This window comes from Schistocerca cancellata, chromosome 2 (genome assembly GCF_023864275.1).
Source record: "Schistocerca cancellata isolate TAMUIC-IGC-003103 chromosome 2, iqSchCanc2.1, whole genome shotgun sequence".
Taxonomy (NCBI): Eukaryota; Metazoa; Arthropoda; class Insecta; order Orthoptera; family Acrididae; genus Schistocerca; species Schistocerca cancellata.
The window spans coordinates 74,271,614-74,538,877 of NC_064627.1; the positions used below are offsets into that span (position 1 = coordinate 74,271,614).

Sequence of the window (267,264 nt, forward strand, 5' to 3'; positions counted from 1 at the left end):
TTCATACAATATCATCGCTTTCCAAGCATCGAGCAGATAGCTGTGAACACAGTCCTCAGCTGCATAATTGTAGCTAATATAGCTGTTAAACTCTTCCTTGTCCCACACAGAAATCTCATCCATTGAACACATCGTACAAGATAAAGAATTATGTCTATCCTATCTGGCAGCCCAGCACAGACACTAGCTCCCTCAAAAATGGATGAGGAGAGGGGGAGAGGGGAGTGAGGAGGATCAACAGCGGCCTCTGATGATGGTGTTGTAAACTAGGTCAGTTGGTCTCCAAATCTAAAGGTGACCACACAAAATTTGATATTCCCACCAATAAATTCCAGGGGAGGGGCTGAGGGGAGGGGAAGGGAATCGGGAAGGGATGGGCGAGGGGTCTGGGATTTCCCAGAGGGGTGGGGAAGGAACCCACGTGCTGGCTGGGGAAAACCCATGACGTCATCAAGGGTTGGGAGTAATTAATTGATGAATTTAATTAGTTTGCATAATTAGTTTGATAACAAAAGTGTGTTTCTACCCACATAATCATACTACTGGTAGGGTGTTGTTTATCACAGTGACATCAATTAAATATCGAAGGATAACGTTACAAAGCGATATGAAATGGAATGAGCATGGGAGATTGGTAGGAAGGAAGGCAATGCTTGACTTCTTTTCATTGGGAGAATTTTGGAAAAATGTAGCTCATCCATAAATGGGGCGCCGCCAACGTGCATTTCGCGTAAGGACTGTGTAAGAACCACGATGATGAGATGCGAGAAGTTAGGTCTCGTATGGAGGCTTTCAGACAATCACTTTTCGCTCGCCCTGTTTACCACAGGTGGTGGCCTTCGGATTATGTATACACTGATGTCCAAAATTATAGCAACAAACGGAAATTTTGCAAGGCTGCATTTAATTAACCATAAAACAGTATAAACAGGTGATAGTAAAGTAGAAACAATGTAAAGAACACAGAACATAATCTGCTGCAACGTCCGCAACAGTAGAGAAAATCGTTCTTCGTTTTTTCAAACGCATTCTGACAGCTGGTTAATACGCTCAGTATGAGTGTGACCACCTCTGGCACCCTGGCCTGAAAATGACGGGACATGCTGTGAATGATGTCATCAACCTTATGTTGAGGCAATAACGCCCATTCTTCCTGCAGAGTTGCTCACAAGTCTTGCGAAGTGGTTGGTGGATGCTGACATGATGCAGTCCGTCTCCCTAGTGCAGCCCAGACATGCTCTATGGGACTCAAACCGGGAGTGCGAGCAGGCCACGCCATACGTGCAATGGCTTCCATTTCCAAACAAACATGAGGTCGAGCATTATCATCCAGCAATACGAAGTCGGGGTCCATTGAACCTCGCAACAACCGTGCATGAAATCCCAAGATCTCCTCACGGTACCTGACGGCAGTTAAATCTTGCTGATTCGCCTGTACAGTTTCATGAAGAGGTGTTGGAGAGGTCAACATAATTCCTGTTCACACCATTAGGGATCCTCCTCAATATCGGCCTCTTTCCAAAATGTTTGGGTCCCGAAACCGTGTTCCACGAGCCCTCCAGATGCTAATCCGTCGAGAATCACGCTCCAAACCAAATCGGGATTCCCCTGCGAAAAAAGCATTGGCCCACTGTTCGACCGTCCACTTGGCATGATGACGGTTTCACTCCAGACGTTCCCTTCTGTGAAGACACGCCAGATGTAGACAGACATCAGGTCCCCAACAATAAAGGCCACTCTGCCGAAGCCCTCTGTACGCAGTTTTTCTCGTTAAAACACGTCCAGGGGATGCTGAGATGTTAGTTACAATGCAGTACTAAGGCGGTACAAAATGGTTCAAATGGCTCTAAGCACTATGGGACTTAACATCTCAGGTCATCGGTCCCCTAGACTTATAACTACTTAAACCTACCTAAATTAAGGACATCACACACATCCATGCCCGAGGCAGGATTCGAACCTGCGACCGTAGCAGCAGCGCGGTTCCGGACTGAAGCGCCTAGAATCGCTCGGTCACAAAGGCCGGCTAAGGCGGTACCGTCGTGCTCTTACAGCCAAACAAAGATGCACTCTTTCTGATGTCACACGTGGTCGCTCCCGTCCTGGTCTGCAGCATACAGTTTCAGTCTCTATCAGCTGTCGCCTCATCCAAGAAACAACACAACGATTCACATTAAGCCATCGGGCCAAATCAGTTTGCGACTCTCCTGCTTCCATTCTTCCTATGGCCCTCCACAGTAGTAAGTCTGTAAGCGTCTTCTCTGCGCCATACTTTACCGTCTGTGACTGTGTACACAGTGGATGTGGGACTACTCGGCAAACTCTTCCCTGCATGATAGGTGCCCTGACGTCATTGTTGGAATGGTTGCTCGTTGATCGGAATGCCATCTTCCGTGCAGAACACGACTGTAACGACTTATGTTGAGAGTTCATATGATTATATCGTGAATTACACACAGGATGGGGAAATAGCACTTAGTTGCTTAAATTTTGGACACCAGTGTATATGTGGATGTAGACTGGAAACAATAAGAACTGTACAATATGCAAGAGTAACCATCCCGAGTGGAATAACCGCATAAAACTTACAATGCGGAAAGCAAGTGGCAGGGTGAGATTCGGGAGGGTCTTAATGAAATTCGGTATATCCACCAAACAAATTCATTTACACGATTCCTGGGTATTAACTTGACCAGAAGAAGGGATCGGTTGGTAGGACATGTTCTGAGGCATCAAGGGATCACCAATTTAGTATTGGAGGGCAGCGTGGAGGGTAAAAATCGTAGAGGGAGACCAAGAGATGAATACACTAAGCAGATTCAGAAGGATGTAGTTTGCAGTAGGTACTGGGAGATGAAGAAGCTTGCACAGGATAGAGTAGCATGGAGAGCTGCATCAAACCAGTCTCAGGACTGAAGACCACAACAACAACAACGGGTATTGTTTACCAAATTGTATTAATAGGAGCGTCGTTCAATAAGTAATGCCCCACATTTAAAAAAAAAAAACATTAACATCCACAGACAAACTTCCTTGTTCGTGTTTCACATTTGATGTTTGTTCTGTGCGCCGGTGAAGTTTCGAACCGTTCTGTCAGATGGCAGAGTCGTAGTACAGCGTCAAAATGGCGTCTACATACGACTCACATTACAAGCAGTCGCTTGCGCAGGCTGCTCCTCTTCCCAACTCTGGGCCGGCCTGGCATCACACCGGTGATGTACCTTATACTATTCCACAAAGTAATTTGCATTGTGCCCCGATTAATCACATTAGTGGTTACTACTTTCTATTGCCACTCCGTCATTTAAAAAAATAGCGTTCTCTCACTATAAAAAAAAATATTTTCCTCTTTTGGATGCAGGGAAATTTAAAACAAGGATGTATAACTTCTTCATCCACCCACCATCAATTTTTACGAAATTAATGAATCACATCTTTTGTCACCCTCCATCCGTCATTATAGAGTAGGCAATTGTTACTGGATAATATGTCTTGCCTAGGAGTGATGGGTACACTTATGACCCTTTAACACCGTGAGTTTATTTTAGATATTATCTTTATTAATTTTAAAATTCACAGAGCAGAGACACTATATTACACTTTACCATGTAGGTTGCACCTGATGATACGCCACTGGGTCCTGAATTAGTTGTGTATTAGTACAACAATAATTTTACCAGTTCTCAGTGGCCTTCTTCTTAAAATCACAACAACTAATAACTGGTTACATATTATCCATTACTTACGAAAGCACTGGCAGCACTCAAGCTGTATAGAAGTAATCGGGAGTAAATACATCGTAATGAAATTTTGCAAATGCTGCCACATGTATTTCGTACAGAGGAGACTTTTCTGCTATCTTCAGATATCATGTGGCCATTCTCAGCCCTATTAAAGGATGCAGTAGCGTCTTATGAAACCATTTTTAATTTCCGCTTGTCTCAGGGAACCAGCTTAATCTAAAAATGAATATATGATTTTGGCAACCAAATGTCGAATCGAACGTCGAATCGTAACAGCTATAGTGGTAACTGTGAGGCTAATTATTACGACCGCTCCTACATAACTACTTCCAAGACTGGTCTCAGTGAGAATGCTCATCTAATATGATCTATTGTCCTCCAGAGCTTATAATTATTGAAGATGTTGCAGAGAATATTATATTTGGTTCTTTATGCCAAGGTGCTTTGCACAAGGATGCGGTTGGGAATGTACACTCTTTCGGTGAAAGAAGTTGACTTACCAGAGTGCATGTATCCTGTCTGTAAAGACTATTTTAGCGATGCTGGAAAGAATAATTGGCAAGTTGGTGTTATTACGTGTGCTTATACAGTGTTCTAAACGTTGCAAAAAACAAAATATATTAAGTAAAAATGAAATACTTAATACTTGTAGATACTTAGAAACTACTTCTTATGACATACCAGCAAACTGATTTCAGTTTGGACGTATAGTTCCACGTCATGGTATTTTTTTATTTCAGGTGCTGTTTGTTGCAAATTTAAAAAAGTACATCGATCCTTTGTAACGTCCATATCTTGATAAATAAAAGGTTCTGCATATTTGCCAAACAATAAAATACGTGACTCTCTGTGATCTGTCTTTTATAAAAAAAAATACATATTTCTACATCTTGAACCGTTTACAAAGTTGTATGACTGTTACAAGCACGTGATTTCTGAAGAGCAGTGATGGAGTATTGGTTGCATTACAAGTGATCCGCAAGTGGCTCATCTCCCAATATATAATTCAATGTTTTGAAAAGATTGATAGTTATCATTCTGCTGTGAACTTCAGAAACAATTTAGATTGTTAGGCATATTTTATATACAATAACGTATGACCTAAAATGAACCATATACAAAGTTTATGCAGTGAGTTTTAACTTCTACAAACTCAATAAAGTTTGATGTAATGGTTTATGTAAATCTAATACCGCAAGTATCTTTGATGAATAATGAAAGAAATTCAGTTCTTTATCAAGCGAAGATATCAGACAGTAAGTTATGGAAGAATCAAGTTTTTCACCAAATAGTCTCCTTGAAATCAGATGATAAGTATTTCTTAGCAGCCAGTGCTTCTGTGGCGGTACTTTGGGTACAGTCTGTGTGGCTGGGGGCGCTCGAAGCCCACAAGAAAGACAGTCCACGGCGCGTACATCACGAAGGTAGTCCTGCACTCGCTCGCTCGCTCAAATCAGCAGACAAACTACGTTTCTACACCTGTTAACTCATAACTAGGTGTGTCCGTACAGATGAAAACTGAATCTTCTTCTGGAATCCTCTATTATGGAACCTTACTGTTATTAGTCCTATAATGATGGGAAGTCCATGGGCCTACTTATAATTTGTTGCCGCTGTACTTGTGTACAATAAAATAAAATCGTGCTAAAATGATTATCAGTCGCATAAGGCACCATTTCCAGCACATAATGAGTACCGGTACTGTTAAGCAGAAGAGGCTAAATGTTATAAACAAGCCGTTATACCATTTATATCGAGCACTGATCTTAAATTTTGCTGTAGTACAGTTAATCAGTAAGACTTCATAATAGCAGATTCCCATGGAAGATGCAATTATCTTTAGTAGTTACACGCCCAGTTGCGAGTTAACAGGTTTAGAAACGCATTTTGTCTGCTGAGCTGAGCGAGCGAGCGAGTTCAGGACTACCTTCGTGACGTTAGCGCCGCGGCCTGTCTTTCTCGTGGGCCTCGGGGCGCTACACGTGACGTCACGCTCAGTGCCTTCTGCGATTGGCGACGCAGACCCGCGGCACGCGCAGCACGTGGCAGCGGCAGCAGTTCGACCCTGAGCCTGCCGCGGCGCCCCGCCGAGGGCGTTTCTATGGCAACCCTGCCGCTGCCACTTCAGTACTTTGCCGCGTGGCAGCCCATTGGGCTAACTGGGTTCACTCACAGAGTGCTGAGCAGCAGCCGTGTGCCCAAGGCTGTGCGTCTATGGAAACACGTACGCTACACCTTCACAGTGTATGCATTTAGAATTAGATTCTCTTTTTATCCGTCGTTTTTCCATGTTTTCTGTGTAGAAGGTGTGTATTGTGTACCTGAGGTTCACCAACTCTTAACACAGCGACTGGATAAGGTCGTGTATAACCAAAGTTCGATATTGAATGTTAGTGAAGGTCATTGTTTTAGCTGTGGAACCGCAAATTTGCGGTAAACCACAGCAGATGAAATAATGCTCACATTCAGTCTACTGCCAAAATCACACTGAAATTGAGACATATTCCGGAAAGATTAAAATGACAAAGATTTCTGCTGAGGAGCGTGGAAACAGACTATAATTCTCAACTTTGTTTGTAATTAACGGAAAAACTTCAGTCCGGCTACACCACATGCTTTTATGAGTAAACCGAGCAAGTGAAATAATAGGACCCGTTACAGTTGATAATATGAATTGAAATAAACAGAAACAGGTAGAAAGCATAAGGTGTAGTCGTAAGCAGAGATGAGCATTTGTAACACCTATTTTCGACCTGTTTTGTACCTATTCCGATATTTCTATGTCAATTTGTAGTATTGCTTATGTATAATGTTGTATCTGTCATGGAAATTCTTTGACTGTGTATACATGTTTAAGTTATGTGAAACTTCTGAACGGTGTTGTTTAAATTATGCTTCTGGATTTAAATAACTAATGAAATGATTGTTATGTAATGTATTGTAGATGACCTGGTCCATAGTTAGGGAACATAATATTGAACGTAAAATATGTGGGGACGCCCCGCAGCTACGGAAGTAGCCTGGCGGAGTGGGAAAGATGTGGTGGGCGCGCAAGTGGCAACTCGTCCTTTGTGACGGGTAAGGGGTCTGGGCTGAGCAGTGCTACAGTTAAACACCTTGCTAGCAGTAGCGGATCGTTGCGGCTCATATTCCTGGAGTTTTGAGGCCAGAAGACTTTAAGGGCAGTATTTATGGACCTCGGATGTTGGTTTTTGGCCCTAAAAATATAATTCCGACGCCAAGAAGATATGTAACAGGGCGAGGCCAACAGCACCGTCTTGACTGCATCGCCGCCAGGTTAACAGCCACAGCAAATTGCGCCACCAGTGCCACCAGCCTTCCAAGAAATTGTTTAAGTTTGGCACTCTGTAAATGGACCAGGTATTCGTGAAATTTGGTTGATTTCAATCATAGTCGTGGTATTGCTAAAACCTCTATCTTACACCTGTGATTATCCCAAACCACAAAGCTGGACAGGAATACTATCTTACTGAATTTAATTCCGAGTGTCCTAATTTATTATGAGTTAGTGGTTGAACTTGAATTTAATGTTGTGTTGTCATTTTCAAAGCTAATTATAATTTTGAGTAGGTCAAAAGAGTGCTTATGAAAGAATATTTGTTATTTAAAGAGTTCGCTGTGCTTTCCTTAACTGATAATTAATTGTAAGAATATTTACCATTTCTCATAAATATTGGTGTAGTTTTATTAATGACCATGGTTCTCATAAAAGTTCAAGGGCCCTCATGTACTAAGCTAGTTACTTAATGAAGCAAAGCAAAGGCTCCTTCAGAGCCAGTGTAGATAGATTTGCTGTCTGTTTAGTTGCTTCAAACCGACTTTAAGAAAGAACTATTTAATGTGTTATCTATTCTAATGCAAGTTGGTTAATGCACGGGCATAAACACCCTGTACTAAGCAGTGAAGTTATAGATTACGATCACAGCAGCCCCCCTGGTTTAATTCGGAATCATTTCAAGCTTTTCCCTGTCCATTATTGCTACTAATTCCATGTGTGTCGGTAATTGGTTTTATAAACTGTTGCACCAAGTTCATTTAATGTACGTGGTGTTGAGAGGCATATGCTACTGTTCACTATTTCATTGGCTATTTGTTCGTTAGTAACGCATTTATCTGCAAGGTTAGATTATATAGTATATTGTATGAACAGATATAAGGAAAGAGTTGTGTGTGTGTGTGTGTGTGTGTGTGTGTGTGTGTGTGTTTGTGTGTGTGTGTGTGTGTGTCAAGGAATGTTAGGTTAGCCTTAGCACTGCCTTCTGCTTTATCATTCTGCTTGACACAAGAATGCCTAATAAGGCTGGCGACCGGTTTTATATGTAATGTTACAACTTGCTTTTGCGCACGGAGAACGACTGTTTCTGACCCACCTATTGACTGTTAGTTATACTCTGCTGGAGTGTTTTGAAAACGAATACCAGCTTCATTGTTCTGTTTCCATTAGGTTATCTCACGGTCAACTTTTAAAAAATTCCTCGCAGAGGTATAATGTTAGCATCGATTGCCGTTCAAAGTGGTCGGATATTACACATTGTTCGAATAAATTTCTGTAGATGATTACTCGAACAAGTAAATCATTCAAACAAATTTATTCACGAACAAATTATTTGTAAGTTAAATAACGAAGGACGTGGAATTCCTCTGTATTTTCTTTGCTTACTTCATGTACCAAATTCTATGACTAGTTTTTGTTGACTTGGCTAAGTGCAGTTTCTATTTAATAAGTAACCGTTTAATGAAATGTATGTAAATATGGCTCAGCGGCTCAATTGGCTAATCTGCACAGAAATGATGACCAATAAAAAGCTAAAGGTTATGTGTGCGATTCCCATTGGTTCTACGACTTTTTTTGTTACATATCGCTACTTTCATCTCTAACAATGAGAAAAATGCCAAGTAACACTGCATTTCAGAGTCAATGTTGAATTGTAGGTCCCCTACATAAGTTGCTTCAGAACTGGGAGAAAGTCAATGTCACATCACCACGGGCAGTAAAGCACTGCAGTGTTGAAACCGAGGTATGAGTTGAGCAGAGAGTACTAGATTTACTGCATAACAAAAAACACAGACATACAAGGTGGTTATAATTAATCTTTTGCTAGTAGAGCAAGTGTAGACAGAAAACTATTCAAGGCACAAAGCAGAGACATACATTGTCTGTGAGCGAGCATTGATTTAAATCAGTGGGCCAGACTGTGATTCAAACCCAGGTCTCCTGGTTACTAGGCTGATGCGCTGACCATTGTGCCATCCAGACACAGTGGTTATCACAAGTGCACGGGCTGCTCCAGTACGTCTCCCATCAGAGTCAAATTCTCAACTTACCCACACACTTTTTTTATTTATATTTTTTTTAAACAATCGTATGGGACTTAACTGCTAAGATCATCAGTCCCTAAGCTTACACACTACTTAACCGAAATTATCCTAAGGACAAACACACACACCCATGCCCGAGGGAGGACCCGAACCTCCGCCGGGACCAGCCGCACAGTCCATGACTGCAGCGCCTTACCCACACACTACTAAGGTAGTACTTGCCCATTATCCTAATTCCTGTAGGAGTTCGAGCCTGGTATGCATCTGCACTGAAGAAATCATTGACCGTCATCATCTTAATTACACACTCCTGGAAACTGAAATAAGAACACCGTGAATTCATTGTCCCAGGAAGGGGAAACTTTATTGACACATTCCTGGGGTCAGATACATCACATGACCACACTGACAGAACCACAGGCACATAGACACAGGCAACAGAGCATGCACAATGTCGGCACTAGTACAGTGTATATCCACCTTTCGCAGCAATGCAGGCTGCTATTCTCCCATGGAGACGATCGTAGAGATGCTGGATGTAGTCCTGTGGAACGGCTTGCCATGCCATTTCCACCTGGCGCCTCAGTTGGACCAGCGTTCGTGCTGGACGTGCAGACCGCGTGAGACGACGCTTCATCCAGTCCCAAACATGCTCAATGGGGGACAGATCCGGAGATCTTGCTGGCCAGGGTAGTTGACTTACACCTTCTAGAGCACGTTGGGTGGCACGGGATACATGCGGACGTGCATTGTCCTGTTGGAACAGCAAGTTCCCTTGCCGGTCTAGGAATGGTAGAACGATGGGTTCGATGACGGTTTGGATGTACCGTGCACTATTCAGTGTCCCCTCGACGATCACCAGTGGTGTACGGCCAGTGTAGGAGATCGCTCCCCACACCATGATGCCGGGTGTTGGCCCTGTGTTCCTCGGTCGTATGCAGTCCTGATTGTGGCGCTCATCTGCACGGCGCCAAACACGCATACGACCATCATTGGCACCAAGGCAGAAGCGACTCTCATCGCTGAAGACGACACGTCTCCATTCGTCCCTCCATTCACGCCTGTCGCGACACCACTGGAGGCGGGCTGCACGATGTTGGGGCGTGAGCGGAAGACGGCCTAACGGTGTGCGGGACCGTAGCCCAGCTTCATGGAGACGGTTGCGAATGGTCCTCGCCGATACCCCAGGAGCAACAGTGTCCCTAATTTGCTGGGAAGTGGCGGTGCGGTCCCCTACGGCACTGCGTAGGATCCTACGGTCTTGGCGTGCATCCGTGCGTCGCTGCGGTCCGGTCCCAGGTCGACGGGCACGTGCACCTTCCGCCGACCACTGGCGACAACATCGATGTACTGTGGAGACCTCACGCCCCACGTGTTGAGCAATTCGGCGGTACGTCCACCCGGCCTCCCGCATGCCCACTATACGCCCTCGCTCAAAGTCCGTCAACTGCACATACGGTTCACGTCCACGCTGTCGCGGCATGCTACCTGTGTTAAAGACTGCGATGGAGCTCCGTATGCCACGGCAAACTGGCTGACACTGACGGCGGCGGTGCACAAATGCTGCGCAGCTAGCGCCATTCGACGGCCAACACCGCGGTTCCTGGTGTGTCCGCTGTGCCGTGCGTGTGATCATTGCTTGTACAGCCCTCTCGCAGTGTCCGGAGCAAGTATGGTGGGTCTGACACACCGGTGTCAATGTGTTCTTTTTTCCATTTCCAGGAGTGTATATGTGGTGTCTGCTTTTTCGGACATGTGCAAAAGAACAAACACCATTTTGGTCCAGCTGCCATTATGAATCAAGACACAAATGAATGACAAACACTGGCTGTGAGTGACCATTGATTCAAACAAATGGGGAAAACCGATAATTTTTTTGCTGTACCAGTATTTAGTGCCAGGTCTGCTGCTTAGTAGGCAGATGCACTGACAACTGCAACATGCAGACACAGCAACTGCATGGGATGCCCTAGCATGCCTCCCAACAGACTTAAATTCTCAAGTTATTCACACACTAGTAATTCAATGCCCCTTGCTATTATCATTACGGTATTTCGCCAAATCCTGTAAGGGTTAGAGCCTGGTGTGCCACTTGTGAGCCACTGTCTCGAAGCCAGGAGACCACACAGCATACTTAGGAGCGCTGCAGGGGTATCGAGCAAGACATAGGCTCTACATGGGACACACATAAGGAAATACACATTCACATTTACTATGGGTAGCGCAACTTTACACTAGCACAGGAAAGGTTCAGTTAATGAAAGGACTAGGCCACAATTCTCAAACGTGATTGACTTTATTACAATATAACTCTCTGAGCAAATTTCATTTCTTGGTACTGATTAAAAAAAAACACACAGAGCATAAAATTTTAAGACAAAGTTTCTCATAAAACGTTACTCTAATTAAATAAATAAATCTCTAAAACAAATTCACGCTGACAAGTAAATGACTTTAGAGTTAACTTCTGCAATAGCTCAACACAGGATCACTAAACAAACTCATGATTTTAAAATTAAGCCACCACTCACGCAACTACAAATGCATCAAGAGATACTGGTTATAATTGGAGGCCTATACTCAAAGCAGGATTACACAGCTTTCCCTTCGTTACACCTGAACTGCCGCTCTTGGTACGAGTCCTTTTACTCTCCAACAATCAACACACCCAGCTCGCCCGTCTCCTCAGGCATGTCGTTGTACACACGGGAGAGAACACAAACTAACAAGACAAGCTTCTAAAACACGCAAACAGATGGTGTTAATTCAACAAGCTTCAAAAACATGTTCATACGTTCTTCAGGAAATACATGCCAGGCCATAATGACAATTTAAACTGTGGCCTGGAAAACTTCAAGCAACCAATTGGTCCAGTAAATAAAATAAAAAAAATTAACCACATTTGATAAACCATCAAAACACGGGCATTTCACTACTAAGGAAACCGTTCAGGACTGGCGGTTGGCAATACCCATAGCACAGATTGAAGTAGCTGACGAGAATTTCAAATGAGGCAACTAGAGACAGCAATACATTAAATCACGTTGTTACCACATTTCATGGGCTGTCATTTTGCTCACTTAAAAAAAAAAAAGAAAAAAAATTATCCATGGTTCCAATGCCGTCGTGAGCAGAAATAAGGCCGTCCACTCAGAGTCCCGTCAACCAATGAACGTCAAAATCACCAACGCCAGTACCAATAGCCTCAGTTGTACGCGTTGCCAGCTTATACTGCCGCCCAGCATGCTTCCAAACACAATGCCTCACTCACGCCTCCTAGCGGCTCCGTGTTCACTCTCTCTTCACGTGCCTCGCCTAGGGCGCTCGCTGTATAGTCAAACTTTACGCCAGGCTGGATAGATAACTGAGGCTTACACAGTTCAATCATTACTGTGTAAGCAGTCACTTGAGCACGAAAAACTGCTACCATTCCGCACTGCATTGATAATGACCTGACACAGGTCGAAATCTGATCTGCGTTGTGACTATAAATGTCATATTAAAGCAACTTAATTCTACGACTGATTGCTGCTCTATCTAACCCAATATAACCACAGTCGTTGCGTGCACCCACCCCATGGAGGGCAACCTGATTGGAATATTGTTTACAGTTTTCAGAGACATTGTTTATTTAAACAATTTGCAGGAGCCAAGGCAGTGCGGAATATTGTTTCTTTAAACAGTTTGCAGGGATAGCTTTCACACAGTTTATTTATTTGTAAAGACCACAATACAGCTCGAAATTGACGGTATCACGCAACTGGTGTTAAAGATGTTCACTATATAGAGCGCTCCTTTTACCTAGAACTCGAAATAAATAAATAACATCTCTTTAACTCAGAACAGGACACTCACTATACCTACAAGTCGAAGCAAGTGAAACGTTGAGTGGGTTTAGTTTATATTTGCTGTTGGAGTCAGGGGTGTTAGAGAACTATTTTTTTTCCTCACTTTTCTAAGCATACTTCTGCAATGGGGAACCCACACTGTTGATTAAGGACAGATGGGAAAATCAGACCAATTACATATCTAAAAGTTCATGACATATTTCGAAACCGACAACAGTTTATGAAAAAAACACAGATACATAGCAGATCAGATGTCTAAAAGATTCTCCTGGAATTCGAAGCGCTGTCCTACAACTGCCGGTCTGGAGATATTCTAAAGCCACAATTTCGCGTTTCGGGAAAGCATCCCACGTGTCCAAACCAGATGCGTCTGGTCTGCCTGTATTTGTCTCTGAACACTCGAACAAAGAAGGCATCACATGACTCTCTTTCTGTAGATGCCTTGTTCTGCCTTGACAAAGGCAGGGACTCCTATACCCTCCACAAAGGATGTCTTGTGACTGTCTGACGTCAAGGAACTTCCTGTGAATGGAGCATCCTGGTTGATTCTTACTGGATTTACCCGCCAAAGTGCTACTGCTGTTGTGGGAGCGCTGTCAGCCACTTTCTACAGGTGGACAAATTACGAGGATTTCAGCAGAAAATTATTTTTGTTCAGACCGAAAAAAGAATCATACATCAGTCATACTGCACGGACTGTTACACCCCACAAAAGTGGTCTACATTCATGACATACAGAAACTATTCAAAGAACAGTGGGAGAAGCAAACCCTGCACCCCTCCTCCCTCCAATACCCTCCTCCCCTGGGCCTCTCCAGTTACTTCCTGTCAGAGAAAGCATCAATGATGCGGCGACATTTCTTTCATGTTGATACCTGAAAAATTCATGTCGGAACACATTCTCCCCCCCCCCCAAGCCCTCTCTCTCTCTGTCCCTCTCTCTCTCTCTCTCTCTCTCTCTCTCTCTCTGTCCCCCACTACCTCTCTCAACCGGCAACCTCTTGCCCAGCAAGCATCTGTCACATGCTACCAGAAACCACACTAACCTTCCTTTTGTCCTGAACAAGATAGTGGATTTCTGGTAAATCCTCAGCCTTCCTCAAAATGTTGGGCTGTGGAGGTCTTGTAAATAGTTCATTTGTACTGTCCCTAGTCTATGAATTGATTGACTAACTTGTTAAATCAATACTGTCTGTGTGGGACAGTTTTTTTCTTCCTATTGGTGAAATTATGACTGGAATATTTGGTCAGAGATTCTGGGATTCGATCTCGCAACCATCCAGTTGCCAAACCCTACTCTTGTCACTTCCAGATTTTTTCCTTGCATCCTGCAGCTGGACTCAGCCCACTGGAGAGGACTGCCCAGCTATGGAGGTAGTACAGGGTGACTGGAGAGGTAGGAATTCAGATGTTATCAGTTCATCCAGCACCAACACTTGTCAGTGATCACAGTGGGAAGTGGGAAGTGGTTAACTAATATATCGATTTAATTAATTATTCAATAAATTTGATGTCAAAAGTATGCTTGTATCAGTGAGGGGGAAGGGGTGTGAATTTCGCACAGTGGTGGGAAAATTGGGAGACAAGGAGGAAGCATGGCGGGCGGGGTGTTTCAGATGTATGGCTTATACCCAGAGGGTCATCAATCAACCCCAGAAGGTCATAAATAAATTAACAGAACAATAGGTTCAGAACAATAGGTTAAGGGTGAAGGCTGAGAGGTGGGGGAGGGTGCGCCATACTGAATATCTTTGGCAACAGTGCAGAGTGGTATGGTACCCCCTTTGCCCTACTACACAAGCTTTTAACTACCTACTTAAGAATCCATCAATAATTTAAAAAATGGCCTCAAGAATTAAATTATGGATCTCGCAAGTGTCACATATGCCTAATTATGAAAAAGTCGATTGAGCTTTCTGACATAAGAAATTGTGCAGTATTAATAATGAATAACACTTTAGTCAACACTTATTTGAAATGTGTGGAGAAAAGACCGAGGCGGTTATGGATGCAAGTAAGTTTAATGACATTCCTTAGGGGTTAATCGCATGCGTTCCCACGACTTTAATTATTAAGATGAGTGCTTACTCGACTCGAACGATATATGAAAAAAAGGTCAGACGATCATTACGTGCATACTTAAGCCTTCTGGTCCACGCAGACCCGTATTACTTTTAATCTAACCACGACAGTGCTTAAGCTGTAATCTGCTTGTCCAACCCCTCCTTACTGACTAAATTGTTCTTACGTCATATCACTTGATGAATGTTTCTAAGACAACGCAATGGTGCTACAAGTAGCGCCCTCCACCCTCACGACCAGTTGCTATGCAGACGCGAGACACAGCTCTCAACCAGAAGTACTGACAACAGTAACCAACTCTCAACAGTGTAGTCAACATAGCAGAGCGAACTGCTGCCTGAAGCTGATGTTCCTACAAAAACTCAGCCCTGCAGCTTCCCACGAAGTTGTCGAATGCCTCCTCTACAAGAATGCTAGTCAAAAGGCACACACGCGTAGTTAACTGACATATGCTTCGACGAGACCTTGCAGAAGATGTTATCTGTGCTGAAATAATCTGCCGCCGCAGTCGTAACAACGGAAACTCCCCATTTTCACACCCCCGCCCCCAGATTTAGTGGTAAGATTGGTCAGTGGATAGCCCCTCAAAAATTGAACACAGATCAAGCATGAAAAAGGAAGAAGATGTACTAAAATGTGAAAAAAAGGAAAATAGAAGCAGTGGACCGTCGCAGCACAAGTGCAATATAGGCCAACGTAAAACAGTAAAGGGGGCGTGGTTAAGTGGTCACGTCATGGTATTGGACTGCCCTGTAGGTGAGCATTGTCCAACTCCCCTCCCGCAAAATTTATTTATTTATTTATTCGCTGTTCGCTGTATTCAGATTTGCGTCTGTGCCGTGATGTATCGTCCGTTTGCAGCAGTGAGGTGTAAGGAAGGGTCTTATAATGAAAGTTGATTCTGCACAAGTACTCTATTAGCAGCTGAAACGAAGTGGTTTTCGAATGGAAACCGCAAACGCTTGATGACAAGACGACAAGTTAACCGAATCCTCTACCGGAAAACACGTCTGGTGTGTCTTACGCGGCATTAGTCACAGTACGTGGATCATATGACAGAAATCTTTTACTGACACACCTAATTTTTGCACCTGGTAAATAAGTGAGATATGCCTCCTTGTCCGATTTAGGCGTTCATATGAATGTAAATGTGATCACTCTCATGGAAATTGTGAAAACATAATACACTCCTGGAAATGGAAAAAAGAACACATTGACACCGGTGTGTCAGAACCACCATACTTGCTCCGGACACTGCGAGAGGGCTGTACAAGCAATGATCACACGCACGGCACAGCGGACACACCAGGAACCGCGGTGTTGGCCGTCGAATGGCGCTAGCTGCGCAGCATTTGTGCACCGCCGCCGTCAGTGTCAGCCAGTTTGCCGTGGCATACGGAGCTCCATCGCAGTCTTTAACACTGGTAGCATGCCGCGACAGCGTGGACGTGAACCGTATGTGCAGTTGACGGACTTTGAGCGAGGGCGTATAGTGGGCATGCGGGAGGCCGGGTGGACGTACCGCCGAATTGCTCAACACGTGGGGCGTGAGGTCTCCACAGTACATCGATGTTGTCGCCAGTGGTCGGCGGAAGGTGCACGTGCCCGTCGACCTGGGACCGGACCGCAGCGACGCACGGATGCACGCCAAGACCGTAGGATCCTACGCAGTGCCGTAGGGGACCGCACCGCCACTTCCCAGCAAATTAGGGACACTGTTGCTCCTGGGGTATCGGCGAGGACCATTCGCAACCGTCTCCATGAAGCTGGGCTACGGTCCCGCACACCGTTAGGCCGTCTTCCGCTCACGCCCCAACATCGTGCAGCCCGCCTCCAGTGGTGTCGCGACCGGCGTGAATGGAGGGACGAATGGAGACGTGTCGTCTTCAGCGATGAGAGTCGCTTCTGCCTTGGTGCCAATGATGGTCGTATGCGTGTTTGGCGCCGTGCAGGTGAGCGCCACAATCAGGACTGCATACGACCGAGGCACACAGGGCCAACACCCGGTATCATGGTGTGGGGAGCGATCTCCTACACTGGCCGTACACCACTGGTGATCGTCGAGGGGACACTGAATAGTGCACGGTACATCCAAACGGTCATCGAACCCATCGTTCTACCATTCCTAGACCGGCAAGGGAACTTGCTGTTCCAACAGGACAATGCACGTCCGCATGTATCCCGTGCCACCCAACGTGCTCTAGAAGGTGTAAGTCAACTACCCTGGCCAGCAAGATCTCCGGATCTGTCCCCCATTGAGCATGTTTGGGACAGGATGAAGCGTCGTCTCACGCGGTCTGCACGTCCAGCACGAACGCTGGTCCAACTGAGGCGCCAGGTGGAAATGGCATGGCAAGCCGTTCCACAGGACTACATCCAGCATCTCTACGATCGTCTCCATGGGAGAATAGCAGCCTGCATTGCTGCGAAAGGTGGATATACACTGTACTAGTGCCGACATTGTGCGTGCTCTGTTGCCTGTGTCTATGTGCCTGTGGTTCTGTCAGTGTGATCATGTGATGTATCTGACCCCAGGAATGTGTCAATAAAGTTTCCCCTTCCTGGGACAATGAATTCACGGTGTTCTTATTTCAATTTCCAGGAGTGTAGTTTGTCGCATAAGCTGCAACAAATGAACGTAACAGTTTGACAATCACACAGTTTCTCTGTGCTCCGTCAGAACATATGTTTTTAACGTTTTTGAAGTTGCGTTCCGTTTTGGAAGTTTTGATTCTTGAATTCCTTTGCTGTAACATAGTTCACACCCGTCTGTTTGTTGTTTTCATTTCTGTGAGACGTCTATACAGTATCTCGCCTGCTCTCCCTATTCATCACGTTTACGTCCGACATTAATGAATTCTTACCACATGACTCGTATTCTATAACTAACGATACTATGATGACTGGCAAGGCTACAGAAACAGAATAAACATTTAAATGACAGAACAGACAATTCATAATGTTATGACAAAAAAATAAAGGGAACGAGAGGGAATCGCACACTGTGATCACTTAACCGCGACACGGTTGCTGTCTTAGGTTGCTCTACATTGCACTTCTTGTACCTTGACAGTTAACTTTTTATCTTGCCTTTTTGACATTTCAGTACACCTTCTTCCTGTTTTCAAGCTTGATCTGTGTTGAGATTTTGACGGGATGTCCACTGAGCCATCTTACTACTCAATCTGAGGGGGCTGTGATGGGGAGTTTTCCTTGTAAGGACTGTGGTTTTTATCGAGCAGTCTTCTGGAGTCCCTTTGGCAGGTGGAGTGCCACTGAAGGCTCAGTTTTATCACCCAGAGGGCTGTTCCGCATCGTGCATTCCCTCTTTCTAAGTAGAAGGCGTCTTCGGGTGAGGCTGCAGAACAAAGTTGGCGGGGCACCTGCTGCCATCGTTTTCAGAACCCCGGTAGGCGCCCGCCGGCCCCCTCTGCCCCCCGCGAGTGTCCCTGCTAGCCTTCTCATCCCACGTCGCAGTCCAAGTTTTCCAACCAAGAAGACAGCCGCAAGCTCTCCTCACTCCTCAGTATGGGACACGGAACGTTTGGCAAAAGCCGACCGACCACTGACTGTCCCACATGTGCAGCGTTACGTTAAAAGCAATAAGCGTGTAAGGAGATGAAGTCAGCTGAAGAATCCACTACATGTGAACCCAGTAATCATTCAATATCCGCTTGTAAATTAACCCGATATCAAATATGAAAAAACTCACGTAAAATCGATCATAATTCAGTGAACTGTTGAATTAAAAATGAGAGGAGGAGGTGGGATGGCCAGACAAGACATGTAACCTCTCAAATACAAGATCAAATTCCTTACTCTGGCTTACATTAACTTACAGGTGAAGTGTTTCTTTCAATGCCCAGCCAGAATCTCTATCTTGAACAGTATCGAGTTGCCTCGATAGCTTATGAATAACATTAGGCAATAACAATAGTCATTAATTTTGGATGACATCAAATTTGCTTTTTTTGTGTTGAGGTGTTTGAAGTACATTCGTTCTTCGTTTCCTGACTTGGCCCAGAGAAACCTGCAGACTAGCAAAAAACTGATTTTGCTTAATCTGACGAATTCCATTCTCAAGAACATGAAAACAGGGATCCGAGAAATAGCTATGCTCCTTAAGCCCGAGCCCATTATCTATACCACCAGTACATATTTGCAGATCTGACAGTAACCCACTCGAGATCATCTAATTTAATATGTTTTGCTGCCAGTTCATGCGTTACCGCTAATTCAGTAAAGCCTCAATGCCGATAGCATGTGTTCATCCTGGCAGCAAACTTCTCCCGTGGCATCTTCTTCTTCTTCCCCTTCTTCTTCATCGATCGCGTAGTAGCCACTGCAGTCCTACAGCCACTGTAGATTCTCCGCTGCTTGACCAGCGATTGCTCTATCTTTGATAGTCATTGTTGTGTCTCGAGCTGCTTGCAGTTTCTACAGCACTGGATGAGCAAAAGCATGCCTTAAGAAAGATGCATTCATAGATATGAGATGACCTGAACAGACATGTATAACAAATGCCTCCAGGAGAAAATAGAAGCCAGCCGCTGTGGCCAAGCGGTTCTAGGCGCTTCAGTGTGGAACCGCGCTGCTGCTACGGTCGCGGGTTCGAATCCTGCCTGGGGCATGGATGTATGTGATGTCCTTAGGTTAGTTAGGTTTAAGTAGTTCTAAGTTCTAGAGGACTGATGACCTCAGATGTTAAGTCCCATAGTGCTAAGAGCCATTTTTCGAGAAAATAGAAGATTGGAAGAGACTTTGTGAACAATCTGCGTAAGCATAAACGATTCAGGAAGAAGAATCAGTAGGCGGAAGATGTGATATACACCGATCAGCCAGAACATGACGACCACCCACCTAATAGCCGGTATGTCCTCCTTGGAACTGATAACAGCGGCCGGCCGTAGTGGCCGTGCGGTTCTAGGCGCTGCAGTCTGGAACCGAGCGCTCGCTACGGTCGCAGGTTCGAATCCTGCTTCGGGCATGGATGTGTGTGATGTCCTTAGGTTAGTTAGGTTTAATTAGTTCTAAGTTCTAGGCGACTGATGACCTCAGAAGTTAAGTCGCATAGTGCTCAGAGCCATTTGAACCATTTTTTTTTTTTTTAATAACAGCGACGACGCACTCTGACATGGAAGCATGGGGCTTTGGTAGGTCGCTGGAGGGAGTTGGCTCCATATCTGCACACACAAGTCACCTAATTCCCTTAATTTCTGGGGAGGAGGGGGGGAGGCGACGAGCTCTGACGCTCAATCACTTCCAGATGTGTTCGATAGGTTTCAAATCTGGTGAGTTAGGTGGACAGCACATCAATTGCAACTCACCACTGTGTTACTCGAAGTGCTCAGTTACACTTCTGGCCTTGTGACATGGAGCATTATCTTGCTGAAAAATGACACTGCCGTTGGGGAACATGATCGTCATGAAGCGGTGTACGTCGTCTGCAGCCAGTTCTGGCACTCCGTGGCCGTCACGGTGTCTTGCACGAGCTCCACTGGACTCATGGACATCCACGTGAATGTTCACCAGAGCATAATGGAGACGCCACCAGCTTGCCTCGGTCTGTCAAGCAGCTGTTCCCTTGGAATACGACAGATTCGCGTCCTCCATCGGCATGATGAAGAAGGTATCAGAATTCATCAGGCCATGTAGTGCTCTGTCACTACGCCAACGTCCAGTGTCGATGGTTATGTGCTATTCAGTCATAGTTGCCAACACCGCGGTGTCAAAACTGGAACATTTATGGTCGGCTGCAGAGGCCCATCGTTAGGAGTGCTCAGTGCGTTGTGTGTTCACGCACACTTCTACTCTACTCAGCGTTACAGCCTTGTGTTACTTCCACCATTGTTCGCCGTCAGTTTTATACGAAACTGAAAATTGATCTATGATATGTTCTCACTGAAAGAGTAAAGCATAGAAGCAATGGAATTTCCTGGTATTTATATGCATGTGTGTTCATGAAAAATATGTACTGCCTGTGATTGGATGTAAAAATTTTCCTGCCAGTGCCATCTTGCATAAGAAGCCTGTGGAGATACTGTAGTGCAGTTGAATATAACACAAAAATACTTCGCTGTCATTGATTAGAAAATTTTTCCTGTCAGTGTGAAGTTGCGTTGTGATTGCCTGAAAAACATTTCCCAACAGTGCCATCTTGCAATTTATAAATTTACCACCCATCACCATCTTTCATCTGTAAATTACCCATCTGACTTTATCATTAACTTTTAAATTTACAGCCATCGTTAATTTATAAATTTCTCGTGATTCACAATCTTGTATCGCCATCCACCATCTTCAATTTTTCAATTCCCGTAACCCCCCATCTTCATGGCATCACGCATTCAAGGTGATTGACCGCCTCATATGCAAATATCTCAAGGTTATTAATGACATCATGTGTTGTAAGCCAGACAATAATGCTATAAGTTCATTTCATTACGGAAATAATATAAACAGTGATAAGAACAACAAGCTACAGGTTGGCTGGATAGCGTCAGAATCTCGGTGGATTATTTCTTGGCATATTGAAACTTGACTATGAGAATGTCCTGCCCATGTACAGTCTACCCCAAATAGAAATAAAGGAACCTAATAGTCACACACTGATTTTCACATACTGAAGACGTTCTAGAGTCCAAACAACGATCCCTGTTTGTTTGGACTCTGCTACTCACTCCAACTGCCATCTAGTGGCAGCTTCAAACTGGGCAGGTCAGACTGTTTAGTATAGTATGCTACCTGTCGGAAGAATTTGCAACCTACGTGCAGAAGTGGATCTCCCAGGTCCTTCGTGCGCGCAGGTAGGATTAGCCGTCGTAACGGCTGAGCAGGTAGCTGCGAGACCCCGTAGCGGACGGGCGTGCATGTATGTCTTCCAGCTAAGCCAGGAGCCGCAGTTGGCGCGCTGCCTGTGCAAGTTGTAAGGTTTAATGTAATAAACAATTACACCAGACAACTTGTTGCGTTCAGTTATTGTGAGTGGAAACAAGGGGAGGACAGTGAGTCCTCTCGCACTATACACTCATACTCCAATGTGCCACCACGGGAAGAAGAGCCCGCGCGCACACTGTTTTCTTTACTTATTTATATAATGTCACTTGTTCGGCAATGGCAGTAATTTTTATTAGATGCAAACGTATTTCTCTTTTTCACGGAACCTTTCCTCATTATTGGACTTCATGTTATCCTTTTTTGTACTGCCATCAGGTATAGTAATGCCAAAATATACTGACGGAAAAAAATCGCAGTACCAAATAATAATGTAGAATGATGAAATTTCGAGATTATATTTGTTTAGGTAACATATTTAAGTGATTATCACTGGAGGATCACAGGCTAATGTAAACACAGAGTAAGCCATTAGAAATGTGGTATGCTAGTACATTACTAACCAGTGTAGCCGCCAGAATTTTGAATGCAAGCATGCAAACGTGCATCCATTTTGCTGTACAGGTGCCGGATGTCAGTTTGTGGGATAGAGTTCCATGCCTGGTCGGTCAGTATAGAGACGGTTAATGCTGTTTTTGGATGACGCTGGAGTTGTTTCCCGATAAAGTCCCATACGTGCTCGATTAGAGACAGATCTGGTCACTGAACAAGCCAAGGGAACATATCGTCACTCTGCAGAACATTTTGGGTTACAACAGCGGTATGTGGGTGAGCGCTGTCACGTCGGAAAACACGCCCTAGAATGCCGTTCATAAATTTGCAGGCGTGGTGTGTGGGGTAACCACGAGACGGTTCCTGCTGCCACACGAAATCGCATCCCAGACTATAAATCCAGGTGAAGATCCAGTATGTCTAGCACACAGATATGTTGGTTGCAGTTCCTCAAATGGCCTCCTAACCAACGCACGGACATCACTGGCACCCACGAAGAAACAGTTTTCATCAAAAAACGCAACAGACCTCCACCATGCCCCCCAAGCAGCACTCGCTTACGGGGTGTGGATCCATCTGTTCGCCATCTTCAGGAAATGCTGCTTCTGCTGATGAGTCCCGCTGAGAACTGACGCCAGGTTGCAAATCGACATCCTATATAGGCCACCGTTCAGTACAAGGCGCATGCACCGCCCATCACGGTTGCTGTCCTCGAAGACAGGGAGGTGGCGCCGCCCTTAGTGGAACACTGGTGGCAACGATATATCGCACTCAGAGCCGCGCCAAAGAACGTTCAATTTCGATGCGAGATAATACAGGATTCCATGTCTTGCTAAGAGGAAACCCATTGTCTCTGTTGATTAAATTATCAGCCAACCTAATTTCAATCGATTAAGGCCCATGACAAGATGGCGGTGCGCCAGGCGGCGGCCATGTTGGCCAAAGACCTTGAGCGCCACATATAAAATACTCCAAGTCAGAGACATTATGTGCAGTTCAAGGTCATGTGCTGCCTAGCGCGAAACCAAGTCCGCACTACTTGTATGATATTTGTTAATATTTTTTTAAGGAGATAAGGAACTTTATTGTCTTTAATACAACATACAGTCACCATTGACCTTTATTTTACAATTGCCATTTCCAACTTTGGCCCATATAAACAGGTACTCATCAGCATTCAACTTTTTCTTTGTTCTGGTAGACAAAACAAAAGGCATACTAGGAACCAATGTACCATAAGGCTGTTTAGCTAACAGTCCTGTAGTCTCAGCAATACTCCAAGTCTTCCAAGTAATAATATTGGCATCTGGAAATGCTTCAAGGCCACCATAATCTGGGTGGTTTCCCCACACAACAGCCAGTGTCAGCCATGTACTGCCTCCAAACGCTGATTACACATCACAAGTGAAGTTCAGAAGAAGTCCACAAAACACATTGGGACCTCCAATTAATTGCTGTTTATTAAACTGTCCAGCCAAGTCAATATCAATTGCTTTTAAACTCCGATACACAGGTACACTGCGCCGCCAGCGACGACGGTAGCCTAGACGTCGCAGAGGCATTACTGAGGCACATTAACACACAGGGAAAAATCTGGAAATGTTGGCAAGTACCACAGTTTCATCAAATTTCATACTCTGTCCCTCATTTAAGCAGTGTTCTGCTACTGCCGATTTTTCCAGCTGTTGTAGCCTCATATGACAGCAATGTTTCACACACCTGTCATGCACTGTGCGAATCAAATGGCCAATGTAAGCTTTCCCACATTGACACGGAATTTTGTACACACCGAGTTTCCTAAGCCCCAAATCATCTTTCACAGAGCCAAGCAGTGCCCTAACCTTAGAAGGTGGACGGAACACACTCTTAATGTTAAAATTCCTTAAAATTCGTCCTATCTTAAACGATAAGCCTCCAGCATAAGGAAGAAAGGCCATCGAGCTATGTTCCTCTTCATACACCTCTGGAGATGGTCCAAACTCCACCAGTGTTCCACTAAGGTCGGCGTCACCTCCCTGTCTTGGAGGGCAGCAACCGTGATGGGTGGCGCATGCGCCGTGTACTGAACGGTGGCCTATATAGGACGTCGATTTGCTGCCTGCCGTCAGTTCTCAGCGAGACTCATCAGCAGAAGCAGCATTTCCTGAAGATGGCGACCAGTTAGATCGCCGAAATATCGAGTCAAGTTGATTTTAGGATCCAGCAGCAAATCCAAAGAGACTTTCAAGACTTATTACGCCGGAAAAAGCCTACGTAATCACATCACCTTACCACGTCTTGTTCCAAAGATAACTAACGCTAACGATGGTTACAGCTTGAATTTGAAACCAATCTGATTTGCATACTCATATTGGCGCTACTAGGGCCACTCTTATGCGACTAGTGTGAAATATTGCGATACTTCATCTTTCAGATTTAGGAACAATACTAAAAACTTTCGTTTGCATTGCACAACTCTTTCTTGGTGCTGCGATTTTTTTGCGTCATTTACTGACCCGAATGTATCAGGATTACGTAACTCATTCTGACTGAAACCCACTGGCCTTGTTGTGCTTGTGTCCAGCTTCCAGTTCCTTTCGACAGGTTCTCGTCGGCTGCGAGATGGTGCCGCGCTGGTGGGCGGGCGACGCCTCGCAGCCGCGCCGCTACCTGCAGCTGAACGTGGGCCTGCTGTGCGCCGTGGGCCTGCAGCCGCTGGGCGGCGGCCGGCGCTGGCTCGCGCCGCTGCTCTGGGCCGCCCTGGCCGCGCACAACGCCGCGCAGTTGGCACACCTGTACGCCAGCTGGGGCGACATGGCGGCCATCGCCAGCGCCGTGCCCTTGGCCAGCCTCATCTTCGGCGGCGTCTTCCGCGTCACGCTCTACATGGCGCTCCGCGACAAGTTCGCCAGCAACGTCTCGCAGGTTCGAAAGCGGCTCTTTCCTTCCTTTCAAATAAAGGGGTAGTGTTACCGTCCACTCTTGATGAACCATCTGAGCACATGGGTAAATTGGGACACATACGATGTGGGGCAGAGAATAAAAGTTAATAAAAGATAAACTACAAATCAGAAGACGTTTATTTATTACGTCAATAGAGTTGGAAGGCTAATTTTATTAAGTTTTGAACATCAAATCGTGACACCCGTCACTGTCAATGGACGGCTGCAGCCAGTTTCTAAGGTTCCGCAGCGCTCTATGCAGCATCTGTTGTGGAATATATTTCAAGGCATATAGCATCCTGCAAGGCTCCTAGGGTCCTTGCGTGGTGTTTATAAACGTCAGCTTCGAGATAACTCCAAAGGAGGAAGCTGTACGGTCTTAAATCAGGCGAGCGTGCAGACCATGGAATGTCGCCGTACCGCGAGATCAAACGAAGGCAACGATTTCCCTCAAAACATTCGTCGATTGTCAAGCAATGGGGGCCGTGGGACTATCCTCCTGAAACAAATGGAGTGTCGTGTGCTTTTGTGCAGTTGTGCTCGAAAAAGGTTTTGGATAGTGTTCACATATCGTTCACTATTAACGGTAACAGCATGGTTGTTCTCCTTTAAAAAAGAGAAAAAGAGAAAGAAAAAAAAAGTGATTTCTTCAGCACTAACTGCACACCGAAGGCCGGCCGGGGTGGCCCGGCGGTTCTAGGCACTTCAGTCTGGAACCGCGCGACCGCTACGGTGGCAGGTTCGACTCCTGCCTCGGGCATGGATGTGTGTGATATCCTTCGGTTAGTTAGTTTTAAGTAGTTCTAAGTTCTAGGGGACTGATGAGCTCAGAAGTTAAGTTCCATAGTGCTCAGAGCCATTTTGCACTCCGAACTGAGACCTTAACACTGTGAAGAGATATCTCACGAAAGTCCTCAGGATTCACACAACTCCGTTAACGGATATTGAAACAAAATGTGTGCGTCTTGAGGAACGTTTCCCATCAAATTTTCACAGACTTGTTATCGATTTTGCCGGTCCCGTTGTGACACTTCTTTAGCGATACCCATTTTATGCGGATGAAATTGAAGATATTCGAGGAGAAACCGAGGCAGAATACGGCTACACAGTGCAAGCGACGAGCCATGCTCGTGAGCAAAATTTTTAGGGGACCGCAACATCGACATTACACGCTCACTGTTCTCAGGAGTTGTAACGGCCCTCTGTGCTCCAGCTCTCGTTATCATAACACTGCCACATCGAAGAAAGTTTTCCGCTCATAACACAATCTATGTACGATCGGAAACATTGTTTTGATTGGGGATTTGATATCGAGTGTGGATAGATCTATGTACTGCAACTACACTCCTGGAAATGGAAAAAAGAACACATTGACACCGGTGTGTCAGACCCACCATACTTGCTCCGGACACTGCGAGAGGGCTGTACAAGCAATGATCACAAGCACGGCACAGCGGACACACCAGGAACTGCGGTGTTGGCCGTCGAATGGCGCTAGCTGCGCAGCATTTGTGCACCGCCGCCGTCAGTGTCAGCCAGTTTGCCGTGGCATACGGAGCTCCATCGCAGTCTTTAACACTGGTAGCATGCCGCGACAGCGTGGACGTGAACCGTATGTGCAGTTGACGGACTTTGAGCGAGGGCGTATAGTGAGCATGCGGGAGGCCGGGTGGACGTACCGCCGAATTGCTCAACACGTGGGGCGTGAGGTCTCCACAGTACATCGATGTTGTCGCCAGTGGTCGGCGGAAGGTGCACGTGCCCGTCGACCTGGGACCGGACCGCAGCGACGCACGGATGCACGCCAAGACCGTAGGATCCTACGCAGTGCCGTAGGGGACCGCACCGCCACTTCCCAGCAAATTAGGGACACTGTTGCTCCTGGGGTATCGGCGAGGACCATTCGCAACCGTCTCCATGAAGCTGGGCTACGGTCCCGCACACCGTTAGGCCGTCTTCCGCTCACGCCCCAACATCGTGCAGCCCGCCTCCAGTGGTGTCGCGACAGGCGTGAATGGAGGGACGAATGGAGACGTGTCGTCTTCAGCGATGAGAGTCGCTTCTGCCTTGGTGCCAATGATGGTCGTATGCGTGTTTGGCGCCGTGCAGGTGAGCGCCACAATCAGGACTGCATACGACCGAGGCACACAGGGCCAACACCCGGCATCATGGTGTGGGGAGCGATCTCCTACACTGGCCGTACACCACTGGTGATCGTCGAGGGGACACTGAATAGTGCACGGTACATCCAAACCGTCATCGAACCCATCGTTCTACCATTCCTAGACCGGCAAGGGAACTTGCTGTTCCAACAGGACAATGCACGTCCGCATGTATCCCGTGCCACCCAACGTGCTCTAGAAGGTGTAAGTCAACTACCCTGGCCAGCAAGATCTCCGGATCTGTCCCCCATTGAGCATGTTTGGGACTAGATGAAGCGTCGTCTCACGCGGTCTGCACGTCCAGCACGAACGCTGGTCCAACAGAGGCGCCAGGTGGAAATGGCATGGCAAGCCGTTCCACAGGACTACATCCAGCATCTCTACGATCGTCTCCATGGGAGAATAGCAGCCTGCATTGCTGCGAAATTGCTGGGACAATGAATTCACGGTGTTCTTATTTCAATTTCCAGGAGTGTATAAACAGGGTCCAGGGGAAACAGATTTCGATAGCAAAAGCACTTTCTTCGTTCGACCAAGCCATGTTTGCAACTAACAGGGGTACCAACGTAAACGTCCACTGCCATTGTGATCTTGTGATCTTGGAGCCCGTGCCCCACTTCCATTGCGCCATTCGCAGTACCAACTTAAAGTTAGGGACAATTCTCTGCCACACCCTGCTCACATTTGTTCATGAGTATCTCCAGGGTTTCAGGGGATTACTGCGCGAAAACTAAAGGACGTAGAGAAGAATGACGATGGATACGGCATCTCTCCAACTTTCTAACTGACACTGCAGGTACTCAGAATCGGCACCATTTGTGATGCGGCAAACGCCAGTATGTATGTCCAGCCCTTTAAAGTCACTGACGCTAATAGCCTGGGAAGGCGTGACAGCAACCCACTTTCTAAATCTGGTTACTCCTAGCCTATCTGCAGGACGCTGGTGTTTTCTAATCCGACGCAATAACATGAAGTGAATAATGTGTCTAGATGATGTGACATGCCAGTTCTGTACTGCAACCATGCGATGGTGCTTATTAGGAATCGAAACTTGGACAGGCGCTCTTTCCACTGAGTGTCGTATTTCTCTATCTTATAATTTTCTAACAGTCGTCTTCTGAAATGTTGGAGGTACTTCTGAATAACCCTGTACTTCTCACAGAGGTGAGCATCTTCAATTCTTGGGTGTCCCACCATCTAGTTTTAAGTACGGTAAAAAGCCAGGTAAGTGCGATTAGCACTAACGTTCCAAGGATTCCGTATAAACTTATTTATACATGTATGTTGCTCAGTCATACCAAAATTCGAGAATATCGACGATTTTACCTGTTACCAATATCAATACTTCTATTTTTTCATATATTTTATTAACTTTGGAGATACATTGACTTGCTTGGCTAATTGGCAATTGCAGATACGTTGATTTCATTTGCTCTCGTCCCTGTTGCGATTGTGAACCCCCATCACTATTGAGGTGAGTGAGAAGCGGTGCTAGTTAGTTACCTGTTTATATGTCTCTCCTCAGGAACGACACTAATTAAACAGTGCGCAACGGAGTTAATAGACGCTAATTTTCGGCACAGCAATACATCATTTGGTGAGGGTAATCACTTCTACATCTAAATCTACATGGATACTCTGCAAATCACATTCAAGTAGTTTCCTCAATTATGCACAGAGATGACTGACTATGAAACGAATGTCAAAGTTGCGATAAATTCCTGAGTTTATCAGCACAATTTGAAGCTGCTAACTAGCGAGTGGCAGTCCTCGAAGTTAAGCCATGGTCTTGTTTTAGCACTTACACAATATTAACTTACCATACATGTGACTGTTGCGGAGTTAGAGATTGTCTTATTTGGCTTGTTAGTAACCATGCACCATCATTTTCTTTTTTGGTGACGCAGTGACTTACATTTACGTACATGCATCATGTCGTGCAATTCATGCCTAAAACAGTTGTGCAATTCATGCCTTGAACTATGTCAATTATCGTTAATCTAGTCAAGTACAAGAGTAGGGAACCTTGATCGTATCATTTGCACTATTTACTATGCGTCTTTCTCTCTTTGCTCCTCTCATCTCATGCATCGTCCCTTTCTAATCAGTCGTACGACCTTTCCATAGGTTATTATAGTCCCATGAAGCGTTCTCTCATATTTACGGCCTTACTTTCATCTGCATGTCAGTCGAATCTGTGGACACCATTATCCAAAATAAAAAAAAAAGAAGAAAGAAAACGTACACATTTTCATGGTGTGATCATTGTTATCTATACATGTGTAACGAAATATTTACATACCCTCAGACTCAATTAAGATTTCATAATTTGTCCATGCGGTTATGTGATAGTGTTTCGTGCTTCGTTACAATGATTTTGAATGCCTTCTTGCTGTTTCCTTTTCGAACTTTTCGTTGCTCCACACTTTCAGAGTTCGCGTCAGTGCTTTCCACACAGTGCACCCCATATACAAGAGAAAGGGGTCCCGCAGGGCTCTGTCCTGAGTGTCCCACTCTTTGTAATTGTCGTTAATGGCCTCGCATTAGCCGTAGGGTCGTAAGTTTCTTCCCTCCTATATGCTGACGATTTTTGGATTTCCTTCTGCTTCTCTTCTATCGTGGCTGAACGCCGGCTGCAGGGAGCTATACGGAAGGTGCAGTTGGAGGTCCTCACTCACGGCTTTCTGTTCGGCCGCCAAAACTTGCGTCATGCACTTCTGTTGTCGTTGTACTGTCCATCCTCATCCAGGACTTTACCTCGATGACCAACTACTACATGTAGTGGAGACTTACCGCTTTTGGGGACTAGTATCAGATGCCTGCTTAACTTGGCTTCCCCATCTTCGTCAGCTTAAAGACAAGTGCTGGATGCACCTTAATATTATTCGATGCCTGAGCTACACTGACTGGGGTGCTGATCGTCCTACACTGCTGCAGATGTACAAAGCCCTTGTACAGTCCCATATTGACTGTGGGAGCCTGGTGGATGGTTTAGCATCGCCCTCCTCACTGCGTCTGCTGGACACGATCCACCACTGTTGAGTTCTACTCTAGACAGGAGCCTTCTGAATGAGTCCCGCAAACAGCAGGCGTTCCTCCATTGTGGCTCCGATGGCAACTATTGCTTGCAAATTATACCGCCCGTATTCGTAGTTCACCTCACCATCCAACTTACCATCTCCTTTTTCCTAACACGGCGATCCATCTCCCGCAACGGCTGGCCAGCACTGGGAATCCCCTCACCGTCCATCTACATCTACATCTACATCTACATCTATACTCCGCGAGCCACCTTACGGTGTGTGGCGGAGGGTACTTATTGTACCACTATCTGATCCCCCCTTCCCTGTTCCATTCACGAATTGTGCGTGGGAAGAACGACTGCTTGTAAGTCTCCGTATTTGCTCTAATTTCTCGGATCTTTTCGTTGTGATCATTACGCGAGATATATGTGGGCGGTAGTAATATGTTGCCCATCTCTTCCCGGAATGTGCTCTCTCGTAATTTCGATAATAAACCTCTCCGTATTGCGTAACGCCTTTCTTGAAGTGTCCGCCACTGGAGCTTGTTCAGCATCTCCGTAACGCTCTCGCGCTGACTAAATGTCCCCATGACGAATCGCGCTGCTTTTCGCTGGATCATGTCTATCTCTTCTATTAATCCAACCTGGTAAGGGTCACATACTGATGAGCAATACTCAAGAATCGGACGAACAAGCGTTTTGTAAGCTACTTCTTTCGTCGATGAGTCACATTTTCTTAGAATTCTTCCTATGAATCTCAACCTGGCGCCTGCTTTTCCCACTATTTGTTTTATGTGATCATTCCACTTCAGATCGCTCCGGATAGTAACTCCTAAGTATTTTACGGTCGTTACCGCTTCCAATGATTTACCACCTATGGCATAATCGTACTGGAATGGATTTCTGCCCCTATGTATGCGCATTATATTACATTTATCTACGTTTAGGGAAAGCTGCCAGCTGTCGCACCATGCATTAATCCTCTGCAGGTCTTCCTGGAGTACGTACGAGTCTTCTGATGTTGCTACTTTCTTGTAGACAACCGTGTCATCTGCAAATAGCCTCACGGAGCTACCGATGTTGTCAACTAAGTCATTTATGTATATTGTAAACAATAAAGGTCCTATCACGCTTCCTTGCGGTACTCCCGAAATTACCTCTACATCTGCAGATTTTGAACCGTTAAGAATGACATGTTGTGTTCTTTCTTCTAGGAAATCCTGAATCCAATCACAAACCTGGTCCGATATTCCGTAAGCTCGTATTTTTTTCACTAAACGTAAGTGCGGAACCGTATCAAATGCCTTCCTGAAGTCCAGGAATACGGCATCAATCTGCTCGCCAGTGTCTACGGCACTGTGAATTTCTTGGGCAAATAGGGCGAGCTGAGTTTCACATGATCTCTGTTTGCGGAATCCATGTTGGTTATGATGAAGGAGATTTGTATTATCTAAGAACGTCATTATACGAGAACACAAAACATGTTCCATTATTCTACAACAGATTGACGTAAGCGAAATAGGCCTATAATTATTCGCATCTGATTTATGACCCTTCTTGAAAATGGGAACGACCTGCGCTTTCTTCCAGTCGCTAGGTACTTTACGTTCTTCCAGCGATCTACGATAAATTGCTGATAGAAAGGGGGCAAGTTCTTTAGCATAATCACTGTAGAATCTTAAGGGTATCTCGTCTGGTCCGGATGCTTTTCCGCTACTAAGTGATAGCAGTTGTTTTTCAATTCCGATATCGTTTATTTCAATATTTTCCATTTTGGCGTCCGTGCGACGGCTGAAGTCAGGGACCGTGTTACGATTTTCCGCAGTGAAACAGTTTCGGAACACTGAATTCAGTATTTCTGCCTTTCTTCGGTCGTCCTCTGTTTCGGTGCCATCGTGGTCAACGAGTGACTGAATAGGGGATTTAGATCCGCTTACCGATTTTACATATGACCAAAACTTTTTAGGGTTCTTGTTTAGATTGTTTGCCAATGTTTTATGTTTGAATTCGTTGAATGCTTCTCTCATTGCTCTCTTTACGCTCTTTTTCGCTTCGTTCAGCTTTTCCTTATCAGCTATGATTCGACTACTCTTAAACCTATGATGAAGCTTTCTTTCTTTCCGTAGTACCTTTCGTACATGATTGTTATACCACGGTGGATCTTTCCCCTCGCTTTGGACCTTAGTCGGTACGAACTTATCTAAGGCGTACTGGACGATGTTTCTGAATTTTTTCCATTTTTGTTCCACATCCTCTTCCTCAGAAATGAACGTTTGATGGTGGTCACTCCATGTCCAGTCGCTTCTCAGTAAACTCGACGCTTTCCCTCAACCACCTTTGGTGTGTGTCCACTCCCATACACCTTCATGGTCCATATTCGGCCACGGCTTCGGCTGGACCTATCGCAAGGCCCAAAAGGCTCCGTTCCACATGAGACCCTTCGCAGGCAATTTCTATCTCTTCTCAGCGAGTTCCAGGACGCAGTCTACACCAATGAATGAATCGTCGAGAGTCTTGTTGGCTTCGCTTATGCTCACGTTGGACGTACTGAACAGCACTCCTTGCTGGATGGCTGCACTGTTTTCAATGCACAGTTGGTAGCCATTTATCGCGCCTTTCAGCATATCCAGTCCTGCACCGGTGAGTCCTTTATCATCTGTAGTGGCTCCTTAAGCAGCCTACAAGCTTTCGACCAGTGACTCCCTCGACATCCTTTGGTAATGACCATCCATGAGTCTCTCTATGCCCTCGAGAGCAGTGGACGTTCATTGACCTTCATTTGGACCCCAGGACATGTCAGGATACCGGGAAATGAACTTTCTCACTGCCTGGCCAAACAGGGTACCAGTAAACCTACTCTGCAGATTGGCCTACTGGAGACCGATTTGCGATTGGTCTTCCACTGCAAAGCTTTTGCGATTTGGTTGCTGAATGGTGCACCTTCAGTACACCAAATAAACTCCGTGTTATCAAGGAGGTAATAAATGTGTGGCGGTCATCCATGCGAGCCACTCACAGGGAATCCGTTGCCCTTTTCCAGTTTCACATCAACCATACGTGGCTAACACATGGTCACCTCCTCCATCGTGAGGACCCACGTCGGTGTCACTGTGTCTCCCCAACGACTGTCTTCCACCTCTTGTACTGCCCAGTTTTCTTCCCAACACCCTACCTGTGGTGTTAGGCGACAATGCCTCAACAGCAGATTTAGTTTTATGTTTTATTCGAGATGAGGGTTTTTATCATACCATCTAAGGGTGGGCGTCTGGTCTTCTCTCTGAGGTCTCCACCCTCCCTCTGGTTTAACTCTCTGTCATCCTTTCTTTGCTTTTTTTTTGCCTTGTTGTTCATCTCGTCATTTTGGGCTGGATATTTTAGTGTGTTGCAGAGTGGCTGGCTCACCATCTTTTATTCTTGTAGTCAGCCACCCCAAACCATCTGCTCTATAGTTTTGATACCTTCCTCTGCTTTTCCTTGTGGTGTGCGTTTTCCATCTTTCTCTTTCGTTTCTTTCGGTGTGGTTCCCCATTCCTTTTATCCCCTTTTACCTTCCCAAATTAAATTTGGCTGTTCTTTTACCTTGAGCCTTGTTTGCGTCAGGGAAAAGGGAGTGATGACCCTGTAGTTTGGTCCCTATATATTCCAGACCAACCAACCAGCCAATCGGCATCAGCAAAATTTGGTTTTACAAACTTGTAATGGAATCGGTACACCTGGAGTTTGGAGAGGTGAAAAACACATTTACCGATATAGAAAGGTTTCGTGAACCCCACTGAAACCGTAGCCATAGCCACTAGTCTGACATTGAAGACTGTGGTCTGCTTAAAACTTGGCCTGGTGATGTAATCTCTTGCACCATAAAACCCACCCCAATGGTAAACTAAATGAATATCGTGACTTTTTCTAGCATTATCCACGATTTTACTGAAAACTGAATTGCTCATTAATTTATAAAAACCTTTTTCAAAATCGCATGTCACAAGACCTCTCTGTTGAGTGTATAAATCAGTATGCTTGTTCACCCAGGGACGCTGCTTAAAAGAAATGGCAGAGGTGATGTTAAGAAGTTGCATCCCCAACCTGAGACACTACTGGAGGTTTCTATAGTGTATAAAGTATCTCTTCTTATTCCCCAACATTGTCAGCAGCTTGGGGAAGAAAAAAAAATTTCGGGACTAAGAGCTCCAGACACTATGGCAGGTCACTGTATGTGTCATGCAAATTGGTGAGATATTCTAGGTCTGCCCCCAAGAATATCTTCTACCAGCATCAACAGCACATTGAAGAACTCATCCTTGAGTTGGACGATTTCATATTTGGACAGCCATCAGAATCTTCCAAACAACAGAGATTTTTTCATGCCTGCCCATAGAGAGTCATTACAAGACTCAAATCGTCAGACGGCCAGTACTCCTCCTCACTAAAATGCAGGCTCTTCGCCTTAATGTACCTGTGGACATAATGGCGAAGTCCCCCACAAATCCTGCGTTTGAAAAAAGCAACACATCAACATCAGTCAACAGTTTGAGGTTGATACATATCTTTTTCAACACTGTGTTCCACAAAATCCCCATCTCACTGTAATGAAGACTGGATCCAGAGTGCATGTCTCCAGGCATACACTAGAGAATTTGTCGAAAACGTCCATGAGCAAGTGCATAGCTGTCTCCACATACAGTTTAGCACAAACCTCTATATCAGAGATGTTGAATTCCTTCCAAATATTCACAACATGCCTATACACTACACCCATTATGGCAGTGCTGTGAGTTTGCTGGTGAATGTGTTTATATTGGCCGATGTGGATTCATGGATGGAGAGCCATCGAGCCAAGATATTCATATGGAAATACCCTGTTCTGTGGTACAATCTGGAGCATTGCATCATCAGGAAATGCCGCTCAAGTGATACGGATATTCTCCTGATGCGTTATCTCAGCAGTTTTCTGAAAAGGTGTCTGCATAAATGGTATCGAGTGCAGTGGTATTCTTAGCGTCATTCATTGGAAGGATGAAATATATTTTTCTAGATTATCAGGTATAACATTGACCTTATCATTCTCCAGCCCAAAAGCACCAAAGTGCTCAACCAGAAAGTGAGCATCATACCTATTCAAGTTATGGAAGAAGATGGGTATGTGTCCAGACAGTTGTATTTCAGGTTGCAAGCATTGTGAGCTGCACTGTGGAACTCCATTGTTGGATGACAGTGATCTCCACGTCGATTCTACGCTTTTCTGTCCAAAGGCAGGTCACAAATATGACACTTAACTGCTTGCTGGTATAAGGCATCATTCTCCTGCGAGTTGTCCATTGGGATGTTTCTACTATGAAGGCAATCAACATCCGATTCAAGATTTTCGAACCCAGAGTGCAACTATCTCGCAGGATCATCCCCAATATGGAAATAAAATTTGTTGCAACTGGAATCAAATGAGCATACAACCTGATATGCTGCATTCTGTGAAAGTGTTACGAGAGGCATTGGGATCACCTTCACAATGTGCCATATGTTATAGTAAACACCCAAAGTCAGTGTATAGAACAAAGGAAAATCGTTCCTGGTGGTAGGCATTTTGCACTTTAAGAACTTTTTATCCTCAGTGAGAATTTCCACAAGGACCAGTTCCTGGTTCAAATACTCAATTAAATGCCCTTCCAAATGCTCATACTTAGTAGAAGAGTGGAGCCATCTGCCGCAAAAGTGACTTGTCCCTTATTTTTCGACATTTGGGCATGTTTTTCATCCAGAAGTAGTATTGCTTTTGGAGAATAACACTAGACCTATAAGTTTAGTATGCTGAGCAGCTGCTCGGGGAAACTGAAGGGGTGCAACTACTTATGAGTACCATTAATGTATAAATCGTATTAGTCACATCTCATGGCTTGCTTTTTTTTTTCACTTACATGCAGACTGTAAACAACATATAAGTCAGGTTCTACCTCTGGAATTTTGGTAGGTCTGGGATAGTGACGAGAAATGCGATACCTTTCACGTTATGATGCCCATAGACATTGGGTGTTTCATATGTATCTGAACAACATGTATATTTTGTGTAATTTCTATTGCAAGCCAGAACGGACCAGATGAAGCTGTATTCATTCCACTCATCTAGATTCTGGACTTAATGCATACCATTTTAGCGGCAATATCACCTGGAAGAGGATTGAGCTGTTAACTGGATCAAAAAGGTATGTGTGCACATCAAGGTGGAGCATGCAACTGAGAGCCTTAGCAGAGCCTCTCGCCTTCATACTGGAAAAATATTTCAGTATGGCACTTTTGGTGAAAGTTCCGTACCGTTCTGCAATTCACATACCCTGCAACATCTTACCATCCTTCCAGCAAAAGACTATGCTCAAACCTGCAACATCATTGCTGCCTTCCTTAGGGGCGTGCATAAGCTCAGAGAAAACTCCCTTTTCAAGACTACTTGACAGAAAGGAAGGAAGTTAGACAGATCTCGAAATTCATCATCAACATTATCAATGCGTGAATGTAAGATGATATCTGTGAAAGCACTGCTCTGCTACCATTAGGCTGGGAGCGGTGGCCTGATGGCCACAGATCTGATGTCGCAGCCATTGATCGTACTGCTTTGCCACCACTAGGCTGAGGTGACGCGGATGTCGATGGCCGCATCAATGAAATGTCTGGCAGCAGTGTTGTGAACCCACTCGTAGAAGCTTCTAATACTCTTTCTGCAACAGAAGAAGAAGTGAAACTAATTATTATCGCACACAGACACAAGCAAAAGACATGTACATCCACAAATAATAATTAATTTCTGATACATATGTTGAGGTTTACCAATAACTAGTGCTTTCAACCACCCATATTGCTCAATAATCATAATAAGTGTGGATATCCTAAGATTTTTTTCGGTTTAGCTCGGTTACTACTTCTCTTGTAACAACAGTATCATCTTTATCTAGAAAAAAGATCTGTATGTAGGTATAAAAAGATTGTTATTATTATTACTGCTCGAAGAAGAAGTAATACCATTACTCAACTAACTGCCCTTCAGTGTCGTGTCATCCCCCACGAGCTGTGACTAGAAGAAAATGGCGTCATTACTAGTGGTATCTCATCCATAATATCATCGATGCTCCACGAGCTCTGAGTGGAAAATGGCGTTGGCTCACTTTCAATGGCATTATCTGGTAATCCATAATCTGACCGAAACCCCATGAATTACGACGGGTGGGGAAGGGTGTCGTAGACGCTTGTTGTGAAATCAGTGCGTTCACCTACAGCGAAAACAAAGCAACAAAGGAACACGTAAGAATTACATATGAACATGAAAAAATTACGTGCATATACAGAAAGAAATTCTTATGTTCGCCTTCAGCAAATCATTCACGAGACATGTGACTGTCTCATCATTGAAAAGTAGTGACCTTATGCTTGGAACCAAGTTTTCAGCGTCCGACAAATAAGTGCGCTTTCCGGCGCCTTTGTCATCATCTTGTGCAGAACGCATCATGGCTGATCAGACTGGAAGGAAGAGGAACTGTTCAGTGCCAATTAGTTATATACAAGCAGGCTGATTGCCGGGTTCATGTGCACATGTACCGAGGTAGCCAGACGGCTGAGTTCATGTAAATCTAGGCAGAGCTGACGTTCATGATTTTCGCTGCACGTGCAGCACTCATCTACCTGTACCACGCGCTTTATGTGAGTCAGATGTAATTCACACATGTACGTATGTGAAATCGTGAACTGCTGACTAATACGATGTATACATTCATGGTACTTATAATCCAACACTTCTGCAAGTGTTACAACGACTGCGAACGTGGTACCGCAATAATCTTCCAGCTGAGTCAGCATAAACTAACCAACGTGATGTTGTCTGCCTATTCCTGCTGCTTCCTGGAAGCGCCTATTGGTACAATGTGGGCTGCCTAACGATGCGTGTGCTCACCCAGACCCCAAGCACTTCTTTTTTTACGAAGAGTGTACTGGAAAGCTTAAATTACATAGAAAATGAATAAATAAATACATAGATTTTTTTAAAAAGAAATAATTTACTTGTATTTATTAGTAAGCCAATTCAATAGTAGTTGCCGCGCGAGGTAGCCGTGCGGTCTAGGGCGCCTTGTCTCGATTCGCGCGGCTGCCCCCGTCGGAGGTTCGAGTCCTCCCTCGGGTATGGGTGTGAATGTTGTCCGTAGCATAAGTTGCTTTAGGTTACATTAAGTAGTGCGTAAGCCTAGGGACCAATGACCTCAGCAGTTTGGTCCCATAGTCCTTACCACAAATATCCAATAATACACTCCTGGAAATGGAAAAAAGAACACATTGACACCGGTGTGTCAGACCCACCATACTTGCTCCGGACACTGCGAGAGGGCTGTACAAGCAATGATCACACGCACGGCACAGCGGACACACCACGAACCGCGGTGTTGGCCGTCGAATGGCGCTAGCTGCGCAGCATTTGTGCACCGCCGCCGTCAGTGTCAGCCAGTTTGCCGTGGCATACGGAGCTCCATCGCAGTCTTTAACACTGGTAGCATGCCGCGACAGCGTGGACGTGAACCGTATGTGCAGCTGACGCACTTTGAGCGAGGGCGTATAGTGGGCATGCGGGAGGCCGGGTGGACGTACCGCCGAATTGCTCAACACGTGAGGCGTGAGGTCTCCACAGTACATCGATGTTGTCGCCAGTGGTCGGCGGAAGGTGCACGTGCCCGTCGACCTGGGACCGGACCGCAGCGACGCACGGATGCACGCCAAGACCGTAGGATCCTACGCAGTGCCGTAGGGGACCGCACCGCCACTTCCCAGCAAATTAGGGACACTGTTGCTCCTGGGGTATCGGCGAGGACCATTCGCAACCGTCTCCATGAAGCTGGGCTACGGTCCCGCACACCGTTAGGCCGTCTTCCGCTCACGCCCCAACATCGTGCAGCCCGCCTCCAGTGGTGTCGCGACAGGCGTGAATGGAGGGACGAATGGAGACGTGTCGTCTTCAGCGATGAGAGTCGCTTCTGCCTTGGTGCCAATGATGGTCGTATGCGTGTTTGGCGCCGTGCAGGTGAGCGCCACAATCAGGACTGCATACGACCGAGCCACACAGGGCCAACACCCGGCATCATGGTGTGGGGAGCCATCTCCTACACTGGCCGTACACCACTGGTGATCGTCGAGGGGACACTGAATAGTGCACGGTACATCCAAACCGTCATCGAACCCATCGTTCTACCATTCCTAGACCGGCAAGGGAACTTGCTGTTCCAACAGGACAATGCACGTCCGCATGTATCCCGTGCCACACAACGTGCTCTAGAAGGTGTAAGTCAACTACCCTGGCCAGCAAGATCTCCGGATCTGTCCCCCATTGAGCATGTTTGGGACTGGATGAAGCGTCGTCTCACGCGGTCTGCACGTCCAGCACGAACGCTGGTCCAACTGAGGCGCCAGGTGGAAATGGCATGGCAAGCCGTTCCACAGGACTACATCCAGCATCTCTACGATCGTCTCCGTGGGAGAATAGCAGCCTGCATTGCTGCGAAAGGTGGATATACACTGTACTAGTGCCGACATTGTGCATGCTCTGTTGCCTGTGTCTATGTGCCTGTGGTTCTGTCAGTGTGATAATGTGATGTATCTGACCCCAGGAATGTGTCGATAAAGTTTCCCCTTCCTGGGACAATGAATTCACGGTGTTCTTATTTCAATTTCCAGGAGTGTAGTTGAACATTTTCTGCTACAACTTCTTGAGAGCAGGACATCTTTCCGTAACCAGATTATGGACAGACGCACATTTATAATTTTTTTGAAACCAGGAAATCTTCTCATGGCCTTGGAAGTATACTATGCTGAGTCTACATTCAGAAGCTTGGAGCGACACCATACCATAACGTGCACCTCTTCGTCGTCCCAGTGATTTGCGTGGTAAAATCGTGTCAAACACACCACCGTTTTTCGAGTTTTAGCAGATTTCACTGAACTAAACGGTCTGAATGAAGCAACAGTTGTGGCATACCTCGTTAGTAGTTGTCTTGCGTCGGAGAATGCAAGTAATGCTACATCTTTAATCACAGATCATTCACAGTCATCGTAAAACCTTTGTGTGACTGCAACAATCTTTGTTCTTCGAGGCATCGTTGTATATTGTGGTGTATCTTGTGCAATGCCTCTACATTTATACTACACATTGTATAATTCCTGTTTACAGAGGGTATTTTGTGAGAGAGTCACTTAGTATTAATGCGTATGCTGCAGTGCCTGCAATGAAGTTTCCGGATGATTCGAATTCAATACGTACGTCCACAGTTTCAGTCTTCGCTTCTCATGTTACTTTGAACAGTCTGTCACCACTATGGGTGATAGTAACTGAAACTCCTGCAGGAAAAAACGTGCAATATGATGGTTAAATCTTGCGTACAAGTCATACAATATTCCATAAGCTACAGTTGAGCTGTAAATTATTGTACGGAAAAACTGGGAGTTCAGGTAAACTCAAGCACAGGTTAGTTTTCCGTTGTCAAATATGCTTGAGTCTCTTTCAGGACCCCCCTTCCTGCATACTTGCTGCGCCAGAATAATAAAGCGAGGGATTTCTAGCTGGATAGAAGTCTTAAGAGTCCATGCTTGGCGAGAAGACTGTGGAAGGATCGTATATACAAACAACTCCCATGAACGGAAAGTTAAGGACAGATGCACTCCTGCCGGCCGCGGTGGTCTAGCGGTTCTGGCGCTGCAGTCCGGAACCGCGGGACTGCTACGGTCGCAGGTTCGAATCCTGCCTCGGGCATAGGTGTGTGTGATGTCCTTAGGTTAGTTAGGTTTAAGTAGTTCTAAGTTCCAGGGGACTTATGACCTAAGATGTTGAGTCCCATAGTGCTCAGAGCCATTTAGATGCACTCCTGAATTCAGAACGCATAAAAGTTTCAAATTTTCTTCGTCTGATAGCGATAGCTGCGGTGTTTTCGATATCAATATATCCAGCACAATTTTACGCCTTTCTTCAAATTCTGCTAGAATGCACGAGCTGTTATCTGTAGCACTTCGATCCACAATAAAATCTTGCCTCGTGTTCTTTTCAGTACGACTGCTGTCTTTAAATAAATCCTTTAACATTTTGAGTGGAATGCACACACTAAAGGAGGTGTCTGTCGATCCATCTACTAACCATTCTGTGTTTTATAGAGCATTGTCATCAGATGTTGATGCAGAGCCTTGAGTGTAGATATGATTCCAACGTTTCCGATGTGGGCAATCTGAACATTAAGTTCCTATATTATTTCTTGAAAAAAGTAAGGAGAATGCATTACGTGTAAGGCGCAATGTCAGCGCTGGTGGCACGGCTTCCTTAGGTGTAAATACTCTCTTCAAACATAGGAATCTCTTGCTAGGAAGTGTCATTCCATCTTAACGCTGAATAATAATCCGTACTTCATCATCAACATTACATGTGGCTGAGGCAAACGGTCCATGGTAATAATATTCATGGCTAATGATACGCTCTTCGTATCAAACTGCAGTTGTTACATCGAGTGATGTCATTGCAAGGTTTCAGCCCAATGGATTTAAGATAGTCGTAATTCTCGTATGTTATCGTGTTCTCCTTCTGCTGCAAAGTGCTCTTGTGATTGTTATGTATGCAGTATTTATACTTAATACCCATAATTTCGCTTCAGCTGAAGACTTACTACCATTCCCTAACTGCTAAAATCGACTAGATTCGCTCTCTGATCTACAGTATTCAGCTCGAGATGGTCTAACGTCTCAAAAGTCAGAGGGTTATATATCGGATTACTGGGAAATTCCGCAGCCAGCTCCCAGTACGGGAAAGAATGCGTAAATGGATGGTACGAATCCGTCGCGATATTACGCTCTACCCGAATCATTCCATTAGAACTACTGATGGCCTCAGGAGAGCCAGTCATGACAAAACTCTACCATCTGGTGAGCACGATGTATGAGACAGGCGAAATACCCTCAGACTTTAAGAAGAATATAATAATTCCAATCCCAAAGAAAGCAGGTGTTGACAGATGTGAAAATTACCGAACTATCAGTTTAATAAGTCACAGCTGCAAAATACTAACGCGAATTCTTTACAGACGAATGGAAAAACTGGTAGAAGCCGACCTCGGGGAAGATCAGTTTGGATTCCGTAGAAATGTTGGAACACGTGAGGCAATACTGACCTTACGACTTATCTTGGAAGAAAGATTAAGAAAAGGCAAACCTACGTTTCTAGCATTTGTAGACTTAGAGAAAGCTTTTGACAATGTTGACTGGAATACTCTCTTTCAAATTCTGAAGGTGGCAGGGGTAAAATACAGGGAGCGAAAGGCTATTTACAATTTGTACAGAAACCAGATGGCAGTTATAAGAGTCGAGGGACATGAAAGGGAAGCAGTGGTTGGGAAGGGAGTAAGACAGGGTTGTAGCCTGTCCCCGATGTTATTCAATCTGTATATTGCGCAAGCAGTAAACGAAACAAAAGAAAAATTTGGAGTAGGTATTAAAATTCATGGAGAAGAAGTAAAAACTTTGAGGTTCGCCGATGACATTGTAATTCTGTCAGAGACAGCAAAGGACTTGGAAGAGCAGTTGAACGGAATGGACAGTGTCTTGAAAGGAGGATATAAGATGAACATCAACAAAAGCAAAACGAGGATAATGGAATGTAATCAAATTAAGTCGGGTGATGCTGAGGGAATTAGATTAGGAAATGAGACACTTAAAGTAGTAAAGGAGTTTTGCTATTTAGGGAGTAAAATAACCGATGATGGTCGAAGTAGAGAGGATATAAAATGTAGACTGGCAATGGCAAGGAAAGCGTTTCTCAAGAAGAGAAATTTGTTAACATCGAATATAGATTTAGGTGTCAGGAAGTCGTTTCTGAAAGTATTTGTATGGAGTGTAGCCATGTATGGAAGTGAGACATGGACGATAACTAGTTTGGACAAGAAGAGAATAGAAGCTTTCGAAATGTGGTGCTACAGAAGAATGCTGAAGATAAGGTGGGTAGATCACGTAACTAATGAGGAGGTATTGAACAGGATTGGGGAGAAGTTTGTGGCACAACTTGACTAGAAGAAGGGATCGGTTGGTAGGACATGTTCTGAGGCATCGAGGGATCACAAATTTAGCATTGGAGGGCAGCGTGGAGGGTAAAAATCGTAGAGGGAGACCAAGAGATCAATACACTAAGCAGATTCAGAAGGATGTAGGTTGCAGTAGGTACTGGGAGATGAAGAGGCTTGCACAGGATAGAGTGGCATGGAGAGCTGCATCAAACCAGTCTCAGGACTGAAGACCACAACAACAACAACAACAACCCGAATCATAGAGACTGCCAGTATGTCATCAGTCTTATACAGCATCACTTGTCCCCTCGAGAAACATAGCCTATGTAACTAAACGTCACTGTCTCTTCTGTTGCTTTTATCACTGTTTTGAACATATTAAAGTTTTCATGTAGTTCAAAATCCTTTTACAAATCGTCTTATATACGCTTTTAAATCGTCAGTGTAGCTGAGCCAGTTACCACTTCTTCCCTACTCCTTATATGCAGTTTATCATTTCCCTCAGTGATATAAGCTATGCTGTTGTATATTTCCAGACGGTTCAATGCTCTACTCCACTTCCCCCTGCTCAGATTTATTGGAGGAAAGTAGGTCGCTTTTAATTTAGATTTCTTTTCGAGTTTGAGGGAGTGATCTCAAATGATTCAGTGATATACACACTGCTTGTTTTTAAGCAACTGTAATTAGAAATATGAGGCAGAAATGTCCGCAGAGGTATGAACTGAAGTCTTGGTAGCGTCGAAAATTGTACTACTCCTGGTTCCCATCGATGAAGTAACGACACAGTTCTTCAGGCAGTCTTAAATCTACGAATGAGTCAAAGCAGTAGATGGTGTTCCGTTCTCTTTTTTTAACATACGCAAGCAAGTGAGGTCCATATCCCCCGAAAACATCTCAATTGACAATCCCACATTCTTTGTATTTCCACGTTGTCTCAGATAACGTATTCCACATAAACACGCCGTGAAATCTCTGAATTTGCTGTTTTGTGACGACTTTACGCAGATCTGTGTTTGTATGCAGTGGTTTTCTTTTCATTCTCTTTTTTTTGTATAACCCTATCCCTTTCCCGTGTGGTTTTAAATAGATGCCTTTACCGATAGTGATGGCCTTACTATGCCTTTAACCTTGTAAGTGCTTTTCAGGGATTTGTGAATTTTTACTGCCGGAGTTATGGCAGCAGTTCCCCCATCTAATGAACCAATGGCTGATAGTCCATCAAATGCAGAGATTGGAAATGAAATTATTCCACCCGATGTCTTTGGTTCTGAGAGGACCTGGACGTTTTGCCACATCTATTCCTTCCTTCTTTCTGCCTCAAGGCAGCTTTCGGCACCGTCACACCTGATTCGATGCAATTTTTTAAACATCCCATCGATTTTTTTCTTCTTCCTTAGCGATGAGCTGCATTCATTATTTGCTTGAAGATTATTCCAGCACCCAATTTTGTTTGGCATGCATTGCCTTATCTACCATGAATGCTACAACACATTATCCTGTACAAATATTCTTTCTTCGACGTATCTGTCTAGCCTTATCAGCTAATATGAGTGTTCGGTCTGCAGTGCGACAATTCTCATTTGTAGAATAAGCAACGTCGTGGTCTTTGCATGCATTGTCTATGACATTAATTCCCTTATCACCATCGACTAGCCACTGTTTCAGTTTCGTTCCAGGTCCGCAAAAATTGTATCCAGGAATATGAAGTTCAAATTGGAGGTTGTCGAGAATACTGCCTCCATCTCTGTTGATACATTTCCTAGCACTTATGTCACTGCTGCACGTTTTCAGGTTTGCCTGTCCTATTACACAGCACACTGAGAGTGTTGTGCCTTGATGACATGCCGCACTATTTCATTAATGCCTGGTTCCCTGGACGTTTTATGACCTCCTCTACGAGAAATGCGTCCAGTTCAGAGCTTTTCTGTAACTCCTTTGTGTATAAAACCCCTGCAATATCTTCATCATCATTGTCTTTTAAGATGTATCTTCTCATGTCCGTGTGCTGCACCTTACAACTGTACATGTCGCTGTTGATCAATTCGGTAGCTACGACCTCTCAAACACAGTTTTGCATTTCAAACTACATACCAGATCACCTTTGTTGAAACTTCTGCTGGCGTGGATCCACTATCTTAATACGGTTGTATACTGTGTTTGTAAGTCCACTATCATGGTCATCAAAAGGTCCATTCTTAATTTATGGTAAATAGTGTGATTATACTTAACAATGAGTTGTGGTAGGATGTTTAGCAATTTGCACGTCTCTTGAAGATTAAATTGCTTCCACATCTGGTATCTGATCATCATGTACAGCTATTCGACAATACTAGCTTTCAAATGGAAGAATGTTGAGTAGTGATTTACCCCAAATCTTCCATTACTGCTTTGAAACCCCTTTTGTAAAATTCACTCTGATAATTGGTCTGAAGATTTTCGAGGCACTGATGCATTTGCGTTTGCAACAGTACTTCAAAAAACTTTGAAACTTCCTTCTCCATTTTTAATATCAAAGACAGAGTCCAAGCGAATTTGGTACACGTATCTGTGACCATTAGAATGTATTTGAAACTGTTATTCGCATGTGAGTAGTCTTGCATATCCAAGAGATCAGCCTGCCATAAATCATCCAGTTGTTGTATTATCACAGGTCAGAGCAGAAATTTTCTGCTTGCAGGCTTGTAAAGCTCATGAACAACTGTCTCCATAATTAGTCGATAATGCGTCTTTCTCGAAGCTCACATATTACTGATAATGTTTCAATTGTATGATCATATTCCCTGCGGCAACTGGTGCTGGAAATTTCTTGATGCAATAATTTACCAACAGCCGTATGTATTGTAGAAATTTATTTTATGAACTTCTTATGTGCTACCAGTTTCGGCATTACATTGATGCCATCTTCAGGCCCCACACGTCATAGTCGTAAAATCGCTATACACGGAAGGAGCCATATAACTGGATCCGTGAATAAATTCGTCCTGCAGCAGCTCTTGGTGGCCAGGCGACACCGACTGGAGCGGTTTGCACCTGACCTGTACTACGATTGTTATTGCCTTACATTTGTCTAGGACATTCAGCCAGAGGTGGCAGGCCGACTGCTGTGAACACCAACTCATACTTATTTAGGCAATATTTACACAACTGCCGACAATATTTTCATTACAATTTCTGGAATACCACAGCAACAACAGCAAGTTACTTCAGTATCTACCTTCTTCGTCAGCACTCCCATCACATCGTGCTGTGGACAACATTAAATTAATACAGAAAACTGAATGCTTAGCATTGTAATGTAGAAATACTGGATCCTGTTTTTTCAAATACTTATAGTCGACATCTTCATCAGTCGTTGCTATTGTCAAGACGCAAACCCAGGGAGAGAGTGCTGTATATGAATATAAAAAAATAAATAAATAAATAAATAAATAAATAAACCTACCACCTGCTGCTGTAATAGTTACGAAACACAATGACAATTATAGGTAGACCAATGCTTACACGCTTCTTGCATGGACAGTATTTTGAAACAACTCCAACATATGCAGCACTTCATACATATTAGTTGTCTTAACATGATATCATGAGCATGGAGGCGCGAGGTGGGAGTTATGCAGGTATGCTGCGCATGGGGTCGGTGCTCTATCATGTACATTGCTGGAGTGCATGGCCTGTGGGAGGTGTTGAGGGGAGGGGTCTGTGGGAGGTGGGGAGGGGAGGGCTAAGGGGGTAAGGGGTGCTTGCAGCTGGATGCTGATGTCAGTGAAATGTGACATGCATGAAAACTGCAGTCAAGTCTCGCTCCCACAACAGCTACAACGCAGTGCTGTATTTTAATGCTCCATTGGTTGCTGATTGGGGGAGGGGGTGGGGTAGTCGGGATGGGGGGCGGGGGGTGCTTCAAGCAAAATTTGTCGCTCCTTGTCCTTGACACGTGACAGGATTTCATGATTCCTGGAATGGCCTTGGAGATAAGGAAGTGCTGATGCTGCTGTCAGCGAAGTATGATATGTGCAATTGTCTCAGCTGTAATATGACACCCGAAAAATAAACACTGGCAGATGCCGAGTCAGCATTTCCCTCCTAGTAGTATTAAATTAATATTATTAAATAGAACTCAAATTATGTGGCTTAACATACTTTGTTACTAACAAATAGACAAAATCTGATCATCTCCCTATGCTGCTCATTTGCACAATGAATCCATCTCACTCTGTGTTCCAGTTATAAAAGATGAAGGTGTGGAGTGGGATGGGATGGAGGAGGAGGGATGCATGATTCTCATTGGCCCAGAAGGGTAGGGAGCTGGGAGAAGGGTTCCCACCATTTTTATATCATGTGACACAACTGCCTCAGTGGCATCCACTATAGAAAAAGTGTATTGTGTCACAGAATACGGCAAAACATCATCAATAGTAGTTGTTCAAAGCCATTTTCGGAGCACGTTTCGTAAAGTCACCGCACTGTCACAACACTGTTAAGTGGACAAAGCATTTCGAGATGGCAGGATGCATACGTGAGAAGGAAGCCACAGAACGGTCATCTGTCGAGAATTAAGGGTTAAAAACATTCGCACGATTCACGAAATAAACTTCAGGTAATCCATGTGTCATGCCAGCAGAGATGTGAATGTACCACAATCATCAGTGTGCTGTGTGTTGTGCAAGCATCTGCAGGTCAAGGCTTACAGTGTTTAAATGTTGTAGGTGCCAAAACCAGCTGATAAACCAAATGAGAGACAATTATCCACTAATTTTCCAGCACGGATGCAGATGGTTTTGCAGACAGACTTGTGTTTTCTGACGAAGCCATGTTTCACCTAAGTGGCAAAGTGAAAACGCATAATCTGACAATATGGGGTACACAAAACCCTGATGCCTCTCTGGAGCATGAACGTGATTCCCCAGAACCTAATTTTTTCTGCGTCCTAATCAACATCAGAGTATTTGATGCTTCCTTCTTCGCAGAATCTACCATTACTGGCACCTATGTGCTTTCTCTCTGATTGTTGCCTCAGTAAAGAGCTCCGCCACATTGGCATAATGTCATATGAAGTCACCTCAGCCAACACCTTCCACAGGTCTGGCTTAGCCGTGCTGGGTCGAATGATGTGCCATTCAAGTTGTGGCCCCCGAGGTTGCCTGGCCTTACGCAAATGGTCTTTTTGTGTGAAGGACATGATTTGTGTAGTCCATTTCCGCTGGAGCTACAGCAGCTAAGTAACAAGTTAGTCAGCGTGATTAACTCCACCGGTCAGGCAATGTTGAGACAGGTCTGACAGAAAATCCACTGTCGGTTGGACATCTGCTGTGTCGCAAATAGAGCCCATACTGTACACCTGTGAATGTCCATAGCATCTGTCAGAGAGGACCTTTCAGGCTATACGTGTATTTCTGAACTAAATTAATATGCATAGTCACATAAATAGTTTATCTTTGCCCTATTCTTTTTGAACCAGCTTCTATTGTACTGCCAGTAGATAAGCAATGTCAGGGGAATAGACCGGTCAGGAAAGTTCAGTGATTTCGCATGTGGATTAGTCATTTGATGTAACCTGAGACTTAAATTCATCGTGGGCATTTCGACCCTTCTAAAGCCGCACAAGTCGACTGCTAGTGATGTGTAACTGTGTAGTGGAAACGAGAAGGAACAACCACAACCAAACAGAGCCCACTGCTGACAGACTGGGACTGGCGAGCATTATGGATGATTGAAATGAATCGCGTGAAGTAAGCGGAAGGACAGCTCCTCTTAAGCCTGGAAGGCTACAAGTTATCACGTACAGTGCCAACACTGAAGTACAAAGGAAGTGATGTTACGATATAGTGGACTTTTTAATTATGGAGGTATGAGACCCTTACTGCGTTTTAGAAAACGTTAAATGTGGAAGGGTGTGAGCACGTTTTACAGCAGTGTGTGCCATGTGCAGTAGAGGAACAGTTCGGTGACGATGACTGCGTGTAAAAGCATGTAAATGCATTTTATCATAAAGTAGAATTTAGGAGGCAGTGGTTTGTGTACAATAACAGCCCTGAAATCGATTTTCCTACCGGGAGACCCGAGATGAACCCAACGCAATACCTTTGGGATGGGTTAGAACCTCGACTGGTCCCCAGAGCCCAGCATCCAACAATTTACCTTCTCTGGTTTCGGCTCTTCAGAGAGAATGGTCTGCCATTCACCCACAGACATTCGGATACCTCACTGAGAATGTCCCCAACAGATTTCAAGGCATCATAAAGGCGGAGGATGCACACATCCCATATTAATGTCCATTAATATTGTCAGACACTTTTGATCAGATAGTGCATGTAGCTGTGTCTTGGCAAGGGTGGGAGCTGTTTGTCCTTCACTTGCGTAAGGTGACAGTCGAGGGTGCGACCAGTAGATCGCGTCCATTTGAGTTCGCAGCCAGAACTGGACAGTGAAATACGTGCTCAACACATGAATGTGAATGATGGAACTATAAGTCAGTAAGTTCTTCGTTGTCAAAAAAGCAGTTGCCCAGTCGTTCTCAGATCACCTCGGTCACCACTGATGGATGTTCAAAAAAAGCTGCGGTATCATGAAAGCAGATTTCCCACGTGAGATGAACTTGTTATTGCTTTCCTTACTGGATACTCATTCTCCTCAATTCTTATGAGTCCCTACATTGTCCTCTTTAGGGCGACAAGCTATTTAAAAGCAATGTTTCGTTTCTGCACTTTCAAGAATGAGTGAGTGAGTGACAAAGAGAGAGTGAGGGTGAGAGTCAGAATGTGTGTGTGTGTGTGTGTGTTTGTGTGTGTGTGTGTGTGTGTGTGTGTGTGTGTGTGTGTCTGTTCGTGTGTGTGGTCCCCTTTAATTCTCAGATGCCTTTTGCCCTCATCTATGAGCTAGCATTAATAAAACGGATACTGTTCTGGTAGACCAAATTCCGTTGTGTTCTCACTGCAGAAAGAGTGTTTCCACAATCTCTACTGCCTTTATCGTATATCTCGCATCGTAATCCTGAAAATAAAATAAGAGATATATAAATGTCTAACTAAGCATACTGGCCGCCATTCTTTATCTGGTTCAGTACTAGAATGATTTAGAAAAGAAAAATCGCAAATATTGGTACAAACTACCCTCAACGAAGTACTAACTTCTGGGTTATGAAGTATGTATAAAGATCTAAATGTTGAATCTTGAAAAGTTCAAGGCTCAGACTGGCATAGGGGAAGATTTATGTTGTAGTTCCCAGTGCATGGCACCGGTTAATACAGTTGTGACTGCAGCTGTCATAGCTGCTGCCAGGCCACTGATAAATGTTGAGCTGCATACAGATCAAGGAGTGGTCCATGGCGTGGTTACCAGTTGCGGCTGCAACTCTTGCAGCTGCAAATTATAGCAGGCCCACACTGTACCCTTCACGCTGATCTATGTGCAGATGTTGGAGTGGTCATAGTGAAACCTCACTTATGAGCATGTGTCCTATGGGGTTACAGCTGTAGCGTATCATAACTCCTGCTAGACAGTTTATGAAGTGCATGCCCCACTTTCCCATTGCTCAGCCTTTTGCAGGTGGCTGAGTGGTTCAATTGTACAGTCCCCACTGCGTGGCCTGGGCAGTCATGGATTCCGCTGTCAGCCCGGTACAGGTAGGTGACTGGTTCATGGTGCAGTCCCCACTGCATGCCTCGGACCCTATTAGGTCGCCTTTGGAGCTGCTGCTAGACCTTGCGTAGCTGGGATGGGTTGTTCACCTGCCCTGCACCCTGACAGTGAACTCTGTGCAGATCAGAGCGTGTTTCGTGGTGCAGTCCTTGCTGCACAGCCAGAGCCTCACGTAGTCATGGATTGTGTTGTCAAGCCTGTAACCTCCCCCTCACTTATTGACCTTAATGACAGTGAAAAATTGAACCGCGTGCACCTAGTGGAAATTTGGGAAAAACAATCGTCACCGAAGTTAATTTGTGGGTAAAGAGAGAGGAAAGGGTTACATCTAAATGAAAGTAAAAATGCAAATGAAATTAGTGGAAATTAATTTTGAGAATAGGGTAAAATTAATAAAGAAAGTAAATGTGCGGTCATTACGTCAACTATTAATTGGCGTTAATTAGATATTTGAGATTTGGGGAAAATTACGGTTGCCACTCCTATGGACAACTACTATAATAACTGAAAATGAACGATTAATGCACATATAATGAGCACTAAAAGCTTGGCAACTGAAGGTTGACATGTTTTGTGTGGAAACTGAATGTTTGTCAGAAGTAATAAATTTCACTACACTCTGACTTAATTTAGCAAAAGAATTAATAAAACCAGAAAATTGAAAGTTAATTTAGTGACTGAAATTAATAGTGAACTTTGTTTCTGAAGCACTACGAAATTCAGTAAAATAAGGTTAGTCTTGGGCTACCTCAACAATCATTTCAAAAGCTACTTCAATCTACGCAATTTAGAAATAAGAGATTTAACTTTGAACTTGAATTAAATGATTCTGAACAATTAAAAATAGTAAAATTTAGTACGTACCAAGCTGAGATGCAGTCACAGGTAAGCTAAAATGTGGTAACAAAACTCGCACTCTTAATTTGTGCTTGTGTAATCTAAATATTGTAGCCAGCTATGAATACTTTAGCTGAACTTGAAATTAAAGCAGTGAAATGGAATGATATTACTTTAATGCTGCTGTTTGAATTTTAACGACACTCGGGTTCATTCCGGAAAAGGAAGGGACCCTGCTTGGTAATGCAATTGGGACAATGAGCAACAAAGGTTCACGCTACATTGCTGTAATTTTGTGAGACAAAATGAACAGTTTGAAAAGCTGAGGTCTGCCATACAGTTCTAAAACTTTACGTGCGTCCAGTCTTCCTTGTTGGCTGATTGAAGGTTTGGAGTCGTCGATCGAGGAGGTGGCGACAGTCACTCATTGTCGGCCGTCGCTGTTGCAGAAGCTGGATGTAGGCGCGCCTTCTTCTCGAGACGGCCACCAGGCGAAACGGGCTCTTGATGTGCGCTAGCTAATGCTTCCCGTCCGCGACACCGTGTCAGAAACTATCATAGCAAGTTGAGCGCAATTACATGCTGCCAAACCCCGAAAGCACGGCAACTCGCGGGAGCGTCACACAACACACCTGCTCCACCGCCCTACTCCAGCCAGATTCCGCTCTGCTCACGCTCCACGCGGCAGAGTTAACACTACCAAAGATCCTAAACACTTTGGTTCTCCACACGACCTATCGATGTAGTCGTTCGATAGCATAGTTTTCCCTAGGCAAGACCCAGCGTAAAAATACAAATAATATTTACAAAACAAACCAATTATACATCGACATAAATGCTTATATATATATATATATATATATATATATATATATATATATATATATATATATATATATATATATATATATAAGCATTTATGTCGATGTGCCACAGCCACATGGAGCCTGCGCCACCCATCAGGATTCGTGCCACAAACCACTCCCCCACTTGCATAAAACCCAGTGTTAGCAAAGCAGGGCAAGCTAGCACGCAATCCCACTCTAGTGATGCCTTGTAACGCCGGAAATGCATAGCCTATTTCCATCTCGTGTGCTATAAAGTTTTTCCTTATTTTATTACCTGAAGATATGACATTTCTGTGTCTTTATATATTGTAATTCTTTTGCTATGCCGGAAATGCATAGCCTATTTCCATCTCGTGTGCTATAAAGTTTTTCCTTATTTTATTACCTGAAGATATGACATTTCTGTGTCTTTATATATTGTAATTCTTTTGCTATGCCGGAAATGCATAGCCTATTTCCATCTCGTGTGCTATAAAGTTTTTCCTTATTTTATTACCTGAAGATATGACATTTCTGTGTCTTTATATATTGTAATTCTTTTGCTATGCCGGAAATGCATAGCCTATTTCCATCTCGTGTGCTATAAAGTTTTTCCTTATTTTATTACCTGAAGATATGACATTTCTGTGTCTTTATATATTGTAATTCTTTTGCTATGCCGGAAATGCATAGCCTATTTCCATCTCGTGTGCTATAAAGTTTTTCCTTATTTTATTACCTGAAGATATGACATTTCTGTGTCTTTATATATTGTAATTCTTTTGCTATGCCGGAAATGCATAGCCTATTTCCATCTCGTGTGCTATAAAGTTTTTCCTTATTTTATTACCTGAAGATATGACATTTCTGTGTCTTTATATATTGTAATTCTTTTGCTATGCCGGAAATGCATAGCCTATTTCCATCTCGTGTGCTATAAAGTTTTTCCTTATTTTATTACCTGAAGATATGACATTTCTGTGTCTTTATATATTGTAATTCTTTTGCTATGCCGGAAATGCATAGCCTATTTCCATCTCGTGTGCTATAAAGTTTTTCCTTATTTTATTACCTGAAGATATGACATTTCTGTGTCTTTATATATTGTAATTCTTTTGCTATGCCGGAAATGCATAGCCTATTTCCATCTCGTGTGCTATAAAGTTTTTCCTTATTTTATTACCTGAAGATATGACATTTCTGTGTCTTTATATATTGTAATTCTTTTGCTATGCCGGAAATGCATAGCCTATTTCCATCTCGTGTGCTATAAAGTTTTTCCTTATTTTATTACCTGAAGATATGACATTTCTGTGTCTTTATATATTGTAATTCTTTTGCTATGCCGGAAATGCATAGCCTATTTCCATCTCGTGTGCTATAAAGTTTTTCCTTATTTTATTACCTGAAGATATGACATTTCTGTGTCTTTATATATTGTAATTCTTTTGCTATATATATAGCAAAAGAATTACAATATATAAAGACACAGAAATGTCATATCTTCAGGTAATAAAATAAGGAAAAACTTTATAGCACACGAGATGGAAATAGGCTGTGCATTTCCGGCGTTACAAGCCATCATTAGAGTGGGATGGCGTGTTAGCTTGCCCTGCTTTGCTAACACTGGGTTTTATGCAGGTGGGGGAGTGGTTTGTGGCACGAATCCTGATGTGTGGCGCAGGCTCCATGTGGCTGTGGCTGCTGCTGTCACAGTGGCTGCTATGTCCTCAGTAAATGCGTTGGCCTGCCCCAATCCCCTGTGGCTGAGTCATTTACAAATGGATTAGTATTTTGTCGTGTAGTCCCCATTTTGCAGTGGGTCCATGTAGTTCCATCTGATGCTGTCGGGGTTGCTGCTACGCCTTTGGTAAGGGGACGGAGCGCAGTCCTGCCCCACTTCCCTGACCGTAACGCCGTGCCTTGTACCGTGCAGGTGGGTGAGTGGTTTGTGGCGCAGTCCCCGCTACGCGGCCTGGGCCCCATGCGGTCACGGCTGCTGCTGTCGCGGCTGCTGCTGGCTGCCTTTGCGCTGAGCGCGCCACCCGCAGTGTTCCTGTGGGCTGCCTACCCCCTGATGGCGGAGGGCCGAGAGCTGCTGGCACCTGCACTCTTCCCCTTCAGCATCGACTCTCCTCTCGTCTACTATGCTGTCTACGTTTACCAGTGCACCTGCCTTATACTCAGTGCCTACATCGTTTTGGTGAGTAAAAACTTGTTTACTGATATCTTTAGTTTTACTGCAATCCCAGTCAAAATACTAGCGACTTTATATGCTGATGCACATTTATGTGGTGGTGCTCTCGTTGTAAGTATCCTGTTCGAATCCTGGGGGCATGGACTTTTAATACAAGCTCATTGTTCTTTCTACACTCCTGGAAATTGAAATAAGAACACCGTGAATTCATTGTCCCAGGAAGGGGAAACTTTATGGACACATTCCTGGGGTCAGATACATCACATGATCACACTGACAGAACCACAGGCACATAGACACAGGCAACAGAGCATGCGCAATGACGGCACTAGTACAGTGTATATCCACCTTTCGCAGCAATGCAGGCTGCTATTCTCCCATGGAGACGATCGTAGAGATGCTGGATGTAGTCCTGTGGAACGGCTTGCCATGCCATTTCCACCTGGCGCCTCAGTTGGACCAGCGTTCGTGCTGGACGTGCAGACCGCGTGAGACGACGCTTCATCCAGTCCCAAACATGCTCAATGGGGGACAGATCCGGAGAACTTGCTGGCCAGGGTAGTTGACTTACACCTTCTAGAGCACGTTGGGTGGCACGGGATACATGCGGACGTGCATTGTCCTGTTGGAACAGCAAGTTCCCTTGCCGGTCTAGGAATGGTAGAACGATGGGTTCGATGACGGTTTGGATGTACCGTGCACTATTCAGTGTCCCCTCGGCGATCACCAGTGGTGTACGGCCAGTGTAGGAGATCGCTCCCCACACCATGATGCCGGGTGTTGGCTCTGTGTGCCTCGGTCGTATGCAGTCCTGATTGTGGCGCTCACCTGCACGGCGCCAAACACGCATACGACCATCATTGGCACCAAGGCAGAAGCGACTCTCATCGCTGAAGACGACACGTCTCCATTCGTCCCTCCATTCACGCCTGTCGCGACACCACTGGAGGCGGGCTGCACGATGTTGGGGCGTGAGCGGAAGACGGCCTAACGGCGTGCGGGACCGTAGCCCAGCTTCATGGAGACGGTTGCGAATGGTCGTCGCCGATACCCCAGGAGCAACAGTGTCCCTAATTTGCTGGGAAGTGGCGGTGTGGTCCCCTACGGCACTGCGTAGGATCCTACGGTCTTGGCGTGCATCCGTGCGTCGCTGCGGTCCGGTCCCAAGTCGACGGGCACGTGCACCTTCCGCCGACCACTGGCGACAACATCGATGTACTGTGGAGACCTCACGCCCCACGTGTTGAGCCATTCGGCGGTACGTCCACCCGGCCTCCCGCATGCCCACTATACGCCCTCGCTCAAAGTCCGTCAACTGCACATACGGTTCACGTCCACGCTGTCGCGGCATGCTACCAGTGTTAAAGACTGCGATGGAGCTCCGTATGCCACGGCAAACTGGCTGACACTGACGGCGGCGGTGCACAAATGCTGCGCAGCTAGCGCCATTCGACGGCCAACACCGCGGTTCCTGGTGTGTCCGCTATGCCGTGCGTGTGATCATTGCTTGTACAGCCCTCTCGCAGTGTCCGGAGCAAGTATGGTGGGTCTGACACACCGGTGTCAGTGTGTTCTTTTTTCCATTTCCAGGAGTGTACTAGCGACCTTATATGCTGATGCACATTTATGTGGTGGTGCTCTCTTTGTAAGTATCCTGTTCGAATCCTGGGGGCATGGACTTTTAATAAAAGCTCATTGTTCTTTCTATTTCATCAAAACCGTTTGCCGCAAGACAATATGATAGCGGAACACACACTGGTAGCAGTTACTTCTGTAAAATATCTGGGAGTATGCGTACGGAACGATTTGAAGTGGAATGATCATATAAAATTAATTGTTGGTAAGGCGGGTGCCAGGTTGAGATTCATTGGAAGAGTCCTTAGAAAATGTAGTCCATCAACAAAGGAGGTGGCTTACAAAACACTCGTTCGGCCTATACTTGAGTATTGCTCATCAGTGTGGGATCCGTACCAGGTCGGGTTGACAGGGGAGGTAGAGAAGATCCAAAGAAGAGCGGCGCGTTTCGTCACAGGGTTATTTGGTAAGCGTGATAGCGTTACGGAGATGTTTAGCAAACTCGAGTGGCAGACTCTTCAAGAGAGGCGCTGTGCATCGCGGTGTAGCTTGCTGTCCAGGTTTCGAGAGGGTCCGTTCCTGGATGAGGTATCGAATATATTGCTTCTCCCTACTTATGCCTCCCGAGGAGATCAACCATACGCGAGTGGAACAGGAAAGGGAGGTAATGACAGTGGCACGTAAAGTGCCCTCCACCACACACCGTTCGGTGGCTTGCGGAGAATAAATGTAGATGTAGATGTAGGTGTGAATATTGTCAAATACACTGCTGACCTCCCAAAAAGCAACTCCTTGAAGGAATCATCCAAATCAGGTGAAATTTTCAGCATGCGTCTGTGGTGACGAGAGATGCACATGATCAGTATTTCAGCACAGGCGTGCATCACGTGCACCAGTAGCTCTACCTGCTAGCGCTACCTAAAGGGCCAACCGAAGGCAGTGTGAGCGTACTGGAATTGCTCATACGTGAGGCTCTTTAACATAAGCACCTTCAGTATGCCTCAAAGAAGACAGGGTCTTTCTAGCACGTTTCGGAGTCCGACTAAGGAAGCATAGCTTTGTATAGGGATTGCGAGTTATCCTTCAGAGAAATGGGTTATCATGTCGGATGGAACCAAGCAACTGTGATGAGGATCTGTAACTGCTGGATGTAGGAGGGAACGATGGGCCGACGGAACCAGTTACACCCACCTCGTTTCACCACTATATGTGATGGAAGGCATGCTGTGGAAGTGGCAGTGATCCTCCATCACATCACGGACTAAATCACAACGAATTCGGTGTGTTGCGCAACAAGCCATGTCTATAAGTACCTGTCGACGTCCTTTGTAGCAGAATGGACTGTCCGCAAGGCGTCCATTGCTGAGTTTACCACCGAATCAACGCCACAGGCGTTTGGTCGGCAATGGTGCGATGAGCAACGGACATGGACAACTGAATGGAACGACATTGTTTTCACCGACGAATCCCTGTTCTGCCTGCACCACCGCGCTGGTTGGATAAGAATCGCCTCGGTGAGAGATTGTTTAATTGTTGTCTTATGCATCGCCATACTGGTCCTGCACCCAGCATTATGGTTTAGCCTGGTAACGGTATCGGATTCTACTCCTGCACCTCCCTAATGTACACTGCCGGTATATTAACCAACCAGCATTACATCTCTGAAGTGTTCGAGCCTGTTGTCCTCTCATAATTTCAGAGCTCGCCAACAGCCACAATACAACAATGTAATGCGTGACTACATGTGGAGTGCAATATTCAAGATCGGATTGTCTTGCATCCTTGGCCTCCCCGTGCTCCCGATCTCTCACTTATCGATAACGTCTGGTCGATGACTGCGGAATGGCTGGCCTGGGATACGCCATCTGCTGTTACAACAGATTCATTCTGGCGATATTTGGTAGCAGCATTGACTGATGTACCCTAACGACACATCCAGAGCCTCTTTGATTCAATACCGAAGCATGTAGCAGTAGTTATGGCCAGCAACGGCCGCATCATCTTCCTCACTTCACATGGGGCTATAGTTTCAATCACGTAATTTTTGTACAACGTGTTATCTCTCAAATAAATTTGGGTTTGATATCTCTGATCATTCCTGCTGTTGCATTTTGGATGGCCTGCAGCGTAATTGCTTTCTGTGTACTGTAACAGTTCTGACACTAAATGTAACTGGGTTTTCTCTTTTGATGCTAGTCAAGTGTCAGGATGAGCAATACTGCAAAGGGCATTTGATTCTAAAGCATTATGTCAGGGTGAAAATACTAAATAAATTACTTTTTCTCTCTTGACAACATGTGGCCGGTGTGGGTTCTTCCTTGGTTCGGGTATGAGGTAGAATGAAACAGCATTTTTACATAAGATAAATTTTATTGAAAGTTTTGTACAACTGTTCCTTACTCGATTGTTCTGGCTTGGAGAGCGGCAGCTGTGTCGTTTGCGAAGCCTCTGCTGCGGCAGCGGCGGCGTCTGATTACGCCTGGCGGGGTGTATCTCGTGTCGCCGTCTCGCCCAGTTGACTGGAGACGCGCCTCGTGCGGTGGCCCGTTTAATTATTGAGAACGAAGTCGTGCATCGGATGGTGATACCTTGGATGTGGCGTCCCAGTGTTTCTCTTCTCTAAGCGGCCGCGTGTGTCAGTGTTGTGCGTCGGCCAGCGGAGCGGCGCGGCAGGGGAAGGCCAGAGTCCCGGACTCGAACAACGGACTCCCGCTTGCCAGTCTTCGGCTGTCAGATTTTCATCCCAGCTCACAGGTGACTGCTGATGTGAGGCCGTCTCCTTCCCGTCCTCACGAGTCACCCGGGTACGTAAAAATCAGTCTTCAAATACCTTTTAACTTCTGTCTTTTGGCGCCGAGGCTGCTGCTTGCTATTCCATTACAGCGGCGGACTTGGTGCGTCTGTGTATAATGTAGTCTCTTCTTGCATGGCGGTCTTCAGCACCGAAACTGACTTAAAACTACTGCTACTCCCTCTTCTCTTCGGGCCCAATGCGTCTCGCGTATTTATTCACTTCAGTTCGCTGGAGGTGAACGACTTCACGGTCATTGCCTCTTCTGCCACGTTGAAAAGCTTCTCGAAGAATCTTCTTAACGTCGGTCATTGGCTCTTGGAGTGTAGGCGAGGGCCTGTGACCACATGTGACAATTGAGAAACACGTGAGCCGGTCGGGCGATGCCCTGACGGTTGAATCGACAGCTTGCTGAACGTGCTGACTTCATGGTCATTGGCTCTTCTGTCACTGCTGCTCTGCGCGCTGTTTGCCAGTGTGTAATTCTTCTAAACTAAATTTTTTATTTATTTTCTAATTTCTACTTCACTTCACATTGATTTCACTAATTTATTTACCTATCTTAAGTACCACTCAACAGTACTTTAAATTCAACATGTGCGAAACCTTGCTGTGTGCAGCTAGGAAATTGTCCACCTCGGGCCCTACGAAGGGAAGATGTTACATTACACTTTCTCACAATGTTACGGAACACATTGACACTTCCCCTTACATGGTATATTCGCCCAGCAGCAACGGATATCATATCGTATAGCTCCTAAATGTTTGTGACACGCTGTTTTCTTTAACAGTACACAATGCGTCACATCTCCTTACAACAGTTTCAGTGCTGTGCCATCAAACACAGTCCTAAGACGGATGCTAACGGTGCTGCTACTACTACTGTTGATGTTGCTGCTTCTGGAGAAAATGTCGATGTTCATTTGGTCCACTTTGTACTCATTGCTTAATCAGCTCTCGATGTGCGATGGTCTATTGCGCAAGTGCCTCTGTCTGAGTCAGCTGAACACTCCTACAGTGCCATGCATTCCCTATTTCAATTACCACCTCAAACTCAATACCTGATGAAATGAAGACGCTGACGCACTATAATCCACAATTGGTCAAATAAAACGTTTTCATGAACAGCAACATAGTGTTGACGACTGGGTGAACTCGTCGGTTTATACAGAGCGCTCCAAGAAAACACCGACAAGCTATAGGGACAGGTTCCTTACATAAAAACCAGAAAAAATTATCTGGCAAACATGAGCTCTAAAATGAATATCTTAAGTTACAAGCACCTCTTCATCTTCGATACTACGAAACATATCTCTTCTACTTCACTAATCCACTAAATTACAGGCCCATATCGTTAACGTCGATATGCAGAAGGATTTTAGAACATATACAGGGCTATTACAAATGATTGAAGCGATTTCATAAATTCACTGTAGCTCCATTCATTGACATATGGTCATGATACACTACAGATACGTAGAAAATCTCATAAAGTTTTGTTCGGCTGAAGCCGCACTTCAGGTTTCTGCCGTCAAAGCGCTCGAGAGCGCAGTGAGGCAAAATGGCGACAGGAGTCGAGAAAGCGTATGTCGTGCTTGAAATGCACTCACATCAGTCAGTCATAACAGTGCAACGACACTTCAGGACGAAGTTCAACAAAGATCCACCAACTGCTAACTCCATTCGGCGATGGTATGCGCAGTTTAAAGCTTCTGGATGCCTGTGTAAGGGGAAATCAACGGGTCGGCCTGCAGTGAGCGAAGAAACGGTTGGACGCGTGCGGGCAAGTTTCACGCGTAGCCCGCGGAAAGTTGGCTCATGCCACAACTGGAGACCGACAGCGCCGACTTCATCTTTCAACAGGATGGTGCTCCACCGCACTTCCATCATGATGTTCGGCATATCTTAAACAGGAGATCGGAAAACCGATGGATCGGTCGTGGTGGAGATCATGATCAGCAATTCATGTCATGGCCTCCACGCTCTCCCGACTTAACCCCATGCGATTTCTTTCTGTGGTGTTATGTGAAAGATTCAGTGTTTAAACCTCCTCTACCAAGAAACGTGCCAGAACTGCGAGCTCGCATCAACGATGCTTTCGAACTCATTGATGGGGACATGCTGCGCCGAGTGTGGGAGAACTTGATTATCGGCTTGATGACTGCCGAATCACTAAAGGGGCACATATCGAACATTTGTGAATGCCTAAAAAAACTTTTTGAGTTTTTGTATGTGTGTGCAAAGCATTTTGAAAATATCTCAAATAATAAAGTTATTGTAGAGCTGTGAAATCGCTTCAATCATTTGTAATAACCCTGTATTGTGTTCGAACATTATGAATTACCTCGAAGAAAACGGTCTATTGACACACAGTCAACATGGGTTAGAAAACATCGTTCCTGTGAAACACAACTAGCTCTTTATTCACACGAAGTGTTGAGTGCTATTGACAAGGGAATTCAGATCGATTCCGTATTTCTGGCTTTCCGGAAGGCTTTTGACACTGTACCACACAAGCGGCTCGTAGTGAAATTGCGTGCTTATGGAATATCGTCTTAGTTATGTGACTGGATTTGTGATTTCCTGTCAGAGAGGTCACAGTTCGTAGTAATTGAAGGGAAGTCATCGAGTAAAACAGAAGTGATTTCTGGCGTTATCCAAGGTAGGGTTATGGGCCCTTTGCTGTTCCTTATCTATATAAACGATTTGGGAGACAAGCTGAGCAGCCGTCTTCGGTTGTTTGCAGATGACGCTGTCGCTTATCGACTAATAAAGTCACCACAAGATCAAAAGAAACTGAAAAACGATTTAGAAAAAATATCTGAATTGTGTGAAAAGTGGCAGTTGACCCTAAATAACGAAAAGTGTGAGGTCATCCACATGGGTACTAAAAGGAACTCAAACTTCGGTTACACGATAAATCAGTCTAATCTAAAAGCCGTAAATTCAACTAAATACCTAGATATTACAATTACGAAATTGTAATTAAATTACGAACTTAAATTGAAAGAAACACACAGAAAATGTTGTGGGGAAGGCTAACCTAAGACTGCATTTTATTGGCAGGACACTTAGAAAATGTAACAGGTCTAATAAGGAGACTGCCTACACTTCGCTTGTCCGTCCTCTTTTAGAATACTGCTGCGCGGTGTGGGATCCTTACCAGATAGGACTGACAGAGTACATCGAAAAAGTTCAAAGAAAGGCAGCACGTTTTGTATTATCGCGAAATATGGGAGAGAGTGTCACAGGAATGATACAGGATTTGGGCTGGAAATGATTAAAAGAAAGGCGTTTTTCGTTGCGACGGAACCTTCTCACGAAATTCCAATCACCAACTTTCTCCTCAGAATCCGAAAAATTTTGCTGACACTGACCTACATAGGGAGGAACGATCACCACGATGAAATAAGGGATATCAGAGCTCGTACGGAAAGATATAGGTGTCCATTCTTCCCGCGCTATACGAGATTGGAATAATAGAGAATTGTGAAGGTGGTTCGATGAACCCTCTGCCAGGCACTTAAATGTGATTTGCAGAGTATTCATGTAGATGTAGAAGCTCTTTGATTTCCATATTTTGCTAGGAGATAGTATGGACCAAAATAGAAACAAATGTCTAGTCAACATGGGCTTTAAAATCTATACCTTTGGGGCTATGAGCACATGTTCAGCAGAAGAGATGTGTTTCACACCAGCGAAGATGAAAAAGTGTTCTAAGCTCTTGAAGAATACATTTTAGACCCCATGTTTACTTGACGTTTTTTCTTGGTTTGGTTCGTACTACCTCTTCCAAAAGTATGGAAAGCAAAGTCTTTGCACTAGGAGATATGCGCTTCATACAACCGAAAAAGAAGATGTGCTCATAGCGCTTAAGATATGCAGTTTAGATCGCATGTTTACTAGACATTCTTTTCTTGTATTGGTGTCAGAAACATGTCCCAAAAGCCTGTCTGTGCCTTTATGGAGGACTATGTATAAATGTAGTCCCTCACTAACCCAGCTGTCGCCTACCAATCACGATAGTCCATATCAGCCTCCTGGAGCGGTGGGAAGGTCTATCAAGTTGAAAACAGTGCGAATGCTCTACTATTCTCACATCACAATGCATTTGTTAACAGATGATGATATGCAACTGTGTAGTACTGGCATAAATGTGTTAACAACTCTATGGGAAACAAAACTTTTTTTAACCCCATCAGGAACTGTTCAGTGTGGCAAAACAGTGATATTTTCAGACAGTTCTACGTTTTGGCTCTATAATCGTGAATCTTTAATGCTGGGCAATTTTTCTTTTTGAAGAATGTGTGAAGATCATGGTGTAATCATGGCTATCATAAGCTTAGCACAGATGAAGCGTTAATACTTTACAGACGGCATAGCGATAGATACACATGCCTGACTGCATGAGCACTGCCTCTATGTGAGCATGAGACAGTAGTGATCAGTGAGACATTCATGTTTCAAGCGGACATTGTACATAAACATGGATAAATGTAAGGATGTGACAGAGTGGCAAAAACAGACAATCGTCTTTGGCCATACCCATGGCCATACGGTGTGTAAAGTTCTTGGATTTGTTGGTGTTTTGTGGTGGATTGTTCAATGTGTCTACATTTACGTCAGAATTGTGTTGGTAAAAGATCCTGGCGGAGAGGGACCAGAGATGCTTTTTACGGCTCGTGAATAAAAATTGCTTTTATACCCGAAAGGAATTTCTGCAGTCAGTGAATCACTTAGTGAGATAGATTTGTGAGAGTAGCTGCATACAATGAACATTTGGAGCTGGTCGTTTTGCAAAGGACCATTGTTCACATGGGCACACAGAGATGACAAAAGCAAAGTTCATCATCCTGGAAAAATATGTGACTCGTTTTCTGAACATTTCCCCATACTATTATAACTCGTAAACCTGTAAAATCGCCTGACTTGAACCCCACAGAAAATCTGTGGGACATTTTGGACTAGTGTGTATAATTCCAGCATCAACATTCCCACAGTTTGGTGGAACTACGAGGTCAAATCCTCAGTAAGTAGCTAGATGTGACATACCTGCACAACTTTGTGGAGTCATTACCTAACAAAATCCAGATGTTTATCAAATCCAGGTGAGGAATTACACAATGTTAAATGATACTTGTAATGATTTCTCTAGGGACGACTAATTTTTTGTCCAGTGCGTTTATTAAGAGTTGTCTAAGCGTGGCGAATGTAGGGAAAAAAGAATGAATAGATATTGGTTTATTTGCCGCAACGTTTATTAAAAATGTGTAATAAATAGTAGTATAGCTTCCAAAACTGCTGTTTCCTTCGAAAATGCTTTTAGTGTAGCTGACACATGCTTGTAACATACATAATAAACGACAAGCTGGGGTGTCCGTTTAACACGAGCAGCAGTAAGCTCGCATGAAAGGGATGTCATTCCTAGATTACACAGGCAAGCATTGTTGATAGCTCGAACAGATGTAAACTGTTCTGAAATTACTTTCAGGGTGACAACTTCAGCTTTTAGAATACTTTATGTAAATTTAATATTAGCTGCATCGTGTACAGTAATTATTGTGTCTTCATCCCGAGAAATATTATTTACAAAATCATTACCCTTTGGAAGAATCACAAACAAACATTTGAAAAACCTCACAGTATGTTCAACATAGGGATTGTATGTTTCTTCAAGCGGTCTAAGGCGCTTCAGTCATGGACTGTGCGGCTGGTCCCGGCGAAGGTTCGAGTCCTCCATCGGGCATGGGTGTGTGTGTGTGTGTGTGTGTGTGTGTGTGTGTGTGTGTGTGTGTGTGTGTGTGTCCTTAGGATAATTTAGGTTAAGCAGTGTGTAAGCTTAGGGACTGATGACCTTAGCAGTTAAGGCCCATAGGATTTCACACACATTTGAACATATATGTTTCTTATCACCCCTTCAAACCTCCACTAAAATGGACACGCAAGTATGAAAGAATCCAGCTTCACTTAGTTTGTCAGTACATTGTTTAGTAGCTAAGGACAGCGATCAAATGGTGCCAGTATCGTCTCATATGTGTACACACATAACCGTTCTTTGGCTTACACCATGTTGATGGCCACTTGTACTAGGGTTCATCTCAATATCCTGTAAAACACTGTCCTCTAAATCTGGTGTATGGTGTATGCACAGTCCGCCACCTCCCTGCACGTTCGTGTTTCTGGAACGACTCATGATCACACAGACGCCAAAAAGAGCTTGAAATGTGTGATTTGGTTGGTGTCTGTGAGTCTGCTTCTTTTGGTACAGCCATTCTCTCTCACGACCGTTTCCATCTGCTTGGCTATAAGCAAACTATCTCGGCTTGTTCCCCACATGAACACCGGACCAGTCTGCTACTTACAATACACTAGTAGGGGCATAATAGGGCTGTGACCACATTTTGTTAGTGTGGCTTGCATACATTCAGCACCAAATTTGACTGATTTATGACCGCCTTCCCCTCCCTTTTTATCTACTGTTCTGCTAAATGGTCTATGACCCCCTGTGGATAATACGTCCTTCTGAGAAACGCCCACCCCTTCCCCCTCCCCCTCCTCCTCTGCCACCCACCTTCCCTCACCCTCACCGATGCAAGCATACTTTTGTAATCAAAGTAATTGACTAATTAATTAAACCAGTAAATTAATTAACCCTTCCGCCTCTGGTAAATCCCCCAGTCCGGCCGGCCGGGGTGGCCGAGCGGTTCTAGGCGTTGCAGTCAGGAACCGCGCGACCGCTACGGTCGCAGTTTCGAATCCTGCTTCGGGCATGGATGTGTCTGATGTCCTTAGGTTAGTCAGGTTTAAGTAGCTCTAAGTTCTAGGGGACTGATGACCTCAGAAGTTAAGTCTCATAGTGCTCAGAGACAAATCCCCCAGTCCAACCTACCAACTCCACTCCCCTTACCCTCCCCTCATCTGGAAATCTGGAAATTGGAGGGAAATGAAGTCTATGCTGAAGAGGAAGGATCTCACTACAGGAAATTCAGTGACATAGTAAAGGACATACTGCTTACTCACAAATTTCAGTTCGCAGTAATTGGTCCTCTCTTGCTCATCATCCTCTGCTATTTCGGAAGAGGCAGGTCGTGTAAAATACATCGAAAAGAAGTAATTAAATCGATCGCTTTTCTCCGACTGCGCAAGGAATACCATCACGAAATCGACGTCCAAGTAACTGACTGCACGTAATTTTCCGATCGCCTCTTCGCACTGACTGCGTGGCAGACATGCCAGCAGTGAGATTGCGCGCCCACGCGCCAGCCGCCTTCCGTATTCCCACTGGCGCAGGCAGGAGAGAGGACCACACACAGTGGCAGCTCACGTGGTGTGCAGACTGGAAGTCGCGCTAATCCCTGAGCAAATCATCAGGTGGCGGGAACCCTTTGATATTGATAACCGAGAAATTCTTGTCGAAACAAATCCTCTCTCTCTCTGTCTCAAGTGGTTACTTCCTGTTTGTGTGATCTTCCCTTCCATCCCCTACTCCAGCTCTACTCGCCACTCATGAAGACCTGGCGTTGGTAGTCGATACATCCCTGGTAGTCGGCACATCCATTTATTCTCACAATTCCACTCCTGTGGAAACCAGCAGTGGATTGATAAAGACGTTCGAGAAGAAATAGGTAGCGTTTGTCATGTGCCACACTAACCCCACGTTTGCCCTGGACAAAGTAGTGGATGCCTAGTAAATCACTGTGCGTCTGGTCCCGACGGAGGTCCGAATCCTCCCTCGGGCATGGGTGTGTGTGTTTGTCCTTGGGATAATTTAGGTTAAGTAGTGTGTAAGCTTAGGGACTGATCACCTTAGCAGTTAAGTCCCATAAGATTCCACACACACTGGCACAGTTAGGTTATTTGGTAGGAAGTCCATTACGCTGGATGTAGCTGAAAATTTCAGATTTCAGCTCAATTGCATGGTATGTCCTTAAACAATATGCTTAGAGGTTGGATTGGAGTGTATGCTTGCAATACCACTATCGGAAACAATGAATTGATCAGTCCAAAATTTAATGTCGCGATTGGGTTTTTAAAGCACAGGTTCTCTCTCGGAAGGAGAAGAAAGCGTGTATCACGCGATAGGACAGTTACATCAACGAATACCACTCGCTCCTTTCTGCTGCAAGTCACAGTCCATTGGACTGTACTAAGAAGCAGTAAACACCACACACTTAAACCGTGATCCGTTTTATAGCAGTAACAGTAGCTGCCACCGTTAGATGTCAGAGATCGCCGAAACACTCAAACATTCCACGCGCTCACGTCCTGATGCCCACACAGAGTGCCCCAGGCCAGAAAGTCATGCAGCGCTAGTTGCCGATGTTTATTCGTGTCTCAGCGATCGCGCCAGGGCAGCAGCCGCACTCGAGACTGCTGCAGGAGCCCACCCTGCCGTGGATGGTGTCCAGTGTCATGGGAGTAGTAGGATGTTATCAATACCTCCAGCGCCAACAGTTGGCAGTGAACGATACTGAATCACTCAATTTTCCACCGAGGCCACGTGCAGTACGCTATCGTGTAAACAGCCACACATATACAGGGTTATTACAAATGATTGAAGCGATTTCACAGCTCTACAATAACTTTATATTTGAGATATTTTCACAATGGTTTGCACACACATACAAAAACTCAAAAAGTTTTTTTAGGCATTCACAAATGTTCGATATGTGCCCCTTTAGTGATTCGGCAGACATTAAGCCGATAATCAAGTTCCTCCCACACTCGGCGCAGCATGTCCCCATCAATGAGTTCGAAAGCATCGTTGATGCGAGCTCGCAGTTCTGGCACGTTTCTTGGTAGAGGAGGTTTAAACACTGAATCTTTCACATAACCCCACAGAAAGAAATCGCATGGGGTTAAGTCGGGAGAGCGTGGAGGCCATGACATGAATTGCTGATCATGATCTCCACCACGACCGATCCATCGGTTTTCCAATCTCCTGTTTAAGAAATGCCGAACATCATGATGGAAGTGCGGTGGAGCACCATCCTGTTGAAAGATGAAGTCGGCGCTGTCGCTCTCCAGTTGTGGCATGAGCCAATTTTCCGCGGGCTACGCGTGAAACTTTGAAACTTGCCCGCACGCGTTCAACCGTTTCTTCGCTCACTGCAGGCCGACCCGTTTATTTCCCTTTACAGAGGCATCCAGAAGCTTTGAACTGCGCATACCATCGCCGAATGGAGTTAGCAATTGGTGGATCTTTGTTGAACTTCGTCCTGAAGTGTCGTTGCACTGTTATGACTGACTGACTGATGGCAGAAACCTGAAGTGCGGCTTCAGCCGAAGAAAACTTTATGAGTTTTTCTACGTATCTGTAGTGTGTCGTGACCGTATGTCAATGAATGGAGCTACAGTGAATTTATGAAATCGCTTCAATCATTTGTAATAGCCCTGTATTATTAGTTCACTATTCAGCTATCCAGATAGCGCTACGAGGACCGTCACCTGGACTCTTTCCAGCAGCCATGGGCAAGAACTGACTAGCCGACTGGCCAGAACTTTGCTGCTCTGTACTATTTTTGCTACTGCCTTGTGTTGCAGGAGAAGGCTTCGTTTGGCGCTTGTCTTACACACTGCACGCAGGTGGCACAGCTACTACAGTATGTTCACATTTCCACCGAGTTGTCAAAACGCGTTCTTGTCGCATTAACTCAGCTCACGCTGTTTCTCCACAGGATACAGAAGGTGGAAGGTAAATCGCTCTCCGACCTCCGCTCAGTTCCGACTTCAATTCGAACGATAACATGGACAAAGCTGTTGGGAGGGCAGCATAGAGAGCGAAGAACAGTTTCAAGATGCAGAAAGACTGTCCGGAACCACACTGTAGTTTGCCATATGGGATCCTTAGCAGATAGTTTCGAAAAAGTGACTCTTTTAGAAATACGAGAGTGCCACTAATATGATGCACCAATGGCTGTAATCATTCAAAGACACATCCATAAGATCCAACGTAAATATATGGTTGAATGGAGAGACTTGATTCCAAATCGATGATATAATTTCTACCAAAAGGAGTAACACTACAGATCTGAAAATCAGATGAATTGGTCATAGGATTTTGTACATTTCTTACAACTTCAATCCAGCATTGCATTTTTAAGTGACTCCTCAGATAGCACACCATCCACTGTACGTGATCACTCGCAGTCAACCGTAATCCTCCCTCGCTTATAGCCAAATGGATACATCGCAACACCTCTCTTACATTGTCTACATAGTATCGAGATAGAATACATTACTAATACTATCTGTTAGCGTCGGAGTTTCTAGCAGCGGGGTGAGGAAGTTACAAATATTGGCCTAATACCACGTTACTTAGCCAAATTAATTTCTGAATTCATTGAGTAGGGTGATTTTATTACGAGCTTACGCCTCTGGCGACGTGCAATGTCGCTGTATTTGTATGGTAGATCGCTTAATTCGGAAGCAATATCATACCTCGATTTATAAAGCATGTGTAGTTTTTAACGTGGATATCGTTAGCAATACAGGGCTATTACAAATGATTGAAGCGATTTCATAAATTCACTGTAGCTCCATTCATTGACATATGGTCACGACACACTACAGATACGTAGAAAAACTCATAAAGTTTTGTTCGGCTGAAGCCGCACTTCAGTTTTCTGCCGCCAGAGCGCTCGAGAGCGTAGTGAGACAAAATGGTGACAGGAGCCGAGAAAGCGTATGTCGTGCTTGAAATGCACTCACATCAGTCAGTCATAACAGTGCAATGACACTTCAGGACGAAGTTCAACAAAGATCCACCAACTGCTAACTCCATTTGGTGATGGTATGCGCAGTTTAAAGCTTCCAGATGCCTCTGTAAGGGGAAATCAACGGGTCGGCCTGCAGTGAGCGAAGAAACGGTTGAACGCGTGCGGGCAAGTTTCACGCGTAGCCCGCGAAGTCGACGAATAAAGCAAGCAGGGAGCTAAACGTACCACAGCTGACGGTTTGGAAAATCTTACGGAAAAGGCTAAAGCAGAAGCCTTACCGTTTACAATTGCTACAAGCCCTGGCACCCGATGACAAAGTCAGCGCGTTGAATTTTCGGCGCGGTTGCAACAGCTCATGGAAGAGGATACGTTCACTGCGAAACTAGTTTTCAGTGATGAAGCAACATTTTTTCTTAAAGGTGAAGTGAACAGACACAATGTGCGAATCTGGGCGGTAGAGAATCCTCACGCATTCGTGCAGAAAATTCGCAATTCACCAAAAGTTAACGTGTTTTGTGCAATCTCACGGTTTAAAGTTTACGGCCCCTTTTTCTTCTGCGAAAAAAACGTTACAGGACACGTGTATCTGGACATGCTGGAAAATTGGCTCATTCCACAACTGGAGACCGACAGCGCCGACTTCATCTATCAACAGGATGGTGCTCCACCGCACTTCCATCATGATGTTCGGCATTTCTTAAACAGGAGATTGGAAAACCGATGGATCGGTCGTGGTGGAGATCATGATCAGCAATTCATGTCATGGCGTCCATGCACTCCCGACTTAACCCCATGCGATTTCTTTCTGGGGGGTTATGTGAAAGATTCAGTGTTTAAACCTCCTCTACCAAGAAACGTGCCAGAACTGCGAGCTCGCATCAACGATGCTTTCGAACTCATTGATGGGGACATGCTGCGCCGATTGTGGGAGGAACTTGATTATCGGCTTGATGTCTGCCGAATCACTAAAGGGGCACATATCGAACATTTGTGAATGCCTAAAAAAACTTTTTGAGTTTTTGTATGTGTGTGCAAAGCATTGTCAAAATATCTCAAATAATAAAGTTATTGTAGAGCTGTGAAATCGCTTCAAACATTTGTAATAACCCTGTATTCTCCGGGGAAAATTGAGTGATTCAGTATTGATCAATGCCAAATTTTGGAGCTAGTGGTATTATAACATCCGAATTTCTACCACTCCAATCATCCTAGACACCTTCGAAGGCAGAGCCGAGACTGCCTGCTGACCTGGCACGACCGCTGTGGCGCGCGCACTGGGCGGCAACCAGCGCTGCGGACTCTCTGGCCGGGGGCGCTGCGTGTGGGCGTCGCGACACGAGCGCGTGGGATGTGCGAGTGTTTCGGCGATCTCTGACATCTAACGGTGTCAGCTGCTACTACTACTATGGAACGGATCTTGGTTTAAGTGCGTGGTGTTTGCTGCTTCTCAGTACAGTCCAATGGACTCTGTCTTGCAGCCGAAAGGTGGGACTGGAATTCATAGTTCTTACTATCCTATCACGTTACTATCCTTCTTCCTCCTACCGAATATAGCGGAGAAAACCAGCTTAGGGATTATATAGCGTTTTAGAGGCCCAATTGCGACATCAAATTTCACATTCATCAATTTATATTTCCAATAATGGTATTGCGAGCACACATACCAGTCCAACCCCTCCACATATTGTTGAAGGACATACCATGCAATTGAGCTGAAATCTGAAATTTTCAGCTATCGCCAACGTAATAGACTTCCTACCAAATGATTGTGTCAGGAGTACCAATAGTAAGCAAGGGGACAAAATTCAGTAGGGTTTGGAATCTGGGAAGCTGTGAGATCGAATCCCACCAACATATCAATCGTACTATCCACCACTAGGATGCATAGAAAAACTGGCCACACACAAAGGGTATCGAATTAATTAATTAGTCAATCAATCTGATAATGTGAGATACTGTTTACAAGACATCCACAGCCAGTGATTTACACGGTATGCACTACTTTTTTCAGGTCAAAGGTGGGGTTAATGTGTCTCACGACAGATGCTACCTACTTCTTCTCGAACATCTTTGTTCCATCCACTACAGGTTTCCATAGGAGTGGAGTTGTGAGAGCAGATGGATCACCGACTACCAACACCCAGTCTTCATGACTGGTGAGGGGGCAGGGGAGGGGGATGGAAGGGCGGAGGGGTGGGGAGGACATCTTGGTCTGTGGGTGTTTGCATCACAGAAACAGGAAGGAATCATTTGAGGCAGAGAGAGGGACAGGGAGAGAGAAGGAGGATGTGCTTCAAGAGGAATTTCCCAGTTATCAATATCAAAGGTTTGCTCCCACCTGATGCTTTGTTCAGGGATTAGCACGACTTCCAGACTGCACACCACGTGAGCAACCACTGTGTGTGGTCCTCTACCCTGACTTGCGCTTGTGGGAATACAGTGTGTAGGTGCTCAATGTCGCTGCTGACATGCCAGCCCTGTGGTCGGTGCGAAAGGGCAGTAAGAAAATCAATTGCGGTGAGTTATGTTGACATCGATTTTGTGACGGTATTACTTGTGCGGTCGGAGAAAAGTGATCGATTTAACTACTTCTTTTGCATGTACTTTGCAAGTCCTGCATCTTCCATATCAGCAGAGAATGATGAGCAACAGAGATCCAACGCCTGCAAATTGAATTATATAAATAAACAGTATATCATTCTCTATGAATTGAATTCGCTGTCATAAGATTCTTGCTTCCCAGCGCAGACTTTGTCCATTTCTCGTCAGTTTCCAGATGGGGGGAGTGTAAGGGGAGTGAAGGTGGTATTTCGGACTGGGGGATTTGCCAGAGTGGCATGGGTTAATTAATTTACTGGTTTGATTTTCCAATTAATTTGATTACAAAAGTTTGCTTGTATCAGCAGTGGTGAGGCAAGGTGGATGGGAGAGGAGGAGACGGAGGGGGAGAGGTGAGGGGTTTCTCAGGAGGATGTACTATCCACAGGGAGTCATAAACCACTTAGCAGAACAGAAGGTCAAGGGGAGGGGAAGGAGGTCATAAATCCATCAAGTTTTCTCCAGAATATATGCAACCCACACTAATAAAAAGTGTTTGTAGCACCCTAACCCATACTTACGCTACGTCTCTCACAAAGGCTGCAACATACAAGGAACACATGGCACGTGGTCAGAGAAACTTTCATGCACCAGCGCCATCTACCTTGGCATTAATTCATTTACAGACACATTCATAGGATATTTTTACCTCCATTTCCAGTCAGGGATCCGTCCCTGTAGTTTGTCAGTTTTATTATGTTTACCTTGTATGTGTAGCACTATATATGCAATGTAACTCCACTATAGCAGTATAAAAAATACGCTACTGGCCATTAAAATTGCTACACCAAGAAGAAATGCAGATGATAAACGGGTATTCATTGGACAAATATATTATACTAGAACTGACATGTGATTACATTTTCACGCAATTTGGGTGCATAGATCCTGAGAAATCAGTACCCCGAACAACCATCTCTAGTCATAATAACGGCCTTGATACGACTGGGCATTGAGTCAAACAGAGCTTGGAAGCCGTCTACAGGTACAGCTGCCCATGCAGCTTCAACACGATACCACAGTTCATCAAGAGTAGTGACTGGCGTATTGTGACGAGCCAGTTGCTCGGCCACCATTGACCAGACGTTTTCAGTCGGTGAAAGATCTGGAGAATGTGCTGGCCAGGGCAGCAGTCGAACATTTCCTGTATCCAGAAAGGCCCGTACAGGACCTGCAACATGCGGTCGTGCATTGTCGTGCTGAAATATAGGGTTTCGCTGGGATCGAATGAAGGGTAGAGCCACGGGTCGTAACACATCTGAAACGTAACGTCCACTGTTCAATGTGCCGTCAATGCGAACAAGAGGTGACCGAGACGTGTAACCAATGGCACCCCGTACCATCACGCTGGGTGATACGCCAGTATGGCGATGACGAATACTCGCTCCCAATGTGCGTTCACCGCGATATCGCCAAACACGGATGCGACCATCATGATGCTGTAAACCTGGATTCATCCGAAAAAATGACGTTTTGCCATTCGTGCAGCCAGGTTCGTCGTTGAGTACACCATCGCAGGCGCTCCTGTCTGTGATGCAGCGTCAAGGGTAACCGCAGCCATGGTCTCCGAGCTGATAGTCCATGCTGCTGCAAACGTCGTCGAGCTGTTCGAGCAGATGGTTGTTGTCTTGCAAACGTACCAATCTGTTGACTCAGGGATCGAGACGTGGCTGCACGATACCTTACAGCCATGCGAATGAGATGCCTATCATCTCGGCTGCTAGTGATACGAGGCCGTTGGGATCCAGCACGGCGTTCCGTATTACCCTCCTGAACCCACCGATTCCATGTTACAGTCATTGGATCTCGACCAACGCGAGCAGCAGTGTCGCGATACGATAAACCGCAATCGCGATAGGCTACAATCCGGCCTTTATCAAGGTCGGAAACGTTGGTTCAAATGGTTCAAATGGCTCTGAGCACTATGGGACTTAACAGCTGAGGTCATCAGTCCCCTAGAACTTAGAACTACTTAAACCTAACTAACCTAAGGACATCACACACATCCATGCCCGAGGCAGGATTCGAACCCGCGACCGTAGCGGTCGCGCGGTTCCAGACTGAAGCGCCTAGAACCGCTCGGCCACAAAGTCGGAAACGTGATGGTACGCATTTCTCCTCCTTACACGAGGCATCACAAAGCGTTTCACCAGGCAACGCCGGTCAACTGCTGTTTGTGTATAAGAAATCGGTTGGAAACTTTCCTCATGTCAGCACGTTATAGGTGTCGCCACCGGCGCCATCCTTGTGTGAATGCTCTGAAAAGCTAATCATTTGCATATCACAGCATCTTCTTCCTGTCGGTTAAATTTCGTGTCTGTAGCACGTCATCTTCGTGGTGTAGGAATTATAAAGGCCAGTAGTGTACATAAGAAACAACTGGGATATTGAGTGACAGTATGTATACAATGAAAAGCATAATGTATGCGACACCTCTTTCCCACATGTTCTAAGTGTTCTGGTAATAAAGCACAAAACTACTACTACTGTAATATATGGCAATGCACTGTCCTTGACTTACATTATGCTTCAGATAATGGATATAAGTAGACATTCTGGGTGTCCTGCATTAGAGATCTGCAGTCGCAAATACTGTGGTAGAGTTATCAGGAAATGCTGTATAATGAGACATATCCAATCAACGGATGTAGCTGCCGTTTTAAGTGATATATCAATATTCTACAGGGTGTTTATAATTAAACTTTCCCTGTTTAACACGTTATGACATGGAAAATAATTACCGTACAAGTACCCAACTTGGTAGCATTTACGTCCAGAATACAGGGTGCATGATTTACATCTGTCACAGTGCCACTGTCCAGTTCCAGCTATGGCCATCACGTGCTGTGATCAGTCATCGTGATTCATAGTCTCACACACCTGACCAGTCACAGTACGCTTGTTGATGTGTCAACATAGGCTTGGACAAAAAGAGCAGGGCATTATTGGTGAAGCTCTGTTATCAAAACACCAGTAATGCTGTAGCTGCACTTCGAGAATGTAGCCAGCTGAAAGGATTACTCTACCAGCTGTGAAGGGCATGATGAAGAAGTTCAAATCAACTGGAGAACTGGGTGTCGCTCTGGGAAAAGACTGACAACCGGTTGCACCACAGGTGCCTGATGAAATCGCTGTTGCTATGGCAGACAACGCTGTGCACAGTTCCCAATAATCAGGCAGTGCATGTGCTGTGTCAAGAAAGTTGAACCTTTCTCAAATGGTATCTGTACAAGATCCATGTCATACACCAGCTTGCACCACAGAGCCCACAATAACGTGCTGACTTTGCTCCCCACTTTCTCGCGAGGATTGATGTTGATGTGGGCTGGCCCTGGACCATCCTATGGACAGACGAAGTGACACAGAATTGTCGACGGTGGGGATCTTCACCTCCAGTCGCTGTGCATGAAGTTCATCTGTATGGTTAACATGTCACCGTGCGAGGTGCCGGGGCAAGCAGTGTATTTAACACTAAATTCTTCTAGAATCTCCATAGGTAAATGATGCTCTAAGCCCCCCCCCCCTATTCTAACTCCGACTTTTGCTGTTGCACATGGATTAAAAAATACACGCGAACTGACTGTAATCAACCCTGCAAGTGGAGTAAAAAAGAGTTTGGCACCTGCAATAATTTAATTTGATAAATAAGTTAAATAAAGGAAGGTTTCATTAACATAGTGAGAAATGATGGGTTGCTCTACCGATTAACAGAATGAAAGTTCTGTCCAAAATAACAATATGATTTATTAAGACTAAACACAAAATAATAAACAAAAACACATGAAACATTTATAATACATCAAATTGGCTCAAATTGGATACTCGAACAAACGCTATGGAGGTGAAGTTGTCCCTAAACTAGATTGTGAGGCTTAAGACGAAGTGGTATGTGGAGCCAATTCCTTGCCACTCAAATCTTAAGAGAGACACACAGCTAACCCAACATTAATTGCTGCTACTCAAGACACAACAAAGTTAGAAAAAGACGAACAGGCGCGCTCTGCTGAGCTCTGATTATCACCTAGGAAAATCCCTATCTGCCGGTGCTGCGGACATACATTACCAAACTGTCTTCTTAACTGCCAGAACACGATCTGGCGTACCGGAGGCGATGGCTGGTTGCTTCGACGTCCTCGACCGAAAGGCGAGAGCCGACTACCTAGAGCACCCGTACAGGCCGAACACACAACATTCCCGCCCCCACGACAGTGGCCGTGGTTAAACGTTCCAATCAGCAACTCGAAAACCGGCGGAAAATTCCACTCTATTGCCGGAGCACTACCATTCCACCAATGGAGATTCTTGGCGCCAATTTCTGCGCTGATTTTGCTACGTCACGGAGCTATGCCCTGAGCAAGCCAATCACAGTTACTATTTTGCAGAAAGCGCAGGAATTTTCCCGCCACACAAGTCATTCCCACGCCTCGCTGGTAGCCCACCAGAAAGTGTTTTCGCTAAGTTTCTGCGAAGTAACGGAACCTCTAGCCCAGCCGCTACTTCAGACCCCTCCGGGCGTGTCTTTTGACAATGTCGGCGTCTGCAAAGCATTCACTCGACTTCCTCACACCCGTCGGCTTAACCCTTTCCAGATCAGCAGTGCCCGCCTGTCACCGGACCACCCGGGTGACGAGAGACGCTGAGTGGGAAGTGTGAAGGAATAGCAACTTTTCAATGCATGCAATTAGAGAGGAAAATCGTAAGATAGAAATATGAGAGGGGGCTCATGCCACCTCTCAACCGTTGATGTGGCTTCACGGCTGCGTTCATCATTGGCCCATTACTTTTTGAACAGGTTGGCGCTCAAGGACCGAAAACGTGCAGTGCGACTGGATAGCGTTACTGCGATAAGCTTCGCCAGCATATCATACCCGCCCAACTGAAGAGGGATACATTGAGCTCAACAGTTTTCATGCACGATCGGGACCCACTGCACATCACTCATGCAGTTCACCTGCTTATCAGAAACACATTTGGAAACGATCGAATTATCAGCTGATCGTCTCCAAATGCTTGGCCAGCTTGACCGCCTGATCTCACTCCCTGTGATTTCTGGTTGTGGAGCTACCTGAAGGACAGGGTTTACGAGGGGAACATTCACATACGTGCTGATCTGAAGCGCAGCAGATCAAGAGGAGCCAGAATACCTACAGACATGCTTTTTTCTGCTGTGCAGAATCGAATCCTGCGCTTTCAGAGTCTTCTGGACACTGATGGGTGCCATATGGAGCCTCTTTTGTAGCAGTAATGATACCGATATGTAACTACACTCCTGGAAATTGAAATAAGAACACCGTGAATTCATTGTCCCAGGAAGGGGAAACTTTATTGACACATTCCTGGGGTCAGATACATCACATGATCACACTGACAGAACCACAGGCACATAGACACAGGCAACAGAGCATGCACAATGTCGGCACTAGTACAGTGTATATCCACCTTTCGCAGCAATGCAGGCTGCTATTCTCCCATGGAGACGATCGTAGAGATGCTGGATGTAGTCCTGTGGAACGGCTTACCATGCCATTTCCACCTGGCGCCTCAGTTGGACCAGCGTTCGTGCTGGACGTGCAGACCGCGTGAGACGACGCTTCATCCAGTCCCAAACATGCTCAATGGGGGACAGATCCGGAGATCTTGCTGGCCAGGGTAGTTGACTTACACCTTCTAGAGCCCGTTGGGTGGCACGGGATACATGCGGACGTGCATTGTCCTGTTGGAACAGCAAGTTCCCTTGCCGGTCTAGGAATGGTAGAACGATGGGTTCGATGACGGTTTGGATGTACCGTGCACTATTCAGTGTCCCCTCGACGATCACCAGTGGTGTACGGCCAGTGTAGGAGATCGCTCCCCACACCATGATGCCGGGTGTTGGCCCTGTGTGCCTCGGTCGTATGCAGTCCTGATTGTGGCGCTCACCTGCACGGCGCCAAACACGCATACGACCATCATTGGCACCAAGGTAGAAACGACTCTCATCGCTGAAGACGACACGTCTCCATTCGTCCCTCCATTCACGCCTGTCGCGACACCACTGGAGGCGGGCTGCACGATGTTGGGGCGTGAGCGGAAGACGGCCTAACGGTGTGCGGGACCGTAGCCCAGCTTCATGGAGACGGTTGCGAATGGTCCTCGCCGATACCCCAGGAGCAACAGTGTCCCTAATTTGCTGGGAAGTGGCGGTGCGGTCCCCTACGGCACTGCGTAGGATCCTACGGTCTTGGCGTGCATCCGTGCGTCGCTGCGGTCCGGTCCCAGGTCGACGGGCACGTGCACCTTCCGCCGATCACTGGCGACAACATCGATGTACTGTGGAGACCTCACGCCCCACGTGTTGAGCAATTCGGCGGTACGTCCACCCGGCCTCCCGCATGCCCACTATACGCCCTCGCTCAAAGTCCGTCAATTGCACATACGGTTCACGTCCACGCTGCCGCGGCGTGCTACCAGTGTTAAAGACTGCGATGGAGCTCCGTATGCCACGGCAAACTGGCTGACACTGACGGCGGCGGTGCACAAATGCTGCGCAGCTAGCGCCATTCGACGGCCAACACCGCGGTTCCTGGTGTGTCCGCTGTGCCGTGCGTGTGATCATTGCTTGTACAGCCCTCTCGCAGTGTCCGGAGCAAGTATGGTGGGTCTGACACACCGGTGTCAATGTGTTCTTTTTTCCATTTCCAGGAGTGTATATGATGCACCATAGCAGCGCATTAAAAGTGTTTCAACTGAATTGATTCTGCAGTGTTTCTCTTCCCCATATCCCTGACATTAATGCTACCAAGTTTGGCACTCGTACAGTAATAAGTTTCCGTGTTAGAACGTGTTAAACAGGGAAAGTTTTATTATAGCCAACCAGTACATACTTCATCTCAATTTCTTTCATGCATTTACAATGCATGGAAATTATTTTTTTATTTCACTATTTATGGTTAGCTGAAGAAGAATGTCGGAACACTGGTTTGTTTTTCTATAGCTCCAAAAATTTAAATACGGTGTGCTTAGACCAAGCAACAGCCCCCAGAAAAGAATAGAAAAAAAATAAGCACTGCTTTTCATGACAAAATAATTCGGGCTACTAGTTACACAATTAATTAGTCATCATTCGCGATGGCCATACCCCAAATTCACTACAATTGCTTTATATGAGATGTGTAAGAAGGAGACTGACTTTTTATCCACCACAGTTTATCCTTTTCTCAAAGAACAATGTTTCCCCTTCAAAGTAATCCCCACAGGCAGCTATACATTGGCGGTAGTTGTTTCCAGTCTTGGCAGAAGTACTTAATGGCTCCAACTGGTATGGCCTTCACCATGTCAGTCACATTCTTTTGAATGTTGTCCAGAGTCCCAAAATGACCGCCTTTTAAGACATTCTTCAATTTCAAGAAAACAAAAAAGTCACAAGGAGTCACATACGATGAATACAGGGGGGGGGGGGGGGGAGTTGTCTGTGGAACAGCAGGAATAAAGGTCAAAAACTCCGTGATGGAAGTGGCCATGTGACATGGGCATAGTCATGATTCGGTAACCATTTGTCTACAATGTCCAGTTTCATTCGATTCACTCTTTAACTGAGCCTTTAAGAAAATCTTTGTAAAACACTTAGTTTCACAGTTTGTTCTGGAGGAACAAACTCTTTATGCACGATACCCCTACTGTCAAAAAAGCAAATCAACATTGCTTTCATCTTTGATTTGCTCATTAAAGCTGTTTTCGATCGAGAACATGTCTCAGCGTGCTGCCGGCCGCTGTGGCCGAGAGGTTCTAGGCGCTTCAGTCCGGAACCGCGCTGCTGCTACGGTCGCAGGTTCGAATCCTGCTTCGGGCGTGGATGTGTGTGATGTCCTCAGGTTAGTTAGGTTTAAGTAGTTTTAAGCCTAGGAGACTGATGACCTCAGATGTTAAGTCCCATAGTGCTTAGAGCCATTCTCAGCGTGCCACTCCTCATTTTGCCTAATATCGTATTCGAAAATTCATGATTCATCACCTGTGATCACATGACTGAACCACCCGTGCCCATCGGCAATCCTCTCAAGAAGATCAACGTACACGTTTCTTCGATTGTCCTTCTGCTCAGCTGTGAGATTTTACTGCACCATTTTAATACACACCTTCCACATGTTCAAATATTGTGTCAAAATTTGATGTGCGGTGAAAGTGTTTAACAGGTCACCAATCATCCTTATTTTTAACATCGGTCTGATCTCACAGGAGCAGGCATACTTTTGATATTTTCCTCATATTTTGAAGATCTTCCTGAACGGGTTCATCTTCAACGTGTTCTCGGTCTTCCAAAACTGATCTGAGCCAGCGAAAAACTTGTGTTCTTGATAAAGAATGTTCCCAACAGGCCAGTTTAAACTTTTCAAAGGTCACACTCACGGACTGCCTAACTATAACACAAAACCTGATTGCATAACGTTGCTCTAAATTCTGCTGTTCCATTTTAGTAACACACAACAAAAACGCTACTTCACTGACGGCGCTGTCAAAAATCAGGTGACGGCTGAATGGAGCCGAAAATTGGACTGAGGATCTGAAAGAGATGAGCACGAGTAGAAGAACACAGCGTTGCCAGTTTGCTCGCAGTGTTGTCAGTCTCCTTACTTTTCTCACGCACCTCGTAAATGCTGGTAGTTAACAACTTCAATGAGAATATTCACGAACAACGGTCCTACATACGCCGATAATGCATAAAAATTTATTTATTTTTGCTTTCGACACCCAGAGTACAGAAAATAAGTTTTAAACTAAACATAAAACATCAAGGCAAACAAAATATGTATTACTGCAATATAAACATTGGATTTTATAACCAATCTTTGGTGTTGTCTGTAAGTATGTGTCTTAAAATATAGTATGTAGTCTGTTCCATCCCACAGTCGCACTAGGAATCTTCGGCAGGTGCACACTTCACCATTAATTGGGTGCATCGTTCAAATCCGGTTCAGTGCGGTCCAATGCCTCTGTGGCAGGTCAAAACCCGGCACTTTCACTCTTGGCACCAGGCTGGTGTTCTTCACGGCTGTCTGGTGCCACTCTTCTCTCCACTCAGTCCACACATTCTTGGGTGTTACTTCCTCTATTGGGTGGTTCTTGGGATTTGAGACGATCTTTTGTAGAAATGTGTTGGTGAATGGGGAGGGTACGATTGTCTCCAATTGATATAGCTACCCGCTGAGCTGCTGGTTGTCATCGGATGTGTGGAGGTTCAGTATGTGCTAGGATTGTGTGACGAAGCAAGCTGAGATATTTTTACTTCCTCTCTTGTTTTGCCATCTGCCTCCTTAAATTCGTTTGTTTTATTTTTGACTAATTATCATTAACATACGTGAGTACAATCTGCATTTTCATAGAAGAGCAAGGTTGGCCCTCAGTTTTAAAGAATATAACACCAGATCTAATGTTGTGTTTAGTTTCGTGTATGTCATCAATTTTCTAATTTATTTCGACTATTCCTAGTTAATATCTTTCATTATAGGATGAAATCGGTAATTGTTTCGTGACTTGAATTCTGTTGTTGACTTATAAACAAATATAAATTCTGTACATTTGGAGGAACAACTAATAGTACTCTTAAAGTAGTTATTTGGCTCTATTAGAGAACATGTTAGCAGAGCCAGCTCGTAATTAATTCCAAAGTAATTATCAATTTCGTCAAAAGTGTTCTTTGTGTAACTATATCTGTAACTTTTATCATTTAAACAAAGAATTCAGCTTTACTCTTGTAGCAGAAACTGTTAAAAAGAAGGAAGTTTTCGATGTATTCAGTTAATTTAATGAGTTAGGTTTCACTTGTAATATCTGTAAATTCAACATCAAACAATGTGTAGTTTCAGTACCTATTATTGTTGTGATATATGAAGGCCCGATTTTTGGTCCCGAGACAGTCAGTTCACGGCCGATTTTCAGACGAGAACCCGTGCTGGTTAGGTTAACAACAATGCATCAACTTAACTGTGAAATAAGTGTAACACAAATAGGCCGTGGGTTAAAACAATGGCAGTGTCTGTTCAATGCGAATGGTTCAGATGGCTCTAATCACTATGGGACTTAACATCTGAGGTCATCAGTCCCCTAGACTAAGAACTACTTAAACCTAACTAACCTAAGGACATCAGACACACCCATGCCAAAGGCAGGATTCGAACCTGCGACCGTAGCAGCAGCGCGGTTCCGGACTGAAGCTCCTAAAACCGCTCAGCCACAGCCGCCGGCTTGTTCAATACGTACCATATCAATCCGCAAGAGCTGCGTGGTTAGTTTTTTACTGCTAATAGATATTCAACAGTAAACTTTTGTACCAGTACGCTGATGTATGCCTGAAAACTATTAATGATGCCTATCGAAAGTTGAACAATAGTGCACTGACCGTATTAACTGTGTATTTTGGGGGGTTGTGAACAGTGAAAGTAAAGAACTGTGAAACGCAAATGTGCACCTGTCAGCTACACCATTTAAAGTAGTCAGTGTTGAACTTCCACCCCCCATTTTTCAGCCAGTATAGCAACACAGTACGTCGACACCGAGGACAATCAACGAGGAAATAAAGCAGGCGGGCAACACAATTGGAAGCCGGGGAAAGGGAGTTAGTCGTAGTTCATATGGCTCTGAGCACTATGCGACTTAATTTCTCAGGTCATCAGTCGCCTAGAACTTAGAACTAATTAAACCTAACTAACCTAAGGACATCACACACATCCATGCCCGAGGCAGGATTCGAACCTGCGACCGTAGCGTTCGCGCGGTTCCAGACTGTAGCGCCTAGAATCGCATGGCCACTCCGGCCGGCTAGTTAGTCGTAGTGTTCCCGAGATTATCCTCATGGTTTCATGAATTTCTGTATCAAGCTCTTTTGTGTGAATGCTCCTGGCCCTTACCAGGGCACAGTGCTCACAAACACCTTATACAAGAACCAACACTAAAGCGTGTAATGGTCCCGCTGAGCTGCCCCAAGTTGTTCCTGCTAGCTTTCCTGTTATATTATTTCTTGTTTTCATTTTCTTGGCTACATCTTCCATGTCGTACTTAAATGTTAATGTACGGTCCAGTTTTATTCCTAGGTAATTGAGGGATATCTTGTGTGTATTTGCTCCCACATTATATTTAGATTTAGTTCTCTATTTGCTTCTCTGTTGTTGAGGTGCACCACTGTACTTAAAGTTTTTGGTGATTTGATCATTAAATGCCACTCACTGTCGCATTTTTCGAGGATTTCCAGATCACCGATAAATAATTCTTTAAATTTCTCGAAAGATTTTCCTTGTACTACTATTTCGTATGTAAATATCTATGAATTTAAAACTGGAATGTCAGATAAGTAGAGATTTAACAGAGACGGTGCCGATAATGATGTTTGTAGTATTCCATTCTCTTAAACCTTGTGTTTCGTTACTCCCAGTTAGTTCTACCGTAAATTTCCGTTACCTTGACATATTCGTTAGGAGCTCATAATTTTCTTTCATTTGTGAGCCGTCATTAATTTTTAGATAAAACCTTGAATCCAGACTGTGCCATGGGCGGATATGAGGTTAAGTATCACCATCCATCTTTTCGAATTATTTTGAAAATCTTGCTCTACATAGGTTGCGCGGGATAGGAATCAGTCAAAGAGACTCTTATTCATTCTAAAGCCTCCCTTGTTATTGGTAGTATCTCACCGATAATTGGTCCTTTTCTACCCATTAGTGCTCTCTCAAACAGTTTATAGATAGTGCACAGCCTGTAGTCTCTTGGCTGAAAGAAGCAATGAATTACTGCGAGGATAAGACTACGCTGACGTGTAAAGTAACAGATAAATAGAAAATGCACTAAATGCAACAAAATTGGGAAATCAGCTGGTGTGGATGAACTGCTCCCTGAATTATTGAAGTGGTGAGGATGGAATGAAGTGGCTAGCAGGATTGTTTACGACGATGGTAAACAAGGATAAGTTTTCAAAAATATAGAAGGAATCTGAAGTCATTGCCATCCAGAATCCTGGAAAAACTGGATATCACTACGAAAAATAATCTACGATAACTAAGTAGAAAATAATGACAAGTTGTGGTTAATTCAAATGACTCTAAGCACTATGGGACTCAACATCTTAGGTCATAAGTCCCCTAGAACTTAGAACTACTTAAACCTAACTAACCTAAGGACATCACACACACCCATGCCCGAGGCATGATTCGAACCTGCGACCGTAGCAGTCCCGCGGTTCCGGACTGCAGCGCCAGAACCGCTAGACCACCGCGGCCGGCGACAAGTTGTGGTTGATTGCATATCTCCTTTACGCACGAGCACTTGGTACAGCACGAATGTGTGGAGGCGGATCCAAAGCACTTCTTGGCAAATGTTCGCTCCCTTTGAAGCGGGGCAACAGACCGACGGGCAGCGAGTAGGCCGAGCATAGAGTGACTGGCGCTCGGAAAGCAGCAAGCGACCTTAGCACACTACCTGGGATTCATCGAGCAGACGCTCGGTAATCGGCGTAGGCCATGTGTGTGGTGCCGCCTTTTTCAGCAGTTTGGGTGGGGGAAGCAGAACAATGGCAACAGGTGACACTATGAACAGCATATGAGTTAACTACACGATTACACACACGCACTGATCACATTAACATATATTTTACAATTTTTTTCAATGTGTGTAATGAACAGTCATCAGTTCTGTATAATTTTTCTGATTTTATTTATTTATTGCTTTGAAATTAAATTTGTTATTAGTAGAATCATTAGTGAATCTATTAAGGATATTTTGTGTAGCATGGCGCATGTAGTCTCACACGGAGCAAATATTCGCCAAGTAATATTTTGGATCCGCGTCCAAACATTCGTGCTGTTGCAAGTGCTCGTGGGTAAAGAAATACGTATTCAAACATGACTAGTTATAATTTTCTACGTAATTATCGTATATTATTTTTCAGACAGCGTTATCGGCAAATATAGGACTGTTATTCTTGATTATTTTCGTTGAAGTTGAAGTAGTTAACCATCAGCAGTTACATACTACATTCTAAGTGCATTTCGAGTCAGGTCATTGTGAATGGTGACTAATTAATAGTATAACAAGTATATCGAATTATTTTGTCATGAAAAGCAGTGCTTACTTCTTTTGCTGTAGATCGGTCTACAGAAACTGTGTTTGAGTTTTTGGAGCTATACGAAAATGAACGAGAACTGTAATCTGGAAAGCCAAGTTTGGGAAACACGCTGTGTAGTGGAGGCCCGCTGCAGGTTGACCTTTCATAGTATTTATCAGAGTGTGTATGTGTACTCGTGATAGAGCACGACTGCCAGGCGCGTCGAGTGAGGCTAGAGGCAGTCGCTGAGCACATGAAAAGAAGCCGAATTGTGCTCATTCCAAAGGATGCCAGCCTCATATGGACGCCATTTAATGTGTGCAGCTCTCTCGAACAGTCGGAACAAAGCCTGGGTGCAAGAAGAACGTGCGGACGATATTTATGCTGTACAAGGTCGCTCAGTGGCTTTTTGAACGTTAATCAATTACATGTCGACATCAAAAGAACTACCATTTGTTTAGATTATCTGTCGTAACACGGTGAATATTAGTGTTTTTATGAGTTTATCTCAATACATTTTGTTAAACATTTCTAAGTGCCCAGAATCCAGCTGTTGACCTAGATCCTGAATGAGATTTTCACTCTGCAGCGGAGTGTGCGCTGATATGAAACTTCCTGGCAGATTAAAACTGTGTGCCGGACCGAGACTCGAACTCCAGACCTTTGCCTTTCACGGGCAAGTGCTCTACCAACTGAGCTACCCAAGCACAACTCACGCCCCGTCCTCACAGCTTCACTTCTGCCAGTACCTCGTCTCCTACCTCCCAAACTTGGTTAAGCCACGTCTCCGCAATATCGTTTCTTTCAGGAGTGCCAGTTCTGCAAGGTTCGCAGGAGAGGTTCTGTAAAGCTTGGAAGTTAGGAGACGAGGTACTGGCAGAAGTGAAGCTGTGAGGAGGGGGCGTGACTCGTGCTTGGGTAGCTCAGTTGGTAGAGCACTTGCCCGCGAAAGCCAAAGGTCCCGAGTCGAGTCTCGGTCCGTCACACAGTTTTAATCTGCCAGGAAGTTTCGTGACCTATTCTGTTATGCGTCAGTGAACTTCGTTGTGTGACCTATTTAACTGACGACGGATGACGAAGCAGTTTGGTCATTCGCTCCTGCCCCCACCCCTTAAACTAACTAACCAACCAACCAACTAAATTGACAATAATTCTAAAGTTGTTACTATCAGCGCTGCTGAAAACTTTGATAATTTCATTGTAATTGTAAAACAACAGATTTCAGTAAACATGTTACGAGTTTGGAACTTTTTATACCTTCAGCCATAAACTGCACTGCACTCTCTGCGTATAACTAATGTTTTAGCTCCAATTTACAGGGCGCTAGGGTTACACGTGCAGATATTTTTATTGGCGACTGAGGACAATGTACTAGACAACATTACTTTAGTGTTTACTTCATTTTCAGACTAACAGTTACACATATTGGAAGTAGTACATTTTTACGGTACATTTTTACGGTACCTCTGAGTACATGTGAAAAAAGCAAGCTGTTCATGCCTATTTTCCCCTGAGCAACAGGTCATATGCTGAAGTATGGATGTATGGACGCAAAACGGTTAGTCTGTACTGACAGGCACAGTCCACCTAATAGTGCAGTTTCGACCGTGCAAAACATCAGGTAGTAGAAGACTGTAAGATACAGAGAAAAGACAACTTACTGAAGTGGGTACATGTTAAGATACGAATGATCACAATATTTGCGCGTGTAACGCTAAGGTCCTGTACGTGACCAAATTATTACCTAGAATACAGACAGCTGCTTGATCAAAAATATCGGGACATCTATAACTGGACATTAATATGGAGTGTGTCTAGTGCTCGCATTTGTGATGGCTTCAGTTATGCTGGGGTTACTTTCAGTGATGTGTCGGGAATGTCTATGGCGTGGTGGCTGCCCATTCTTCCTCAGGAGTTGAAACCAAAGCAGATAGTGACGTTGGATAGTGGGGTCTGCGGCGAAGTCGACGGTCTGACACATCCTAGAGGTGTTTTATTGGGCTCAGGCCAGGATTCTGGGCAGAACTGTCTATTTCAGGAACGTTGTTGCCCACAAACACAAGTGCTGCTTTATGGTGACGTGTACTGCCATGCTGACACAATCATCGTCTCCAAACTGTTCGCCTACGGTACGTGGTTCTGTAAAACGTGTTCTTATCCTTTCGCCTTTGGCGTTTACTCAAGCTCAATAAGGAAACCACATCCTTACCCCGAAAAACACCCTCATACTGTAACACCACCTCATCCATAATTCACTGATAGAAGGTAACATTTCCAGGTTTTCGCCATATCCGCAGCCTTCATCGGAATGCCACAGGGTATACCGTCATCCCTCGCTCCAAACCACTCGTTTCCAGCCATGCACTACCCAGTGGTGTTGCCCTTTCCACCAAATCAATCGTCCTGTACCACTGACTACATAAATACACTCCAGGAAATTGAAATAAGAACACCGTGAATTCATTGTCCCAGGAAGGGGAAACTTTAATGACACATTCCTGGGGTCAGATACATCACATGATCACACTGACAAAACCACAGGCACATAGACACAGGCAACAGAGCATGCACAATGTCGGCACTAGTACAGTGTATATCCACCTTTCGCAGCAATGCAGGCTGCTATTCTCCCATGGAGACGATCGTAGAGATGCTGGATGTAGTCCTGTGGAACAGCTTGCCATGCCATTTCCACCTGGCGCCTCAGTTGGACCAGCGTTCGTGCTGGACGTGCAGACCGCGTGAGACGACGCTTCATCCAGTCCCAAACATGCTCAATGGGGGACAGATCCGGAGATCTTGCTGGCCAGGGTAGTTGACTTACACCTTCTAGAGCACGTTGGGTGGCACGGGATACATGCGGACGTGCATTGTCCTGTTGGAACAGCAAGTTCCCTTGCCGGTCTAGGAATGGTAGAACGATGGGTTCGATGACGGTTTGGATGTACCGTGCACTATTCAGTGTCCCCTCGACGATCACCAGTGGTGTACGGCCAGTGTAGGAGATCGCTCCCCACACCATGATGCCGGGTGTTGGCCCTGTGTGCCTCGGTCGTATGCAGTCCTGATTGTGGCGCTCACCTGCACGGCGCCAAACACGCATACGACCATCATTGGCACCAAGGCAGAAGCGACTCTCATCGCTGAAGACGACACGTCTCCATTCGTCCCTCCATTCACGCCTGTCGCGACACCACTGGAGGCGGGCTGCACGATGTTGGGGCGTGAGCGGAAGACGGCCTAACGGTGTGCGGGACCGTAGCCCAGCTTCATGGAGACGGTTGCGAATGGTCCTCGCCGATACCCCAGGAGCAACAGTGTCCCTAATTTGCTGGGAAGTGGCGGTGCGGTCCCCTACGGCACTGCGTAGGATCCTACGGTCTTGGCGTGCATCCGTGCGTCGCTGCGGTCCGGTCCCAGGTCGACGGGCACGTGCACCTACCGCCGACCACTGGCGACAACATCGATGTACTGTGGAGACCTCACGCCCCACGTGTTGAGCAATTCGGTGGTACGTCCACCCGGCCTCCCGCATGCCCACTATACGCCCTCGCTCAAAGTCCGTCAACTGCACATACGGTTCACGTCCACGCTGTCGCGGCATGCTACCAGTGTTAAAGACTGCGATGGAGCTCCGTATGCCACGGCAAACTGGCTGACACTGACGGCGGCGGTGCACAAATGCTGCGCAGCTAGCGCCATTCGACGGCCAACACCGCGGTTCCTGGTGTGTCCGCTGTGCCGTGCGTGTGATCATTGCTTGTACAGCCCTCTCGCAGTGTCCGGAGCAAGTATGGTGGGTCTGACACACCGGTGTCAATGTGTTCTTTTTTCCATTTCCAGGAGTGTAGTTTCACTTTATTGTGTATTCGCCTGCAAAGGGATTTGGGCTCTCTGTGGGTCCTTGTGTCCTTTGAGGGTGTTGGTTTTGTAGTTGTACAACTGATAGAAGTAACTACGAGGGTTGGAACTCCAATAGTGGCAAATGTTTATTCACAACCGATACAAAAGAGATAAATGTTTGCACCTGTTAATGTCCTTCAAAGTAGTCACCAGCGTTGTGTAGAACCCGTTGCCAGCGATGTGGAAGGCGTAGTATACCGTTAGCAGGGCCTGTTCTGTAGATGGTGCGAATGGAGCGGTCTACTGGCTGTCGAATCTCTGGGACAGTTCTGAAGTGAATGCCACGAAGTCATTCCTTCATCTTCGGAATCAAATCAAAGTCACAAGGACGTAAGTCCAGGGAGTATGGTGGATGGTACAGTACTTCCCAGTCCCATCGACCGAAAAGAGCAGCCACAGCTTGCGCTGTATGCTCCCGCGCATTGCCGTGCAAAATGATGGGTGAGTTGCGCAGGAAGTGTCGCCGTTTCTTTCGCAAAGCTGGTCGCAGGTGATGCTCCAAAAACGAACAGTAATACTGTGCAATGACGGTCTGCTCTGGAGAAACGTAATGCGTTAGGATAACACCATCACAGTAGGACACGAGAATCACCATAACTTTCACCATACTGGGGCTCTGACTCACTTTCGAATTTCGCGGCGAGCCATAATGCTTTGTGAAAGAAGCGGCGACACTTTCTGCGCAACCCAACCATCATTTTGCACGACAATGCGCGGGCGCATACAGCGCACCTGTGGCTGCTCTGTTCGGTCAATGGGACTAGGAAGTGCTGTACCATCCAGGACTTAAGTCCTTGTGACTTTTATTTGATTCCGAAGATGAAGAAACCGTGGCATTCGCTTCACAACTGTTCCAGAGATTCGACAGGCAGTAGACCGCTCCATTCGCACCATGAACAGAACAGGCTCTGCTAACGGTATACTACGCCTTCCGCATCGCTGGCGACGGGTTCTAAACAACGCTGGTGACTACTTTGAAGGACAGTAACAGATGCAAACATGTAACTCTTTTGTATCGGTTGTGAATAAATAGTTGCAACTATTTAAGTTCCAATCCTCGTATTTACATGTAAAATACTGAATAACTGAAGATTACATCATCTTTGATGGCCCTGTGGGGGTGCAATAACAACTCGAGGCACCTTGTATTTGTGCCAGTGTCGTGGCAGGGCCTGGCCTCCATTCTCAAGTCGGCGGACATTTGCCGGATGCTTGTCTAATTTGTGAAAAAGACGAGATGCCTGGTCTTCTGTCTTATCAGCGACGTATTTTTCTCCAGGCAGCTCGTGTATTTCTCTCGTCCTGGCCCATCTTGGGCGCCTAGGCTCCATTGCAGAAACCTGTTTTATAGTGGTTGCATATTGCGTATATTAGAGTCACATGTTGTTCCCCAAGACGTCGAGCCGTACAGCACGGAGGGTAGTACCGTTGCTCTATAAAGTTTTAATTTCGTTTACGGGTTTAGATTCCTGCTCGTGAAAAACGGCATGAGTCCCCAGACCGTCTTCATTGTATTCAATTTCCTATCTCGTATGTGTGGGGTAAAAGTCATTCCTTTATCCAGTACCACTCCCAAGTATTTCGTCGTCGTAGTACAGGGCATTGGCTGTCCATGGTGGCAAGTCGCGTCCTCGGTTCCGATCGTTTCTTCGTAAACAATATTGCTGCAGTTTTCACAGGGTTTACGGTGATTTTTATTGCTCTTTGACCATTGTTCGGTGACGAAAAATTGTTGGCGCATCCTGTTGACAAGTTGTTCGATGTTCCTTCCAGAGGCTGGGAAGGCCATGTCATCGACGTACAGACTGGCGGTGACCTGTTGAACGGTGGGAATGTCGTTAATATACAAATAAAACAGGCATGGCGATATCACCGCTCCCTGTGATATGCCAATTGAGTCCATTTTCAGTGATGATTTCTCCCCATCTGTTTGTGCAAACAGACGCCTGTCCTGCAGAAAGCTATCAATCAGCTTGATGTAACAGTCGAGGAGACGGGTTTGATCGACTAGTTTGACTATAAGCTTGTCACGCCACACCAGATCATATGCCTTTTCGATATCAATGAAAAGTCCAACTGTGGAGTTCCGTCTATTCAGATATTGTTGTATGGACTCTGCAATTCGAAGCAGCTGAAGCTCCGCCGATAACCGTGGCTGGAAGCCAAACTGTTCGTGGCGGATGATGTTATTTTCTTCCATATAGTCTTTGAGACGCTGTGGTAGCACCCGTTTCAATATTTTGCCGAGTATGGGCAACAGACTAATCGGGCGATAGCTGTGTTGGAATTTTTCTTCTTTTGGGAATAGGGATCGTCTTCATCGTCTTCCAGTCTGCAGGGAAGTAGCCGTTGGGTAACCAGCTGTTGATAATTTGAGATAGGAGGACGTTGACCTTTCTCAGAAGATGCTTAAGATCTGCGTTTGTCACAGAGTCCTTGCCAGACGCCGAGTTGTGCGTCCTTCTGATGAGTTTTCTAACTTCAGTGGGATTGCTAAGAACAGGCCTCTTTTGAGTGGGGAGTTGGCTGAAGTCGGCGGTTCGCTGCCGGATACGGTCCTCTTCCCTTCCGTCCTCTGTATCCTGTGCGGGAGGAGCTGTCATATGGTGTTCATATATGTCGGCATACAATTTAGCTTGGCTAGGAGAGTCGTATATGAGGCCATCGGTGCCGCGTATTGATCTTTTTGGTGGTCTCGATTAGCAAAGTGCCCTGACAGGTTGCCTCTCTTCCCTAGTCTAGAGAAATATTTCGTCCATCTTTGTTTCCCAGAGGTCTTGCCGCAATTCTTCAGCTCAGCAGCGTAGCTCCTGGGACAAGACCGACCCGCTCTACCATTGCTGCTTCCCTGCTGACAACACAGTTTTTTTTCTTTATTGTGATTTCATTCCCCTACTCAATATGGGCAGGGGAGGGCTGTCAGCGGCACAATCCGCCGCCCTTCAGCCAAGTAACATGACAGCTAATACAAGAAGAAAATTATACATAGGAAGGTGATAAAAATGGGGGACATAAAAACACAGTAAGGGGAGATATTTAAGGTAAAAATAAACTGACATGGGTACGTTCATAGGGGGACAATTAAAAAAATCGACATAAAAAAGACAGTTGGCGATTCGTAGAACACACAAAAAGACACTGAAGTCACATGCACAGGTTAAAAGTTGGCCACAGTATGAAAAACACTCCAGAACAACACATTTTAGACCCACTTGAAGCACACACAACGAAGAATAAAACTGCCAGGTGGAACCTGCCGAGGGAGAGGCCTGAGAGGATGGAAAAGGAGGGGAGAGCAAGGTGCAGCAGGGGAGGGGGCGGGATAAAAAGAGTAGGGACGTCAGCGGGTACACCAAGAGGCAGGAGACAGGTCGGACAGGAGATGAAGAGGGAAGGCAGGAGGGAGTGCAGAGACACTGAAGAGGAGCACAAGAGAGGGAGAGGAGAGTAGGAGGGGAAAGCTGCTCAGGAGACCGGAGGGGGAGGAGAGGGAACCCTGAGGAGGAGGCAGGAGGAAGGTGGGGTTAGAGTTGGTAGGAAGGGTGGATGTCAGGTCGAAGCTCATCATCTGGAAGGGGTAGATGGTGGAAGTTGCATTGGGAAAGGAGGTGGAGGGTGTGGAGATGGAGAGAGGGTGGGACACAATGGTAAAAGTGCGGCAATGGGCTGGGGATGGAGAGGAAGGGAGACACCAGGAGGTAAGGGCGATCAAGGCAGTGGATAATATATAGGGAGCAGATGTGTTCAAGGAATAGGAGAAGGTGGGGGAAGGGGCTGAGGTCATAGAGGATGCACGTGGGGGACAGAAGGCAGATGCAGAAGGCGAGGCGGAATGCATGGCATTCGATTTGGAAGGATTTATAGAACCTGGGAGGGTCAGAAATCCAAGCAACACATGACAAAGGGTGGGGCGGATCCAGGATTTGTAGGTGTGAAGGATGGTGAAAGGTTGCAGACCCCTTGTGCGGCCGGACAGGAGTTTCAGTCTGTTGTGACCTTTGTGTTGGATGGTAAGTCGATGGGGAGTCCAGGTGAGGTGGCAGTCGAGGGTGAGGCCAAGGTATTTGAGGGGAGGAGTGAAGTGGATAGGATGGCCATAAATGGTGAGGTAGAAATCATGGAGACGGAAAGAGCAGGTGGTGCGGCCTATGATGATCGCCTGGGTCTTGGAGGGGTTGATACGGAGGAACCACTGGTTGCACCAAGCGGTGAATTGGTCAGTATGGGTTTGGAGAGTACGTTGGGACCGTTGAAGGGTAGGATAAAGGGCTAAGAAGGCAGTGTCATCAGCAAATTGGAGGAGATGAACAGGCAGTGGAGGTTTGGGCATATCAGCAGTTTACAGGAGATAGAGGAGAGGGGAAAGGACAGAGCCTTGGGGCATGCCTGCAGAGGGATAGAAAGTATGGGAATTGTGGATAGTCACATAGGATGGACGACAGGAAAGAAGCAATGAGACAGAGGAAGTTTCTAGGGAGAGCATTGGTCTGGAGTTTGAAGAGGGGCCTGGGATGCCAGACATGGTCGTAGGTGTTCTAGAGGTGAAGGGAAACAAAGATAGTGGAGCGACGGGAGTTAAGCTGGAGGGAAAGAATATTGGTAAGGTTAAGGAGCAGGTCGTCGGCTGAGAAGGAAGGCTGGAAGCCACACTGGGTAAGGGGAAGGAGGTGGTGCTGGTTAAAGTGGCGGTGAATACGGTGAGAGGGGATGGTCTCGAAGACCTTACTGAACACAGAGGTGAGGCAGATAGGATGATAGGAAGAGGTATCAGAGGGGGTTTGTAGGATTTAGGGAACAGTAGGACACAGGAAGTCTTCCACAGGTCAGGATAAAATCCAGTGGAGAGGAGGACATTGTACAGGGTAGCAAGGACAGCCAAGAAGGATGGGGGGGATTCCTTGAGGTGGCAGTAGGTGACGCCATCATGGCCAGGGGCGGTATTGCGTTTGGAGCAGAGGACGAGTGTGATGTCGGGTGCAGTGATAGGAATGTTGATGTCTGAGAGGGGTAACTGATCCAAGTACTGGAAGCTAGGGGCGAGTGGTGGAACAGAGGAATCAGTGCGGTCAAGGACGGTGGGGAAGAAGGAATAATCAAAATGGGGATCGTCAGGAATGGAGAAGACCTCAGAGAGGTGGGAAGCAAAATGGTTAGCCTTACTGAGACTGTCAGGAAAAGGTCGATCGTCATGGAGGATAGGGTAATGCGGGGTGGGATGTCTACTAGTAAGGCGGTGGAAGGCTGATCAGTACGTGGAGGAGTTGACAGGGAGGATGGAGTTGAGGCGTGTGCATGTCTGGCACCAGTCCTGGCGTTTCTTTGCTGTAAGGAGGTTCCAGATGTGTGACTGTAATTTCCGGTGGCGAATGAGTGTATCCCAGCGGTAGAGCCAGTGGGATTCACGCAGAAGGAGGACGGCCTGTGGAGGAAGCGTAGGGCAGTGAGGGTGGATGAGTTTGGTAGGGACATGGGCCTCCACAGCGTCAGTGATGGTCTTCTGAAGGAAGGAACAGGCATGGATGATGTCAGCATGATGGTGAAAGGTGAGGGGGTGGCTTTCGACCTGTAAGGCGAAGTATTTCCGATAGACATCCCAGTCGGGATGGCGGTAGTTACGGACAGACGTTAGAGGGGCGACTAACAGTAGTCCACACTTCCTTTTATACTGGTGCGGTCCGCCTCTCGTGACATCTAGTGGTCAATTTCGCAGTACATAGAGCTGCCCGCAAATTTTTTATCAGGCAGTGTACGTAGTGTTTTTGTCTACCAAAACTCATAGGGTAATGATCCAAAATACCGAAGGAAAAGCACTGTCAAAATTTTGGCGACTAAGGCGCGCTGCAAGATTTTTTCTAAATGTTTAATTTAGCTACAGCAGCTATCTGTACAGCCCTTCCTGCCTAGCGCTCGAAGCGTCGAAAAAGCAGAGGTAGCCACGACAGGACCACGTACCGCGCAGCGTAGTAAACAGTCCGAAGCGCACACAGGTTAATTTTAACCACTGAAACCTTAAGAAAAGCTTCCAACTTCATTAATTTTTGAATAGGTTGCAGTTCACATCGCCCGCTAAACTGTTGGAGATGTTATTTTTACATGAGTGGCTAGCAGAGGAAATAAAATCATGGCAGGCGACGTCCATCAATCGGGACTTTAATTTGATGACTTTAAATATTTTATAACAATTCTTATGGCACAGTTCTTATTGTAATTTGCATTCACACATTTAATAGTGATTTCTAGTTTTATTTATACAGAACAGGAATGGAGTAAGAAATGGTCCTGGCCGTAATTCTACGCACTATTGTGCTGCGTGCCAAGAATACTTGATCAAATTCGTAAAATCTGGTGATGCAAACAGACAATGCAGAGACGCCTGGAGTTTAACATTAATGTTCAACTGATAACCCTGAAATGACAAAGAGCTATCGGAAATTATATTATCCGTCAGTTATCTGAAAAATGCTTTACACTGTTGAAAAATATTTTTATCGAGAGGTTGAATCACGCTATTAGTTCCGAGTGAAATTCGAACTGTATTAACAGTCATTCCGTCAACCTGCTTAATGGCAGATGTGTCGTTATGTTCAGTCCAAGAGTCCGATAGAACTAATGAATTTTTCTCTGCAGATGGTAAGAGAAGGATTCGCTGTGCGGGGTAGCCGTGCGGTCTCGGGCGCCTTGTCACGGTCCGCGTAGCTCCCCCCGTCGGAGGTTCGAGTCCTCACCCGGGCAACGGTGTGTGTGTTATCCTTAGCGTAAGTTAGTTTCAGTTAGATTGAGTAGTATGTAAGCTTAGGGACCGATGACCTCAGTAATTTGGTCCCATAAGAACTTACCACAAATTTCCAAGACGATTCGGATGAAACACTGAAAATTATTGTCTCGTATTTTTCCAAGATCTTGTGACGTCGATTAAAAAACTTTTGCAAGTAAACAACCTTTTTTTTAAATCTTTTGTCCTAATTTTCCTGGATGTTTGTGAACACAGAGATAAAATTGTGGAAACATTAATCCACTGGTACTAATCGCTGGCGTTGTTGTATGCGAATGTGTCATAATGTTCATCGACCGCACAAACGTCTCTTTTTTTTTCTCGAATGATAAGTTACGGTGTGCACGAAACCTGTATGACTGGCATTATACGGATCTTTTAGGGGATAACAAGAAGCCTCGTCTTCACGTGAACTATGAATTTTTCTATAGTATTACTTCTTAATGGCATCTCCTCAACACGTTTACCTGAAGTAAACTTCGCAATTTTGAAACCTTCTTTTCCGCATAATTTCCTGAATCCAGATCGAAGAACCCTGGAAATCAGTAATGTTCATCGCACTTGCAATTCAGAGAGCCCACTGTAGTAGATCTCTCTCAGTAATAGTGCAGCGACTCCCACAAAAAGTTCTAAAGTTCTCGAATAGTTTTTCTTTCACACTTTTACGAGTTTCATTTTGGCACATATACTTCCTGTAAATGTTTGTTCTGTTTATAAAATTCATGTTCAGATTTTACGAAATGAAACCAGTTTTGCACACTGTTTAAGTCCAAACGTTTTCCCCTTTCTTTTAAACTTTCCTTTCACACTTAAAGCTATTACCGCACATGTTTTCTTCCGGTTAGGAAGGTGCTGTGCTTTTGTTGTGGTCTTTAATGAGCATAACAATCATTGTTCGAAAGACACGTATACTTACTCATCATGGCTTCTCCCTCCCCTAAAAAAAACAATAAAAAGAAATACCTCCATCGCTATTCCTTCCCTACTGTTACACAGTACATAAATACACAGTAACACACAAAAAAAATGGTTCAAATGGCTCTGAGCACTATGGGACTTAACATCTGAGGTCATCAGTCCCCTAGAACTTAGAACTAGTTAAACCTAATTAACCTAAGGACATCACACACATTCATGCCCGAGGCAGGATTCGAACCTGCGATCGCAGCGGTCGCGCGTTTCCAGACTGAAGCGTCTAGAACCGCTCGGCCACAGTGGCCGGCCCACAGTAACACAATTAAATAGAATTACACACATACAATAATCTAATAAAGAAGTTCTAGGCAAAGTAGTGGAAAGGTTATGTCGGCAACAATGCAAAACACAAACCACAACACATACTTAGAAGTATAAAAACGAACAGAATACAGTGGTGTGCATAAAAGTGTGTTGCGAAAAACATCATAATGCATAGTGCTGCAGAACAACTAAAAATTAGACCGAAATTATCAGTGTCTAGCGCAGAAAAACAACGATGTGCTAGCAGACGGCATTTCCCGAAGTAAGCGAGAAATCAACCTAAAATCACCACCACTGACGATGCTTTACCTCAGGAAAGCGAAACGCGTCTTGTGAAAAAACAATCTCGCATTTTTGTAGTTGCAATGACAGAACAAAAAGACCCTCAAATGGTTCAAATGGCTCTGAGCACTATGGGACTTAACATCTTAGGTCACGAGTCCCCTAGAACTTAGAACCTGCGACCGTAGCAGTCCCGCGGTTCCGCACTGAAGCGCCTAGAACCGCACGGCCACCGCGGCCGGCAAAAAGACCCTCAAGAATTATAAAGCAAGTACGGACACTATGTGCACACAAATGAAGAAATTAATCAGTCGTTCCTACAGACAGGCCAACAACACCTCTTCAGGCGATTATAGAGTCACAACTTCGGGGCCGCTGAATGTGGCAGCAATCTGAAATATTGAACGGTCGACGCGAAGTGTTCCGAATTGTGCCGAATTTAACCATCAATACTTGGGGGCCGGCATCTAACTTACCACACCCCTACCATAGCTAGTGTATAGGGGGCTTATAAAATATGAATTTCTGTAGGTTACCAGTTAAGGGGCTCCGGAAAGGCTCAAAATCATGAAAAGTTCAATTTTTACTTTTTTGCGTTTTCTGAATCTGCAGACTATTACCTTTTAATAGATATATAATTTATTCAATTCCGAAGACTACAACTATTTTTAATTTTTTTTTTTTGAAATGTGTTCTACATGGGCGTGACCCACAGTGGCGCTGTTAAACTGCTGTCAAATGGTGTTATTATTAACGTCCGTGTTCATCAGGTACATTTTAGTGATGTGAGATAAAGTATGTGTTGTGGCTAACCTGTGATGGTTCAATATATATCGCTGGTGTGATTGTCGATTGTTTCATGTTTATTTACTCTGTCGTTATCTCGAAAATATTCGTAATTAATTCTGTTTCTTCAGTCTCTGTTTTGTTGAAGTATAATAATGAGTAAAAGTAAAGTTGTTGTTGTGACTTTCAATGATGGCAACATTGTAAGGTGCAAGGTATTTAGAAATATGGGAATGAAGATAGGTTCTAACATGGTACGAGCGATGCTTGCTTTAGACAAGGAACGCCTTCGGGCTGCAGACAGGGCTGTAAAGAGTCTAGAAATACAAGCAAGAGTAAACAGGAGGAGGAACAAGAGGAAGCTGGAGGAGGAGTTTGCAGAGGATGAAGATAATCCATCCTATGGACCTCGAATGCACTGAAAAGTTAATCCAATCTTTGTCGCTCGATTCCCAAAACTTTTATTTTCTCATACTAATTACATGTTTTCTAAGGATCTTCCAAACATATTTGTTTCAAACTTTCAGTAAATGTTACACAGTACCTTCTGCATAATTTAACACAGCCTTTTTCCAAAAAAACTGTATATTTTTGAATATATAAATAAAAAATTGCAAAAAAATGTTGTGAATTTTCATTACAATTGAAAAAAAACCATCTTTAATAACTGAACTAAAATTTTGTAAAATCCCTGTGTTAAGTTGTAGCCCATATTCCAATAAATAATCTGTAAAAAGTTCAACTTCCTACCTCAAATACTTTGTGAGGAAAGATGTAATTTATAAGCGTTATTTTAACATTGCAAGTATAGGGCGTTCCGGAGCCCCTTAATAATAAGACTGCTACATACCCGCCCAGAGATGCCGGTCCGCAATGTCTGTAACGGCTCCTGAGCATTCTACACCACTGGTGTAGAATGTCCAGACGAGTAGTAGTTAATGCTTAAATAAACCAGTACCATAGTGCAGCCAGATGGAGAGGATCGTCGTGTGGCTTTCAGACGACAGACATGCTGATGGCGACCATGATCCACCTGTCGTCGGGCCAGTTCGCCGTGCTGTCGGACATGGTGCGCTGCTCCGGGAGGCTGGCCGTGGGCCGCCGCGGCGCTGGCCAGCCGGAGGTGCCCACCATGGAGGCCGCCCTCGCCTACTGCGTCCAGTTCCACGAGCGACTGCTGCGGTGAGCAGCGTCACGGGCGTTGTGGAGTGAAGCTGCATGTCTCGCCAACTGTGTGTGTGTGTGTGTGTGTGTGTGTGTGTGTGTGTGTGCCCCTCCCATCAGTATGACTGTGTGTCGTCCAGTTGGACCAAACAGGTGCCCAAGTGTTCAGAGGCATTTCCTGCCGTCCTGGTTTAGTTTTGCAGTGATCCCCATTAATGGCTTCAGACAAATGACGGAGTACCAAGGCGAACATACACTCCTGGAAATTGAAATAAGAACACTGTGAATTCATTGTCCCAGGAAGGGGAAACTTTATTGACACATTCCTGGGGTCAGATACATCACATGATCACACTGACAGAACCACAGGCTCATAGACACAGGCAACAGAGCATGCACAATGTCGGCACTAGTACAGTGTATATCCACCTTTCGCAGCAATGCAGGCTGCTATCCTCCCATGGAGACGATCGTAGAGATGCTGGATGTAGTCCTATGGAACGGCTTGCCATGCCATTTCCACCTGCCGCCTCAGTTGGACCAGCGTTCGTGCTGGACGTGCAGACCGCGTGAGACGACGCTTCATCCAGTCCCAAACATGCTCAATGGGAGACAGATCCGAAGATCTTGCTGGCCAGGGTAGTTGACTTACACCTTCTAGAGCACGTTGGGTGGCACGGGATACTTGCGGACGTGCATTGTCCTGTTGGAACAGCAAGTTCCCTTGCCGGTCTAGGAATGGTAGAACGATGGGTTCGATGACGGTTTGGATGTACCGTGCACTATTCAGTGTCCCCTCGACGATCACCAGTGGTGTACGGCCAGTGTAGGAGATCGCTCCCCACACCATGATGCCGGGTGTTGGCCCTGTGTGCCTCGGTCGTATGCAGTCCTGATTGTGGCGCTCACCTGCACGGCGCCAAACACGCATACGACCATCATTGGCACCAAGGCAGAAGCGACTGTCATCGCTGAAGACGACACATCTCCATTCGTCCCTCCATTCACGCCTGTCGCGACACCACTGGAGGCGGGCTGCACGATGTTGGGGCGTGAGCGGAAGACGGCTTAACGGTGTGCGGGACCGTAGCCCAGCTTCATGGAGACGGTTGCGAATGGTCCTCGCCGATACCCCAGGAGCAACAGTGTCCCTAATTTGCTGGGAAGTGGCGGTGCGGTCCCCTACGGCACTGCGTAGGATCCTACGGTCTTGGCGTGCATCCGTGCGTCGCTGCGGTCCGGTCCCAGGTCGACGGGCACGTGCACCTTCCGCCGACCACTGGCGACAACATCGATGTACTGTGGAGACCTCACGCCCCACGTGTTGAGCAGTTCGGCGGTACGTCCACCCGACCTCCCGCATGCCCACTATACGCCCTCGCTCAAAGTCCGTCAACTGCACATACGGTTCACGTCCACGCTGTCGCGGCATGTTACCAGTGTTAAAGACTGCGATGGAGCTCCGTATACCACGGAAAACTGGCTGACACTGACGGCGGCGGTGCACAAATGCTGCGCAGCTAGCGCCATTCGACGGCCAACACCGCGGTTCCTGGTGTGTCCGCTGTGCCGTGCGTGTGATCATTGCTTGTACAGCCCTCTCGCAGTGTCCGGAGCAAGTATGGTGGGTCTGACACACCGGTGTCAATGTGTTCTTTTTTCCATTTCCAGGAGTGTACGTTTGTAGCCAGTGGCGGTTGCTATGTAAGAACACAAGACCACTTGAACACCCTAACTTTCAACACCTTTGAGGATTTATTGGTTATTTTTCTTTGAATGTTGTTAAACGTAACAATGATGCTGCAATGTGAGAGACGCGGCACTTAAATCAACCGCGCTACTGCTCCTCTAGACTCCCTGAAACATGGCATCAGGATCGCGAGTACACCTTCAGTTGTGCACGATTTACGAAGCTTTTGAGCATGCGCAACTCCCGTGACGTAATTGCCTTAGGAGCCAAATTCATACGGGTTTGATAAAAGACGCGCACCGTTCACGATATGCACTTGCCACTCAACTAGAAGTTTGCGTCAATGCCACCAGGTGTTAACACACTGCAACCGAGTTCTATCCCCGGCACAAATCCTGTTAGACGATAGCACATTCCTCAGATACGCTAATTCACTCACTATATAGTAAAATTAGATCGGACGCCAGTATATGTTAAAGTTGTGAGTTTCTCGATGAATTATAGAATATTAAGTTATGAATTTCTGTCGTACAGTAATCCATTTGAGGCGATGAGAATCATAAGGGTCTGAAGCACATCATTGTCGATTGTGAGATTGTAACACTTATTCCTACTTCTGACATGTGTTAATCTTATGGTGAATCAGGTTTATCTGTACTGTAGGTCCACATTTTATGAATGAAAATTCACGAAAAGACGTATGTATCACTGCTTTCTCTGATATTCACTTAAATGTGGGATCGATGGCGGTGTGCGTTAGGCCCTTACGGATTTCAGCTCCTCATTTGTATTCCAGTCAAGGGACCATGTTTGCAGACATTACAACTTGAAATTACAATTAAATCAATACCATGAGCTGCTGACAGCGTTGATATACATCAACGGGGACAGTTGTAAACGTGTGCCCCGACCGGGACTCGAACCCGGGATCTCCTGCTTACAAGGCAGACGTTCTATCCATACGAGCCACGGAGGACACAGAGGACAGTGCGACTGTAGGGATTTATCGCCGGCACGCTCCCCGTGAGATCCACATACTCATCTGACAGTCCACACACTACATTCGTAGTGCCCCTGCCATTATTCCCATTACTTGTGGCAGACAATCCACCGAGTCCCGTGAGAGTTCAAGGCGAATCGTGTGCATCCGCACTGAAGAAGGTCATCAGCCAGTTAGCCTTAAACGATATGAAGATGGCATCTGTTCTTCCGGACATGCAGTTTCTTTAGTTGGCTAGAGTGTAATATCGCCATCGACTGTAATTTGCTTTTGTGTGTTGGGATCCATCTCCTTTTTCTCCGGTTTCCCGAATTTTCTCATATTATTATAAGCAACCAATGAGTTTCAATATTATTTGCAAAATTAAAGAAGGCTGATGGCTGATTCCACGGTACGCTTAAAAGTTTGGGCGCCGCAACAGTATTTCGTAATCTAATACGACAAGACCATCGTTCATTTAAAAGACAGATGAATGGCTAGCAGTGCATTTTACCGATGCAATGCTTTTAGCGGCCATGTTGTATATCTTCAATTTTAACAACGCTTTGTATTATTTTACTATTACAAAGCAATAAATTGATTTTTGGTGAACTGTAGAATATGAGCCGTACACCAAATATCCGAATTATGAGAAGCTGTCGAACATGCTCAGGCGGGCAAGCTTACCTTTTCTTCACAGGTCATTGTCGATTCGACAATAAATTTTCCTTTCAGACACGAGTCTGTCTAACATCAAACAACAACTGTATCTTCACATCAGTTTTGTCTTCCCGCAGATTGGATACATGAAAATGCAAACACAACATACATCAGAAATACAAAATTTTATATCCGACGTCCCAAGTTGGGCGCCAAAATGACACGTTGTTGGCTCCGGTATTTGAATAAAACGGCAGAATTTGTGAAAATCAAAGTACCAATGAGCAACGGTCATTGTTGATGGTGGCACACATTCCTTCTATTGTATCTGATACGCATCTAAAAATAATGCATCGATTTCAAAATAAAGTTGGCTCGTGAAGTTTTTACCATTTACGAACCATAGTAATTTATCACCAGCATCAGTTCTGTGGGGCCTGTATCTGACAGAAGCGAGAGCAGCAGATTCACAGTTCGGAGACAATGGCCAGATTATATGTAATTTGTGCTTGCTCAAAATGATCGTAAGGCAATATTAAATGATCCGCAGATAATCTCAGGGACGCGGTTTGATTACAACAGAATAAAATCAATGGCTGAACGCGCATTGCATTCGGTACATTGTGTCTATTTACCATGACCTGCTAAACTCGCAGTTCCAGCTAGCTGTTCTGAGACGCACGTTACAAAAAAAATAAATCATAAACCATATACCACTTAATTCCTTTCAAATGAAACAAATAGAAACCGTTTTTAAGATATTTAATTACTAATCAAAACTAATTTTGCTGCAGAGAGACTTACATAAAAACGTCTGTTCAGTTCGATGGAGACAATAGAAAAGAGTACAGTTTGCTGAGAGAAACTCCCTATAAAACATTTGAAAATACAATTCCTCCGATTTGTTTCAGCCAGAGGTTGATTTCTGTGATCTTTGATCCAAATTTACAGTTCACTGACGTTTTATTACATTTTTCATAGGCAAGATGAAACATTTTCTTAAGAAAAGAGCCCACATCCGCGCAAGAAAATCACTTTGAAATATTTTTTTTATATTTAAAAGGAGTTGACTTTATCCAAGTAAGGCTTCACTTTAGCTCTCATCAAGTTATGTAATGTATATCAGTAGTGCCGTATGTAATTTTGGAGAACATTTCTCTTGGAGCACAGCGGTTTATATATTATTTAAAAATGGACATGAACAGTCACAAGCGCAAGAAACTTCTTTTTTTATGAGGCTACAGGTTTCGGTCTGTTTCACATCATCTTCAGACCGCACACTAAAATATTGTACATACAATAGAATTGGAGGGATTTAGTAGTATATGAAATATATCTTACATAACAAATAATAAATAACAAATAATAAAAAAGAAATTATACCCATGATGCCAACTGTGGTTGTGAACGGAGCAGGCGCTACGACTCCACCGGCGCTAACTGCCAAAGAGAGTAATACAGCTGTTGCTCAAATACGCGATGTTTCCGCCCACTGCGCACCGAATTATATCAGCGATAGCTGGTCAGGCATACAGGACGTCAAACGGTTGTTACAATAAAGTTCATACAAAATGATCACCCGAAAGCTAATAACAGATGAAGAAACAGGAGCATTATATTATATAAAGTGACTGCTATGAACAGCACTGCGTCAGTCTGTGATAAAAATATATATAAAGAGATAACCGAACATAGTCTGTTGTGAGAACATCAATAGCCATCTGTGTGGATTTCTCACAAACTCGTAGATTCTATGGCAGCAAAGATGGCAGTTATGTGACGCTAATCGTTCCCATTGGAGACGGCGTAGTCATATCGATATGCGCCATCCAGCAGAAGAGCATCTGAGAGCTGCAACAGCAGCTGGATGTCAAATACGTACTGGCATGCAGGTCGACATGTAGAAATGCATGCAAGTTATTGCTTATTGTTCTTAGAACGCAGTGTCAGGGAAAATACTGCTTGATCGACGACGTTATTTACCATCAACTTGGGGGAACCGATTTCAAAGTTGCAAGAGCGACTAATTGTTACCAACTATTGGCATGCAAATAAGGCGACTGTCGTAATATATGTCAGGTCTCCCAGACGACACTAACAACATAACAAAGCGTAATACGTAAAGCATCAAAAAGGAAAACAAATGTAAGTTACATCAAAAGAAGTATGGCACAAATCTCATTGATCCTGCGAGGTAGTCAAAGACATAAAACAATGAGCATAATAAATCTGAAGTTTAAAAACCTGTGAACATAGTTGTTCCGTAAAACAGTCAGATATACAGAGACATAGGTTACAACACTACGGTATAATACATCCTGGACCCATCTAAATAGTCATGACCGTAAAACAAATGCATAAGCAGTCAGTGTGTGGTCTAAAACAAAGCTCATAAAAAAAGAAGTTTCTTCCGCTTGTGACTGTTCATGCTCATTTTTAAGAGCCGTACGTGTTTTTTAACATGTTAGGACAAATCTTTGCGGATTTTAATACATAATACACGCAATTTTGTTTTATTTCAAGTGTGCTACGAAGATTACACTTTATTCATTGCCAAGTCCAGCTTAACTCCGCGTGAACAGACGTCTTGTGTCGTTACCTTCTCCATATATTTTGAAATAGCATGTTTTGAAGTAACTTGTAGGATAACCAAATGGAGAACAAAGGTGGTTACGATCAAAGAGTAAAGAGAATTATACAGCAAACTGGACGAGGCACGATTTTTGAAATTCTTTGGTTGGTACTGTCTAATGTTTTCACGTAGTGAGCAGTTTGTCACTTTGGTTCTCCTTGTGTTATGCGTATTGCTTCAAGTCATCACGTTTAGAAGTGTAGTTTTATACTATCAGAGTCACAGATGACGTTTCTTGACGTGATATATCCCAAAACTTTCACAAAAATGCCAAAACGGAAGTTTGTATTTACTAAGGAATTTAATTTCTGAAACTACAACAGCAAAACGAGAAATTGTTTTGCATATTATGTAAAAGTACTTTTTCAATCAACCGTGGAAGCTGATGTGATGTCATGCAACACATTAATGGAGCATTAATGTGAAGAAATACAAGTTGTCTATTTCAAGCAAAACTCGTCCCAGAATATGATGTCTTTTCTTAAATAATATGAGAATAGCGCCAATATAAATGACGAAGAAGAGCTTCTTGCTGCTGAGAAACGTTTACTAGCTTTCCATGCAACGAAAACTAACCATTTCTTCAGGTCAATAAACTGCACTTCTGCGATCATCAGGAGGGTACTTGAGAAGAAATTTACCTGTTGCAGAACAAAGTGCGAATCTGTAACAGTAAACGTGTTGGCCCCATATGTGCTGGCTCCAATTTGAGAGAGAGATATGAGCAACCTATGGAAGTAATAACCATTGTCTATCCCCGTTACAGACCTCATTATGTTGATGTGATGTATTGCATTTGCATGTGGCAACAACAAAACAATAACATATTTACTCGAATAGTAATACAAGATATTTTGATGTCTCTTTGGTCCGATTTTAACAAGAAAGTACAATGATCTTTGTAGTGTAGCATAACCGCAAATCTGCTATACAGATATGGTATTAACTAAAGTTTCCGCAAAATCTCAAGTCATTTCAGTTTCTCGTTTGTGTCCCAAAATGTCGACTAACTTCCGCTTCTACTTTGTGTCTCATATTTTGATTTTAAAAATCTTGCCACCCTGGCTTACTTGATCTGTAAGTTAGATAAGTAATGCCAATACACGAGCTATGTGTATTTTTCTTTTACTGTTGCAAATCAATTAAGTTACAACAGTAATGCCATGTATGTTTGGCATTGTTGTAGAAAAATTTTTTACGTATTTTAATAAATAATATAGAGAATTTTATTTTGATAAGAGGTCAAATTTTCGTTCGCCTCAGAGACCTGTGTGGAACCTTGTCTATCAATGTCCTTGACCAAGCAGTGTTTACGAATCTAACGTACTGTAATTGATGCATTTCGAAATTATATTAGCGTTTGTTGCTGATGAAGTTTACAAATTTTTGACAAACATTTTTGACATAGAAATACTGAAAGTTACACTAGTATTGTCAATACGTTATTAATTGCTAATTTCTAAAATTACCGTGACTTTTCCTGTGTTTTCCTGACATGCCAAAAAATGTGTGTAAATTTCTAAGGGACCAAACTGCTGAGGTCATCGGCCCCTAGACCTACACACTACTTAAGCTAACTTATGGTATGAACAACACACACACACCCATGCCCGAGAGAGGACTCGAACCTCCGGCGGGAGGGGCCATGCAATCAGTGACAAGGCGCCTCTAACCGCGCGGCTCTTCACATGCCAGAGAGATTGAAATTAGAAGTTGTATCCCTACTATTGCTCAGGAAAGACTTCTACAAAAGTGTCAAATTATCATGTTCGAACCACTTTTGACACATATCTTCATTAGCTGATTTCGAATTTAGGTTCTGTTCCAGTGTAACTAGGTACTATTGTGTTGTTTCTGGCTATAATTACCCCACCACTGGCGTCTGCTCTGACCTTGCGATAAACTCGTACGTTTCAATCTGAATTTAGAATTTCATTGCATTGAAGATCTGAGTGAGGGGGATTATAATTGACCCAAGTATGTAATCTGATTCCAGATGTGTAACCCGATACCAGTAAGCTTCAAATAAGATTCTTATCTTGGCTGAAACATACACTGCTATCTCCTTTTTCCTGTCTCTGACCATCTCCTACCCCCCTCTTAGCCCATTGCGTCCTCCTTGCTCTGTCCCTCTTCTCTCTGGCCATCTCCTCCTATTCCCTTCGTCTGTTCTCCTCCTCCTATTCCCTTTGTCTGTCCACTTCCTCCTCCCCATCTCTCCCCATCCCTTCACTCTTTCTCTCTCTCTCTCTGTGTCCATCTTCCCCTCTCCCTATCTGTATCTGTTTCCTCCTTTCCCCTCTCTGTCTCTCCTCCAGCCTTCTGAGTCCCTCACCCCAGTAGGAGGTTGGTGGTTCTCACCCTCCACAGTATTTCTTTCCAGATATTAAGCAATATGTCTACCAAATTTGGTAGGGGATTTCTACCTGCAACTTCACCCGTTTGTGCACATTCCACATATATCTCACATATACGGGGTGAGTTAAAAAAAAAAACTTTACAGCTTTGGAATGATATAGAAATTTTTGTTGAGATAACTTACAGACTCGGTATATGAGTCATTTTGTAACAAACAGTCTCAAGTTTCACATAAAAGTGTCATGTAGGGTAGTATGAAGAGTATGGCACTTGGCACACCTGTAATAGTGGAGGACCTTACTGCCCTAGTCTACCGTGCGACAACCACACGTCTTGCCTCATGTGTGTGGAGTTCGGCACCGCCAGTGTAGGGCCTGCATTGATGTATTAGGTACACAGTTCAAAGCCTGTTTGTAATGAAGACAGTGCGATGTACTACTCACGTTGGGTTTATTGACGTGATGTGAAACGCATACCCATCTTAGATTTCAATGCTGTCCAGTGCCCAATCTGTACGTTTCCAGACATGGGCTCGTTCTTGAAAACTAATTAGTGTGCCTTCCCACACAAGATTCTAAGCATTGTCAGTGTTTTTTTTCGGGACATCCTGTACGTGGTCAACATTGTTGCCCCTAACAAAATTTGAAAGTTATCATCAAAATGCGAATTTACCCTTGAAACTTTCCATCAGTATCGTTTCCGTTTTTGTTTCTTGATTGTTTATGACCAACTGGCATAGCATAGGATTAATAATTGAAAGTTTCAATTGCAGAGTTCGAGATATGACTGGAATTCCATTTTTCTCTATTATTTCGCTTCCATATTCTTGAAAATAAATGTTGGAACTAGTTAAGTTCAATAAACAACTAAAAACGTACGACAGTCTTTTATAAATCAGTACTAATCCCCTGGAGTCCGATAGACACCATGACACTAAATGCGTTGCACAATCGTGTCATAGCTGTTAAGGGATTGTTTAACTATGTAAAGCTAAAAACAGTCCACTTTATTGCCGAAGAGTTTCCAAAAATTCTTCAACAGCCATCTTTCCAGCTTTGCAGTTACTGAGTGGTCGTTCTTGACTGCAGAAACACTTATGCTGTCCCTTCTATGCCGATTACAGTTCCAAAAAGATCTGAATAGTTTCCACTGATGTCATAGAAAGTTGTTAAGCCTACGCCAGAAACTCATGCAGGAGTATTTTGTTAGAGATGGAACACTGCCTGAAGCCATCTTCTTAAGGGAGATCATCCTTTGCTTACTGCAGACATGTGAGGATACACGTAAACATGACATTGCCAATAACCAGAAAATGTCCTGTCAGAACTGGCCACCATATGGAGGAACAGGTCCAGTGATTTTATTACGCGTCTGCTGCTAAGACATATTGTAGCACGCACACCCGGTTTATTTGAAACTCATGCATAGTAAAATCGCCACTACTATTTCAGGCGTGTTCTCTAATATCTTAAAAAATTACCACACTGAACCACTGTTGCTTATTCTGAAGACTTCTTAGCGCTTTTTGTATGTTATTAGGGCCCTCAGTGGGCCTTGGCATCTCCAACCACCTGTTACCATACATCTTTGCTCTCTATTTTTCTGTTTCATCTTGGCAGCGTTACCCAACAGTGTCCATCCATTTTGCTCTTGGCCAACATTGCCTACTGGTGGAATATAGTTTCCTATTAATATCCCCTTTGGCATCTAGTCGCGTGCCGTCTCTCCCATTTACCACTATCAGTGTATTCTCTGATAAATTTTACCACATGTTTGTCTTGTATATGTTGCTGTAATTCATTGATGCATTTTATTCTCCAGCCATCTGCCTCTCTCACAGGCCCATATTTTTTTCACAAGCGTTCAAATGCTCCCAGGTTGTTTCTGCAACTGTCCAAACGTCTGATACATATGAAACAATTGGTTATGGAAAGGAGTAGTATACTACTGATTTTCTATTTATAAATTTTTAAGAACGAGCAAATCCACATCTGGCCATCGAGGGTTAGGGTTTCCTTGTTTCTCTAAGCCGTCTGAACGCTAAATGTCGAGGCGGTCCCTCTGAAAAGGCACAACTCGTCTTCTGCCCAGTCCTTACCCAGTCATAGCTTTTAGTGTGTCTCTGGTGACCCAGTCATCGACAGGACGCTAAATCCTAATCTTCCTTCTTTCCTTTGGAAAATACGCTCTATTTCCAGCTTACATACTATGTCTCATATTTCATTGGTTAAAAGGATACCGAGATAAATGAAGTCGCTAACACGTTCAAAATATTTGTCAGAGGTCTTCATGTCGAATGGTGTTGTTCTGTTCTTAGAACGGAATCTTAACATATATTTATCTTATTTTTATTGGGAATGGGTCTTTTTTCCTCTCTTCTGCATCCATATATTTCTTGCCACAATTGCAATATCATTCGAATATGCACATATCCGCCCAAGTTTCGTCATTATAATACCTCTTTTCTCCTTTTTTTTGTACCTATGCGATGGTAAGATACAGTAGAGACGCCATCATTTTCCTTCAGTTCAGCTGTGAGGCTTAAGCTCTTGGTCATTTTGTTATTTACCTTTATTTTTGCCTTCCTGTCCACTGTCAGCTTATCTCGTCTTATTACCTTGTCACAAAGACATAATAGTTCTTTTAGTGTCATAAGCAATGCTTGCCTCTTAACTCTATCATAATCGCATTTAAAATCAACAAACAGGAATTGGAGACGTTAGTTGTTTTCATTATTTTCCTAGTAACGAACAACAAGGCCAAAGTACCTCAAGAACCAGACTGATAAATTTTCAATGCGCCTTGTTATCCTTTCATTTATCGCTACCGAGGGAGAGAAGAGTCGATCATGCAGTCGACGCAGAAGTCTCCCCGGTACTGGACAGTAGAATGGTAGACTGCCACAGCTTTCGTATAATGAACCATACTGGTATTGTCCTGATTCAGGGAAACGTTCAAAAACCCAGATCGAGATAATCGAACAGGTATTGGAACGTCAGTATTATTAAATATTAGTCATGTATGTTAAGGCTGAGTGCTACCTCGCTCGTTCGTAGCGCTATATACTGCCCAATCAGCAACTGCAGTTTGAGTGACGTGTCTAAGTTATATTTCCTGAAAAAAATAACGTTTCTTAAAAAGTTTCGTGCTACCCAATAGTTGGCATCCTCCTTTTTGAATAATAAAGCGTGGTGATTTTTGAGGGATTTTTTCAGATGGATTCTACCTGGCGCTTCTACCTAGTTGGTGGTTCCAGTTGAAAAATCCATCAGTCAGTAATTTTTTTAAACATTTTTGGAAGTTGACTATCAACAGCCGTCAAGTAACGTATAAAATGCTTGTTCAACCATCAGCAGCTCCTATTTTAAACCAAAATAGCAATCGGTTTCAATCATGGACGATATTCACGAAAACAATTAAAATGGTTTAAGCAATCACATTAAATTTGTTACTTAAATAATGTTCTTCAGTACTTCTCTGTGTACTCTTAGTATGGTTGGTTTTAAAAGCCTTGTGTCGTATATTGATATTCATGACATGCTCTACACGTTATTTAAGTAACGACAAATGTAATGTGGTGGGTTAAACAAGTTTAAACCTTATCCGGTTCATGACTAAAACCGGTTGATATTTAGATTTAATAAAAGCTGCTGATAGTCAAAGATGCATTTTATACAGAAACTTTTTTTTATTTGCACACGAAGTTTCGTGTAATATAAAAACAATAACACTATACAGAACAGAAATATGAGAAACTAGAACTGTGTACACTGAGGCGATTAAGGTCATGGGAGACGGTCCTCCTTTTGCTCGGCGTAGCAACTCGACGTGGCATGGACTGAGCAAGTCCTTGGAAGTCGCCTGCAGATATAATTTAGTCATGCGCCTCAATAGCCGTCCATTATTGCGAAAGCGTTTACGGTGCAGAATTTTGTGCACGAACCGATCTTTCCATTATGTCCCTGTAAATGTTCGATTGGATTCATATCGGGCGATGAGGGTGACCAAATCATGCACTCGAATTGTCCAGAATGTTCCTCAAAACATTTACGAACAACTGTTGTCCGGTGACATGCCGCATTGCGATCCATAAAAGTTCCTTCAATGTTTGGGGACATGAAGTCCATAATAACCATTTCCAGTCAGTGATCGCTTCATCTGCACCACTGAACCCAGACCATTCCACGTGAATACAGCCCACACCGTTATGGAAACACTACCAGTGTGTACACTGCCTTGTTGACAAGTTGGGTCCACGGATTCGTGAGCTCTGCGCCACACTCAGACCCCGCCATTAGCTCTCACCAACTGAAATCGGGACTTATCTGACAAGGCCACGGTTTTACAGTCGTCGAGGGTCCAGACGACATGACCACGAGCCCAAGAGAAGCGCTGAAGGCGATGTCGTGCTGCTAGCAAAGGCACTCGCGTCCGTCGTCTGCTACCATAGCCCACTCAAGTCAAATTTCGCCGCACTGTCCTAATGGATATGTTCGTCGTACGTCCCACACTAATTTGTGTGGCTGAAGCGTGACTTTAACTTTCAAAATCTTTTCTTAAAGAATTTACTTTATTTACTAGCAATTCGTCAAGAACATTAACACATTTAATCACACTAGGTGAGCGTGGAAGTAGTTGCCAGGGAATAACTGATGAAAGTGAAATTACCTTTAACAAATGGGAATTTTATTCATAAAAGCCTTTTCAAAAACGGATTTAAAATTTATACGCAGAAAAGCACCCTCGAAATATCAAGTTACAATTTTATTTAGAGGCAGAAAGAACAATATTGACAGTATGAGCCTTCGGGCTGAGAAGCTTGCCGCTCCCTTTCAACACGGCCGTAGTCACGACCGCTCACAACAACCTCTGAAATTCTGCACGGGTGCAAATCTGCAACACACCAGATTACTTTAAACTAAAAATGTTAACAACTCACACAATTAACTATGCACCCCGTAAGAGGGATGGAAATGGTACAAACACTCACTCTAAGAAATTATTTGCCACCGAAAGTGCGCCGGCCGATGTGGCCAAGAGGTTCTAGGCGCTTCAGTCCGGAACCGCGCGACCGCTACGGTCGCAGGTTCGAATCCTGCCTCGGGTATGGTTGTGTGTGATGTCCTTAGGTTAGTTAGGTTTAGTAGTTCTATGTTCTAGGGGACTGATGATTTCAGCAGTTGAGTCCCATACTGCTCAGAGCCATTTGAGCCACCGAAAGTGCAATTTGTTTTTAAAAGGACTCTTACGGAGGAAGGGTGGCAACTTTATAAAAAAAATTACTCATGAAATTCAGACTTACATAAAATGTACAACATGCTCTACATTACAAATATACCGCCTCGCAAGATGATAGGCAAGATAAAAACATATTTCAGGAATTCTGCCTTTACCTCGTAATTCTATAAATTCGTTAACACCGAATCCAACAAACATGACAGAGGCAGCTATTAACGTATGGCAAACCGACAGACGGACAGACAGAGACTAACTGCCTAACAAATGCGGACGAGAGAGAGACGAGCAAGCTGGGGACGAGAGACTGACCAAGAACACACGTAGAATTTAACAAGTTAAATGTAACAACATATCACCAATCACCTTCTAATAAACTGCGATGTTTGGCGAAGACCTGGCGCAGCACCCCCAAAACGCTCTCCCGAACCGTCCGCTGCCAGCCACTTCAACGGACACAGGAAGGCGCGCCTGTCTCCCGTCTCAGGGCGGCGCAGCTCGCGCCGGCCAGACCGATGTCGTGGTTGACTCCCGTTGCTCTCGTGTCGGCCGTGAAGCCACTACCCCGCGGTATACGGGGCGGCCCACTGGACTGACGTGGCGACCTCACATGCGCCGACGCTCCAGGCGGACAAGTCATCTGGTATCTCAGTGCGCGACCGATCAACCGATCGATCCAACCGCCAATAACCGTTGCCCAAGCAACTCGAGCAGACTGGCGGCCTAACACATACTAGCACTCTGGCCGACAGACAGACACTGACTGCCACACACTGACGCGGCGGACCAACTGACCAGACTCGCCGCAAACAGACTGACTGACCGACTGACCACTGGCCGAGATTTTTTTTCCTTTTTTTTCTTTTTTTTTCTTTATTGAATTTCAATTCCCCCCAAAGGGGAAGGGCTGGCAGCTGGCAGCTTAGTATGCCGCTCTTCAGCCTACAGACTTTGTGAGAAAGATGAAGAGAATAAATAATAAAAACAGGCGATAAAATCGGAGACTTAAAGAGTAACATGGCGAAAAGAAATCGTGGAACTTAAAACAAAGAACAGAGGGATGATGATGCTAATAAAATACATACGAAGCAGACAGGTAAAACAATAGGCAGACAATTAAAAAACACGGCGACAGTCTGGATTCTGTTCGCAAAAGACATAAAATTCACACCTAGCGACAGCATGGTTTCTGTTCGCAACAGGAGAAAGACGAACAACACTGAATAGTCACTGGAACACTGCACTAAAAAGTTGGCAAATGTGACATACCACAGCCGAGAGCAGGTGGGGGGAAACTGGACAGATGATGGGAAAACAAAAAAGGGGGGAAAGGAGAGTAAAAGCGAAGGGGGGAACCGGGGAAGGAGCTGATGGAGGATGAGGACCCATAAGAGGGGTGGGGGGCAGACACGACAAGGAGTGGGGTAGGCAGAGGAGGGGAATACAAAAGGACTTGGGGGGGAGAAGGGAGGTAGGGAGAGGTTTAGTGGGGAGAAAACAGGACGGAAGGGGGGAAGAGGGAGCCCAGGGAAAGGACAGAGGAAAGGAGTGGGAGTGAGGATCATAGTTGATAGGAGGGATAAATGGAGGGAGAGAGGGCATCGTCCGGGAGGGGGAGTTGATGGAAGCCACCTTGGGAAAGGAGATGTAGGGTGTAGAGATGGAGGGTAGGGGGGACACAACGGTGAAGACGTGGCAGGTGGCGGGGATGGGAGAGGAGAGGAGCAACCAGGGGGTAAGGGGGTTCAAGATGGCTGGAGGTGTAGAGGATGCGGATATGTTCGAGGAATAGGAGCAGATGGGGGAAAGGAATGAGATCATAACTGGCCGAGCTGATAGCGCCCCTTAAATGCACCTGAACAGGCTACCTTTCCCCTTTCCCACCAGAGGGAGATACCAAAGCTGCGACTGCCACAGTGGCGCCACCGCCAGAAACGGAGGGCGACTGCTTCACACTACGCGCTGCGTCGCGCTCTTCAAAACAGCAAATTTTTACCACGGCTCAGTGGCTATTTCAAGCAGTGTTGCTTGTCCATTGACAGCAACAACTCTACGCAAACACCATTGCTCTCGGTCGTTAAGTGGAGGTCGTCGGCCACTGTGTTTTCCGTGGTTAGAGGTAATGCCTGAAATCTGGTATTCTCCGTGTACTCTTGACATTGTGGATCTCGGAATATTGAATTCCCTAACGATTTACAAGATGAATTGACTCAAGCATCCAGCTCCAACTACCATTCCCTTTTCAAAGCCTTTCTTGCCGTGTGCCCATAATCACGTCTGAAACATTTTCACATGACTCACCGGAGTACAAGTGACAGCTGCGCCAACGCTCTGCCCTGTCATACCCAGTATACGCGATACTGAAGCAATCTGGATATCGCTGTCCTCAGCGTATATATCTTTCGGTTGGGTTGTTTGGGGGAAGAGACCAAACAGTGAGGTAATCGGTCTCATCGAATTAGGGAAGGAAGGGGAAGAAAGTCGGCCGTGCCCTTTCAAAGGAACCGTTCCAGCATTTGCCTGGAGTGATTTAGGGACATCACGGAAAACCTAAATCAGGATGGCCGGACACGGGTTTGAACCGTTGTCCTCCCGAATGGCGTATATACCATACGTCTAGCGAGTGCACTGAGTTTTCCCTTACTTTTTTGCAGCCTGGTCGCCGACCTCGAAAGCGTCAACTGGTTCAGCATGGCCTTCAACTTCGGTGTACAGTTAGTCATCCTGAGTTTTCTGGCGTACGAAGCACTTACGGTAAGTACGCTATGTGCCAAGGAGAATGAAGTAGAGGAGAGAGGTTTCCGCATGCGTAGCACGGCACGCGAACTGGCACCACTGCATGCGGGGTCGGCCCAGCAGTCTGCTGGCCATTGGGCGCCGCACTGGACGCTGGATGCCGTCGGGGGTGCTGGTGGCGTCCACCGTAGGATGTGGCACAGACCTCTGGGCGACTCTAACACTCTCAAACCTTACAGTGTTCATAAACGATAATTTATACTTATGTATTACACGAGTAACATACAGGGTGTTTCAAAAATGACCGGTATATTTGAAACGGCAATAAAAACTAAACGAGCAGCGATAGAAATACACCGTTTGTTGCAATATGCTTGGGACAACAGTACATTTTCAGGCGGACAAACTTTCGAAATTACAGTAGTTACAATTTTCAACAACAGATGGCGCTGCAAGTGATGTGAAAGATATAGAAGACAACGCAGTCTGTGGGTGCGCCATTCTGTACGTCGTCTTTCTGCTGTAAGCGTGTGCTGTTCACAACGTGCAAGTGTGCTGTAGACAACATGGTTTATTCCTTAGAACAGAGGATTTTTCTGGTGTTGGAATTCCACCGCCTAGAACACAGTGTTGTTGCAACAAGACGAAGTTTTCAACGGAGGTTTAATGTAACCAAAGGACCGAAAAGCGATACAATAAAGGATCTGTTTGAAAAATTTCATCGGACTGGGAACGTGACGGATGAACGTGCTGGAAAGGTAGGGCGACCGCGTATGGCAACCACAGAGGGCAACGCACAGCTAGTGCAGCAGGTGATCCAACAGCGGCCTCGGGTTTCCGTTCGCCGCGTTGCAGCTGCGGTCCAAATGACGCCAACGTCCACGTATCGTCTCGTGCGCCAAAGTTTACACCTCTATCTATACAAAATTCAAACGTGGCAACCCCTCAGCGCCGCTACCATTGCTGCACGAGAGACATTCGCTAACGATATAGTGCACAGGATTGATGACGGCGATATGCATGTGGGCAGCATTTGGTTTACTGACGAAGCTTATTTTTACCTGGACAGCTTCGTCAATAAACAGAACTGGCGCATATAGGGAACCGAAAAGCCCCATGTTGCAGTCCCATCGTCCCTGCATCCTCAAAAAGTACTGGTCTGGGCCGCCATTTCTTCCAAAGAAATCATTGGCCCATTTTTCAGATCCGAAACGATTACTGCATCACGCTATCTGGACATTCTTCGTGAATTTGTGGCGGTACAAACTGCCTTAGACGACACTGCGAACACCTCGTGGTTTATGCAAGATGGTGCCCGGCCACATCGCACGGCCGACGTCTTTAATTTCCTGAATGAATATTTCGATGATCGTGTGATTGCTTTGGGCTATCCGAAACATACAGGAGGCGGCGTGGATTGGCCTCCCTATTCGCCAGACATGAACCCCTCCGACTTCTTGCTGTGGGGACACTTGAAAGACCAGGTGTACCCCCAGAATCCAGAAACAATTGAACAGCTGAAGCAGTACATCTCATCTGCATGTGAAGCCATTCCGCCAGACACGTTGTCAAAGGTTTCGAGTAATTTCATTCAGAGACTACGCCATATTATTGCTACGCATGGTGGATATGTGGAAAATACCGTACTATAGAGTTTCCCAGACCGCAGCGCCATCTGTTGTTGAAAATTGTAACTACTGTAATTTCGAAAGTTTGTCTGCCTGAAAATGTACTGTTGTCCCAAGCATATTGCAACAAACGGTGTATTTCTATCGCTGCTCGTTTAGTTTTTATTGCCGTTTCAAATATACCGGTCATTTTTTAAACACCCTGTACGAGAGCGTCCTGAAAAGGAACGGCTCGAATTTCGTAATCTATTCTCAGTACTGGTTGACGTGTTGTGTGTCACGTGTGTTACTTGGTCGATTTTTCCGCTTCGCTGACGTAAGCTGCAACCCCCTGCCAAAACAGGGCTCCGGATTGCCTTATGTAACATAGCGATGTGTAGCATAACCACACTGAAGGAAAAAATCGCGACACCAATAAGTCATTGTACGACGTAAACTAAAGTTGGTAAGCTTGTTTCCACATTTGAAAGACGTTGTCTATTGCAATTTTGTGCCAGTCGTGTAAGGTGCTGGTTACATAGTGCAAGATGGCAGCCCAGTTACTGCAGTGCGGCTACTCGCAGCGTGTGAACACGTCATACGAGTTACTGTTGTGCGCGAGTCAAATGGTTCAAATGGCTCTGAGCACTATGGGACTTAACTGCTGAGATCATCAGTCCCCTAGAAATTAGAGCTACTTAAACCTAACTAACCTAAGGACATCACACACATCCATGCCCGAGGCAGGATTCGAACCTGCGACCGTAGCGGTCGCGCGGTTCCAGACTGTAGCGCCTAGAACCGTTCGGCCACTCCGGCCGGCTGTGTGCGAGTCGATCAGCAGCTCTCATCCGAGTTACTGAAAACTATTTTGCTTTTACTCGCCTCTCGCCTTCCCCCATCGCGCCACATGCAGCAGCTCGCATGCGACTCGGACGTCAACTTGCGTGGTAATGCGAAACGATAGTACTTTGTAAGATGGGGAACACGCAGGGTGCATTCTTCGTTGCTGCATATGTTTTTTTGTCTCTAAGATCTGTTAAAAATATTACGGGTAGATGGACTTCTGTACAAAATATGGTGTTTTCAGAATTTTACGAGGACCAAACCAACTTATAGAATTGTTTCAATCCTAATTATAAGTACAAATTCTTGCGTAAAGCTTCGCTTGGACAAATTCGCATGGAACTGGTCTACAAGACGCGAATGAAGTAACAAAAAATACCAAATATTACGTTCTATGTATAACGAGGAGTTATTGAAAACTCAGGATGTGATACTGATCAAATCTATAAACCATTCATCAGATGGTTCGATGCTATGAATTACATTACGAAAATAATTAATTGAAACACAACAAATGGTCTGGTAAGTATTTTATTATTATATAGTATTTTATTTATAATTTTACTTACAGTCACACAATTATATTATAGTATTTACAATCACACAGTGATGTTGTTTTCTCAAGTAAACGCTCCCTCGCCATTGAAGTGATTTTTGTATTTATCTAGTGTACCCTCTACTATTGATTTCGATCTATTATTGATCATTGAGAAATGAATGTTTTGCAAATCATATGTATTTTCATCTCCACTGCCCCAGATTGATGTGAAAGTTCATTATGTCTTCAAAATCTGTCGTTCCCGGTGCTGCGTAGGTGCTTGATGCAGTGGTTCGTAGCAAGCTGTGTAACGTACATGCACAAAAGACGACCTTCATCGCAGTTTCCTCTTTAACTTGAATTTGTTTTCCCAAAACAAGAAATCTGAGGCGCTAGAATGCCAAACTCATTCTCAACAATTCTTCTTGCTCTGTTCAATCTGAATTTATAGATCCTTTCTCTTATAGTTGTATATTTGAAAGCTTTAAGAAGTACGACTTTAAAGGGAAGGCATCATCTCCAACTGGAACGCCACTTTCAGGCAACAGTAACTTCTTTTCTAGATAAGGATATAGCGACCAGTTTTAGAATACCGAACCATCTACATTATGATCATATGAGACTTTATCAACATATATCACGACAACAATAACCACGACGCACAACGACCATAATCACTATAGTATTTGTTCCTTTGTAACTACAGTATTCACCATCACAATTTTGTGCTGCTTGAATTATTATGTGTTTTGCATCAATAGCCCCATAGCAGTTTGGAAAATTTCACCTCGAATGGAACCCTACTTGCATATCTTGCCATTCCCCCACAGTCGGCATCTAGAAATAAAGTAGTATTGTTAATTTTGATTTTACTTGAATAAGTATTGTTAAATTTCAAAATTAAAGAGTACGGCTGATGTCAGGAACGACATCATGCATCAACATTGCGGAACGAGTTGTCTAAAGATCTCTACAAACTAATAACGAGGGTCTCGATACTAATAGAAACAGCAACAACACCGTGGAAATACAACCAATGAAACTACCAAATGGAGCAAGGTCAAAGAAGAAGTTTTCGCCAGAACAGTCTGAAATTGAAGCAACCGTGAATGAACTCAAGGAATTGAATAACAGATTAAAAGGGACTGTCCCGATTTTAAAAAAAAAACAGAAGATGAATGTGATTTAATTGGAAGACATGTGGTACTGCAGCTCAGACAGTTGCCGCCAACTGATGGAATTGATGAGACGAATGAAATACATACATTACTCTCTAGACACCATAAGAAAGCCGTCTGCATTACAGTCGTGTACACACCTTCTAATTAAAGTTCCGAGTCTGCTCGATCACTACAACTGACTGAAGGGTTCCCACCGAGATCGCCACTAATCTCTACACCAACAGCGCCTGCTTTCAATGAGCCTTTGTGTCTGCACACTCCACACGATTGGAACAATCCTCGCAATCAATACTCACAAGTGATGTACTTTATGCAGTAATGACAGTCTCTAAGATCATGTTACAAACGCCCAAGTTCAGGGTTGTAACATGTCATAGCGAAAAAATGGTTCAAGTGGCTCTGAGCACTATGGGACTCAACATCTGTGGTCATCAGTCCCCTACACCTTAGAACTACTTAAACCTAACTAACCTAGGGACATCACACACATCCATGCCCGAGGCAGGATTCGAACCTGCGACCGTAGTAGTCGCGCGGTTCCGGACTGAGCGCCTAGAACCGCTAGACCACCGCGGCCGGCTATATATACCTTTGGGTTGGGTTGTTTGGAGGAAGAGACCAAACAGTGAGGTAATCGGTCTCATCGAATTAGGGAAGGAAGGGGAAGAAAGTCGGCCGTGCTCTTTCAAAGGAACCGTTCCAGCATTTGCCTGGAGTGATATAGGGACATCACGGAAAACCTAAATCAGGATGACCGGACACGGGTTTGAACCGTTGTCCTCCCGAATGGCGTGTATACCATACGTCTAGCGAGTGCACTGAGTTTTCCCTTACTTTTTTTTGCAGCCTGGTCGCCGACCTCGAAAGCGTCAACTGGTTCAGCATGGCCTTCATCAGTCCCCTAGAACTTAGAACTACTTAAACCTAAGGACATCACACACATCCATGCCCGAGACTGGATTCGAACCTGCGACCGTAGTAGTCGCGCGGTTCCGGACTGAGCGCCTGAACCGCTAGACCACCGCGGCCGGCCTCATGTCAGAGCGACTGAGAGGTATTGTTTGGGAGAAAGCGGTGACTGACACTGAAGCGTGCAGGGAAACACAGGCAAGTGTGTCACTGACTGTATTACGTCGAAGGTACGACAGCGGGCCTTCTGCCGAACTCGGCGGTGGTGCCACGCAGCACGCGTGGGTCAGCGCCAACGCGAAATGCCGGAGCCGGCCGCTGTGACCGAGCGGTTCTAGGCGCTTCAATCTCGAACCACGTGGCTGTTATGGTCGCAGGTTCGAATCCTGCCTTGGGCATGGATGTGTGTGATGTCCTTAGGTTAGTTAGGTTTAAGGGGCTCCGGAAAGGCTCAAAATCATGAAAAGTTCAATTTTTACTTTTTTGCGTTTTCTGAATCTGCAGACTATTACCTTTTAATAGATAAATAATTTATTCAATTCCGAAGACTACAACTATTTTTAAATCTTTTTTTGAAATGTGTTCTACATGGGCGTGACCCACTGTGGCGCTGTTAAACTACTGTCAAATGGTGTTATTATTAACGTCCGTGTTCATCAGGTACATTTTAGTGATGTGAGATAAAGTATGTGTTGTGGCTAACCTGTGATGGTTCAATATATATCGCTGGTGTGATTGTCGATTGTTTCATGTTTATTTACTCTGTCGTTATCTCGAAAATATTCGTAATTAATTCTGTTTCTTGAGTCTCTGTTTTGTTGAAGTATAATAATGAGTAAAAGTAAAGTTATTAGAAATCCTCTGAAGGCTTTTAAGAAAAGGAGAAATGTTGGAAAGCCAAAGGTATTTAGAAATATGGGAATGAAGATAGGTTCTAACATGGTACGAGCGATGCTTGCTTTAGACAAGGAACGCCTTCGGGCTGCAGACAGGGCTGTAAAGAGTCTAGAAATACAAGCAAGAATAAACAGGAGGAGGAACAAGAGGAAGCTGGAGGATGAGTTTGCAGAGGATGAAGATAATCCATCCTATGGACCTGGAATGCACTAAAAAGTTAATCCAATCTTTGTCGCTCGATTCCCAAAACTTTTATTTTCTCATACTAATTACATGTTTTCTAAGGATCTTCCAAACATATTTGTTTCAAACTTTCAGTAAATGTTACACAGTACCTTCTGCATAATTTAACACAGCCTTTTTCCAAAAAACTGTATATTTTTGAATATATAAATAAAAAATTGCAAAAAAATGTTGTGAATTTTCATTACAATTGAAAAAAATCATCTTTAATAACTGAACTAAAATTTTGTAAACTCCGTGTGTTAAATTGTAGCTCATATTCCAATAAATAATCTGCAAAAAGTTCAACTTCCTACCTCAAATACTTTGTGAGGAAAGATGTAATTTATAAGCGTTATTTTAACATTGCAAGTATAGGGCGTTCCGGAGCTTCTTAAGTAGTTCTAAGTTTAGGGGACTGATGACCTTTAGCTGTTAAGTCCCATATTGCTTAGAGCCATTTGAACCATTTTGAAATGCCGGCATCCGCAGCGTCGGCGTCCGCTTGCCCAGCTTTGTGGACATAGCGATCCTACTCGCGCCACGGCTGAGCGGCCACCGCATGCGTTAACTGTGCCCGCGGTCCAGAGCACGGCTGACTGCTGCCTCAAGCGAGACTCGTGGGCCCCGTGTAGAGCGCCGAAGGGAAGCAGCCGACCGTCGGCACACGGACCGTGCATCCGAACGTTGAGCGTTGAGCGTGCCGAGTTTCTGACGTCATAGCGTGGAACAGCACGTTCGGCAGTCTTTCCGAACGTGCAGAGCAATATTTGGCATGTCAGATATTCTGAGCGTGCGTCTGAGCGTTGACCAATAAGATGGCATAACGCCACCTACGTCACATGCACGCCGTCTCCCTTCAGTACAGAGTTGTCAGGCGCCATGTTGCCATTCATTTCATGCCTATATGTATATATGCCGTTTCTGAGCACCAGCACATTGAGAATCACTGCAAAACCTATTGTTAACTGTGAGATCCGTTCCAATAAAATCATGAGAAACATAATGTTCGTGGAAAAAGAATTATTGTAACTTGCTTATCGTGAGAGTAGGCTATTTGAAGGCAGCGACACACTGAAGATCCACCCAAAACGCATTGTTCTTGGTACTATTTGTTATAATTAAATTTCAGTTAGTAACATATCTTCGATTAAGGTTTCCAGGAAGGGGTAAGACACTATGATTAGAAAGAAAAGGCGTGATGTTGGTTTAGCGTAGTGAGTACTGGCACTGATCTGCACTGAGTTGGGGCGGTGGTTCGCGTATTGACACAACCAATTTTTTTTCCTAACATTCGCGTTTTTATTAGGTTCTGATACTTTATTATTAGTTTAATATAAGTATATACTATAATATTTGATGTTATGTAAATATAAATTCACCTTTTTTTGTGGGGTGACTGTTCGATTGGCTTAAACCAAAGGACAGCTTGTGCTACTTGTATAAATATATTTTGCTCCTTTTTCTTTTACGCTTCATAATTCACATGTTGCAAAGATTCTGCTACTGGATAGGAAGAGTGATGAAGTAAGGCTGACCTTGGAGTTCTACTAAAATGTGGGAATGATGAAATAATGTTTATCTTATGTGGAGAATTATTCCAAATTTGTAACGCACTGTTTGTAATGGAACTTTAATAAGCCTACGTCCTTATTGATTGGACATGGTACTTTCCTTTTCGTGGACGATGGAGGAAATTTGCGTTTTAATAGGGCTAACGTGGGAATTTTACGCGGGCCCGTTGAGTAAAGAGTGTGATTTACGAACTAGAAACATCCCTCAACTGCCGCTGGAGTGCGTTGCGATCGCGTATACCACGCTGGGGCCCACGTACCGTATGCACAAGTCGCATCGTTTCCGAGCGTTCAGCAGCACGTTGAACATGGCACGCTCAACGTTGACGTTCGACAGCACGGTCCGCGTGCCGACGGCTTCAGCAGCTCCGGCCGTCCTCCCAGGGCAGCTCGTTCAGTGCTTGCAGACAGCTCTGTACCCGGGAGGCCGCGGCTTCGCGCCCCGGCCCCGCCCCTGAGGACGATGTCGCCCAGATAGCGGAGGCGAGCAATTGTCTCGCTCCTCGCGCCGGTGCAGCAGTGACGTGTCAGTGCAGCGGGAGGTTGGAGGTAGCTTCAGCAGGTCAGTTGGCCGCCGATATCCATCACCAAAAGGTCGTCGAGGTTAGCCTGCAACTTAAATCGTCATTGTCTCTGGTTCTAGAGACGACTGCTCGCTGTGAGCCTGCGGGCTCGCTCATGTATACTTTTCCCCTCGCCTCGTCACAGCTCCTCTGGAGGGGACAAGTGGAGTGTTCTTTCATAATTACAGCGTCAGCTTTCCTCAGCCTGCTTCGGCCCCTACACTCAGGTCACTAGACACTGTTGCAGCTGCAACGTATGAGTTGTTCACAGCACGTTGGCGCCCTGTACTGCCGTTATTACCGCACATTTGCATACAGTGCCCGCCGTGCAGTGCCATCTAGCCTGCAACGCGGTCTCGTAACCCTGTCTCCGTAGAATCCTTTTGCAAAATATCAATTTCGGCAGCGCCTGCCATGCGATGTGCCAGTCGGTCCCTTAACTGCTGCCTTCCAGCCATTGCCGGGCGAAATTTACGTTTCCGAAATCCACGCCTGTACTTTCTCGTAGCGCAGCAATCGTGAATTAAGCTTCGTAGCACAGTATTATTCTGTCAGGTTCATTTTTCATATATGCAAAAAACGTTAACAAACCATTTGTTAATCTGATTATGAGTAATAAATATTAATTACTTTGATAAAATCTTGTAGATTTTCATTTATAGCTTCACACACTTCTGTTTTTATTTTAATTACGAACGCCTTTGAAATACCGAAAAATATCGACAGCAGTCTATACGACATTCCAGAAGAAAGGTATACCATAGTTATTTCTAACTTCACTCTTGCAGGTATAGCATAGCTCACGTGTGTATCTTTACATCGAATTTTTGGAGCAATCAAAAGTAAAAGTACTTCCACCTGTGTAGGCGTCACTGTCATTACTGCTTTATATTCTCGAGGATCTCCATCATATAGCTCTTTAAATATTGTATGCGTTGCCCGTTTTCTTTGGATCCAATTCCTGATCCAAATCGTTCTTTTTTCTCCATTTTCTGCACAACACTTCTAGCTCTAACTATTTCAGCGCATGGTATTTTTGTAACCGATAACTATACGAACTGTGATCCGCGGTGTATTTTGCCACAACGTTGCACGAGACGTCGCTACTGAAGAGATGCGGGTACACACGTGCAGTAGCTGTCTACTTTTACGCCAGCGGCTCTCACTTGTGTGACCGGGCGAGGCGAATTGAGCTAGTGTAGCTGCCCACTGTCAGTTCAGTAGATCGTATTTCGTAACCAGGCCCTAACGGTGGCGCTACTTGCGCCATTACGAGGACGCAAACCAGGTTTGCTTTAAATATCCGCAGCAACAGTGGTGAGCGTTAGTTACACTATGTGATCAAAAGTGTTCGGACACCCCCAAAAACATACGTTTTTCATATTAGGTGCATTGTGCTGCCACCTACTGCCAGATATCCATATCACCGACCGCAATAGTCATTAGACACCGTGAGGGCAGAATGGGTCGCTCCACGGAACTCACCTGCTTCGAACGTGGTCAGGTGATTGGGTGTCACTTGTGTCATATGTCTGCACGCGAGCTTTCCACACTCCTAAACATCCCTAGATCAACTATTTCCGTAGTGAGCCGGCTGGAGTGGCCGAGCGGTTCTAGGCGCTACAGTCTGGAGCCGAGCGACCGCTACGGTCGCAGGTTCGAATTCTGCCTTGGGCATGGATGTGTGTGATGTCCTTAGGTTAGTTAGGTTGAAGTAGTTCTAAGTTCTAGGGGACTGATGACCTCAGAAGTCCCATAGTGCTCAGAGCCCTTTGGTTCAAACCCGTGTCCGGCCATCCTGATTTGGTTTTCCGTGATTTCCCCAAATCACTCGAGACAAATGCTGGGATGGTTCCTTCCCTAATCCGATGAGACCGAAAACCTCGCTGTTTGGTCCCTTCCTCCAAACAACCCAACCTGAGGTGATAAAAGTTCTAAGTTCTAGGGGACTGATGACCTCAGAAGTCCCATAGTACTCAGAGCCATTTGAACCATTTGTCACAGTGAAGTGGAAACGTGAAGGGACAGGTACAGCACAGAAGCGTACAGGTCGACCTCGTCTGTTGATTGAGAGAGACCGCCGACATTGAAGGGGTCGTAATGTGTAAAAGGCAGATACCACCTATCCATACCATCATAGAGGAATTCCAAACTTCATCAGGACCCTCTGCAATGACAGTTAGGCGGCAGGTGGGACCGGCCCGGTTGGCCGTACGGTCTAACGCACGGCTTTCCGGGCGGGAAGGAGCTCCGGTCCCCGGCACGAATCCGCCCGGCGGATTTGTGTCGAGGTCCGGTGAACCGGCCAGTCTGTGGATGGTTTTTAGGCGGTTTTCCATCTTCCTCGGCGAATGCGGGCTGGTTCCCCTTCTTCCGCCTCAGCTACACTATGTCGGCGATTGCTGTGCAAACAAATTCCCCACGTACGCTACACCACCATTACTCTACCACGCAAACATAGGGGTTACACTCGTCTGGTGTGAGACGTTCCTTGGGGCGTCCACCGGGGGCCGAACCGCATACTAACCCTGGGTTCGGTGTGGGGCGGCGGAGGGGTGTGAAGTGGACTGCGTTAGTCGTCGTGGGGTTGTGGACCACGGCGGCTGCGGCGGGGACGGAGCCTCCCCGTCCTTTCTAGGTCTCCGGTTAACATACAATACAAAATACAATAGGCGGGAGGTGAGAAAACGTGGATTTCATGATCGAACGGCTGCTCATTAGCCACAAATCACGCCGGTAAATACCAAACGACACCTTGCTTGGTGTATGGAGCGTAAATATTGGACGATTGAACAGTGGAAAAACGTTGTGTGGAGTGACGTACACAATGAGGCGATCCGATGGCAGAGTGTAGGTATGACGAATGCCAGGTGAACGTCATCTGACAGCGTGTGTAGTGCCAACAGTAAAATTCAGAGGCGGAGGTGTTATGGTGTGGTAGTGGTTTTCATTGGGGGGGGGGGGGGGGGGCTCGCACCCCTTGTTGTTTTGTGTGGCACTATCACAGCGCAGGCCTACATTGATGTTTTAAGCACCTTCTTGCCTCCCACTGTTGAGGAGCAATCTGGGGATGGCGATTGCATCTTTCAACACGATCGAGCACCTGTTCATAATGCACGGCCTGTGGCGGAGTGGTTACACGACAATAACATCCCTGCATTGGACTGGCCCTGCACAGAGTCCTGACCTGAACCCTATAGCACGAGGCATGCTTTTTAACCCTGCTGTTCTGTTCACTTTTACTTGACATATATACTGTTCGGGTCAATATGACCCGACATATCAAAATGCTTTAGAAACATAAATTTTGGTACAGTTTTAGCTATCGACATTGTTGTTCTATTCCAGTACCTTGTTAGTAATAATAATAATAATAATAATAATAATAATAATGGTAATAATAATAATAATAACAATGCATACAACTTTATTGAGGGATATTTTTCATTTAAATATGCACATAAATTTGAAACAACAGACAGTTTCCATTACAGGCATTCAACTTAGAAAGCACTACAGTTTTTCCATACTTCTATTCTTATTGTTGACAGTTTAGACGTAAGTATTGACATTTTCTAACAACAGACAGTTGTCATTACAGATATTCATCTTAGAGCACACTACAGTACAGAACACACTACAGTTTTTTTATTACATTCCAACATAGAAAGCACTACAACTTTAGAATCCTCTCTTCTTACTGATTGTAGTTTAGGCACAAGTATTCACATAAATTTGAAACAACAGAATTTTCAATACAATCATCTTATAAAATACTACAGTTCTTTTCTTACTGCTTGCACTGTGGACACAAGTAGGTTACATGTTTCTTGCAAATATGTTTACTACATTTTCCACACACCATGTTTGTTTTATTGTCATTACTTGATGGACAGAACTTACAGCGTGCACGTTTTGTAGATTTTCTTGTTGTTACCGATTCTGACACACCACCCACATCATTCGGGTTTTGGATGCTTGTGACCATTCTCAAAGAATCTTCTGTTCTTGGGAAATGCGTTCTTGATGCAATATGTTCTTTTATCAGTGACTTTCCAAGTTCCTCCAAGAATATTCTCCTTCTAGTCAATTTGCTTGCATTCCAATTAGGGTCAACCGAAATCCACAAAACGTATGCATTATAAGCAGAAACATCAAGAATATTGTAGAAAACTATCATTGGCCACCTATTACTTTTTCGTTTGCATGTATATGTACCTAATAACTGATCAAGCGTGTCTACAGCACCTTTGGTTGAATTATAGTCCAAAATCATTTTTGGCTTCTTATCAGCCCTGTCACTGATTTCCGCATCATGGTGGAGAGTGCTCATAAGTACAACATTCTTGTGTCTCTTAGGAATATAATTAACCACAGTAGTGTCATTTGTGAAGTAAAATGAAGAGCTGTGTACCTCCTTGTTGGTCATTTTGTGTGGAAGCTCCGGCTTATTTTTCCGTATAGTTCCCAACATAGTCAATTTCCTTTTCAGAAGCAGCTGCCCCAAATTGTACGACGTAAAAAAGTTGTCACACGTGATATTCTGACCACGTAACTCAGAAGTGAGATCAGATACCACCCTCATTCCCTGATTTCTTTCTGGTGCCGCTCCACTCACCTTTCCTGTATAAATTTGGGCTTTCAGTACGTATGAAGTTTTGCTGTCACACATGGTCCATATTTTGATCCCATATTTTGCCGGTTTACTTGGGATATACTGCTTGAATGGACAGCGACCTCTAAATGCTACTAACTGCTCGTCAACAGTAACATTTTCTCCTGGATTATACAGTTTAGGAAGGACCTCTACCCACTTCTCCCAAATACTACGAATTGCGGCAAGTTTGTCAGTACGTCGTCTTTCCTCTCTAGTAGATTTCTTGTCAAATCGCAGGACACGTGATATCTTACAGAATGTTTCATGAGACATGGTTGCTCGAAATATGTTTCGCCCAGTATCTTTATCCCACAAACTTTTTGTAGACTCCCCATGAGATCGATATACACCCGCTAGGAGTAAGAGTCCTAAGTATGCATGGAAAACAGAACCATCAATATCTGTCCACTGTTCACCATAAACTCGCTGCCCTTCAATATTTGTCATCTCTATTATTTCATTTTGAAGCGCTGTGTGAAATACTGCTTCAAATGAACATTTTACATCAGATATTCTGCTGACTGCATACCTGGTAACTCCTGGGGTACTCTTGATGATGTTCGAAGCTGGTAGGCGACCATGTTGTGCTGGTGGATGCAACTGCCATTCTATATTCCCATTTTTAGAAAGAAAAGTCTCTACACTATTTTGTATGGGCTGTGGACTGTCGTAACTGTCATCGGAACACTCGCTTTCAGATGCATTGCTGATGTGATCTTCAAACTCAGAAAGTGATCCTTCATCTGGTGAGGCATTTACTATTTCTTCCAACTCACGATCATTCAATGGTCTCATCGCCATGGTGTCACAAGTCAAACTGGGCAGAAACAAAGCATTCCAATTATTGAGAACTGCCAATTATTATTTCCTGGGGAAAGCAACAAACAAGCCCATTGTTGTGAACGCATGGAGCTTTAGGTGATTGTTGAGAGTAAGTTGGAATGATGCAGTCACTATTCCCACACAACACAACAAAAATAATTTTCGCCATTTCCAGATTTTAGAAATAAATACGAGTTACACTAAACATATTTGTGTCGGGTCATTATGACCCGAACATTACATATGCAACTATTACAGTTGAAGCCCAAACTTCTTAAACTTTTTTAAAACCTTTTAAAACACATGCTGCTCATCCATTTTCAGACAAAGTCACAAAGTTTCATAAATATATATTGGTATTTACATAATGTAAAATAACGTTCATATTCGTTTCGGGTCATATAGACCCGAACAGAACAGCAGGGTTAAGTGCCGTTTTGAAATTTAAAAAAAAGTGCTAAGATATCTCAATAATTTTATTTTTACATGAAAGCCTTTACCTTAATCTACGCACTGACGCCATTACATTCTGATTCTTCCGTTTTGAAATTAAAGAAAGACGTGCTAAGATATCTCAACAATTTTATTTTTACATGAAAGCCTGTACCTTACTCTACGCACTGACGCCATTACCGTCTGATTCTTCCTTGTTTACGTTGTGTACTAAGTGTTTAAGATGCCTCCGATAATCGTGAGTCCCGCCGACTGTGAAGTACGGGCTGTTATAACATTTCTTAGTGCTAAAGGCCTAAAAACGACCGATATTCATCTTGACTTATGGAATGGTAAGAAAGTGGGTGAGAGCATTTAAAGATGGCTGCACAAATGTGCATGATGAACAACGGAGTGGGCGTCCTTCGGTAGTTGATGAAAGTTTGGTGCAGGAAGTGGACAATAAGGTGAGAGAAAACAGACGCTTTACGATTTCCTCCTTGCGGGATGACTTTCCTAATGTTTCTCGTAGTGTTTTGTATGGCTTTGTGACCGAGCATTTGAATTACCGAAAATTGTGCGCACGTTGGGTACCGAAAATGTTGAATCAAACGTTTAGACGGTGTATTGACTTTCCTTGAGTGGTATCACAACGACGGTGATGATTTCTTGAGCTAAACTGTTACGGGCGATGAAACATGGATGGCCTACGTCACACCAGAATCACAGCAACAGTCCATGGAAGTTGAGCAAGGGCATCGTTTTGCTGCAAGACAATGCCCGTCCGCATGTGACGAATCAGACCAAAGATCTCATCACATCTTTTCGATGGGAAACTCTAGATCATCCTCCGTACAGCCCCGATCTTGCGCCCATCGACTACCATCTGTTCTTGCACTTGAAGAAACACCTGGGCGGTCAGCGTCTTCAAGACGATGACGAAGTCAAAACAGTGGTGATGCAGTGGTTAACAAGTCAGGCGGCAGACCTCTATGAGGAGACTATTCAAAAACTGGTACAACGTTATGGTAAGTCCCTCAATACTGACGGAAATTATGTAGAAAAGTAGATTAAGGTACAGGCTTTCATGTAAAAATTAAAATTATTGAGATATCTTAGCACGTCTTTTTTTTTAATTGGTTTTGTGCACATCCATCAACATTTTCGGTACCCAACGTGCACTCAATTACTTACTTAAAAACACGCCTCGTACACCTTTGGGATATTTTGGAACGCCGACTTCGTGCTAGGCCTCACCGACCGACATCGACACCTCTCCTCAGTGCAGCGCTCTATGAAGAATGGGCTACCATTCCCCAAGAAACCGTCCAGCACCTGATTGAACGTGTACCTGCGAGAGTGGAAGCTGTCATCAAGGCTAACGGCGGGCCAACACCACATTGAATTCCAGCATTACCGGTGGAGGGCGCCACGAACTGGTAAGTCATTTTCAGCTAGGTGTCCAGATACTTTTGATCACATAGTATACATTTGAGACTGGACGTGGTGGGCTGAAGTTAATCAAGAATGCCCTTAAGGTGACAAAGACGCCATTATCACCATCTCACTGACTTTAAACGAGATCGTGTAACAGGGCTACGGGAAGCTAGATGTTCCTTCTGCGACATTGCAGGAAGACTTGTGAGGAATGTAGCAATTCTGATGATTGATGGCAGTGGTGGTCAATAGAATGCGCGGTCGCAAGATGACCGAACTCCGGACAGCCACGTGGCATTACCGAGAGCGAACACGGTCGCGTCCGGTATACGGTTCTGGCTCACCATACTGCATCTGCAGCACCAACTTCAGCAGTTGTTAGCACCACAAGGACAGAACGAACTGTTACAAATCGGTTACTTCAAGAACAGTTCTGAGGCAGGCTCCCAGTAGCGTGCATTGGACTGACCCCAAAGCATCGCCATTTGCAACTTCAGTGGTGTCAAGCGAAAGGTCATTGGATGGCAGGTTTTTGTTTTCTGATTAAATTGGTTCTGCATCGGTTCCAGTGATAGCTATGTGTTGTTTAGAAAGAGACCAATTGAGGACCTGCACCCAACCTGCCTGCATGCTAGACGCGCTGGGCTTAAACATAGAGTTATGGTCTGGGGTGCAACTTCGTATGACAGCAGAGCACTCTCGTGGTTATCTCACGCACCCTGATTGCAAATTTGTACATCAATCTGGTGATTTGATCTGTTGTGCTCCCATTCACAAACAGCATTCAAAAATGGCTCTGAGCACTATGGGACTCAACATCTTAGGTCATAAGTCCCCTAGAACTTAGAACTACTTAAACCTAACTAACCTAAGGACATCACACACACCCATGCCCGAGGCAGGATTCGAACCTGCGACCGTAGCAGTCCCGCAGTTCCGGACTGCAGCGCCAGAACCGCTAGACCACCGCGGCAAGCCCAAACAGCATTCCAGGGGATGTTTTCCAATAGGATAACGCTCGCCTACATACCACTGTTTTAACCCATCATGCTCTACCGAGTATTGACATGTCACCGGCCTGTTCGATAACCAAACCAGTCTCCAATCGAGCACATATGGGACATCATCGGACGACAACTCCAGCATCGTGCACAAACATCATTAATCGCTCCTCTATTCACAGACAAAGTGCAGCAGGCATGGAACTCCACACCACAAACTAACATCCGGCAACGTATTGCATGCACGTTTTCCATGGCTCATCTCGTGCTTACATTAACTTGTGATCTTGCATTGTCAACCACTGAAATATGTTACCTAACAACGTATTCCCCAAACTTCATTACTCTGCATTAATTATTTACTGGTACTGCGATTTTTTCCGTCAGTGTTTGTCCGAGAATGAGAAACAGCGCTCTGTAATCGATTTCCGAATTCGACGAGTTCGTCCACGGATGGAGCATTCCCTCATTTAGCATGTAAATGCCAGACCACACACAAGGGCTGCGAGATCTGCAATAGTCTGACACCTTGAGATCGCTGTCATCGCTCATCCTCCGTACACTCCCCATTTGGCTTCATCTGTTCCAGAATTCAAAGAACACCTTCGAGGACTTCATTTTCATAATGATGAAGCGATGCAAGCATAGGTGACGTTGCGTCTCCATCAACAAAAATTCTACAGTGACGGTATCGACAAACTGGTCTCTCGCTGGGAGAAATTTGTTCATCACTGGATCATCCAATTAAATATAATTGTGATTTAAGACTTCTTCTTTGTCGTCTAACCACACATTAACCACACCAAAATTTTTTCATCAAATAACGTTAAAAAAATTAGGCTGTTTCCAACTTCATATTTTCAGTTGGTGCAACATCATTTGTCCAAGATTCCTCTAATTTCACGATTTCTTCTACCAGTTACATCAAACGCTTATTTTGTTATTTTTACTAGACATTTAATTTGATTGCTTTGCATTTCAATACGTTCTTCTCTAATCTTATTAGTATCTTCGAAATATTGTTTTATTCTACTTTCCTGTTTGGAATTCATAACTTTTAGCCAACTTGGCTCATTATTGAAAACAATATGTTGATATACGTGTAACTGAGAATTACTCTTTAAATACTTGTACCTATTAAAATATTTTTCATTAATATTATCAATGACTGCTTTCCTAGTATTCTTAACTTCAACTACAGCATTTCATTTTCATCCTTCAGCCATAAATCAAAGTTTATTTCAGTCAAAAACAATTATAAAGACATTTTTCCGTTGAAAAAAATTTTATTGCTGAATACGACAACCACAGATCCATAAAATTTCGGGAATTCATCCCCATTTAAACTCTTTGTGCTGGTGACATTTTGGCTGTAAAATATTCACCCATCTTCGGAGTGAGCCAGAAACACTGGTGGTGAAGCGCACCAATGAAGTATGATGAGCGAAGTGTGTATGAGAAAGTAGCAACAAGATATACCACGTGGGCAATAGGGATATACGTATCAGTGACGCATGCTCTCAAGGATTTTGTGCCAGAATTATTTTCAACATGTGGATAGTGCCATTGTCTATGAGAGTTAACTATTGCCAGTGCTGAAGTCAACATTTCGTCAAGGTTAAAATCAGTAACACAATTAATTAAATCAATTCTCAAACATACTTCTATCGCTTCTCTGGAAACTGTATCCCAGAAGGATGAAACATATGTTAAAGTCTGATTTTCTCGTAGTCCATAGAGTGGTCTGCTTGATCAAGTATTCTTCTTTTTATTTTTATTTTTTTTTCAACAGACTGCAAAGTCTGGCGGCAGTGAGGAGTGGAACGAGGTCTATAAGTTGTCGATGCTAAGTTGAGATTGAGCTCCCTAATTATTAACGGCACATGTCGGTACACTTTGTGTTGACTGTCATGTTTTCGACTGCTGCCAACTTCAGTGGTCTAACACCTGAACACCTATGGCAGCACATTCAGGTGACCAAGTCATGGGATGGCTCCTAATACCGTGTCGCACCTCCTTTTACTCGGATTCATGTTGCAACTCGAAGTGGCATGGACTCAACATGTCGTTGGAAGTCTTCTACAAAAATGTTGAGCCATGGCATCTCTTAGCCGTCCATAATTGCTAAAATGTTGCTGGTGCAGGATTATGTGTTCGAACTGATCTCTCGATAATGCCACATAAATGTTCGATGGGATTCCGATCGGACGATCTGGCTGGCCAAATCATTCACTCGAATTGTCCAGAATGTTCTCCAAACCAGTCGTGACCAGTTGTGGGCCAGTGACATTGCACTTTGTCATTCATATAAATTTCATTGTTGTTCGGTAACGTGAAGTCCATGAACGACTGCAAATGGTCAATGATCAGTTCTGTACGACTGGAGGACCCTGTCCATTCCACGTTAACACAGCCCATACCATTATGGAGCCATCACCAGTTAGCAAACTTGGGTCCATGGCTTCGTGGGGCCTACGCCACCCCTCGAACCCTGCCATTAGTTCTTACCAGCTGGAATCGGGACTCATCTGCCCGGGCCTTGGTTTTCCAGTCAACCGATATGGTCACTAGTCCACGAGAGGCGCTGAAGTCGATGTTGAGCTGTTAGCGAAGGCACTCGAGTCGGTCGTCTGCTGCCACAGACCATCAACGCCAAATTTCGCCATATTGCCCTAACGGATACGTTTACCGTACGTCCTACACTGATTTTTGAGGTTATTTCATGCGGTGTTGCTTGGCTGTTAGCACCGATCGTTAAGCGAAGGACGTCGGCCACTGCGTTTTCCGGGGTGAGAGGTAATGCCTGAAATCTGATATTCTCCACACGCTCTTGACGCTGCGGATCTTGGGATATTGAATTATTTAACGATTTGCAAAATGGAATGTTCCATGCAGCCATAATCACGTCGGAACTCTTTTCACATGAATCACCTTAGTGCAAATGGCAGCTCCGCCAATGCACTGCCCGTTTATAGCTTGAGCCGGCCGAAGTGGCCGTGCGGTTAAAGGCGCTGCAGTCTGGAACCGCAAGACCGCTACGGTCGCAGGTTCGAATCCTGCCACGGGCATGGATGTTTGTGATGTCCTTAGGTTAGTTAGGTTTAACTAGTTCTAAGTTATAGGGGACTAATGACCTCAGCAGTTGAGTCCCATAGTGCTCAGAGCCATTTGAACCATTTCGTTTATAGCTTGTTTACGCGATACTATCATCTTCTGTAAGCTTGCACATCACCATCCCACCATTTCTTTTTTTTTTTTTTTTGGCATCTCAGTGTATAGTGGCGCGACGCAGATGTGTTGTGTGCGTCAACTGAAAAATAAATAGCGTAAAAGTGTGTTTGAACATGCAAACCTCTATGATATTCTTTCACACAACCGCGTTACTTTCGTGTGTAATCTACACAATAGCTGCTGATTATCAGCACACACGCATGCCTAAAGTGGCATCGTTATGTAGCAGACAGATAGCAGCCCCCCTCCTAGGTCGCTCCACTGAGATCGAAGCCTAACTTAGCACCGACAACTTATATCTACTTCCGTCGATGCCTGTGGAGTGGAATTATGGTGTCTGAGAGCACTAAAACCTGAAATAAAAGAAAGGAGGCTTAAACAATACAGCGAATACCAAACAATTGCAAGCTTTAAAACTTTAGTACGTCTCAGAGCTTTAATCGTAGTTATATAACAACATTATGCATAACCCATAAGTTGGATCTATTTCCAGTGGTGTAACAATATCCAGTGGCTGTGTCCTAGGGTCACTGACCAGTCACAGAGTGCATGTTTGTTCACCTGAGGGTTAAACGACGAATAGAGTCTGTGGAAGTTTTAAAATATTTCGTCGACGGTTATAGCAAGAAAGGAGTTGTAGTACATACCGCGATTGACATTGTGTTGACAGTTCAGATCAACTGAAGTAATATTTCACTGTAAGTTTATTTATTTATATTTTGGAAGAGTGATGTACTTTTAAATCGGCGGAAAAATGCTCCTGTCGGAGCACAGAAAAGGCGAATGTGTTCCTTTGTAATAACCTCTGATGAATCGCCAGCATTTGTGGCCGAGCGGTTCTAGGCGCTTCAATCCGGAACCGCGCTGCTGCTACGGTCGCAGGTTCGAATCATACCTTGGCCATGGATGTGTGTGTGGTGTCCTTAGGTTAGTTAGGTTTAACTAGTTCTAAGTCTAGGGGACCGATGACCTCAGATGTTAAATCCCATAGTGCTCAGAGCCATTTGAACCATTTTTTGAACAGCTGGCTCAATTCTCACTCTGCCTTTCTCGCCCTAGCATGCGATCGTATTCGCGCTCTTTTAACACAGAACACTCTAAATCCTTTTACTCAGTCTCTCAGAAATTAAGCCCTCTCTCTTCCACTGTTTATGTGTGTCTCTCTTCCACTGTCGTTTTTTCCTCCCACTGATATACTGCATATCCCGCTGGCACTGTTTCGCCTCTCACATTGTCTCCTTTTGTCTTTCTTTCCCATTGCCACCGTCTCCACCATAACTCAGCAACCCGAAAATTTTTGGGGTTCAACTTCTGTCTTCCCTCTACGCCCACATGTTTAAAATTTCGGTCCAAAATGCACACTCCATTGTAGCTAGGTCTGGAAGTTCGCCGGTCTGGGAGCTCCCATTCCCACCCGTGAGTATTTTTTATTTCGACTGTCTCCTCTATTTTTTAGTCCCACTGCGTCCATCTCCATCCACCTATCTTTCTCCTTTACTACCACTGACCATATTCTCATTGACCATCAATATCTCCTTCTCTCTTTGGCTCCCACTGCTATTGTCTTTATCCACCTCTTTTAATGACTCCTTCTTTCTCACACCACTCTTGTCTCCTCTCTCCTTCTCTCCCACTGACACAGTCTCCTCTCTGCTCCACTGCCGCGTCTCTCTGCTCCTCTCTTTCAGCTCAGAAGCGCGAATGTGTTAGCATGCCTTCTTTTTTATGAAGGCGGAATGAGGACTGAGCACTTTCGTCAGAGTCTTTTAAAGCATTTTTCCGCTGGTTTCCTTCTTTTTTCTGCTACAGCGGGGTGTCCTTCTTATATAAAACAAATTCTGTGTGTCAGCGAAGTTTTGACAGTACATTTGTATGCTTCGACACATTTGTATACTTCGCCACATATAAACAACAAATAAGTATACGTAACACACTGCACAACACAATTAAGGGATCACATTTTGAAACCCCATAATTGGTAACCCTTCCGCTGCAGAAGTTTAAAATTTGACTTAAAAAGGTGCCTAAAACATTTTTCTCTGTAGTGGAGCAAAAGCGGGGCGCACTGCTGCACTACTGGCCATTAAAATTGACAACCAAGAAGAAATGCAGACGATAAACGGGTATTCATTGGACAGATATATTATACTAGAACTGACATGTGATTACATTTTCACGCAATTTGGGTGCATAAATCCTGAGAAATCAGTACCCAGAACAGCCCCCTCTGGCCGTAATAACGGCCTGGATACGCCTGGGCATTGAGTCAAACAGAGCTTGGATGGCATGTACAGGTACAGCTGCCTATGCAGCTTCAACACGATACCATAGTTCATCAAGAGTAGTGACTGGCGTATTGTGACGAGCCAGTTGCTCAGCCACCATTGACCAAACGGTTTCAATCGGTAAGAGATCTGGAGAATGTGCTGGCCAGGGCAGCAGTCGAACATTTTCTGCATCCAGAAAGGCCCGCACAGGACCTGCAACATGCGGTCGTGCATTATCCTGCTGAAATGTAGGGTTTCGCAGGGATCGAATGAAGGGTCGAGCCACAGGTCCTAACAAACCTGAAATGTAACGTCCACTGTTCAAAGTGCCGTCTATGCGAACAAGAAGTGACCGAGACGTGTAACCAATGGCACCCCGTACCATCACGCCGGGTGATACGCCAGTATGGCGATGACGAATGTCATGTGCGTTCACCGCGATGTCGCCAAACACGGATGCGACCATCATGATGCTGTAAACAGAACCTGGATTCACCCAGGTTCGTCGTCGATTACATCATCACAGGCGCTCCTGTCTGTGATGCAGCGTCAAGGGTAACCGCAGCCATGGTCTCCGAGCTGATAGTCCATGCTGCCGCAAACGTTGTCGAACTGTTCGTGCAGATGGTTCTTGTCTTACAAACGTCCCCATCTGTTGACTCAGGGATCGAGACGTGGCTGCACGATCCGTTACTGCCATGCGGATAAGATCCCTGTCATCTCCACTGCTAGTGATACGATGCCGTTGGGATCCAGCACGGCGTTCCGTATTACCCTCCTGAACCCACCGATTCCATATTCTGCTAACAGTCATTGGATCTCGACCAACGCGAGCAGCAATGTCGCGATACGATAAACCGCAATCGCGATAGGCTACAATCCGACCTTTATCAAAGTCGGAAACGTGATGGTACGCATTTCTCCTCCTCACACGAGGCATCACAACAACGTTTCACCAGGCAACGCCGGTCAACTGCTGTTTGTGTATGAGAAATTGGTTGGAAACTTTGCTGATGTCAGCACGTTGTAGGTTTCGCCACCGGCGCCAACCTTGTGTGAATGCTCTGAAAAGCTAACCATTTGCATATCACAGCATCTTCTTCCTGTCGGTTAAATTTCGCGTCTGTAGCACGTCATCTTCGTGGTGTAGCAATTTTAATGGCCAGTAGTGTATGTCACCATCGGACTCGGCGGCGCTTCAAACAGCATGTGCCGACACATGTGGAAAAATGTCCACACTTCAGACGTTCTCGTGACGAGTAAGGTGTGTTACTGCTGTCACATTGGCACCAAATTTCACCAACCCCCTGCAAGCGCCACCACAGACTCGTCTCACTTTGGTAAGGTTGTCGCATCCCCCCTTATCACATTTCATCCCTTCTGCCGACGCTTCTGTGATGGAGGTCACAACCGTTGACGTCCAGTCTTGAGATCACGCAGTTTTGTTACAGGTGGCCGAGGAAAACATTTCAGACACCGCCGCTCAGAATCGACACAAAACGCTCTCAGCAGGGGGCGTGGAGGACGTCAGTGGAACCACAGTCTCCCCTGGGGCGTTGATTCCCATACATTTTGCAGTCGAAAACAACACTTTACAGTGCGATGTGCAACAGGGTGACGTTCTTGACGACCTTTGACACTGCTGATGCTCTTGTACGTTTCAGCTCTTCTCTAAGGCACTGTGTTGGTGCATCCTCATTAAGCGTGATCTGTTCTCATTGCGCTGCAACGCGATTGCAATTTGAATACGATTCTTGGTAGCAAAGAGTCGTTATGAATTTTTCAGCCCTCCTTTTCCACGTCCTCCAGTGGTGTGATGATGGGGGAGGCGTGGGAGGGGGTTACCACATTGACACATGCTTCAATAAAACAGCAAATAGTCCCTTTACGATCTCCCCCAGTTTCGTAGCACTCTTGGTGACACCCACCCACCTTTACTGAGAATTTTAAATATGTGGCTATACAGAGACAAGCAAGGAAGCAGTCCTAGGCGCCTGCATGCAGACAACCCCTTGGCACCCCTCTGATTGCTGACGGTTGCGTGCACACATGGTAATACCCTCATGTTCACAACAATCGACACCACACAAAGATGGTGCCTTCCATTCCATGGTGCATCGTCTTACATCCACACCAATGTCAAAACAGAATTTTCCAACAGAATTAGACACCATTAAATGTATTGCATCAAACAATGGCTGTTGTTGTTGTTGTTGTTGTGGTCTTCAGTCCGGAGACTGGTTTGATGCAGCTCTCCATGCTACTCTATCCTGTGCAAGCTTCTTCATCTCCCAGTATCTACTGCAACCTACATCCTTCTGAATCTGCTTAGTGTATTCATCTCTTGGTCTCCCTCTACGATTTTTACCCTCCACACTGCCCTCCAATGCTAAATTTGTGATCCCTTGATGCCTCAAAACATGTCCTACCAACCGATCCCTTCTTCTAGTCAAGTTGTGCCACAAACTTCTCTTCTCCCCAATCCTATTCAATACCTCCTCATTAGTTACGTGATCTACCCACCTTATCTTCAGCATTCTTCTGTAGCACCACATTTCAAAAGCTTCTATTCTCTTCTTGTCCAAACTAGTTATCGTCCATGTTTCACTTCCATACATGGCTACACTCCATACAAATACTTTCAGAAACGACTTCCTGACACTTCAATCTATACTCGAAGTTAACAAATTCCTCTTCTTGAGAAACGCTTTCCTTGCCATTGCCAGTCTACATTTTATATCCTCTCTACTTCGACCATCATCGGTTATTTTACTCCCTAAATAGCAAAACTCCTTTACTACTTTAAGTGTCTCATTTCCTAATCTAATTCCCTCAGCATCACCCGACTTAATTTGACTACATTCCATTATCCTCGTTTTGCTTTTGTTGATGTTCATCTTATATCCTCCTTTCAAGACACTGTCCATTCCGTTCAACTGCTCTTCCAAGTCCTTTGCTGTGTCTGACAGAATTACAATGTCATCGGCGAACCTCAAAGTTTTTACTTCTTCTCCATGAATTTTAATACCTACTCCGAATTTTTCTTTTGTTTCCTTTACTGCTTGCTCAATATACAGATTGAATAACATCGGGGAGAGGCTACAACCCTGTCTTACTCCTTTCCCAACCACTGCTTCCCTTTCATGCCCCTCGACTCTTATAACTGCCATCTGGTTTCTGTACAAACTGTAAATAGCCTTTCGCTCCCTGTATTTTACCCCTGCCACCTTCAGAATTTGAAAGAGAGTATTCCAGTTAACATTGTCAAAAGCTTTCTCTAAGTCTACAAATGCTAGAAACGTAGGTTTGCCTTTTCTTAATCTTTCTTCTAAGATAAGCCGTAAGGTCAGTATTGCCTCGCGTGTTCCAACATTTCTACGGAATCCAAACTGATCTTCCCCGAGGTCGGCTTGTACCAGTTTTTCCATTCGTCTGTAAAGAATTCGCGTTAGTATTTTGCAGCTGTGACTTATTAAACTGATAGTTCGGTAATTTTCACATCTGTCAACACCTGCTTTCTTTGGGATTGGAATTATTATATTCTTCTTGAAGTCTGAGGGTATTTCGCCTGTCTCATACATCGTGCTCACCAGATGGTAGAGTTTTGTCATGACTGGCTCTCCCAAGGCCATCAGTAGTTCAAATGGAATGTTGTCTACTCCCGGGGCCTTGTTTCGACTCAGGTCTTTCAGTGCTCTGTCAAACTCTTCACGCAGTATCTTATCTCCCATTTCGTCTTCATCTACATCCTCTTCCATTTCCATAATATTGTCCTCAAGTACATCGCCCTTGTACAAACCCTCTATATACTCCTTCCACCTTTCTGCCTTCCCTTCTTTGCTTAGAACTGGGTTGCCATCTGAGCTCTTGATATTCATACAAGTGGTTCTCTTCTCTCCAAAGGTCTCTTTAATTTTCCTGTAGGCAGTATCTATCTTACCCCTAGTGAGACAAGCCTCTACATCCTTACATTTGTCCTCTAGCCATCCCTGCTTAGCCATTTTGCACTTCCTGTCGATATCATTTTTGAGACGTTTGTATTCCTTTTTGCCTGCTTCATTTACTGCATTTTTATATTTTCTCCTTTCATCAATTAAATTCAATATTTCTTCTGTTACCCAAGGATTTCATTAGCCCTCGTCTTTTTACCTACTTGATCCTCTGCTGCCTTCACTACTTCATCCCTCAGAGCTACCCATTCTTCTTCTACTGTATTTCTTTCCCCCATTCCTGTCAATTGTTCCCTTATGCTCTCCCTGAAACTCTCTACAACCTCTGGTTCTTTCAGTTTATCCAGGTCCCATCTCCTTAAATTCCCACCTTTTTGCAGTTTCTTCAGTTTCAATCTGCAGTTCATAACCAATAGATTGTGGTCAGAATCCACATCTGCCCCTGGAAATGTCTTACAATTTAAAACCTGGTTCCTAAATCTCTGTCTTACCATTATATAATCTATCTGATACCTTTTAGTATCTCCAGGATTCTTCCAGGTATACAGCCTTCTTTTATGATTCTTGAACCAAGTGTTGGCTATGATTAAGTTATGCTCTGTGCAAAATTCTACAAGGCGGCTTCCTCTTTCATTCCTTCCCCCCAATCCATATTCACCTACTATGTTTCCTTCTCTCTCTTTTCCTACTGACGAATTCCAGTCACCCATGACTATTAAATTTTCGTCTCCCTTCACTACCTGAATAATTTCTTTTATCTCGTCATACATTTCATCTATTTCTTCATCATCTGCAGAGGTAGTTGGCATATAAACTTGTACTACTGTAGTAGGCATGGGCTTTGTGTCTATCTTGGCCACAATAATGCGTTCACTATGCTGTTTGTAGTAGCTAACCCGCACTCCTATTTTTTTATTCATTATTAAACCTACTCCTGCATTACCCCTATTTGATTTTGTATTTATAACCCTGTAATCACCTGACCAAAAGTCTTGTTCCTCCTGCCACCGAACTTCACTAATTCCCACTATATCTAACTTTAACCTATCCATTTCCCTTTTTAAATTTTCTAACCTACCTGCCCGATTAAGGGATCTGACATTCCACGCTCCGATCCGTAGAACGCCAGTTTTCTTTTTCCTGATGACGACGCCCTCCTGAGTAGTCCCCGCCCGGAGATCCGAATGGGGGACTATTTTACCTCCGGAATATTTTACCCAAGAGGACGCCATCATCATTTAATCATACAGTAGGGCTGCATGTCCTCGGGAAAAATTACGGCCATAGTTTCCCCTTGCTTTCAGCCGTTCGCAGTACCAGCACAGCAAGGCCGTTTTGGTTAATGTTACAAGGCCAGATCAGTCAATCATCCAGACTGTTGCCCCTGCAACTACTGAAAAGGCTGCTGCCCCTCTTCAGGAACCACATGTTTGTCTGGCCTCTCAACAGATACCCCTCCGTTGTGGTTGCACCTACGGTACGGCCATCTGTATCGCTGAGGCACGCAAGCCTCCCCACCAACGGCAAGGTCCATGGTTCATGGGGGGCTACAATGGCTACACCCCTAAAAACTGACAACATTCTACATAAAAAACAAAGAAGAAAAATGTTGCCCTTTGTGTATTCCCCCTCTGCAGCAATAATTATATCTAAAACCAGCTGGTGTACTGTCCCATATTTAGGAAAGCTACCTGACAAATTAACCAAAACACACAAAATCTGCAATTTCAAAACGTTATTTTATGTAAGAGGCACTAGAGCTCATTTCCTACTCAATGGAAATCACAAAACAGATTTATTAAGTATCACTTGCAACTTTGTGTTGATCAGACAGGCAAGGCCATTACAACTAGGCTGATTGAAGATGAATGCAGGTGGTGATTACATAAGTCAGACTCCACCTTTGCCGAACATGTGCTGAAGGAAAGACACAAATACGAAGTCCACACAGAAGTATTACATACTTGTACAGCCAACAAACGAAGAAAACTAAACTTGTTAGACAGACTTTAAGTAACAAACATTTAGCTCAAAATACGAAGCTGATCCTAAATTACCAATTGCAGCTTCGCTACATTCCAGACTTGTTAGTGCTTCGTTCACTTCGTGAACTCAGTCTGTAACGGACTTACAGGAACGTGTGTTCGGTTACTTATGATTCTGTGTATCCACGTAAGCAAGACACGATAAGCGGTTTCTAGTCACACCATGCAGGATAGAACACTGCAAATATTCCTTGAAAAGTTGAATGTTTTTCCCATTGAGTGTTCTTCCACAAGCGATGTCAAACATCTGAAAGAGAAGTATTATTTAAGTTTTACAATAACCGAATAGAGCTGATGCTCACACTGTATGTAAACAAGAAACTAAGTGGATGAAGCGATTTACATTAAATAACTTTTTAAGTGAAGAAGTTACCTCTAATGAAGGAGATAAATACCCTTCTTCATGATGTTATTAATTACATAAGATTAAAAGTAATGGATGAATACACAGCCTCTATTTATTCCATTAAATTCTGCATATGCATATGTTTTCGATACAAAATAAATGTATCCATGTTTTGATATATTGTTGCACTTCTCAATGCTTTACTACACAAAATTGAACAAGAACATATATTATGAGACTTTCTGTGGTCATTAATAAACTTTATCCCTACCACTTCTTCAATTCCAACACTATACTCTGACTTCTTGTCTCATGAATGGTAACTTATAGTTTCACTTTCACTGTTCAGTACCGTGCTAAGCGAATTGACGTGATGTGAAGTGAATGACAGTATGAATACAACCTGACGTAACGGTGCCTTGAAGTGACACGGCATGATGTGATGGACAGTGTGAATTGGCATTTATTCCTATACCTGGTCCTTATGAACAATCATATGTGACATGAGTACAAGTGTATTCAGAACACCATTGGCCTAAGCAGTATTATGACGATTGTCTGCTCACAGGTACAGATCTGCATTTGTCAATTTGGGAAGACTTCATATCTCACACTGAAGTCAATTTTACGATGAACCAAGACACCCAAGGAAGACAGGCATTCGTACTTTCCCAGTTCCATGGTAACTTGGATGTTCTCATGAAATGAATTAAGATAGTCCAAGAATTGATGAAGTCTTTGCATACCTTGGGGTCGTTTATGTACCTCCAAAACATGACAGGCTTAAATCTAAAATCGAACGCCGTATCCTCAAAATCTTCCACAAAAGAGCTGATGACCATGGTAATCCCCTAAATGTGTTCATGAAATTCGTTATTAAATTCAAAATACTTTCAGAAGAGCACATTCTGAACCAAGACAATAAATTGTTTGTTAAATTTTTTTGCAATCCAGAATAAGGACCCTGTGTGTCAGTCCTTGGTAAATAACGAGCCAACACTACAACTATCCAGCAAAAAGGAGCTGGTGAGCCTGAGAGTCTCAGCCTGCTGAGTCTCAGCCTGCTGATAAAATCCACTGACTTTCGGATGTGGTGTAAATATTTCCCAAAATATTGTCTCTAGAGCAAAGTGAGATGCTTAATTAATTATGTAATTTAAATTTAGAGTACAGTCAGATAGATTCATCCCTCCTTTGCTGATGCAGATGACATTTATCATCCACATGACTTTCCATTTTGTCTGATTAGGCAGGATTGACTTCATGCCATTGTAAGGACCTTTCAGTTTACTCTCCATCCGTTAGCTTCAGCCATTAGTGGCTTCCAGTTACACAACTTACATTGTTTATGAAATATTATTATAGATTGGAGGACACTGGTCTGCCACACGAGCTATACTACTACAATATGAAACCAAAGTAGGTTTGTGTTTTTTATTGCTTTCCTAGATTCAGTCCAAGTTTCATGTGCATAATTCTAGGTGTATCGAAAATAATTAAAATCCATTTGCTTCTTACCTAGAATACTTACCTAATAAAAGTAAATATTCTGTTTACTTTAATCTGTGCAAGAAGGGTCAAAAGTAAAGAAATTTACTACAGAGTTTAACAGAGATTCTTATATATGGCTGCATGATTCCTTGAGATGAGTGATGATGATTCTGACAGTGATAGTGCCGACCCAGAAAACGAGAACTGTATACATGAAAGCTGTCACGATTCAGAAATACAACAAGAAGCATCAGAAAATGATGACTTTGAATCACAATAAGAAGTAATTCAAGAAGATGTGTTTCTTTCATAAAATAATGAAGGAAAAATAAATATACTAGAAATGTCAGAACAAGATCTTGTAATACTATTGTACATTTACCTGAATCCAAAAATGAAGTTCATATAACTAAAACCAAAATAAATATTCTTAAATTATTCTTGAATAAAAATATAACACACTCTATTGCAACACATATCAATATTTACACCAATAAAGTTTGTGATAAATTTTCTAGGGAAAGGATGCTAAACAAATAGATATCATAGAAATCAGCTCTTACATTCATTTATTATATCTGTGTGGCTCTCTGAGATGTTCTAGAAATAATTTATCAAAGTTATTGGATAACTCAAAGGACGATCAATGTGAATTATTTCGCTTATGTATGTGGAATAACCACTTTAGCCATTTCTTCAGATGTCTGAGATTTGATAATATCTCTGATAGAGGTGTTCACAGAGAGACTAACTAGTTGGCTGCTATCATAGGTACTGGATTTCTCATGTGGTGTATACTATACTGTATAACCATATAAAAAGTATTGTACTTAGATTTAAATAAAAGACTGCAGCAATCATTGATGTACACCCTTCAAAGTATCACGTTGCAATATTACCAAATGGATATTCAGCTGATAAGCTTCTCTAATCAGAATCTCTTATGAGTAAGCCAATTGCGACTTCGCCTAAAGTCACTTGTACATTAGCATATTTGCTAATTCATGTCTCTGTTTAAAAATAATAGCTTAATAATGTCATATAGACAAGCCACACATGTCTACTTCCATTCCAGCAGCTAACATTCTGTAGATAATAACCCGTAGCTGTGAGCCTGCAGTCAAATAGTCATTACCCAGTCTAGAACTACAAATCAATAAGTAAACAGACATATTAAATAAAAAATGAATAATTAATAAAAAGGCTTCTACTCCAACATCTGTAAGTGATGTAGACAACACCAGAGAAGTATGTTGAATAATGTATATTCATTAAGGTAAATCTTGATTAAACAGAAAGTGGTCCTACAATAAAACAAAGTTAGCCCTATTCAATGCTGTAAAGTTGCATTGAGAGTGTTATGAGAATGGCAGCAGAATCACCAAGCTAAATAGTCATCCAAGACACACAACAAACTAAGTCTATTTCATGACCAGAATACACAATATATTCGCCAGCTCAGAATAATTTGGAGTTCAGCATGACCATTTACACAATAACATATGAGAGATAATAAGTAGAAACTCAAACTCTATTTTTAATTCTGTAATGCAAGTAGAAATTAAAGTTCTGCACTGAAGCACATTCAGACTTCATGCAGCTAGAGTCCCATCAATAGCTTAACTACCATAGCAGCCATTCACCATACAGAATCAATCATCCACACAACCAAATAACACTTGTTACCAGAGGTAGGCCTGCCTTCTTCTAGAACTAGCATAGAAGTGCCACTTGATCACGCCACTCAAAAAATGTTTGTCTCTCTTGATTCCAGCACTGTTCCGTCATTGCCTAATTCTCACTGGCTGAAGCACATCCCCATCAAAAAATACATTGTTCTTTTGTTCTACATACATGATTTCACTCAACTTGACCACTTTCTGTACTACACTAATAGATTACAACAATAATTAAATAAAGAATTGCTACGAAGATTCGATTACACTTAGACCATTCACAATAAATAAAAATAATGGTTTGTTCATAAATAAATAAGCTAGCATTCTTGCACAAATGTGCTCAAGTAAAATGACATATAAGTGTTGTTAAACACTATTTTAGTAACACATTTCCTCACATCGTTTTCTTTCTTACATACTTTTTCTTTAACTTTATGAGCGTGCGCTTTGTTCTTATAGACAGAAATTCTTTCAAAATTTTTCTTTTACAATCATCTGTCATCTCTTGTAATACTTACTTCTTACTTGTGGGATAGTATAAATGTTATCATTAGCAAAATCACTTGTATAAAATCATTCAACTATATTTTTCACATCTGTACAGAAACCATAACCCTTTTTTGAATATATGAATCTGTAATTGATAACATAATTCAATGTTATATTTGTAATTTTATTCTATAACATTATATCGAAAATCATACATTAGTTATTTTAATGAATCTACAATATTAATTCCCCCTAACTTGTTTTAGTAAGTAATATTTCAGCCCTTTAGATAAGTATTGTATCTAAATTTTCATGAACGACTCTTTTACCTTTAATTTGATGCAGTTATTAAACTATCATATTTTGAAGCATCAAAAACTGATTTTGTTTCTGCTCCATTTTTTATATTTGCCATAGCTTTTCCAAACACAAACTTATTTACCAGTTTCTAGAAGTATTCAAACCTATATCTCTTTGTAACCAATCTGACAAATAGTATTGTAAAATTCTGTGATGTTCTGTTAACTTTAATCTGAGTTCTAAATACTGTTTTTAATTTGTCAGTGAAATATATATTAAGCATCATTATATAATATTGTCAGTACTTGAAATTAATTGATTTAGACATCTTATTTTTGAATCAAGAGGAATATCTTTATGCTCATAATTTAATTTGTCAGGATATTCTAAATCTAGTTCAAAAATGCAACCATGTCTTGTTTTATCCTGCATACTTGATATGTATTTTTTTATGAAATCTAAATGAAATTCTGAATAGTTTCACCAGTTACACCCTTCATAAGACAAATATGGGACATTGCCCACCTACATAGAGATAATTAGCATTTAAACACATTAATCAATATGAATTTTTTTCTTTATGCAAATCTTTTAGATATTTTTTATTTAAATTTACATAATATCTTCCAATGTTGGGATATTTCACCACTAACTCTCTTTTCATTAACCAATCATGCTACAATCATATACTAAGTCAAATGGTTGCCAAGACATTTTAATATTTCATCCCAACTTGAACTAAGTGCTGGATATGTTGCTGCTCGATGCAGATGTCCACACTGGACTATCCTGTACAAGGCTCTTCATCTCTGAATAAATAGCGCAATCTACACCCATCTGAACATGCCTGTTGTATCCATGCTAGGTCTGCTCTTCAGTTTTTACATGCACAGCCCATTCCCTATACATCCCTCTATTAACAAACTCACTATTCGTTGATGCCTCAGGATGTGTTCAAGTATGTCTGAACCACTTGTTGCCCTCATTTCACTTCCATTCAAGGCTACACCACAGACAAATTTCTTCTGAATAGAATTTCTCATGCTTTAGTTTACATTAGCTGCTAAGAAATTCACCTTTCTCACAAATGTTTTTATTGTTGTTGCCATTCTGTATGTTATATCATCTCTGTCTCAACTGTCAACTCATCTATTACTTCCAGTTTCTCATTTCCTTATCTCATTCTTTCGTTTCTGTTTGATTTAATTCGACTATATTCCATTAGCCCTATTTTACTTTTGTTGTCGTTCATCATATAATCTCTTTTTAAGATACTATTCATTCTGCTCAACTGATCTTCCAAGTCCATTGCCATCTCTTAAACAATTACAGTGTCACTGGCAAACCTCTGATTATTTATTTCTTCTCCTTAGCTGTAATTTCTTGTCCAAGTTTCTCCTTGGTTTCCTTTACTGTTCGCTCAATGTACAAATCGAAGATAACCATGACTCAGTACCTCTTAGTCCTTAGACTCATACTCCAGTCTGGTTTCTGTACAAGTTGTAAATAACCTTCCACTCCCTGTATGTTATCTCTAATACTTTCAAATTTTCAAAGAGTGTAGTCCAGTTAACATAGTCAATTGCTTTCTGTAAATCTACAAATACCACAAATGTAGGTTTGCCTATTATTCAATCTATCTTCTGAGACAAGATACAGGGTCAATATCGCCTGAAGTGAAACTGATCTACTCCAGTGCTGGCGTTTACCAGTTTTTCCATTCTTCTGTAAATAATTAGTGTTAGTATTTTGCAGACTTATTAAATTGATCATTCGGTAATATTCACACCTGATGGCACCTGCTCTCTTTGTAACTGGAATCATTATATGCCTCTTAAAGTATGAGGGTATTTGCCCTGTCTCATATGTCTTTCAAAGCAGGCAAAATAGTTTTGTCGTAGCTGGCTCTCCCAAGGATATCAGTAATTCTGACAGAATAATATGTACTCCAGAGTCCTGGTTTCGACCTATGCTTTTTAATGTTCTATCCTGTTCTCCTCATAATATCTTCCATCTCATGTACATCTATTTCCTCTTATCTTTGTATAATATTGTCATCAGTTAGTTTCCCTTATGAATGACCCCCCTATGTATTCCTTCCACCTTTCAGCTTCACTTCTGTGCATTGGTACTGGTTTGCCATCTCTTGATACCCACACAGTTGCTTTTTTTATCTCCAAAGCTTCTTTAACTTTCCTATGGTTGCATCTATCTTTACCCTAGTCATGTGTGCTTCTACAGTGTTGTATTTGTCGTCCAGCTATTCTTGCTTAACTATTTTCTGTCAGTTTCATTCTTAGACGTCTGTATCCCATTTGCCTACATCATTTGCAGCATTTTTATATTTTCACATTAAAACAATGAAATTCAATATATTATGTATTGTCCATGGATTACTAGAAATCCTTGTCTTTTTACCTATGTGATTCTCTGCTACCTTCACTGGCTCATCTCTCAAACCTTCCCTTTCGTCTTCTATTGTATTGCTTTCCCCTAATGGAGTGCAGTGTTGCCTGCTGTTCTCCCTGTAATACCGAACAACCTGTTTCTCTTTCAGTTTATCAGGATTCCATCTCCAACATTTTTGCAATTTCTGCAATTTACATCTGCATTTGATAATAAACGGTTTATAATTATAGTGTTATCAATGATTAAATTATGATCTTTAGAAATTCCACCAGATGTCTCTCTCATTCCTTCCCCCCTCCCCTGTCCATGTATTTCCACTTTTTCCCTTGTCTTCGTTTTCCTACTGTCAAATTCCAGTCGCAAATCACAGTTAAATTCTCGTCTCCTTACTTACTGGATAATTTCCTTTATCTCATCATGCATTCTTCCAAACTTGTCATCACCTGCGGAGCTAGTTGCCATAAAATTGCTACTACAGTGGAATGCGTTGAATTCATGTCTGTCTTGCCTATGATATTGTGTTCACTATGCTATTATAAGTTCCTTACCTCCTTTCCTGTTTTCTTATTCATTATTAGCCCTCTGCCTACATAATCTCTATCTTATTTTGTGATGGAAACCGTGTGATTACCTCGCCAAAAGTTCTGTTCTTCCTGCCACGACATTTTATTAATTCCCACTACATCCTACTGCAGCCTATCCATTTCCATTATCAAATCATCTAACATAACTATCTGGTTAAGAGATCTAACATTCCATACTCCGACCTATAGAATGCCAGTCTCGTTTCTGCTCGTGATATCTAGTCCCCACCCAGAGATCCGACTTGGGAGAAATTTGCCTGTGCAATATTTTACCCACGAGGATGAGACCGTCATGAAGCCATACAGTACAGCTGCATGTCCTCAGGAAATATAACGGTTGCAGATCCCCCTTGCTGCTAACCATCCGCAGTACAACATAGCAAGGGACTGTTGAATAATGCCAGGCCAGATCAGCCAATAGTCTACATTGTTGCCACTGAAAGTTTTGAAAAGGCTGCTGCTTCTCTTCAGGCATCACAGGTTTGTTTGGCCGCTCCACAGACACTTCTCTGTAGTGGTTGCTCTGTATCTTTGAGTCAGCCATGCCTCCCCAACTGAGCAAGGTCAATGATTTGTAGAGACCCTAACCAATATGATTTTATTCATTGATTTTAAAGCTAATAATGAAACCTCGGAATTTTTTAATATAAATCACCATATTCTCCTACCTTCTTCTTCTTCTTTTTAGCGCCATCCTAATAGAACAGGGTCTGCTTTTGGGTCAATGCACACCATTTCTTACGATATAACCCGTGTTGTAGATTACTTGATCTTATATCTGTGCCCATAATGTCCAGCCACCTTAATATAGGTCTTTCACGCTGTCTCTGGCCATCAACAGTGAGATGATAGGCTGAGCTGATGACTGAACTCGGCGGTGTCTGTGTGATGTGTCCACACCAATGAAGTCTCCCTTTTGGCATTTACTCATGGAAACTTTTCAACTAGTTGTCGAATGATATTGTTGATATGGTTGAGCAGAGAAATGTCTAAGACTTTCTCAGAGCCACATTTCCAAACCAAGTGGTGAGTGCTCAACACATTTAGATGTGGGCCAACGCTCAGCATCATATAATGCAACTGGACTCAGCATTGTGCAGCGTACCTTTCATTTTAGGCGGATAGGCATCTTCTCATCATAAAGAACACCAGTGATGTCTCTGAATCGCGTCCAGATTGTGATGATTCTTGCTCACTCACTCATCCACATAGCTGTCACTCTGTAGCCGAGAACCTAGTAGCCCTTTGCACTCTGTAAGAGAGACACGCGGCGGCTCCGCGCAGAGAATTGCGCGGACTCTTTGTGGAAACAATGAGACCACTGACAAAAAAGTAGGATATACATTAAAAACAAAAAGGGCGCTTTCGTTCAGATACATTTCCAAAACATTACCGTTCAAAACATTTCAATGTATGATATCTTCTGAAACACTCATCAAGGAGGAGGGCTGGGTTTCGTGTGCGTGTTTCGCAATGCACAGCTTCAGGCCTGCCACATTTCTTTTTCCTGTCTGAACACACTGCACAATCCTTATGCTTGTTCCCAGGAAACTTGTTGATAGTGTGCAACTGTCCAGTCAAGAGTTCTTCGTCATCAGAAATTGACCTCGTTTCCACACTGGATTTCTTTCTTCACCAACTAAGTCTCTCATAACACTTTTACAGAGTACTTTGTGAGGCGGTTCTAGCTCCAACAACCAGAAGCACACCGGACTTTTCATTAGAAAAGCATAACTGGAAATAAATTGGTCATATCAATAAACTCTGTCCTTCGAAGTATAACCAGTAATGTCATTTGGTTCCATTATTTCTTCTCTTTCCTTTCTGTAAGTGACTCTGTGTTATTTGCTTTTGTAGAAAGCATGAGTACAGTCCGTTTATCTTGTCATGCCAGAATCATCATTTTATTATTCCAAACGCATTTTTTCACGCTTTTTCAGACGCAGAGCCCCTTTCTTTATTGCATCAGGAAGATTTTTCCGATTGGCCTGGATCGTTCCTGTGAGATGCGCATTCTGTTTCAACACTTCGGCAGCTAATGCAACACTTGTATTTAACAAGAAAAAAAAGGCCGGTGTATAAATGATACCCTGATTGCCCTGTGTCATGTCTGATATTAGACAACATTTGAAGAAATATTCTCTCAGAAAAATTCAAGCCTGGACGAATGAATAACCCTGTTGTTCATAGCGCCAAAATGGGTTATAAAACTGCAAATATAAAGGTTTGATGAATCCGAAGTCACTAAACTCTAAGTTCTCATTTTGTTAGTTTTTTATGATCGTACATTTTGAATAACACGCGGCCCTTGAATGATACTGTAGATTCATCAGGAGCTAAATATCTATATAGTCGATAAATTTCGAGAAACTTGCAACACAAATAATCCAATATATTCTTCATTTTACTCAGACGTAACTGGGCTTGAGTGCTGACATTTATGGCACTCTCTGGATTAGAAACGTGAAGTGCCCATAAAATTTGCTTATATCGTCTGCGAGTAAAACAGTCTGAAAAGAAGTCAGATGACTGTAACTATTCTCTTGAAAAAATGTCCTGCAAGTTCTTACGCTTTTGTAATGCCATATACAGTAGCACACCATGGGAGTGTTTCATTTCTTCCTTGGTAACATTTCTCCAGTCCCGCCATCCAGAATGTTGTGGAAGTGGTGTCACTTTATGTATTTTTGAAATAGATTGTAAAAATTAAGTAAAACAAACCAACAAGCTATGACGGAACATTACCAGTTTCAGTGATAAGACCACGCTCTGCATCGTCAAAAGGAAAAGTCAGAGCCATTTTCGCTCCACATTCGCCACGAATCTTCTGCAGAACCACTAGAAAAATGCACATTTTCATGGTTTTCATCATCTACACTAGAACTGTTTAGAAATGAACCACTGTCATCATCAAAACCACTCTCACTTCGTTGTCACTTAGTGATTCCTCTAAAAGCTGTTAAATCTCTTACTTAGAAAGAACTGAACGTGCGCCAATTTGAACAGAGTAATTCCAACATTATTTTGAACGCAACTGCAACTGTTTGACATAGAGTTAACACAGGTTCCTCTAGATGACAGCGCTAAGCACAATTGATGCTTAGTAATTTCAGAATCGAGAACTGAGCATGTGGGAGCCGCGAGAAGGCGTGTCGGAAGAGGCTCGACATCGGAGCGGAAAACAAAATTCACAACGTCGAGTAAGTAGAAATATTTTTCAAAGTATACTGAAAACTTTTAGCAATGGAATCATTAACAAAAGAAGAAAAGAAAATATTTTGGACTTGATTTTCAAGATCCTTTCTGTTATCCACGTATAGCATCACATCACAGCATATAGCATTGTTCATGATACACACTTCTGTTGGTTACACATTATTGTATCTACTGCGGTAACAAAGAACAGCAGACACAGAGCTAAGCCTTCATGAACGCCAGCTGTTGCATGGAAGCTGTCAGGCAATCCTAAATCTTCACTTATAGCACATTCATTTAGCTTACTATAGAAATCACTTTTGGGTGGTAGCTGATGTTCTTTAAATCTGTTCTTTTTATTCAAATATTCATTGCAATAAACTCTCATTCTTTCAACTAGATGTGGTTTGTTTCTGGAAAGTTCCTTTAATGTCTTCCATATGATCTTCCTTCAAGTGAAATGGCAATTTATCTATTGATTAAGCCATAAATCTAAATGTATCTAGTATACTAATTTTTAATCTGTTCCTTTCTTTCTGAAGCATATTTTTCTTAATTATTTTCAATTAACTCAATTTTTTCCTTAATATTTCCTTGTTCTTTAATATAAAGATGCGAATTATGTCCTGAAAGATTACACTAATTATGTGTTATATATGTGTTCACAGTTTGGTACCTGATAATTCAAGATACAATAAACATTTACTGTACCTTTAAATTAATCATTTAGATGATAATGATCACTTATGTTTTGTTTGCACATTTTTTAATTCTATGTACCGTTTTCAGTTCATCTTCATTTTTATTTAAACTTTCAACAACACCTGTTGACAATGTAATGAGTTCTTTAAGAATTTTTATCTTGTGTTTCAAGTTATTCTTCTATTTTACTGAGTGTGCCCTTATTCATCTCCATTTTTCTTTTATCTTGATTCAAAACCTGGCAAATTTGTTGTGAGTTATTTAAGAATTTAAATTTTGTGATGAAATTTTTTTCAGTTTTACTAATAAATCAGGAATTTTGCTACACAAATATGACATATCTTTGGTTTAAAATATTTTCTTTTCTTCTTTTGTTAATGATTCCATTGCTAAAAGTTTTCAGTATACTTTGAAAAATGTTTCTTCTTACTTTTTAATCATTTATATAAAGTTTTTGCTTTGTTAGCTCCTCCATATGTTACAGGACCTGTAGAATCACCATTAGCATATTTAATAATTTATAATAATAGACTGAAGATGGTTCATTTTTTTATATTTGATTGTGTAACATTCTTCTGAATTGAGCTCACATATATCAGTTTTCTGTAATAAACTCACAAAATCAGCATAAAATGAAAAAGGTACCTTCATTTTTATCATTATAATTTTGAATAGTAATTTTTTCACTCTTTGTAATTCCATTCTAAATGGTGTCTCCTTTAAACAGTTTTCTACTCATTTGTCTAATTTCTTTTTTAATTAAAATTTGGCACACATATACCACATATGAACTTAGATTTCTTGTATTTTGTAATTTGTTTTAAAATTAGTCAAGATAGAGCATTAATCGAACAATAATGAACATTATCACCATTTTTAAAGTACATTAGATTGATGCCTGTATTTGGTCCCAGCAGAGGTTCGAGTCCTCCCTCGGGCATGGATGTGTGTATTTGTCCTTATGATAATTTCGGTGAAGTTGTGTGTAAGCTTAGGGACTGATGACCTTAGCAGTTAAGTGCCATAAGATTTCACACACATTTCAACTTTTTTTATGCCTGTATTTCTCTTCTTGTTATCTGTAATTTTAAGGTGACAAAGTTCATTTCTCCTTTAAAGCGATGAATATTAGTTGATATATCCAACTTTGTTTCATTCTGTGAAATATAGTTAATTTTAATCAGATACTGAAATGTGCTCTGTTTCTCATCAACATGTAAACGAACTTTCTTATATTTGTGTAAAATTACCAACACCACCACCAAGCTTCATGCTTGCAGTTTGACGATTTTGCGGTAAAGATACAAACATTGTGACTGCCCCTTGTATCAACTCAGAAAAATTATTCTTAATACGACATAGAGATACGTGTGCTAGACACTCTGTGTTTACCATGGACTTATAAACAGCGCAGTAGTTAACTGCTGGAGTAACGGATACAATTTGTAGACTTCCAGCTGTATATCTATTGTTTGAAGCGTTTTAGAGCATTGAAAAGTGAATTAAAATGTATCATTTAACATTAGAAGCACATAAGATGGATGAAAATTGAGATGCCTGCGTTTATTACGCCACAATCATATCTTCAGATCTCTCTTTATGCTACTAAGAATTGTCCTGTGTTTGCAGTCCACAGAAGCAGAGGACGTGTCCAAAACCGTGAAGAATGTCACCTACCTGGCCGTCGCCGTCATGCAGCTGTTCCTCCTCTGCAGCAGCAGCGACGACCTCATGGCTGCAGTACGTACCAGTGTCTTGCCAGTTTCTCGTGTTAAGTTAATTGCAAATGACATGCAGTACTTGAGCCAGCCTTCGACGTGCCGTGCTGACTGACGAGGACGTGGAGCAAGAACAGTTTGTGACGTCACAATATGGAGATTCACGTAGCATAGCATTCATGTGCGTAAAAACGCATTAAGTCCTGTCGAATTCCGACTCTTTGCTACGAAACGTGAGCCAGTGCTAAGCTTGACACCTTTCTACGTCTCCTGCTGAATCGAGCATACCCCGTATTGTATACAAGGCGAAAAATGCCGTATCTGGTGAGTTTCGTGTTACAGTCTGCCAACTAATAAAATCTGCTATTTTAAGGAACTGACACAATTACCAAACATAGAAAACGCAATTTTTGCGGTATGATTTAGTACGGTAAGATATCGCGAAACGGTACTTCGGTGGTGCTCATTGTAGTTGTTGTTGTTGTAGTCTTCAGTCCTGAGACTGGTTTGATGCAGCTCTCCATGCTACTCTATCCTGTGCGAGCTTCTTCATCTCCCAGTACTTACTGCAGCCTACATCCTTCTGAATCTGCTTAGTGTATTCATCTCTTGGTCTCCCTCTACGATTTTTACCCTCCACGCTGCCCTCCAATCCTAAATTTGTGATCCCTTGATGCCTCAGAACATGTCCTACCAACCGGTCCCTTCTTCTTGTCAAGTTGTGCCACAAACTCCTCCCCAATTCTATTCAATACCTCCTCATTAGTTATGTGATCTACCCCTCTAATCTTCAGCATTCTTCTGTAGCACCACATTTCGAAAGTTTCTATTCTCTTCTTGTCCAAACTATTTATCGTCCATGTTTCACTTCCATACATGGCTACATTCCATACAAATACTTTCAGAAACGACTTCCTGACACTTAAATCTATACTTGATGTTAACAAATTTCACTTCTTGAGAAACGCTTTCCTTGCCATTGCCAGTCTACATTTTATATCCGCTCTACTTCGACCATCATCAGTTATTTTACTCTCCAAATAGCAAAACTCCTTTACTACTTTATGTGTCTCATTTCCTAATCTAAATCCCACAGCATCACCCGTCTTAATTCGACTACTTTCCATAATCCTCGTTTTGCTTTTGTTTATGTTCATCTTATATCCTCCTTTCAAGACACCATCCATTCCGTTCAACTGCTCTTCCAAGTCCTTTGCTGTCTCTGACAGAATTACAATGTCATCGGCGAACCTCTAATGTTTTATTTCTTCTCCATGGATTTTAATACCTACTCCGAATTTTTCTTTTGTTTCCTTTACTGCTTGCTCAATATACAGATTGAATAAAATCGGGGAGAGGCTACAACCCTGTCTTACTCCTTTCCCAACCACTGCTTCCCTTTCATGCCCCTCGACTCTTATAACTGCCATCTGGTTTCGGTACAAATTGTAAATAGCCTTTTGCTCCCTGTATTTCACACCTGCCACCTTTAGAATTTGAAAGACAGTATTCCAGTCAACATTGTCAAAAGCTTTCTTTAAGTCTACAAATGCTAGGAACGTAGGTTTGCCTTTCCTTAATCTTTCTTCTAAGATAATCGTAATGTCAGTATTGCCTCACGTGTTCCAATATTTCTACGGAATCCAAAAAGGTTTTCCCCGAGGTCGGCTTCTACCAGTTTTTCCATTCGTCTGTAACAGCTGTGACTTATTAAACTGATAGTTCGGTAATTTTCACATCTGTCAACAGTTCCTTTCTTTGGTCATTATGATTTCTATAAGTCAGTGGTTCCAAACTTTCTAAAACCATCACCCCTGAGTGCAGTCAGGTACAAGATAATACCCCCTCCCTCCCTCCACCAAGATTACTGCCTAACTACGCTTTGGAATCAATACTAACTTTTTTGAACACTTACAGTATTAAAATTATGAATGATAAATAATATTTAATTTTTTATGGGTGTTTGTTAAACCACAAACTAATGCGTCAGTGAGACTATGGGTATGCTTATTTCGAACAACCCTTTTTTATGGAATTCTCAGTGCACTGTGAGTGTTACTCAAAACTACTTCTCACAAAAGAAAGCCAACTATCGACATTGAGGTAAATACTTGTTAGGAAACATACTTCCTCTGCTCCAGTTGTCTCCATGGTGACACTTGCTGCACCACCTCCTGCATCTCCATTTAAAATCTACCGAATTAAAATGAGTACACTTTACTTAGGCCTAAGCTTTTTAGCTCACTTCACTACCGGACTCCGCATTTCTGAACTGCCTGCCTATGCTTTGTGCCTGGCCATTGCCGCTAATAATAATAATAACAACAATACACTATAGTACCTACAGCAGTATAGAAGCCATTCCAGAGTTGCTATTGTGCTGACAGTTGGTTCGCTTATTATTCCAAAATCAATAACGAAGCAATTTCTGATCTATTGCAGGAACTACCTACAACCTGGAGAAGGCATTTTCATGAGATATTTAAGCATATGTGGCGAATATGTCTCACTTTTACTGTTATACATGCAGGATACACAAAGTGCAAAATTTGTATATAGTGCGTCATTTTGTGAGAAAGATAATGTTTATACATACATTTCACAAGCAGAGCAATGTGTCACATGTTACAAATAATTTGGTTTCGAGACCGAAACAGCTCAGGCTTTTTTTTTTACCCCCTCAGAAAATTATATTTTATACCTCATAGGGTTATAATTTCCAAATTTCCAGATTGGAAACTGTTGTGGATTGGCAAGACAGCCAACCCACTATGAGAGGAAGCCGAAAGGCACGCGTTTAAGCTCATGCAGGCTGGCGTGAGGTCTGGAACAGGTCAAGGAAATTATACTAGGAAAGAACGTACGTAGCTGCTGGAATATTTAACTTTAATCCATAATTGGTGAACATCGCTCTTGACGGTACATGTTTTACAGCATCAACAGTAACTGGTAATGGCGCCTTGCTAGGTCGTAGCAAATGACGTAGCTGAAGGCTATGCTAACTATCGTCTCGGCAAATGAAAGCGTATTTTGTCAGTGAACCATCGCTAGCAAAGTCGGCTGTACAACTGGGGCGAGTGCTAGGAAGTCTCTCTAGACCTGCCATGTGGCGGCGCTCGGTCTGCAATCACTGATAGTGGCGACACGCTGGTCCGACGTATACTAACGGACCGCGGCCGATTTAAAGGCTACCACCTAGCAAGTGTGGTGTCTGGCGGTGACACAGAAACCACGTGTAAGTGGAAACTAATCTACCACCCTAGCCGAGGTCGCTAAAGCACGTCTGTGTGATGGTGCTCGACTCGGAGGTAAATTGGTTCGAATACTAGTGAAGGGTGAAGTCTTTAGTGCCACTATTTCGTTGGCGACGGGGGGGAGGAAGGGGGGGGGGTGCGTGGTGGCACAAAGTTCCTGATTAACAGTCTCTGTGCCAATGTCCTGCATTAAATTCCAAAACTTTCTGCAACTTCTGATTAAATGGGGGCATGTAATACTGTTGGTGATCCATCCATCAGGTGGAGATGTTCAGCTCGACGTTCCCCTTGGTGCTATTCAAGGATAGTTGGCTACGTGCAAGCTCTGGGTTTCATCCTCTTCCTCCTCTCATTATCATCATCATATGAACATAAAGATAAAACTGCAATATAGTTTCTTACACATACATGCCGGTAGAATTGGCGTATATTGCATGATACTGTCAAACGCGATTCTGGGTGTGAAGGCGTTGCCGTAATTGTGATGGAGTCTTCTCATTTAAAAGTAAGTGGTGTGATGGATTTGTTGCTCCAGAAAGCGTGTGGGGCTTAGGGGTAGTGCTGCTTTCATAGTCTCTACTTGTTGTCTACTGTGGAGGGGGGAGGGTCCCATAGTGCTCAGAGCCATTTGAACCATTTTTTTCTTCCTTTGCTCTTTCGTCCCTCCCATTGCGGATATGTGAGAGTTGTTTCTTGTGTGTCTGTGTTCTCCATTGTGAACAGTATATTCGCATAATCAGTGATTGTATGAAATTTGTTACTCTACTTGGGGAAATATGCGGAAATCATATCATCCTCGCCCCCTCCCCCCTCCACAGTAGACAACAAGTAGAGACTATGAAAGCAGCACTACCCCTTAGCCCCACACGCTTTCTGGAGCTACAAATCCGTCACACCACTTACTTTTAAGTGAGAAGACACCATCACAATTACGGCAACGCCTTCACACCCAGAATCGCGTTTGACAGTATCATGCAATATACGCCAATTCTACCGGCAGCTGCTATCCTCCATGTAATTTCCCGAAATACGCACGCTGTTTGCTGAAGGTGGACCAAACCATACAGGCTATTTAAGTCACCTCAGTTCCCAAGATGACAATGATGGATTGCAACCAGTGCTTCTCCTTCATGGTGACAGACTTTTTGTACACGACCACACCAACCTCCATTTATAACCCATTCACACAGGCTCGAAGATCAGCCCTTCACCTCCCTCCTCACCAGGCAAACCAACATCCCATACACCTATTCAATTCTTGCAGCAAATGATTCGACAATCCATATCTATTGGTCAGAAGTCTGCACATTAGACCTTGGCCTCAACAAAGAATTCACTTGGACACTTATAATTGCAGGTTTAGTAGAACCAGTTATCAGCACAACCTTTCTTCACACTATCACCTGGTTCCAGACCTGTTTAAATGTGCTAACTCACTCAGCCAGCACCTGCTCTGCTTCTGTCACACTTGGTCGTGGTCTCCAAAGTGGCCCAGCACAATGGCACAGGTTGCTCTGACCCCTACCACCACCTTTCTCTGATGTACCCGATGGTCATCGGCCTCTCCAGGAATGCCTTCATACTGCTGATCATATTCAACACATCCAACAAATCTCAACCCGCACAAAACGAAGTTTCACATACATCATGACAGCAGTGTCATCAGACACAAGATCCAAGATGCCAGATGGGAACTCCATGCGAAATGACTGATTCTGGATTGGCTACATAAACTGTCTTCATCCATCGCCTCCACAACTCCATTCCAAACTACCCCAGCGAAGGTCAGTACAGCACCACTCGCTTACTCACCTTCTGCTGAGTCTTCGAACACTCCCCCCCCCCCCCTTCCCTGCCAGAAAGATTCAGTGTGCCATAAGATCACCACATCCAGCCATCTGATACACCATAGACCATGTCAGCTACTGATAGACCTATTTTGGGCCACCAAAATATCAGTGAATAAGTTCACAGATCACTCAGGTCGTGCAGTGACGTCAGAATCCTCAATGAGCATGCTTTTATGGACAGCTACCCAGTATCAAACAATCTGAACTTCACCCATTATTTGGCAAATTCCTCTGTTTTTCTGTTACAGACGGTGATATACCTAACTTACACGCACCTGTGTGTCCAAACGACATTCACAAGACGGCCATTATTATGCCTTTCGGTTTATTCGAACTTATGTTCATGCTGTAAGGACTTACGAATGCAGCACAAATATGGGAATGCTGCAGTGATAGTTTACTTTTTCTTCATTAAATTTTAATTTTCTCACTGGACGAAGAATCTCACAATAGTCACCTGAAACAAATTTTCGAGAGCCTCTCTCACAACGGCGTTGTAATCAACGAAGACAAATATAAACTTTGGCTCGAAGACTACGTCCTACGCCACAATGTATAGAGACTATGCAACAATTGCCTACACCACAAGACTACCAAGAAGAACTGAACTACTTCAGTTCTTAGGCATGATAAATTTCTACAAAGACACCTTCCACAGGCAGACTCCTTGCTGGGCTGCTAAGACAAGCTCTCACTGGCAAAAATACCACCAGCAAAAGCAGACTCACGTGGACGAGGAAAGCGCGATCCCCTTTTGAAAGAATTCCCAACAGCTGTCCTGACTTAGAGGTGTCTCCATTCGGCCCTCTGTAGTGCTGACCAGTAACCGTAACAACAAATCAGCGCTCGAATGTTGGGCAATAGTCCTCTATAACAATTCGTACTGATAACACTGTTCGACATGGGTTCTATTCCTGATATTAAAGTATGTGCTTCTAGACCATTTTACCGTGGGAAATTCAAATATGTAAACAAAATATCGTTGCCAGGGATACTTTTTATGTAATATGTATATACACTCCTGGAAATGGAAAAAAGAACACATTGACACCGGTGTGTCAGACCCACCATACTTGCTCCGGACACTGCGAGAGGGCTGTACAAGCATTGATCACACGCACGGCACAGCAGACACACCAGGAACCACGGTGTTGGCCGTCGAATGGCGCTAGCTGCGCAGCATTTGTGCACCGCCGCCGTCAGTGTCAGCCAGTTTGCCGTGGCATACGGAGCTCCATCGCAGTCTTTAACACTGGTAGCATGCCGCGACAGCGTGGACGTGAACCGTATGTGCAGTTGACGGACTTTGAGCGAGGGCGTATAGTGGGCATGCGGGAGGCCGGGTGGACGTACCGCCGAATTGCTCAACACGTGGGGCGTGAGGTCTCCACAGTACATCGATGTTGTCGCCAGTGGTCGGCGGAAGGTGCACGTGCCCGTCGACCTGGGACCGGACCGCAGCGACGCACGGATGCACGCCAAGACCGTAGGATCCTACGCAGTGCCGTAGGGGACCGCACCGCCACTTCCCAGCAAATTAGGGACACTGTTGCTCCTGGGGTATCGGCGAGGACCATTCGCAACCGTCTCCATGAAGCTGGGCTACGGTCCCGCACACCGTTAGGCCGTCTTCCGCTCACGCCCCAACATCGTGCAGCCCGCCTCCAGTGGTGTCGCGACAGGCGTGAATGGAGGGACGAATGGAGACGTGTCGTCTTCAGCGATGAGAGTCGCTTCTGCCTTGGTGCCAATGATGGTCGTATGCGTGTTTGGCGCCGTGCAGGTGAGCGCCACAATCAGGACTGCATACGACCGAGGCACACAGGGCCAACACCCGGCATCATGGTGTGGGGAGCGATCTCCTACACTGGCCGTACACCACTGGTGATCGTCGAGGGGACACTGAATAGTGCACGGTACATCCAAACCGTCATCGAACCCATCGTTCTACCATTCCTAGACCGGCAAGGGAACTTGCTGTTCCAACAGGACAATGCACGTCCGCATGTATCCCGTGCCACCCAACGTGCTCTAGAAGGTGTAAGTCAACTACCCTGGCCAGCAAGATCTCCGGATCTGTCCCCCATTGAGCATGTTTGGGACTGGATGAAGCGTCGTCTCACGCGGTCTGCACGTCCAGCACGAACGCTGGTCCAACTGAGGCGCCAGGTGCAAATGGCATGGCAAGCCGTTCCACAGGACTACATCCAGCATCTCTACGATCGTCTCCATGGGAGAATAGCAGCCTGCATTGCTGCGAAAGGTGGATATACACTGTACTAGTGCCGACATTGTGCATGCTCTGTTGCCTGTGTCTATGTGCCTGTGGTTCTGTCAGTGTGATCATGTGATGTATCTGACCCCAGGAATGTGTCAATAAAGTTTCGCCTTCCTGGGACAATGAATTCACGGTGTTCTTATTTCAATTTCCAGGAGTGTATATGTATATTTACAATTCATGGCAAACACAGAGACGTTATAGAGAAATACGGGTATGTTGCCGCATACAGTAGTGATAGAACGTGATAATTTCTTGTGCAACAGCAGGTGGGAAGAATCAGACATCAGTAGGTTATCCACCTCCACACCTATGTCATGAAGACCACCTGAAACATCTCATTAACTCGAACGGCGACAGCCGGTCGCTGCCTCGGCAGTAAAGCTTCACGCCTCCTAGGGCAGGTGCATCGAGTTTACAACAGTGCTGTTAGCCGCAATTTGTGTCAGTCTTAACGAGTGGGTGTTTTGGCTGACAAGTAACTCTCTGTCATATTTCCGAGCACGGTTGAATTTTTTAGTTCCTGTGTGTAAACTGATTGAGCCTGGTGCTGAAGGTAAAACGACTGCTTGTTTTTACACATCAGCGTTCCTCTAGTTCCCTACTATTAATTTAATACAAGTGTATTACCAAAGTGGTATTTTTAAATTTGCAGAAATTTCACGTCGTCGTGGATGTCGATATAAGCCGGACAACTTCTGGTACATCTGTGGAAAGTTCACTTTTGCCAGAAATAGGAAGAAAATTTTTTCACTCATTAAATAAAATGGTTCAAATGGCTCTGAGCACTATGGGACTTAACATCTATGGTCATCAGTCCCCTAGAACTTAGAACTACTTAAACCTAACTAACCTAAGGACATCACACAACACGAGGCAGAGTCACTCATAAAGAAAGCATATAAACATTACTTTGGAGTAGAGGTAGGCGACCAAGATAAAAAATGGGCACTAATTTCTGTTGTGCTACATGTTACTGCAAACTAATTCAGTGGTGGAAAGGTAAAGAGAATGTGGCGTTGTTTGTTATTCCCATGGTGTGGAGGGAGCCTAAGGACCATGTTACTGATTGTTATTTCTGTCTAACAAAAATTCAGGGTTTTACAAACAAAAAGTCGAAGAGGCACATTGTTTACCCAGATCTGCCTTCAGCGAGAATGCCAGTGCAGCATTCCGACAACCTCCCAGTACCTTCAAGAGCTCGAGGTCAAATTCCGAGTGACAGTGAAATAAGCAGTACTGAAGAAATCACAGATGATGATTCTTTATATCACTTCACAAGTGAGTCATCTACACATTTGTTAACACAGGCAGATTTAAATGATTTAGTACGTGATCTAGGACTAAGTAAACAAAAGGCGCAGCTGCTTGGTTCAAGATTACAAGAGTATAATCTAATGCACCAAAGTACTAAAATCAGTGTGTTCAGGCACAGAGAACATGCCTTTATTTCTTATTTTTCAACTGACGAAGCACTGACATTTTGCAATGACGTTGCTGGCCTGATGAAAGTGCTGAACTTCACTTATATTTCACAAGAGTGGAGACTTTTCATAGATGCATCGAAAACAAGTCTGAATGGTGTTTTGCTCCATAACGGAAATAAAATACCCTCTGTTCCAGTAACTTACGCTAGTTTGAGAAAAGAGAATTACGAATTCGTACAAAGGATGCTAAATTCATTAAAATACAATGAACACAAATGGAAAATATGTGCAGATCTCAAGGTAATTGGTATGGTACTGGGAATGCAACAAGGCTACACAAAGTATGCCTGTTTTCTTTGCGAGTGGGATAGTCGAGACCGAAATTCTCACTACGTGGAAAAGAAATGGCCTAGGCGAAGATGGTAAGTTGGCGAAAAGAATGTACAACGTGAAAGTCTGGTAGCTCCTGAATATATACTAATTCCACCGCTTCACATCAAACTTGGCCTGATGAAACAGTTCGTGAAGGCCATGGATCCAACAGGCTGTGAGTTTGCATATCTAGCTACCAAATTCCCCCGTCTTTCATCTGCAAAAATAAAGGAAGGTGTATTTGTAGGCCCACAAATCAGGGAGCTGCATTACAAGGCAGTGGCTCTTTGTTTGTCAATTTTCTGTAATTTCTCATGTCAAATAAATGCTTCAAAGTGTATAGACATAGGTTACTGTGTTATATGTTAGATCCCACCCTCCATTAATGTGATGAACTTATAACATCATAAAGATGTGCATTTGTTTGTCGAATTTGACCTCACGTTTGCTGCACTATATCAGAAACTGAAAAAAAGAAATAAAATTGCGATTACTCATACACTATCCCTGACAGAAAAAAACCAAAAACAGTTTTCATTTCAGCACTCAAAATACAACTAGGATCACAATATTTTTTATCAGAAATAGAAAAAAAGATTTTTTTTTGTAGAACAGTGTAATCAGACAATATCAGAGCCCACTGTTGCAGTTTTTGTGCTGTCGAAAGTGAGACAGGCTTGGCAGGATTGAACAAGGCTGTCATAGGCCAATGATTTGTCACCAGACACACCATACAAATATATCCAGAATGAGATTTTCACTCTGCAGCGGAGTGTGCGCTGATATGAAACTTCCTGGCAGATTAAAACTGTGTGCCCGACCGAGACTCGAACTCGGGACCTTTGCCTTTCGCGGGCAAGTGCTCTACCATCTGAGCTACCGAAGCACGACTCACGCCCGGTACTCACAGCTTTACTTCTGCCAGTATCTCATCTCCTACCTTCCAAACTACTGGCAGAAGTAAAGCTGTGAGTAGCGGGCGTGAGTCGTGCTTCGGTAGCTCAGATGGTAGAGCACTTGCCCGCGAAAGGCAAAGGTCCCGAGTTCGAGTCTCGGTCGGGCCCATAGTTTTAATCTGCCAGGAAGTTTCATACAAATATAGGTGGAACATTGTAATACCATAGATGATGGCGAGTGCTTCTCTTTCAAGACGACTTCGCTTTGTTGAAAGTGACCTCAGTAGTGCAGTTCTTCCCAGAAGAAGGAGCACGCTTCCTTGTTGCAGTTTAGGCCAGCCACAGAGTTAACTTGGAACATACAGTCTAAATTTGTTGAATATTTAGCAGACAAATGACCCTCGGCTGCAATGTTGTCCACATGTTTTAATAGGAAGGCACTTTTGCTGTTAACTGTCCCGGGAACTATTGTCAAATTGCAGGTGCTGAAGAACTTCCAAATGATAATCGTTGAAACTGGAACTAACTTAGGTGAGTGTTTATCCCGAAGTATAGCTTGGACTACTCATCCAGTGGCAATTGTAAATATGCCTCAGGCAAATCAATCTTTGAAAATTATCTGCCCTATTTCAGTCTGTCCAACAATTCCTTCGGACATGGAAGAGAAAAAGAATCCAAGACTGTTTGTAGGTTTAGTGTTACTTTAAAATCAGCACACAGACATAAACCACCTGAAGGCTTCTTGAAAATGGCCAAGGATGATGCACATTCGCTTGCAGGAACGGTTTGGATAACCTTGTAGTCTTTCCATCGATGCATTTCCTGAGCAGCTCGGTCACGTACTGCATGGGAGACAGGCTGTGGGGCAAAAAACCCCAGATGCACACTGAGTTTCACAGTAATGTGCGCTTCATGATCTTTGGCCCTTCCTAAACTTGATTCAAACATTTCCTTGTACTTACTACACGAGTCAAAAATATTAGTGTGAAATAGAGAAACACTGCTTTATAACAGACTGTCCTGTATATAGAGGTTGAACAAATCAAATAAATATAATCCTAACATTTTTGCATTGTTCTTATATTTGAGTACGTCATTCCACGAAAAGTTGCAAACAAACTATACATCCCAAGGAACGGAATTTCTTCTCTGTTGTATAGGCAAACAAAATAGAAGTAGGCCATTCTATCAGTGGGCCCCGAATCTGTCATATGTTTCTTTATTAATTAGTGAAACAGGAGCACCAGTGTCCAACTGTAACTTAATTGCCTTTGTTCCACTCGTAACAGCACAAATAATTTTTTCGCCTTCCTGCGTACTGCAGCAGAAGGTTTCACGATGTGGAAATTCGAGGCATGATTTGCGTCATTGTTAATGGCTTCGCCGTAACTGCATGTATTTGTTGGCAGCTCTGCTGCAAGAACGAGTTCATCTGGCAGTGACTGTTTACTGAGCCTGGGTTGCCGCGTATACACATTGTTTGAATGTGACACTGCCGTCCATACTGGTAGCAGTTTATTTCACGACAAGACATCTTCCCAGTCATGATTCGAAAAGCACTGAGGACAAGACTTCCTCACAGAACGTTGTAGTACTTGTGTACCGCGGCGAGACTGGAAGCTTTCACTTCTACGTTTACTTTTTGTCTGAGCTCTGGTTTTTTTTTCAGTTTAACACTGTCATCCTCTGTAGACAGGCTGTCTTGTGCATTATGAATACCAGCAACACATAGCGCCTCAAAATCAACCTCTGTTGTGTCCACAATAGTTTGATATTGCGCAGTAGACAGAACTGTTTTTTAGATCAGAATATCACAGCTTTAGAACTACAGCACAAATGCGAACTTCTGATACAATCTGTGTGATTGTATCACGTAACATGACATCACTATAATTGACACCGGAAGATTACAATGCCTTGTTAGCCCTCTGACTTCGGCAATCCAGTGCCTTAATTTCTGTGCACGCTGCTGCTTGAGACAGAAAAACTTAAACCTTGCCGCCCTGACTATTGGAATGAGTAGATAGCACATTTCTCAATAAATAATTAAATACCAACATTTGCATATAAACTATAAATAATGAAATAGGAATAAATATTCGTTGAAAATTAGTTTTTACTGTCAACACTTTCCCACAAGCTCTGAAAACGTAAATAAAGATAAGTCCACTATCAAAACCTACTTTCTCCTACCACCAGCAGATGCCTGCACTGAAAAATCGATGTTTATCTATAAATAAGTATAAATCGATATTTGCTTGGAAAATATAAATAATGAATTAGGAATTCGTATTTGTTACACATGAATTTTATCGTAAATACCATCCCACATACCCAGAAAATACGAAATAATAGCAAATCCCAGTTTCTCCAGTCACCAGCAGATGACTGCACTATAAAATCGCAACCATAGATCGTTCTTTGTACTACACTAATAAATGGCTCCAATATCACTTAAGAAACGCAAAAGGTCGTAAATTAATTATTTTCTGTATTTAAATTGTAAATATTCTAAAATGTCTGCAAAATACAGCGGCAGCGCAAAAAACTGCGATGTTTAACTTTGGTTGTTGAGGTTCACACATCGAAAAACACCATTTGATGTTACAGTAATGCAAATAAGTGTGCAATGTAAAGGAAAGAACGAGTTACTTTCCACACACATATATATTCGTCAAATTAGTGCCCAAAATTCTGAAGTATGCATCCCAATGGTAGATTTTAACATTCATAGAAATTAGGCCTAAAAATTCGATGTCATAAAACACCCTGACCGGGCCCATAACTTCAGTAAAATGAGCGTTAGCTAATCAGGCAGACTGAATGCAACTACCCTCAACTAAACCTCAAATAAAATATTTCCGACACAGTGTAAAAAGTACGATGTTTACATTACTAGTTGAGTTTCATATACGGAAGAACACTGTTTAATGTCACAATATTGCAAAATAACGTCACCAATGTAAATGAAAGCGTGAGTTAATTTCCAAACATACACGTATTGGACAAATTGTTGTTGTTGTGGTCTTCAGTCCTGAGACTGGCTTGATGCAGCTCTCCATGCTATTCTATCCTGTGCAAGCTTCTTCATCTCCCAGTACCTACTGCAACCTACATCCTTTTGAATCTGCTTAGTGTATTCGTCTCTTGGTCTCCCCCTACGATTTTTACCCTCCACGCAGCCCTCCAATACTAAATTGGTGATCCCTTGATGCCTCAGAACATGTCCTACCAACCGATCCCTTCTTCTGGTCAAGTTGTGCCACAAACTTCTCTTCTCCTCAATCCTATTCAATACCACCTCATTAGTTACGTGATCTACCCATCTAATCTTCAGCATTCTTCTGTAGCACCACATTTCAAAAGCTTCTATTCTCTTCTTGTCCAATCTATTTACCGTCCATGTTTCACTTCCATACATGGCTACACTCCATACAAATACTTTCAGAAATGACTTCCTGACACTTAAATCTATACTCGATGTTAACAAATTTCTCTTCCTCAGAAACGCTTTCCTTGCCATTCATTGCCAGTCTATATTTTATATCCTCTCTACTTCGACCATCATCTGTTATTTTGCTCCCCAAATAGCAAAACTCCTTTACTACTTTAAGTGTCTCATTTCCTAATCTAATACCCTCAGCATCACCCGACTTAATTCGACTACATTCCATTATCCTCGTTTTGCTTTTATTGATGTTCATCTTATATCCTCCCTTCAAGACACCATCCATTCCATTCAACTGCTCTTCCAAGTCCTTTGCTGTCTCTGACAGAATTACAATGTCATCGGCGAACCTCAAAGTTTTTATTTCTTCTCCGTGGATTTTAATTCCTACTCCAAATTTTTCTTTTGTTTCCTTCATTGCTTGCTCAATATACAGATTGAATAACATCGGGGAGAGACTACAACCCTGTCTCACTCCCCTCCCAACCACTGCTTCCCTTTCGTGTCCCTCGACTCTTATAACTGCCACCTGGTTTCTGTACAAATTGTAAATAGCCTTTCGCTCCCTGTATTTTACCCCTGCCACCTTTAGAATTTGAAAGAGAGTATTCCAGTCAACATTGTCAAAAGCTTTCTCTAAGTCTACAAATGCTAGAAACGTAGGTTTGCCTTTCCTTAATCTTTCTTCTAAGATAAGTCGTAAGGTCAGTATTGCCTCACGTGTTCCAGTATTTCTACGGAATCCAAACTGATCTTCCCCGAGGTCGGCTTCTACTAGTTTTTCCATTCGTCTGTAAAGAATTCGTGTCAGTACTTTGCAGCTGTGACTTATTAAACTGATTGTTCGGTAATTTTCACATCTGTCAACACCTGCTTTCTTTGGGATTGGAATTATTATATTCTTCTTGAAGTCTGAGGGTATTTCGCCTGTTTCATACATCTTGCTCACCAGATGGTAGAGTTTTGTCAGGACTGGCTCTCCCAAGGCCGTCAGTAGTTCCAATGGAATGTTGTCTACTCCGGGGGCCTTGTTTCGACTCAGGTCTTTCAGTGCTCTGTCAAACTCTTCACGCAGTATCGTATCTCCCATTTCATCTTCATCTACATCCTCTTCCATTTCCATAATATTGTCCTCAAGTGCATCGCCCTTGTATAGACCCTCTATATACTCCTTCCACCTTTCTGCTTTCCCTTCTTTGCTTAGAACTGGGTTTCCATCTGAGCTCTTGATGTTCATACAAGTGGTTCTCTTATCTCCAAAGGTCTCTTTAATTTTCCTGTAGGCAGTATCTATCTTACCCCTAGTGAGATAAGCCTCTACATCTTTACATTTGTCCTCTAGCCATCCCTGCTTAGCCATTTTGCACTTCCTGTCGATCTCATTTTTGAGACGTTTGTATTCCTTTTTGCCTGCTTCATTTACTGCATTTTTATATTTTCTCCTTTCATCAATTAAATTCAATATTTCTTCTGTTACCCAAGGATTTCTACTAGCCCTCGTCTTTTTACCTTCTTGATCCTCTGCTGCCTTCACTACTTCATCCCTCAAAGCTACCCATTCTTCTTCTACTGTATTTCTTTCCCCCATTCCTGTCAATTGTTCCCTTATACTCTCCCTGAAACTCTGTACAACCTCTGGTTCTTTCAGTTTATCCAGGTCCCATCTCCTTAAATTCCCACCTTTTTGCAGTTTCTTCAGTTTTAATCTACAGGTCATAACCAATAGATTGTGGTCAGAGTCCACATCTGCCCCTGGAAACGTCTTACAATTTAAAACCTGGTTCCTAAATCTCTGTCTTACCATTATATAATCTATCTGATACCTTTTAGTATCTCCAGGCTTCTTCCATGTATACAACCTTCTATCATGATTCTTAAACCAAGTGTTAGCTATGATTAAGTTGTGCTCTGTGCAAAATTCTACCAGGCGGCTTCCTCTTTCATTTCTTAGCCCCAATCCATATTCACCTACTACGTTTCCTTCTCTTCCTTTTCCTACACTCGAATTCCAGTCACCCATGACTATTAAATTTTCATCTCCCTTCACTATCTGAATAATTTCTTTTTTTTCATCATACATTTCTTCAATTTCTTCGTCATCTGCAGAGCTAGTTGGCATATAAACTTGTACTACTGTAGTAGGTGTGGGCTTCGTATCTATCTTGGCCACAATAATGCGTTCACTATGCTGTTTGTAGTAGCTTACCTGCATTCCTATTTTCCTATTCATTATTAAACCTACTCCTGCATTACCCCTATTTGACTTTGTGTTTATAACCCTGTAGTCACCTGACCAGAAGTCTTGTTCCTCCTGCTACCGAACTTCACTAATTCCCACTATATCTAACTTTAACCTATCCATTTTCCTTTTTAAATTTTCTAACCTACCTGCCCGATTAAGGGATCTGACATTCCACGCTCCGATCCGTAGAACGCCAGTTTTCTTTCTCCTGATAACGACATCCTCTTGAGTAGTCCCCGCCCGGAGATCCGAATGGGGGACTATTTTACCTCCGGAATATTTTACCCAAGAGGACGCCATCATCATTTAATCATACAGTAAAGCTGCATGCCCTCGGGAAAAATTACGGCCGTAGTTTCCCCTTGCTTTCAGCCGTTCGCAGTACCAGCACAGCAAGGCCGTTTTGGTTATTGTTACAAGGCCAGATCAGTCAATCATCCAGACTGTTGCCCTTGCAACTACTGAAAAGGCTGCTGCCCCTCTTCAGGAACCACACGTTTGTCTGGCCTCTCAACAGATACCCCTCCGTTGTGGTTGTACCTACGGTACGGCTATCTGTATCGCTGAGGCACGCAAGCCTCCCCACCAACGGCAAGGTCCATGGTTCATGGGGGGTTGGACAAATTAGTGGCCAAAATTCTGAAGTATGTGCCCCGATGGTAGGTCTCAACATTTGACGCTCATAGGAATTAGGCCTAAAAATTGGATATTGTAAAACTACCCTGACCAGGGTTAGGCCGAAAAATTCAGTGCCGTAAAACTGTCATGACCAGCCTTATAACAACAGAAAAATCCGTGTTAGGTAAGCAGGCAAATAGAGAGACTGAATTTAACTACTCACAGTACTCCCTCAAATTATATATTTCAGCATTTTGAAGTAGTTCTCAACCACTTATTCAGGAGGGACAGAGATAATGCATAATGTTACTCACTAGAAAAAAATATAAATGAACCTATTCATTGCCAGTTATTGCAATTATACAAGTGACAGAGCACTACTAATGTCTATGTGGAAAACGGCAGCTTGCAGTCAGAAGTCTTACTAGCAGACTTATAGACTCTATTCGTCCTATATTATTGTTCACAATGTTCCGAAAATATACGTCAGCAGAGCTGTTCACGTATATCAATACGCAAAGTGAGTATTCGATCTGTGCAGTTGCGTTTCTGGAAAATATAGTTTGCGAAAATGAAAACTAGTAACCTACTACAAAATCGTCTGATTAGGAAAGTGTAGGTTGGCTCTTCGTTCTCCGACAACTCAAATATTTTAGAATTTCGCTACAAGAGTGAAGATTGTGGTACCAGATTGGTGTTGGGAGCGGCGCAACAGAGGATGTGGACCGACTCAATTTTAGGAAATGTAATTACACTCCTGGAAATTGAAATAAGAACACCGTGAATTCATTGTCCCAGGAAGGGGAAACTTTATTGACACATTCCTGGGGTCAGATACATCACATGATCACACTGACAGAACCACAGGCACATAGACACAGGCAACAGAGCATGCACAATGTCGGCACTAGTACAGTGTATATCCACCTTTCGCAGCAATGCAGGCTGCTATTCTCCCATGGAGACGATCGTAGAGATGCTGGATGTAGTCCTGTGGAACGGCTTGCCATGCCATTTCCACCTGGCGCCTCAGTTGGACCAGCGTTCGTGCTGGACGTGCAGACCGCGTGAGACGACGCTTCATCCAGTCCCAAACATGCTCAATGGGGGACAGATCCGGAGATCTTGCTGGCCAGGGTAGTTGACTTACACCTTCTAGAGCACGTTGGGTGGCACGGGATACATGCGGACGTGCATTGTCCTGTTGGAACAGCAAGTTCCCTTGCCGGTCTACGAATGGTAGAACGATGGGTTCGATGACGGTTTGGATGTACCGTGCACTATTCAGTGTCCCCTCGACGATCACCAGTGGTGTACGGCCAGTGTAGGAGATCGCTCCCCACACCATGATGCCGGGTGTTGGCCCTGTGTGCCTCGGTCGTATGCAGTCCTGATTGTGGCGCTCACCTGCACGGCGCCAAACACGCATACGACCATCATTGGCACCAAGGCAGAAGCGACTCTCATCGCTGAAGACGACACGTCTCCATTCGTCCCTCCATTCACGCCTGTCGCGACACCACTGGAGGCGGGCTGCACGATGTTGGGGCGTGAGCGGAAGACGGCCTAACGGTGTGCGGGACCGTAGCCCAGCTTCATGGAGACGGTTGCGAATGGTCCTCGCCGATACCCCAGGAGCAACAGTGTCCCTAATTTGCTGGGAAGTGGCGGTGCGGTCCCCTACGGCACTGCGTAGGATCCTACGGTCTTGGCGTGCATCCGTGCGTCGCTGCGGTCCGGTCCCAGGTCGACGGGCACGTGCACCTTCCGCCGACCACTGGCGACAACATCGATGTACTGTGGAGACCTCACGTCCCACGTGTTGAGCAATTCGGCGGTACGTCCACCCGGCCTCCCGCATGCCCACTATACGCCCTCGCTCAAAGTCCGTCAACTGCACATACGGTTCACGTCCACGCTGTCGCGGCATGCTACCAGTGTTAAAGACTGCGATGGAGCTCCGTATTCCACGGCAAACTGGCTGACACTGACGGCGGCGGTGCACAAATGCTGCGCAGATAGCGCCATTCGACGGCCAACACCGCGGTTCCTGGTGTGTCCGCTGTGCCGTGCGTGTGATCAGTGCTTGTACAGCCCTCTCGCAGTGTCCGGAGCAAGTATGGTGGGTCTGACACACCGGTGTCAATGTGTTCTTTTTTCCATTTCCAGGAGTGTAGAATATCGCGATTTGGTAGTCGCTCTATACTATATGATTGGTTGGAAAAAAAATCAGACTTCTTTTCTGAATGATTGTAGGTTTCGCACATACAGTGAGGGAGAGTTGACCTTTGCAAATTGGTAAAGAAATCACACCAATGGCGGATCCGTGCCACATCGAAGTGTTACGTCTTCACTGCTAGAAATTCTGAAAAAATACAACTCGTAGTACAATGAGTAATAAAATGAACATGTGGACCGGTTAACTGGTAATAAAACAGCATTTAAGTAACCAAAATAAGGTAGTATATTGTGAAGTTACTGTGTATAACTAAAGCCAACGATGCTTATATGTCAAAAGCAGAGGACAAAAAGACAAGTGTGAACAGCCAGGCTTCTCCTAGCTGCTCTCAAGAAAATTTGAACGCTGCGCCTTCGTTTATTACAGAGATAACATAACTACAAACATCGACTCTGTGATTGCAGTCTTTATGCAAAAGTTTTACACAAAACATGGTTTTTTAGAAAACGGATATTACAATAACCCCTGAATGTCTATGATATAATTCGTTGCTACATTGTGAGTAATCATTCAAACTTTACACATCGGAAAGCAAAGTTAGTATGTACATTTCTTTTTCTTGTTCAATAAGAAGTTCCCTTAAATGTTCAATGTAATCACTGTGAAGTCCTTGGCACAGCCTCGTCCTTTATCAACATGGCGTATGAGTGACACAAAGTTCTGGGTGTGAGCATCGATTTCAAACATTTGTCGCTGGCTGCGAGTATCGGAGATGTGACATCAGGCGCTGATGGTGTCGTCAGATACAGGCTGTTGCATCATACGCGGTTGCGTGGTGTCCTCAGGCGGCGCCATGCCAGTTGGTATGATTTTCTTGGATCCCTCGCAGAGCACGTACGTAGTGTTGTCTTCCTGATTCTCACCCTACTGTGCAGTTGCATATGTGTAAGGGTCCGTGATATATGACACACTTGTACACTGACATAAGGCCGGTATTACACTATCAAATTTCTTTGTCAAAGATTTGATCAAATATTCGTCAAATATATTTGACAATGATCTCTGACAGGCCGCTGAAAAGGGGTATTACACTGTCATCATATTTTTTGTGGTGTCACCGCCAGACACCACACTCGCTAGGTGGTAGCCTTTAAATCGGCCGCGGTCCGTTAGTATACGTCGGACCCGCGTGTCGCCACTATCAGTGATTGCAGACCGAGCGCCGCCACACGGCAGGTCTAGGCTAGAGACTCCCCAGCACTCGCCCCAGTTGTACAGCCGACTTTGCTAGCGATGTTTCACTGTCTAAATACGCTCTCATTTGCCGAGACGACAGTTTAGCATAGCCTTCAGCTACGTCATTTGCTACGACCCAGCAAGGCGCCATATTCAGTTACTATTCTGAACAGAGATAATATTGTGAATCATGTACCGTCAAGAGCGACGTTCATCATTAATGGATTGAAGTTAAGTATGAAACTAATTACGTCCGCTTTCTGAATTCTAATTCCTTGTCATGTTCCAGACCTCACGTCAGTATAGTTCTTCCCTCCTCACGCCAGCCTGCGTGAGCTAAAACGCGTGCATTTCGGCCTCCACTAGTAAGACGGTGTTGGCTCTTCGGCCAACACAACATTTTTCATCAAAGTTCAAGATGGCTGACAACAACTTGTTATTAACCGCTGCAGTTGCATGTACCACAATTGCACTGTGTGCACATGCGGAAGAGAAGCGGAGAAAAAAAGGAAACCTACCTGGGTGAAGCCATGGGTTTCACGACGACACCATAAAAGCATGGTGAGCTCATAGTGGAAAAGTCGTACATCAATTACTTAAGAATGGATGAGCATACATTTCAGAATGTGCTCAATGAAGTGTATTCTCATATCAGAAAGCACAATACTCACTTAAGAACTGCTATATGTGCAGAACACAGGCTCACTGTAACACTCCAATTCCTTGCTACAGGGGAGAATTAGGTTAGGTTAGGTTAGGTTAGGTCTCCAATCTTCTTAATCTATTTTTGTATTCAGGGCGCCTCACGTTGTCAAGCGCTTCATCAGCTTCATATATCTTTATTAATTTTGTAGTTATCGGTACACACCAATTGTATTTACCAGCAATGTTTATAAAAACACTACAGATGACAGAGCGCTGCAGTTACCATGTGGTAACGTGTCACACTGCAGTGAACCGAAGACAAGCGACTTCTTTGATCAAATCTACAGCGAGGCCCTAGATTTATTTGATGACAGACGAGATTTGAGAAAGTTCCTTATTACACCGTCAAATTTCTTTGACGAAGATATTTGACAAAGAAATTTGATAGTGTAATGCCGTCCTAAGTTAGGGCCAGCCATGACGAGCCGAACTTCACACGTGCAGCATGTGCAACTCGGCTTTGCCCGGTCCTTCTCGGAAGTACCTAGAACTGTGTGACATTTTATTTAACACTGCAGTGCTGTATTTTCCGGGCGACGCAACTCTCTGAGTTTGGCAGAATCATTTTGTCAGCATTGTTTACCCTTCACCATTTGCTCGTGGTACGAAAGACGTTCACAGGTCCAGTGGCTGTTTATACAAAAAGGGTCAGTCTAGTGATCTATCGTCACAATCCTTTAAAATGAGTAGGAAATGACAGAAGAGAGGGATGAGAATTCCAAAATCGCATAAGCGATGAGTACTGCATATTTCCTATGAAAGGATGTTACAGTACCACGTAGAAAGAATTTAATGATTTAGCTGACAATGAAAGTGCAAAAAATTATGATCGACAGACAGGATTCGTCATAATACCATTTTTGTTAAATTTGCAGACATAGAGCACTTGAAGAAATTGGTAGTACAAATAGTAAAATCTCTGAAGTCGCCCGTATTATTCCGTTGTCTGTTGCAACATTTGCAGTGGAACTGAGAAGAGTATAGGGACTCCATATATTACTACAAAGTAGGTTGGTTAAGTCAAGGGGCGGGCCTAGAAAATTTTTCTATTTAATGCTCGCAATTGTTGAATTTACGAAGGAAAAAAGGAGTGCAAGAACGAAAATTAGAATATCGGGAATAGATAGCAGAATTCGCATTTTAAGTGGACTTGTATTTAAAAAGAAAATCGCGTTGTAGAAAGGACACGTTCTGGAAAAGACAGCCCAGTTCCCTAAGCTCACTGGCGTTAAAGAAAACGAGAGGTCTGAGTGATTTATTGTGGTCTTGAAAGAATTATAAGGATGGTTTTGTAAAGCTTTTGAGGGCACTGTCAGTCTTACATCTGTTGTCGAACTGTTTTCGACACCGTTTGGCGTTTCGGATGAAAGCGCTCTTGTGTATGTGGGGATGGATGTATTCAATTGACCTGCAAGGAAATTCAGTTTTAATGACAAATATTTTTACGTTAAAACTGTCCAGGGTATCTACATTGCTTTTCTCAAGTAGAGTTTCCAAGTCTTCATAATGAGGTCGCGAAAGTACTACAATATTTCGATCGACATATTTGTGTGAAAGACCTTGTCTCAATTATGAAAGTAAATAAGTCAATTACGTGGCAACTTGAGTGCGAAACTCTGGAATTGTCAGCGTCTGTCCGTATGCCTACAGTTTGTACCAGATAACAATTGCGCCTTCAGCGCGCCAAAACTAATTAAATAACACTGTAAATTTGTATTTCTTGATGATCTATGATGTTGAGAAATGAGAAATACAAAACCAAGTGGTATGCAGTGCGACTGTACTGCCATTTAAATGCGGCGCGTCCACAGTTTTCCAGTCTTTCCTCTTCTCGTGCTCAGACAGTGTGATGTGGCAGTGGGGAAAATGTACAGCGGGGCGGAGCACTCTGGCACTCAGGCCGGGGCAACGCTCACCAACCAAAATCTTGGCCGCTCCCGACGTAAGACACACATGTATGGTACATATAGAATTAAAATACATGGATAAATAAATTTACAATAGATAAATTTCAGATTCTTTTCTTTACAATAGATAAGAACATAAGATTGTAATATACAACTATTCATCTTTTTATCGTACTTTGTCAACGGGAAGAACTTGGATGTTCTTCATGGCATAGGAATAACATGACTTTATACAACTTCAAAGTTGAAAGTTCGTCCTTTGTTTGGAGAATAAATTGCTTATCTACACGAGTTGAAAGTTGAGTTCACACGAATATCACGTGTCCATAAATCTTGTTTTCTCGTTTCCGTATTAATGTGTACAATTTATTTTGTCAATAATGTGCACTGTCCTGCCACAGTTCCGTTCTGCTGCGGGCGCGACGCAGCTTAGTTCAGTCGCAACCATGGGACACGGCACACCATGTTTATGTGATGTGGTACGTTTTCCTTGAGGACTGGTGTTGAAGACGCATTTTGAGTTCCGGTGCATAGTAATACTCAGACATCCTTTCGGTAGAACACCCTCTTGCAGGAAGCGGCTTCAGTTGTTTCCGAAGTAAGTGTACGCTATATATGCGGCAAAGATGCTGTATACTTGTCCCTGTGCTCGATTAGCACACCACCACGGATCGGGATTGCCCACGATGCACTCATTCTCAACCCCAACAGTCGACTGGTCACTGTTTGTCAGACGCACACCACTAGTTTGTTTTTCACAATAACAAAACTCTGGAATTTCTTATTTTCTGTTGGCTTTTGTTTATACAGTTTATCTGTCCAAATCATTTTATCTACCCAGTCACATGTTTTTACAACGATCTAACATATTTTCAGCCTTTTAAAGTACGCTTTAGAATCTTCACATACCGTGAAGTATTATTTCAAGTAATTATATATAGATAAAAGTCAACTTAGAGAAAAGTACCTAAGGTACATGAGTGCAAAATATGATAGTACCTTCTATGAACAACAGTTCAATTACGACACAAACAAATGCTCACTAAACAGGAACAGAGAAAAGAACCTCTAATTACAAGTTTCGTGTCAGCAATGCATTACCATTATTATTTCATAGCTGCGTTTCGTTTAAGTAAGTTGCTGACGTTTACTTTGTGTATAGACCAGTACACTGTGTACATGTGTGTGATCGCACTGTGTTCATATGATATATGGCCCCCAGTGCAGTGTGTCCGTACAAAAGCTTTCATTTCTTGACGGAGCTCATTATCTGACATTTTACTATTGCTCAGTTTTTATCAGTTCATGATCATCCTGTACTTCTTCACAAAGTACATGTCATAGCATTTAAATGCGTTAAGCATTGGAAGCATTCAGCAATGTGTAAGTTTGAGGTGCGCCTTCGCACACAGAGAGAACAATCTTATAAACTAAAAACACCACCTGAACGGGCCATGAAGGCCCAATACCTACACAGGTGAAAAATCCTTGACACTGAAAATCATAGAAATATGCGAGTTGGTGCTATTGTATATCTTTCTCACATTAGTGCGTGTGTATGTATGTAAACAGACAAATACAATACCAACTAGAGCAGACCTCATATGATTGATATATAAGAGTGTTGCAAATTTAATGCTTGTACTAAGACAAATCAGGGTACATGACGTTTCATGTCTTTTAGTTTATTCGCCGCTCAGCATTAGGAATATTGTCGTAACTAGTACTTACCTTATGCGTCCTTTATTTACTGATTTTGAGTAAGTTGAAACTTCTTCATATCTTCGTGTTGGTACAAACTACGAATCTTACTGGTTCTAGGATTTGTGAGCAAATAACAACCTTGGTGTGGAATGCGTGTGATGACATATAGCCCTTCATAGGGTAGTGTCGACCTGCTGTCTTTTCCATTTGAATTATGAAGATTTGCGGTGAGTTCTGAGTAAAACATAATTTCCTGCTTCAAAAGTATGCGTGTTTCTGAGATTCATGTCATACTGTGATTTTCTAAGATGTGCCTTGGGAATGAGTGGGATTAACGTAGGACGAGTCTTACCTTTTCTTTGTAGGATTCTACTTGTCTTGGAAATTTCGTAGGAGGGTCTACCCACTCGTTGCTTTCTCTGATATTCAACATCAAATCTGCGGAAGTGTCATGTGTGTCGTAAATAGGAATATGATATACTACCTGTTCAAACAAATCAATATGCTGCACCCAACGTATGTGTCGGTACTAGGTGTATGTGCGTATGAACCGTTTAGTTCGCGAATTGCTCGTTCACAAGGATTTTCTTGCGGGTTAAAGTATAATATTAAAATTATTGGTACGTCTTAGTCTTGCAAAAATTGTCTCCATTTATAGCCAGTGAAGTAAGATGCACTATCTGTGAGCTCTGACTTCTGTTTTCTTGCTATGGTAATGAAATCATTTGAGATATTTTTGATAATTACTATAGCCGTAGCAGACTTTGCAGCATATAGCTTTACAGACTTGAAAAAATGCCATATAATGCAAGAACACGGGAAATCAGATACGGACCAACAGTATCAAGGGCTACGATTTCCAGTGATCTACTTGGAAAAATAAAGTGCATTTCAGTCTTACCAGTTTTGTTGATGGGTTTTTCCTTCTACATATAACACAAGAGCTTAGTAATCGATTTACTTTTCGCCGCATATTTGGAAAATACCAAAAGAGGTTAAGTTTCGTTACACACTTTGTGGTATGGTTACGTCTCCAGGCATAATGTGTATACCAGATAAGTTTACCTCTACTTTCAGACGAAATTCACACACACCAAGTGTTTGTGTTTTGATGTCCCTATAGAACGGAAAGTCACTGTGTAAGACGAAATATTGTCATACGACCTGCGTTATTCTGTGTTCTCAGCTTTTGCCAATGTAGATCTGCTTCTTGTATTTCTTTCATGTTTCTACACATGTCAGTGTAGTACTGTATAATATGAATGACATCAAAAAATTCAAAGCTTTGTAGTTAGTACAGTATATACTTTTATGTTTTTACCTAGTCACGCGCAATCAGCACGAAATTGCGGTAATGAAAACCTGTATGGTAATAGAACTTTTTGAATGCCCACACAGTAGCTAGTGTTTCTAATTCTGTAGTTGAACAAGAACGCTCGTATTCAGTGAGTGTTCTACTTGCAAACCTTGTCACATTCACTTCGTATTTACCCTGTTCCTGGACAATTTGAAACATACAGGAGCCAAGAACTGTGTTTCAAGCATCTTTAGCTACACAAAAATATTTGCTCATATCAGATTGACATAAGACATCTGAGTTAACTAGTGCTTCTTTAATTGCGTTAAAACCATTGGTGCATTCCTTAGTGCGAAGCGTTCTTCTTAAGTAAACCGAGTAATGCTGCACTCTTTAACAACTGGTCTGGAACGAAGCGTTGGAAGAACGAGCTGAGTCCAAGGAATCCTTTACCTGCTTCTTGGTGTTAGGATACGGGAAATTCTTGATTGCACTAATTTTATTAGGATCTGGTCGTATCCCTTGTGAAGATATTAAGTGTCCTAAAAATTTGATCTCCTCTCTGGCAAACTTAAATTATTACAAATTTTCCGTTACTGCTGCATGTGAACATTTTTCTAGTGTCCTTTCTAGAACGTGTAAGTGTTCTTCCCAGGAATTTGTAACTATGGTAATGTCGTCAATATACCGAATTACAGCTCTCAACAGTCCTGGATCTACTACTGTGTCTAAGGCTATAATGAACGTTCCAAAACAAACATTAAGTCCGAAAGATAACACGCAAAAGTGATAAATTCTGCCATAAAAATAAAGGCTGTATACTCTGTAGACCCGTGTGTTAATTTTACTTGCCAATACAAACTTTTTAAATTGTAGTGGTAACTTCTAACACCGAACGTAACAGCAACACCAAATGTAGTGGGAAGAAGTAGAAGGCACCGTATTAAGACTCGTCCGAGCTTTCCAAATGATTTATTGTTTCCAACTACAGTGCCACATTCCCCTTGGTCTGCATCACCGGATCCTGCAATGCTGAGGACACCACTTCACTGTCTGCAAAAAGGCTTGGTGCTGAACAGCTGCCTCAGCGACCCATACACGCACTGCTGTGTGTCAGCCTTGTACGGCTGCAAAGTCAGGATGTGCCAGTAGCTGACTCAGCGGCCTTTGCCTCTGCCGCCTCAGCGCCACTCGCCAGGAGCTGCACGCCGTCGTGGTTCGGGTCATGGGCGACAACAAGCGCCTGCAATCCGACGTCCGAATCTGCGGCCGTCACCTCGCGATGCCTCCAGCGTGTGTTGGGAGCCAACAAGTCTGCCCGTGGTAGCGAGCCGTGGAGTGGCCTATCACTGGCTGGTTACGGATCTCGCGTCGGCCTCAGAGGGTCGAACCGGCGACCCACCGGGAACTGGAATACTGGCGCCCCATCTGCTGCTGCACCATGCAAACCGCTGCATTTACTCTTTTCAGTGGGTCTTGCCTGGCTGTAACTTGTACTCTCCAAAATATTGCACCAATGCTAGCTTTTTCCTATCTGAAACGGTAGTACCCCTACAAAATCGATGCTTGTAAGGTATTTGAGAGCATGCAGTTTTTTTTAATTGCTCATGAGGAGATGTTCAAATATGCGTGAAATCTTATGGGACTTGACTGCTATGGTCATCAGTCCCTAAGCTTACACACTACTTAACCTAAAGTATCCTAAGGACAAACACACACACACTCCCATGCCTGAGGGAGGACTCGAACCTCCGCCGGGACCAGCCGCACAGTCCATGACTGCAGCGCCTGAGACCGCTCGACTAATCCCGCGCGGCGCTCATCAAGATTTTCAGGTCTTATGTACAGGTATAATTATTTTATTTACGGCTCGTGCTTCTAACACGAGACGAATAATTCCATTATGTTTCACTACCGCTAATAATGGGCTACAGTACAATGATAGAGATGATTCAGTTATGTTCCATTCTAGCATTTGCTTGGTCTCAATTGCTGTGATTTAACTTTTGTTTGCCCAGAATTACTTCAATGTTTTCACCATTGTGCATTAAGAAACACTTTCCTAAGGATAAATTAGTTATTGTGTCTTTCTCTCACAGGAGGTCTACGCCTATCAGGCAGTCAGTAACTAAATTATCAGTTACTAGGAACGGATGTTGCGCCACTCCATTACCCACCTCAGTTGTCACAAAAATCTGTATCTTAACTTCACTTGACTTAACACAAACTGCACTCAAGATTCGGCATTTCTCGACAGGAAAGTACTGAACAGGGCCTAGTTCCTCACCCTCTTATAGAATTTGTATTATACAGCCCATATTGCTGCCCCTGCATCTGCCTGTGTTGTGGCTTGTACCACTTCATCTTCGAACCACGACATTTCGTGTTTTCTTCCATCAGCTCGTCGCGCATATCCATGTTTTCGCCCGCATCTCGTGGCCGTGCGGTAGCGTTCTCGCTTCCCACGCCCGGGTTCCCGGGTTCGATTCCCGGCGGGGTCAGGGATTTTCTCTGCCTCGTGATGGCTGGTTGTTGTGTGCTGTCCTTAGGTTAGTTAGGTTTAAGTAGTTCTAAGTTCTAGGGGATTGATGACCATAGATGTTAAGTCCCATAGTGCTCAGAGCCATTTGAACCATTCAACCATGTTTTCGTAATACCTTAATAAAAATACAGGATCTGTTTGATTACTGCCTGGTGTATTATTGTTCTTGTAACTAACTTGTGACAAGATATTACCTCCGTTACAATCTCCGATCGTCACGTGGGCATAAGATGAGATCGAATCTAGTTTGACGGGCCGTCATTTGACGATTTAAGTTCATTCGCCACTTCAGTTATATCCACATGAGGATGTTGTGTCTTCCGGTCGCCCTGAAACGCACTTCCTTTCGTGTTGTTTTATGAATAACTTTGATGGCTCCCATTGTTGTGAAAGGCAGGTGGGTTCCCAGGACTTTGTCTGGTGGGTACCATCGCCGTTTCCCATTTCTGTAATGACTGTTATTACGGCGGTTGCCGTAATCATGGGTACCATTGTCATTCCGGTTCCCATTCCAATTGCTTCGTCTGTTCTGACTGCCATTGTATTCCGAATGGAAATGGTTCTCATTTTTTCTTTTCTTATTTGGCGAATTCGGCCCATAATTTTAAGAAGCCGAATTCGCATTTGACGGTAGATTAGTGGGTCCCACGTTGCCAACAAAGTTTTGACGCCGCAAACTACGTTGGCCATACTGTTTCGATTGCATTGCGTGGGCTATATTACTTTTGTTGTGTCACGAAGCGCGTATGCCTTCCTGGATGAAGTAGAGAGAATCGAGTACAGACATATAGGATTCTAGGTCCGCCTTTGGAACTTGAGTAACTTCTTCGCGGATTTCAACCGGTAATTTTGCTTCCAGTATCCGCAACACGTTTTGAGACAGGATCCTCCCAGTTGTGGGTCATATTGAGGTACTTTTCAGAGTAACGCCTTAAACTGCCTCGAAGCGAATTGAACAATTCTGGCGCAAAAGCCTGTTTTCTTAGTGTCTCTTGAACCGAGCTTGAACAAAATTTATTCAAGTAGGCTTGTTCCAACTGTTCGTGGTCAATACTTTCATCTGTTGTATCGTTTTCCCACACTGAGACCTCACTGTGTAGTAACCTGTCGCCTAACTGATCTTTTGCCGTTCAGTCCAAGTCCTGAGAAAAGCTGTTTTGAATGATTTTATGAATACGACAGGGTGGACAGTCTTTCTCTCTGGGATATCTACCGGAAATTGACAGTGTTTTAATAAACTTATCTCAAGAAGTACAGTCAAAAGTTAGATACTGCCCTCCGATTATGCAACAGGTCATTAGCAGGAAACTCAGCACTATACAGATTTTTACTGCCGTAATTTCGTGCTGATACACGTAACTAGAGTTTTACGTGTGGGTGCAAAAGTAGGCGAGGGATGTGTCACTCCTTCCTGCAATTGTCTTAATTCCCTTTGTACACTGGACAGCTGCGAAGATATATTTTGTTACCAAATCGGCAGATCTTTCTCAAAAGTTTCCTTTTGTTGTTTCAGTACACTAATCTGTTGAGGTTTTGTAACCTCATTGTTTGCGAAGTATTCGCTCACCGACAGTAGTACCGCTCGCTGTAACTCATCGCTAACACATTTATCAGTGTGATTGTAATCAATCCATTCTGAATAATTACTACTAGATATTCACCTGATATCAAATTGTAGCTTCAGATTATTGGCCTGCTCTGTGGTTAAATGCTTTACTTTAGTTTGAAGTGTGTGTACAGTTTAACTGAAAGTAATGTTTCCTGTAGCGAGCTTCTCTGTATTCGCAGACAAATTTTGACAAGCATTTGATAATTTGGTTACATTGTCGGCTATTACCTCTTGCTTTGTTTCCAATTTTTATTTTCTTCTGATATGTGCACTGCATCTAGTGACATATTACCAAACTGTGCCTGCGACTTGTCGTACTCGATGAAATTTGGGTGGTGGTACTTACAAGGGAACCTCCCCATCGCACCCCCCTCAGATTTAGTTATAAGTTGGCACAGTGGTTAGGCCTTGAAAATCTGAACACAGATCAATCGAGAAAACAGGAAGAAGTTGTGTGGAACCGTGAAAAAAATTAGTAAAATATACAAACTGAGTAGTCCATGCCCAAGATAGGCAACATCAAGGACAACTGGAGCTCAGGAGTGCTGTGGTCCCGTGGTTAGCGTGAGTAGCTACGGAACGAGAGGTCCTTGGTTCAAGTCTTCCCTCGACTGAGAATTTTACTTTTCTTATTTTCGCAAAGTTATGATCTGTCCGTTCGTTCATTGACGTCTCTGTTCACTGCAGTAAGTTTAGTGCCTGTGTTTTGCGACCACACCGCAAAACCGTGCGATTAGTAAACGAAAGGACGTGCCTCTCCAATGGGAACCGAAAACATTTGACCGCAAGGTCATAGGTCAACCGATTCCTCCAGGGGAAAACACGTCTGATACATTCTATACGACATTGGTGACGGCATGTGCGTCACATGACAGGAATATGTTGTCGACCCCCCTAACCTGTACACTTGGCGAATGGGTAAAAAGATTCTTCTACTTGCCCGATTTAGGTTTTCTTGTGGATGTGATAATCACTCCCAAAAAGTGATGAAAACATAAGAGTTTGTCACATAAATTGAAAATAAAAAATTAAACTTTTCACTCGAAGGAAGACTTGAACCTAGGACCTCTCGTTCCGTAGCTACTCTCGCTAACCACGGGACCACGGCGCTCCTTGACTCCCAGTGTCCTTGATGTTGCCTATGATCGCATGGACTACTCGGTTTGTATATTTTACTATTTTTTTTCATAGTTCCACGCAACTTCTTCCTGTTTTCTCGATTGATCTGTGTTCAGTTTTTCAAGGCCTAACCACTGTGCCAACTTATAACTTAATGTGAGGGGAGTGCGATGGGGAGGTTCCCTTGTTAGTGTTACCTCATCGAACTTTGTGGTCATTTCAGTCAATACCATCGTTGCAATTTTACTTTTAATTTAAACTTTGAACGTGAACATATCAGGTTTTATTCGCTTTTTTAAATTGATTACGTCAGATTCATTAGTCTTGAAGAGCGAACGTTTTGGTATTAAGGATGGATATTTCATCTTTAATGGTCAGAGTCGACATATAAGTTATAAGAATTAATATCTATGTATTCATTTTACTTTTTAATTTCATTTTTAAAAGTGAACATTTGGGTGGGTATCACATCTGTTAATATCTTTTATGTTCCATATCAGACCCGCGAAAACTTGTGCTGACGAAACCAGCTAAACTGCACAGTGTTAAATTCATCAGTGTTACTGTATAGTATTATGTTGTTTGACAGTATGTTATGAGTCAAGACACAAAAGTAATGTACTGCTGGTGTGTCAAAATGAAACAGAATGATCGCAAACTAGCACTCACTACTCTAAGCAGCAAAGCACAATAATGAATTTCCTATCACCTCGTGTGCCTTCATTCTGGTTCTGGGTTATATCTGGTACTTTCTTTCCATGTGTTTCCATTATATTTCCTCTTTTTCTCCTTCTAGATGTTTCTAATTAAGGTTTTTGTTTATTTTATGTTCAAGCAGTAGTACAATGAGCGATCGCTCGAGCATGAAAAAGACAAACAAATAGTACAGTATAAACAATGACAATTACATAGAATTGGTGGTATTTATAACTGTGCTGGCTCATCCACCGACCTAAATATTTTAGAATTTCCGTACCAAAATGAAGACGGCGTGCCCAGATTGGTGTTGGCAGCGGCGCAACATTGGATGTGGACCGATAAATTTTAGAAAATGTAATTTGCATATGGCGATTTGGTAGTCGCTCTACGCTATGTGATTGATTTGAAAAAAATTCGGAATTATTTTCTGAATGATTGTAGGCTTCGCACGTAACCATAAGGGAGAATGGACATCGCAAATCGGTAACGAAATCACGCTAGAGGCGAAGTGTTGCGTAGCACCTAGCACTAATCTGGGGCCACGATCTTCATTCTGGTAACGAAATTCTAAAACATTTGAGTTGGCGGAGGTGGAAGCGCGCCCACACGGTTATTAACTCTCTGCTTACCAGAAAATCCGTAAAGCGTTGCCTACCACTCGAGCCTCTCAGGCCCATGTTCTTTAAATTGACATACAATGACACTATTTTGACCACTTATGATGTATATGACTTTTGAGGTATAAATACTATAAAATAATTTTATTTATTTCAAGTTTACATTTAAAAAAACACAAGTTTTATACACTACTGGCCATTAAAATTGCTACACCACGAAGATGACGTGCTACAGACTCGAAATTTAACCAACAGGAAGAAGAGGCTGTGATATGCAAATAATTAGCTTTTCAGGGCATTCACACAAGGATGGCGCCGGTGGCGACACCCACAACCTGCTGACATGACGAAAGTTTCCAACCGATTTTTCATACACAAACAGCAGTTGACCGGCGTTGCCTGGTGAAACGTTGCTGTGATGCCTCGTGTAAGGAGGAGAAAAGTGTACCATCACGTTTCCGACTTTGATAAAGGTCGGATTGTAGCCTATCGCGATTGCGGTTTATCGTATCGCGACACTGCTGCTCGCGTTGGTCGATATCCAATGACTGTTAGTAGAATATGGAATCGATGGGTTCAGGAGGGTAATACCGAACGCCGTGCTGGATCCCAACTAGCAGTCGAGATGACAGGCATCTCTGGATAGCTGTAACGGATCGTGCAGCCACGTCTCGATCCCTGAGTCAACAGGTGGGGACGTTTGCAAGACAACAACCATCTGCACGAACAATTCGACGACGTTTGCAGCAGCATGGACTATCAGCTCGGAGACCATGGCTGCGGTTACCCTTGACTCTGCATCACAGACAGGAGCGCCTGCGATGGTGTACTCAAGGACGAACCTGGGTGCACGAATGGCAGAACGTCATTTTTTTGGATGAATCCAGGTTCTGTTTACAGCATCATGATGGTCCCATCCGTGTTTGGCGACATCGCGATGAACGCACACTGGAAGCGTGTATTCGTCATCGCCATACTGGCGTATCACCCGGCGTGATGGGTGCCATTGGTTACACGTCTCGGTCACCTCTTGTTCGCAGTGACGGTACTTTGAACAGTGGACGTTACATTTCAGATGTGTTACGACCCGTGGCTCTACCCTTCATTCGATCTCTGTGAAACCCTACATTTCAGCAGGATAATGCACGACCGCATGTTGCAGGTCCTGTACGGGCCTTTCTGGATACAGAAAATGTTCGACTGCTGCCCTGGCCAGCACATTCTCCAGATCCCACAACAATTGAAAACGTTTGCCTAATGGTGGCCGAGGAACTGGCTCGTCACAATACGCCAATCCCTACCCTTGATGAACTGTGGTATGGTGTTGAAGCTGCATGTGCAGCTGTACCTGTACACGCCATCCAAGCTCTATTTGACTCAATGCCCAGGCGTATCAAGGCCGTTATTACGGCCAGAGGTGGTTGTTCTGGCTATTGATTTTTCAGGATCTATGTACCCAAATTGCGTGAAAATGTAATCACATGTCAGTTCTAGTATAATACATTTGTCCAATGAATACCCGTTTATCATCTGCATTTCTTCTTGGTGTACCAATTTTAATGGCCAGTAGTGTACATTTATTTGTGGCTTTTATTCTTAAGGCAAATTTGCACAGGGTCTACAAACAATAACAGATTGTTCCGAGCATACAGTTTCCGTGCACTTATAACGTGTAATTTGACTTTTTCTATCTTTCTTCTCTACACAGCATGCACATCTACTCCTTTTCGTAGCTGGTGGTTTCACTGCCCTTCCTGGATCCAGTGCTACTAATGAATTCACTGACTTCTTTATCCCTGCTAGTTGCTTTCCCAAATTGTTGATTAAAGTCCAGCACCTCATGTTATCATCCAACTCATGTATGCATTCATTACGTTTACATCGATAATACTGAAGAAAACCACCAGTGACCAGCGCCTTGTTTTTCTCTTCACACTGTAGCATCGGGTCTTCTGGTCCGTGGTATCAACGCCGCCCTTTGTGGTATTGTGTCATTGAAACTTCAGGTTTCTTTAATTGTGATGATGACACGGCTGGTTGGTCAAGAAGAGAGTTAAGGTTGCTAACAAATTTGTTTTTCTTAGGAATATAGGAGGCTACCATCACACCTCGTTGAAAACCAAATAATGTATACTTCACGTCCTTTAGGGGAATAAAATCGGCAGGCAGTTCACCTTTGTTTCGGATAGTACCGTATCAAGAGCGCAGATGGACACCCAGTTCTAAGCAAAGAAGGGAAAGCAGAAAGGTGGAAGGAGTATATAGAGGGTCTATACAAGGGCGATGTATTTGAGGACAATATTATGGAAATGGAAGAGGATGTAGATGAAGATGAAATGGGAGATATGATACTGCGTGAAGAGTTTGACAGAGCACTGAAAGACCTGAGTCGAAACAGGGCCCCGGGAGTAGATAACATTCCATTAGAACTACTGACAGCCTTGGGAGAGACAGTCCTGACAAAACTCTACCAACTGGTGAGCAAGATGTATGAGACAGGCGAAATACCCTCAGACTTCAAGAAGAATATAATAATTCCAATCCCAAAGGAAGCAGGTGTTGACAGATGTGAAAATTAATGAACCATTAGTTTAATAAGTCACGGTTGCAAAATACTAACGCGAATTCTTTACAGACTAATGGAAAAACTAGTAGAAGCCGACCTCGGGGAAGATCAGTTTGGATTCCGTAGAAATATTGGAACACATGAGGCAATACTGACCCTACGACTTATCTTGGAAGCTAGATTAAGGAAAGGCAAACCTACGTTTCTAGCATTTGTAGACATAGAGAAAGCTTTTGACAATGTTGACTGGAATACTCTCTTTCAGATTCTGAAGGTGGCACGGGTAAAATACAGGGAACGAAAGGCTATTTACATTTTGTACAGAAACCAATGGCAGTTATAAGAGTTGAGGGGCATGAAAGGGAAGCAGTGGTTGGGAAGGGAGTGAGACAGGGTTGTAGCCTCTCCCCCATGTTATTCAACTGTAAATCGAGCAAGCAGTAAAGGAAACAAAATAAAAATTCGGAATAGGTATTAAAATCCATGGAGAAGAAATAAAAACATTGAGGTTCGCCGATGACATTGTAATTCTGTCAGAGACAGCAAAGGACTTGGAAGAGCAGTTGAACGGAATGGATAGCGTCTTGAAAGGAGGATATAAGATGAACATCAACAAAAGCAAAACGATAATGGAATGTAGTCGAATTAAGTTGGGAGATGCTGAGGGTATTAGATTAGGAAATGAGACACTTAAACTAGTAAAGGAGTTTTGCTATTTGGGCAGCAAAATAACTGATGGTGGTCGAAGTAGAGAGGATATAAAATGTGGACTGGCAATGGCAAGGAAAGCGTTTCTGAAGAAGATAAATTTGTTAACATCGAGTATAGATGTAAGTGTCAGGAAGTCATTTCTGAAAGTATTTGCATGGAGTGTAGCCATGTATGGAAGTGAAACATGGACGATAAATAGTTTGGACAAGAAGAGAATAGAAGCTTTCGAAATGTGGTGCTACAGAAGAATGCTGAAGATTAGATGGGTAGATCACATAACTAATGAGGAGGTATTGAATAGGATTGGGGAGAAGTTTGTGGCACAACTTGATTAGAAGAAGGGATCGATTGGTAGGACATGTTCTGAGGCTTCAAGGGATCACCAATTTAGCATTGGAGGGCAGCGTGGAGGGTAAAAATCGTAGAGGGAGACCAAGAGATGAATACACCAAGCAGATTCAGAAGGATGTATGTTGCAGTAGGTACTGGGAGATGAAGAAGCTTGCACAGGATAGAGTAGCATGGAGAGCTGCATCAAACCAGTCTCAGGACTGAAGACCACAACAACAACAACAGTACCGTATAGTGTCACATCTTTTGACAACAAATAATGAGCTAAATCGAGAGATGAATAAAAATTGTTTTCATAACATTCTCTCCAAGTCGCAAGCATTAAGTTTTCCGTCGCTATCTGGTACTCTGTCACACCAATCGCGGAGTTTAACATCAAGTTATTCCATTATGTTATTAGCAAATGGCTCAAATGGCTCTGAGCGCTATGCGACTTAACTTCTGAGGTCATCTGTCGCCTAGAACGTAGAACTAATTAAACCTAACTAACCTAAGGACATCACACACATCCATGCCCGAGGCAGGATTCGAACCTGCGACCGTAGCGGTCGCTCGGCTCCAGACTGTAGTGCCTAGAACCGCACGGCCACTCTGGCCGGCTATGCTATTACCAGCCAGCATATTTTTTTTGCAGAACATGCTATGACGCCATTAATTTATACACGGCACATGAATACTACCTCACGAAACGGTATTATAAGTTTACGTTAGCGGAATCAGTCTGCTTCCGTAGCGCTATAAAGTTCTTCCAGGGTAGAGCATAATGTTCTGTTGAGGGCGACATCTCGCATATACAGCGACACCTAGTTTTGTACTATGCAAAACGACTGTTTAACATTGGTGATCTCCAATTGTAGGCTAAAACTTATGTATGTCATATCACAAGCCTCGGAGCAGGAACGTTTTTTGTAACAACCTTATAGGTTTTATAAAATAAGCAGGCAGGTGGCTGAGCACCTAGGTGGAGACCTCTACTAAACGAATCGTGTGTTTGACCCTTGTGCAAGGCTGTTTGGCTGTGTACTTGATGTCTTTTCAACTACTCTGTTGTAGAACACATCATTTCAGCAATTATTGGTACTTCTGTACCGCTATTGGCGCTGAAAGGCGATTATTTTCCGTGTAATACGACGTCGATAGTTTCGTCTCTGCAAACCGGCGCTGACCTGCTGTCCCACTGCAATGTTGAGGTAACATAACTCGTAATATTTAGAGGCATTTCCCTTAAGATTTGCATATTAGAAGTCCTAACATGTAAGCTGTGGATGAAGGCGTGATATGAAGCGTATATAACAGTATATACCATGGGCTAATAGATCCTTAACGCCATCTCCGGTTGTGATCCACTAAATTTTCTCAGTACATGACAACCTTCACGTCTACATATCTATATGTTGCAAAGAATATCATTAGTTTAATACGTTATGTGGTATTTGTTTAGCCTTTGTACTAATAGAGAGTTGTTATACAAGTCTTGCATTGCGCTTCAGGCGTATTACAATGGTCCTTAGTGTCTGGAAGTGGTACGAAATCGAATTTTCGTGGCGATTTGTTTGTATTACGCTATAAACGTATTTTAATGAATTAAACAGACAAATAGGCGGTGACAACATTTAATCTGTGCGTGCAAAGTTGAGGCGCCTCGCAATATATTATCGTACGTAATTTTTTCTGAAATAGAAACTCTGACGCTGGCTTTGGAAATATCTCTTCTCCCTCTATCACTGCCTTTTGGTCGAGTGTTTACAAGATGTTGTTGTTCTGCTGTCTAAATAATATTTTTGGTAGTAAAAAACTATATCCTTTCCTTCCTTTTGTAGTAACCCTTTCTAAAATCACTATATTTTGTGTAAAATTTTTGTATAAAGATTGCAACCACTGAGTCAGTGTTTACATTTGTAATATGTGTGTAATAAAAAAGGCGCTTTCTTCCAATTTTTTGAGAACGGCTGTGAGGAGAAGTATCCAGAGTCGGCATATCAGTTCTAGGAGTAGATATATAGGTATTCATTTCATTTTTTTATTTCATTCTTGAAATTGGACATTTGTGTGGTTACTACTCTGGTTAATATTTCTTGCAACATTTGTTCCATATCGGGTCCACTAAATGCTTGTGCTGTCGAAATGCAAGGACGGCTGAAGGTTGCACCATTGCATTCGCGATCTGTTCCTTTTAGTGGGTGGTTTCACATCTTTCTGTAGTGTGAAATTTTTGGGACGAATGTTTCGTTCCACACACAGCATCATTAATACTTTCCATATTTAGAGTCGTTTCTACCTCGCCACCTTCTTCGTCTGAAGATGAGGTACTAACATTGGTTCCTGATATTTTCCATTTTTGCCAGTTTTCGCCTTAATAACGAAATATTGGTGAGTCATAATTAAGCGTTTTTTGAATAATGACATTAACTGACAATAAAAATATTAACACCGCTGATAAATATCCACAATACAGACTCCATCTATCTCAATAACGGAATTCAACATTAGATGCGAGATACAACAAAAGCGTCTATCTTGTACCAGCTAGACTGCACATTGTTAAGTCCGTCAGTGTTAGTGTATTGTATTATGCTGTGTGACGATATGGTATGAATCAAGCTACAAAAGTAATGTACTGCTGATGCGTTAAAATAAAAAAAAGCATAAGATTACAGACTAGCATTCACTGCTGTAAGCAGTAAAGCGCAATAATAAATTTTCTCTTACCTCAAATGCCTTCATTCTGGTTCTGGGTTATTACTGATAGTTTCTTTCCCTATATTTCTTTCGGTATAAAATTTAATTCAGCTTCGAAAGAAACAAAAATACCTGGGTAGGACGCGGTTTGTGAAACAGCAGTTAAGTCTAGGCACGAGGCATTAAAAATTGGAATAGTACCAAAACAGAAAATACCTGCAACGTCTTTCTAACTGTAACAAAAGAGACATCTGAATTAATTCGACAGACTAAAAGAAACTAGGAAAATGTCCAACTTTTAGAAATCGAAAAAGACTTCCAAAAGAACAATACAAGTATCTTTTATGAAATATTCAAAACAAAACCAAGCGTTTATCAACGTCAAAGTCTTTGCTCTTAACAACCAGAAAAAGTATAAGGTACTTGTTAATTATTTTGAAAAACTGTTAAACTGTCCAGAATCAGCGAATAAATTCCAGCCACAGCAAACTAATGACACCAACCTTAACTGTAAAGAACCTGACGAAATCGAAATAACTAAACAAATTAAGAGACTTAAAAACAATACAGCATACGGAGAAGACGGTATAATTGCATAACTACTAAGATCAACTGGCCCTAACCAACACCGACTCAAATGAAGGCCTCGGCGTTTGTTCGTGACGTCAAGTCAGCTAGGAACGGCGAACGCCAGGTCTGTTGCAGGCATACTCTTAATGGCGGTGTCTCCCTCCCTGACACAGGAAAATGTGAAACTATTGGCGGTAGTTGACCAACACACATTGTTCTGAGAGATTTCTGCAATCAATTAATTGTGCAATTCATTACACTTCTTAACAAATAGTGTACTCCTGAACTTAAATTTCCACCTGTTTTAAGGACTGACATACAAAAACAACTTCATGGTCCAGCAGCAACAGAATTCACGCTTCTTTACCTTATTTGTAAATCTGAGGAAGTTTCGTTTGTACTGGGCTGCTTTTACAAGAAACTGTGAACATATTGGTGCTCTTCTTTAGGTATCTTGGTTGACTATGGGGTGAGGAGCACTGAATGTTAATGAAATATCTTGCGATTGTACACGTTGGGGGAGGGGGTGGGGGACAGAAGAAGAGGCAAAAGAGAGATACTTGTTTTATCAAATAAAATATTTTTATCTTATAAAGTTTCTCCTTTCACTTGCAAGAGGTGAATATTTATCTATTCTAATGTGCATTTTTAAAAAAAGTTTAAGCTCAGCAGTATTTTCGATGTATGAAGCTATGTTGTTTCCTGTTTAGAATTCCTTTCGTTGAAAACGATTGTAATCTAGTGACTGGCAACAGTTGGACATTTACACATGTAAATTAGTTCACATTTCTAGTGACGATGTCAAACGAAAATAAATAAATAAAAGAAACGAGTTCACTGTAAGGGGGTGGGGTAAGTTTCGATAACAAAATGGATCAAGTAAATATAGTTACTTGAATGTAAAATTTCCGAAGCTTGCAATGAGGCAAAGCATCTTCAAATATTGATCTACGTTTGTTTCGACAGGATTCAGTAATACAGAACTATGATGTTCATTTGTAGCTTTACGATAGTAAGAAAATATTTCATCTAAATAAAACTGCAGATTCCAAAACAATACCAAACATTTAGTAAAAAAAAAAGAGATTTATAGTGATAAGCACGCCCAGGCGTTTCTGCCTGCAATAGACATGGCGTTCGCCGTGCCTAGCTGACGTGACGTCACCAACAAGCGCCGAGGCCTTCCTTTGAGTCGGTGTTGCCCTAACACTATAAAAAAGATCACTTAACTAGTAGGACTTACGTGACAAACTAAGGACTAGAAAACTGCCGTAATTCGTGCACTGCATAAAAACGGTATAGCACCGATGCTAATATTTAGCGAGGAATCTCTCTCCTCCCAGTCACATACAAAATACTCTCACAGTATTTACTTGATGGAGAATAGTTAGAACCTAAAACTACTGAACAACAAGCAGGCTTTAGACCAAACAGGTCCTGTTCGTAACAAATTGTTAATTTAAAACTAATTCTTAGACACCAAAGGATGTACACTTGTGGATTTTATGAAGGCATACGACTCAGCTGATCGTTAACCTCTTTTACAAATTTTAAAGGAACAAGGTTAGATAATAAAACTCTAATACTGGTTAAGGAAACGTTAACCGACACTATCTCTAAAGTTAAATTCATTTCTGAACCATTTGATGTAAAGACTTATGTTAAACAGGGAGATGGACTGTCCCATTACTGTTTAACTGTGTTTTGGTAAAGGTAATTACAGAATATCGAGAGCAAAAGTCGAGTCAAAATACAGATCAATCATTCAAGATAGGTAGCAGTAATATTAGAGTAGGTTGCCTCGCCTTTGCAGAAGATCTAGCAATTTTAACTTGTGTTATTATCACAGCTCAAAAACAAATTGAAATTCTTAAAGAAATTGCAAAAAAAGTAGGACTGCAAATGTCATTCGAAAAAACCGAATATATTACATGCAACAAACAAGCACCAAAGTTTTTGAACTCGAAATACGGAAAAATAAAAAGGGTTTCTCAGTTTAAATATTTGGGCAAAATCATACAAGAAAACGGTCTGGAAAAAGTAGCAAACGAAGTTCGCTGTCAAAAAAATGGCAACAGCGTTCAGATTCACAGAATATTTATAATAAAAAATGACTTTCTAAATTCAGTAAACTTAAGGTATTACAGTACTGTAATAAAATCTAACTGTCTTTGTGGAGCAGAAACTTTAATTTTAAATAGAAAGAGGGATATTGAAGAAATTCAAAAGAAAGAAAGGTTATTAGGCAAATATTAGACCCCAAAATTACTGACAGAGAAACTTATAGGCTGACAAGTAATACGGAAATAGAATAATACACAGACGTACATGGTAATATGAGAAAACAAAGACTTACATTTTATGGGCGCATTAAAAGAATGACACCCACTAGATCGTTGCGGAACTCGGCTGTTTGATAGAGGATGTCAAATAAAACACCTTTCAGCCGTCAAATTTGCAACCTTGTTTTATCTGGCAACCAGTTTCAGCGTTTTACTGTGCCATCTTCAGGACCCTGACCGACATGTAGGAAGAATCTACCTCGGTCGCGATCAAAACAGGGGTTCAATCAACACTGGTATCAGTACATATTTGCTACAGTGATCACTCCAGCCATCACCTCCCGACTGTTGGACACCTGGTTTAAGCTAACAGTCGGCAGGTGATGGCTGGAGTGATCACTGTAGCAAATATGTACTGATACCAGTATTGATTGAACCCCTGTTTTGATCGCGACCGAGGTAGATTCTTCCTACATGTCGGTCAGGGTCCTGAAGATGGCATAGTAAAACGCTGAAACTGGTTGCCAGATAAAACAAGGTTGCAAATTTGACGGCTGAAAGGTGTTTAATTTGACATCCTCTATCAAACAGCCGAGTCCCTCAACTATCTCTAAAAAGGTGGACATGCACAGACTAGTCAATGTGAGTCTTCCAGTGAGAATCATAATGAGGCAGATGTCTCAGTAAACTCAGAATTGCCCAAAGATTATGATAATGAAGAATGCCTTTATGAAGATGGAGAAGAAAAAGTTAGTGCAAATTCTGTTGAGTGTGACTTGCTGTTTTCTCGTAATGGGAATGAAATATTGGCTACAGCTCCTCAATCTGGAATTTCTGGTAGAAGCAACAAAAAGGATATATTGAAAGAAAACCAGGGATCTACAAGTTATTCTATTAGGAATTGTGATAATGAAGAATCTTGTTTTATGTTTTTCTTTAGTGTACCACTTATTGGCAAAGTGTTCATGTGGACCAACAAGGAAGGTCGAGTCGTTTACAAGGACTAGGTGGATATGAATTGAAACAGTTTCTTAGTGTTCTGATCCTGTCTGGGGTTTACAAATCAAGAAATGAATACATCAGTCAGCTTTGGAGTGATGAGAACGGCGACCACTGTTCAACGAAATTATATCCCACAGCCGCTTCGTTGATATTCTGAGGGTGAGCCCAGGGTGAGCATAGGTCAAGTGAAGAATTGGAATGATTCAGAGAAGTTTTTGAGATGTGGGATATTAGCCTTAGGGATGTCTGCATTCCAGGATGGTGCATGATCGTGGATGAATAGTTGGTCACATTTCGAGGTCGCTGTCCATTTCGACAATGCATTCCATCAAAACCTGGTAGATACGGATTCTGGGCGATTTGTGGCAGTGCAACAAGCCAGTGCTGGAAGATGGAAGTGTATTTGGGGAAGCCAACGTACGATGGTCACAGGCTCTCCACCGAAGCACACACAGGGTTGAGATACGTAATATTATTGACTTGGTACATATGTACCGTGTATTTCTAAAAAAAGGTTTTTATGGGGTCTTGCCGCTGTAGGAGTTGATTTTAGCCTTTGACTATGCCTATTTAGGCAAGCTGTTTTATATTCGTTCTGAAGAAGGCGTGGTTACCCACGCTGAAACGTAGGTAAACACCAGGTAGTTCGTGTAATCGAGGCGGATTTTTCATAACTATTTGCATATGAGTCAGTTTCTCTCAGGGCTGTCAAGCATTGGGCACTGGGCGTCATGAATCAAGCGTTAGCTGTCAGATGTCAGGTGTCACGCATCGAGCTTCGGACAACCAGCACTCCTGTCAAAACTATGTTCTGTTAATTAAAGATAACAAGGCAATCCTCATTTCGGCTTGCAGGTACAACATGTTATAACCAATGGTGCAGCAACATAGGCATAAAGTCAGGCAGAGTAGGCATCCATGTTACTTCAGGGAGGCAGAACCACCTCAGGAATTTCAAGCTATTGATCATGTGATTTGTAGTCTTCAGGGCTTAAGATATAAATGCAGGCATATATCTGTAAAATATTTTATGCACCATGATACTCAAGCAGTCTGTAGTTTTCCTTATGAGTAAGGAGGTGGGGCTGCTTTAGATAAGGCATATATTTTTTCCATATTTATCCATTTTTCCCATATTCCATGTATAAATATACAAGTATAAAAATGCTCTTATTGCATACATAACCAGCTCTGGTTAGCTGCTTTTTTATATGATCCAACAGTGACACAAAGTCTCAACACAGCTAGGTATCTACACCTACACACACACACACACACACACACACACACACACACACACACACACACACACAGTGTGTTGACGTTATGCTGCTGTAAACACACATGTTACTTTGCATATTGGCTTCCAGTGCAAGTCCTCACTGCCTTCCTCGGCAGGTCACAGGATCACTGAACAACATTCCCAGTGCATATACTGCTGGATACATCCCGAACCATATCCCCAGATGTACCATGTGATGGATCCAGCCCAAACAATATTGCTGGACGTAGCACTGGCGGATTCACCTTTCAGATGATACCTCACATGATGTATGGGGTGGATCCATACACAATATTGTCCAAGAATTTTTGTGCAGCCTTTGCACAGGTGAATCCACTCTAAACAATATCCACCTTTCGAATGCAACACTAAACCAATCCCGGAACATGCCACCGCTGCCTCCAGACGGAGGAAGTGGGGACTCCCACTGGAAACCAATAGGCAAAGTAGCATAACTGTGCTATGTGTGTTTACAGCAGAATAATGTCAGCACACTGCCTGCTAAAATAATCCATGTGTGTGAAACTTCCTGGCAGATTAAAACTGTGTGCCGGACCGAGACTCGAACTCGGGACCTTTGCCTTTCGCGGGCAAGTGCTCTACCAACTGAGCTACCCAAGCACGACTCACGTCGCGTCCTCACAGCCTTACTTCTGCCAGTACCTCATCTCCTACCTTCCAAACTTTACAGAAGCTCTCATGCGGACAAATAGCACATTCCCGCGAAAGGCAAAGGTCCCGAGTTCGAGTCTCGGTCCGGCACACAGTTTTAATCTGCCAGGAAGTTTCATATCAGCGCACACTCCACTGCAGAGTGAAAATCTCTATCCATGTGTGTGTTTGTGCATGCGTTTGTGTGTGTGTGTGTGTGTGTGTGTGTGTGTGTGTGTGTGTTATATTCTTGTTTTTTCGCTTAGAGTTGCCATTTCGATGTATAAGTAGATTTGCTAGCAGCTGGACTGAGAATCTGCATTGATGTTGGATAGTATAAATTAAATAGCTAACCACACTTGGTTCCTAAGAAATAATAAAACAACTCCACCTCCTTACTTGTCAAAAAAATCACAGACTGCTTGGATATCACGGAATAAAAAACACGTTACAGATAGATGCGTAAAGGTTTACAAAATACAGACTGTGTGATCACTAAGTTGAAATTTCTGAGGCGGTTCTACCTTCTAGAAGCGACATGGATGCTTTGCTTCCTGCCTGTTTTACTCCTATGTTGCTTGTCCATTGCTTATAACGTTTGTACCTGCAAGCCAGGATGAGGCGTTGCCTTTCTGTCTACCATTAATAGAACATAGTTTAGAATGGGAATGCTTGTTACCTAATGTATGATGCCTGATGCTCGAGATAGATGCATGACGCATGATACGTGACACCTGACACTTGACGCCTGATTCCTGATTCATGATGCCCAATACCCAACACTGACAGACCTGCGAGACACTAACTCGTGTACACAGAATAGTGCAGTTGAGCTAGAAGTTTACAGTAAGTACAAGCATATTTAGAAGGAACGAACGTAGATGACGTGACCAGAAGTACCGCCATCTTTGATCTTTAGAGTATAAAAGGAGGATTCTGTCGTAATGGAAAGTACTGACATGCCTTTCTTCAATGTTCTAAACATCCCTCAGCTATTAGGGAGGAAAAAGCGACCAACCAAAGAAAAATTTGGTTTGTGGTTATTACTGACAGACTTTTATTTATACTGGCGGTATACATTACAGACCTACCAATAAATAATTTATTTATTTATTTATTTATTTATTTATTTTTTGTAAACAGAACTCCTATTATTTTGTCTCTTCCTATCTTCCACCTCTTCACTCATGGGCTTCATGCAGACTTTAACATGCATCAACTGTGCTCCACTCCGTCATAGGCCGTGCATTATGAACAGCAGCTCGATCGTGTTGAAAGATTCAGTCGCAATCTCGAATTGCTCTTCAACAATGGGAAGCAAGAAGGTGCTTAAAACATCGATGTAGGCCTGTGCTGTGATAGTGCCACACAAAACATCGAGGTGTGCAAACACCCTCCGTGAAAAACACAACCACACCATGACACCACCGCCTCCTAATTTTACTGTTGGCACGCTGACAGATGACGTTCACCGGGCATTCGCAATACCCTGCCATTGGATCGCCACATTGTGTACCGTGATTCGTCACTCCACACAACGTTTTTCCACTTTTCAATCGTCCATTGTTTACGCTCCTTACATCAAGTGAGGCGTCGTTTGGCATTTACCGGCGTGATGTGTGGCTTATGAGCAGCCGCTCGACCATGAAATCCACGTTTTCTCACCTCCCGCCTTACTGTCATAGTACTTGCAGTGGATCCTGATGCAATAGGGGATTCCTGTGTGATGGTCTGGATAGATGTCTGCCTATTACACATTACGACCCTCTTCAACCGTCGGCGGTCTCTGTCAGTCAACAGACGAGGTCGGCCTGCACGCTTTTGTGCTGTATGTGTCCCTTCACGTTTCGACTTCACTACCACATCGGAAAGAGTGGACCTGAGGATGTTTAGGAGTGTGGAAATCTCGCATACAGACATATGACACAAGTGATACCCAATCACCCGACCACGTTCGAAGTCCGTGAGTTCTGCGGAGCAGCCCATTCTGCTCTGTCACAATGTCTAATGACTACTGAGGTACTGATATGGGGTACCTAACAGTAAGTGGCAGCAGAATGCGCCTAATATGAAAAACGTATGTTTTGGGAGATGTCTGGATACCTTTGATCATATACTGTAAATTTTCGGTCCACTATTGCCTTGAGATGGGATGCTACAAGTTGTAGTAACAATAATAATAAGAAAACAGTGAAATACGATGAAAGCAATATAGCGTCAGTCATTTTTACATCACTTTCCACAACTGCTAGTAGGGGGAAGCGTGGCGCCAGCAGGGTAAGGTGCTACACGCAAGCGGTAACGTTTGCTCGGCGCGATGGCTGCGGGGTTGCCTCACGGACTGTGACAAGTGAGCAGCGACTCATACCTCTCAGTCACTGCCAGAACGCTGCTGGCTGCTGTGAATGCGAACGCTATGCCGCCTCACCAAAAGGCAGCGGCCACTGGCTGCTGCTCCACGCCGGATGGGACGCCGCAGCCACCCTATGCCAGAGTGAGATTACAAAAGGCTAGCACTTAATCTCAACATGAACGTAAGGAGGGACGAATGTTAGAGCTTAACGAGCCTCCGAGGATGAGTCATTAGTGATGGAGCACAAGCTAGAACTGGGGTAGAATGACCGAGGAATTCAGCCATATCCATTTCTGAGGAACCTTCCCAGTGTCTGCCATAAGCGACTTACACTTTTTCTTGGTTTTGATTGATTGTTTTTCCAAGAGCAACGAAAAGTGCGCTATGAGGCCCTAACATTTGAACTCATTGACCAAGTTATTTACTGTCATCTTTTATTATCGAATTCGTTTCATGAAAGAAAAAAAAACTGGGACATTATGTGTAAATAACAACACTGCATGCCACTGTACTCAAAAGAAGACATTCTGCACACAGCCTGCAACCGATTCGAGAATTAATGAGGCATGAATTAAAATAATGGCTGCTCGCAACGATTCTAGGGCAGACAGCCCTCTAACCTGCCAACCCACAATCCACCGTCGGTATGCAAAGATGTCGTTTACTTGTTCTTCCATCGGACAGCTGCTCTGACGGCAGTGAGCCAGGTGCCCAAATTAAAGAACAAATAATTAGTAATTGCCATCATTTGCAAGAAATGCGACCTGTTTGTGTAGACAGGACCCCCTGAAATATTTTGACCACCGTGCGAGCTCACATAATACTCACAACAAAGAAATGAGCTTTGGTACTACCGTACCTCAATTTGTTGAGAGTCGAAACAACATTGTAGAGTTGTTAAAATATCCCATGGAAAACTCCCGAAGAAGCCACTTACTGAAAGAAAATAAAAATAGTCATACAAGCATTGTAAGACACTGAAACTTCAAAGTTTCTCCTCTTCACAAACGGATAGCAACAACTGGGAAGCACATCACACTACGTTTTGCCTTGCCCTTTGTCTCTTATATACGTTTGACCTACAATATAACGTCAGAAAGCAGTATTCTCACTCCTCCTTCCTTTATAACTCTTCTGTGATGTGCTTCAATGGCCAAAAGTGAGACTCTGGTGCACATTCAATGCCTCAAATAACTTAGCACTTATTGATTGTCACCTAATGTGGTCTGACTGGGCAAAATCTGTACCAACTACTGTTTCGGTAGCTTCAAGGATTCAGTTCCTTCCTCGAGTCACCTCCCAAACCTAAACAGACGCGTTGTCCTCGCGTGGTTCGTGCTTGCAGCAGCTGGAGGTGGGCCAGGCTGCCTACGAGTCGCAGTGGGTGGGCTCCACTCGCAGCAGCCAGCGCTGCCTCTGGATGATGGTGATGCGCGCGCGCCGCATCCAGAGGATGACCGCCGGCAAGGTCATTGACATCAACCTCGTCCTCTTCACCGAGGTGAGCGCACTCCTCACACTGCTTTTGACATTACTGTGCACCCTCTTCCATCACTACGCAACTTACCAAAGTACTGTCCTCTCCTCACAAAAGGGATACGAGCAATAGTGAAGTTTAGGTATGAGGCATCTCTCACACGCAACATTCGGTTGACTGCTGCACTCTCTCTCTCTCTGCATGTATCTCAGTCTGTCTGTTGCTTTAACCACTCAGTAATTAACTGCCATTTTAGGGACGTATTTGAGACTATAGTGGAATTTATGTCTTAAGTACCGGGTGATAAAAAAGTCAGTATAAATCTGAAAACTGAATAAACCACGGAAGAATGTAGATAGAGAGGTACAAATTGATACACATGCTTGGAATGACATGGGGTTTTATTAGAACCAAAAAAATACAAACGTTCTAAAAATGTCCGACAGATGGCGCTTCATCTGATCAGAATAGCAATAATTAGCATAACAAAGTAAGACAAAGCAAAGATGACGTTCTTTACAGGAAATGCCCAATATGTCCACCATCATTCCTCAACAATAGCTGTAGTCGAGGAATAATGTTGTGAACAGCACTGTAAAGCATGTCCGGAGTTATGGTGAGGCATTGGCGTCGGATGTTGTCTTTCAGCATCCATTGAGATGTCGGTCGATCACAATACACTTGCGACTTCAGGTAACCCCAAAGCCAATAATCGCACGGACTGAGGTCTGGGGACCTGGGAGGCCAAGCATGACGAAAGTGGCGGCTGAGCACACGATCATCACCAAACGACGCGCGCAAGAGATCTTTCACGCGTCTACCAATACTTTGTTTTTTTTTTGTTCTAATAAAACCCCATGTCATTCCAAGCATGTGTGTCAATTTTTACCTCTCTATCTACATTATTCCGTGGTTTATTAAGTTTTCGAATTTACTCTGACTTTTTGATCACCCGGTATATATGATGGCGTTGAATGCTTGCTACATGAACCAGAGAAGCTTCAGAAATACTAATAAGGTAACAGCACTCTTACTATTAAAACAGCGAAGTCATCTAGTGCAAATTACAAAAATAATTTTTTGAAAATTGTTGTATAACACAAAGCCCAGTTCTTAGACCTTACCAAGGGAAACAGTTAGGCTGAAGTTAGATATAGTGGGAATCAGTGAAGTGTGGTGGCTGCAATAACAAGACTTCTTGCCAGTTGAATGTAGGTTTATTATCAGAATCAAATAAGGGAAATGCAGGAGTGGGTCTAATAAGAAAATAGGAATATTGGTCACTTACCATGAACAGCACAGTAAACGTAACCAATATAAATGCAATGCCACATCACACTATAGTAGCCTATTAGCTCCTCCCTAGATGATGAATAAATTGAAAAAAATATATATTGAGATTTTAAAAAATTTCTAACTTATACAGGGGGACGAAAAATAGTGTTAAACAAAAGGCAAACCCACATTTACAGATCCGCGTGTTTAGAAAAAGCTTTCAGCAATATAGATTGGAATACGCCCTGACATTCTGAGATCATCAGGAACAAAAATACAGGGAGCGGAAGGTTATCTAAAACATGGAGAGAAACCTGACTACAGTCATAAGAGATCAAGAAGATAAAAGAGATGCCGTGGTTGAGAAGTGAGTGAGACGTAGTTGTAGCTTATCCCCATGTTATTCGGTCTGTACACAGAGTCACCAGTAAACGAAGCCAAAGAAAAAAGAGAAAAAAAAAAGAATTAAAGTTCAGAGAGAAAAACGCCCATGAGACTGTAATTCTGTCAGAGACGGTAAAGGACATAGAACATGAGTTTAACGAAAGTGACAGTGTCCTGTAAAGAACTTATTATAAGACGGACATCAACATAAATAAACCAAGGTTAGTGAGGTGTAGATTGACTAAATCAGGAGATGGAAAGGGAAATAAATTAGGAAATGAGACACTAAAAGTAGCAGGCGAGTTTCGTCATTCGGGCAACAAAATAGCTGATGATGGCCAAGGTACAGATGATATAAAATGAAAAGTAGCAATGGCAAGAAAAATGTTTCAGAAAAGGAGGACTATTTTAACATCGAATTTAAATTTAACTTTAGGAAGTATTTTACGAAAGAATCTTCCTGGAATGTATCCTTCCACCAGACCGAAAAGGTGGAAGACAAACAGCACAGACAAGAAAGAATAGCTGTTAGAATGCCTTGGTACTTTTTTTTCAGGCTGCAATATGACTACTAGGGCCTGTCATCTTATCACTTTAGGCAGGCCTTGGTGAACCACACAGACCTCCCAGCCAGCAGAACAGTGCTACGCAGCTGAGGCTGCGGGCACTGTTGCCGATGCAGCACCACGTGAAGATCGGGCTGCGTGGAGTTCTTTACTCTGCTCTGTGATATTAACTACAGATTTACGACATATTGTACAGAAGTGAAACATGGATGATATACAGTTCAGATAAGAAGAGAATAGGAGCTTCTTCGAAGTTTGTGGTAAAGAAATATATTGCAGATTAGGTGAGTAGATAGAATAACTAGTGGAGGGGTACGTCGTCGAATTGGGGAGTAAAGAAATTTTCTGTGCGAGCTTGACTAAAAGGGAGGATCTGGTTGATAGTACAGATCCTGACACATCAAGAAATAGATCATTTGTCAAAGGAGTCAAGTGCGGGAGGGCGAGGATGGTAAAAATTGTAGAAGTAAATCTTTGTTTGTAAGTTCAGCTGTATGCTAGTTTCGATGGTTATTCAGAGATGGAGAAGCTTTCAGAGGGTGGACTCGTGTGGAAAGCTACATCAAATCGTTCTTCGAACTGAAGACCTCAGCAACAATGTGGTTCCTCAAGACAATGAACAAATAAAGTAAACTGAATATTCTTTTGTAGCAAAGGCACATAATTTCTGTGGATTTCGGGCCGAAGTGTGGTGAGAATAGCAGACAAATTTTCTCTCACGTACATAGTCACCAACTCTGTCGATCATCGCTGACAAAGATAAGTCCCACATATAAAGAGCAATACGATAACAGAATCAAAATGCGTGAGAAACACGATTTAAGACGAAGTTGTATAAATCAAAAGAGGACATGAATGTGATTGATTTGTACCACGTCGTCTCTTCAAAAACACCTCGTGTAATCGTAAGCTATCGTATATCACTGACCAGAGCCTTACAGATCTTATCAGTGATAACACCTACTAGTGCATATGAATACTCACTCAAAAATCTAGATAACTATAAAAAAATTAGGATTCCACTGGATACTTGCCAAAGTGGGACACACCGACAACTCATTCAAATGCACGATGTTATGAATCCGTAAAAGACCAGTCTCATCCGTTTGTCTTGCTCATACGTAGAGGGGAAGCCTTGCCAGAGAGTGGCTTTCAGTCGGTGAAGATTGTAGCGCGACCGCCATCGATAATCAGAATACATGATATCGTACACAGAGATAGAGAGAGTACAATCTTATTACTTTAAGTTCAAATGGTGAAAGGAATAAAACAGGGTCCTGTCGGTGTGTATCATGCTAACTTTATGCATATGTTTTTCTAATTTCGTAATTTGTGAGTATTAAGCAAGTGCCCATCTGAATCTCACTTTACACCATGTCTATGAAAATCAGTTACTAAAAAATGTATTCGCCTACAGCTGTAATTCACAAAACTATAAGGGAGAGCCACATGAAAATGAGACACATGGAAAAAAGTAAGTGTACTGCTTATTATTTCAAAAGCGCTCACAATAACTGTTAATACATTTATGGAACTGTCAGACATGAAGGTCAGTGTCTCCATGGAAAAATGTCTGCAGTTGCCTATGTATGCATGACTGCAACCAGGTGTGCACTTCTTCGCCCAAAGCAAACTGACGCCCATGAATCTCTTTCTTCACGGCACTAATATGGAAATCGCATGGGGAGAGATCGGGACTGTATGGAGGTTGTGTGGGCCCGCCCACATGTGGCCAAGGTTATCTGGACTACTGTGCAGAAGCTTCACCATGAAGCCCTTACACATCCTCTACACAGTCCCGCTCTCTCCCCATGAGATTTTTAATTGTTTTGGAGCCCTAAACAAAGACATTCATGGCTATCGATTTATTTCGGACAAAGAGGTGGACGCCTAGGTACTATCATAGTTCCGTAGACAACGGCAAACATTTTTCCATGAAGGCATTGACCGTCTTGTCTCATAATGGAACAATGTATTAACAGTTATGACGATTACTTTTGAGATAATAAACAATTTACCTACTTTTTACATCTGTTTCGTTTTCATTTGACTGCCCCTTATCCACACACCAGAAAAAGTTTTGCATCACCACACTTACTAGAACTCCTGAAGCTAGGCGTTGTCTGTGGATACTGTATCACAGACGCAGTCCTTTCGACTGTTCAGGGATGTCACTAAACCCACCCAAAGATGTAAACAACCATGCATGAGAAAATGGTTCAAATGGCTCTGAGCGCTATGGGAGCGGTCGCGTGGTTCCAGACTGAAGCGCCTAGAACCGCACGGCCACTCCGACCGGCCAACCATGCACGAGAAACTCCTATTAGACGGAGAGGGTCCGACAGCCGATCAGTTCCAGTCGTTCAACCAGAAAGGAGGTACACGGCTCGTGTGGTCTGTAGTTCAACCATGCATAGATGGTCAATACTGCGATTCGATCGCCTCCGCATTGTTATTTTGTGCCAGGAAGAGCTCTCAACAAGGGAAGTGTCCAGGCGTCTCGGAGTGAACCAAAGCGATGTTGTTCGGACATGGAGGAGATACAGAGAGACAGAAACTATCGATGACATGCCTCGCTCAGGCAGCCCAAGGGCTACTACTGCAGTGGATGACAGCTACCTACGGATTATGGCTCGGAGGAACCCTGACAGCAATGCCACCATGTTGAATAATGCTTTTTGTGCAGCCACAGGACGTCGTGTTACGACTCAAACTGTGTGAAATAGGCTGCATGGTGCGCAACTTCACTCCCGACGTCCATGGCGAGGTCCATCTTCGCAACCAAGACACCGTGCAGCGCGGTACAGATGGGCCCAACAACGTGCCAATGGACCGCTCAGGGTTGGCATCACGTTCTCTTCACCGACGAGTGTCGCATATGCCTTCAATCAGACGATCGTCGGAGACGTGTTTAGAGACAATCCGGTCAGGCTGGGCGCCTTAGACACACTGTCCAGCGAGTGCAGCAAGGTGTAGGTTCCCTGCTGTTTTGGGGTGGCGTTATGTGGGACCGAGGTACGCCGCTGGTGGTCATGGAAGGCGCCGTAAGAGCTGTTACGGTACGTGAATGCCATACTCCGACCGATTGTGCAACCATATCGGCGAGGCATTCGTCTTCATGAATGACAATTCGCGCCCCCATTGTGCGCATCTTATTAATGACTTCCTTCAGGATAACGACATTGCTCGACTAGAGCGGCCAGCATGTTCTCCAGATATGAACCCTATCGAAAATGCCTGGACTAGATTGAAAAGGGCTGTTTATGGACGACGTGACCCACCAACCACTCTGAGGGATCTACGCCTAGTCGCCGTTGAGGAGTGGGACAATTTGGACCAACAATGCCTTGATGAACTTGTGGATAGTATGCCACGACGAATACAGGCATGCATCAATGCAAGAAGACGTGCTACGTGGTACCAGTGTATACAGGAATCTGGACCACGACCTCTGAAGATCTCGCTGTGTGGTGGTACAACATGCAATGTGCGGTTTTCATGGGCAATAAAAAGGGCGAAAATTTTGTTTATGTTGATCTCTATTCCAATTTTATGTACAGGTTTCGAAACTCTCGGAACCGAGGTGATGCAAAACTTTTTTGATGTGTGTACATAAATATGCCTATGCGTCTTTTGGTACAATTATGTTTCCTTCAGGACTTAGTTCACCAATTTCCTTTTTGTCTCGTATCATTTTCAATCACAGTAGACGTACCCCATGCGATAAAGTCCACACAACGACAAATTTGTCAATTAGAAACTTTTGCTTTATCTAAATATTGCGCATGTGTTCGGAAAAATAGTAAACAGATCCAGTCTGGGTTGTCCACTGTGTTTGCTGAGGTCCATCTTGTCATTTCTGACAACGGAACCTGTTTTGTATCAGTTTGAGCCTGACCATTTACTGTCTCATTTCTACCATCAGGTTTCCAACATGTACTATCACTGTCGTTCATTCAAACGGTCGACGGAGCACTTTTATACATCAAATCCTATAATTTGCGTGAATCATAGTACCTAAATGATAGACCTTTTCTTCACAATGTTACAATTTCATCACTTCATTATTGACTTACATAAATTTCTCACATGTTTCATGTGAGTTATATTTTTGGAAATTATGCGTTTTGCCTAGAGTTCAGATGAATATTACGAATGTTTGACTAATCTAGTGCTAGTTTTTCATTTACACATTCGTAAATTTCGAAACATGAGTTCCTTTCAAACTTCCTACTGGGTATATACTATATAGTATTGACACGTAGACGTAAGACTACTATTCAGTTTGGTCATAATATACAGTTATATTCATGTTTTCACTCGTAGCTTCAATTTTTGCGTTATTTCGAGATGAAATGGTTGCTGTTCGGAACTTGATTGCCTTATACTCTGTCTTAGAGCTATGTTTTCAGCCTCGCAATTTTTTGGCTTGGTTTTGACGTCAGCTCGTTGAAGGGTGCATTTCCCCATAGCCTCTGCTGCATCAGCACACTGGACTGCCTGACCTGTTCCCACACATGCTGCTCGGGCCGTTTGCTGCACCACGATCGCACTTTCTGTTAGCCTGTAACTGACATCAGCGTGTTTGACATTGCACCATGTGCAACCATTTTATTTTTTAATTTTGTTCTTTACTACTCTTATTTACTTACTGATTGTACTACACCATTTACAACCATTTTATTTTTTTTTTAAATTTTACAGTACAACCATTAGTCGGTCTTGGATTGTACCACTTCCTTTCCTTTTTACCAAGGACATAAATACGAGTACAATCCAATGTTAGTTTTCATAAAATTGTGAAATTAGTTTTGCACTACCTAAAAAACTCCATCCTGAGGCTTCACCAAATTTTTGTATGATCCTGTCACCAGATTGCCAAATTTAATGGGTCTTGTGCTTTTATTAACTATCTTTTATTAAATTTTTAATACATTTCTATCTCCCAAAAGTCCTCTAACATTCATGATCTTGCTACTGCCCTGAAATGCTGCAGATTCATAGGCTATGCAGATGCACATGTACATGTACTCTATTGATGGCTAGTGACACAAGAAAGACTCTAAAGGTTTTAATTTTTGCGAAAGGGTTTTAAATAAAAAAATATAAAGAAATAGGTCAATATTGCGTTATTATCTAAAACGCGTATCATTCAACTGGGTACCAGGGCACATGAGAATTGAGGAAATGAGCAGGCAGACCAAGTAGCCAAGGAGGTCTACAGGGAAACACAGCGTGCCATTCCTCGGCCTCAAATCAGTCACTCTGACGGAATGAAGTCGCTCACACCCACTTTGTAATAGGGCAAAAGGTTCCCTAACATATGGCTTCATACTCATTACTCTGTGCTGCCTGCAGAGCGTAAACCTCTGAACGTCACATTTTAACCTAGTGCATTTTATACAGTTATGAGAAGACTGAAATAAATGTATGTGAAAATCTGCCCGCTTTCAAGATGATGACGAGACGAGTGTTGTCTCTGGACTCCAGACTATGCCTTTAGGCTAGAGATGTCAGTGTATACAGAGTGACTGCATCCTCCTTTTTATTCACACATAAGCAAGCCGCAGCTTTTCGCTGTACACTTTTAATATTTTCCACTGAATTTCTCTTTCTATTAGAAGTTTTAGACCTGGCAAAAAGCATGATTTTCTTATTTCTGTGTCTGTATCTGTGTGCATATGTGTGCAAGGTTTTATGGAATTCTTAAATACTAATTATAGTCGAAGTTATATTACTCTGTGACTTTTATCTACACTCGTCTCATAAAATTTGGGAACGAGCGCTAAGTACCCCGCTGTCATACACTCAAACTAACACGTTGTCATAATCATCATCACACAACCTTTACCGGAGTTCAATTAAATACTCATAATGGATAAAGACACTTTAAATATTCGCACAAACTGAAAGGATTCCCTACAGGAAATTCCATCAGCCGACATCAGATGACACAGATAATACCCGTCTACATATGCACACAAAGTTATTTTAGTTAAAATGAGTCAGCATGTAAGGTGCCTAGGTCGATACTTCCGAAATGTTTTCATAACCTCGTCAGTCCTCGCTCCTAAGACATTCACAAACCAAATAAATGTGCTCCAAGCATCAAACACGTAACAACATTACAAACTGATCAGCGATAGCTATCAAGAAAACAGTACATACATTTTGTGACAACTATCATTCTATCGCAAATACGAGAAGTAAAAAATAATACAATAACTGTTATTCGAAGCAATGCAAATGTAAGTTGACTAAATCTGACCACAGGCTTTACACTGCTTTTTACTTAATACTTATAGTGTTAAGTTATTTTTTAACTTTTATCTTTACATCTACAGATAAAGCATATATTCATCAAAAGAAACATATAAAACCAATAACATAAATACGTGCTTTAAAGAATTGAAATGTCGGAACATTTTGAAAGGGTTCCCAGTATAATATTTTCTTCTTTAACACTACTTGCATGCAAATTCATCTTGTTCACGGTGGTATCCTATCAAATTATGGGATATTCCAAGATGTGACAACAGTTGCATTTAGTAATTCAATATCTTCGTTCATGTGACACAACTAATAAGCCGTGGAGTGCACTCTGACTTCAAACTTTTCATCTACAATTAGATTTTCTTAGTTGTACCAAATCATGCTTACCCCCACATAATTGGGGAACTTTCCGCAACTACGTTTCAAGCAGGCCCTACACTACTTCACCACCGTCACATGTATATCGATAACGGATCTAAATCACTTGGGAAAAATGGCTTATTTTGAACATATCACTTGAAACGAAAAATACCGATTCTTGTAGCTGAAAATTGAAGGCCTAGTTGGTGGCAGAAGAGTAGTTGTAAGATGTCAGACGTCTTGGCAGCAAAATATTAGGTAGTACACAGGTTTGCATAATATTCAGTGAATGACGTTTGTTTCAGGAAACCATTAAGCAATGGTAAATGTCGTCGCTAACATCCGTTAATGCATATGGAATGGGGACAAAGAAGAAGTTTTTAAAGGAGTAAATATGAGTAGAGCTCGTATATTTTTCATTTTCGTCACAAACTGTCACAGATATACGAGAGGTGTCGATGTTACTGAGCGTGTCCGTTTTTGGTTTGTTGCAGACGCTGACAAAGGCCTTCTCTTACTTCACAGTCCTGCGACAGATCAAGGGCACCAGCTAGATGCCAACAGATCAAGGGCACCAGCTAGTTGCCAACAGACCACGAGCAGCAGCTAGATGCCAACAAATCTAGGGCAACAGCTAGTTGCCAACAGATCACGAGCAGCAGCTGGATGTCAACAGATCAAGAGCACCAGCTAGATACCAACCGATCAAGAGCACCAGCTAGATGCCAACAGATTGAAGGCACCAGATAGATGACAACAGATCAAAGGCATCAGCCAGACTTCAGTGCTCCACAACAGGTCGCTGCTGACAGCTTCTATCGAAAGTCCATCCCTCACCAGTGCCTGTCACAGAAATGTTGTTCAGTACACATGGGCGTGCACGCTCATCATGCATTCACCTGTTACCATGACATTCATTGCAGCAATAAATAATGAGGTAATGCAAAACAATCACTGCACACAGAAGTTTGTACCTCATTTTTATAATTCATGTCCCAACCAATAAACAATAAAACACTATGCACTTGTGAAATGTTCAGGAAGTAATTTAAAGAATTTTATGAAATGTTACACACAAGAAACCTACGTGACTCAAACTTTCTTCCCTATTACCTATTATCTTATAGCTACTAACTTACACACTCATTCTCCGATCTTTTGTTGTCATAAGTAGTCATAGTAAGTAGTTGTATAGTCTCGCTTGTAGAGTAGCTCTTCCCTCCTTCAGTATCTCTGCAGGTATTCCATGTATTCCTGGTGCCTTCCCCCTCTTCAGCTGTTTTATGGTCGCTCTTACCTCTTCCATGCTTGGTAGTTCATACTCCCCCAATTGTACAGTATCTCTGTACTCTCTATATGATTTTTCTTATTCTTTTTCTGTTGTATCTCTCATGGTGTCTTCGTCCGCATTCAGGAGGTTTTCGAAGTAGTTTTTCCATTCCTCCATAGCTTTCATTTCATCTGTGATTATCTGTCCTTCTAGACCTCTGCTCGCGTCAATCCTTGGATTGTATCCTTTCTCGAAGAACCTGACTATCCTGTAAAAGTCTCTTCTATTTCCTACTGTCCGGTCTTCTTCTGCCAGTTTCATTTTACTGTTTATGAACTATCGCTTTTCTGTTGAAGGACTTGTCTTGCTTCTCTGGCTGCTTCCATGTATCCCAACCTTGTTCTTTCATGCTGTTCGTTTGTCAGCCATAACAGTTTCGCTGCTTTTCTCTTGGTGACTGCATTTCTACACCTATCATTAAACCATCATCTGCTCTTCCTCCTTTTCTCCATTGGTTTCAGCACCTCATTTGCAGCATCTGTTAAATCTGTCTTGATTTTCGACCAAAATGTTTCAACATCATCTTCGCCTTCTTCTTCTATGTGAGCAAACCTGTTTCCAATTTTAAGTGCATATCTTTCCTTAATGTGGTCCTCTTTCAGTAGGTCTGTATTTATTTTCTGCTCTTCTCCTGCTGTTACTATCCTCTCCTGTATGGTTGTCAGCACAAGGTAATGGTCTGATACTATTTCTGCACCTCTTTGAGATTTTACATTCTGGGTAACACTTCTGTGTCTGGGATCCACAAGCATGTGGTCTATTTGGTTCTGAGTCTCTTCATCAGGTGACTTCCTTGTTATCTTATGGACGTCTTTGCGAAGAAAGTAGGTACCTATAATTCTTAAGTTTTGCCAGATTGACTAATCTCATTCCATTGTTAGAGAAATCAAACAGACTGTGAAGGGCACCGTAAGGTCGCAAAATATCTTCTCTTCCTACTTTAGCATTGACTTCACCAAGGAAAACCTTCACATCGTATGATGGTGCATCTTCATACACTGATTCTAGGTCTTCGTAGAAACTGTCTTTTTCACTTTCATCTTTATCTTCTATAAGTGCATGGAACGTAATCAGAGTTACATTGTAGAATTTTCCTTTCATTATTCTTATCCCGAATATTTTTTCATTGACAGCCTTGAAGTCCATGATATTTCCCCTTACTCTGTTGGCTACTGCAAATACCACTTCAAACTGATGTTTACCGTCTTTATTTCCACTGTAGAAGTAGCTACACCACTTTTCTTTATGCATTCCATCTCCAGCCCATCTCATTTCTTGCAGTGCCACTATGTCTAGCCTGTATCTATTCAGTTCTTCATCAAGGATCTTCACCTTTCCAGGTGAGAACAGTGTTTTTACATTCCAAGTGCCACACTTCACTCTATGTTTGTTCCGTGATCTCCTGGCACTAACCTTTGAATTGCTGGAGTCGTTTTCATTGTTCCGTACCGAATCCGAGGTTATTTCTTGGTGTTTCGTAACAATCATCTTTTTTACGCTGTTAGAGCGTTGACCTCACGCCCAACCCCCAACCTGGAGGACCAGGGTGTCCCATTTAGACTGGATCATCACCTTTGAAGTATCTGGTATGGGAGACCCTACTAGTAGCAAAGCCAACTCCCAGCCTAGCTCTCAGGATCATTTTACCACGTAGGGCCCACCACCACGACAAGGTAAGGACGCGATGGGGGGGGGGGGGGGGGGAGGGGGGCAGACATAGCCTCTTTCGAACAACCAACTGCTACTGTGTGCTGCACTCTTCTTTGCGGCGTACCGGTCTCCCGCCGGTGGACAAGCGGGCACTTGCTGGCCACACCCGGTCTGCCCTGGGGTGACTGCGGGTGCACGGTCCAGGCAGTGACTCTTCGCCAACACAAAACGCTGCAACGCCCACTAAACAATGCGAGATAAATGACGCTAAAATGTAACTGCATCCTAACCAAAGCACAGTGACCTACAGCAACCACACACACAGTGGGTCCGCCCCCACACCGATCCTGAACTTCATCTACTTCGTGACCATCAGTCCTGGTGTTAAGTTTCTCGTTGTTCTCATTTTTGCTACTTTTCATTACTTTGGTCTTTCTTCGATTTACTTTCAGTCCATATTCTGTACTCATTAGACTTTTCATTCCATTCAGCAGCTCCTGGAATTCCTCTCTCCTTTCACTTAGTGTAATAATATCTTCAGCGAATAGCATCACTGAAATTTTTTCACCTTGAATTTTAATTCCACTCCTGAGCTTTTACTTCCGTCATTGCTTTTTGTTGTGTAGATTGAGCAAAAAAATGGTTCAAATGGCTCTAAGCACTATGGGACTTAACTTCTAAGGCCATCAGTCCCCTATAACTTAGAACTACTTAAACTTAACTAACCTAACCATGTCCGAGGCAGGATTCGAACCTGTGACCGTAGTGGTCACGCGGTTCCAGACTGTAGCGCCTAGAACCGCATGGCCACACCGGCCTGTTGTGGAACTCAATCTATATTTTTAAAGAAAAATAGTTATTGGTAACCTATTTGTGCCTTGCAAGATCAGAAGAATTTTTCACTCAGCTTGTTGCGTATGCACTAAATTACCAACTTGGATTTTGAACTTCAGGTTGTCAGCAATAGTCTAATTTATGGGAGATGTGATAATATGGTAACTACTCTTAATTTAATTTTCATTTAATGAATATAGCTATATGAAATTTATTGTCGTTTTTCACCAGTAAGCTTGCTGGAAGTATTTGCATCAGAAAACAGAACTGAATACTACGGGCAGACCGATATGTATTATTAGCAATGAATAATAAAGAGGAATTCTAGTGCCATGTGTATGTTAGAAAGCTAAAGTTCTAGAAGAAACAACTGTGTGGCATTTTGGCAGTAAAAACAAAATTATAGGTTGATCGAGCATACACAAGCTGTGTAGTCCAGTGTACACAACGCCAAAAAAAACAACAAATCACAATAATCTGTACTCCTTGTCATTGAAATTAAACTTTTTTAAAAACTTCAGCAAAACAAAAACTCTTCCTTGAACTTGAATAAGGAGTACATTTATTCCTATGAATTCTAGATAATAATTTCTTCCTGCATACATTTAAATACAATAATTATTTGGCCTCCATCGTAATTTCTTCTGTAAGTCGACACAAAACAATGAAATGGCATTTTGGCAAAAAGAAAATCATAGGTCTGTCGAACACACTCAGGTCATACAGTCTAGTGTACACAAAGTTAACAAAACCATTCACGTTCACTGATGTAGTAGTTAGACTCAAGAATGAGCTCAATTACGATCAACAGTGTGCAATGCGAATGTTCCTCTGTTGCCTACACACGACACTGTGCAGTGACATCTTTTATTTCGTAGACGCTAAGGCCAGTATTACACTATCAATAAAATTTGGTATTGTAATAAGTAACTTTGTCAAAGTTACACCTTGGTCAAATTTTCGTTGATCAAATCTAGCACCTCACCTTAAGTTTGATCAAAGAAAGCCTTCATCTTCTGTTTACTGCATTAGAAAATGTAACTGCTTGGAGTGCTAACATTGCTGCAGCTGTTTTCCATTTAATATAGCGTTTATAAATATAAACATGGCCCAAAATCCACGAGCAAATATGACATTGGCACATGCACATTGAAGGAACTATGGTGAAATATTTGATGACAGTGTAATACTCCCTTTTGCTCTGTGTAAAAGACTTTTGTCAAAGAAATGTGATCAACATTTAATCAAATTTCTTTGTCAAAGAAAATTTAATAGAGTAATATCGACCTGAGACCATTAAAACTGTCAAGTGCTTACTTAATCACTCTGTTATATAAAAAGCTTCCTGTGACACAGTCTTTATGCTAGGGAATAAAATCTCATTTTCACAAGTGTTAAAATATGATTTGAAATTAGAGACTACAGTGCTTAAAAATGAATGTAATTTTGACTTGTGCTATGATTGGAAACAGCTATGTAAACTTAATGTTTTTAAAAAATATATTTACTTGAAAATGTGATGTAATGGTAAAGAAATAACTCTTAATGAGAACTACACAATGGAAACCAGGTAGGGATATCAACACTGTAGGAAAGGATAGATTGCTACTTACCATAAAGATGACATGTTCATTTACAGACAGTTAAATTAAAAGACATTTATGTGAAGCTTTTGGCCACAATCTTCATCATTTCTCTATTTCAGAGGAGAAACACCATTCATTCACACAAGCAAGCCAACTAGCCCGAGCTGCCAAAGTTCGCGGTCATGTGCATATGAGGTGTGTTTGGTTGTGTGAATGAATGGTGTGTGTTTCTCTTTTTCTGACGAAGACTGTGGCTGTCTGCAGCTTAATGTGTCGTCTTTAAGGTAAGTAGTAATCTATCTTTTCCTACACCCTTAATGAGAATTACCTTCTTCACAACTTCCCGTGACAATATTTGATCTGAAATAAAAGATTTGTAGCATCTATATGTATACATCAATACTCCTACAACTTTAGTATATATTGTGTGCATTTAAAGAGATCTTTGCTTCTACCACTATCAATTTTTTCGAGACAGGAATGTTTTCGAGCGTAGATGAAGGGATGAGCATCGCTTTTATTTTTTGTGTAAGAGCAGTCACTGGGTGATATCAGGTCCCTCTAGGAACAAGACAGGTATAAGCATACACACACTTCCTGCTGACCTCTGGAAAAGTAGTACAGCGTTGACTGGTCACTTGCAGGCAGCATGGTTTGGGGTCTGCTTACAAAAAAAAGATATTAAAGGTCAGCTATGAGTGATTCACTGAGTTTTGGATGAATTTATTTCACAGAACATAGCATGAAAAAGTGAAACAACATATATTCAAGTTTTGTTGGAAATAATTGCAAATGTCCAATGTTCTCTACTCATATTACACGACAAACATCTACACATTATTCAAGTTCGATTCATACACATTTTAGCATCTCCTTGTCAATGTTCACCAATGCAGCACTTACGTGATCCTAGAGTTCAGTCAGTGCTGTCAACAAAGGTGGTACATAAACATTGTCTTTTACATATCCACAAAGAAAAATATGACAAACTGTAAGGTAAAGAGACCTTGCAGGCCACTTGAAGAGTGCCAAATCACCAGTTTGGAAATTCTTCATTCAGATCTCATGTGCCCAAAAAAAATTCTTCATCTACATCTACATGGATACTCTGCAAATCACATTTAATTGCCTGGCAGAGGTTTCATCGATCCACCTTCACAATTCTCTATTATTCCAATCTTGTATAGTGCACAGAAAGAACGAACACCTATATCTTTCCATACGAGCTCTGATTTCCCTTATTTTATCGTGGTGATCGTTTCTCCATATGTAGGACGGTGTCAACAAAATATTTTCGCATTCGGAGGAGAAAATTGGTGATTGGAATTCCGTGAGAAGATTCCATCACAATGAAAAATGCCTTTCTTTTAATGATGTCCAGCCCAAATCCTGTATCATTTCAGTGACACTCTCTCCCATATTTCGCGATAATACAAAACGTGCTGCCCTTGTCTGAACTATTTTGATGTACTCCATCAGTCCTATCTGGCAAGTATCCCACACCATGCAGCAGTATTCTAAAAGAGGATGGACAAGTGTAATGTAGGCAGTCTCTTTAGTACACTTGTTACATTTTCTAAGTGTCCTGCCAATAAAATGCAGTCTTTGATTAGCCTTCTCCATGACATTTTTTGTGTGTTCCTTCCAATTTAAGTTGTTCATAATTGTAATTCGCAGGTATTTAGTTGAATTTACGGCCTTTAGATTTGACTGATTTATCGTGTAACCGAAGTTTAACCAATTCCTTTTAGCACTCATGTGGATGACCGTGGATGACCTCACTCTTTTCGTTATTTAGGGTCAACCGCCAATTTTCGTACCATTCAGATATCTTTTCTAAATCGTTTTGCAATTTGGTTTGATCTTCTGATGACTTTATTAGTCGATAAACGACAGCGGTATCTGCAAACAACCTAAGACAGCTGCTCAGATTGTCTCCCAAATCGTTTATATAGATAAGGAACAGCAAAGGGCTTATAACTCTTCCTTCTTTTGCGGTATTTCCTCCAAATGAGTCAGACATACGTTTCTTCCTGTTCTATTTATAAAAACTAAACCAATGACTACCAACATTATCCCAAATATCTAAACTATACCACTTCGAATTTCATTTGCTTCTACTGGAAGTTCATCAATCATAAAACCAGTTCAGAAGTTATTCTCTTTGTTCTCTTTGTTCATGGTTTTTGTTTATTTTTTCTTCTAATTCACTCAAATGCTTTATTTCTGATTCGCCTAATGAAATATCATTATGATTTATTTATATATCCCCAGAATCTTATAAATGATGATAAGGAACCATTTGCTTCCTTCATTTGCTTTAGCACATTTTTTCTTTGTCCTTCAATCTCCTTTCTTATATTTCTCATACGCTGCTAAAAATTGTTCTTACATTTTCAAAAAGCTTCTTTTCACTATTCTTTTTTCTTTCTTATTGTATAAACCTTATTTATAATCGCCGTATCATGTTTTAATAGCATTTCTTAAAGAAAAATTAATGACTGATGTTTAAAATTTATGATCAAAATTTATGATTAATATACTAATTAACATTTGTGGCTAATGTTTGTGATTAAAGTTAATAAAGGTTCAGTATTATGATTAACTTTAACATTATGAAATTTTTGATCTTATTTTGATATCTGCAATCATTATATTTCCTCATTAAATCTTCTGTACTAAAACCAAATTCATGATTCGAATATTTACTTTAAATATCCTTATACTAATCAGCTTTAAATTTCACTTAAAAACTCATGATAAATATGATTTTGTGTCATCTTTTCGAAAGATGTTGAAAACTTTAAGACTGTCTCTCCACCCTTTCGAAGTATGTTAAAAAACATTAAGACTGTCTCTCTCAAATGGTTTATGAATCTTTCAATAAGTTTTAGCTAAATAAAACCACTTCATTCCTTTATGATTTCCTCAAATATAAATGTGTTGTGAGTTTTAAAAATGACATCATCAAATAAAGAAACTTAATTATCTTTGCATTCTTACAATCTTTGAGAAACCTCATCCTTCTCAGTTCAAGAAGCAATTTTATTAACCAGTAGATCTTCAATTTTATTGCCCCTCTTTATAAACTTTTGATGTGTAGGTTGATTCAAACTTTTGAAATAAACATACAAATGATTTGTTTTACCCCAGTGTAACCACTCAGAAGCTAAATGTTGTTATGAGTCATGAGAGTTGCCACATCTACTTAACCTGTAATTATAAAACTTATGGTTTAGGCTATATTTTATATTTTTGTATCCTGTTTCCTTTTCTTTTAGTTGTATCTTTGGATCACAATAAGTTTTGTTCATGTAATTAGTTAAATTTTTATTTTACAAATGAATACACTATTTCCATTGAATGTGAACAGCTCATTTCTGAAGAGAACTATTGAATGTTCCCTTATGGGAATTTATAAAAGTTGCATTAATTGGTTTCAATTCTACACTTCTTACTCCAAATTACACATCTAAAAGTCTTAATTTTATTGTGATGTGGAGACTACTATTCTTCCAGAAGATCAATAAAGTTTGAAAAACATATCATACAAACAAACCTGATAAAAGCATTAAGACAGATGAAGTTTTCTATAGAGTGGTGATTGAAAGTCGTTTTCAATTTATATTAATGTAAAAGACAGTTTAGAAAAGTACTCAAACTGTTAGAGCAATCAAAAAAAAATTGCTATTGCTGTTCCTAAAATTATTTCTTTTGAGTCAGTTAGTTTGAGTTTTATTTAGCGGAGGGTATATTTGTAAAATGGTTAACATTTCCTCACAGAATCTCATATTATTGCTTCTTTTGAGCCAAATGCTGGGCCTGGTGATAGTACTATTTATGAACTAGACTGTCCTATGTTTTCAACAATTCTGAACAGATGGAGATTGAAAAATATCGGTTACTGACAGCAATCAGGAACTACTCGATTGGAGCTGATGTAACTGTAATTTTAGTGGTGAAATGTGGCGATATTTTGTTAAATAAATGAGAAAAGTTGAAACGGCAAACAAATATGTAAAGTGTAATGTTAATATATCGGTATCATTCTCAGTTTTGTTGAAAGGGGTATATTTTATTCAACAGCTGCCCTTTCACTTATATCACTTTCTTGATATTAATTATTAATCTCTGTTCTGTCATCATTGAATATCTGGGTTAACACATGGCAGTAAGGCTTTGTTATAATTTAATTGATAGTCAAACTGCACATGGTTAATCATTATAAGAACAGTTCGTGGTTACAATGATCATAATACTCTTTAGTTTGCGAAATGTATTTTCTGCGAGCTGTTTTCAGTGGTACCTTCTACTGTGGCTGCAGATGGAATGGCAGGACAGTGGTAGGCAGTCCGGTTTTAGATCTTGTGTGGAGGATGGTTTAGGCCAGCTCACAGGAAGTAGTGATGCTTCACTGGGCAATACTATAGTAGCCCCTGACAGTGATACCCTGATGCTCGCAGATATTGGAGCTGTGCCAGGCTTCGAGGGCTGATAACTGGACACGGTGCAGTTGAGGGACCCAGCGTGGGTGACGCCTGAAGGAAGTGACCGTAGTAGCAGTTTTTGTTTCCCTTTTTGCCATCCGGCTGTGTTTATACCGCGAGAATGGGATGTGGAGTTGATTGGTGAGACACTCTGAAACATCAGCAGTACTACACTGGTACTAAAATTGCGGTTGTGGTACCCATTGGCTGAGTGTTGTGTGTACGATGTGAGCCAGTATTTTCCAGACACAGAACAATTCTACCAGTGCTGCAGCCTCTGCTCACAGTTCTACAATAGAATAGTTCCTGGTGGTGGTGCAGGTCTTGTGGGCTGTGCAAGGGAGACGTGTTTTGCACGCTGGTAAGAACGCCATCCTAGCTGCTGCCAGTTAGGTGCGAGGATGGAAATCTGGATCCGGACCTCGTGGAGGCTAGTTGCACTCAGGCCGCGGGTGCAGAACTGGTTGATTCTGGGGGCACCTGCAGCACTTCGGGAGGCCGTCAGTGAGCTGTCGTCTGTCGCAGTCCCTGTGCAGCATGGGTAACACCACTGGCGTTTTAGAACTGGCAGGACATACACTCCTGGAAATGGAAAAAAGAACACATTGACACCGGTGTGTCAGACCCACCATACTTGCTCCGGACACTGCGAGAGGGCTGTACAAGCAATGATCACACGCACGGCACAGCGGACACACCAGGAACCGCGGTGTTGGCCGTCGAATGGCGCTAGCTGCGCAGCATTTGTGCACCGCCGCCGTCAGTGTCAGCCAGTTTGCCGTGGCATACGGAGCTCCATCGCAGTCTTTAACACTGGTAGCATGCCGCGACAGCGTGGACGTGAACCGTATGTGCAGTTGACGGACTTTGAGCGAGGGCGTATAGTGGGCATGCGGGAGGCCGGGTGGACGTACCGCCGAATTGCTCAACACGTGGGGCGTGAGGTCTCCACAATACATCGATGTTGTCGCCAGTGGTCGGCGGAAGGTGCACGTGCCCGTCGACCTGGGACCGGACCGCAGCGACGCACGGATGCACGCCGAGACCGTAGGATCCTACATAGTGCCGTAGGGGACCGCACCGCCACTTCCCAGCAAATTAGGGACACTGTTGCTCCTGGGGTATCGGCGAGGACCATTCGCAACCGTCTCCATGAAGCTGGGCTACGGTCCCGCACACCGTTAGGCCGTCTTCCGCTCACGCCCCAACATCGTGCAGCCCGCCTCCAGTGGTGTCGCGACAGGCGTGAATGGAGGGACGAATGGAGACGTGTCGTCTTCAGCGATGAGAGTCGCTTCTGCCTTGGTGCCAATGATGGTCGTATGCGTGTTTGGCGCCGTGCAGGTGAGCGCCACAGTCAGGACTGCATACGACCGAGGCACACAGGGCCAACACCCGGCATCATGGTGTGGGGAGCGATCTCCTACACTGGCCGTACACCACTGGTGATCGTCGAGGGGACACTGAATAGTGCACGGTACATCCAAACCGTCATCGAACCCATCGTTCTACCATTCCTAGACCGGCAAGGGAACTTGCTGTTCCAACAGGACAATGCACGTCCGCTTGTATCCCGTGCCACCCAACGTGCTCTAGAAGGTGTAAGTCAACTACCCTGGCCAGCAAGATCTCCGGATCTGTCCCCCATTGAGCATGTTTGGGACTGGATGAAGCGTCGTCTCACGCGGTCTGCACGTCCAGCACGAACGCTGGTCCAACTGAGGCGCCAGGTGGAAATGGCATGGCAAGCCGTTCCACAGGACTACATCCAGCATCTCTACGATCGTCTCCATGGGAGAATAGCAGCCTGCATTGCTGCGAAAGGTGGATATACACTGTACTAGTGCCGACATTGTGCATGCTCTGTTGCCTGTGTCTATGTGCCTGTGGTTCTGTCAGTGTGATCATGTGATGTATCTGACCCCAGGAATGTGTCAATAAAGTTTCCCCTTCCTGGGACAATGAATTCACGGTGTTCTTATTTCAATTTCCAGGAGTGTAGATTGAAGTTCGCGGTATTTCAGTAAGCTAGGGATCGTTCTTTCCGAGAGACCTGTAGGCTCACCTAATTGAGTATTTTCCCTGCGTGATTTAAGTCAGGTTTCTTAGCGTTGTCCACAATAATTTTCTTGGGGAGCATTAGGAATTTCATTTCAATTTTTCCATTTACCATCTACAAGTTGCTAGTTTTCTAAAAAGTATTGCGGGCTTATCTAAAGTCTTAAATTTTTGTCAAAGTTCAGTTTTAATGGAAGCTGTGACATTTTAGTGTAATAAATCATGTTGTGATACCATTAATTCTGTTTTCATTTAAGGAATTACTTGTTATTTTATTACAGAGGCGTTCTTATAGATTTTGTCCTTAATATCTGTATAGCCATGTAAATGCACAGTCACTCACTGACAATGGCCGAATATTGGCTGTGTTGCTTTGTGAGGAAACATCAGTGAGTTTCTGCTTGGTGGTCAGCCTGCTCATGTGTTGCATTCTGGTGAGCAGGAGGTGCAATTGATATGCACATGCAGGGACTGAGACACAGTACTGTCGACAGCGGGGAGGCTTTGGCAAGACAGAGCCTTGCCCTATTCAGTATCCGAAGGTACTAGTCTTGCGCCACTATGTGAATCGTTTTAAGGCGCGGCTTTGTCTAATAGTACAGCTGACGCACATATTTCATTTTTAAAACAACCACACTCATTTCATTTTGGCGACCCTACTTCAGGGCCACGAACTTTGGTTCGTCCGTAACGCACTCAGGTCTTAATTAATTTTTTCTTCGGCGGCGGGTTGGTATGTCTGTGACCCAGTCAGGACACATTTTCTGCCTGACCCAGTCACGAGCCGTATTTTTGTGAGAATTCGTCTGTAATGCTGTACTTCAGATGAATAATTAACTTGGGACTTTTCTTGTATATCAGATTGGGTAGTATTCAGTATATCAAGGTTTCAATAGGTCAGAGAAGGTAACTTGTTCCAATTTCTATAGATATTTCGAGCCCAAATTTACTATTTGTATGTTTATTTCAAATGTAATTTTCTTTCGTCTCTTGTTTATGTGTTTGTGGTTTCTGCACCACTCCACGAGTCGAACTGCTGTGTTGAATAAAGCGTTTCTTGCGTGTTGCAGTGACTTTTCATGTGTATCTGTGCATATTATTTTTGGTATTGTTAGTTTAATTAGGCATAATGATTTTCTTAGGTATAATAAGTGAATAGGATCTGTACGTGGACGAGAAGTCGTGCTAAGTTAGAACGTGAAACACGTGAATCACATTCCGCATTTAACATGCAACAGGCTAGAGGGTGTCAATCGTGTGTGTCACTGGCAAAATTAATTTGTGTCCAGAGCGACATAGCAATCATGCTAGTAGTTCTTGTGATTCTGATGCGCAGAGAGCGGAACATGTAGATTCAGTAGACTGTAATGTGGATGACGATGTAATGGTTCATCACCAGGTTAAGGAAATGCTGCATCCCGAGAACGGTTCACAAGAGAAAAGTTTCGCCGCGCCGCGACCTGAGTGAGTGCAGCTCGCGTAGAGCAACTCCAGAAACAACCCTAGACTCAAAGTCCGTAATGGACATGATTGCCAAATTCTTTACGGGTACGGAAAAAGAGAAGAGAATGAGGACAAAAGAGAAAGCGAGGTTAGAAAAATAATGGTAGCACGAAGTACATTGGCGAAGACAAAATGGGTCTTCGCCACGCTACAAGAGCAGGAAAAACGAATTGTAAGGAAGACACAGGAGAAAGTCGCGAACAATGGGCAAAGATTCGACGTCTTGGAGCAAAATAAACTCGAATCGAGCAGATCGTGGAAGAACAGACTAACATTTACGCACAACAGAAATAAATTCTTGCGGAACCCGAGGAGCCAGAATAAGCCGAAGTAGCGCAGACGATGACGATAAGATAAACATTATTTCATCATTCCCACATTGTAGTATAACCCCAAGGTCAGTCTTACTTAATCACTGTTCCTACCCAGTAGCAGAATCTTTGCAACATGTGAATTACGAAGCATAAAAGAAAAGCGAGCGAAATATCTTTATACAAGTAGCGCAAGCTGTCCTGTAGATTAAGCCAATCGAACAAAGTCACCCCTCAAAAAAAGGGGAACTTATATTTACGTAACATCAAATATTATAGTATATACTTATATTAAACTAATAATGTAGTATCAAAACCTAATAATAACGCGAATGTTAGGAAATAAAATTTAGTAGTGTCAAGACACGAACCACCGCCCCAACCAACAAACAATACAAGACAATGACGCTACTTTTTTTTTAAATCTCATTTTGTTCGTTTCCGTTCGTTGTATCTGCTCGGTGCGGACGTCGCAAGACACCCGTTTCAGTTCGTCGTTGATCCATTAACTCAGTTTTTTTTTATTAAAACTCGTTACGATACACCAACAATAGACCAATACGTGTGAAAGCTATGAAAGTGCCATGCAACGGCAGCAGATGGTAGCATGCGTGCATCTCACGATGCTGCTACTGAATTACATATTACGACACATTTAATTAAAGCAGGCACCGCGCATGGTGGACATATGACTCGATGTCGAGCAGGAAACTACATGCAAAGTCAAGGATATACTCCCCCTGCACACAATACATGTGGTGCAGGTAATCAAGTAATTACAACTGTGATCAGTGCAAACTCCGTGCCAGTCACATGTGTTTGTCAGTAGTACTGACGATATAATAGAAAATAGACGACGCACTCCCACCGTTCAGGGTACGTGTGAAGTGTGTGACGAAACACATAACTGTGTACCCCTTCGTCGTTGCGAAGCGCACATTAATAGTCACAGTCATAGCGCTGGCAGTGTCAGCAATTGCAGCAGCATTGAAGTGCAGAGAGCAGGAAATTTTACCATATTGAATATCGAGAGTCGAATACAGAGAGGAACGCCAATGCATTTGACTACAAGCATTTCCTCTCGGTTCAAAATTTCCAACACTCGAGTTTCATTGCACAGTACGAATGGACGCTGCCACCTGACCGGCCTCTCCTGCATAAGCAGGACTCTATAGCGGGCACGCAGGAGGCCCAGTCACTGAAAGAATGAGAAGCATTGCAACGTCGTGCAGATCATTCAAAGAATTCAAAGGCGCATTCTTGGCCAGCAACTGGTCTAAAAAAAAAATGCAAGACAGACTTAAACAGGAAATTATGATGACTTCTGACCTCAAAGCTTCTGGGTTTAGAAGCTCCCGAAGTTCCTTGAATCACTACTGAAGAAAAACTTGTTTCTTGACGAACCCTTAAGCACTTCGGAAGTCATAAGATTTTTCTATATAAATCTACAACTTCATTGTCAACAGGTGCTGACAGGACGTTGTGGAGACAACATTGAGAGTTTCAAAAATACACTGCGCGAGTTGGCTTATGCGTTTGAAGCATATAATACCAAAACAAGGCGTGCGGTTACAGACAGGACGCACCGGCCTCAAAACAATAGGAATTAGAATAGGCGAAAAGACAACCCTAGATATACTGGAGGTGGTAGTTATGGGGATAACGCACGACAACTCGAAGGAGCGCAAAGAAATAGGCATGATTCCTGGAATAACAATGAGAATAGGAACAGGAACAACCGTGATGACTGCCAGTACAATCAAAACTGGAGGAAGCGAAACTCGAACAATCGACAGTTGGTAATCGCTGAGGTGTGTGATGTAAACGCCACTGAGGAACAGAGAGGGGGAACTACAGCAAAAAATTGACGGTATATGAGCGGGACATCAACTGAAAATGTACCCACACAGTATACCGGATCACGCCTGATAAACCTTCTGGAGTACAAAGATCTTGGTCAAATCTTACCAGAAGAGACAAGCCAGCCCATTAGGGAAGACGTGCACCCCACACTAAAAGTTACAGTGGGAAAGCACATGCTGACGATCATTCTCGACAGAGACAGCGGCTTTCAGGTTACTGCAATATCCGACACTACATACCAACCAAGTGTAGCAGTCTTGAGTTAGACTCGAATTAAGGGCGCACTCATAGGGAAGTACACAGAGGTACAGATATTTGAAGTAAAGTGTCAAGGACATACATTCGAAACCAACTTCCTCCTGTCGCCTCACCTCGCCATCAATTTCATCTTTGGAGTAGACTTTTTAGGTCATCAGGAAGCAATTACAGACCTAGGCAAGGACGAGGTCATGCTGCGAAAACATGATATTTGAATCTTCAAGTTTGAGGGACACATGATCCAGGCCAAAATCCCTGCAAACTGCTTGAAACTCAGTTGTCGGAACAAACAGGAATAGGAAGATGCAACCCTCACGACGTTACAAGTCCGTCTTACGCGGGTCAGACGAGAAAGAAAGACAGGTGGATGTACTACAATCTATCGAAGATGAGTGCAACAGTGTACAGGGCATTGCGGAGAACAAGAGTGCAAAGCTATGAACCATATTTAGGGCCAACACAGAGATATTTTGGTCTAAAACTGGTACCATTAAGGAATTCATGTATAAGTTTATCATCAAAAAACACAAAGTATTCTTTGTGTCATTATATGCAATACCACTCCCGTATCAATCCCGAGTGTTCTTAGAAATCAGTCGAATGCTTGACAAAGCAACAGTCGAGCCTGCAACGTCCACTTACCATAACCCTCTTTGCATTGTGGAAAAACAAGACAAATCGATATGATCGATGCTCGACTAATGGCAAATTAACACTTTTATAGAGCGTGAGACTGAACGGTCAGGAATATACAGAAACTGGTACAAAACATCCTCCATCGATCTTAGATACAGTTTCTGGTCGATCACATTGCATCCTGAACGCAGGATATACACAGCCTTCCTTCCATGTGGCACGTGCTACCAGTTCACCTGACTTCACTTCGAACTTAACGCGTCTTCTGCCACTCTCATTAGAGGTTTCGATAGCATTCTGAGGCTTACCTTAAAGGAACATGGGACGATTTATATCGATGATCAGTTGATAGCAGAACCGACTTGAGAGCGGCATAATCAGACTTTAGCTGAGGTTCTGCGTGATTTTAAAGAACATAGTGACACAGCTAATATCACAAAATCATATTTTGGTTCGCCGTGAGTTTAGTTCCTCGGCCATATAATCTTGGCCGAATGGATTGAAACTAACCCCGAGAAAGCTGAAGTGATGGAGAAATAATAAAATGCTATGTGTGATTTTCTTGGGGAGGTAAATTTTCATAAAAAATTATTTGTGTCAAATCACTGGCCACTGCTCGATTATATAAACTGATGGGGAAGAAGCCCCCTGGGTATAGGATGGCCCAGTCATATGTGAATTACAATCTTTAAAGGCAACATTACTGCAGACACCAATCTTGTCGCACCCAAACTTGGAACATGACTTCTGTATTGCGACAGACAGCGCCTACACTGGCCTTGGGGTTGTCATATTTCAAGACAAATACAGCATAAAGAAGGAGGGAATATGGTGCACAAAACCATTGCAGTTGGTAACAGAGTTCTCAGTAAATACGAACGGAACTATTCCATAACTGAATTGGAGGCGCTGTATGTGGTTTGAGCCTTTGAGGAGCTTAGATTCTAGTTTTTCAGACACAAAAACCAGGGTCTTTGTACACCATATGGCCTTAATTCTTGACGATAGCTAAACTGAATAACAAGCGATTGTCAAGGTGAGGCTTGATTGTTCAAGAGTTTCAATTCTTAATTACCTATGTTACTGGAAAGACAAACATTATATTGGATGTTTTATCCGGCTCACCAACTGGTATGACCGAGGCAGTGACTGAGAAGTTACAATTAAAGCATTTTTGCATGTACTGTATGTGCCAAATAGTGTTTGAGATTTATGAGACAAACACCCTTTTCAAAATCAAGAATCACTGGCGTGGCAAGTCACAAGTAGTATTATCTAGTATGCAAAGGCATACCATGGGAATAGTCACTATGATCCTGTATGATGCCTTTGCACCTCAAAAGAGTTTGTTAATAAGATAATCTGGCATATGCTTTGTATTACTGACACTTTGTAGCATACAAATACTATTTGAAGCTATGTACCCTCGGTTATTTTAACAAAATGGATAAGTGTATGTGGAGGGTGGTATTGAAACTAGTGGGACAGATTTACTTCATAGGACACAAAATCTAATAAATAGTTGCAAAATGCTTGATTTCATAACTATAAGGCAATGAAATAACATTCCTCCTAAAACTGAACATCCTTTTATTTCTTCAACCATTGTTCTTTGCTTACCTCCAAGTGATTCTTAAAAGACAAGTTTGGAAAAGGTGTATTCAAGAAACTACATGAGATGGTAAGCTAGCTAAATCTTTTATGTGGAATGCAGCTCCTGAAAACTATCATCAGTAATAAGAATATATGAATAACAAGGGAGAAGATGTTGAAAACTTGCTGTAGAATGAAAAATTGTTGTAGTAAGTATGGAAATTAGAGTTCCAATTGTAAAATATTAATTTGAATATCCTAAGATGCCAGTTTCATTTCATGAGATACACACTCCTAAAGTTTCTAGAATAACTGATAAGAATCATTTTTGGTTAAATATTACTAATTATTACAATTCAGTGTAAATTCATTTAGCACCTATGTTACAAATATGACTTATAGGAAGCATGTCTCAGCAAGTCAGTGAACAGCTATGAAATTCAGTGCTGTGTTTAATGATGATGTATATGAAACTTAAAGTATTTCCCCTGTAAACTTTTACTAAAATAAGTAATTAAAAAGTGCAAAAATTTAATATGTGACTGCATGGTTATATTTTATTGTAAACTATTTAAAAGCAAGAAAGGAAGAACATATAGAAAAAAATTTGCATCTTTTAATGATTTTTACGTTATTGTTCTGTATTTGGTTGGATTAGGATTGTTTATGTAGAGTTTGTTAGCATTTTGATTTTTTGTAAATGAATTGACATCTGACTGAAAAAAATACACAAATATATTTCTGCTCTTTGACTCTGAGAGCAATGCAGTATGACCAAATCATGTGTATTCCATGCAGTATTTTTCAGGGATGAAACAGCTGCTGATAAATGTGATCAGAATTTAATTATCTTTGCAAATAAAAAAGTACTGCAAAGAATCAATTTTATAAACTAGAGATTGGCAGCCCAACTTACATGTAACTGGAGTTCTCTTACCAGAGAAAAGATTGGCAGCCCAACTTACATGTAACTGGAGTTCTCTTACCAGATTAAAATATCGACAAGAAATTACGTTCAACTGAAATACTTTGAGGTTCAAGTGTGCCATCTACACTCCTGGAAATGGAAAAAAGAACACATTGACACTGGTGTGTCAGACACACCATACTTGCTCCGGACACTGCGAGAGGGCTGTACAAGCAATGATCACATGCACGGCACAGCGGACACACCAGGAACCCCGGTGTTGGCCATCGAATGGCGCTAGCTGCGCAGCATTTGTGCACCGCCGCCGTCAGTGTCAGCCAGTTTGCCGTGGCATACGGAGCTCCATCGCAGTCTTTAACACTGGTAGCATGCCGCGACAGCGTGGACGTGAACCGTATGTGCAGTTGACGGATTTTGAGCGAGGGCGTATAGTGGGCATGCGGGAGGCCGGGTGGACGAACCGCCGAATTGCTCAACACGTGGGGCGTGAGGTCTCCACAGTACATCGATGTTGTCGCCAGTGGTCGGCGGAAGGTGCACGTGCCCGTCGACCTGAGACCGGACCGCAGCGACGCACGGATGCACGCCAAGACCGTAGGATCCTACGCAGTGCCGTAGGGGACCGCACCGCCACTTCCCAGCAAATTAGGGACACTGTTGCTCCTGGGGTATCGGCGAGGACCATTCGCAACCGTCTCCATGAAGCTGGGCTACGGTCCCGCACACCGTTAGGCCGTCTTCCGCTCACGCCCCAACATCGTGCAGCCCGCCTCCAGTGGTGTCGCGACAGGCGTGAATGGAGGGACGAATGGAGACGTGTCGTCTTCAGCGATGAGAGTCGCTTCTGCCTTGGTGCCAATGATGGTCGTATGCGTGTTTGGTGCCGTGCAGGTGAGCGCCACAATCAGGACTGCATACGACCGAGGCACACAGGGCCAACACCCGGCATCATGGTCTGGGGAGCGATCTCCTACACTGGCCGTACACCACTGGTGATCCTCGAGGGGACACTGAATACTGCACGGTACTTCCAAACCGTCATCGAACCCATCGTTCTACCATTCCTAGACCGGCAAGGGAACTTGCTGTTCCAACAGGACAATGCACGTCCGCATGTATCCCGTGCCACCCAACGTGCTCTAGAAGGTGTACGTCAACTACCCTGGCCAGCAAGATCTCCGGATCTGTCCCTCATTGAGCATGTTTGGGACTGGATGAAGCGTCGTTTCACGCGGTCTGCACGTCCAGCACGAACGCTGGTCCAACTGAGGCGCCAGGTGGAAATGGCATGGCAAGCCGTTCCACAGGACTACATCCAGCATCTCTACGATCGTCTCCATGGGAGAATAGCAGCCTGCATTGCTGCGAAAGGTGGATATACACTGTACTAGTGCCGACATTGTGCATGCTCTGTTCCCTGTGTCTATGTGCCTGTGGTTCTGTCAGTGTGATCATGTGATGTATCTGACCCCAGGAATGTGTCAATAAAGTTTCCCCTTCCTGGGACAATGAATTCACGGTGTTCTTATTTCAATTTCCAGGAGTGTATGAGTGACAGTGTAGATTAATGTGTGTTACTTAACACATGAATAAACCCCTATTTTTCTATTTTTATCTTAATTTATATTAAGTTAAACTCTCTTTTTATTCAGTTCCTGTAAACTTTCTAAGTATAATATATTGTCATACACTTCATATTGTTATTTTTGATAACAGACAAACTGCTTTGAGGTGTCTAGAAATTTTGACCAGCATGGTTTGTAATTTAGTTCCTTAATACAAATAGGAGGCCTAAAATTATCTACAGAGCTAAATACTGAATAGAACTGTCAAGTGGAAAGTGGCAAAGTGTTCGACTTAACAGTTATGTGTTGCCAGTTTGGTTAACCCATTTACACCATCACCTCTTTGCTTACTAACATCTTAAAGTAGAGCACCTCTGTTAATTCAGAGAGGTGGACTATATGAGAATGTTTGAGTAGAGGCTCAGAGGTATCTGGAAAAACGAGAAAGCTCCATAAAGTGCAGGGATGATTTTGTACTTCCATCACCTCTTTTCTCCATCTATAGATGAATGAAACGCTTACAAAGTTGAATAACATGTTTGAGTTCACTAAATTGTCTGAGCTTAAGATTAATAAGAAATATTTGGTTTTTGATTTAGAAATTACTGAAACAAATTGCGGTAGGAGACTTAATAACATTTTAGATCATAGGTATGAACGTGATTTGCAAGACGGATGTATTAAAAAAGATGAAAAAACCTCGTAGAAAGCTGTAAACGTCAAACCTGTTTTCATAACATACAAATGGAAGAAATATATCAAGAATGGTATCTTTGTGAGTTTTGCTAACATGCTAACTTTTTAAAATGTAGTTTTTCTTACACATTTCTGTATTGTATATTATTTACCTATTTTTAGTTTATAGATTTTACCTTATATTTATTGTGAGACTACTAAGATTAAGCAAGTATTGACTGAAATAAAAAAGAGAAGTGTGATCAGTTAAAAAGGTGTAGATTCGATTAAAAAAGTGCCTGTGAGCTAATTTTTACATGACGCTTCCAAAATATGAAAGTGAAATCATACACCTTTCTTATTTATACTTATTGATCATAATTACTTGGTTAGACACAGTGTTATCAGCAGTGACACTCGGTAAATGCATTCCAAGAATGGATTGAGGATTTTATGTACAACATCCGCCATTCACTATACCAAAGAAACCATACGAATTCAGTTGTAAAGCACATGCAATACACAGAGTAAATAGCCACATTTTGACCTCACTTTTTCTTTTAAAAAATTCCAAAAAGCTTTTAAACTTTTGGAAGACACAGCTATGGCAGTTGGTTACTTACAATATGTTAAGATATATAGCTTAACGAGAGTAAGAACAGCTTAACCTTTTACATTCATTCAATGGTACTGATAATCAGTAATCTTTCGCAACCAGTGGTGTACTCAAGTATCAACATAGAAGGTAGGGAAAAACAGAACACTGACAAGTTAACAAGTTATATGGACAAATACCCTTATCATCTTGTGTGATGAAGACATTTGAAAGGCTTCACTAGAAAAACCTTCAAATGTGGATGGAACACCACAGTCTTCTTACTGAAGCACACCATAGAATCAGAAATGGTAAAAATAATTCAGCATTTTAATGATAGACATGGACAGAAAGTTTCCAACAAAAATCTACATCACATCTAAACCCGTACTCCACTAACTACTGTGAACTGCACAGTAGCTTCATTGTTAGACACATATCGAGTGTAAAATTGTGTGGTTGCTACATTTTACTTATAAAGAAGCAATAATATTTGCAAATGCCTATGGTTTTTGCCTCTGGCATCTCAAACTATTGATCAGGAGAAAAACATACATTTGTCGCCCCGATAAATCTTTCTTCGAGCATATGAAGGAACACAAGGCTTGCTCCAAGGGGTAATATTAAGTCCTATGTTACACATTGTTCATGTACAACTTGCAGCTCACCTTCAACCCAGCAGTCAAAATCCTACAACATGCAGATGCTGTGTGTGTGTGTGTGTGTGTGTTTTTCCATATTAATAAATTATCAATTATTGTTGCAATATAGGTATTTTTCATATTCTATTCACAAAGATTGCCTGCAGTTAGCGATTGAGAAATCAATCATCATGATCTACACACTTAAGTGTATTATTTACACACAAGCATCTGTACTATTTGGACCATTTAAAATACAATTTCTAACTGTGGGTAAATTTTAGGTCTTAATTTAGACTGCCAAACGGCATTGTTAATAAAACAGAAAAAATGCTAAACATTACAAAATCCCATGGTGACGAATTTCTATTACCTCTCCCAAATTAACTGTGGCTGGCCATCTCTTTAAGAACTAACTTCTAAATATTTGTTCACAATGTCAAATGCGTAATGCAAAAATTATACTTTTACGCAAAGCTTTTAAAGTGTGGAATCTGCAAAACAAATATCTCACTCAGACTACCGCTATCTGACTGGTGATAATTCTGAGCCGATTTCTAATATTATAAAGAATGTAGATTAGAGGCCTACAACTTAATGTATGAGAAAGAGTCGAACAGAAACAATGATTAAACTCAATATTCACATTTACTCATAAATATATTTATGAGATCAACATATTAATGATAATTAGCTATATCCAAATTTATTTAAAGATTAAATGGATATCAGTGTCTCTCCTCTATCAGTCATTACCTATTCCTCTGCAAAGAATTTACTCTTTTGCGATGCTCAGTGTTAAATGACAACTATTAAATGCTGTAATGCTCGGTTGGAACAGTAACTGGAAGTTGGTGACTAAAATCAGAAGACCACATACTCACGACCAGTGTAAAGGAGATGAGACAGGCGATCATCCTGGATTCCAAAACTGTGAATTATATTTAACTACTGTGCCAGTGTTGCTAATTGTGCTCGCTATAAGGGCAACTGTGATGCACTAAGCAGTACGGTGCAGACATGCAGTCTCCTTCATGCAGACAGAATCGTCAGCACTAAAGTAGGACTCCAAGATGTGTCACGCCTAGTTTATCTTGGCATTTTCGAGTTCTACACATGAAAGCGTCTCTTGTGGATACCTTCATGTTCTGCCGGCAAGTGCTTGTCTGAAGTGGACAACTTTATGCCCTACTGCCGAGTTGCACTCACTTACATCCAGCATATTTCTCGCCACTAAAACAGTGTCAGTCGTCAATCGCAAAATAAAGGGGAATGGTCACAGACTTCTTTCAGCCATAGGACAGTGTCACTCAGATGCTAAAGAAACTGAACAAGCAGGCTCTTGAAGACAGAATAAACTATGCCGAGTAAGTTTCAAGAACCACTTTAAAGGATGATTCTAGGAATATCCTACAACCCCCTCTTCATCACTCACACAGCATCAGTAGTAAGGCAATCTATTCTCTGAGAGTTTTCTAGTGCAGGTTGCCTACATCAGGAGCAAGTATACATTCAGGGGCAAAACTATTGTTCTGATTTGATTGACAGGTACATAACCTATTGTTCTGTTAAGAGGATTAAGATCCCCCAGAGAAAATCCACCCTTTTGATTGACAGGTTATGAAGCCACTGTGGATAATCTACCATTTTGATTGACAGGTCCTTAACCTATTGTTCCCCCATCCCTCCCCCCCCCACCCCCACCAATAAAAGCACATATTTGATATAAATTTGATTGACTAATTAATTAAATAGATCAATTAATTAAATCCACCATCCAAAAAAACTCCCAGCTCTTCCCCTCCTCTCCTCCTCCCTGAAATTGGCGCGAAAAAGAGTTGATCATTCATTTGGAGCGAACTCGATTGCAGTGTATGGACAAGTTACTAGAATCAGAGTGGCAAATTATTTTGTACAGATCGAGAAACATACAGCAGTCAATTTGCACTGACTGTTAAACCCTGCAAAAGTGGTCTACAGATCATGAATGGAATGAAGTGCGGTGTAGTAGCCGCTGTTTGGGATCTCCCGTGCGTCTCTCTATCGTCAGGACACAGCAACGAAGGCGAAAACACCCCAATGTCGTAATTACAGATCACGTTACTAAATACACCCGACCAAGGGCCAAATATCGGCCTCCTTTGATCCCGCGTCCCAGAAACACAGCATCAAGTGGTAGTACTCTGTTGATCGAGAAATTCCAGACCCGCTTCCTGTCTCTGTCGATCCCAAGAAGCCACTCCATGCTTCTCTGTGTGAACCAACGTCTCCAAACACGAACATGAAGGTTTGCATCTCTCCTCAGAATATCGTATTCCTATTGGCTAATGTTGAAGACAAAGTGCAAGCTGATACAATTTCGATACAAAAAATAGGATGAAACAATCCATTTGCACTACCCCGTCAAATTTATTATTAACCAATTTACAGGAGTCAAATAGATCACTTCCACCTTAAAATGATCATTTTTCATAATAAAACATATTTTCTGCGTTGGAGTATCACACACAAACATTATGCAAATCAAGTAATGAAAGTCCCATCACAATTAGGTCGTAGCGCTAGATTCACTACTGGCCATTGAAATTGCTACACCACGAAGATGACGTGCTACAGTCGCGAAATTTAGCCGATAGCAAGAAGATGCTGTGATATGCAAATGATTAGCTTTTCACAGCATTCACACAAGGCTGGCGCCGGTGGTGACACCTACAACGTGCTGACATGAGGAAAGTTTCCAACCGATTTCTCATACACAAACAGCAGTTGACCGGCGTTGCCTGGTGAAACATTATTGTGATGCCTCGTGTAAGGAGGAGAAATGCGTATCATCACGTTTCCGACTTTGATAAAGGCCGGATTGTAGCCTATCGCGATTGCGGTTTATCGTATCGCGACATTGCTGCTCGCGTTGGTCAAGATCCAATGACTGTTATCAGAATATGGAATCGGTGAGTTCAGGAGTGTAATACGGAACGCCGTGCTGGATCCCAACGGCCTCGTAACACTAGCAGTCGAGATGACAGGCATCCTCGTGGCTGTAACGGATCGTGCAGCCACGTCTCGACCCCTGAGTCAACAGATGGGGACGTTTGCAAGACAACAACCATCTGCACGAATATTTAGACGACGTCTGCAGCAGCATGGACTATCAGCTCGGAGACCATGGCTGCGGTTACCCTTGACTCTGCATCACAGACAGCAGAGCCTGCGATGGTGTACTCAACGACGAACCTGGGTGCACGAATGGCAAAACGTCATTTTTTCGGATGAATCTAGGTTCTGTTTACAGCATCATGATGATCGCATCCGTGTTTGGCGACATCACGGTGAACTCACATTGGAAGCGTGTATTCGTCATCGCCATACTAGCGTATCACCTGGCGTGATGGTATGGGGTGCCATTGGTTACACGTCTTGGTCATCTCTTGTTCGCACTGACGGCACTTTGAACAGTGGACGTTACATTTCAGATGTGTTACGACCCCTTCATTCGATTCCTGCGAAACCCTACATTTCAGCAGGATAATGCACGGCCGCATGTTGCAGGTCTTGTACGGGACTTTCTGGATACAGAAAATGTTCGACTGCTGCCCTGACCAGCACATTCTCCAGATCTCTCACCAAATGAAAAAGTCTGGTCAATGGTGGCCGAGCAACTGGCTCGTCACAATACGCCAGTCACTACTCTTGATGAACTGTGGTATCGTGTTGAAGCTGCATGGGCAGCTCTACCTGTGCACGCCATACAAGCTCTGTTTGACTCAATGCCCAGGCGTATCAAGGCCGTTATTACGGCCAGAGGTGGTTGTTCTGGGTACTGATTTCTCATGACCTATGCACCCAAATGGCGTGAAAATGTAATCACATGTCAGTTCTAGTAAAATATATTTGTCCAATGAATACCCGTTTATCATCTGCATTTCTTGTTGGTGTAGCAATTCTAATGGCCAGTAGTGTATATCAGAGGTCTTGTAAGCGCTCTCCTCCAACACAACGTTTCCACATACCCTCCGTCTGCACTGGCTGGGAGAGAGAGACCCACATCCGAATGCATGCGTGTACGCAATACAACTATTGGAAACAATAAATTAATCAATCGGGAATTTGACGACGCTACTGGGTTTTTAAAAATACTGTAGACTTTCTAAATTGATTTTCTCCGCTACATTCGGAAGGAGGGAGGAAGGTTATAATGTGTGATAGGATAGAGACAACAGCAAATACCACGGCCAGACAGAGACCACTGCGATGTATTGAGAAGCACTAAACACGACACACTTAAACCATTCTCCAGTCCGTAGGAATACGGTGTCAGGGGTAGATGTCCGAGACAGCTGGAAAGACTTGCACATTCCGTCGTGATCCTATCCCAAGGTCTACACGCTGCGCCCCCTCCCCCTTCTACACCGCCAGCTACGACGTAAAGAAGTCAGAGTAAATTTCCGCCGCGGCCGCAGTCGTCGACATGTGTGTGTGCAAAGCGCACCACCTCCAGAAGTGGAGGGCATCCAGGATGATTGGAGCGGTAGCAATTCGGGCGTTATCAATACATCCAGCGCTAACGTCCACCATTTTGAATCTTTTCCACGTAACATACAGACGTCCGCTTCTGTCGCGATCACCCAGCGCACTGGTCACTTCGCCAGCCCTCGTTGCCGTGGGCGTGACCAGACAGGTAGGCTCATTCTTTGTACCCGTCACAGGCTGAGCTAATCTGGTACTTCCGGTTGCCAGCTCCCCGTGACCACCGCTGCAGGTGGTCGTGGTGCGCTACGAAACAAGCAGCTACAGCTTGGATATATATGCAGTAGTTCGAAACAATTCCACCCCGATATAGATCATCCTACTTACAAAACCCACTTTGTCCAATCCGAGACAGCAATGTTGTTGACCATACACCCCGAATCTATCACGCGAAATGTAGGTTCCTTCCGTTTATACGGGTTATTTTCGAAGATAGAAGAAATCGGACCATACTTGCGCTTTTTTGTAGCTAAAGTATCGTTATCTTGTTGTGAAAATTATGTACAGGGCTATGTCAGAGGCTATATTCCCTCTAAGTAGTCCTTCATCAACTAGAAAATATCTTTTATTATCTGTTACGTCCTGCGCCACAGGACTAGAATATTAAATTCATTATTGGCTCATGACAGAGTGCTAAGATCTACCACTTTCACGAGACGCCTACTCATTTTCGAACTCTCTCTTAAGAAAAGAGCACAGAGCAGATGTAAATATAAGGTTTACACTGCGTATCATTTTATAAATTCGGTAATACATCTGATTTTATTACGTTGGTTGTCACTCCATGCATAGGTGGACGACTGAAACATCGTTATAGGATATCGCCGCAACTAAAAGAACCGCCAAGTCAAGAATCATATCCGCGGTGCCCCAGCCATCGCCCACACCGACGAGACGGCATGTCACAGATATCAAATTGATACGCTAATTAATTAAATTGATCGTGAGTGTCACTTTGCATGGCGATTAATTTATCTTTTGCAGCAGTCGGATTACACAGTCAGATTACACTCATCAGGTAGTTCAAATGGGATTCCCTGGAGGGAAGATGATGTTCTTTTCGAGGGACACTATTGAGAATCGACATTTGAAGCTGACTTCAGACGGATTCTACCACCGGCGTAACGACCGCGCTATTAAAAACACGATCACACCAGCTCACCGTTGCCCTGCATAAAAAACGATCTTGGCTCCACAGGCACAGACAACAGTCGCTGATAGTGTATCGCTTTCTGGTAGAAACGCTGTCAGCGATTTGGAATCAAGTCTCTCCATTCAACCACATACTTGCGTTGGACCCTATGGAGACATCTTTTAATGATTACAGCTCTGGTGACGAATACTCGTGCCACTCTCATATCTCGAAACGAGTCACCTTTTTCGAACCTATCTTCTTCACATGCAGATGAGATGTACTGCTTCAGCTGTTCAATTGTTTCTGGATTCTGGCGGTACACCTGGTCTTTCAAGTGTCCCCACAGAAAGAAGTCACAGGGGTTCATGTCTGGCGAATAGGGAGGCCAATCCACGCCGCCTCCTGTATGTTTCGGATAGCCCAAAGCAATCACACGATCATCGAAATATTCATTCAGGAAATTAAAGACGTCGGCCGTGCCATGTGGCCGGGCACCATCTTGCATAAACCACGAGGTGTTCGCAGTGTCGTCTAAGGCAGTTTGTACCGCCACAAATTCACGAAGAATGTCCAGATAGCGTGATGCAGTAATCGTTTCGGATCTGAAAAATGGGCCAATGATTCCTTTGGAAGAAATGGCGGCCTAGACCAGTACTTTTTGAGGATGCAGGGACGATGGGACTGCAACATGGGGCTTTTCGGTTCCCCATATGCGCCAGTTCTGTTTATTGACGAAGCCGTCCAGGTAAAAATAAGCTTCGTCATTAAACCAAATGCTGCCCACATGCATATCGCCGTCATCAATCCTGTGCACTATATCGTTAGCGAATGTCTCTCGTGCAGCAATGGTAGCGGCGCTGAGGGGTTGCCGCGTTTGAATTTTGTATGGATAGAGGTGTAAACTCTGGCGCATGAGACGATACTTGGACGTTGGCGTCATTTGGACCGCAGCTGCAACACGGCGAACGGAAACCCGAGGCCGCTGTCGGATCACCTGCTGCACTAGCTGCGCGTTGCCCTCTGTTGTTGCCGTACGCGGTCGCCCTATCTTTCCAGCACGTTCATCCATCATGTTCCCAGACCGTTGAAATTTTTCAAACAGATCCTTTATTGTATCGCTTTTCGGTCCTTTGGTTACATTAAACCTCCGTTGAAAACTTCGTCTTGTTGCAACAACACTGTGTTCTAGGCGGTGGAATTCCAACACCAGAAAAATCCTCTGTTCTAAGGAATAAACCATGTTGTCCACAGCACACTTGCACGTTGTGAACAGCACACGCTTACAGCAGAAAGACGACGTACAGAATGGCGCACCCACAGACTGCGTTGTCTTCTATATCTTTCACATCACTTGCAGCGCCATCTGTTGTTGAAAATTGTAACTACTGTAATTTCGAAAGTTTGTCCGCCTGAAAATGTACTGTTGTCCCAAGCATATTGCAACAAACGGTGTATTCCTATCACTGCTCGTTTAGTTTTTATTGCCGTTTCAAATATACCGGTCATTTTTGAAGCACCCTGTATCTTGTAACTGTTCCCAAGTCTCTGCCCCAGCCCCCCTGTAGCTTCGTCCGTGTGACCGTCGCAATTTAAGTCGCAACTGAACGGAAGTCGGAGAGCTGTATCCATGGCCTTCTGCAATCCGTGTAGAAAGAGGGTGAGCTGCGTTAATCCAACAAGACCGTCCTTTGACCACTCGGTGGAAATGGAACATGTTGTCGTAGCTCCACCAACGAAGTTGACAACGGAAGGCTTCTGCCGACGGCAACATACTTACTTGTAAGAACCGCGCCGTTAAAAACTCGATCACAACGACTACGTTACCATCGCCCTGCATAAAAAGGGGTCTTCGTTCTACAGGTACACACAGGCGTCGCTGATAGTGTTACACTTTCTGGTAGAAATGCTGTATGCGAATTGGAATCAAGTCTTTCCATTCAACCACATACCTGCATTGGATGTTATGGAGATATCTTTTAATGATTACAGCCATTAGTGAATAATATTCGTGAAACTCTCATATCTCGAAACGAGTTACCTTTCTCGAACCTACCTGCTACAGTACAACTCCAAAATGCTTTTACACAACCATTTTTCATCTTCTAACTGCTCCTCAGTGTCTGCAGCTTTGCACATGTTGCAAGACACCACGTGTGGGAGGGAGAAAGAGATTTGAATTTTATTTAGATTCTATAAATGAAATGCAAGGAGTGCTGTTCAACATATAAGTGGTTTATTCAGTGGAACTGCATTAAACTGCATGTGCAATAATCATTGAAATATTATCAAATTCATTAAACATTCACTCACAAATTATTTAGATAATGATAAACAAAAATTTTAAAAATTGTGTCGCCAGATACTGTAGAAAGTATAAAAAAAAACAAGTAGATTGAATTGACACCAAGAGCTCACAACAAGTGAATTATCTAAGGTGCCTGCCCTGGTATTTGCCTTTTAACATGAGCATTATATGACTTCATTCTAATTTAAAATATAAATAAATTACACGAGTCGGTTTGACCTGGTGTAATAAATGAGGAAGGAATAAAAAAAAAAAAACAGCTGAACATATGACTCTCTTAGCGGGCAAACGGTGAATACTGTGCCTTGCGTCTATGAGCATGTAACACACTGCAAGGAAATTGAAGAAAGCGGGCGTTTTCTGTCTTACCATGTTCATAGCGTGGTCGGCGTGGCGGTGGAGTCGGCTGATTGCGTGCGGCTGCATCAACACTCTGCCGGCGACGTAGTTCATAGCGTCTAACATGCCCTACACTGAAAATAGTGACCGAAACCTGCTACTGGAAGTTATCATTACTGAACGACGGTATGTGTCCATCTGCAAGTGCAAACCTACGTGAAACTGCATTAAACAAAGATCAAAACTGTTCTAACAGTACTACCATCATCGAACATGTAGTAAATCAAATTGATCCTGATAACACGCACAGTGGATGAAGTTCGCCTACTTGGATCTAACAAACTTTGCTCTCTACACTGTTTGCGACGAATGCAAAGTGCATTGTCTCATCACAAGCGATAAGAGAATCGTTGCAACTTATGGGAAGCAGTCAAGAGTGAACTCCTGCCTCCGCAGAAGCAAAATTCGGAATCCCTAATACTAGTGCGCTCCTCGCACCTGGAGAGAGAGAGAGCCGCTCCCCTCCAGCGTCTTGTCTCCGCCCTTCCGCAAATTACGTAGCTCGTACTATTTTTCAAAGCGAACATGAGATTCTTGCCAATGAAGAGGTCCATTTCAAAATTTCCTCCCTCCTTGCCGTCGCATTCCGCGAGGAAAAGAGAGCGATACCCTGTGTGAGACAGAGAATTCAAATAAACCAACACTTCTCCCTTTGAGTACTGCCGCTACGTTCCCAGGTGTTCTGCTCGCGGGAAACGGCCAAAATTCCCCAGGCCACTTGAGATTCTTGGACACCCAAGTCGTGTTGTTGCTATTCAACTCGCCGCTCTGTCTGCGTTACCTAGAATCGTGACAAAACTGTTTTTCTCTCTAAGTTTATAGTTTCCGCTGCCTCGGGCACACGAGTGAATGTCCACGGCTTCCTCTGGCAGCGTGTTGATGTATGCAGAGTCTTTGCCTGTCGCTAATCCTCTGGGGCCCTGCCCTCTGTGAAGCGACACCGGGAATACCGACTTGAGACTCTCACGGAGGTAATCCACAAACTCACTACAAGACTATACAGAAACTCCAGACATTCGCAGAACCCGTTTATTCTGAATCTGGGGAACTACGACCACAACCATAGATGGAAACATAAAAGACCAAAAGACATACTTGCAAGGACATAACATCTATGGCCAAGCTTACGCAAACATAACGGCACAGGCGAGCCCCTGTTAATCAGACGCATTTACTGGATATCCAGCTGAAATACACTGCCGAATAACTGGCACCACACAGGGAAGCCGTACCGTACACTGCATGCAAACAAGCTCCACACATCCCCCACACAGTGAGATGATCTATGGCCGATCTCCCACTACTGTATAACGATCTTGATTCTTCCAGGAAAGTAGCAGCCGCAGCAACTGGGACACATCGCCATCGCCTGTCACGGTAATGATGCATGATACCTATACTAACAAATCCAACCTTGCATGAGCTATCGCAGCTAGTAAGCCACTACTGCTCTTACTACCCATCCCACTGTCGCAGAGGTTTTTTTCCCACGGCACGAGCCATGGCACTTTTTTCCCTCTGCTCTTCAAATCGCTACCCTCACTCGCGTTGCGTCCACTATCACCTGATGGACCGTGTTAATGCGTAGCCTTACCCAGACGCACGGACAACATCACAGCCCAGCATCCTGTGATCCACCTACTAGATAACTAACATGTTTACGGAGGTGACAGTAGAACTTTTGGTTTGGTCACCACGTTGGTGCGGGCGTGGAGGGGCCCCATCTCTAATTAAATTTAAAAAAAGGGCGCTCGCCCGTGGGCGCACTACCTGTGTCCACCTGGTCGCCGGGCTTCCCAGCTAGGAACGCATCAGAAGAATTCCTTTCATGCACAAAGTGTACCAAGTTTGCAAAGAGAAGACTCATAGCCCTTTACCGATGCTTAATGACACAATAATTCACTTCCATCACAATTCATATATTGCAATAAACTGCCGGCCAGTGTGGCCACGCGGTTAAAGGCGCTTCAGTCTGGAACCGCGCGACCGCTACGGTCGCAGGTTCGAATCCTGCCTCGGGCATGGCTGTGTGTGATGTCCTTAGGTTAGTTAGGTTTAGGTAGTTCTAAGTTCTAGGGGACTCATGACCTCAGATGTTTAGTCCCATAGTGCTCAGAGCCATTTTTGCAATAAACTAAAGACTGATTTTAAAAGCAATTATCCCCTTTAATTAAAAACATGAAAAGCTTTGACTCTTTCAATGTGATCGTTCCAATTTAAGTCGGGACTGAGCAGAAGTCGGAGTGCATTATATCTGCCACCTTCTGCAACCAACGCAGAAACAGAGTGAGTTGAGTTAATGCGACAAGACCGCGTTTTCACCAAGTGAGTTGAGCTACAGTGACAGGACCGCGTTTTGTTGTCTCTTGCCAATTTCTTCTTAATACTGATCCCAGACGCTAGAACAAAACTTTAGAATTGATAGCACAGCCGCCGGCCGCGGTGGCCGAGCGGTTCTAGGCGCTCCAGTCCGGAGCTGCGCTGCTGCTACTGTCACAGGTTCGAATCCTGCCTCGGGCATGGGTGTGTGTGATGTCCTTAGGTTAGTTAGGTTTAAGTAGTTCTAAGTTTAGGGGACTGATGACCTCAGCTGTTAAGTCCCATTGTGCTTAGAGCCATTTGGACCATTTTTGGATAGCACAGTCGATTCACGTAAAAAGCTTCAAACTCTGTCAGCCTGGAGCTCCATCGTGCATAAAAACCTCCCATTTCCTCTTTTTATTAACCGTCGGCTATTACGTCACAACACTTTCAAATCTACTACTCGACATGGATAAGGGGTTCAAACTTCCTCGACATTCGCGCACCTGGAGAAATCTTGTGTTCTTGGATGGGTGCGGAACAGCAGTTACGAATCAGCTCACTCTATTCCTTCAGGAGACACGGAATGTCTCAGTCTACTTCTGGACAACTGCAGATTAAATCGGTGACAATGCTGCAGGGTCGGTTGGTCAAAGACAATACGAGGAGATCTTTCAGTCTCTGACTTTGTCCTAAGAATGCAAGAATGCCCTGTGACAGCCAACTGCATAGAGGTAGATTGTAAATGCACTACGCTCGAAGTGCTAGAACTATGTAGATCGCTGTCTGGTATACTTTTATGTATATGTTTGAGAATTAACAGTCACTGGACGTACTGCACAGTCATCTATCTACATTCTAAATGGTAATGACAAAGCAGAGAGGGGGGGGGGGGGGTGGTTTAGTGATTATACAGAAATTGGGAAGGGCGCTACCACGCCATTTGTCTGTGTTGAAATTACGGTAAAATTGCTAAAATTGCTAAAATTGATGGCACTATCAACTGTGATACTTATTACAGTCTGGTATGCTGTTGATTGCCACATGACGATTGACTGAGATGGTTAAAGAGTCTTGGTGGGGGGGGGGGGGGGGAGGGGGGGCACCTTCCGGAGATGCCTAGCACCGAAACAGTGATCACGTTCACGACAGCAATACAACGAACCAGTCGAAACGGAACACTGATCCATCAGTTATTCCAGCACTGTGAAACGTAAGTTTAAATGTAGAGGCTGTCAATGATCTTCGGACAGCAGTTTGGAAAGGCTCCACAACGCTGCAAAATTCTTCCATTTTACATATGTTGCGACTGTCTTTTATTTAAAATCATCCAGTGTGTGTGTGTGTGTGTGTGTGTTGTGGTAGCAGAAGCAACACAACTTACGCTGTGCGACGTCTAGTTTTCTGTGAGAAGCAGCGCATCAAAACGTGTTAATGTCAGTATAGAATCTGACACAGACCTCGAAGTCGTGACGGGAAAAATAAAATGTATGGCACTGTGCAAGGCCAGTTTACAGCTGAAAAAAAAAGAATGTATCAAACAATATAACAGAGACCCTCTCTTGCGACTAAAAGTCTGGGGGATATGGTTCTCCCACAGTACAGGCGATGAAACTTTACGCTGGTCTGTGCAAGCGATTTCGATCATTGCCCACCTTCTCCAGTGGGTCCATACCTGTATATTTAATAGGGTCACCAACATACGCTCGACGCCGGCATGCAGACGGTATTTGTTTGCGATATACAGGAAGAGAGAGATGTGGTAAAAATCTTATCTAGTTCTCTGTCGGATGAAATTAGTAGAGATTTCACATTCGTAATTTTTCTCTGTTGGACGGTACAGACTAACGATGATAGAATGTTTGGATGGTAGACGTGAATGAATCCTGACAGACGCAGATCTACTTTGTACTGCCGTACCTGTATGATGTGGAGTCTTCCTAATTTTCCCAATAAGAAACACCACTGTAACTGTTCGCTCTGTATTTTGTACTACCTCGTGTTGGACGAGCAGGCTTCGTTCGGCCCTGACGTTACACATCGGACACAGTTGGTGGAGCTGCAACAACATGTTCCCATTTCCACCGAGTGGTCAAAACGCGGTCCTGTCGCGTTAACTCAGCCCACTCTGTTTGTATACAGTTGTAGAATGTGGTAGTGCTCTCCGACATCTGCTCAGTTCCGACTTAAATTGGAGCCAGCGCCGGCTTTAGGGTGGGGCGACTCGGGCGGTCGCCCAGGGCGCCGGGGCCCAAGGGGCGCCACGTACTAAACGCATGTAAAAAAAAAAATTACAATTTACAATCACCCATTTCGCGAAACTAAAATATTATTCAGTCTCATTCAACATACGTCGCTAATCTCACGAATGCGCGATGAATTCGGGGTAGCAGAAGAGAAATCATGCTGAATGCAATCTTCGTATTGTCTGCAACCATCCATGTTTGACGCGGGCTAGCACGGGCTCTACCAAAGCGCCTCTCTTATTTGTTTCAAGAACTGCAACAAGGAAGAGCCCATGCAGCCGCACCATCTCTCGTTTACAACAGAAACTACCGGTCGCTCCAAATAAAAGAAAATACAGACTGTGAAATATACATTACATTATGATTTAATTAATACGAATGTATTTATATCGAATATTTGTGACTTAATGTTTCATGTACATTAATTAATAGATCATGCAATGCGTGCACTGCATTCATAGAGAATTCTCCCCTAACTTACTGAAATAATACAGCGCCACACAATGTTTGTTAGACTGCATATGTTGGCAGCGCTACGATTTGCACCCGCATGTCAGTAATTGTCAGTAAGAGTCGGAGGCAGCGGTCATGTTTTCGTGGCTGAATAATTGTGAGTGAAACGAGTGTCGTCACTGTGTCAAATTTACGATGGAAAAAACCATGTTATGATCATAAGATGACGCCATTAACCACTTAAGACGATTTCTAGAAAACAGTCAAATACCGTGCTGCAAAGCACTGCCAGGTTCGCTATTTATACAATAAAGGGCGCCAACTGGACGACTCGCCCGGGGCACCTGGATGGCTAAGGCCGGCCCTGATTGGAGCGATCACATGTGCAAAGCTGCAGTGATGGCAGGACAGACACTGAGGAGTAGTTAGAAGATGCAAATGGGCTTTGTAAAACCACATTGGAGTTTTGTTGTAGCAGAAAGGTTCGAAAAAAGTGACTCGATTCGAGATATGAGAGTCTCATGAACATTATTAACTAGCGGCTGTGATCATTAAAAGACATTTGCATAGGATCCAACACAGGTATGTGGTTGAATGGAAAGACTTGATGCCGTGTTTCTTGACTTCCGCAAGGCGTTCGATACAGTTCCCCACAGTCGTTTATTGAACAAAGTAAGAGCATATGGACTATCAGACCAATTGTGTGATTGGATTGAGGAGTTCCTAGATAACAGGACGCAGCATGTTATTCTCAATGGAGAGAAGTCTTCCGAAGTAAGAGTAATTTCAGGTGTGCCGCAGGGGAGTGTCATAGGACCGTTGCTATTCACAATATACATAAATGACCTGGTGGATGACATCGGAAGTTCACTGAGGCTTTTTGCAGATGATGCTGTGGTGTATCGAGAGGTTGTAACAATGGAAAATTGTACTGAAATGCAGGAGGATCTGCAGCGAATTGACGCATGGTGCAGGGAATGGCAACTGAATCTCAATGTAGACAAGTGTAATGTGCTGCGAATACACAGAAAGATAGATCCTTTATCATTTAGCTACAAAATAGCAGGTCAGCAACTGGAAGCAGTTAATACCATAAATTATCTGGGAGTACGCATTAGGAGTGATTTAAAATGGAATGATCATATAATGTAGATTGTCGGTAAAGCAGATGCCAGACTGAGATTCATTGGAAGAATCCTAAGGAAATGCAATCCGAAAACAAAGGAAGTAGGTTACAGTACGCTTGTTCGCCCACTGCTTGAATACTGCTCAGCAGTGTGGGATCCGTACCAGATAGGGTTGATACAAGACATAGAGAAGATCCAACGGAGAGCAGCGCGCTTCGTTACAGGATCATTTAGTAATCGCGAAAGCGTTACGGAGAGGATAGATAAACTCCAGTGGAAGACTCTGCAGGAGAGACGCTCAGTAGCTCGGTACGGGCTTTTGTCAAAGTTTCGAGAACATACCTTCACCGAAGAGTCAAGCAGTATATTGCTCCCTCCTATGTATATCTCGCGAAGAGACCATGAGGATAAAATCAGAGAGATTAGAGCCCACACAGAGGCATACCGACAATCCTTCTTTCCACGAACAATACGAGACTGGAATAGAAGGGAGAACCGATAGAGGTACTGAAGGTACCCTCCGCCACACACCGTCAGGTGGCTTGCGGAGTATAAAAAAATAAAAAAAAACGCATACAGCATTTCTACCAGAAAGCGTAACACTATCAGGGACTCTTGTATGTGCCTGTAGAGCCAAGACCGTCTTGATGCAGGGTGACAGCAACATAGTGTGATCATGTTTTTAATAGCGCATTCCTAACACATAATACATTTTGCGAGAGGTAGAATCCTTCTGTGTCCAGCTTAAAATGTCGCTTCTCAACAGTGTTCTTCGAAAAGAACGTCATCTTCCCTCCAGGGAATCCCATTTGAACTACCTGGTGAGTGTAATCTGACTGTGTAGTCCGACTGCTGCAAAAGATAAATTACTCGCCATGCAAAGTGACACTCACGATCAATGTAATTAATTAGCCTAACAATTTGATATCTGTGACAGGCCGTCTCGTGGATGTGGGCGATGGCTTGGGACACCACGGATATTATTCTTCACTTGGCGGTTTTTTTCGTTGCGGCGATATCCTTTAACGAAGTTTCAATCGTCCACCTACACATGGTTTAAATAAACAGTATTCCATACACAGCAGTCAATTTTTCTACAAATTCTTTAACTAAATTAGCAAACTATATACCAAACACTGCCTTGTATTGCGTAAATTGTTTAAATAAACAATGTTTCAAACATTCTCTAAATTGTTTAAACAATATTCCTTACACTGAAATAGTTTTTCCTCCACATGACCGATCAACTGAGTCTTTTTCCAGCCAATTTTCGGGAGGGGAGGGGAAGGAGAGAGCTGGGGGTTTCCAGATGGTGTATTTAATTAATTGGTCGATAAAATTAATTAGTCAATCAATTTTATATGAGAAGTGTGTTTGTAATGGCGAGGGGGACGGCAGGAGGGTTGGATATTTCGTGAGAGGTTGGGGGAAGGCGAAGGAGGGGGACAGGGTGAAGGAACAAGAGGTTAAGAACTCATCAATCATAACCTGCCAATCAAAAGGGTGGGTTATTCCCAGGGAGTCTTAATCCTCTTAGCAGAACAGTATGTTAAGTACCTGTCAATCAAATAGGAACAACAGGCTTGCCCCTGAATGTATACTTGACCCTGACGTAGCCAACCTGCACTAACAAACTGTTTCAGATCATAGTTTGCCATACTACTAGCTTCAACATCAAAACTCTTTGATATTGACCTTCCATTCCATTGTCAGGCCATGTGAATCCGTAATTTGAAATGTGTCATAGTATACATTTAAGTTTCATTTACCTTCATGACTTCCAGTTTGAATTGTTCTTTAGTTGTCGGTCCTGCACACATTAATGGCCACAGGGCCAGTTGCACAATCTCGGGGTAAATCCAGGGATAGCTATCTGAGGAATAGGTTAACCACAGGTTAATTCTGAGTGTGCATTGTACGACGCCATTGTATTCCTTGGTTAGTTATTCCTGGAATAGCATTCATGTCCAGTTAAGCAACAACTGAAGAGCATTCTGGGTATTTTCGCATACATCAATTCATATTTACTTAGTCATCGGCTGCAGAAATAGACTGTCAAACACGCGTGATTATTCATTTGAGAACACTTTGAGGCTAGCAGATATTGCAAATGAGTTCAAAAGTGTAGTAGAAAACACTACAACTCCTACAGTCTCATTCAATGAAAGTATTGGTGTAAAATATTTAACTAAATTGGTGCGGTGCTTATATGTATAGCAATATAACAATATATCTTGAAATAAGTTAAAAGGCCAGGTATTTGTTATTTGACCAGTGGCAGATCTCGCTAGATTTCTGAATAATGTATGGTGGAAAATGAGCAAGTTTCCACTTACATACAACTTCAGATAGATGACCACAGCTGTTATAATAGACATACGATTTTTTCTTCATTAAAACTATAAATATTATTTCCAGAAAAGGTAGCAGAGATTACAGATTGGTGGGGCCCCATATGTGGAACGTAATTTCCAAATTGTGCATAATGAAATAGACAATTTGGAAAAGTTGTCAACAGAAGCACACTGTAGTCTGTTCAGTTCAGATGTGACATTTATACATACGATAGTATTCCATCAAATGTAGCTGTATGGTAATGATGAATTGTAAGTAGGCACATAATATAGAAGCAATTGTGAAATGCAGTCTGCTTTATGAAATGGTTGGTCTTTTCAGTCTCTCCAATAAACTGTAATGACACAGACATCATGGAGATTTATTTGACTGAAAATAGCACCTTTCAGAATTTTCAGTCAAATCAATGTGGCTAGTAATGGCAGATTCTATGATGTGGTGATTATTATTATTATTATTATTATTATTATTATTATTATTATTATTATTACATTGAAGGTATATGAGAAGAATATAATACCAACAAGCGACCATTATCTTTTTTATAATCCTGGAGTATAAATATATCTGTTGTAAATATCAAACCTTAACCTGTTGTTATTGTATCTCACCCTAAGTGTTTGAGGAAAAGTTACTATTTCATACATAATTTTGACTTAGGCAATCATCTCTAGCAACTATATGGAATCTGGTAGGGAAGGGGAAGTAACTGGAGGTGTGACAGCTTTACTATGTTCTTCCTCCTACTCTACAGTCATATCAGCTTAGAACTGTCAGTTTCGTTTTCACAATATAAACACCTGTTGTCAAACATGAAAGAATTAGCAGAGTTGCAAATGCTGCTTCTTAAAAAGTAGCATAACATGAACCATAGAAGAGAGAAGGAACTGTATAGGGAAAAAAACAAGTTTAAAAAATAAAAAAATAAAAATAAAAACAAAAGTTCAAAATTAGGATCAGAAAATAAACATTAAAAAATGATTTAATAATAAAATTATATTAATCCATATACATTTGATTGTTTTATTTTCATTTAGTTACATCGCAGGACTGAAATAATCTAAAACACTGTCTCTTGTGCATGTTGTTCAGTGCCATACACATCCTTTTAATAATCCTGCTGGCTACCCCGTTGCCAGTACCAATGAATTCTCCAATGGACAGAAGAAAAACATCAGAAGAAAATACATTTGAGTATCTGTAGTCGTTGGTTCATTAGTGGAACACAGTCATTTCTGAAAGAAAGAAAAGAATGACAGGAGACAATTCAAAAGATATTTTTTAAAAAAATTGCAGCCACTCCATCCATTGTTATGATTATGTAGGTTCAGTTCCTGTTAGGTGAGTGACAAGTACCTATGTTCTTGTAACATTAAGACAATAATTATTGTATAATAAATATTGATGTGGTTATGTAGACAATGCTAATAACTGAGAAATACAACAGGTAAGTTCTATAGCTGGAGAAGCATCGCCTTTTTTTTAAAAAAAAGGGGGAGATGATAACTTTCCTCTTAAGCTTAGTGTGTTAAACTTAAGCTGAGTAAGCACAAATACTTCACAGGCATCAGTGAATAATAGTTAATGGAAGACAATGTTGTTGCTCTGTAGCATTAATGGGTCTGCGATCCTAATATTTTCACTAAAAGGTGGAAGGTTGTTCTGACACTGCTGTGCTGTTTTCAAAAAGGGGCGTTTCCAACAGAAAATAGAGTGGAGCAATATTTCCTACTATTGGTGTAATGTGGCTGTGTGAAACTATTAATGCAAATAGAACACATACTGGTGCTGTGGTTTTTCGATATGGTTAAGTCAATTATGGCACTGTCTGCTAAATAAAAGGAAACAATCCTTTCCACTACTACAACAATTGTAAAACATGCCCAAATATACAAGACTATTTTTGGACGAATCGTCGTTTTAAAGTGCCTGATTTCCATCAATAATACGATGAAATGCAAAAAAATCAAACATATATTATCACAATAAACAATACTATTTAAGAAATCAGAGAAAGAATAATAATTTTATTGTCAGTCAGCCATTACAGCAACAGACAATGTCACACATAGGCTATTATACAATATAATCGATATATTAAAAGGAAGACTAGGATTTTTTTGATGTTAAAGTATTATATTACCGTACAGTTCAAATAATCATTTATGTCATAGGATAGGTAGGTAACTAGCTAGTCATACAGTATTTGTTTGAATGCATGTACTGGTAATTCTTGTACAGATTGTGGAATCTTATTAAATAAATTTGTACCCCATGAGTTCAGTCATTGTAATAGCCTGTTGTATGGGGTATAAATGCATCTGTTCCATCTTATACTGAAACAATGTGCATTTTCTCTACATTTTGCTTGTGGTAACTTCTTTTTTCTGTAAATATAAACATAGCATATGCAAAAGTTTATTACAGTCATTATCTTTTGTTCACAATACAGTGGCTTACAGTGTGGCTTATAGAAGAACCGGTAGCTACCCTAACAGCATTTTTCTCCAGTATTAAGATGCCATGCACACAACTACAGTTCCCCATAAAAATACCACATGTTAGTATGCTTTGCAAGAAAGAAAAATATCATGTTCTAACATGCTTTCTGGGTACACAATGCATAAGTTACCTTAACAAATAAATTACTCTTGACAGCTTACCACAAAATATTGTACATGTTGACTTCAAGATAATTTAACGTCTAAATAAACCCCAAAAACTTAGCATAACTAGGATCATATGATGGAAGCTTGTCTTTCATACTAAAAATCGTGTACTGTGTTTTGTTGTATTCAACAAGAAGCCATTTGCTTTAAACCAGTTGGAAGCTTGGCACATTGTCTTTGCAACACAACTTTTAATGCTGCTGAGATCATCACTGCAATGAAGAAATGTTGTATCATCTATATATAGAAGTGTACTAGATGTTATAAATGATTGTAGATCATTGAGCATTATCAGGAACAAGAAAGGGCCCAATACAGATCCTTGGGGAACACCTATCTTTACTTATTCTATTCTCAACATTTCCTTGCCAACACAGACAATTTACGTATGGTTCTGTAGATATGATTTTGATAGATTAAAGCTGTTACCTTCAATACTATACCAGAATTGATGTGTGTTTTACTTAGATCACAACAATTGGCTTGAGAAAAGCCTTTATTCTCAAACAGTTGATGTATGTATTTCACTACAGAGTCTACAGCATCAACTGTTGACAAATTTTTCCTAAAACACTTTAGAAAAAGCTGGGACTATAGAAATTGTCCTAAGACTCGAAGGTGAGTCGATGTCTCCTTTTTTATGTATTGGAACTACTACAGACACCTTTAGCTCATCAGGAAAATATACCTCAGTATGCACTTGTTTATACAATATGTTAAGGGATACACAGTACAATCTATTACTTTCTTTAGTGTGTTACACGATAAGTCACATAAATCTACACTGTCTGGTGATTTTTGCTATTTTATTATTCTCAGGATGATGAACTAATATAAGGTTTGATAATAGAATATCGTACTTCCTCAACTGATTTAATAAAATAATCATTTAATTTATGGGGACATGTGTGATTTCCTTCTGTCCATTGAAGACTTCATTGGTATTGGCAAGGGGACAGCCAGTAGGATTATTAACACTGAACAACAAGTGTAAGAAACAGTCTATTAATAATTTCGGTTCTCTGGTATAGCTAAAAGAAAAGAAAAGAAACGTATATTGATCATAATTTTTTGTGAAATCATTTGTTTTAATTTTTATTTTCTGATCCTAATTTTTAGCATTTCACTCTTTTTTTAACGAGTACAGTACTCTGGTTCTTGTCAAGGTAGTTTGGAAGCAGCAACACCGGCACCCCAGCTAATTCTTTTATGTTCGACTACAGGTATTTTTATTCTGAAAACAAAACTGACAGTTCAAAGCTGAGATGACTGTAGGAAACAAGAAAGAGCGCAGTGAGGTTGTCATGTCTCCTTTTGCTTCTGCTAGCCTCCAAGATTACATATAGCTGCTAGGAATGATTACACAAGTCAAAATTATGTATGAAATAGTAACTGTTCCTCAAACATTTACGGTGAGATACAATAACAGCCTCCAGTTTGATGTGTTGCATACATTTCCACCCCAGTAGTATAAGAAAGGTAATGGCTGCTTATTGTAAATGTTGGCATCTTATTCTTCATATATACCCTGAATGTAATTAATAATCACCACATCATAGACACAGTTTTACATATACCTGAGAAATGCAAAAGTGGATGCACAGTGTTCAACAATTCCGCATGGGTATTGGCTGTAGAACACCCATTGCTGCTGTAATGTTCACTCAAATCAAACTCCATGATGTTTGTGTTGTAACAGTTTATTGGAGAGACTTGAAAGACCAATTACTTCACAAAGTAGTTTACATAGCACAGTTGATTATGTGTTATGTGCCCATTTACAATTCATCATCTATTGCGCAGCTACATTTGATGGACTGAGTGAGGTGGTGCAGTCGTTAGCACACTGGGCTCGCATTTGGGAGGCCGACAGTTCAAACCCACATTCGGCCAACCTGATTTGGGTTTTCCGTGATTTCCCTAAATCGCTTCAGACAAATGCCAGGATGGTTCCTTTGAAAGGCACGGCCGGTTTTGTTCCCCATCCTCCCTTAATCTGAGCTTGTGGTCTGTCTCTAATGACCTCTTGTCGATGGGACATCAAACACTAACCTCCTCCTCCTCCTACATTTGATGGAATACTGTCATGTGTAGACATGTTACAAAGAAAAAAATAGAACTGACTGTCGTGTTCTGTCATCAATTTTGTAAAATCGTCTATTTCATTGCACACACTTTGGAACATACATTCCACGTATGGGGCGCCAACAATCTATACCCTATGTTACCTTTTCTGGGATTATTTTTTTTTAATTGTACCTCTGTTATAGCTGTCAGTCTATGTGATGTTGTCTGTAAATATAAAATGTTGCATATTTTTTCTGGAGATCTATTAAGGGTCCAACAAAAAATACCTGATCTTTACATTAATTTCAAGACAGATCATTATATTGTTATACATATAAGTTCCCTACTAAGTTAATTTTATGTTTTGCACTTATATTTTCATTGAATGAGGCTGCAGCAGTTTTCGTGTTTTCTACTACACTCTCTAACTCATTTATAGTATCTACCAGCCTCAAAACATTCTCCAGCGATTAGTTTTGCGATCTGGACAGCTTATCACTCATGTTTGATACGCTATTTCTGGAGGCGATGACTAAGTATACATGAATTGAAGTATGCGAAATACCCAAGGCACTCTTCATTTGCTGCCAACTTAACTGAATGGGAACGCTATTCCAGAAATAACCAATCAGGGAATAAAATGGCCTTGTACAACATGAACATCAGTTTAACCCGTGGTTAGCCTATTCTTCGATTAACTATCTCTGGATTTATCTGGAGGTTGTGCAACTGACCCTAAGCTCGCTAACTGGCCAGAAATCGCCAGTTATGTTAAAGGCCAATTCACACTGTTCGTCATGACACCGTCACATCAAGGTGCATTCACACTGTCCATTAAGTTACAGCATGGCACGTCAGTTCAAGTCATGTGATCTCAAGTCGCACTGCTGCGCTCAGCTCTCCTTTTCGCGATTTTGACAAGATGATTTTCAATTGCTTTTATGCGCTATGTGTACATACACAACGCAGTAGGTTATATACATGCATGCTGAAATCCACATTTGTACGAAAATCACATTTATTGGACTCAAATGGTTTGCATATTGCAGGAATAGCTTGTATAATAGAGGAGAGAGACAGAAGTGCAAAACAACACAAAGAAACTTCAAAATGATGGAACACAGCAACCAGTTTTCCTTTCCTTTCAGGTTTTATTAAGAAAATCTAGATTTCAGCTAGTGCCTAGCCATTATCAATGCACTATTTCATAGTATCAATTCACGTCCTAGTACATCAGTTCCCTGTTGTTGGTTCAAGACTTAATGACTAGAAAGTAACTGCGTGGGTCCAAAAAATGTCATTAGGTGGTACAGAAGGGGAATTTCGCACACTATACAAGGAGCTTGAGGAAGAATAATATCTCATTTCACAAATAAACCAACCTTTATTGGTGACATGTGTGAAAGTACTATTGTAATTCTGTGCTAATGCTTAATTTATTTGTTGTTTCATGCTACAAAATTGTTGATGTTCGGAGAACCACTGGAATCGAAAAGTAAAATTTACCTGACGAGAAAATTAAAAGAAGATATTATGAGAGAAGAACCAGGAAAGGTAAGGTGCAGCAATTCTTAGCGTCAGCATATCTGTCATAGATTATATTGTGTGAAACTTTGTAGAGTTTCAAGTTGATGCACCACTTTTCATTTCAAAATTTGTATAATATATACTGGTACCTACACTGCAATAGAGTATAACAATAAAACGTAGAACATTGTCCTAACAACATGACTTCATCTGGTTACATCATTCATAAAATGGGACAAAAAAATTTTAAATTTCAGTTTATGAATTTTCGTGGCAAGGGATGTTTAAATATCAGACATTTGCTACCAAAATAAAATTTTATTAATATAATTTTTGTGCAGGGAGGGTTAATACACATAGACAATTAGCAAAATGGAGCATAACATTGAATACGCAGATTCTGACAAGGATAGTGTTATATATAACGGAAATGACCAATGTGTGTTACAGAATATCACAGTACTTGCACAAAACGTAGACAACAATGAAAATTTGTTACGAAATATGTTTAATAGGATGAATGGAGCTACGTCAGACCCTTTGATGGGGGCTGACATGTTAATATTAGACGAGACGGCTATCGTACACTCTGTGCCATCGTCAAACGTCACTGACTTAGTGAAAGTCATATTAAACAAACTGCGCAAACTCTACACAATCCAAACTGAGCTGAATAATAAACAAATTGACCTCACTACTTCAAAAGCAGGACATGATGAGATAAAAGCAGAATTAGTACACTGCAAAAAAGTAACACTGCACTAAACTCCAAAGTTGACGAAATAAATACTCGACTTACTGGTCAGGTCACAGGTTTACACTCACAGATTAAAACACTCAATCAACTGTAAAAAACGAAACTTTGTTTAAATATGAAGATCAGCAAAAGTTACTTGTATCTGATTAGAAGTTGTGATCTAATCATGATACATCAAGCACATAAGTAGTTAGTATTGCTGAGGTGCATGCTTCTGTAAAAACATGTGACACAGAGCTGAAGGCAGATACATACCTTAGCAAGTACTTTCACTGACAGTTCGCAATTAGAAACCGACAGGAACTATAGACAAGTTAATAAATATCTCAACACTTGGCTGGAGGAAAGGGATAACCTTTTTAATGATTATTTACAACAAAATTTGGGTACCATTATCAATGATATAGTCAAATAAGTTTTGAAGAGTGATACACATATTGCACATTTTCCACCACAAGCCAACATACACATACACAAACAGTCAAGTGATTATATACCTAATGAGCATGTGAAACGTACTAATCGTAATCCATATGCAAATGAACAGAATGGTTATGATTCAACGCTAATTGTAGATATTCTTGTAAGCCCGTTCAGCAACAAGTGTATGAACATGTATTGCCATCAATAGTAATAATACAAATAACATACCGTCTCCAATGTATATGGGAAACGAGCATATTTTAAATCAGGGGGCAGAAAGATATTAGCAAAAATGTAGGGGGCAGAAAGATATTAGCAAAAATGTTACAGGATGAAAGTTTATTAAAATACAGGCAATTGCAAGTCTTCATCCATGAAAGGGAGAACAGTGCATCCAATTGTTTTTCTCGAAACTTTTAGAAATAATTTCCCAATTGATGGGCAGATAGGCAAAAGATCTTTCATCGGATTCAAGCAAGGTGAAGCAGCCACATGGGCATGTAACGTTGCCAATCGTTGTACATATTATTAACAATTCGAGCGAGCTTTTCTGAACAAATTCTGGTCATCTTCGGTTCAGGAGATGCTTCGAAAAATGGTGTTCGAACCAGAACAGTTCAATTCATGGCAAGCTAATCTTCGTCGCTACTTTGAAAAGTATTTGAACATGACACATTACTGGGATGATCCTGTGTATTAAAACACGGTTACTGTTCCACATAAGGAAAAAGTTAATAATGGTCCCAGATCATGATGTAGAATAGTTTCTTTCAGTCTTGCATTCACTTGATATTACTAATGAAGACGAGCTGAGTACACAGAATAACAGTTACGGCACGCCTCAGCAGAAGTGCATACAGTGCAGGTTAGCCAACCTAATCCACATACACACAGAATAATGTCATGTGCATGAGACAGCAAAACATGCAGCTATATTTGAATGCATACAGTAAGAACAATGGCACACATTCAAATGGAGGCAATCCAAACAAAAAACGAGCAGCCAGTATCAATAACAACAACCATCTATGTGGAAATAAACACAATTGCAATCAACATAAGATGCAAAGCTCACTGTATCAAAACAATCTGCAATCACAATAATTATAGTAAGAATTATGGACATAGTGATTTTTCATGCTTTAATAACCAGCAAAGTCCTTGGCAACCACCACTAAGTGTTACACAGCAAAATAGTAATTTAATGAATCATGGTCAAACGAGCAACAATAATATGAAAATCAAAACACGACACCATACACTCCAAAACGAAAAAACGGTGACTGGAAATATTGTAGAGGTCTTAAATTTATTGTAACTGTATGTGAATGTAATAACACACATACATAGAGACATAGCAAAAAAACAGTATACACACTTGATATGCTGCTATGTCAACCTACCTTATCGATATACTTTATTTTTATATAAACTCTTAGATGTTAACCACTATTCTAACACAGTAAACTAACCGCACACAGTAAAAATTGTATTTTACTTGCTCCACACCTTTCAACATGAAGTCACTCCAACAACCACACATTCGACAAAACTAAACAAGGTCATAACTCATCCCCAAGCGGTAAATGAGCAATGCTTGGGGTACAATGATACAATAACAGACACATTTGACTCATCAAATGAAAAACAGTACACAAACATAAGTATAACTTGCGATGTAAGCAAGCAACACATACTTTTACTTAGGTACAATCACGATGCAAGTTAAACAAACAAGCTACTTGAGGGTCATACTCAAAGCCGATCACCAGTAAAAGAGATCATTCCAGCAACGACTAAAGGTTTTGTAGATGGTATAACGACGAGTGTTATCATTCACATGGGAACGGCGATTATCGACGTATCTCACGATTTTTATAAACAATGGTTGTATTAGGACCGATACCTCGATTTCCAGTTTGAAAATGCCGAATCCTGACTGTAACTGGATGCAAATCAAATAGGGTAAGTAACCAAATGTTTGTGACTATGGAAGCAGGAAATAGTGCAATAGTATGGCCTTTCCTTGTTGTACACAAACTCCTCTTAAATTGCCTTATTGACATCGATTTAATAAGAGAGAAAGACAGTACAATTGACTTCTCGGAAAGTAAATGTTTTAAGAAGCACAATGGGACTCAGATCGACATTAGATAAGCAGATTTGCGCGAAATGACATTAAGTACTTGCTACACATAATCAGTTGTGAAGGCATTAGATCAGATTATAGTAAACTGGATGCAATTAAGAATTTTCCTTACCCATGTACCAGAAAAAATTAAAATATTTTATGGGTTTAGCCTCATTTTTAGGCACTTCGTTCTAAGTCAATTACTCAACAGCAAACACTTGCTGGCACTTTTAAAAAAGAATCATGCTTCCGTTTGAATGGAACAATATACATGAGATTTTAACAGAATAAAGGAAGCATTGGTAACCTCAAATATTTTGAGTCATCCTGATCTTAATGAAGAATTCTGTATTGCAAGCGATGCATCATGCACAGAGCTTTGATCATGTCTTTTTCAAGTGATAGGAACTGGGGATAACCAAGAGGTGCAAATGTACCTATTCAACCTCAGAGTTAGAAACCTCCAGAATTATATGAGCTGTTAAGAAATTTAACTATTATACTTTTTAAAGATATGTGAAGGTATATACTGACTACCAGGTACTAACCTTTAAATGACATGCAAACTCGTATATCCACAATTATCAGGATGGGCAACAACATTGCTGAACTACTCGTTCGAAATAGTATACATGAAAGGTAAAGACAACCTGATTACAGACACATTGTCAACTCTACCTCAGGGACTATCTCATGATGTAGATGATCTGAAACATATGAATGATTATCGCAACATTTTGATGCAGGACGAACACTATCGTTAGTATTAGTTAGACTTGTGTAGGCATATGTCAACACTGCAGAAGGCTGTCAGTAGGTGGAACAAAGTAAGATCAATAATAGCAAACACCCCTGACCATCCTATTGGAAAGCATTATAAACTATATGAGGACATCTTACTCTACTTTAGATGTTCAGACAGTAATAATAGTGCATCTGTATTCCACAAGAATCAGAAGCAAATCTAAGCTAGCATACACATTTTACTTGGGAACACTACAGCATAAGGAAATGTCTGCAGAAACTGAACACTTACTGCTATTTCACAAACATGTGGAGGAAAATTCACGAACTCATCAAAACATGTACTATTTGTCAAAACGCAAAGCCTGGGAGTCTAGGTTGTAAAGTAGAATTGGATTCAGTTATTACCAGTTAACCTAAAGAAATTGTAGCGACTAGAGGCAGTGTCAAGTATATATCTTCTCTGTTTGACCTTTTCTCAAAATATGTAAAATTATATGCCATGAAATGTGCGACAGCCAATACAAGCATTAAATGAGTAGATAGAGATCATATATCTAGCGTTGGCAAACCTGCCGCCATCCTTTCCATCAATACAATATGTTACACAGGTTACAAATAGGGAGAGTTTTTGAAAAATAAAGTCATCCGAATTATCCTAATCTCAAGATTTAGCCCTCAATTTAATGTATGTGAAAGGATATTCAAGGAACTAAACCATTTTATGCGAAATTACATATTGTGGAATCATTTCAAGTGAGTATCTTTTTGAGGATGTTTACAATAATTTGCCAATATATAACTCCAATTATACACCTACAGAAATTATGTTAGATGTAGAAGAATCGTGGGAGCCCCTTCTGCAGATTTCTGGATAACCGAGATCCTATGACAACAAGGTACGAGATGTATTAATTACCCTAGCAAATAAAGCCAGAATCAAAAAACACGAATTTGACAATACTGTAAAACGAACTCTGTAATTTACAAAAGACATGCAAGTACTTTTGCGTGTTCACCCAAAATCTTGTGCATTGAAGCGATGTAATGATAAGTGGGCGCTTCTTTATGAAGGTACATATTCTGATGTCGTCAGTCATACGACCACACCGCCGCCTAAGAGACCGATCTGCCAGATGCTATTCTCTCGATAAGCGGAACAGAAGACAGCTGTGCTAGTCAAAGAGTAAACAGCCAGTAGCAGTACTTATGCTCGCCAAGAGGCACTGCTAGGCCACTTCATGTGTAGCAGGAGTATAGTGCAGTTGTGCCAGTCTACAGTTCATAGCCATGCTCAGTGGTCAGCCAGTGCCGATGTTAGTCAGTCATCGTCTGCAGCTCAGTCATTGCTGCCATAAAGTCTTTGTAGCCCAGTACCAAGTTAGTCTTCAAATTCACCGGATTCGACATTCAAGATTATGAGAGATTAATTCGTCACTGGAAGATTTGTGACTTGTAAATTATGTCATTCTACAGACGCTTAGTCTAGTCGCATCTTCTATAATTGTCAAGTAACAGATCATGAGCTACAACAAAGTTAAGTAATAAATACTATCTTATTTTGTACTCCTGCTAATTAATTTTGTTTTCCTGTTGTAGCTACCAAGCAGTTTCTGAGTCCTTGGCTACCTCACATTTTCTACCTCATGTTGATGGACTAGGTTATGGTGGAAGATCGAGAGCCATCACATATATCATTGCTTGCATGCCACATACTGGGTCATATTTGTTACAAAATCCTAGAACAAATAAAATAGTAGGATTATACCATTATAGAGATTTGTGTAAGTTTTATATAAAAGCATGAACAAAGTCATTAAGAGACAAGTAGGTAAGTGAATCACACACCACGAATGTATAGCACAACACTACGTATACAGCTTACAAATATACAAAATCGTCTAAGATAATTTATTTCAGGTCAGCAGCTAGGAAGAAAGAAGAGATGGAGAGAAAAAAAAACTTTATTCTGATTTAAGTGATCTCTATATGATAAATGATTTATTTAATTTATTAAGCTGCATAATTAAGGTTATGCCAACCATTCTGGAAATTTCTATGGAATAGTAATGACAGAAGACTCAGCACGTATGAACCTGACACAAACAGAAATCATTCCTGAAAAAGAACTACGTTTCAAAACAGAAAATGAAACCACATATTTTCAGAATATAATGGAAAATATCAAAGTAAACAGACAAATGATGTGTATGAACGATATCATTACACAACATTGGAAAACATATTAGGGTCCACACACATCATGTGCTATATGTTGTAGCTAGATGTAGATCAATTTTAATTCTTACTTTAACTGTAGTATTTGATTCACAGATATACACTTGAGCTCATGTGTTGCTGTGGAGCTTGTGCTGGGCCTCATCTTTTCTTTCAGGTTTCAGTAGTAATTCAACAAATTCTATGGTGACATAAAAGAAACATAGAATACCTGCATAAAGAAATGTATAGTAGAATGTTTAGAATGACAGAAGTACTTAAACAGAAAACTTTTTAAAAAACGAAGGAAATCATATAAATGACGACAGGAATGCTCTAAGGTACCATAAACTGTGGTAAATTTAGACATTGAAGTTGAACGTAGTGTTCAGTGAAACATGTGTAAGACTACAGCAAGTAGCAAAAACAAAAATAAACGAGTGAATACTACGGGCGTGAGAAGAAGGGTGGAATTTGCAGGGCGAAATGCTCTCAGAAACGCGACGACAACTTATGGGGTAAGTACAGCATCCAAAACAGTGGTTGATGCAGAAATTCTATCGCTCTTCCACACAGGTCCGCAACAGACGTGTGTGTTGTGGTTCTTGTTCCCAAATGAATCGCCAACACCAAGACACCAGATGGATATTGCTGAGAGTAGATGTTATCCTGCAAAACAAGAGCATTGTAAAAAGAAATTAATTACATGTAAAGCATGAAATGGACATGGATTATCAGAAAACACTCTTTTAACAATGATGTCTAATAAGCAGTTAACTTCAGAAACATTAACCTTAGAACGATTTTAAGTTTGCCTGGGCACTTAGCAGACACGGCAATTATACTATCTGTTTTATATTTACCTAGTTATTTCTATGTTAAATGTATGATTTCCTCTTCTATTGATAATCTTGATGTAACAAGCCAAATAATTGACCACATATGACTAAGTATTAAACCTTTTCACACTGTACTGTGGAAAAAACTGGCATACAGAAAATTACTGTGCATATCAGAGACTGTTGAAATATGATCACTGCGTGACGTCAGCTGTGACGTATTCTACTCGCACTGAGACTATAATAATGCGCCAAGAAGTGCGGCGAGAGAGCCTAAATTCGATTATTCATATAGATCTAAAAGAAAACTGGTATATGTATGTTTTTGAAGAATATTGTAAACAAACCTTAAAAGTAAATAGTTCGAGTCTCGTTTGATACTCAGCCTCAATATTTAGGGGGCAGTATAGTTTTGAG

At 42.9% G+C, this 267,264-nt stretch overlaps 1 protein-coding gene across 1 annotated transcript; it reads left to right on the top strand.

The window, feature by feature from the left end:
• Positions 1 to 25,000: 25,000 nt before the first annotated feature.
• On the top strand, positions 25,001 to 224,007 carry LOC126150946 (odorant receptor 13a-like). The gene is made up of 7 exons (XM_049915909.1): positions 25,001 to 25,303; positions 54,795 to 55,061; positions 99,786 to 99,967; positions 116,158 to 116,257; positions 157,243 to 157,353; positions 205,123 to 205,278; positions 223,837 to 224,007. Exons 1-7 carry the CDS (start codon positions 25,001 to 25,003, stop codon positions 224,005 to 224,007), a joined length of 1,290 nt encoding a protein of 429 aa, XP_049771866.1.
• Positions 224,008 to 267,264: the final 43,257 nt, after the last annotated feature.

Coding starts and splice junctions, on each gene's coding strand:
- LOC126150946 (XM_049915909.1), top strand. CDS start 25,001: ATGGTGCCGCGCTGGTGGGCGGGCGACGCCTCGCAGCCGCGCCGCTAC. Junction 99,968..116,157: donor TTCCACGAGCGACTGCTGCG/GTGAGCAGCGTC, acceptor ACTTTTTTGCAG/CCTGGTCGCCGACCTCGAAA. Junction 116,258..157,242: donor TGGCGTACGAAGCACTTACG/GTAAGTACGCTA, acceptor CTGTGTTTGCAG/TCCACAGAAGCAGAGGACGT.